Source organism: Hippopotamus amphibius, chromosome 6, assembly GCF_030028045.1.
Source record: "Hippopotamus amphibius kiboko isolate mHipAmp2 chromosome 6, mHipAmp2.hap2, whole genome shotgun sequence".
NCBI lineage: Eukaryota > Metazoa > Chordata > Mammalia > Artiodactyla > Hippopotamidae > Hippopotamus > Hippopotamus amphibius.
In genome coordinates this window covers 114,595,685-114,881,441 of record NC_080191.1, presented here as the reverse complement: position 1 = coordinate 114,881,441, position 285,757 = coordinate 114,595,685, and the positions used below count along the sequence as shown (strand labels likewise).

The window sequence follows — 285,757 nt, the reverse complement described above, 5'->3', positions numbered from 1 at the left end:
ACTTCTCTCATCCCCAGCACAAGGGAAGGAGAGGGTTCTGATGGGCGCTGAGCATCCACTGTTGGCCCTGCACTGAGCTGGGTGCGCTGTGTACATGACCCCTTATTGACTGCAGCACTGCTCTGTGAGGTCGGGATTACTATTTCCATTTTAGAGATGATCAAACGGAGGCTCAGAGGGGTTCCATTTCATCCCAGCCACGCAGCTAGGATGAGGCCCAGCCTGGATTTGCACGTGGATCTGTCAGCCTTCATGTCTGAGCCCTTCCCACAGAACTCAGGGTTAACCTTCACGCCCTCTGACATTCCCAAGCAAGGGACAGGTGATATTTGTGGTGTCTCTCTTCCAGCCTCCAGGCATCTGAGTATTGCAGAAGCCAGGGCTGTGACTCAGTGGTTTCCTGAGCTGCCCCTAAACTTCGGCTCACTCAGGCAGGCTTCTTACTCAGCCTCCAGGGGAGCCTTGGGCAGGGCAGTTCTCATGAGAGCTAAACTCTGGGGCTGGACTCTATCCCATTCTCAGTCTGCCCAGCAGGAACCAGCACTCTTGGTGGCCAGTCGCAGGGAGACAGACAGACTGACTGACATCCCTCCTCAAAGATGGTTCCCCTGTACAGCAGGTAACACGTTAAGGCCCACGTAGATGCTACAGTCGTTCCTTGTATCAAACCCTTCCTGGGTGCCAGTCGGGGGGCTCTTCATTAAATCCTTCACCTTAAATCTGAGTCAGTCAGAATTTCTGTCCTCATTTTAGGAAAAAGAGGCTCAGAGAGGTTGTTTTTTCAAGGTTGCCGTATCTTATTTGAAACCCAGCTGACCTAAAGTTCATGTTCATACCCCCACAGTTTCTCCCCCCACCCGCCCTCTCTCCCTTTCTCTGACCCTGTCAGGAGCTGCAGCCCCGGGACACACACGGTATCACTCAGGGTTGTTCCCTGGACGGTGGGCACTTTGGCCGGGTGCCAGGCCAAGGATTCTGTGTTTTATCTTGGGAATAAGGGCTAGTTAGCAGAACACTGATGCATGGTCCAGGAGAGGTGACCACAGAATTTAAGTCAGGTCACTGAGATGCTCTGTGGCTGGAGGGTCACCCTCCCAGCCCCACCTTCACATGTCAGGAGTTGGGCCGGGGGGTCTGCGTCCTGGCTGCATGTTAAAATCCCTTGACCTGAATCCCACCCCAGAGATTCTAGGGTGGTCTGGAGTGGGATGGAAATATTACTACTTTTAGAAATCTCCTCTGCCCCAGGTGATACCGATTTGTAGCCCCAGGTGAGGCTTGGATAGTACAAATTCCTGCTGTCTCTCGCCCTCTGGCTCAGGCTCACTGACACCACAGGAGGTTCTGAACTGGAATCCAGTGGCGGTGTGGGGCCTGAGCCATGGGGCCTCTGCTGAGCGGACTCCGGATGCCAACTCAGGCTGGCTGGGGCGTCTGTAGAGCCAGGCTCTTCACGCACTGGGCAGAGGCTGGACTTGTCCCAGGAAAGCGGTTCCCAGTCCCTGGCTAGCCTCTCCCTCAAGGACTGAGGAGTTTCGGTGCTTTGAACTTTTTTCACCGGAAGTCTGACGTTGCAGTCCTCTGGCCTTGGCTGAGGGCCATTCCCTTTTGCAGCCACAGAGCCAAGGGCCAAATGAGTAGGACCCTTCCCCGAAAGCTCCCAAGGCTAAAGGCATCACGAATTCTTTCTTCCTCTCTTCTTCCAGCTCTGCCCCTCACCCCACTGTGGCAAGCTTGCCTCCGCCGCTGACAGGGAGACACAGTGACACACCCTCACAGATGACAGACAGCTGAGTGGCCGTGACAGAGTGTGTGCAGGACACAATGGGGCGGGTGAGCACTGGCAGGGCCAGTGTAAGACAAGCCTGTGCACATGTGCCATTCTGATCAGACAGTTCTGTTTTTGGCCTGCCGTCCTCCGGTCTGACTTCAGGACTGCGTCCCACTCTGCCCTAGAGAACCCAGAGGCGGGTGGTCAGAGCTATAGTGAGAGTTCCCGTGGGGTTCTCGGTGCATCTAAGCAAGATGCATCGGGGTAGCTGGACTCAAGGGGCTCCGTCTTGAGGACCTGATGCTCCTCGAACTGCAGCCTCCCTGCCCATGCTGCCACCCTGGGGTGGGAGTGGGGGCACGCAGGGGTGTCATGGATGTAAGAGCCCCTCCAGGCAGAGCTCTGCCAACCTTCTCACTCCCAGCTCCTCATCTAGGGGGACTTCCTGTTTGGCGGCTCTTCCTCTCTGCAGGGGCACACTGGCCAGCTGCTTGCCAAAGGCCAGAGTTCCTGGAGGCCCTTTGTTTCTTCTCACCTGGCCTGATCTCCAACCATACTTTCCCAATAGGAGTTGAGTGCTTGGAGAAGGGTCTATGGCCCTGCTATCAAGAAAGTGTGTAAACCCTGAAACTGTGACAGGCAGCTTCCCACAAGCCAGGGAGCATTAGGGCCAGCCCTGAGGAGCCCTGAGTCCTGATGAGGGTCCCCCAGGCCTGAGCTCTGATGAGGGTCCCCCAGCCCTGAGCCCTGATGAGGGTCCCCCAGGCCTGAGCTCTGATGAGGGTCCCCCAGGCCTGAGCTCTGATGAGGGTCCCCCAGGCCTGAGTCCTGATGAGGGTCCCCCAGGCCTGAGCCCTGATGAGGGTCCCCCAGGCCCTGAGCTCTGATGAGGGTCCCCCAGGCCTGAGTCCTGATGAGGGTCCCCCAGCCCTGAGCTCTGATGAGGGTCCCCCAGCCCTGAGCTCTGATGAGGGTCCCCCAGCCCTGAGCCCTGATGAGGGTCCCCCAGGCCTGAGCTCTGATGAGGGTCCCCCAGCCCTGAGCCCTGATGAGGGTCCCCCAGCCCTGAGCCCTGATGAGGGTCCCCCAGGCCTGAGCTCTGATGAGGGTCCCCCAGGCCTGAGCTCTGATGAGGGTCCCCCAGGCTCTGAGCCCTGATGAGGGTCCCCCAGGCCTGAGCCCTGATGAGGGTCCCCCAGGCCTGAGCTCTGATGAGGGTCCCCCAGGCCTGAGCTCTGATGAGGGTCCCCCAGGCCTGAGCTCTGATGAGGGTCCCCCAGGCTCTGAGCCCTGATGAGGGTCCCCCAGGCCTGAGCCCTGATGAGGGTCCCCCAGGCCTGAGCTCTGATGAGGGTCCCCCAGGCCTGAGTCCTGATGAGGGTCCCCCAGGCCTGAGCTCTGATGAGGGTCCCCCAGGCCTGAGCTCTGATGAGGGTCCCCCAGGCTCTGAGCCCTGATGAGGGTCCCCCAGGCCTGAGCTCTGATGAGGGTCCCCCAGGCCTGAGTCCTGATGAGGGTCCCCCAGGCCTGAGCTCTGATGAGGGTCCCCCAGGCCTGAGCTCTGATGAGGGTCCCCCAGGCCTGAGCTCTGATGAGGGTCCCCCAGGCCTGAGTCCTGATGAGGGTCCCCCAGGCCTGAGCTCTGATGAGGGTCCCCCAGGCCTGAGCTCTGATGAGGGTCCCCCAGGCCTGAGTCCTGATGAGGGTCCCCCAGGCCTGAGCTCTGATGAGGGTCCCCCAGGCCTGAGCTCTGATGAGGGTCCCCCAGGCTCTGAGCCCTGATGAGGGTCCCCCAGGCCTGAGCTCTGATGAGGGTCCCCCAGGCTCTGAGCCCTGATGAGGGTCCCCCAGGCCTGAGCCCTGATGAGGGTCCCCCAGGCCTGAGCTCTGATGAGGGTCCCCCAGGCCCTGAGCTCTGATGAGGGTCCCCCAGGCCTGAGCTCTGATGAGGGTCCCCCAGGCCTGAGCTCTGATGAGGGTCCCCCAGGCCTGAGCTCTGATGAGGGTCCCCCAGGCCCTGAGCTCTGATGAGGGTCCCCCAGGCCCTGAGCTCTGATGAGGGTCCCCCAGGCCCTGAGCTCTGATGAGGGTCCCCCAGGCCCTGAGCTCTGATGAGGGTCCCCCAGGCCTGAGCTCTGATGAGGGTCCCCCAGGCCTGAGCTCTGATGAGGGTCCCCCAGGCCTGAGTCCTGATGAGGGTCCCCCAGGCCTGAGCTCTGATGAGGGTCCCCCAGGCCTGAGTCCTGATGAGGGTCCCCCAGGCCTGAGCTCTGATGAGGGTCCCCCAGGCCCTGAGCTCTGATGAGGGTCCCCCAGGCCCTGAGCTCTGATGAGGGTCCCCCAGGCCTGAGCTCTGATGAGGGTCCCCCAGGCTCTGAGCTCTGATGAGGGTCCCCCAGGCTCTGAGCTCTGATGAGGGTCCCCCAGCCCTGAGCTCTGATGAGGGTCCCCCAGGCCTGAGCTCTGATGAGGGTCCCCCAGCCCTGAGTCCTGATGAGGGTCCCCCAGCCCTGAGCTCTGATGAGGGTCCCCCAGGCCTGAGCTCTGATGAGGGTCCCCCAGCCCTGAGTCCTGATGAGGGTCCCCCAGCCCTGAGCTCTGATGAGGGTCCCCCAGGCCTGAGCTCTGATGAGGGTCCCCCAGCCCTGAGTCCTGATGAGGGTCCCCCAGCCCTGAGCTCTGATGAGGGTCCCCCAGCCCTGAGCTCTGATAGTGGTCCCTCAGGCACAAGCTCTGTGACATCTTCTAAACAGGGAGGCTTCTGCTGGAGGACTCTGTTTTCAGGCACTGAAGCACAGCCAGGCGCTCTCACAGCATCCATTTTCAGAATAATGAGTCAGTAACTGACTGCCTTCCTTCTGCCTTCTCATGAGCCCAGGTGCCCCCCACCCCCCACCCCCACCCGAATGAGTGCCTGCTGACCATCTGCTGATCATATCTGGACTCACCTTTTCGTTCTTTGAGCATTACAGACATGTTCTCTTGGGGTCCATTTAAGCCCATCCTTTTCCTTCTACCACATGCTGTCCTGTGCTGATCCTCTGCTCTGTCCCCTCCCATTCCATGTGCACCTCCTACTACCATGGGCAGCTGCCTGCAGAGGACTGGGATTCTCAGGGGATTCCAGCCTAGCCAGCTTCTCCAGGAGGCCAGCCCATCTCAGGAGCTGATGTGGGTTTGCTGCTGGGCCCAGGGAAGATACACCGGAGGCTGCCTTCCTGGGTAGAGGCGGTGAAGGAACACCTATCTGGAAAGCCAGAGGCAGAAAAGTGAGGATGGAGGGGAGGGACCAGAGGGAGGAGGGGGTCAAAGATCACGGCCCTTCCCTGTACTCCGGGAGGACTGGGGCGCCCTCCCTGTGGGCAGATTTATGGCAGGGCCAGGCATCTGTCCTGTCCCATACATGTCAAATATGGCAGCGGGCCCCGACACAGAAGCTGGGGCGAGATGGGCAAAGAGAGAGAAGAAGGAAGGATCAAACTGAGTGAACTGGACCCAGGAGGGCCCGATGGCAGGCTTACAGTGCAGAGTGGGGGCACCTAGTGGATTCAGGGATGGGTTGGGGGCTGGGCCAGAGGAAGCCGGGACAGCATCTTAGCAGGCATGCTCCCACTTACCCCCAGTCCAGTGGGTTCCGTTCTTTTCAAGTATATCGATCCCCTTTTGGTATCCAAAACTCTGATATCTTTCACATGATTGACAGTATTTTTACCTTCTCTTTATACTAATGATTTCTATAAAGTAAGTTAAAAGCAGACTGTCTACTTAGATATGGGCATGGGACAAAATATTCCTAAAGGCTCTTTAGGATGGAATGCCCACAATTTTTAGAAAATCAGCTTCATTTCAATAGATTAATTCCTTCTTCTCAGATTTAATGTACTGTTCTAATTCCATCAAATACATAACTTGTCTGTTTGGATTTTAGTTACGTTATTTAAGAATTCTAGGAATAGCACCATTTTGCTTAAAAATCCTTTTTTACTATGGAAATCTTCAATCACAGAAGTAAAGAAAATATGAAAACAAATCCCTATGTGCCCATGATCAGCTTTAATAATTAACATATGATGGATTTTGTTTCATCTCCAAGCCCCACTCCCACTCCTTCCCCTGCCTCTGGCCACTGGATTATTTTAAAGTAAATTCCAGACATATCATTTCATCTGTGCATATTTCAGTTTCTGAGAAGTAAGTACTCTTTCTTCAAAAACATAACCACATGCTATTGTGACACCAAAAAGTTAACAATTATTCCTTCATATCATCAAATATTCATCATGTTTAAATTCGTCGGTTGTCTCATTAATGGTTTTTTTTAAAAGATGGTTTGTTTAAATCAGGATTCAAACAAAGGTCACACATTGATTGCATTTAGTTGACATCTCTTAAGTCTGTAATATTTAGCAGTTCTGCCTCCCTCTTTTTCTTTTTTCCTGGTCATTTATTTATTGAAGAAACCAAGTCATCTGTACTATAGAGTTTCCCATATTCTGGACTTTATTGATTGCACCCTTTTGGTGTCATTCCCATGTTTCTCTGGTTCCCTCTCTTTCCTGTAAATGGTAGTTAAGTCTGAAGGTTTAATCAGATTCGTAGGCAATTTTCTATAAGAACATTTCATAGATTGTGTGATTTCGTTCTCATTTTTTTGCAGCAAAAGTCACACAAATGCCTGTTGTCTCTGTTTTTAAGAAAGAGTCATTGTAGAGTGATGCACTGCAGAGTTTTTAATCAGCATTCTAGCTAGTCATTGGGCTTGCCTGGCAGCTCAGTGGTTAAGAATCCACCTGCCAATGCAGGGGACATGGGTTCGAGCCCTGAGCCGGGAAGATCCCACATGCCATGGAGCAAACAAGCCTGTGCACCACAATTACTGAGCCTGTGCTCTAGAGCCCACAAGGCACAACTACTGAAGCCCGCGTTCCTAGAGCCCATGCTCCACAACAAGAGAAGCCACGCAATGAGGAACCCATGCATCACAATGAAGAGTAGCCCCTGCTCACTGCAACTAGAGAAAGCCCATGTGCAGCAACAAAGACCCAATGCAGCCAAAAATTTTAAAAATTAAAAAAAAAAAAAGAAAAATCTAAAAAAACAAAAAGGACAGTCATTAATGAACATTACCTAGATTCATTATTACATTAGGGTGTGCAAAATTATTACATTCAGATGATTTTGAAATTCTATCCACCCCTTTTGAATTTACTAGCTAAGATTCTTCTATAAAGAACTTTCCTACATCAACTATTTAGTTACCATGAGGGATAGTTTGTGCTGGAATTGCAATAAATGATCTCTTTTTACCAATTTTCAAAGTAATAAGCTGGTGTTCTTATAACTTCTAAAGGTGACCAGTGATTTGGATGAGTGTCTGCTGGGATCTTAGTTTACTAAGAGCCGCCAAGTTAGCTGCCACAGTCTCATGGATGTCAGCCAAAGACATGCAATTCCTGGGTCAGAAACAATGGACTTATGTCACAGCAAGCAACATGGGCTTCATGTAGGTGTCAGTCTCCTTGTCTCCCAGGTCCCATGGGGTGACACAGAGCAGCCCAGGTGGATGCCATACATGCAGCAGGGTTGTATCGCAATGAGAAACACTTAGCTTAGAGGATAAGGAGTCACCTTTGTCCTGGAGGGAGATATTGTCATCCCCCAACATTGTTCTCTGCTAACATAACCCTGATAAATGGTCTGGGCAAAGAGTGGCCAGGGCCTTGCATCCTTTGCCTACCCATAAAAGACATGCAAGGGTGCTCAGGGCACATGGCCTGAGTCAGTGTTTTTGTTTTTGTATTATTATGTATGGACTCAGTTATTTTAAGTATATTTGATACAAAATTTCGTCACAGTCATTTTTTTTTGATGCTCAAATTGTTTCATATTTAGCTGGCCAGTAAGACTTGACTCCTGTAATCTTCTGACATGACCTTAGTAGTCTTGGGTAGCATCCTTGCTTTCTAGTTTAACAAGGTATCATGGGCTCACCTTGTAAATTTCCTGCCTCAGCCTCTGGACATTTCTCCCAGAAGTCTTTTGTTGGGAGATGGTATTAGAGACCATAATCTGGGTGTTAGGAGTGCTCATTGTTACTGGATGAGTCATGAATTCTACGTCTTTTCAGTGGGCAGAGCTAGGAAATAGGTATTTATTTTCTAACATAAAAATAAATTATGAGTCAATATTAATATTTCAGATTAAACTTTAAGATTACAGAATTTGACTTTACATTTAAATTTTGTATTTGTATCTCCTTTCTCTTATGCTGAAAATTTTGATTCCTATTAACACTCACATAATTCTTTGTTTTATCCTAATATACAATAGTTTCAAAATAATATTATCACCACAGTATGACTACTGAACTAAGCAACTTAAGATTTCTTTGCAGTTTATTTATCATATGTCATATTTTTAATAATCAGCCAAATTACTGTATTTTAATATCACTTTAAATAATTCTCTGTATGGTTCAGCCACCAGCTTGACAGTCACTTAGTTTCATTTGATTTAATTTTCTTTAATTATTCTGTAAACATCTACATGATTCCAAAGTCAAAGCTGTAAAGTAAGGTAAATTCAGAGAAATTCAGCTTCCAGTTTCTTTCCCTAAATCCCCTTTACACTCCCTCTCCATGCAGGAAACCATTTTTACTTCCTCTTCAACTGTTGCTGCTTTTGTCTTGAAATTTAGGCAAATATGAATATGTATATACATGTATTTATCCAGTCCTTATATAAGATGTAGTATACTAGACACATGATTCTACACTTTACCTTTTTTCATAGAACGATACATGTCCTATAGATTATACCAAAAATGTATACAGAAATTCTCTTCATTCCTTTTCTTAGTTGCATGGAACTCCATTGTATTGACACACTGTGGTTTATTAAATCGGTAACTGATTGCTGGAAATGTGGATTTCCAGACTTTTGCTGTTATAAACAGTGATTCAGTCTTACAATAAGTCATTTTGTATTTTTTGCTAGTGTATCTTTGGGATGAATTCCTAGATGTAGGATTGCTGAGTAAAGGGTAAACACTCACGTAATTTTCTAGGTATTACCAAATTCCCCTCCTTAGAGTTTGTGCTATTTTGCATTCCCATCATTGCATGCATTTTAAAGAGTGATTGACAGTTTTTTTTTAATATTTACAATTATCAAGAATTATGTTTTTAGAGCAATGTAGAGTTGAGAGTTAAATTTTGAGAGTACAAAGTGTTTCAGAAATCTTTCAGCGTTTCCCCAGCAAAGTTTTATAAGACAAGTGGTGTAAGAACCTGTAGAACGATTGGTTTACATTCATGCTGTTCCCAGATGAAGGGTGAGGCTTTGACGCCTGGTAGACCTGTGTCCCCATTCCTGCCTCTCCATCTATTGTTGGGGTGACCTTGGGTGAGTCATTTAACCTCTCTGGGATTCCTGGGGAAAGCATTTGTGGAAAGTGTGAGATGAGATAATACATGAAAAGCCCTTGGGACGCAGGTGGACCAACATGTGGGAGAAATTATTAGGAGCTGACTTATTCTTGTCAGAACCACACTGTCCCTCCCTGTCCTCGTGGATCAGAGTGGAGAAAGCAGCTGTGATAGAACTGAGTGATAGGGGACTAGGTTGTGCAACTTGCCCTGGTTTGCCCTGGACTTTTCTGGTTTTTGCTCTGAAAGTCCCACTCCCTGGGAACCCCCTCAGTCCCACATAAACTGGGACAATTGGTCACCCTCTTGAGGAAGCAGGCCTGGGTTGAGGGCCCCAGGGACCCGTGCCAGAGGTTGAAGACAGGCAGAACAAAACAAGCTGCTCTCACAGAGGGGACCAGAAATGTTTTAAAGTTAAAACAGAGCGTTCATCTTGAATGGCTGATGCCAAGGGAAGTTCCTTTCTCTGAGTCTATGGCCAGGAATAGTTTTTCATAAGGCCTTTGGCTTTTTCGCTATCGACTGTAACTGAAAATCCCCTTGGCCGTGCCAGAATGATTGACATCTTATTGAAAACGATAGTGAGATGTATAGTTAGCCTATTAGCTATTCCAAAATACAGATTTTCATGGAATAAAAAGTAATCGCAAGAAACTATATTTAAGCATCCCTATTTATGGGAGGAAGTCATTGTTTAATACTGACCAAGTGAGTGAGAGCACTGGTGTCTGGCAGCCTCAGCTTCAGGACTCACGGCAGGGATTTTCAGGCCAGACGTGTATTGCTCAGCTCCAATTATTTCAATATTTTCATGAAAGAAAAATGTCCTTCCATAGACCACAGGGTGCCCCAAGATTGTCAAGAAGTAGGCCACTCAGCCAGAAAGTGTGAGAACTTGCTGGGATCCACCGGCCCACCTCTGACATTCTCGGGCGGCTGAGCCTCCTCAGGAGTATCGCCGGCGCTCAGCTCTCCAGCTCCTGCCAAGAAACAGGCTCAGGGTGTGGCACGCCAGCCACTCGGAGGTTTAGCCCCGATGGGTTTATAACATGAGTCATACAACTAAATCCCGTTCATTGCCTCTGAAATTGTAACTTCCTGTTCAGAATAGCTTAGCAGTTCTTCAAGACCCGATTCGTTTCTCTCACAGGGCGCTCTGTCGGTGGCAAATGCAAGCTGTCTCCTGTGGCTGGTTACTCAATGCCTTGCTTCCTTTGATCTGACCATTCACCACCATGCTCCCCTGTGGAATTTCAAGTGCATTGTGTTCCATCACTCCCGTGGGGGATGTTCGGCCAGTTGTGGTGGCCTGGCACCTTGCAGCACCCAGCGGAGCGGGTGAAGCTTCCCCACGGTGAGCAGCCCTGGTAGGGTGATCCCAGGCACGGGCAGGATGTCCTCTCCCGGCCCCAGGCCCTTCCCGTCATCACCCTGATGCAGCCGAGGGCGGCTATCAGATGGAGGACTGGCCAATGGGACGTCCTCTCCTGGGACCACGATTCACCAACGGAGCCATGTGAGGGTTGAGCAGACGTCCGGACCTGAGCTCACTCAGGCTGCCACGGCAGGAGTGGCTCGGATGCCTCCTGGCTCTCCAGGCGCCCTGCCTGAGGACTCCCACGTGCCCTCCAGTCTGGGCGCTCCGGGTTCCAGTAACCAGAGCCCGTGGTGTGCCTGGGGCTGCAGCCCTTGGCCGGCACCCAGTGGTGAGGAAGGCCTGTGGGCCACCATGCTTGGAGACTTGCTGGTGAAGCAGTCTGGCTCCTTGGAGCTTGGGAATTTTTTAAAATGTTAAAATGTTAGTTTCTTATTTTGATTGAGTACCACATAAAGCTGATACAAAATTCGAAACGTATAACAAAACACAGTAAAAACGAAACCTCTCTCCCACTCTGGTTCCCCACCGCCACCCCGTGCTGCCAGCACCTTTGTCTCCCCCAAGAGCTAACCCACACACCCATGATTACGGAGACGTTTAACATCACAGACGGAATCCACCTGCTCACACACTGTTCTGCACCCTGCTTTTTCCCACTAATGATGCCTTAGAGTCTCAACATTCCTGATGGGAGGAAGGAATTGGGTGCTTTTGTTGGAAGGAACAAGGGCCACTTGAAGGGATGTGTTTCAAGGTGGGAGTCTGGCCTCCAGGGGGCTGTAGGACGGGAGCTGAGTGCAGCCTGTGAGCTGCCTGGTGGATCTTCTGGAGCCGCTGCCTGTTTTCGGTTGGGAGAAATTGTTTTGGAGACTTCACAAGGGCCGCTGAGGAAGCTCTCATCCAAGTATGTCTTCTCCGTGTACGTGTGTGTGAAAGTGCCTTGCGTCTGTGCACGCAATGCTGGCTGCACACGTATTTCTGCCGCCCACTGCCTTGTGCGGGGTGTGATAGGGTGGGGAAAACTGGGCCTGGCTCATCTTTTAGCACTGAGCACAGGGCCTGACACACAGCAGGTGCTGGAGAAACATTTGATCATCTCTTCCTGCACCACCCAACCCCCCCACCCCCACCCCAGCAGGAATCCTACACTTTAGCCAATCTACAGGATTGTTTTCCAGCTTCTCGGTCCCTGGTCAGGAAACAATTTTGTTATTTCTTATTGTATTTTGCTTCTTCTACCTGGAATATCCTCCCAAGTTCATGATCGCCTGTGGAAGTTGAGAACGTGCTCTCTGGCCCTCCTCCTCTGGAATGATTTCCCTGGCCGGCCGGACCAGCCAAAGGCCACCGAAGGTACTCCTCTGTCTCACACAGAACTGCCCTGGACCCTAACACTTACACAGAGTAGCCCTCCCTGACCCTGTCCCCCTCCTAACACCGCACCAGCGATAGGATGTTATACCTGTGGATGGAACAGTTCTTCACCTGGGTCTGCGGGCTCCTGGGGGCACCTGGAGCCAGAGGGCTGACTGCCTGGGGCCTCATGCGTGGACCCATGGTCTCTTCTTGGGGAGCCACTGTCTCTGCGACTGGGAAACCTCAGCAGGTAACTTCTCTTTCTCACTATCTCCTGGGTAATCTTCTCTAAACTCCTGAGAAAGAGGGAGCTGGAGACAGACGAGGGCTTGGCCCACAAATGCCCCCCATGCAGGAGGGCTGAGCTTTCTCCTCCTGACCTGCATGGGTGCTGGCCCGTCTGCGGAGTGGCGGCTGCTGGCCCCGTCGGCTGTGGCCAGGAGGGGTGGAGGCATCACGGCTGCCTGGGGCTGCCCTCGGCACCCGCTCATGTAATCAGCACTTATCCAACAAGACTTATTCGAGCTCCTGCCAAGGGAGGCCGGGCAGTGGGAACAGAGCTGTGACTACTACCACATCCTGCCCCTGAGGAGCGGATGCTCTAAGGAGGGACACCAATGATGAACAAGTAAGTGATGAACAGGCAGCTGCGGTGTCGGCAATGCTGCGAAGCAAATAGTAGAGGAGACCAGGGTGCACGGTGGGGTGGGCACGGGCGGTTGTCCAGACGGTCAGGGGTGAAGGGGTACCTGAGCGGGGACTCCGAGGAAGCGAGCGAGGCTGTGTGGGAGCAGAGGGAATGGCTGGGCTGTGCGGGGGGCTGTCCAGGGAAGAACAAGGGCCCAGTGTGCTGAGCGAGGGGGCCAAGGTGCGTGTGCTGGGGGTGGGCTGGGGTGGGAGCAGATTGTACAGGCCCCGGAAAGGACTTTGGATTTGATTCCATGTGAGCTTGGGAGGGTTCCCGGGATTCTGGAACATTCTAAGAGTGACAACATCAGACTTACATTTTAAAGTGATCATTCTCCAGCTGGTAGATTGCAGAGGGGCGAAGGCACAAGCAGGGAGAGCAGGGAGGAGGCCATGGCCATGACCCAGGTAGGAGAAGGTGGTGCTTGGGTGGGGGCGGCTGCTGTGGAGGTGATGGGAGGTGGTCCAGTTCTGGACAGATGCTAGAGGAAGGGCCAGCAGGAGTTGTGGGAGGGAGAAGACACTGGTTTTTGCCTTGAGCCCCTGGAAGTTGGAGATGGGGAAGGCACTGAGTTGTCCAAGACAGACCCAGGATACCCCCAACCTTGCTGTCTGGCTCAGCAAAACAACCTTCTCCAGAACAGGCAGGCTTCAATTTCTTCTTAACACCCATACCTTGTGGTGGTTAGAGACAGAGGCTTGAGGAAGACAAAGCCTTGCTCCCCTTCAGGCCCACGGTGCAGGGCAGCTGCTCTGCAAGCCTCCCCATGTGTAGGGCGCCCGCGGGGCCACTGCTTTCACTCCAACAGCCTGACCAATCCTGGCCAATCTCTGCAGGAAAACCGTCTGTGGCAAGTAAACCCACTTGTCACATTTAGACCAAAGTTCTCAAATTGGATACTCAAAGACAGTTTAGTAAATAGTTTTGGTAAAATGATGACTTTTGTTGTAAACCAACATCCCGGCCTTGACTGCAAGACGTGAGGAATTCTGATCCCATCCCGCCATTGTTGTGGGAAAGGGCCATGCTGTGTCCCTTGAAACAATAGAGTCCGCGGAAATGTAAACAACGCCCTTTCCCCTTGGTGTCCTGGTGGGACACCCCCTCCCCTCCCCTCCCACAAGGTCTCTGCACGTTGAATAGCTGCTCCAAGGAGGCTCTTCCCTGAAGTCAGAGGTCAGGGCTGAGCCTGGAATTCCCCACCCTCCCAGGAGGACTCTGGCTTTCAGTGAGGAAGTGGGGGGCTTTGGGGGTCTCTGCACCTGTAAGTTTGGGGCCGGAAAGATCCTCAAGTGTCTGTGTCTCTGGAAACTTCTGCTTGAGGCTTTGTCCTGGTCACGCAGCAGTGCCTCCCAAGGGGCTGCCCCCCACATGGTGGGGGTGCTCCCTGCTCCTCCTTGACGAAGCTGCATCAGGGCGGGGCTGTGATGCGAGACAGGGACCCAGGAGTTGGGAGGCAAATAGGTGTCCTCCAGTGGCCAGTTCTGACCTGCAGGCTGCTGGGCTCTGCAGGAATAGAGATGGTGGTAGTGGCCAACGCTGATGCATGCCCGACCCTGTTCAAAGCACCTGGCCGGGATTATACCCCCTGATCCTCACAGCTGCCAAATGAGGTAGATGGTACTGTTGTGCCATCTCACCGTTGAGGAAATCTAAGCTTGGCAAGACCAGGCACTGTGCTTGGGGTCACACAGTCTGGGAGTGGTGGGGCCAGGGTGGGAGCCCTCGTGGCCCAACTGGAGCGCCTGCCTGGTGGTGGTGGGGGCCATGGTCAGGGCAGGGGGTCCAGCACACGGGGAGTGCGGCTTCAGCCACCCTGGCACCATAGCACAGGGCCCTGCAAACACTTGCAGGCCCGCTCTGGGGGTTCAAGGATGAAGAGGACAAAGTCCCTGACCGTGTGCTAAGCCCACCACCCTGACCACTGCCCTGACCCAGTCATGTTCCCTGTGTTCCCTGCACCGGCAAGAGTATAGAAGTGACTTCTGCTGGGATGCTAACAGTACTGGGCTGCGAACCTGCCTTTTGGGGCTTGGACTTACAAATCTCTTCCCTACGACGGAAGATCGTGACCCTCAGTGGGGTGAACCTTGAGTGCTCACAGAACCTGGTGCATTGCAGGCGCCTGGGGAGGCTCCAGTGAACAAAGAGCATGGCCCGTTGAGGGACGGGCTGCTGCAGCGTCAGTCCGGCAGCCCCAGCACCTGGTCAGCCAGGGGAGGCTCCCCACAGCACAGGTGGACTCTGTCGACGACTCCTGGGAACCCTGTCCTGTGCCCTGGGCAGGGCCGGCACTTCAGAAATGTCTCTTCGCTTTGGGGGCCATGGATGAACGTGCCTCTGAGCGGCAGGCCAACCACCCCCATCCCCCAGGGAGGCTCCTGGGGGAGTGTATGGGAAGCTGGGAGGAGCCTTCAAAGACGAAGGGGAAGACTGGGGGCTGCTCCGAGCCGTGTCCAGACAGACACTTCCGAACACGGGACTTGGGGAAGGGAGGTGAGCCTGTGATGTCCAGAGGCCCCTTTGAAGGAGCCAGTCCTTTGGGAATGGGGTTTAGGACGTCCTCAGTGGCGATGCAGGCAGCAGAGCCACGGGCAGCAGGGCAGCTCAGGGCAGGGGCTGCACGCACTGCCCAATCGGCCCTCCAGGCCCTCGAAGACCTTGGGATTAAGTTTCACTTTCATTCCATGGGTGTTCGGTGAGCATCCACTCGTGCCAGGCACAAAGCAGGACAAAACCCCTGCTCCCGTGGAAACCACACCCCCCCGGTGACATATAGCCCCCTTCCCTATGTGTCAGGAACCCCGGAGGGGGCTGTGTCTCCCCTGAGACCTAGAGGGTGGCCGAGTGGGACGGGATGGCGCTGGAGAGTCAGGCTGTCAGGAGCGCGATGAGCAGATACCAGCCCAGCTGGACACGGGCTTTCGTAGCTACAGATTTTTGTATTTAAGGAGTCTTACCTGGAACACCATGGAGACCGTGTTTTATTCAGTATAACTTTGTTTGGTGCCTTCCTATCTGCAGTGCTTGCTTATTAAGCCAATTGATCAGAGCAGTAGGGCCATTTTGATGAACACAGCCACCTGAAATCCAGGGCTGGAGCCCGTGCCCCCTGCACTGGCAGGCGGCTTCCTAACCACCGTGCCACCAGGGAAGCCCCACCTTCCCACATATCTGCGCTCTTCAGCCTCAGCACTCTGCACGTTATTAACTTCCCTGTGGTGCGGGTGCCCAGTGCACTGCAGGATGGGTACCAGCATCCCTAGTCTCCGCCCGCTAGATGTGGAAACCAAAAAGGTCTCCAGATATTGTCAGGTGTCCTTTGGGGAGGAAAATCGCCCCAGCTAAGAACCACTGCCATCTATTTCGATTGCGCAAGATCAAGAAATCCTGTTTCACACGGAGAAGTATTTGCAAATGTTGAAAGTGTTGTTGTTGCTGTTTTAAATCAGCTCTTTTGGCCCTCCTAAGACCACCTTTAATTAAGTAAAAGTTTTGTTCTGAGATCTGCACAAAAACCGCGTTAATGCAGCAGCCCAAGTTAACGCGCTGGTAGTTTTCAATGTACTAAAATTTGCATGTAACACATGTATGTGGGTGTGTTGTTTTCATTACAATTTTGAGGAATAGGAAAATCTTCATATTAAAAACATTGAGACCACATGTTGACGATCCCCTAAGCCTTTTGGAGGCAGGTTCAGAGATGCTGGTTTCACGCTGGGAAGCAGCCACAGAGAGAGGCCAGGATTTGATGATGGTGCAGGTCGGGCGGGAGGGCAGGCTCACCGGGGCCTGTCTGCTGCCCCGAGACCCCGAGGCTTCGTTAGACAAAGCCTGAGGGAGGCAGGGTGGGCTTGTGGAAGACGGAACCCAATCAGGAGAGGATCCAGAATGGAGGGAAGAAAAATAAGATGGATTCAGGGGGTGAGCAGAAGGAAAGAAAGGCCTCTCGCTCCATGCAGTTCTAAGAAAGAGCCCCCGGTTCTTGGTGACGCAGGGCCAGGAGGTTAAACACAGAATAATCATAATGAAAACAATCTGTTTGCACCATTTGATGCTTCCAGAAATTCCCGGGAGTGAGTCCAAGGTGGAGAATCCCAGCGGAAGTGCTGCTGGTTGGAAGTGAGAGGGGGCTGGTGGGAGGGAAGGACGGAGCAGAGCGTTTTTTCCCAAGTCCCAGGGGTCGGGGGCCCGGCCCCTCTGGGGATGATGGGGTGGGGGAGCAGAAACAACAGCTGTCTTTAATGTTCCGGAAAAAAATAGTCCTTCCCTGGAATCAATTTGTTCTCCCTCCTGCAAAATTGGGAGTCAATTTCAGGGCTCGCTCCTGGGAAATCTGCCTTGGATATGAGGGGACAGCGGACCACAGGCCAGAACTCGCCACACAACAAAATGCGGCAGAGCTGACCAGGGGCCTGACACCCACCCACCCACCCACCCACCGTGTCTTGGACTCCTGGGCAGTTCTGGGAGGCGGGGAGGGAGGGGGGCAGGCTGGCCCGGCAGACAGGGGGCCCCAGGCCTGGGCGCCCCGAGCACCTCCTCTCCCCGCCTCCAGCCACTGTGGGGAATTCCTTCATGGGATATGATTGGGCATTTTCAACGTGTCAGAGTTCTGCTCCAGCTCCTCATTTCACAGACGGGAATCTGAGGCTCTGTGTGTGACTTTTCCTAGGTCACCCACCCAGGCATCCTGACCACCAACAGGCTCACGGCTCTCCAAAACCACCATTTCTTTCTGGTGGGGGATGGTGACTTGTCCAGAGCCTCTCGCTTTATCATCCAATGTGCGTCTCCTGAGAAAGGGCGGGCGTGTGAGGGAGCGCGTGCAGGTGTGTGCCCAAGAGAGCGTGCCCCCTGGCACCACCAGGAGAGCCGATACACGTCTGCCATCTCTGTACGGGGGTGACTGCTCCCTGGAGGGACAGACCCTCTGTCAGGTGTTGGGGTGGGGTAAGGGCTAGGGAAGGTTGGGGCTGGGGCACGTGTGGTGAGTGTTGAGGGTCTGGCAGTCCCGCGTGGGACGGGGAAAGTCCTTGGAGGTCTTTGACTGAGTGGTGCTGGGTTGAGGTCAGGATGGTCAGAGAAGGCTTCCCAGGAAAGGAGGCCCATGAAGGATGCTCAGAATGTCAGCTGGTGAAGAAGGGCCTGGGAATAGACCCCCGAGAAAGAACAAGGGCTGGGAGGCTGGAGAACAAGAGGAGTGCTTGGCAAAGTTTAAGTAGTCCATTTTGACTGCGGGGCAGGGTTTATTTGGGGAATGAATAGCCGCCAGACACATATTGAGCACTGGCTGTATGCAGGTGCTGTGCTAGATGCCAGAGGCAAAGGTAGAGGAGACTTGAGAGTTTACCAAGAGTTTGCTGTGTTCATTTTCCCAACAGACATACAGAGGCCCTGCTCTGCGGCACACCCTGTAGGTTCTAAGGAGTAAAGGGTGGTCCACACCCGCAAGAACTCACTGACCATGGGGAAGGCTTCTGCGAGGCAGATAAAAAACAAGTGCAGAGGGCTGTGGGAGCTGCCCGGGGGGGCCTCTGCCTCTTTCTAAGTTCCCAGCCTAGTCCTAACTCCGGCACGCCTGCCTCCAGGGACCCTGACGCTGGAATCCTTGTGCATCCCCTGCCCTGGGGAGTCCCTGTGTGTGTGTCCCCCTCCCATCGAAGATTCTCAGAGGATTCCCTTAAGAAACACCAGCCCCAGTGCGAGCCCACGTCTTGGCCTGCCAGGGGAGTTCAGGGCTCAGTTCATTTGCAGAAAAGAATCCCAGGGCTCTGTATTTCACAATCAAGGAGGCTGAGCGTCTTTGGACCTTGCCTGACCCCTCATTCTGTGGGTCCCGCTATGCCTGCAGGCAGTAGAGAACCTCAGCTTGTCAGCTCCTCCCCCCACACGAAGTCTGTCCCTGCCTTACCTCCGTGTCCTCGCCTAGGGTGACCCGAGCCTGAGAAGAGCCTCACCTCGCACTTGGAAAGCACCATGCAGCTTCCTGCGACCTCAAACCCTTCCTTTGGCATTGGCAGGGCAGCTGTGGTTTCCGTGTCACCGATGAGGCCCCGGAGGCTTGAAGAGAGCGAGGGTGGGTTTGAGGTCCTCCACACTCCCAGGCCCTGCCTTGCAGCCTCCACCCCTTCCAGCCACTGGTGACTTCCCTCCAAGCACAGGCCACATGTGCTGTGTTCCTATGCAACCAGAGTGGTTTCCAAAACCAACTGTGAAGTTTCCTGAAAGGCTCTCCAGGGCCACCAGCTTAAAGGGCTCTGGCAGGGCCCTGCCCGGGAAGCACTGAGCCAGTACCGGCCGGTGGCGTGCTGTGCTGACCCTGGCCTCAGGGGCCTTCCTCTCCTCATTAGGGGAGGATGCTGGGGACGGTGAAGGATGCTCTGGGGAGCCAAGGCCCTTCTGGGAAGCATCCTAGGAGGAATATCCCTGCCCCGTGCTAGGCCTCACCCACCCTTGGCTTCAGTGGGGCTTTGGCGCCAGGAAGAATGGGCCTTAGCTCCTGGGCCTTGCAGGAGGCAGAGGTCAGCACATTCCAGGGCTTGGCCTTTCCGCCTCAGTCAGAAAATCCAGCAGATGGAAGGCCCAGGCCTCCTGGGCTGCATGGGGCCAGCAATGGACGGGCAGCCTCCTCTCTCTCTGTTGAGCAAAGCTCTTGGAGCTGCTTGGCCTCTGCTGAGCAGGAACTGACCTGGAATCCTCACTCCCCAAGGGTACTTCGAGGCCCCAGTCCCGCCGGCTCCCTGTGCCTGGGCCCCAGCCCTTGAGCTACCTGAGGGAAGGGTGTGTGTCTCTACTGGTGGACAAGGCACATCGCTTCTGGTCCTGCCTCCCATCTGAACATCCCCAGTCACCTTACCTGGTGTTCCCCCTCGAGGCACGCAGGCCTTCTCTGTCCCTTACAGCTCGGCCCCCTCCCTCCTCTGCCTGGGACAATCTCTCCTCCGTCTTCCCCTGGTGACTCCTGCCATCCTTCAGCCCCAGCCCTCCCCTCCCATCCCTGGGATGCCTTCGTGGACCCTGGGGTGGCTGGTCCCTCTGTCCCACGCCCTGACCTTTTCCTTCGGAGCACGCCTCACGGTCAAAGTTGGCCCATTGACCTCCCCTCTCCAGGTACAGTATGGCTAGGACAGTGCCTGCCTCTTTTTTTTTTTTTTTTTTTTAATTTTATTGAAGTATAGTTGATTTACAATGTTGCATTAATTTCTGCTGTACAACAAAGTGATTCAGTTACACACACACATACATACACACACACATATACACACATTCTTTTTCATATTCTTTTCCATTATAGTTTATCACAGGATATTGAATATAGTTCCTGGTGCTATACAGTAGGACCTTGTTGTTTTTTCATGCTATATGATAATAGTTTGCATCTCCTGATCCCAAACTCCCAATCCATCCCTCCCCCACCACCTCTCGCCCTTGGCAACCAGAAGTCTGTACTCTATGTCCATGAGTCTGTTTCTGTTTCGTAGGTAAGTTTGCTCGTGTCCTATTTTAGATTCCACACATAAGTGACATCGTATGGTGTTTGTTTTTCTCTGACCTCCTTCATTTAGTATGATCATCTCTAGGTCCATGATGTTGCAATTTAAATAGAGCCGTCAGGGAAGGCCCTGCGAGGGAAATGACATTTGAGCAAAGACTTGAAGGAAGATGGGGGGTGAGCCAGGCAGGTAACTGGCGTTGCAGACAATAGCAAGTGCAAAGGACCTGAGGCGGGCATGCACTTGGCACGAGTGAGGGACACCAGCAAGGCCACCGCGGATGAGCTGGAGTGAGCACAGGGCGCGGGAGTGGGAGACGCAGCCAGGCAGCTAAGGCAGGTCCCATGGGGTTGTGTGGGTCATAGTAAAGACTCTGACTCAGAGTATGGGGTGGGCAACCACTAGAGGGTTTTGCCAGGAGGAGTAACATTATCTGATCTGCATTCGGCACTGGCTTCTGTGTTGAGAATGAACTATGGAGAGACAAGTGTGGAAGTAGGGAGACCAGTTGCCTGTTGTAATAATCCAGGTGAGGAATGGTAGGTGTTTGGACTGGATTTGCTCTCTGAAAGGGACTGCTCCAATTAAAGGGGAAATGGGGGCTGTGAGGTCATCTCTCTGGTCACAAGTATGGCCGGTTGCCCCAGTGAGAGCACTTGGGTGGAGTAGGAGAAGGAGTCATTTATCTTAAATGGAGAGCTCTTTCTAGAAGAAGGGAACGTGGGAGGCAGATCACAGTGGCTGTCTACTTCAGCCACTGTTTACTCAAGACTGCTTAAAATTTTAGAAGCATTCTCCTGTCTTTGCCTGTGTGTTTGACTAGATCTAGGGAACAGCCGCTGCCTGTAACCCACAAGTGTATTCCACTATACCCATGCACTAGTCAGCGGAAAACAGAGCTAAGGCTTTTGTGAAGAACTGAACCATCAGTAGATTTCATCCCGACACAGTGTCTTTCAGAGTCCTTGTTCTCTTTCTTAGAGAAGTTTTCTCTGTTGAAATATAGCTTACTCAATTTCTTATTTACTGTCACAACAAAGGACTTAAATGGTTTCATATGCGTGTGCTTGCTTTCCTCAAAAACTACCTCTTTAGAATGCCATCCCAATTCTCTGAAAAGTGCCTGCCTCTTTTACAACGGGCCAGACACGGTGGGAGCTGCCCAACTGTGTTTATAGGATTAGTTGAGTGTTCTATGTTCTAGCAGGATTGGGGTTTCCAGAAGATACTGCCATGAGGCCCTGCACACACCTGGGGTGTGAGTAGTCATGCATGGCCCAGGGAAGGTCCTTTAGGGCAGGGCAGGGTCGGGGAGTGTGGGCTCACACTGAGAGGCCAGGATGGGTACCAAGGTGTGAGACTGGGCAGAGAGATCGGGACGGCTAGTCCAAGCGGTGACAAAATGCCTTGCAATAGGTTTGCAGAGAGAGGAGAGCCCTGGAGAAGGGGCAGTGGCCAGCTGGGGACAGCCAAGGGCAGACTTGCTCAAGCTTTCATGCCACCGGGGGTCACCAAGGTGGCAGTGGATTCGGAGGCAGAGGGTTCAGATCTGGTCCCATTTTCACTCTGGGGCCCCACTTTCCTCACCTGCAAAGGAGGGACCTCACTGATGGGACTATTGGGAGGTCAGCCTAGGTAATGTTCGCAAAGGGCAAATCAAATGTCATGTTGCTTTTTCCTTTTCTCCAGAAGCACAGCCCAGAGGTGAGGCCTACGGGAAGTGGTCGTCACTGTCTGGGTACTCGCCCTCCAGGAAAGGGTCATAGCTCCTGCCCCTGTGACTCATGCCCTGGGAAGAAATGAGTTCCTGCAAACATTGCAGAGGTGAGGAGTTTTTCCTTGCCCTCCCAGACCAGTCGTTTGACAAATGTGTGCCAAGTTCTTCCCAGAGACCAGGCCCCGTGCGGCACCGGGCAGATGGAATGACACTCTGCCGTCGGAGGGCCCCCTTTCCAGGGCTCAAGGAGGGCTGACCCCTGGCGGAGGGCAGACGTTCTAGAGGGCTGGCTCTGACCGACCGCTCAGTGGGAGAGGGGCCCGACTGTCAACTACACGCGCTCCTTGGAGCTCTGGAGGGTCCCTGGCTTCCAGTCCTTCTCTGCAGGTCCCTAGCCCAGGCTCTCTGGAACTCAGGGCTCCTGTGGCCGACCGGCCCTGATCCCTCCCCACACGGGGACGACTGGACAGCCTGTCTCGTGCCCAAAGCTGAGCTTGGGAAGCTCCCTCACCCTTCCCTCAAAGGACGGTGGCTCCAGCCTTCCAGTCCTCAGGCCACAATCCTGGTGGCCCCCTTGTCTTTCTCTAACAGGCCACACCCAGCCCGCCCACCAGCCTGTCAGCGCTCCCTTAATAGGTGCAAAAACTCATCCGTAGTGACGGAAAGCCGACCTGAGTTTGCCTGGCGTGTCGGTGAGGGAGACGGGACAAAGGGGCTGAGGAAGCTCCTGGAGGTGATGGGACTGCTAAGAATCTTGATTGTGGAGCTGGGCTGATGCAGGTGTATGTGTGTCAGAACTCATCCAACTGTGCACCTCATGTGGAGTTCAATGGATGCCACTTACACCTTAATAAAGCTGTTCGTTGTTCACTGAAATAACGAACAAGCAGATGTTTCCAGTGACCTCTGTGAGACCCTGGACACGTCCCTTCCCCTCTGCTAGCTTCAGCTACCCCACCTGTAAAGTGGAAGTCTCTAAGAGACCTTCCCGCTGGGCCTCCATGACCCCCCATCCTCACATCTCCTTAGAGGCAGTGCCTGTCTCAAGTGGAGGGCGTGAGGCTGTGTGGTCCAGGTTGATCCCAGCACTTTTCTGATCCCAGCTCAGCTCACCAGCTCTCCCTGCAGAAGTGGCTCAGACTAAGTAGTTGGCTGGGGAGAGGTGGATGCCAGGAAACAGGGCCAAGTCATGTAGGAAAATAAGGAAGTGAGTAACTCCGTGACTCCACAACTGCCTGGGCTCCTCTCAGGCCCAGAAAACCTCCGGAAAGCTGGAGAGAAGCACAGAGATTTTTGTCAACACCTACATTAGACAGATGGGGAAACTGAGGCCAAGAGAGACAAGGTCTCTCAAGTACGCTGAGCTGGAACCTGGCAGAGTTGATGCAGAAATGCAGGTTGCTGTTAACTAGACTTACTAACTTACTGTGGTGACCATTTGCAACATATACAAACATTATGTTGTACGCCTGAAACTAATGTAATGTTATACGTCAATTACATCTCAATTAAAATAACAAAAAAAATGCAGGTTGCTAGACTCCTAATCCATTGTTCATACACAGCCCCCTCCCCTGAGGGTCAGAAGATGTAAAGCTCATTCCTGGGTCCCTGGGCTGGTTCCCCCATGACCGTGGGCTCTGCCTTTGGGGCCTCACACAGGGCTGCATCCATCGTGAACTCCGTGTCCCCCAACGCACTTCCATTCTGGAGGGTTCCCATCTGGGGCGGGGGACAAGGGCTCAGAGCCCTGATCTGAGGCAGGCTTAGGGCCCTGCAGTTAGACGGGCCTGGACAGAACCGGCTGGGACTGAGCATCTGTTACCTGCTAAGCGCCCCACATCACCCGTCCATGGGTGATTCTCCAGCTGGCCTGTGAGGCTGGCATCGGTAACCCCATTTTACCCTTTTTCTAAGGGAGAAAACTGATATTCTGAGTGTTGAAGCAGCTTTCCCTGGCCTCAGAGCTGCTCACTGGGGACACCAGGACTGGGAAGCAGTCAGCTGCATTCCATAGACGTCCCAAAAAGAAGGCGGAGGAGGAGGAGACCGGGAGAGGCAGAAACAGCAGCAACAGCAGTAGAATCTGGCACTTTCAGCATCAGGACCACCGTGTCCAAGCCACCGTCTGGATGATCTCAGAAGCCTCTTCACGGGTGTCTCTGCTTCCTTGCTGTTCCCTCGACGTCTGTTCTCAACCCAGCAGCGGGGATCCCACTAGAATGTGGTCAGACCGCACGCCACCGCTCGCCTCTGCGCTGAGCCCTGCAGAGGTCCCACTTACCAAAGTCAAGCCCAGGTCCCGGCAGCAGCTGTGAGCCAGACCCAGCCGGCCCTGTTCTGCTCCGATGTCCCCGCCCCACACTCGTCCCCGCCCACCTGGACACAGGGCCGCCTGGCTGTCCCTACAACACATCAGGCAACCTCCTGGCCTGAGACCTTCTTTTCCAGGCATCCTCACGGTCTAAGTTCTCTCCCTCAAGGCTGTGCTCCAGGACACCTTCCCCGACACACCCCGGTCAATACTGCAGCCCGGCCTTCCCCAGCCCAGCGTTCCTGATCACCCCCACTCTGCTGCATTCTTCCTCCCTTGGCACTAACCACTTTCTAACGTATACCACAATTTACTTATTTATTATGTTTATTTCTGTCTCCCTCTGGGAGACTCTCACTCCGTGAGGCCAGCCGTCAGTGTCTCCTTTGTCAACGGATGAACCCCAAGCAGCTAGAACAGCACCTTGGACGGTGCCTGGCGTAGGGCAGGCCCCTAATGAATGCTTGCTGAGAAGCTGAATTTGCTGGAGGTCACGACCCTGGAAAGACGTGGGCTTATGACTTGCTCTGATCTGGGTTCAGCGCCCCTCCTCCGGCAGTGACTAGCTGCTCAGTTTCACCTCCTTACGCCTCCATTTTCTCATCTATGAAATGTGATTTATTTTTTGACGTAACGCACGTGAGGGGCCTCACAGTGCCGAGGAGTTGAGGGGCCCTGTCTCAGCCCAGAACGTTCACTTCCTGGCGGGGGTCTCAGGGCCACGACTTTACCTCTCGGAACCTCTGTTTTCTCACCTGTGAGATGAGACGGGGATGCCTCCTCTGCTGCCTCCAGGGGGGTTAGCGAGATTGAAGGAGAAAGCGCGTGTGAAATTCCTTGCGGGCAACGTGGGATTGCCCTTCCGGGTGGGTGCCCAGCTGCCATCGGGGTAAGAAGCGTGCTGCTTCAGCAGGGGTCCTGTGCTGGGTTGTGTCCTCCCACATTCACGTGTTGAAGCCCTGTCCACGGAATGTGACCACACATGGAGGTAAGGTCTGTAAAGAGGTATTTAAATTAAAGAGAGGTTCTCAGGGTTGTTCTCGTCCTATATGGCTGGTGCCTTATAAGAGGAGGAATTTTGGATGTGGACACACACGGAGGGAAGACAACGTGACGACGCAGGGAGAAGACGGCCGTCTACAAGTCAAGGAGGGAGGCCTTAGAGGGAACAACACGGCCGACACCTTGAGCTTGGATTTCCGGCCTCCAGAACTGTGAGACAACAAGATTCTCGTGTGCAAGCCCCCAAGCCTGTGGGACTGCGGCGCTCTAGTTACAGCAGCCCCAGGAAACTGAGAGAGCGGGTCTGGATGAGATTCACAGACTGTTAGGAAGCCCAGGAGCTGAGGGCTCACCTCCTCTCCTGCTCAGAACCCCCTCTCCAAACACACACACTGACCCCAAACATCAGTCCCCCAAAGCACTGCATTCACCTGGGTCCTGGAGTTCTCCAGTTGGGTCTCTCAATGAAATACCTGGTAATTCAGTGGGAGTCCAGTTGGCACCATGGGGCCACCTCTGGGCAAAGACCCTCAGGAACACACGCTGTTGAGGTTCCACGAGGAGGGGATGTCTAGGAGGGTCCTGGTCACATTGCCTGAGATGGGAAGTGCAGCCTCCACTCACCTTTTCTCCAAGGAGGGAAGGAGTCTACTCTCTCTGGAAAGGGCTGGCACACACCCAGGGCCCCGTGCCCACCCTCCTTGTCCCTGACGTGCTCCGAGGCCCTGTGTGGGGCGCTGGGCTGTCAGGGTTGGGAGATCTGCTCTGCTCGCGAGGAGGGATCGCCTCTGGGCAGTGGCGGCTCGGACCCCTCCCGTGAGAGCACGGGGCTTTCTGGGGGGCTGCCCGAGGATGGGCCTCATTCCTCTCAGGGGTCACTTCCGCTGGGGGGGGCATCTCCAGCCCCTCCTCTCCTGCACCAGCTTTGTTTGGTCATGATGTGTGGTGGGTCCACTTGCCTCCCCCAGAACCCCAGAACCACTGCCCCCTGCGCCCCTTTCAGGTCACACACACATTTAAAGTGCTTCTGTCGACAATGCAGGCTAAAGATCAGGGGACTGAGACCCACATATCAACACTCTGTACTTGGACCCTCTTGGAAGAGTTTCCAAGTCAGGGGCTGGGGTAGAAGTCCTGTGAAACCGTGGTAGAATGTCTCTTGTTTCTTCTGCAGAGTAAGGGGGAGAAACCAAGGTTTTTCTTGGCCAAACAAGGCCACCCATGCACACCCTTTTACAAAACTGGAGCGTAACCACGAGCATTGGTCTATTGTGGTGTAACTGTCACACTGCAGCACGTAGTCTGAGGCCATCTCCTTATTTGACCAGCTGCTGACCTAGGAAAACAGGAGCCCGGACGCCAGGCCAGCGTTCCCCCGGCCGCCCACACCCCTGCGCTCGGGCCATGGGGAGACAGGTCTGCACTCCAGCCCCACGGCCTTGACCCCAGCTGCCGCCGGGGCTGATGGGGACTCTGAAGTTCAGCCCCACCTTGGTCTGCACAGGGCAGAGCCCCCAAGGAGCGGGGTGTCCTATAAAAGCCTTGCCTCTGAGGTAGCTGCTGGCACGGGGGGTTTCAGATCCACAGGGAATTCTGTTTGATGTTGGACGGAGTCCAGAATTCAGACTGTAGCTTTGGGTGTGAATTGAGTCTGTCCCACTCAGTTGTTCTCAGTGATGGGTTTAGGACTTTTGCTCCTTCCCTCAAGCTTCTCCATAAATACACGTGTTTTCTAACTGAAGCTGGACCACACGCTGACATCGAGGTCTGTGGCCTTGACTCTATTTGTGCAAAGGATCAAATCGAAATGGGTTTTTCCTGACAGTTCCAAGGGTGGATTAGCAGTCTGTGCCTGTGAGTATTACGAGGCTGAGTGACCCCAGACCCCACCTCTGTCCTCTGTCAGCGGGGGAGGCTCCTGGGAAGGCTGATGACTGAGGAGCTGGCTGGGGGCCCCACACGTCTAGGCGTCCCTAGAGGCCCCTCTGTGTGGGTGGCCCTCTGCGGACTGGGCTGGAAGGTCCCAGGGAAGGAAGTCGCCTCTCCCCGGGGGCCCCGCCTGCATTTGCAGCTGATACCAAGACGCCTGAGCTCGTCAAACCCACTGCCAGGGAATTTCCTCCTCGTGTTGCCTCCATGTTAACGTGAAGGCAAATGACCCATCAGGAATGTTTAAAAAGATGTTTAGGGAGTTTCCTGGTTATCACCACACATTAGCTTTCCATACCTCCCACTTTGGCTGCCTGATGCCATTGGAATGCAGAAGGATGCCCAGGAATCGTAAAATCCTGACTAACTTTTGTAGGTATTCAATTATGCTTACTAGATGAATCTTACAAAGTTAGGAAAACATGACATATATTCAGGAAAGATTCCCAATAACAGTATTTGAAACCACACCAGACAATCTGTGGTTGGTGGAGCGCCTGCCCCTTCCCCAAGGGCTCTGAGAGTGACCGGCTATCCTGACCACAGCTGAGCACCCGCCCCAAGGCAGCTGCTCGCTGTGGGAGAGGACGGAGCCAGAGCGTGGGTCCAGGCTGGCCACTGCTTTGCTGGCTTTGCTTTCAGAGTGGTTCTGCACTGGCTGCAGTTCAACTAGTGCTGAGGGTCCCCTCTCAGGGAGGTTTTTTTTTGTTTTTTGTTTTCATGCTCTTTATTGGAGTATAGTCGCTTTACACTGTTGTGCCAGTTTCTGCTGTACACCAAAGTGAATCAGCTGTATTTATACACATATCCCGATATCCCCTCCCTCCCACGACTCCTTCCCACATTCCCTAATCCAGCCCTCTAAGTCATCACCCTTCATCAAGTCTCAGGGAATTTTAAATCAGGACATGCAGAGTGAGAAGCAGAGAGACAGCCAGACAGACACGCAGAGGTGTGGGGAAGTCATCTTGAGAGAAAGGCAGAGCCACCGGGGTGAGAGCCACAGACGCTAGCTTCCGGGAGCGGCAGGATGAGGGGTCCTCCTGGGCACAGGGATGGGCCCCTGGCAGCGTGGGCTTGCATCCCAGCCCTGCATTTGCTAGCTGTAGGACCGCAGGCAAGTCACAAACCTCACCGTCGTCTTCAAATGGCCAGTGATGGGACCTATTGCATAAGGCTGCTGCGAGCATCATGGGATCGCGCACGCTGCCCATCTGACGCCGTGCCTGGGACCCAGGCGGGGTAGACGCTCGACAAACGCTCGCTGTTCTTAGTGTTAAACCCAGACCCAAGTCCTGACTTCGGGACACTACCGAGGTCCTGCCCGTGTATCTCTGTCTGTCCTTCCTTTCTTCCTTTCCAAAAAATAGCCATCACTCCAACCCACTTGAGTGTCTGCATTTCTGGCAGCTTGGAAGGGTCTCTCCAACACGGAAATAGAAAGAACTGTATCAATTCGCCCAGGAGTCCAGGTGGCCAGGACGCCAGGTCCTCCTGCGCTCCTTGTTAAATGTGTGGGAAAAGCAGCGGGTAGGTGGTGGCTTGGCCTTTGAAGGGCTGGGTCTCAAGTGCCCTTTGGGTCAGAGCAAACAGCACGAAATGCAGTTATGGGGCCCTGCCCAGTTGGTCGAGCTCAGGAAGGAGGTGGAGACCATTCCAAGACGGCAGCGGAGGGAGGGAGCTGGTGTCCCTGCCCCATCCAGCAGAGGAATGGCAGCCCCAGGGGCTCGATGGCCATCAGCAGAGAGGCCGTGCACCTCTGTGTGTGTGTGAACTGGGTGTGCGCACACCGAAGAAGGGTGGATATGCAAGAGTGCAGAGTGTCCCACGTCTGTGCACGTGAGTGCTCGTGCCAGGGTGGGTGTGTGAGGGCGGAGCTGGGGAGGGCTCTGCGCAGGCTTGTGTCTGGGGAGAGCTGCAGCGGTACCTGAGGATGAGTCCCGGGCACAGGTGTGAGTGTGGCCCGACGTGCAGATGGCCGTGCGTGCCCAAGCATGTGTGCGATTCTGTGTGTGGCTGGCGTGTGGGGAGGTGACCCCTTGTCTTCAGCAGCTCAGCTGGCCCCAGCACAGGGTGGGGTGGGGCAGCCAGCTGGTCACCTGGCTGACAGGGCTGTGATGACAGCCTCTACGGGGCCTGCTGTGTCCCAGGAACCAGAGCCATTCTGGAACTGCTGATGGGAGACAGGAATGAGGAAGTCCCAAAGGTTTCTCTGGGTGTTCATTTCAAGGGACAGAAAGTGACCTTTGCCCGTGCCACTCGGGCTGCTACTGCTTTGCCCTCCCCCCAGGGAGGGGAGAGGTCGGTTTCACTTTTCTTCCTGTTGTTTTCACTTTCAGCCTCCCTTGATGAAACACCGAGAGAGGTGGGGCAGCTGTGGTGATGGGTGCCCGGCTCTGGTGCCGAGGCGGGCCATCCTGCGTGGAGGCCGTGCGCGCAGCAGCCGCCGGCCCGATGCGAGCAGCTGTGGCTTCCCAGAGCACACGGAACGGGCCTCCTCGTGCTGCTGAGAGCACAGCTCCCGAGAGGAGGCGTGGTTTGCTCAAAGTACCACAGAGCCAGTGCCCGAGCTGGGACCAAGACCCAGCTGTCAGGCCTGGCGTTGGTGGGACACACCCGGCCGAGGGGCCAATAGCAGGTAACAGCAGGAGTGACACCCCCACCTCGTGTCTAAACCAGACGCCTCTGCCCAGCCAGGCCACGCGTGGTCTCCCTCTGTGGCCACTTCGTTATGCACCTCGCCATCCCCTCCTGCCCGGTCAGGTGCCAGGCAGGGCCAGATCACTCCTGCTCAGACCACACTTAGCCGAGAAGCCCTGGGGTCCCCCCGAGACTTCTCCCAGGGTGATAAACCTGGGCTTCTCAGCTCCAGTCTGCAACCCTTCAGACAGGTCCCCCCCCCACTCCCCAGGGGTCCCTTCTCTGCGGCAGGCCATGAGCACACCTGGATGTCCCTTTGGGTTGCCAGCCCTCAAATCCCCACGCCCGCTCCCACTCGGGCTATGCCTGACTCGCCCTTGCCCACTGGCCTCCCAGGGCCCGGGGCTCTGGTGGCCAGTTGTCTGGGCTCTGCATTCTCCAGAGGGCCCCCAGCAATGACCACCCCCCCCCCACACACACACACGCACACGCAGCCCCCAGGCGGCAGCGTGCTCCCACAGATACGGTGCCTCCTTAGGGAACACTACCTCCCCCAAAGCACTGCTTGCCTGCAGGCCGGCTGCCGCTCTCCTGGCCCCTGTGAACTGGTCCAGGTCTGCCCCATACTTGCTCTCCTGAATCCCTCTCCCATTGCCTCCGGGTCTCCGTCTGTGCTGTGAGTCTGTTGACAAGCTGTGCCCTGGTGGACCCTCGACATTTCTCAGGCTGCAGTAGGTAAGTTCTGCATGTCGAGTAAAATAATGATAGTCTTTTCCCAATTCATAAAGAAAGTTCATAGAGAGAACTCTCGTTTAGATTTTTTTTCCCATTCAAATTTTTGACATCTGTGACCTCAAAAAAAGAAACAATATCAAGTTTGATATAAAGCCTCTAGATTCAGTCTGTCACCCACAATCTTCAGATCAAATTTGGCTACGGTTTATTTTTACCCCACTGACCTGTGCCTGAGATGAAATGCTAGCACAAGGACCCTCACTTGTGGAATGGATTCAATGGCTCCCTTCTCTAGGAGGTCACTCAAGAGTGACTTTGCTATCACCTGACCAAGGGGCACCCCAGACCTGACTGTCCCCCCAAATTCATATGTTGAAACCTAACCCCCAAGGTGATGGTGTTTGGAGGTGGGGGCTTTAGGAGGCAATGAGGTCACGAGGGTGGCACCCTCAAGAATGGGGTTAGTGCCCTTATAAAAAGGACCCTAGAGAGCTCCCTTGCCCCTTCCACCTGTGAGGACACAGCAAGAAGACACTATCCATGAGCCAGGAATCTGCTGATGCCTTAATCTTGCACTTTCAGACTCCAGAAGCATGAGAAGAAAATTTCTGTTGCTTATAAGCCACCCAGGCTGTGGTGCTTTGCTCCAGCAGCCCGAACACATTTTTAGAAAGGAAGAAGGCAGCGTGACAAGAGCCTTCAGCTCAACATCGCACTCAGGCACGAAAGACACTGTGAGCATCTCCATGACTGATTCCCATATGAGCTCAGAGCTGGACATTATCCAAGTTAATGATACCACTGTGCGCATATATAAGTTAAACAGTAAATAAGGTTTCCCTATTCTTCATCTTCAATAATACGTCTTCTTAATAATACTTGTGGACTGGACATATGCCAATGGAATCAACATTTATAGAAAAATATCCAAGATTTGAAAACTTAGATTAATCTTATTCATTTTTCCTGTAAAGTATCACACTTTACGCTAATGTGTTTACTCATATGCTTGTGAAATGCTTTGGGATGATTGCTCTAAAAGACGACGTCTGCAACACTCTCCGCCCTGCATCCCTGCACAGGGTTCTGGGGAGGTGCCCGTGCCCCAGTCAGCCCTGGGAGGGGTTAAGGACTGGGTTCCTGTCCACTCCCCACCTTCAAGGGGGCGGCAGCCACGCTTCCTTCGACATCAGTCTGGGCTGACATCACTGGCAGGTTGACTCCTATTTTTTCTCGTCGTGGTTTCCCTGAAGATGCCAGGTCATGAACTGCATCGGATGTTGACAGAAGAAGTGGGAGAGAGAGGAGCTGCATTGCCTTTTATTTGTGGAGGCAAAGGGCCAAGATGGGAGGGTGGCAGACCCCGGCCTCGGCTGACTGATGATTGGACTTCCTGATGGTTCTGCCCCAGGGGCTCTGTTCCAACAAGTTGCTTAGGCATCTGAGCCCAGAGAGGGAAACCTGGTGCTCTGATTTTGGGCCACATGGCCCAGCTGGGCAGCACTGCCCAACCCCATCCCGCATGAGCCCTGCCTGCCTGGCCCGCCTCACGGGGGAATAGGTATCTGCCGGAGCACCACAGGGGAACCTTCTGAGGCTGGGGGCCTGGGGCAACACGGCCCCAAGAAAGGAGCACTTTTGGTGGGGGGGTACTTGACATGAGTTTAGCTACACAAACTTTAGCATTTTTGCAAACAGTTATGAATTTTTTCTAATTCATTCAAAACTAGAAAAATGTGACACCAAACTCACCAATAACCATTTATGATACCATGACATGCTGTAGAGAGATTTCTTTAACCTCTACCACATGGTCACACTGCATGGGCGTTTTGATGACGATGGCTTTGTCTACGCAGTGAGACTGTGACTTCCCTAAAGGGGAGGCTCTGCCTGCATTTATGAGGTTCTGGCATCAAGAGCCTAGTCCACAAGGGGAGCCAGGCATGAAAAGAAGCAGGGCTGGGTGTGATCTTCCCAACTCTTGGCTCCAAAAAGCAAATTTAGTTAATAAGTTGGCGACCACATCAATTCTTTAAAAACATCTTTCATCTGCCTCTTATTGACCCCTGGCTTACCTCCCTGACCCTTCTTTGTTCTTTACTTCTCTTTTGAGGCCCCAGATCTCCTGAGGTCTGGGAACGAGGGGCATCATGTCACAAGGAATCTGCTAGGGGAGGGATGCCTGCACAGTCACCAGGGGACACCTGGCCTTGCAGATTCCTGGAGCTTTAGATCTCCAGAGAAGGGAAGGCAGCCCTTGCATCCCACTGAGGGGGAGCTGTCAGAAGGTGGCCAGTGGCTCCCTCTGGGGTGGGGCCCGTGGGAGGAGGGCTGGGTTGGCTGAGTGCACAGGGAGCCCGTGGCCAGGGATTTTCACATGTGCGTTAGTTACACATGACCGCTCCATGTTCCCTGGCAGGATGAAAGAGGATTTGTTTTATGCCTCATCTGAGAACTTTCAAAAGGGAAGGACGAAAAGAAACAGGAAAAACTCAGTTTAGATGAGAGTAGCCAGGATCACGTCTCATCCCTTGGAATGGACAGATTATCCTGGAGTGAACACATTCATTCACTCAACAAATATTTACTGAGCATCTTTTGAGTGCCAGGCAAGGATTCAGGCTCTTCCCTATGGGCTGTATTAAAGTGTGGCTGTTTTGAATGACTGAGTCAGATCTGGGTCGCTGTAAGGAAGTGAGTCCCAGGTTATTACAGTGTTTACCAAAGAAAGCATCACTCTTAGGCTTCATGCAAAGAAACTCAACCCCTGCCTCAGCATCTTCAGGCATTCATGAGCACAAGCATGCCAGCCCTCCTTCCTGTGCAGATATGATCAGCCCACGCCGGCTGTGGGAAACAGGGCAGACCCTTGGCAGGGGCTCAAGGGGAAGGCTGCTTATTTAGCCCCTCGGGTAGATGGAGGGCAGAGAGGAAGGAGCCAGGCGGCTCTGAGGCTCAGCCCCTGGGGAGCGACACTGACCTCAGCGTTGGAGCTGTCCTTGTGCCCCTGCAGCAGAAATATGTTCACTCTGTTTCCTCTTCAGGGGGGTATCTGCCCTGCACGGAGGGTTCTTCTGACTCTCAGCCCAGAAGTGGGTGCTGGGGAGGGAGCTCAGGGGCCTTAGAGGAAACTGAGTAATAATTCTGAATGCAAGGATTAGATAACTTTTTTTAGGTCTTTGCAGTTGCATAGCTTTGTGTGCTTTCAAAACACAAAGAATGAGGCACAGAGAAAATGCGTCGGTAAGTAAGGAAGGTCTGGGTCTAACCCGGGGGCAAGCAGAGAACCCTCTGATGGCCATCACTGCCCCTAACCTCCCCCTGTGGCACCATTAATGACCATTAATATCTATTTTATCCTCTCTGGCCACAGCAACAATGACCAAGTTGGAAAATGAGCCAAGAGAAGAGTCAGCCCAAGCCAATGTCAAGGGCCTCACTGTTGTGAGCCAAGCTCAAGTGGAGCCAGAACCTTCCCCCAGTTTGGGTGGCAAGGCCCCACTTTGGGATGAGCCTGCTATATTCACTGAGGGGCCCAGGACAAGGCACTTTCCTCTAAAGTGGTGGCTTTCAAAGTGTGGTCTGTGGACCACAGCAGCAGCACCCAGGAGCTTGTAAGAAATGCAAATTCTTGGCCTTTCCCAGACCCACTACATCAGACGCTCCCATGGGTGTTTGAGGGCTATGTACCATTAGGGTGCTGGGAGAGAGCCTGAGGAGCCATGGAGGCGGGGCTGGGGAAGCAGGAGGGGGCGTGTGCAGACTAAGCTGGGAGAAGGCTTCTGTGAGCACGTGTTCAAGGCTGTGGAGAGCCCGCCAGGAGCAGAACCCAGGTGTCCAGGGAATACATTAACATGGTCCCTTGTGATCCTGTCAAGATGTGATGGTGAAATCCCCAGGCCAGTTTGCAGAGGATTGAGCCACGAATGGTAAGCGAGAAAAACAGAGACAATCTCAGGAAGCTTGACCAGAAAAGAGGGCAAAAAAACAGGACAGTGGCAAGTGGAAGCCAAGGGGCGGGTGGTTCCTCTGTTATTAGTGTGGGGAAACATGGAGACGTGAGCAAATTTGCTGAAGGAAGAGGTTCAGAACAGAGAGAGAGTTGATGCTGCAGGTGGGAGGGAGGAAATTTGAAGGAGAAAATTACTGCCAGAGAAAGCAGAAGGGGATGGACCAGGGCACAGCCTGAGGGTTGATCACTCTCGGTCAAGAAGAGGGACAGCCCTTGAAGGGAATTCTCTGGGTTCTAGGCTGGAAGGAAGTGGACATAGGTGGGGACAGATAAATGGGAGAACTGAAGGTGTTAAAGCGCCGTGTGACTCTTGACTCTGTGCAGGGCAAGGTCGGCTGCAGAGCTATGTTCCAGAGTAGAATGTGGGTGTCCTGGGGGTGGAGCAGCTCCCAGTGGAGCAAGGCATCTGGGGGGAGGTGCAGGTGACCCATGCACTGGGGGCTAAAGGTCTCTGAAGTGGAGGAGGTCAAGGACTTAGGGTTTGGGGTGGGGTGGGGGTCAGCTCATGTGGATATCCATGCTTCCCAGGTGACAGTGATGTGGAGGCTGAGAGGAAAAGTTCTGAGTCAGTATCATGGCCTTGAAGAATGAGGAAAGGGGCCTGGCAAAGGATGGGAGACAGAAATGAGGAAGGGGCTAAGGGGGCCTGGGCTGGATGTCTGAGCCTTGCAAGAGGCAGGGCTCAAGGAGCAGAGGCTTGGAAATGGCCTCAGGGATGCAGGAGCCAGCCCCACAGCCACCGCCTGGGCCTGGGTGTTGGAGAATGAGCAGCTTTGCTCACACAGGCACAGGTGGTGGGCCCGGAGGGCAGCCAGTTCTGCAAGATGCAGGTGGAGGGAGCAGAGGCACAGAGGCTGAGGAGGTGGGGGTGGGGACCACAGACCCAGGGTTCAAGGTGGGCTGGGCTGGGCCGGAAGGGGCAGGACAGTGGAAGCAGTTGGGTCTGGGATGAAGCATGGAGGGGTCTGTGGTGGAGGAGGCATCTGGCTCCAGGGACCTTGAGTTTGGGGCCACGTCCTGGCCACGGTAGGGTCCTAACTGCTGGACTGGGTGGGCACAAGCTGAACCACAGGGTCCCAGGGGCTGGCAGGGCCAGCTGATGCTTTGCAGGCTCTGAGCCTGAGGGAGGAGACAGGGACGAGGGCCCTGGAGCCCCATTCCCTGAAACCACATCCCCGTCAGGCCACGGTTGGTGATGTTCTCGTGTTGCCTTCGATGCCCTCTTCTCTCACTCTACCTGGATAAAGCCCATCCCAGTGCAGCTCCCACCTCTACTACAAGACTTTCCTGATCATCCTGATGTATAGTTTGACACATATAGACATATAAACAAGATTATATGCCAATCAAAGATTTATCACTTATGTTTTATAGGGATGTCACTGTATCAGTATATCATGTATGTTATAAACGCCTAAAAATAGAACTGAAAAATTATTAGAAAGAAAACATAGAAGATGTGGTGTATTCTGACTGCTGCTCAAAGGATAATCCTTAACCTCCTCCAGGGTGCACACGATCCCCTTTGGGACGGCTGGGCTGCATTATGAGCTGCTGGGGTGTGCTGTTGTCTCAGATTTCCTCTGTGTCTCCTTTGTGAATAAGAATTGTGTCATGGGCATAGTGGGTACTCAGTAAATATTTGTGAAAGGGACAAATAAACAAGTGACCCAGGAAGGTTTTAGAATAGAGGCCACGTCACAGCACGACAGGTGGTGTGGACTTTGGAATCAGACAAGTTGCAGTTCAAGTTCCAGCTCTGCCCCTCACCAGCCCTGGAACTGAGGGCAAATTCTTAGGCTCTGCACTGTTGGTGGGAATGTAAATTAATACAGCCACTATGGAAAACAGTTTGGAGGTTCCTTAAAAAACTAAAAATAGAACTACCCTGTGACCCAGCAATCCCACTACTAGGCATATACCCTGAGAAAACCATAATCCAAAAAGATACATGTACCACAATGTTCATTGCAGCACTATTTACAATAACCAGGACATGGAAGCAACCTAAATGTCCATCAACAGATGAATGAATAAAGAAGATGTGGCACATATATACAATGGAATGTTACTCAGCCATAAAAAGGGATGAAATTGAGCTATTCGTAGTGAGGTGGACGGACCTAGAGTCTGTCATACATAGTGAAGTAAGCCAGAAAAAAGAAAAACGAATACCATATGCTAACACATATTTACAGAATTTAGAAAAATGGTACTGATGAACCTAGTGGCAGGGTAGGAATAGAGATGCAGATGTAGAGAATGGACTTGAGGACACTGGGGGGAGGGAAAGCTGGGATGCAGTGAGAGAGTAGCATTGACATATACACACTACCAAATGTGAAACAGATAGCTAGTAGGAAGCTACTACCGAGCACAGGAGACCAGCTTGATGCTTTGTGAAGAATGAAAGGGGTGGGATAGGGAGATTGGGAGGGAGCCTCAAGAGGGAGGGGATATGGGGATGTATGTATACATGTGGCTCTTTCACTTTGTTGTACAGCAGAAACCGACACAATACTGTAAAGCAATTGTACTCCACTAAAGATTAAAAAAAAAATTCTTAGGCTCCCTGAACCTTGGTTTTCTCCCCAGTGAAAGGGGCACAACGCTCGGGGCTCCCCGCAGGCTGCTGTGGGCTGGAGTGCACCAGGCAGGGTGCCCCCACCCAGCAGCGGTGTGACGTGAGCCCCCCAAGTAGCCGAGCTCTCACAGGAGGGAACAGGATGCATGTGAATTTCGGCCAAGGTCAGTGACTGGAACTTGAGCGCCAGGGGAGAGTGGCAAGGCTGGACCAAGAGGAGCTTCCCCCACGCCCTTCCAGACAAGGGATCGGTTTTCTTTTGATTCTGAAAATGGTACTTACGGAAAACTGCTATGTGACCAAGTAATTCCTTCTTCCTTTCGTTTTTTAGAAAGTTTATATTTGCTTCATTATAAAGTAAATTTATCATAGAAATGAGAAAGATGTAGGGAAAAAAAGATTAAAAAAACACATTTCCACACGGAAAGATCATCTTTATTAATATTTTGCTGTATTTTCTTTTAGTCTTAAAAAAATTCTATGCCCCAGCTTTTTGAAAAACATAACTGCAAGTATCGTGCATGTCTGTAATCTATAAATTTGTCCTCTTTTTTGACATCATGATACAGTGTTTTCCTCATTGTAACAGATTCTTCGTGAGCTTGACTTTTAGTGACCACGTACACCCATGGAGCTGTTTCTCCACACATTTCTGGAGCCTCTGCAGCTTGGCCATCTCCCCAGGTGCTGGGCAGTCTGGCCTCCGCCCTTGTGTTTTCAGTCTCCAGGGCCCGACTCCAGCATGGCATTAGGGCTCCTTAGCACGTGAGACCCAGCAGAAGGACCAGGTCTGTGTTCAGAAGACCTGAGTGCCAGGCCACACTCACCTCTCACCTTCATTCCTCTTCTTTGAAAGAAAGGTGGTAACAACCACACCTGCCTCGCAAGGCAGCTTTGGGGCTAAGGGAGGTCCTGGCTCTGAGGCTGCCCTGTGAATTGCCCGGTGTTGTCCAAACCTTGGTTTATTGGATTCATCAGCTCTCTCTACATGCCAGCAACAGGAAATCCAGCTCAATGCAACTTCTTAAATTGGCTCACAGAATTGCAAAGTCCAGATGCTGAGCGAGACCCAGAGCCTGAAGGACATAGTCACAGGCCTTGGTGACCTCTGTTCCACATTCCTGCTCCTTCAATGGTCACATCCTGGGACAGATTCTCCCAGAATGCACCCCCCCCCCCCCCAGGGAGGCACCCCCACTGCTGGCAGCCCCAGGAGAGAGCTCGCTGTCCTGACTGCTCCAGCAGAGGGCCAGGCCCCATGCCGTCTGTCCCAGTGGGGTCCACCCACCTAACCTCATAACCTGGAGCAGGGTACCCCAAAGGACAATCAGGTGCTTTCACCAGAAGTGGGACAGACTTGGGGAGGGGACAGCAGGAGATGCTCACGTCTCTGGCCATCACTCCTACCACTGTGGCCAGAGGGAAGTTCTCAGAGCAGGCGTCCCCACCGCACCTCAGTGAGAGGCATCTGTGGGCTCCCTGGCCTCGGGTTCGAATCCTCCCTGGTCACTCTCTTCTGCCTCCTCCCAGGCTGGCTGCACACGGAAGCAGTCAACATTCTCTTCCCGAATTCCCAGCAATGGGGCCACACCCCCAGGTGCTCTCTCCTGGTGACCCATGAACAGGGAGGAGGCCTGACTTCCAGTGACCTCATCAGGTGACTCAGCACACAGGGCACATGGCCAGGGTGTGTGAGGGACCCCAGCCCAGGTGAAGGGCCCCACAGAGCTATAGAGGCCTTCAAGTTTACCACTGAGCATGCAGAGCTGAGGCTTCCTGGAGGAGCAGGGGCAGGCAGAGGACAGAGCAGCAAAAGGGTAACTGCCACAGGAAGCACGGGTACCGTCAGGTCAGGTCCAGGAGCTGGGAAGGCCAGGCTCTGTCCAGTAGGGAAGTGAGGCCTGTGTGATAAGCGCGGCCCCACCAGCTGCCCCCGCCCTAGTGACGGGGGGGCGGGCGCTGCTGACAGCTGGGCTCCTGTTCTGTCTCCCAGGTGGCATCCTGCTATCTGCACGCATGTTTGTACTTGGTGCCTGCCCCGACGGCTCACAATCCACCTGATATGGGGTCAGTCCAAACAGCGCCGGAGGGCGTGTGCGCAGCCAGGCAGGGCTCACTCCCTCTCCTCGAGGGAGACAGAAGCAGGCCTCAGAACACCCTTGGGCGATTTGGAGGGTGGGAGGGAAGGAGACAGGGATCCGGAGGCCTTTCTGGTAAGGAGGCCACAGACCCGGACAAACACAGGAGGAGGAGATGTAGGTCAAGAAGCAAGACTGACGGCAGAGCGGGTTCCTTCCAGGAGACACGTGGGCCAGCCCTTGACACAGAGCCCGACAGACAGGGAGCAGGGCAGGATCCAGGGGCCCCGGGGCATGGCGTCCAGGCCGCGTGGGAACTTGAGGAAATGGAAAAGGTGCTCAGTGTGCCCCCTCGTTGGGGCTTCAGTAGGCTGACACTGCTGTGAGAGGTGTGAAGGTTTGAGGAGAGGGCAGGGTGAGGAAGGGAGGGGCACCTCTGAGCAAGAAACACCTCTGTGTGTGTGTGTGTGTTTCTGTGTGTGTGTGTGTGTTTCTGTGTGTGTGTGTGTGTCTGTGTGTGTGTGGGGGGGGGCTGTGTGTGTGTGTGTGGCTGTGTGTGTGTGTGTCTGTGTGTGGGGGGGCTGTGTGTGTCTGTGTGTGGCTGTGTGTGTATCTGTGTGTGTGTGTGGCTGTGTGTGTGTGTGTCTGTTTGTGGCTGTGTGTGTATCTGTGTGTGTCTGTGTGTGTGTGTGGCTGTGTGTGTGTGTGTCTGTTTGTGGCTGTGTGTGTGTGGGGGGGCTCTGTGTGTGTGTGTGTGTGTGTGTGTGTGTCTGTGTGTGTGGCTGTGTGTGTGTGTGTCTGTGTGTGTGTGTGTGTGTGGCTGTGCTGCAGCCCAGGCCTTGGGCTTCCGGGCGAGGGGGTGGAATTGCAGGGCTGGGACTGGGACATCCAGCCTCTCCTGGTGCACACAGAGGGGACACCTCGGGGAGGAGAGGGGGCCTGGGGGGAGGCCGAATCCTGCCGTTCCCCTCCTGGACCCCCAGCTTCATCCCCAACATTAGGGGAGGATGGGGCTTTGGTTAAGGTTCCTTAGGGACAGGCAGGCTTGGGCCCCTCATGCCTTCAGCCACGTGGCCTGGGGTGACAGGTGACAGCCCCACCCCCCCAGACTCAGCTGCCACAGAGGGGGCTGGGTTAAGTGTCTCCCGGGCTCCACTGAGCAGAAGCCTCTGGGGAGACGTTTCTGGAGAAAGGAGGCCTCCTGCGGTGAAAAGCGGGGAACAGCCAGGGAGGGGTCAGGGCCAGGGAGGGAGCACTGCGGGTCAGGAGAAAACCACAGCGGTAACGCTGTGACCAGTGTCGCGCGCTTGTGAGTCCGGGTCTCTCCTCCCGCAGATCTGAGCGGCAAGGGCTGCACAGAGAGGTCGAGCGACTTGCCTTAGGTGACACAGCCAGTAAGCTGACAGAGCAGGGAGAGAACGAGAGGTCCCTCTTTGGACCGTGAAGCCCAATGCCTTGGCTGTACAGGTGAGGAAGCGGCTCTCTCCGGGAAGGTGCCCACACAAGGCCTCTGACCTACACAGTTCCTTCTCCAGAACTGGGTGTGGGAGACAGTGTTGGATCAAGGCATCCGCACCGCCTGGCACCTGTGGATTGGCCCTGAGTTGGTCTCTGAGTTCCAGGGCTTTGTCTGGGCTGTTGGAGACAGGAAAGGCCCCAGGAGGTTCCCAGGGCCTGGGTGGACCTCACAGCAGCAAGTCAGGCTGTTTCCCCTGGGGTGCCAGCCTTCGTCTACAGGGGGCAGGGGGCTGTCACTGGTGAGGAGATGAGATCTAACTGGTAGAAATGCAGCAGGAGAAATGATTTTGAATATTACAGAGAAAAATATCTAGAGGTATGCAAATTACACTGCTGGCCAAGAGCTTTTTGCAAAAAGTTGTCCATCAAGTCCCTGTGTGTAAAAGGCAAAAGTTAGAGACACCCCCAACATTCAACAGCAGTGGAGGGCTTCAGTAACTCCTGGTTGCCCACGCAGCCATTCAAAGATATGTGACAAGCCCTTCTCAACATGGAAGAATGCTTAGTGTAAAAAATAGTAGCCAGATACTATCCTGTGATTTTTCTAAGTGAAAACATGCTTATTGGAAAGAAACAGGAAAAACAGAAAACTCAATAAAGTTTTAACAGTGATGCGGAATGATGGGTGGAGTAGAGTTCAAACACAGTTACATTATTTTTGAGACACTATAATATAAAGATTATCAAACAGTCCGAAAACAAGCGTCATGGCAAAGAAACAAAGCGTTGGTTTTCTGGCTACTTGGTAACATCCAAGCGACAGGATCCAGAGGCCCCGGGCCCTCACATGGCCAAAGATTCCATAGGTGCTCACTGACCGTGCATGGCATGACCCCAGCAGGATCAGGTCAAGGTGAAGTCCGAGCCAGGCAGGGAGGCTGGCTGGTGATCACACAGGAGGACGGGCTGTGATAACAGTGCTTTGGGACAACCTGAAGCCGGGTAGATGGAGTGCAGAGGATGGGGCCCGGCTGGGACTGCTCACTCGCAGGGAAGGGGGCAGGGCAGACCTGTTGGGGTCTCTCTTTTTCCTGCCCCTTCTGTGCCTCCTGCCAAAGCAGTGAGTGACCTGCACTAGGTGAGGCCCAGAGCTGGAACAGGACACCAGGCCTTAAGAAGCCCTTCCTGGAAGAAAGCTGACATCCCATCTGTGCGCCCCACCCTGAATGAACACTGGTGTATCCCAGGTAACGTGCGAAGCAGCTGGGGTCCCAGGCCCCTCTGTCTCTTCCCTGCATTTTCTCACGGGGAGGGGGGAGCAAGGTCAGCCCCAGGTGGGGCCCAGTGGCCAAGAGACTGGTGTACAGCAGGTGCTGCAGGAAGGAAGGTGCCTGGAGAGGAATGGAGGGCTCTCACAGCTGGATCTAGAAGGGTCCCCAGACTGTGCTCAGACCCCCACTGAGGGAGAGCACTCACACTGGGTGTTCTGCTGGAAGCAGAGGTTTTGAGGGGGCAGGGATGGGCAAGCCCCAAGGTGGGCTTCAGAGCCCCGAAGGGCCATTCGGTGGGGGGCTGTACTTGGCCTGCCTGCATACTGCGAGCGGGAGCCCCCAGGAGCTGCGACGCTGCACGGAGAGGCCAGAGGTTGAATCCCGGCTCTGCTACCTACTAGCTGTGTGGCCTTAAGCAAGTTATTTTAAACCTCTCTGTGCCTCAGTTTCTACAAATATAAAATGGCATGAATAAAAGTAACCCCTCTTATTGGGTTGTTTTGAGGATTAAGTGAATCACGTTGTGCCAGTGCCAGGCAAGGACTGTCAACACTGTGTGTTTGCTCAATAAAAACATAAACTAGGGGCCAGGGCGGCTCACAGGGGATCAGGCTGCCCCACCAGTGACACTGACAAAGCGGTAGAGCACTTGGCTGCAGAGGTGCCCTCCACCTGGTGGGGGGTGGTCATTGGCACACAAGGAGCTATGTGGGCAGAGTTAATCCAAGATCGCAGTTGAGTCCAAATTGTCAACTGACCTCCATCAGCCGCTGCAGGAGTGGTGGGTGTGGCCCGGGGACTGATAAACACTGATAAAGGGGCCCCTGGCCAGCCTCCAATGACAGCAAGGCTGACGAGGGAGGCCTCCAGGGGGCAGAAGGGAGGGGCCTGGAATGCGGGCAGCAGGGGGTTGACAGAGACAGTGAGGGCTTGGAGGCCTCAGGAGCAATGAGGCCTTTCCTGGTCACTGCGTCTTTTTGGAATTCATTTCAGCTCAATTCCATTTAATAAACATTTTAAAGCCACAGGACGTGCTTGGCCAAATGGGGGACACAGAGAGAATGAACACAGAAACTTTGTGCCAAGGCACTCACAGCTGACTTGGAGGAAGAGACCACCATGAATCCCACCAACCACTGGGCACGGGAAGCTCCGGCACCAGCACCAGGAACTCTTGGCACTGCCACACACACTTATAACAGCCCTGGGATGGGCACAGAGGAGCTGAGAGGTTACACAGGCCAATGAAGGTAACACAGCTTGTGAAGGGTAGTGGCGTCTATGTCTGACTCTGGGGTCTGTGCCCTCAGCAACACACATATTGTCTCCATTGTGACCAGTGATAATAAAGGCAAGAACACAAGGTATGTGTTAGGGAAGAGCCCTAAGTCTCAGTTTATTCGTCTGTGAAATGGGCATAATGACCTCTCGTTTCCTGAGTGACAGGGGATGATGTATGGGACAGGTTCTGCTGTTGTTATGGGGGCCCAGAACAGGTAGTAACAGGAGCTGCCTTTGAAGGTAGAAACCAAGCACTACAAGGCAGGTAGCACGGGCAGGGGGAATGGCATGAGCAAAAGCCTGGAAGAGGGAAATGCAACTGCTCCAGTTTCAGGCAGAGAGGAAGCGGGAGGTTTCAGGGCTGAGATGAGAAGCTGCTCAGCTCCTTTATCTTTCTCCTTCCCTCTGCACCCCCGGGGCAACTTCTGCTGGCGTCTGTTTGCACTTTCTCCCTTCCAGCTCCTGCTCGGCCCACATAGTCCGGCCTCTGCTCATATTACCCACTGGAAACACTCCTGCCAAGATCCTTGGTGCCAGTCTATTGCTGGCCCGGCGGCAATCCTTGGGACTTATCTTCTCTCCTCGGTGTCCTAGGCATGCTCCTGACCTCCTCCTCGAAACACCGCCCCAGGGCTCTATCGACGTGGACAAGTGCTCTCAGATTTACTTCCCTCCACGCTGGACTCTTCCCCTCTGTCTCCTTTGCTGGCTCCACCCCCTGTGCCACCTGGATGTTGCTGTGGCTGGTCCTGGGCCTACTTCTCCAACACATTCTTACAGGGAGAGTCATCCATTCTCAAGGCTTACCCACTGTCTCCATGCGGATGTCCACGCCCTGAACTCTAGCCTAGCTTCTGCCCTGAGAATGGACCTCTGTACCAGTCTGCCTGCTGGACATCTTGCCTGCATGTGCGCCAGGCAGTTTGAACTCAACATGAACCTAGGGGGACGCACCGCGTTCCCCCAGTTGCTGCTGCTCCTTCTGGGTCCCCTCTGCCAGCAGTTGGCATCACTGGTGCAGGTTGCCCAAGTCAGACCCTGGTAGTCATCCCCAACATCTCCTGCCCTGACACCTGCGTGCCACCTCCTTCCAACATCCCTTGTGCCTTTCTCTCCTCCCCAGAACCATCCCCACTGCTGCAGAGCTCCTGGGATGCCTTCCAGACTGCCCCCACTGAACTCCCACCCAACTGGCAGAGAGACCCATGTAAAATGCAAACCAGCCCATGTCACCCCCTGTTCAGAAGCCTTTAAAGGCCCTCCATTATGTTGGGGATAAGACCTACACTTCACTGGATGCCACTCAGTGTTCCAACCTCTTCATTGCACTCCTTCCCACTGTCCTCAGGTCTCATGCTCCAGCCAGACTGAAATCATGCAGCAGAGTTACCTTCCTTCACCCTAATCCTCCCAATTCTTATAGTCCCTAGGGCTCAGCTTGAAAGTCACCTCCTCCAGGAAGCCTTCCTGTTGCTCTAGGATGAGTTAGGACCCCTCTTCTGCGTTCCCAAAGCAGATGTGCACAAACAGCTCTTTTCCAACATCACACTGATGCTTTCTCCCCTTGCTCCCCACCCTGAGATCATAGAGTCTTTGAAGTCAGGAACTGTCCTTGTGCTTTGCTTTTCTAGTGCTGAGAAGTATTTGCTGAAATCAAAAGATCTGGGAAGAGTCTTAGAAATAGAGCCTGGGGGTGTTCTTTTAGGGACATGGGTTACTGTATGTGTGGACACTGAAAGGAAGCAGCCAGAGTATTAACTATAATTCTTAGCCTCCTTCTAATGAGTGACCATGTGACCCAGTTTGGGCCAACAAGACTTAAGGAGAAGCAGCTGAGTGTGCACAGGAGAGATCTGCTTCCCTGATGTGATCCCAGCCCCTTCCTGTTTTCTGTCTTCCACTTCCTCCCTGGAATTAGGAGAGGAGGCTGGCGGTGGAGCAGCCATCTTGTGACGATGAGCCACCCACAAGGACGAGAGTCACACACTAAGGAATCTTGAAAGGACCTAGGTCATGACCATTGGACTACCTATTAGCGGCTTCTTATTATGAAAGGTAAATAAAGCTCATTGAAGCCCTGACTTCAGCTGGGTCTCCATTACATTTAGCTGAACTCCCCCTAAAAAAGGCAGATGATGGCAGATAACCATCTGTGGGCATTTCTGAATAGACCTTTCCTTTAAAGATGATGCTAGTCTTGACAGTGGGGAGAGGCAAGATTAATGGAGCAGGACAAGGTGAGGCTTGGAGAGGCTGACCCTGCCTGGGATTCTTTCAGAGGACCACAGCAAGGTCTCACCCAAGGTTTGAGGAAGAGGCTGCAGTCATGGCAGCCCTGATGTGACCTTGGCCTGAACTCTCTCTGGCCACTGCTTGGTTTCACTTGTGAAATGAGGCTGCTAGAACAGATAACTTTTCAAAGGGCATCCTGCTTCAAGTCTGGGCTTTAGAGTCAGGAAAGCCAGGTTCAGGTTTCAGCTTCATCGCTTACTAGGTGTACGACTTCCAGTTACTCTTTTTGGTTGACCTCATCATCACCTGCAAAATCCAGGTTGTGACAGTGCCAACAACTGTTGGGCTAATGCTGGGGTTCTGTGGCATCACACCTGGGGGTGCCATCAGAATGCCTGGCTCTATCTACCATGGCTGCTACAGCCCAGTGCCCAGCATACATGGAGTGCTCTGTGGGGAAGGCCGTCCTTGTGTTGCAATTTCTCTAAGATGCCTTATTGGTGGCCAGAGTTTCACGCCTGCTCTGGGTCTGGGGCTGCTGCAGGGCTCTGGAGAGCCTCTCCGGATGACCCTCAATCTGTGGGTGAGTGAAGTGGCCCAAGGCCACCCACCATCCAATGGCTTTTCCTCCAGGACTGCATGCTGTTGTGTCCAGGGTCTGTGCGCCACAGGTAGAAAGGATAAGCCCCTGAACATCCCACAGCCCAAAAAGGCAGCAGGCTTCGGATAGAAATAAGAAACCTACATGGTCCATCTGTTCTGTGGCCCCTTAGCCGAATCTTCCTGTGAATTGAGGGGCATCTTTTCCTGGGAATAGCTGAGAGAGAGGATGTGGGGGTGGGGGCTTGAAGAGGCTGGTTCTGCAGAGAACTACAGGAATTAGGGAGCTGGAAAAATACCTCCAGAACTGGATTTCTTCTGCTTTGGGCAGAACCTGCTTATCCTTCCCTTTAAAGTCTCACCTTTCTCTTTTCTGCACTATGGATCCTGGTGGGAAAAGTCCTGGGGAAAAAATTGTCTGTTCTATTCCAGCCCTGAAAAGGAGATCAGCGGGGTGCATCCCACGTGTCCACGGCCGCCACCCCCACCCCCGTTCCCCACCCACCACCCTCCCAGGCCAGACCCAGCCACTCCAGGCCAGACCCAGCCACGCTGACACTCGACAGCACCTCCAGTTTACCTTGGCTCGGGTCCAGCCCGGGGCGGCCCCCACCTCTCCACCTTTGTTACCCGGCCCCTCTCCAGCGCAAAGAGCAGTTTAAATATAAATCAGCCCTCGACACAAACAGAGCCTCGGCGAGTCTCAGAGCCATCCCCGGAACCGAGAGCCCAGGTTTTCGGCGAGTGCAAACAAGCAGAGACCGGCTCCGTAAATCTCCCCGAGCACGTGGGGAGGGGCGCGGAGGCTCCCCCTCGCTTCACAAACGTCGCCTCCTCTCCAACACCCCTGGCTCCCGTTGCACACACCGCCCCCCCCACCCCCAGCGCCCCTCGCTCCCCCTCCAGTCTCCTCCTGCCCCCGTAGCCCTGCCGATCCCTCCCCCGGTCCCCTCGAGTCTGCGGGCCCGCGGCACCCCCAGGCCGCCGCGCCAGAGCCCCGGGCGCCCCCACGCTCTGCAGCCTCGCGGCCCCTCCCGCAGGCCTCCCCGTCCCGGGCCCGCCACCTCCCGCCCCCACGCTCCGGCGGGCGGGGTCTTCTCCCGGGGCGGTGCAGCCTCGCAGGTCCCAGCGGGGCTGCGGGCGCCGAGGCAACCCCGGCCGGAACGAGGTCGCGCGCGGCGGGCCTCCGCGTCACACCTGTCTGAGGGGGCGGCGGCGGGGCGGGAGCTCGCCGCACTTGGACACCGGAGGGAAAGAGGGAGGAGGGAGCGCGCGTTTCATCATCGGCGGCGGCGGCGGCGGCCACTTATAAAACTTCTGGGCGCGCACCCTCGCGCCCAGTCTCCTCCGGCCGCGCTGCGTGCCTGCTCCGGCCACCGACGCCGCGCCCGCCGCCCGCCGCCCGCCGCAGCCCAGGCGCCCCGGCCCCGCTCGCCCGGCCTCCCGCCCCGAGCCCCGCGCTGCCGCCACCATGGGGAGCCTGCCCGAGCCCGGCACGCGCCAGGGCGACGGCGCCCCTGCGGGCCGGGCCGGCCGCTGTCCCCGCTCTGTCTTCAGCAACATTAAGGTGAGCGGAGAACCGGGGCCCGCCGCAGGCGCCCGCGAGGCGCTGGGGGCGCGGGCCCCCTCCCCCGGCGTCCGTCCGTCCGTCGGCGCCGCGCTCCCCGCGGGCCCCTCGCCGCGGGCGAGGGGGCGCCAGGCCAGGAAAGCGCGTGCTGGGCGTGTGTGCATGTGTGTGCATGTGCGTGCGTGCGTGTGTGTGTATGTATGTGTGCGCGCGCTCACACGCCCTCGTTAGGGTAGGAAACGGGGCGGTGAAAGTACCTGCCTTATTGAGCCAACTCTATTCAGAGAGCCCTGGCACTAGCCGAGGGAATTGCCCAGTTCTTTGAAAAAGAGCATCTGGCGGGGAGGGGAGGGGCGGTGCCTTTTGGGGCTCCTGTGGGCAGTTACTTCGTTATGGGAGTGGGCTTGGAGGTGCCCGGGTCTGGCGCCTTGTAGGGGACAGGCTGAGGTCCCTCTGAAATGAAGATCAGCGCCCGTCTCACCCTGGGTGGGTGGCAGAAGGGCTGTTCTCCACTAAGCTTTCGTCCTCCCCAAGGGGGTAGCGCATGGGCTCTGCTACCTGAACGGGCTGCTGCCTGCAATGTTGAGAATTCCCCCGAGGCTGACAACCAACTCTGCAGCTCTTGGACCAGCTTTCCTGGCCCCAGGAAAGCAGCGGCTTTCAGAGTCTATTCAGTAAAGTCTAGGCAGGTGCCTGGCAAGTTATGGGGAGTGGGTGAAGAAAAGATGGGTGTTGGCAGTTGTGTGGTGAGGACTGCTGTCCTCCCCAGGGGGTCAGGAATGCTTTTCACCCCCTCACAGGTCCAAGAGGACTGGGATGGTTGAATCCACATTCAGACTTTTTAGCCTCTTCTGTCAGGGCAGAAGCAACTGAGGGACGCACCTCCTTAGTGAGGATGTGGGAGGTGGCAAAGCACAGGGCTTCTTGGTGGGGACTGTGGTGCAGAAAGGTTGTTGCCAGCAATCACACGATCAGATGGGGCTAGGTGAAGCCTCCAGCTGTGCAATTAAGGGGAACCTAGAACACACAAAAGGAGGATGCGGGTCTATGTGTGTCCGACAGAAAGGGATCTGGAGGTCATAATGGAGCCCATCTATGTACTTACTCATATCATTAGCAGTAGAGCTGGGCTCCTCACTCCTGATTCTACTCTTTCCCCACACCATACTAAATAAAGGCTGAATTGATTCCATGGTTGTATATAAATAAGACATAGAAATTTTGAGATAGTTTAAAATAATCCTCAGATCGCCTCACCTTTGGCCAGGCTGGGATGAGAACACTGTGTGTGGCTTTGATTCCATCATTTAAAAGAGTTTAGAGAAGTTTCAGCAGAGAATTGTGGAAAATCTGGTGTTTATAAACTAGGAATTGGGAGGAAAGGGCAGGGGCAATGGTTGGGTGGTCTGAAAAGAGAGAGGCCCTGGAGAGAGCCAGGGTGGGGGCAACTCCCTCTGTTTTCACCACTCTTAGGATTAGGAGCAGGAGGGACAGCTGACAGCGAGAGTAAGCCCAGAGGAGACTGATCTGTTTAGACCTGCTCTGAGTCCCTCACATGAATGCATTTATGGCAGCAATTTCTTTGAAGATCTATAAAAATAAGATAATTTATCACATGCTGATGGTTTAGCCAGACGTGCCTGAGGCCTGAGCCCAGGCCAATTGGCTTCCTGAAGTCTCATACCAGTTAAGAGTTTTTCTGAACTTTAAAAACCAGATTCTTTTCATTGTTGCCTTCGTTGATCTAAGACCAGAGTTAGGAGCAACTTCTACTTAGCTTCACGTCTCAGCCTGAAACCAGGCTGGAGACTGGCTATCTTAAGGCAAATCTGGGGGCTGGAATTCCATTCCTTAAATTCCCTGAAGCCTTTTCTTCCAGGGGGCAGAGCTGGCTTCTGGGGGCTTTACTATTTCATGAGAGATTTCCTCCCCCCAGTGAAACATTTGGTGGTGCCCTGCACCCTCCTGGGGGGGGGGGTATAGACTGCACATGTCGTGACATGTGTGACAAGGGAGGAACATGGGACACCCAACCTGAGGACCCATCATTTTTCTAGGTTCCTCGTTGTTGGGACAGGCTAACCAAGAGGCTTTATGACATTCCTGCAAAACCCCACGTGCCATATGGTTTAGGGAAAGAGGAGGAAGCCAGGGGACTCAGGTCCAAGCCCCTTGCCATCCCCTTACTAACTAGGTGACACAGGGAAGCATCCCTGAGCCTCAGAGTCCTTATGTGAAAAGAAAAGCAGAACAGAAAACTGAGAGACATGAGTAATTCCCTTCTCCCGGGGGCGGGGCGGAGAAGGCCTTCACGAGGATTGTGTGGAATAAGGCATAGGAAATGGTTCCATAAACCATGCTGGGCTTTCTGGGATTGGCATCATTGTGAGGTTATTTCTCGCCCCAACAAACAAGACTGCAAATTCAAACGTCATTTAGGATCTGTTATTCCACCAGTTACATCTCATTCCAGGAGACACAATTAATAGTTAAGAAAAACTACAGTTATTAATAAGATCCTAAAATAGCAGCAGTAGCTCGCAGCAACAGATCTGTCTGAATTTACTGGGAATGATGGAAATATTTTACCCGTGTGCGATCCTCATTACGGCTCTGTCAACTGAATGCTGTTACTGTCCCCATGAATGATGAGAACAAGGCTTAGTGAGGCTAGTCCCTTGGGCTTGGCCAGAGAGGGTGGAGTGTAGAGGAACCAGGGATGTGAGCCTCCGGAGTCAGAGCCCCTAACCCCTGTGCACCCGGCCCTCCCTATCGCATGGTACTGGTCAGCTCTGTGTTAGCACGTGGAGATACCGCAGATGTTCTTGTTCCAAGTGGTCAGGGCTTTCTCCAGGCCCTGGTGACACACACATCCCAGCCGTGAGCATGGCTGCAGCACAGAGGCGGCCAAGCACTAACAGGCTGAGACCCTGTCATTCCTCCTGATGTCATCTCAAGAGCCTGGTGACTCTCAGGCTCCGGGTGAGTTTTGGGTACTTCCTTCTGCAGGAGTCAATACAATCGTATTTACTCTAGAGACAGTCTCGATGACCTCTGGCTTACAGCATTCTTAAGAACTAGAGGACCTGCTCACCACTCACGGTCAGAGGGAGCAGTTCGGCATCCCGAACTCCAAAGCTCTAAATTAAAAACAGGTTCGTTCAACAATTATGGGGCAGGGGTCGGGGAGGTAGCGGGGAGCCTTTGTGGCTCACTTATCCTGGCAGCCTCAAAGAGATCTGTTTCTCCTTAAAATGAAACTTTGGGGGCCAAACTGAGGTTATCTTAGACAAGGAGTGGTCGATTGGTAGCTGCTGCCCAAAGTTTGGGAACTTACCCCCCCCCCCCAAGGCCCCAGTGTAGTGAAATAATGGCTATCCAGTCAGTGGGGGTGGAAGGCTGGGGAAGAAGAGTGGGAAGAAAGGGATAGATGAATCTCACAGCTTGGCCTGAGCGGCTCTGGTGACCTGTGACCTGGGAGGGAGGCCTCCAGATGAGGGAGAGGTGCTTTGTCCTGGCCTGTGTCCATACTGTCCTGGGGCCTCTGCACCCCAATCATGGGGCAGCAGCTTGGGCTTAACTTTTCAATTTCCGGAGGAAAGTGCTATATCCCAGCAACCTGCAATCCGTGCTTGGGGAGACACTCTGAAGAGAAGCCTCTGGGCCAAAGAATCCCTTCGTCAGCCTGGTGAATTAAGACACGCTCATTCCTCCCCAGACTGTTTCTCGGACCTTGGGGATAGCATTTATTGTGATCTCCGGGATGTCTGTGCCCTGAGAGGCCTACCTTGCCCTGCTTCTGTGTGTGTTGGGGAGGGGGCAGGTTTGGGAGGTGGGGAGGGAGAACTATGGGAACGGGTGAGGTGGGGGTGGAAGATCACTCAGACCCTTTCCTCCTGTGACTGTGCTCAAAGCTCTTCTTAGCTTCGTTTTGTCACCTGGTGATGAATTGGTGCCCTGCACTGCCACAGAACAAGTAGAAGAGGGATTTATTTTGAAATAATTATAGATTCACAAGAAAAATAGTGCTGAGAGGTCCTATGTTTACCCCGTTCCTCCCAAGGTTTTCGTCTTATATAACTACAGTGGAATACCAAAAGCAGGAAATTGGCATCGCAGTGATGTGTGAGTACATGTGCTCTTGTGTACAGATTCAGGGAACCACCACCCCACTGCTTCAAGGCAGAACTATCCCATTGCCTCAGAGGTCTCCTTCCAGCTACTATCCCTAATATGTTCTCTAGTGCTGTAATTTCATCATTTTGAGAACATTGTATACGTGGAGTCATGTGCAGTGTGTGTGACCTTTCGAGATTGGCTTTTTTCATTCAGCGTAAATGCCCTTGAGATGAACCCACGCTGTTTCATGTATCAATAGTTTGTTCTTTTTTTTTTTTTGCTGAGTACGGTTTCTTGACATGGACGTACCGTGATTTGTCCAGCCTATTGAGGGACTTTTGGGGCTATTACTAATAAAGCTGCTATGAACAGTCATGTATAGGTTTTTGTGTGGACATAAATTCTCATTTCTCTGGGGTAAATGCCCAGGAGTGCATTTGCTGGGTCATATGGTAGTTACATGTTGATTTTTTAAAGAAACTGCCAAACTATTTTCCAGAGTGGACACAACGTTTTACATTTGCACCAGCAAGGTATGAGAAATTCAGTTTCTCTACATCCTGGCCAGCATTTGATGTTTGTTACTACGTTTTATTTTTAGCTATTATTTTTTTTTTAAGAATTCCTCCCCTACAGGGAGGCACTGCCCTGGTTAAAATAAACAAGAAGACCCCATTTTTATACAACAATAGAATGTCAACACTGGCAGGAACCTCCTCCAGATGAAGAAATGGGCCCAGAGAGGGGAGGTGACCTACGCAAGATCTCAGGGAACTGGCAGTAGAGTGTTTTAGCTATTCGCGCTGGTGTGCAGTGAGATCTCATGCATTTCCCTAACGGCTCGTGATGTTGAACATCTTTTCATGTGCTCATTTGCCATGTGTATATATACCCTTCACTGAAATATCTGTTCATATGTTTTGTCCATTTTCTAACTGGATTTTTATACTGTTGTTTTGAAAGTTCTTTGTATATGTGAGATACAAATCCTTTGTTGGGCATGTGATTTGCAAATATTTTATCCCAGTCTGTAGCTTATCTTTTCATCTTCTTAACAGAATCTTTGACAGAGAAAAAGGTTTTGATTCTCATAGAGTCCAATTTATCAATGTTTAATTTTCCGGATCCTGCTGTTAGTGTCATGTCTAAAAACTCTTCACCAATCCTAACTCCTGAAGGAGAAATCCTGTGTTTTCTTCTGAAAGTTTTATAGCTTTACTTTTAAATCTGTGATCCATTTCGAGTTAATTTTTGTATAGGTGCAAGGTTTAGGTCAAGGTTCATTGCTTTGCCTGTGATTATACAATTGTTCCTGCGCCATTTGTTGACAAGACTGTCCTTTCTCTATTGAATTGCCTTTGCGTCTTTGTCAAAGATCAGTTGGCCATATGTGTGTGGGTCCATTCTGGATTTTTTATCTTGCTTCATTGATGTATGTGTATATCGCTCTGCCAATACCACAGTGTCTTGATGACTGTGGCTAAACAGCAAGTCTTGATATCAGGTAAAACTTGATTTTCATTCTGCAATGGTATGGTTACCAAATCTTATAACCCATTCAGTTTACCTTCTACTTTGCCTTTTAGGTAGATTTAAGGGAAGATTTTTTTTTTTTTAATTTGGTTGCGCCAGGTCTTAGTTGTGTCATGCGGGGTCCTTAGTTGTGGCTTACCAGCTCCTTAGTTGTGGCATGCAAACTCTTAGTTGTGGCACGCATGTGGACTCTAGTTCCCTGACCAGGGATCAAACCCCGGCCCCCTGCATTGGGAGTGTGGAGTCTTAACCACTGCGCCACAAGGGAAGTCCCTAAGGACAGATTTAAAGCTTGCTTTTAGTAGCTGGATGGGATCATATGTATTTACGTGGTCCAGCTTTTCTTCTGGCCTTAGCTGAATGGTTATCTTTTCCCTTGAATTTGATTTTTCAATCTATGTTCCTAAGCTTTTTCTATTAGTAATAACAGCCCTGCAAGGGAGGTATCAGCGTCTCCATTTCATACTTGAAATCGAGGCGTGCCCAAGACCACATATCCAGTCAATGGCAAAGCCGGCATTCCCACCGGGGTCATCAGACTGCCAGCACCCTTCTTCCCACGGCCACAGCATGCCTCTCAGTTCTGGATTCTCTCATCTGTGAACCTTGGGGCCTGAGCTCAGTGATCTCTGAGGTCCTTTCAGGTTCTCAGATTCCCATCTCATGCTATTAAGTTGCCGATTGAGATGAGACCAGGAGCAGGGCCAGCTGGGTCTGAGCTCTGGCAGGAGACCTGCTCTGAAACCTGGCAGAAGAAGAGGGTGCGGGCTGACCGGGTTGTCTGCGATCAATCCATGCTGTCTCGGTTTAGAGGACCTTGATTCCCTGGGATGGGTTAAATTCGATAGGGGTGAGGGATGAAACCAAGGCCAGGAGTCTCAGACTACACTGTGGGCTGGATGGATGGGATGATGCTGTCCAGTGAGCAGCCCTCTCCCAGAGCCGTCTTCCCAGCCTCGTCGCCTTGTTGGGTGGAGATGCTGTGGAGGCTGTGGCTTGGGGAGAGGGCACCAGCTGGGGCAGTAACCCCAGGACTTGTGACCTGTGGGACACTCAGGCTGGTCAGCATTGGCACTGACCCCCACAGGGTGGCCCCCTGCCTCTAGAAATGTGGGCAAACCAACCCTTTCTTTAACATGTGGTGTACACCCAAGTTCTGTTTGAACCTGAGAGTCCTGATGACAAGTTTTATTTTGTTTACCCAAACATCAGCCATACCTCTGTAAGTTCTGAAGGGTGCGCCATCCAACGACCTTGGGAGATGCTGACCTAGAGCACAGGAAGCCTCTGTTAAAATGCCGATGGCACCAGGGAGGGTGCAGTAAGCTAGTGGTTGCCAATCTGCCCACCAAGATGCCCTGAATTCTAGAAGGGAGTGACTGGGTCTCCACACTAGAGTAGGACAAGGGGATGAAGGGAGGTGTCTGGAGATGTGGTTTAACTAGCCGTGAATATTACCTTTCTGTGGTGTTTTACATTTCATCCTAGAATCAAGTGAATTTTATTTTTTCTCCACAATTTATCTGTGTGCTTCCAAATAATATGTTGTATTTTCCCCCAAATCTTTTTTTTAAATGAGAACATTGTGATTGATTGATTGGTTGATTGATTATTTTTATTTTTTATTTTTTAATTTTTGGCTGCTTTGGGTCTTCGCTGCTGCGTGTGGGCTTTCTCTAGTTGTGGAGAGCAGGGGCTACTCTTGGTTGTGGTGTGCAGCCTTCTCAATGTGGTGGCTTCTTTTGTTACACAGCATGGGCTCTAGGAGTGCAGGCTTCAGTAGTTGCAGCACACAGGCTCAGTAGTTGTGGCTTGCAGGCTGTAGAGTGCAGTAGTTGTGGCGCACGGGCTTAGTTGCTCCGTGGCATGTGGGATCTTCCGAGACCAGGGCTAGCACCTGTGTCCCCTGCACTGGTAGGCAGAGTCTTAACCACTGCACCGTCAGAAAAGTCCCAATTTCCCCCCAAGTCTTGTAGTAACACTGATGCTCCAGAAAGCGATGCCATCTCTAACTCACGCCTCCCAGATGTGACCCCAGGTGGAGTTTGAGAAACAACATAGCAGGCCTCAAGTCAGAACTAGTTTTTCCAGGTAATTCACCCAGCCAGTTTGTTGGGCGTAGAGGGGACCTAGGTGGGAGAGGTGTGGGGTGTGGAAGGCAGATAGTGTCCAGGCTGCACCTGTGCGACACCCCAGGATAGGAGCTGGCTAGAGAACACGGTGAGGCCCCTGTGGGCCTAGGGAAAGGGGACATTGCTGGAAGTGGGGGGGGGTGGGTGGAGTAGCAGGCTGCCAGAGCCACACTTGTCCCGCCCAACTGGCTGCCAGAGAGATTGCAGGACAGAATTAGGCTGACCACCTTCTCAGTCTGTTTTACAGGTCCTTCCTGCCTATGCACCAGGCCCTTATGAAATTGTCCTGCTTTGCCTTTGATTCACAGTGCATTTGAGGGGAGCGGCGCGGAGCTGAGTGTGGGTGCAGGGGCCTCGCTTGCAAGCCTTTCCTGGGTGTCTCCCTTGGGAGGCTCTTCCCCAGGCCTCACCGTTTGCACCTGGCTCCCTAGAGGCCCCCCGTTTCCAAGAAACAATGGCCTGTTGTGCCCTCTTCTCAGTGTGACCCACTGCCTCAATTTGCCCAGGACCGAGGGGCTTCCGGGAATATAGGATTCAGTTTTAAAACTGAAAGCGTTCTGGGCAGATTGGGATAAGTTGGTCACCCCACTGCCTCACTCGCTGTGACATTTTACAAGAAGGGACTTCAACCCATTGACTGTGGGGAGGGGGAGGCACCCGTGGAGGGTTAGGGGTGGTGCCCAGAAATAGAAATAAGCCTTAAGGCAGGAAGGAACTGGAGGCTTCCCAGGGGAAGTCGAGCAGCAGGGCCCACTTCTCCCTTGCGTTTGTATGTGGAAGTCCTCCCACCTGGCCCTGCCTCCATTACCTGTAAGGATTTGTGCAGCATTTTTAACGTCTCATTGTATAGAATCCATACAAGTAATTATGAAACTAAGCTATAGAAACATGGTGCCCCTCGCTTATAGAATTACTGAATTTCAGAATTGATAGTGACGAGAACATGCGTGTGCTCAAAGAGCCAGGAATCCTCATGGCCATGTCCTCGCCTCTGCTTGCATAGGCCCAGTGATGGGGACCTCACCACATCACAGGGCAGGCCCAGCACCTGTAGCACCACAGGCTTTTGGCAGGTCTCTCCTATGTTGAGCCGAGTCTGCCCCGCCCTTCCTTGTGTATCGCCCACAGCAAAGCTAGCAGAGCCCCCTCTTCCTGGTCACTCTCCTCACTGTTTCCGGTAGAAAGCCGTCTCCCCTCTCCCTCAAGTCCCTCTAACTGGGTTGAAGCAGAAAGCCACGTGGCCTGGGCTACCCTCCTCTAAAAGCTGGGTCAGCCTCTGACGGTGGGCGTTGCTAAGGAGCACGTGTGGACCCCGACGCTTGTTGTCCCAGATCACAAACGTTCCTCGCTGGTTCTGGGCAGCACTCACGAGGGGGCCTCAGGCTTCGTGGAGGATGGCGGGCCCGGGGTTTCCTGGAACCAGCAGAGACCCTCCCATGATGGGACCCCCGCCCCAGCAGGCCCTGCCAGGTTGTTATGCCCTCAGGAGATCAAGGCCTGCGCCACTCTTCCTTCTCTCCCCCATCTTCCTCTCCTCACCCCAGCTCTCGCTACTCCCTGACTTGAGAGCTTTTACGGAGAGTCCAGGAAGAGCCCTGGGCAGGTCATTGGGTCCACCCTCCAGCTGAGTGACATCTCTCTGGAGCAAGCAGACAAGGGGCGCCCTGGGACCACAGTCTCTGACTTTATCACCGGGGGCCTGACAGAGACCCTTACGGAGGGCATGCGGGAGGGCAGGCGGCCTAATGCCAGTGGGAATATTCTTGTGGATCTCCACCTGCACCCCAGGCTGCACTCCTATGCCACCCGCCCAGACCGGCGGAGCCAAAGTAGTGTAGCACCGGCCTTGTCTCGCGGGCCATCGCCAGCCCTGGAACTTGTCACTGACTCGGAAAGTGAGCCTCAGGGCCTTGTGGCTGCCACTTCATGTTTAAACTACCCTTGTTGTCAGGAGGCTGCCCTCCTGGGCTCCCTGCTGCTCCAGCCTCCGCCCTCTGTATCCCAGGAAAGCACGGGCCCTCGGAGCCAGCGTGTACATTGAATACCTAAACGTGTGCAGTGAACAAGGAGTGGGGACGGGCGTTAGTCGAACCCATTTGGGTTTACCTTAAAGTCACAAATATTTAAAATTCCCACCCTCAGCACCAACGCATTTTTAGCAGCAATTATGATTTTCTGAGCTATCACCACAAAGACGGATACATTTTATCAGGACACATCTGTGTGATAAAACATGTGGGCACATGTGGGTATTTAGCTGTGAATGCAAATGCATGGGGGGGCACCCACAGGTGCCAAGTTTAGTGAAATAGCAAGGTCAGGTCCTTTCGGAAACGCTACCAGAAACGTGCACGAGGCGCGCGTTGTCCACGTGGTGCAGCGGAGGAAAGTGGCAGGCAGCTCGTGGTGACTGCCTCATCACACAGTGACAGGGCTGCGATTCGGGGACTCTGTCTTAAGACCCTGTCCTCTGTGGCTGCTGCCCGTGTCCCGCCACAGACTCCAACCAGCCAGGCCGGGGTCCTGCCGCTTTCGTCCCCGTAACCGGCTGACAGACACAGCAGGCTGCTTACTTATATTTATTGTTTTATTTTCCAGAGCCAGGTTGGACAGTGGTGGCCCCGAAAGCCCTTGTTCCTCAGTTTTCCTCTCTCGCTGAACATTCACTCACCCCCAGCCCACAAGATTGAGACCAGGGACCCGGCGTGGGGTGGGGGTGGCAAGCACTTGGCTCAGAATCCCTTCCCGAGCCAATACATGGAAACCCAGGCTGCTGAACACCGTGTCCTCCCGTAACTCATCTGTTCAGAAACGTACAATTAGGAAGTGACCTGTTTATCTCGCAGCTGGTGAGGCAATAAATAAATCATGGGACATCTCTCTATGAAATGTTTGCAGGACATGTTCTAAAGTTTTATTGGGAACAGTTCCAACTTGGGGGAAGGGCTCATCCTACAATGTGAAGTCGAGGCAGCAAGATGGAGAACTGTATGAAGAAATGATCCAGAGCTTTAAAAGTCACGAGACGTGAAGAGGGTATGCCCAAACAGAGATGCTCTGAGTGGGCAGCCTGTATATGGCTTTGTTTTTCTTCTTTGTGACGTTCTGTGTTTTCCATATTTCTACAATAAACATGTCCCGATTTATAATTAGAAAAAACTACCAGTTAAAAGCCCTGAAGTCTGTGGTGACCCCCGACACCCACCTTTGCCTAGCACAGCGAGATATGTCTTTGTGGTCCATGGAATGAGACATAAGGTGGGAGGAGGCTGGTCTCCAGGTCCCTGAGGACGGACCAAGGATGCAGCCAGGAGGGCACCCAGGGGATGGGGTTGTCTGCAAGGACCATTCCTGTGCCCATCACTGTCCCCGCTGCATTTTTACATCACTTATTTTGAGTCTTATGGCTCCTCAGTGATGGAGGTGAAGTCAGATAACAATACTTTAACTCTTAAAGAGAGGCAGGGACTTCCCTGGTGGCACAGGGGTTAAGAATCCACCTGCCAACGCAGGAGACGTGGGTTGGATCACTGGTCCTAGAAGATCCCACATGCCGCAGAGCAACTAAGCCTGGGCACTCCAACTACTGAGCCTGTGCTCTAGAGCCCATGAGCCACTGCTGCTGAGCCCGTGTGCTGCAACTACTGAAGCCCTCGCACCTAGAGCCTGTGTTCCGCAACAAGAGAAGCCACTGCAATGAGAAGCCCACACACCTCAACAAAGAGTAGCCCCCACTCTACTAGAGAAACTAGTAGAAACGCAACTAGAGAAAGCCCGTATGCACAACGAAGACCCAATGCAGCCAATAAATAAATAAATAAATTTATTTTTAAAAAAAAAGGAGAGAGAGAGGCAAAACTATGGAGCATTTTCTTTTCTGGGAAGATTGAGAAGTGTTTCTGTCTGGGAAGGCCTCTCTGCTCTTCGGATGCCCACTCCCAAGGGTTGGCTCAGAGCTTGGGAATCCAGCCCTAAGGGTTGGCCACACATCTTAGGGAAGTGAGTGTACCTGATCTGCTCCGTGCCATGTAGGAAGAGTGGGCCTGAGGCGAAGGCGGTGAGGACAGAGGCTGGGACAGGATCTGCTAAGGGCTGCCTAGGGTTTGATCCTGAGCCTGGAGTTTTACACTTGGGAGGATGTGGCGACATCCCTGGGTGGGCTTCCATGCGGTCATTTTGGTGAGCCTTGAGTCATTTGGTGACCCACTGTTTGCAAGCAGGACTCTGCTAATGCTGTAAACAGCAGGGGTTTCAGAACTCCCAGGCCAGAAATGGTGTCAGGACGGCTGCCTGAGATGCATTTATTCATTCACTTATTCAATCCATACACAATGAATTGATCACGTACCATCAACCACTGGAGGTACAATAATGGACAAAACAGTGTGGGCCATGCCCTCACGAGAGACGTAAACAAGGGGAAGATGCACAAATAGATACGAGGTTATAAGATGGGTCAAATGAGAGAGGAAGGAACTGGGTTTTGTGAGGGAGGAGGAGGTAGAAACAGAACTGGATTCTGCTTGATGCATCTGGGACCACGGACTCTGAACTCTAACATGCCACCTTCATGCTTCTGCCATTTAACTTCTGCATGGGGATCGCAACCGTGTGTCAGACAAGGTCCCTGTCTTCCAAAGGCTCTGGTTATTTGGGATAAGATGGGTCATAAAGAACTCTAGTGAACTGTGGTTTTCATCAATATGACAGGTTTATATAACACGGGACCCTCTTACTACAAATACCTCGAGTTGCTGCATAAAATAGAGCACCATCAAATATTTGAATACAGAGCTGAACCTGCAAGAAAGAAAGTGAAATCTTCAGGGGCGGGAAACGATGAATGAGCTGGACACCGAAACAATGACTGTACCAGCAGGGGTTGAGGGGAGACCGTGTGTAAAGAAACCCTCAAGAAACACCTGATGCAGATTGGGTATTAGTAACCACGCAGGCACCAGAGGTGACATGGGGGGCTGGCACACAGAGTCACACATGAAACTGGGTCGCTTGGTGAGAAAGGAGCCAGGAAAACTCTACCCACCACCCTGTTAGAGGTAAGAGGCATATCTCTATAGGTAATCTATAATGTTGCTGTCTTCTGTTGTAAACCTCTGTCCTCTTCATGGCCGAGTCATGGTCAACAAACAGCTTACCTGCTGCCCTTCATTTACTTCCAACCTGAAAAAATCCTGGGGCAGGACTCTCATTGGTTCAGCTGGATCACGTGCCCTGAGGCAAGGTGGGGTCTCTGGGGGCTTCTTGTAGTTGAATAGGTACCCTTTTCTAAAACAAGAGGGAGTGCTGTTCTCAGGAGGGAGACTGAGCAGACAAGACCGTTGAGACTTCCTGTGGAGAGGAGGAGAACAGACCCCAGGAGCCATCAGAAAGGTGGTGGCGGGGGAGGGCGGGCAGTGGTCCTGCTGAGGGAAAAGAAACCTGAGTGAGGCTCTGAAATGGGGGAAGACGGGGAGGGTCGGTAAGAACCAGGGTTTGTATCATCGTACTATTTCTGCTGTAATGAATCACCATAAGCCCGGTGGCTTAAAACAACATGGGTTTACTCTCTTGAGTTCTGAAAGACAGAAGACCTAAAATCAGGATGTTGGTAAGGCTGTGCTCCTGGAGGCTTTAGTGAAGGATCTGTTTCTTTGCCTTTCCTAGCTTCTCAAGGCCACCGACATTCCTTGGCTTTTGGCCACTTCCCACATCCTCAAAGTCAGAAGTTCAGCATCTTGAAATCTCCTTCTCATCTTTTATTCTGGCTCTGACCCTCCTGTCTCCCTCTTATAAGGAGCCTAGTGATTGCATTGGACCCATTCAGAGACTCCAGGATAATCTCCCTCTGCTAAGACTCTTAACTCAATCATATCTGCCAAGTCCCTTTCGCCATGTAAGGTAACATATTCACAGGTTCTAGTATCAGTACACAGTCATTGGGGAGGCCATTATTTTGTCTACTACAGGGTTTAATCAAGCCAGAGTCAACAGAAGATACAAACACCCACGTGTATGTATATGTCTATGCATTAAGAGATTTATTTCAAGGAATTGGCTTATACAATTGTGAGGGATGAATAAGCAAATCCAAAATTCACGGGGCAGGCAGGCAGGAAAGGATGATCACAGGCATTGGGCCAAAGCTCCTATTCAGGGGAATCAATCTCTCTCTCTCTCTCTCTCCCCTGCTTTTAAGGCCTTCTGATTAATTAAATCAGGCCCACCCAGATTACAGATTATCTAAGATAACCTTCCTTAAAATTATATATTTTAATTACAGCTGCAAACTTCCTTCACAGCCAACACCTAGATTAGTATTTGATTGAATAACTGGGGACTACAGCATAGCCAAATTGACACATCAGAAGCATTGTCCCAGGGTCAAAGGGCAGTGACATTCAGGACAAGTACGGGACAGAATGTGGCTTCAGGAAGGAGAGGTGAGGAGCCCTGGGCAATAGGCCTGCAAAAGGAAGGGGGAAGGGGCAGAGGGGCTTTCTTCCTGATGGGAGGAAGGTGTGCTTAGGGGTGAGCTTCCACAAGGAGACCTGCATTGGGGCATTCCATCCTCTCCTTCCCACAGTTTGAAAATCCCGTGATCAGGCTGTGTTTCCCTCCGCTACACAGAGCAGATGCCCAGCGTATCAGCAGCGTCTCGATGACCCTTCCTACGCTGCCCATCAGTATTTGTTCTGTGACCTGCCACTGAGGTCACAGCCTCCTGGGCTGTAGACGTGAATCGGCCGTGGTGTTGGAAAGGTGGGTGAGCTCACGTCCACTGCTCCCAGGACTGCAGCTGGTAGGCGCCGCGTATTTGCTTAACTAATCTTTCCCCGTCTGAAGATGCTTATTGATGATTTCATTCAGGAGTCTTGAAACCTGCCAGGAAAGAGTCCAGCCAAACAGACCAGGTGTGGATGATGAAATCACATTCCCTTGCACTTGCCGTGGAGAGCTCCAGGCAAGGCAGCGGGGATGTGCAAAAGAGTTGGGAGGCGGATGGAAGTACACAGTCAGAGCTAGTTGTGGGGCTCTCCTAGCCTCACTGTGCAAGCAGACCCCGTACCGAGATGGGCAGATGGCCAAGGGGAGGGCAGAGACATCGAGGGCCTGTCTCAGTTTTACCTTGATTCCTTTGAAATGGGTTTACACAGAGGTTGGGTCTTGTTTCCAGGAAAGAGGTGCCCAGAAGGAAGGATTTGGGTTGGAGTTCAGGGGGACCTACTTGAGTCTGAGGCGGGGGTTCCCGAAATGTGGTCCCCATACCAGCAGCATGGCATCACATGGGAGCTGGTTAGAAATGTGAATTCTTATGCCCTATCCCAGATCTACTGAATCCAAAACTGGAGGTGGGGCACCCTGCTTTAACAAACCCTCTGGACAACTCTGATGCACCCTGAAGGCTGAGAATCTCTGCTGTAAGGCAACGCGCATATCAGAGCACTGATTCACAAGCAGAGGTCACTGAGATGGCTGTGATATTCTTGTCCCCAAGGTATTTGTTAAAGTGATTGATGGGAAGTAATCATATTATTCTGAAATGGTTCCCAGGCAACATGAGTCTCTCATGTGGAGAGGAATTGATGGGAGGAACTTTGGGGAGCATTCCAGACCAGCCAGTAAAGGCCTCCCACAGCTCCCTGGGGAGAAAGGAAGGGAGGTGGGTGGGGCAGAGCCTTCTTGACCTTGAGGAGCACGGTGGCCACACGTTGGAATTCAGAGAAACTCCAGGGAGCTTGGGGCACATAGGCATGTTGTGCTAGGCTGAGTTCCATTTCAGTCTCTTTTTTCCCCACAGGTAGTTTGGAAATGGCAAATATTCTCAGAAGCCCAGGTCAGGGGCGTTCTAACTAATGATATTCAGAGCTTAAAGCTCGCTGTAGGTAAACAGGGAATTTGAGGAATTGGCACGCTTTCCGCCTGCTCCCACTCCTGCTCTCATTTCCTGTGTTTAGACTGGCCATTTCATGGCACAGAGAAGACCTTGACACCCTGAATGGCCCCTCCCGGCAACAGCGGAGATCCCACTGCCCTGGTCACTCCCTGGGGCCCTGGGCGGCAGGGGTGGGAGGGAGCGACGGAGGGTGTGGGTACCAGGAAAGGATGTTTAGCTGCTTTCACCTAAACGTGGCTTTCTGATGGGAAAGAGGCTAGCCTGCCTCGCCTGGCCCCTGCCTTGACCTTTCCTGTAACAGTTTCCTTTCCTCTCTCAAGCCAAACCTGGGACCTGAGGAAACTTCTCCAAGAAAGGCTTTGGGCATTTTCTGCGGTGCTGACTGAAACACTCTCCTGTCATCCGAAGGCTGGATCCCACCCAGTTTCTTCTGCCTTTCCCTCTTCTGGTCCCACAACTGTGTTTTGCTCTTCCCCGCTCCTTGCTGATCGGAGGACTAGAGGGGGGAGGAAGGCAGGCAGGGTGGAGGGCAAGGGGAACACCTTGGGAGGCACACAGGAAAGTCCAAGAGGTAAGGCCCCCGAAGGAGCAGCCCTCAGCCCAGAAAAATCCAGAAATAAGTTGAAGTGATGTAGAGAGTAGAGCTGGAATGGAGGCTCATTGGGGCAAAGATGTCCCAGGGCACTGTGCTGGCTGGGGTGACCACAGAAGACCAAGTAGATGCCCTGACCACCTGCATCCTGATGCAGCCTTCAGTGACAAAGCTGCCCATCCCTGGAGAAGGGGACCAGACGGGCAGACTTCTGCCCACTAAAGACTAGACAAAAGACTGGACTTGGACCAAATCGTTTATGTGGTTAGAAATCAAATAGCCTCTGTCAGGCGCCAGACCCTTTATCTTTCAAGTCAGAATTCACATGTCCCAAGGAGGCTTATCAAAGTCCCCTTTGTCCTCCTGATTCTTCTGCAAATTTAGCAAGTGAAGGTCTGTTAGGAGATATCCCTGGGGCTCCGTTGCAGGCAAACCATCCGTCTTATAGATGGCTACTTGCCCCTGTGTGAAGTCTAACAAGGCATGAGGCTCTGGCCTCTGGGAGAGGAGCAGAAGATAACAGAGGTAATAGGACAGGACATCTTCCCAAGGCTTCGGCCTTCTCAAAGAGTGCCAACATAAAGCCCTAGGGGGATTCATTTCAAGAATGAATGAATAGTAGCTACTGGATCACCATTTTAATGTAGCAATTAGTTCTTGGATTCTGTACAGTCCAGAGGGGATCTTCTCCTTTCTTCTTGGGTGTGGGGTTAAACAGCTGTCAGAAGCAAGGGTATCTTTCCCTAGAGGCACCTGCCAGCTAGCCTGACACCAGGGGTGGCTCCCTCGGTGTCCACTTGGGTCTTCCCCCCGGCCCCACAGCCCACCTCTGCCTCCCACCAGTCACCCTGCTCCCCGTTGTCTTTTGAGCTCCTTGCTTCCCTTTCCTTGGTCTTCAGATGCTCACTCACCATCCCCCACTTTTCCTTAGTCATCAGGTCATGACCTTCTCCCCGCTGACATCCTCTGTCCACTGCCACCCCCTGACTAGAGGCTTCTTCGACCTTGTCCCAAGGTCTTTCATTGGCCTCCCTGCCTCTACTTTGTTACCGATTAACCTTTCTAAAAATGTTTGGCATGCATTATCCCTGCTCAGAAGTCATCGGTGATAGTCAGAGAGAGAAAATGCTGTGACTCCTCTCAGGCACCAATCGTTACTTGACTTGGTTTTCTCCTCTCACTTAGCCAGAACTTTCTCAGACGAACCAGATCATTTCCTGACCCCTCATCACACTTGTGTTTTTCCACTCCCCATCTTGCCTCCGGGACCTAAGATGGCCCCTTTTTCCCTCTCCACTTTCTGACGTTCTCCTCGTCCTCAAAGACCTAGGTCCGACCTCACTTTCTCCAGGGACCCCTCCCTCACCCTCGTGTATTCCGGGCACCCCGGCACCATTGCTTATTTTGCTCCTCTGGCATCTGCCACATCGCCTTGAAAGTAGTTGCTACTGTTGTGTGCACGTACCTGATGTTATTGCAAGTCGCGCCCTGCTTGGTCTCCCCTGGAATATGCTTGGTCCATAATGATAGTCAATAAATATTTGCTTATCACATTCCTTCAAATGTTCCTTCTGGGCAAAAACAGCAATAATGTACCCCCACCACACCCCCCCCCCAATAAGATCTGTCCAAGCCAAGGGAACTATAAACTGTGACTGCACATTTGCCAGAGGGAGGCCCCATTTCAGTCTTCATAGGGAGACGTAGCCTCCAGAGAAGGATAAGTCTTGACTTGTGTGTGTTTTGAAGTAAATGAGGGTCTCTGGGAGCACATCTCAGAATCACTGCTTTGGAATCACGAGTGTGATGGCATCAGAGAGAGGGGTCCACGAGTTCCTGTAGGGGCATGTGTCAGCAGGGGGTAGCCTAAGTAAGTGACCAGGCAGGCTTCCTGGGGAAGTGATGTTCACACGGGGCTTGACAGGGGAGTCAGGCCAGCAAGGAGGCAAGGGAGAATGTTCCAGGCATGGGACATCACGCACAAGGAGTCGTAACCTGGATGAAGAGGGCCGTGTTCAAGGAGTAGACAAATTCAGGGTGACGGGGCTGTGGCTGAGCCAGCCGTGCAAGGGGAGGAGGCCTCTTCAGGCCTGAGTGCTGCAGGCTCAGGTTTAGAGCAAGTCAGGAAAAGCCAGTCCATCTGGAGTTCTGTCTCTCACAAGGTCTAGAAAAACTGGTGGGTAGACGTTAGAGAATATGGAGAAATGCCTGCAGACGGACGCTGCCACTTGTGAGAATTTGCCATCAGCCGAGAAGGCAGGGCACCTACAGGACAGCTTCGAAAGGAAGGAGGGGAAGCAGTTTCAGCTTGTGTAGAGAACGAAGACCCCTTCATTCCATGCGGACTCCCTGTAACTAGTTGGCTCCCACAGAGGAAAGGTCTGTGCATTTGGGGAAAATTTTCAGGGGACATGAGCGGTCAGGCCCCTCCAGGTGTGGACAGGAGGTAGAAGAGTCTGGGGGTGAGAAGGGGGCCCCCAGGGCAGAGGGCTGGGACCCAGAGGCAATAAATCACAGGTGGGAGGGGCTGAGGCAGGAAATGGGTCACCAGCGCAGGAGGCCTCGGCCATCCCGGTGTCTGTCCACAGAGGACACTGATGAGTAATAGAGGAATTCAGAAAATAGCTGCGTGAATTTGGAGGGACTTGAACAATTGAAAAATAAAGCAACCTGCGTCTTCAGTCACCTGGAGAGCAGGTGAGCACAGACTCTCCCTGGAGCTGCAGGAGGAAGTGTGGTGGGCCCAGGAGAGGTGAACCAGGTTTCTAGTAGGGTCATCTGGGGACATCTGGGCCAGAGGAACAGGATTCTGTCACTGAACTAAGGGAAGAGGACCAACGGTGTGCTTCTGGTTATTGCCAGAGATCCTCGGCTTGTGGCCACATCACTCCATTCTCTGCCTCCTGTGTCTCTGTATCCAAATTTGCTCTTCTTTTAAGGACACCCATCATTGGATTAAGGCGCACCTTAAGCCAGTATGACCTCACCGTACCTTGATTATATCTGCAAAGACCCTATTTCCAAAAAACATCGCATTCACAGGTACCAGGGGTTAGGCCTTTGACATATCTTTCTGGAGGATGCAATTCAGCTTGCAATACCAGCAAAGAGGCCAGGGGTGGTACAGGTGATAGAAAATGCCCTTAGCAGAGGCAGGGGGAGTAGGGTGGAGAGAGAGGTGAGATCAGTCGTGAGCATCATAACAAGGATGCTGGTGGACCACCTTGGGGGGGGGGGGGAGGGCCTTGTGGGAAGTGCATGCAGCCCCATAGGGCGTGATGGTGACAGACGTTCCAGCTTCCCTGCCAGAGTCATCTGTAGGTGGTGTAGTTCTTTGGGTCAATATCCTTGGTATTTTGACTCACCGATCAGTGGGGAAGCGAGACCAGCAGGTTCCACGCCCCTCCAGGGATCTCCAAGAGCACGGGTGGTGGGATCTGGATTTGCGCTTAGCACTTAGGGAGGACACGTCATCCTCTTGAGGCATCTGATGGGACAGAGAGGTTTGAATGTCGAACAAAGCCTTTTCCTCCAGCCACCCTTCCACCTGCCGCCAGAAAAGCAGAGGCGGGGCATGCCGAAGTGTGGCGATTATCCTGTGCAGCGACGATCTGCTCTGAACATCTTACCCTGGCTGCCAGGGACCTCTCCCCTTGGGATGGCGTTTTCAGGGAGCTGCCATTGCTTTTGGTGGGGTCTTGGAAGGAAGCAGGCACCTGTGAGAACAGCCGTGGTTGTGAACATTGGGACTCCCAGCGGGCAGGGGAGTGCCAGGGTGATCAGGATGGGTTGTGAGGATGCTTCTTTGCAGGAGAAGCCTGTCACAGTGGAGCCCCCACATCTGTGAGGGTGCGTGGTGGGGGTGGTGACAGGGCACGCCTGCCTGCTGCATCCCTGCAGCTCCGGAAGGCCACAGCCTCAGGAGGCGCTCTGACATCAGAGCGGCCAGCGAGGGGGGCCCGCGTGACGCGGAGCAGACTCAGCATCGCAGCGTCCCTGCACGCCTGTGCCTTGGCCTCTTGGTGGGCGGCGGGCCCGCCCTCATCTCAGGCGTCTGCTGTCTTTGACTCTATTACGGTTTCTCGAAGCCTGGTTCCCAGACCTCCACGGTGGCTCTGATGGGGCTGGGCATGCTGTCGTTCATCAGGAACTCGGCAGCCCGTGGGGGGGGTGGGCACAGGCTGCGGGGCGGGGCTGCCCTGAGCGAGGGCTCCTCTCTTGTCCCATCGGGGTGCCCACTGTTCTAGACGGAACCTCAGACTCCTCGCTGGGTAGCCTTGGGGGACACACCCCCTCCTCACTGCTCAGTGTGTCTCCAGTCTCTTTTCTGCTAAAAAACCTGGCAGGGCCAAGAGGTGAACATGAGTCCAGGGTTTCATTTCTCTAAACGGAGATGTTTGGGAGCTCTGATGTGCAGCTGGCCCTACCTATCACCCTGATGACAGTGAAAGAATTTACGAGGGTTTGCTAAGTAATTGATTTATCTCCTTGGGAGATAAATGGGCACAATAAAAGGGAAAAAACAAGCAACCTATTTTTTCAAGGAATTCACAATCCACTTTGATAATTTTACATCCACTTACTTATGGCTTAGAGGTGCCTGTGTAACTGGTGGTGTCATTCCCTGAAATTCATTCCTTCCTGTTGATTTGTTCATCAGCAGATACTTGCCGAGTAGATCGCCTCTTCCTCGTAAAGTAGCGGCCATGCTTCCGGTGTCATTTCCCTCCTCCGCCCCGCTGGCTGGCGACAGCTCTGTGCTGGGTGCCAGGATTGCCGCAGGGCGCCAGACACGCAAGGTGGTTGTAATTGCAGTCTGGGCTCAAGGCCACGAAGGAACAGTGGGAAATGTGTCACAGGAGGGACGTTCTTTGCCATCATAGAGATAGGTGAGCGGAAGCTAAGCAAGGGAGGGGTGGGAATGAAGGGCTCCCCCCTCCGACCGCAAGCCGGTAGACAATGCCACCACCCCCAAAGGCTCTGAGGCAACACATCATCTCACATGGGCCATGTGTTTTCCACCCAGCTGCACATGTCAACCGCCTGTTACCCCAGACCGAATGTCGGTAGCTTAATACCCAAGGAGAGGCCATGGTGGTGGATGGGAGCTGGAACAGGGAGAGCCCTGCAGGCTCTGCTTGATTTTGATCTGAGCTGGTGGGAATCCATTGGAGGGTTTTTTCACAGGTCATGACAGGCTCTGATCTCCATCTTCAGAAGATCACGCTGACACACTATATGACTGTATTTCTGTAAAGTACAAAACTGGCAAACTAACCTGTGCTGCTAGAGGCCAGGAGAGTCGCTACCCTAGAGAGGAGGGGGTGACCGAGAGGGCACTCGAGGGCGTCTGGGAAGCCGGAAATGTTCTGTTTCTCAATCTGGGTTCTAGTCCCTCACGTGTCCTTGACGTGTGATGTTTTATCAAGCTGTGCCCTTATGACTTGTGCCTTTTTTTGGTGAATGTTATACTCAAAGTTTTAAAATATCACTCTGGCTGCTGGTTAAAGAATAGATTGGAAGGAGGAGTGGGCTTGGGGAAAGGGTAGGAACTTGTGGTAGTGGCCAGGTGGGTTCTGACGGTGTCTAGATGGGAGGCAGCAGTGGAGGTGGAGACGCGGTGTGGGTTCAAGCCTTGGTTTGGGGGTTGAAGCACCAGGGCGAGAACTGGCATCCAGAGGAGGCGGTGAAGGGTAAGGATAGTCGTTTGGAGTGTGAATTTCCGATACTGATCGTTGGGAGTAAAGTTGAATGGCATGGGAAGCAGGGGCTTGAGGAGGGAGGTCTGCAGCCTAGCGATGGACTGGAGGCTCCAGCACACAGCCGAGGATGACCTCTGGGATGGACGAGTAGGACGCCCAGGGTGAGCGTGTGCAGAGACACGGGCAAGGGGGCTGAGGACGGAACCTCGGGTGGGGTGGCAGGAAAGAGCTCCTGCAAGAATTTCTAAGGAGGAACACTTAGAGAGGCTGCAAGACCTCGGGGGTGGCAATGACATCACAGATGGTGAAGGGACACAGGCATGTCAGGTGCTGCAGGACTTGAGTAAAGCTGTCATTGCAGAGCCCACTGGATTTGGCAGTTAGGTAACTGGCTATCTTGGTGGAAACAATTTCAATGATGCCTTCTTTGCCCAAACGCTCATGCAATTGGGCTGCTGGATGGAGCAGAATGAGGGTGCGACTTGGCATCAGTCAGCTGCTACCACTTACTAACTGTGCAATGTGAGAATTTTGTAAGCTTCCCTGAACCTCAGTTTCCTCTTCCATAAACCAGCGGAATCATGTTTGCCTCTCAGGGTGGTAAGAGGATTCACTTTATGCAGCAGGTATTTATTGAACATTTATTATGTGCCAGATAGCCCGATGCAGAAGATACAGCGTGACCAACAAACTGGAAGATGGCAATTAATTATTAAACAAACAAGATGAGAAAAATAGCCCGTCAGTGCTTCCCAGTGGCCATGAGCCGGCCTTCTTGGGCCGCGGGGTCCCTCCTTCCTGGCCGGCTTCCCAGGGAGCAGTTGCCGGGGTCCTGGGCTCTTCTGATACCACATCCCCACACTCCACTTTCTCTCTCTCTGAAAAACTAACCTCCCCTTCCTTGAGGGCAGGAAGGGAAGGGCTTAACCTACACACCCTTCAGGAAGGTGAGGGAAAATATTAACATCCCATCTTGTGCACAAAGAATAAGAAGAATATGAAATAGGTGAAGTTTCTATATTCACACAGTTTGAATGTTCTTTTCCTTCCATAAATAGATTCAAAGCAGTTTCCCTAATGGTGCCTTTATTTCACCTAACAAATTTCTCATGTGCCAACTTCCAAAAAAGACAAAAGGCACTTGTTTTTCATCAAGGAAAGCTTCTCTGACTTTAAAAAAAAAAAAAAGGTGACTTTTGAAATTTCTGAAGAAGAATTTGAACACATATTTACATAAATGTCAATACTGATTTTGTTTCAAAGTTTTTATTTTTCTGGGAAACTTTGAGCATCAGGCTTCTAGCTAATCTGATGAATTCATCCAGTCTCAGGGGCTCATGTTTCATCTCTTCCAGAATTTTTTTTTAAATCTGTGATTTCTAAAGCCCAAACCACATGTCCTGGCCACCTCAGGCAGTCTCTCACCTTTGCTCTTTCAACTTACCCACAAATGCCACCAGGTTGATCCAGCCATCTGCCTTCCTCATTCCTTGGGCTGAGCTTTGGACAGGGTCAAAAACAAAGCAAAACAACAACAGCCAAAAGCGTTTGAGGATTACTGGTCTTAGGAGCTAGGAAGCATGTCTGCCTCCCTTTTCCGTGGCCCTGTCCCTTCCAGCAAGCCTGCTGCCATGGAAATCCACATGTTTCTTTACATGTAGTGCTCATCTTTATACTTCCAAGGGCCCTCAGGACTCGGTCTTGTCAGAGGCCTTTCCTAGCTCACAATAACAACAAAAACTACAGAATTATGTGGATTGGGACTTCCAGTGTCCAGTTCAATTTTCTCTTACCCAGAGGCCATCAGATGAGATTTTTTTTCTAGGCTGAGTGGACTAAACTAAAAAAGAGCTGAAAGATCCCGGTCTAACCCAATTCCTTGGTGACCTGGCTCCGAGATGTACCTGGCCAGCCCCGCCCCGCCCTCCAGGAGTGTGAACAGTGGGAGAGGCTGCTTCAGTGCCGTGGTCCTCTGGGCCTGTGGTGGTTTCTGGTGGGCTCCTGGCCTCCACTGAGGCTCCAGTCCTCCCTGGAGCAGCTCCCGCAGACCTCAGAGATGGCCTTTCTCCGTCGTATTAGGAGAAACTGCTGGACAGGAAGGCCACTGTGTGGACAGTGGAGGCTGGCAGGGGGGCACTGGAAAGAACAGTTGCACTGGGCAGAGGCACCATCAGGGGCCCAGCTCAGCCGGCCTCCCTGCCCAGGCAGGATCCCACCCCAGCTCTCTAGCCTGGCCACTGCCGTCTTAGGGAGCAAGGAAGCTGTAAGGAAAACCTGTGTTTTTTTTAGATCGTTCTGATTTTTATACTTCCAAAGGCCCCCAGGACTGTGTCTTAGCAAAGCATTTTTCTAGTTCATAATAATATGGATGATACTAAAGATACCTTTTTTCCTGCTGCTGTGGCTACCACCAACTTTGACCCTAGGCGGGCTATTTTGAATCTCTGAACTTTATCTTGTTCAGGCATTCTTCCTGCATAGGAACAGACTTGATTTCCTGAATCACTTCTTAAAAGAGACGTTCCCCTTTGGGGCCACCGGGCCATGGTTCAGATCCAAAGTCACACCCTGCTGAAGGTACAGGAGGGGTAAGCAGGCTGACTGGCTGAAGGAGGCCTTCATTCCAGGACATATCTTTGCTTTGCTTCCTTCTTCTTTTGGCAGGACAGGGGTAAGGATCCCTTCTCCCCTCCAGCTCTGAGGGGCCTCAGAGGAGCCAACCCACAGACCCTCCTCCCTTTTCAGATGCTGCCTCTCTGAGGTCATTGGGAAACAGCCAGGAGTCACCCTTTCTGAGTTTCCTTCGCTGTCTCCACTGCATTAGGGCCTCTTGAGCCCTGAGCCTTACCTCCCAGGTCTTACCCTTGGTGAACTTTCAGCCAAGACTGAGAATGGGCTATGAGAATAGAGACACTAAAAAAAATAGAAATATTTAAGTGGAGATGGGGAGACATCCCAAGCCAGCACCATTCTCCAGCCATGTGCCTTCTGTTGGAGACACACCAACCACTTTAGAACATTCTAGTCAAATAATGAGGTGTCTGGATGCATGCACTAGTGTCCTGGGGGGTGAGGGAGGGGAGTTGTGGAGGAGGGCCTGGGTATACTTTTTGGTTTGACTACTTAGTCCACTGACATGTACACACTCTTTTTTCCCGTTGAAAAAGTGGGGACAGAATTATTACTTTTTTTGCTAGCCTTCGCATCAGGAGGTAGATTGGGTTCATAGTTCAAAATGGCAGACTGAGCACATGTTTGTTTTCCCTCATCTCCGACACCCTCATTAGGACGAGAGCAATGAATTCAAACATGGTGAAAACCAATAACAGGAAGAAGAAAGGGAGACGGATTTGAGTAGATGAAGCGGTCCAATAATTTCAGCAAGATGGAAGGCAGTGGGGAAGTGTCGATGGATGAAGCAGAGGGCAGGACGGCGTGGGTGGGGCTGACAGTGGGGGAGCCCGTGGACCTGGGACTTGGCACAGCCCTGGACAGCAGCAGACTCAGAGCTGGCAGGGGTGGCAAAAGGCAGAGATGACACATGGAGCTGAACCCGAGGGGTTAATACGGAGCAGCCCCCCCCCGGGAAAGCACAAGCAGCCTTCTCTCCAGGAACCTAGGGACTGTCAGCTGGTGCGGGTGTGTGCCTGGGGGGAAGCCCTGCTCCTGGCTCCTAGCTTGTTTGCCACAAAGTGAAGCCATCCAGTAAGGATACAACTGATAAAACTATTAAAAGTTGGGAGGAATAGGGAGGGGGTGGGACCTGAATAAGTGAGCCAAATCCTCTCCTATCGGGGCACACAGTCAAAAGTGATAAATCGAGAAATTGCAGAACAAGAACATTATTTTGAGATGCGTGGATGTAATCAACAGAAACTCTAAAAACAGAGGTGATTGTCCCTGGACTGCAGTACTGGTGGTGGGCTCCAGCTGAGAGCAGGGCTGGCCTTTTCATTCTAAGCCCTTCCATATTACTTAATTTTTTAAAACATGCGCGTGTGATACAATGATTCAAAATAAAAGAAAAAAAATGAAAAAGTGAAAATAAATGTAAGTGGGTTTATGATTAAGTAGGAGGGATTCCAGCTGACCGTGCAAAGGAGCTTCTGAAAGCCAGCGTGGCTCAAACCCAGCTGGGTTATCACCTTGGCTGGGCCTCTGTGGTGCTGTCCGAGAGACATGTGAGCCTCCGGCTGTCCCTGCCTCCCGGCCGCAGTCCGCTCCAGCCCAGAGAGGAGGAACCTCATGGACTCTGGGGCCAAATTTTGACACGCAGAAGTTGGAGGAGCAGAAGCACCTGGGAGTCTCCTTTCTCACTCAGAAGGCCCTCTGCGCTCCTCTGAGCTCTCCCTACACTGCTGCTGAGCTCTCCCTACACTGCTGGGCAGGGTGAGATTAAGGTTTCCCTGAGCTCTTCTTTTCTCTTTCTTCTCTCTCTCCCTCCCTCCTTTTCCTTCCTTCCCTCCTTCCTTCCGAAGAATAGTTGATTTAGACTGCTGACATCTGCCAAATTGGAGCATTGTTCCAAACTGGGAGGTCACAGCCTGTGTTCTAGTCCAGCCCCATCTCCTGCTCCTGAATGGCTTTCTTCCCACTCCTGGGCTCCCTAAGTGTGTTAAACTATCACAGACATCACATCCTCGTGGACATAAGACATCAGCTGAATTTCCTAGAGTTTTGCCTTCATCAGTATGCGTGTGGACAAAATCAGAGTTGGTTGACAGCAGAGTCAGTGGTTAAACAGGCAATAACCCTGTGGGGACCACATTTCAGAACTTCTCCCAGTGTCCCTGTAACTCTGATTAGCTGCCTTAGATCATAGTTCTAATGTTTAGTTTGGAAAAGAGGGTCATGAACACGTAGAGCAGAGGAAACCACGGCTAGGCTGGACTCTGACCCTTTCTCATTCAGCCTGAGCTGTGAGGCTTTCACTCCTTGTCGGAATGATTTACCCTTATTGTTGCTTATTTACTTACTTACTTACATTCTTGCTTAGAGCGCTGAAGCTTGGCTGGGGCCTGGGGCCCCACTCTGAAACTTCACTGGCATCTCAGCATCTTTTCAGCCTTTCTTAGCTCTTTGGCAAAGGTGGTAAAAAGAGAGCTCTTTGTTAAAGAAAGATCTTCATGACCACTCCAATCTCCTTGCTTCCTTCCTCTTCGAACTTCCTCTTCATGTTTGTTAAGATTGGAAAAAGAATAGAGCTGTGAACATGAACAGTTAGAAGTTTTAGAGCTTCCCGCCCACCACACCCTGTAAGAATGTTGTTCCCCCCACATTAACATTCCCTTCAGGCTTTCTTCTACGAGATGTGCCTAAAGACGTGTACAGTTTTAACACACACACACACACACACACATGCGCGAACGCACACAAGAAAACCTAGATGTTTGCATTAGCACACACACACTTAGATATTTACATGGGTTTTGATGATTTCAGAGTGAACCCTTTCAATAAACAGATTTATTCCAATCACATTGCCTGTGCTTATAGTATTTTCTTAAAACTGTTTGTGGAATTCCCTTCAAAGCCTCAGCACATTATTTTGAATACCTTCCTGGTTGCAGATCTTTTTAAAATCAGATTTTTCTTAAATCAACTTTATTAAGGAATGGTTTACATATAACAAAGTGCACATATTTTAAATGACTGATGTTTTGACAAATGCATACACCTGTGTAAATACCACCACAATCAAAATATAAAATATTTTTACCACTCCAGAAAGTCTCTTCATACATAAATGCAAATCTTTAACTTTTTAATTTGAGTTTAGAAGTATCCAAAAATGATTTTGAGCTGAGCCCAGTAAGTAAGTGAGGCAGCTAAACTGACAAATGTTTTTTTTTAACTTGGGCCATATTTCTATCACTTGGCCTCAATAATCTTTTTTTTCCTTCAGATCTTTATTGGAGTGTAATTGCTTTACACTGCTGTGCCCGTTTCTGCTGTACAACAAAGTGAATCAGCTGTATTTATACATATATCTCCCTCTTGAGCCTGCCTGCCACCCTCCCTATCCCACCCCTCTAGATCATCACAAAACACCCAGCTGATCTCCCTGTGCTCTGCAGCAGCTTCCCACTAGCCTCATGTTTTACGTTTGGTCGTGTATATATGTCAATGCTACTCTCTTACTTCGTCCCAGCCTCCCCTTCCCCACCTGTGTCCTCAAGTCCGTCCTCTACATCTGTGTCTTCATTCTTGCCCTGCCACTAGGTTCGTCAGTACTGTTTTTTTCTTTCGGTTCCATATATATCTGTTAGCATTCGGTAACAAATGATGTGTGTGCCTTGTAAACTTCATGGCTTGTAGACTAATTAAAAGCAATACTGAAGGGGGAATTTATAATGATTGAGGACAGATCATTGGAACAAATCTGTGGCTTCCTAAGTGGCTACTTTGATGTATATTCTGGAAGAGGGTTCATCAGTTGGACTATTTGAAGACATATTCATTCACTTGACAATGAATGAGCCCCAATTAAGGACCAGGCATCGTTCCAGACAACGGAGATGTGGTATCTTAAAAAGCACACGTCATCTTTCCTCTGTGAAGTCTGCATTCTGGTAGGGGTAGATGTCCATAAGTGAGAAGTCAAATGCATGATGTAATTTTAAGAAGCAATAATTGCTATGAAAAAGGAAAAAAGTAGAGTGAGGAGATAGAAATGCTGGCATGCTATTTTTAAAAAGATAATACAGCCCAGGTAATACATCTTTGTTTTCTTTTCCTTTTGTGAAGAAATCTCAAGACCCAGATTCTACCATAAGCTACTTTTAAAAGGTACATGGAATCTTTCCCCAAGCTACAATCTGCAGCATGTAGAATCTGTTTTATATACATACAGGGGGTTACATGGCTAAAGAAGCTATGAAGAAAGTTGGGTAAAACAAAGCTAAGCTGGTCTTTACTGAAGGTTTTCTTAGAGCCTTTAATATGCTAATGTGAATTGTAAATATTCACAAGGGAGGATTATAGCATGCAGGTTTTCCAGACTTTTTTCTCCTGGGAATCCTTTGAACTTGGAGTCATCTGAAACAAGTGGTGGATCTTCCTAACATATTGTGGGAAATTCTGTCCTAGAGGTTTCATGCCACAGGAGACGTGAAAGCAGCGGAGACCTTCAATTATTTGGGCAAGAGGAGGGAGTGGAGGAAGCCTGGACTTATTAAATATCCCTCCAGAATGTGGGCACTCACTGTGGGCCAGGCAGGGCACCAGGCCTTGAAACACAGACTCTCTCCTGCAAGCCTCACAAGGCAGCAGGAACAGGTATTATCACAGCTCCCGTTTACTAGTGCGGAAACTGCTGTCAGAGGGTCAAATATGTAGCCGAAGGTCATGCCCTTCTTTACAGTCAGGATGTGAACTTTGTCTTGTTTGACTCCCAAACCCAAACTCTCAAGTCCCAGAACACTACACTGTGTCAATGGTGGTGGAGGGTGAGCGAACCTTTCCTTCTCCCACCCATCCATCTGCTTGTGCTCATAAGCCCCATGTTCTCGCGAGGGATGGATTTCTATCTGTCCTGCACCGTGTCGAGTGTTTGCTGCTGCGTGTCATGCTGACCGTGGAGTGGGTACTTGGTAAGTGTGAGCAGCCTGGGTCCTGCCCACATAAGCTCAGTAGGTGGGACCAGATGGCTGTGACCCTGAGCGGCTCAGGCCAGAAAGTTCTGCTGGAACCATCCATCCACTTCTTTCTCTTTACCTGGCATCTTCTGCCCAACTTCCCCCCACCCCTGCAGCCACAGATCTCACTCCCCTTCATCTGCTGAATCCACTGGAACCTGGGGGCTCAGATACACGCCAGCACTTCTGCCGGGGCACGCATCAGGCACCCCGACCTGACAGGACTGTAGTGGCCGAAAGCTGGTGGTGCGGTTGGCTCTTTGGGGGGTGTGGGATGAGGAGGGTGCCCTCTGGCTCTAGGTGCAGCCTTCCACCTCATGTCTGAAGGGATTTTTATATTTACTGGAAAAAGCAAAGGCATATCTTTCAGGAAAAGATCTGAGACAGGTTTTTCCCCAACTATACTCACCTTCCTCCCAGGAGACTACTGGGGAACTCAGGAGAGATTAGTCACTCCTGTTAATTCATTACTGACTTGGTTGGAGAGAGACTGGCCTTTCCTGAGCTTTATGCTCAGAAACTCGGGTGTTCCAGACATGAACTTGCTGTCCGCCCCCTCCATCTCCACTCCTCCTCCTGGGCCCCTGTCTCGCACATGGCCTTGCCCCCTTCCTGGCCCTCAGGCTGGAAACGCTGCCCCTCTTCTCCCCCCCGGGGTCAGTGACAGCCTTGTCAATTCAACCTCTGCAGGAGCGTCTGAGCAGCCCCTCCCCACCTCCCCGCTGCCCTGGGCTTCGGTCCAGCCTTCACCGGGTCCCCCCACCCAGGCTCTTATGACAGCCCTTATCCTCTGCTGGATGTCGCCCTGAGTGCCAGGCATGTGCCAAGCCATCAAGATGCCTCTGCGCAGAAGTCAGCATCAGGTGCCTGGATTTTCAAAAGCTCCCTTGAACTAGACATACCTGAGCCCCATGCTGGACAAAGCGGGGCCACTGAAGGGTTATCCAGGCAAAGACGGGCAAGATGATTTTGTTCAGACTGTGAGCACAGATCAGATAAGGAGCATGCTGTGGGGTAGTGTGACCTTGATGAAGTTTGAAGGACAGTGTGTTCTAGCTTTAGTACTACATAACAAAGCAGTCTTAAATTTAGTGCTTAAAACAATGGCAACGTTTAGTTGCCTCACGGATCTTCCATCTATGGAAGGCTTGGTGGGGACAGCTCACTTTTGCTCCGCTTGGCATCGAAGGCTGGAATCTTCTGAAGGCTCTCTCAGTAACATGTCTGGCCACTGATGCTGGCAGCAAGCTGAAACTTTAACTGGAGTTGTCGGCTGGAACACCACCATGTGGACCCCCTGTGAGCAGGGAAGACAGGGCTTCTTCATAGAGTGATGTCTGGGGTCTAAGGCTCCCAAGAGAGAAGGAGCTGGGGGATTCACAAGCAACTTTCAGGACTTGGCCCCAGAGGTCACAGGGCCTCACTTCTGCTTCCTTCTCTTTTTAGAAGCAAATAGCTAAGATTGGCCCATATTGAAAGGGAGGGAACACAGATCCCACTTTTGATGAACGCATGTCGTCACATTGTAAGAGGTGCATGTAGGACGGGAGATAGTGGTGTAGCCATCTTTGTAAAACATGGTGTGCGGCAGCAGGGTATGGAGCCAAAGAGGCAGGCAGGGTCTAGGACCTGTAGCATCTTGGATGCCACGCTAGGGGCATTGGTTTTTATCCTGTAGGAAGTGGGGAGCCAGGGAGAGGTGTTAATTTGAGCGTAACCTGCTCACACGGGTGTTTGATAAACTCTGGAGTGGTGGGATGGAAGGTTTGCGGGGCAGACAGGAGATCTGTGAGAGGCTGTTGAAGGAATCTGGGGGCGAGGGGTGAGGGCCTGAGACAAGGCACAATCTGGAGGTGAAGGGCCGGCCAGATGCAAGAGGTGCCAAGAGGAAATCACAGGGCTTAGCAGGGGCGCCAAATGCAATCTGGGGTGAGGAACAAGCATCCAGGAGGGTTCCCGGTTTCTGGCTCAGGGAAATGAGTGAAGCTGAGGGGGAGTGAAGGAAGAGCTGGAGAGAGCTGGGGGGAGGACATCGAGCCCTATTTGGGAAGCAGTTCGTCGGAGGGGTCAGCGGATGTCCATGTGGACACACCCAGCACACCGCGGGATGGACTTGAGTGGGAAAGCTCGGGGGGAAGTTCTGGAGGAGGGCCTGAGATGTGGGCACCACAGATGGGGCTTGCGATGACTGTGTGCAGACAGGGTGCCAGGTCCAGAGAAGGGGACTAGACAGAGTTTGGGGGGGCGTTAGCCTTTAGGGGATGGTCAGCAGAAGAGGATGTGGAGAGATGCCCAAGGCCAAATTGCCTTTGCCCTGCCTCTCTCCCTCTCTGGACTTCTGTTTCCCTGTGCATAAGAGAGTCTAGATCATTTTCCAAAGTACCTTTATAGCAAAATATTAAGAATTCCTGTATATGAAATGAAGCAGAGCAGAGCCTCCCTAGGGAGACAGGGGTGGAGGGCTGCCCCTGACTGCAGGTGGACAGGCTTCCTTCTGCCACCAATGAGGAGCGAGGAGGCGCCGTGCGCTTGGGGGGTGGGGGGAGCGTGGCAGTTTGGACAGGTGTCTGGTTTCGTGGCACGATGACCTCCTTGGATTTGTATGCACGGGCAGGCAGCTAGGGCTGCACCCTGGTCTCCCAAAGGCTCTGCCTTGGCTGGTAGGAGAGGGGATGTCAGCTCTGATCCCACAACCTGGATCGGGGCCCCTGCAGAGGGGCTGGCTTGGCTTTACAAAGAAACCGAAATGAAGGTGGAGCCCCAGTTGGTCTCCTGAGATGCCAGCCCTTCAATGAAGGGAAGGGTTTTGGCAGATTACAAAACATAATGGCACCTCACCCTTCCCTGGAGGACAAGTGCAGCCTCCAGAGGGGCACTTCCAGGGGGCGCAGGATGTGGGGCTCTGGCTCTGAGCTCTGAGCCTGCTCTTGCCCAGCAGCCGAGAACCCAGGAGAGCTCGGCCTGCAGCCGCCTCCAGGTGCCACACCCCCTCTCCACCCTCCCCATCAACCACGGAAAGCACATGTACTTGGCATATTTACTCTTACCTATAGGACAAGGCATGTGGGGCAGGGTGGGATGCCTTCCCCAGGCCCTTATCATCCGCCCAGGGGAGGAGCCCGCACAATCGCAAACGCCCCGTATAAGAGGTGTTCACAAGCTTGGCTCGTGTTTTCGTTCAAACAGGCTGGTGTGACAGCCCATCCTGGAGCCTGGCTGGGGTATGAGAGGTGGGCCTGGGAGGGCGGGTGCTGGTGGGGGGAGGGAATGGAGGGCAGGTCAAGAGGACCGGAGCAGTGTGACGCCCGGCCTGTCTGTGCTCCTGGGAGTGACGTGAGCGGGCTGGAGGGTGGCCCTCGGCCCTTACAGGACACGAGAGGGAGGGCAGAGATGTCAGAGAACAACTCCAGGAGCTGAATGCCCTTGGCCATGGCTGATGACTCAGGCCTTACCCTCAGGGATGCTTTTCCAACCCGTTGGTTTTCCTGCCATTGATGATAACCTAACAAGAATGGCAGGAATGAGGGGAATGGCTCACATGTGCTGACTAAAGCTGTGGGTGAAAGTGGTCCGAGGATGATGACATTTCACCCTCGGACCACCTGATGGAGGAAGCATTCCCAACTAATGGGGGAGGAAATGGGCCAGGCTGCTGGGCCTCTGTGCCCCAGAATGGACAGCCAAGGTGGGCGGCCGGGGCTCGCTGTCAGGAGGCCTCACCACCCAGGTCTCCTCCCCAGGTGTTCGTGCTGTGTCATGGCCTCCTGCAGCTCTGCCAGCTCCTGTACAGCGCCTACTTCAAGAGCAGCCTCACCACCATCGAGAAGCGCTTTGGCCTCTCCAGTTCTTCCTCAGGTCTCATTTCCAGCTTGAATGAGGTAAGCAGGGTGTTCTGCTCCATCAGACCCCACTTGTGCACCATCCTGACCACGGGATCCGGGAGGGGCTCTGGAGGAGCAGAAGAATGGCGTGGGGGGTGAGGGGATGGCCCCAGGGGGAATGGAGACAGGCAGGTACATTTCCCGAGGCTGCCCTGCGCCGGCACTGAGCTGAGAGCCTCTGGAGGCACCTGCCCTCCGCACCATGGCCCTGGGAGCAGGTACTCTGCTCCTCCCCCCGACAGATGAGGCCACCGGGACTCAGGAAGGGCAGCAGCTTGGGTGTGTGCACACAAGAGTGGGTGTGTGCACACAGGAGCAGGTGTGCAAGGCTGCTGCCTCCAAACTCTGTGCCTCGAATTGAGTTCTGCGACCACCCATGAGTTTAGTGGCCCCCGCCCATCCCCCAGTCCAGGCGGAGATGAGCCCCAGTCATACAGGTAGGGAAGCAGCCCCAGGCAGGCAGCTCCTGTCTTAGGAGGGCAGCAGGAGCCAGGGCTGCTCCACGGCCCTGACCCCCAGGCCAGGTCAGAGGCCTGTGGCTTCCCAGCAACGTGGCATTTACACTGTCCCTCGTGATGGCACAGCAAAGCTAGAGGAAGATAGGGAGGGCGGAGAGGTCGGGGGAGACGTCAGAGGGCAGGGTAGCTAGGAGTCACTGGAAGCCAGGGAGAAAGGGGCAGGGAAGGCAGCAGGCCCCTGCATCGTGGCTGCAGCATTGGTGGCTCCAGGTGGGGAGATGGGCCCTGGCCTGGCTCCTGTCTTTTCTTTCCACGAGGCCCACTGTTCTGGGATGGAGGCTGTGGCCTCCCCGTCCCGGGAGCCCAGATGCAATTAGATCTTCCCTTGACTTAGTGAAATTCGGGCCGACCACTGATGCAGTAGAGACCGGGGCTCCCCCAGGCAGCTTCTGAGATGGGCTGAAAAGAAGGTGGGAAGTGTTCCAACCCCCTCCCACCCCAAACCACCACCTTCCAGTCTTCCATCCCCCAACTTGCTCCCCGCTGGAAACGCCCCTTTACGTGTCCCTCCTGCGCCCTCCACAGCCCACACGGCAGTGCCCTCAGGCGCCCCCCCGCCACGCCTGTGCCAGATCCCTGGGCAGTCCTCGGAGGAGGACTCTCACAGTCACGTCTTCTGCACAGGAAGCCTGCAGCAGAAAGACTGCCCCATCCTGGTGGCCGCACACGTGTGTAGTGTGGCCAGGATGGGAGCCCAGGTCCGTCTGACAGTGGCCACGCGCTCCCCGCGCAGACTATTCCTCCACCCTGTGACGTGCACCTACTTGCACCCGTGCAGCCCTGAGGCCCATCAGTCATGCCTGCTGGCCTCATGGGCCTCAGAGCCCCTCCTCTGAACTCCCAGGCCCACGTGGATGCCTTCCCGGCTTTCTTGATGTGTGTCTGTGTCCGTGTGCTTTAATGTGTGTGCATGTGTGTGTGTGCACGCACACGTATGTCTCTGTCTACCTGATTGTGCATCTGTGTCTTGAGCTTCCAGGTGATCCCCAGTGATGGGGGTCTGCCCCTCCACATAGGCTGTGCTTTCCTACAGGACAGGGACCCGGCACCCGTCACACAGAATGCATGCACCCTGCTACGTGTTGGCCTGTGACTTTGGTAATACTTCTGGCACATGTTGCCTTCATTCATGAAGGACACAGGGAAAACACATCTCTGACATTTGTCTCACCGCAGTCCCAGCCGGTGACCCTGGCAGACATCACTCATCAACTGCCGTCTACTTTTCTGCTGAGTCCAGACTCTGAATCCTGCTCCACACAGTGTTCTAGGCACCTCCACTAATCGATATCAGAGCTGGCATGTAGGCTAATCCTCTCTGCCACCACAGCTCGGATGATAGCTGAATCTATGATCTTCGATGGTTAAATTTTCTTTCGTATTTTTCCCATGCTTGGAACAGACATGAGCCCAGGAACAATTGGATTTTTCAAGGGGCACGGAGTAGCTCGCTGGGGCACGTGGCAGAGTCTGCGACAGGAGGCTGATTAGGCAAATAAGGGGCAAAATGTTTCCCCAGGTTGTAGTTCATTAAAAAAGGAAAGTAATTCACCCATTAAATTTTCTCTTTCCTAAACTTAGATGAGCTTTTCAACCATCAGGTTTTAGAACATGCCTATGGGCATGATTTGAGGCAGATATCATAAGAAAGTTAATTCCTTAGGGCTTCCCTGGTGGCGCAGTGGTTGGGAATCCACTTGCTAATGTAAGGGACACGGGTCCGGGAGAATCCCACATGCTGCGGAGCAACTAAGCCCGTGCGCCACAACTACTGAGCCTGCACGTCACAACTATTGAGCCCACGTGCCACAACAATTGAAGCCCGTGCACCTAGAGCCTGTGCTCTGCAACAAGAGAAGCCACTGCAATGAGAAGCCCGCGCAACGCAACGAAGCGTAGCCCCCACCCTCCGCAACTAGAGAGAGCCTGCATGCAACAACAAAGACCCAACACAGCCAATAAAAAGAAATAAATTAAAAAAAAAAAAGAAAAGAAAGTTAATTTCTTGAACCTAACAATCTTGTATGTGTGCTTGGTGGGAAAACGTATGTGTGTCTGTGTGTGTATCTTTTTCCTCTGTGTGTCTCAGTATTTGTGTGTGTCTGTGTGTGTGACTGTGTGTGTTTCTGTGATCTGAGACTGTGTGTATCTGTGTATCTATCTGTGTGTCTTTGCGTATCTGTGTGCGTCTGTGTGTGTATCTGTGCATGTGTGTGTCTGTGTATCTGTGTGTGTTGAGGAGGAGTGGATGGGTGAGTGTGTGGAGAAACACAGGAACTCAGCCAGAGGGCTTTCTACAGTCCCGTTGATTCTGACCGAAGCATTTAGAAACAGACTAAGAAAGTAGGGAGGACAACGTGCAGCCAAATCCAAGGGGGGCTTCATGGTAAAGCTCGAGGCTCCCCGCTTTGGGGTGGGCAGTAAGGGACTGGCCTGCTTCGTGAGCAGAGCCAGGGCCAGATGCACAGTCCCGTGAAGATGAACCCTCTGGAAGAGGCGCCCGGGAGATACTTGAGGTGGGGGACAGTGCATCCCGAAGTCAGACGGCTGGGCGGCTGCCACTGCCAGGCCTGAGTGGTTGGGAGAGAAGAGGACCCCAGTGAGGCTGCAAAAGAAGGCAAGGCAGGATTGAAGACCCCACAGACCGCAAGGCGGCTGCCTCTCAGAAGCCTGACGGATGTGAGAAAAGACCCAGGCCTGGTGGAGGGGAAGGTGAGCCCATTTGCACGCCTGGAGTCTGCAGCCAGCTTCCAGGGGGCGGGAGCCTTCACGCTGCACCCCGTCTCGGAGTCTGTGGGGCCCCATGGGTGAGGAGATGGGGAGACCAGGGCTGGGTGTAGCAGGCCAGTGGCAGGAGGAGGGCTTGGCTGGCAGGGAAGATGTTGTGCGCCCGGCCTGGTTAAGCAGTGTCTTCCCTGGCCCACCAGCCTCTGTCAGGGCTGGGAGGACGTGGTCAGCCACTCTCAATGCCCCCCTCATTTTGCCCTGGCCCCTTTGGTTTGAGCCATTGATGGGCAGGATGTGTTACAAATGGGCTATGTAATAATCTTCAGATGCTCTACGAGGAAATTGAGAGCTCTTTTAGGGGCCATTTCTGGGCCGAGGGGCTGAGGGCTGGGCTGCAGAGGCCCTGCTCTCCTTAGCTAGGACAGCTTCTTCTTTTTTATTAAATACTGGGAAAATAATTTTTTTCAAAGGAAAGCTACAGCTGATGGAAAGTTTGGGAACCAAGGTCTTAAACCAGCATCAGCCATAGCAGCTATAAAGGCCCAGCTTCCCTCCAAGAAGGCAGTCCAAGCCCCCAGGGAGGCACAGCAAGGGCCGTTCCAGGTGGGCAGGGTGGGGGACCCCCCAGTCCTTCCTCCCTGAGTCCCCCTTCGGGGCCCTACCCAGTCCATCTCCCAAATCTTTTCAAGTCAGCCTTACCTAGCTTAGCTGATATGGTCTGACATTTACAATCATTTCATGCAAAATGGTAAGGAAACAAGAAGGGAATAAAATCTAAGAAGCAGGAGAATAAAGCTTTTTTCCAGGTGCTGGTTTCAGAACATCCTAGAACCACATCTGCCCAGGAGCTGGAGCAACTTCCCCATCAGACTAGACTGCCTCCTCACCCACCTTTGTATTCTCTTTCCCTGTGTGTCATAACCCATTTGGGCTTTGTTACCCTTGGCCACACAGGAGGGGTCTACTGGGCAACCATGTCCTCTTCTTGAAAAAGCCCACCATTTACTCTTTCATTCATTCATTCAACAAATATTTCATGAGCACCAACTGTGTGTCAGACAGCATCCTAGGTGCTGGGGAGACAGGAATGAACAGATAAAAATCTCTGCTCATATATCATTCTAATGATAAGTATGACATTTGTTTATGGAAAAAAATAAAACTCAGCGGATCAGATTAAATGCTATGAAGAAAAATTAAGTCGTGGAGGGGCGTGGTGGTTATATTTTAAATAACTCTTTATTCTGTAAATTATATTTAAGTTATAAATATATTTACCATCTCGTGGCAGGGTCGGGGAGGAGAAGCTGGGATGTGGTGAGAGACTAGCATTGACGTATACACACTACCAAGTGTGAAATAGATGGCTAGTGGGAAGCTGCTACAGAGCACAGGGAGATCATCCTGATGTTTTGTGAAGATCTAAAGAGGTGGGATAGGGAGGGTGGGAGGGAGCCTCAAGAGGGAGGAGATAGAGGGATATATGTATACATATAGCTGATTCACTTTGTTGTACAGCAAAAACTAACACAATACTGTAAAGCGATTATACTCCAATGAAGATAAAGTAAATAAATTTTAATTTATTATAATTTGTTATTGTTAATTATTACACATATAAGTTATATTTAAATAACTCATTTTTAATTAAGATATCATTGACATTTAACATTAAATTAGTTGTACAGGTATACAACATAATGGTTCAAGATATGTATATATTGCAAAGCGATCACCACAATGTCTAGTTAACAACTAGTACCTTGCATAATTCAGGTTTCTTTCTTCTGATGAGAACTTTCAAGATCTACTCTCTTAGCAACTTTCAAATGTACAATACAGTGTTATTAACTATCATTGCCATGCTGTACATTAATATCCCCAGGACCTGTGTATTTTATAACTGGAAGTTTGTACTTTTGACCCCCTTCACCCATTTAACCCACCCGACCCCGCTTCTTTCTCAGGGAAGGCCTTAATGAGAAGGTTCAACCTGAGCAGAGATCTAAAGTAGGCCCGTTGAGAAGGGAGCCCGCAGACATGTAAGACGAAGGAGCAGCCAGTGCAAAGGCCCTGTGCTGTGTTCAAAGAGCAGCTGGAGGCAGAGTGGCTAGAGTGGAGGGAGGGAGAAGGGGACAGGTAGGAGGGCAGATCAAAGCGGTGATGGGGACTGGGGGCACACTCCCCAGGTCTCCGGAGGCTCTGGGACAGACTGTTTTTGTTACTATATCGGATCTGAGCAGAGGGAACACGGTCTGACATTTCAACAGGACCACTCTGGCTGCTGGGAGGAGAATACACTGCACTAAGGGGAGAGTGGCGGTGGGTAGAAGGCTACTGCAAGAGCTCAGACAGGGTGTGATGGTGGCTGAGACCAGGTGGTAGTGATGGAGGCGGTGAGACGTGGTTGGCTTCTGAGGAGCCACTGAAGGACCGGCCAGTGGGATTTGCGGATGGTTGGGTGTGGCTGTGAAAGGGCATCAAGGATGATGCTTAGACATTTTGCTCAAGCCACTCATAGGATGAGGTGCTACTTACTGAGATGGGAGGACTGGGGAGGGGACACCAGGTTTTGGGTGGAAGATGAGGAATGAGCTCTGGGGTGTGCTGGGCCTGTGGGAATTAGAGGCGCATACAGAACAAGGAAAGCCACGGGACTGGCTGAGCTCCCCAAGACGAGAGCAGAGGTATGGGGACTGAGCTCTGAGAGTTGAGAGATCAGGGAGGTGAAGAGGAAACAGCCAGGGAGACCGAGGAGGAGCAGCCGGGGGCGGCAAACCGTGAGACGGTGGTGTCATGGAAACTTTGTGAAAGGAGAGTTTCAGGAAGAGAGAAATGGTCAGTTGAATCGAATGGCGCTGAGAGATCAAGTGAGAAGAGAACTGAGAATTGGCCGGTGGACTTGGCCATGAAGAGGTCATTGACAACCTTGGCAAGAGCCATGTACCAAGACTCTGGTCCCTCTTTCCTGAGACAGGGACACCTGCTTTAACAGGCAGAAAGAGACTGTGGTGTGGACAGGGCAGGGGCTGTGAGTGCTGACATCCAGGGCTCCTCTGGTTCAGGTGAACTTACCTTCTGGGGCAGAGGACCATCTCTTTGGATGGAGTCCAGGTCAGAAGATCTGCCAGCACCCCTTTCACCATTTGAAACCCTGCTGCCCACGCTGGGGCCTTCAGTTCCCCTCTTTGGCTCTGGGTGGGGCTCAGAGAGCGCGTTTTCCAGGGAGCGCCAGGAACATGAGTTGCTGGTGTTTGCAGCTGGGAAGGGACTCAGGGCGCTTTAGTCCTTGTCCACCATTCACAGAGGTGGAAGCCAAACCAGGGAGGGCCAGGGCCGATTAGGAGCAGAGCTGCTGGGGCAGAAACCCACTTCTCCAAGAGGCAGTAGACCACTGTAGTTAAGACTGGGCACTTTGAACTCAGGCAGTCCTTGTTGAGCCACCTCCTGACCGCCTGCACGTGGCAAGTTACTGAATATTCCGAGCTCCAATTGGGTCATCTGCAGAATGAGACTTGTTGCATGATGAAACGAGATAGTGAATGTTGCTTGGTGGTTATTCTGACTGTGAAGTCGGAGTCCTTAGGGAGTCTAGTTAGGGAACATGTACTGTTCCTAGGTGCCAGCCAGAATAGGAGGCTTTCTTGAATTTGGCCCCGAAAGGTTTGGCCCTAAGATGGTTGAGCTTCCCATGGTCTCTAGATACTTCCTTTGGTCTGGTCTAGAAGGCTGAGGCTGGGAAGGATTTCTGACAACAGGAGACAGCTGAAACTGCATGCTTGGGCCCCTGTGAGGTTCTCCGGGCAAAGCTGGCACCACAGCTCTGCTTGGGCCCTTGGGGGACACCAGGCCGCTTCTTGCCTCTCTGCTATGACAGTCAGGTCCACTCTGTGGATGGGTGAGGACACAGCCCCCAGTCTCACGTAAGCTCCTCTGCTCTCTCCTCAGATCAGCAATGCCATCCTCATCATCTTTGTCAGCTACTTTGGCAGCCGGGTGCACCGTCCACGGCTGATTGGCATTGGGGGTCTCCTCCTGGCTTTGGGTGCCTTCGTCCTCACCCTGCCACACTTCCTCTCAGAGCCTTACCAATACACCATGACCAGCGTGGGTAAGTGGCCTCCCAATCCTGCTTCAAGGGGATGAGGGTACATCATTCTGACTTTCAGATATGCTCTGGGGAGAAAAGCCAAGGAAACTTTCTGGTGGGAGAGGACAGCATAGCCCAGAGTGGTAGCCATTGCCCCAGAAGCACCCCTACTCTCACCCGTTGTGAGATACCCACTCTATCCTCCTGTGCTCTTGGTGCACATTTAAGAACTCTTTGCTTAATCCCAAGTCAGGAAAATTTTCTCCTATGTTGTTTTCTAAGTTTCATAGTTTTACATTTACATTTTGAGTTCGTTTTTTGTAAGGTTCCTTTTCTTCTTTTTGCATATGGATATTAAATTGTTTTAGCATCATTTGTCAAAAAGATTTTCTTTTCTCCATTAAATATCTTTTGCACCATTATCAATTGGCCGTATTTGTATGGGTCTATTTCTAGACTCTGTCTTCTGTTCCATTAGTCTGTGTATCTATTCCTTTGTCACTGCCACATTGTCTTGATTACTGCAGCTTTAAAGTCTTACAATTGGGTAGTATGATTCCTCCAACCCTATTCTTCTTTTTCAAAATTGTTTTATCTATTCTTATTCATTTGTCATTCCATGTAAAGTTTGTAATCAGCCTGTCTATATGTTAAAAAATCCTGGAATTTTGATTAGACTTGCATGAAATTCATAGGTCAATTTGGGGATAATTGACATTAAGGTGAGTCTGCCAATCCATGAACACAGTATGCCTCACCATTACCCTTACATTTTAACGTTGAACCTTGATTTAACAAACTCTACAGCTGATGAGTATCTCTATTCTCCAACAGAATGAAATAAGGATGCTGGGATGTTCGGATGCCTGCCATCCTCTCCCATCTTCCATGTTACTGTGGACTAGTATTTCAGCTCTGCCTGTCTCTGCCCTCCTCCCAGGAATCATTATTACTATAGTCGTTATTTATAAATCATTCAGCACTTATCTATATTTACCCACAAGTTTACTGGTTTCTTTGCTCACCGTTGCTTCTTGCATTTCACCCACCCTTGTTGATTTAACTTCCTTTTTCCTGAAGTACATCCTTTAGCATTATTTTCAAATAGTTTTTCAAATCTGTCTGCCCTATTTTCATGGCTTCTTGGTATTTCCTTATGATTTCTATGTTCATTGTAGTTTCTTCAATTCTTTTAAATGTATTATTTATAGTCCTTTTGGGATTGTTTCACTAGCGCAAATTTTGAGGATGCTAATCCTCCCACATTCTGTCTCTGCTTGCTCTTGTTCATGGTGGAGTGTTTCCTTCATGTTCTGTAATGTCTGACAGTGGGATCACTGATAGGGGGATTTCTTTTTCCCCTGTGGAAATTTTGTGTGATTGGGCAGGAAACTGCCCCGAGAGTGGCTTTGCATTTGCATTTACTTGGCACCCTGGGAACATCACTGCTTTGGAGCTAATTTTACGAGAATATGTTGGCTTGGGATAGATTTGCACTTGTTTTAAGGAATGTGGTATGTGTCGGAGAAGCAAGTGAGAGGCCCAGTCCCTTAATACTCATCCTTGGTCCATTGTATTGGAGTTAAAGATGCCTGAGGATAGACAGGCCACCCAGGGGTGCGCTGAGGGGGTAACTGATTCCTGTTTGCTTAAATACCAGGCTTATGTATATGTGCAGATTGGGTCCAAGAGATGAATCACTTAGAATGCCAGAAGGGAATCCTTTACAGGTTGTGAGAGCTACAGTGGGGGGAGGTAGGTAGCTGGAATGGAAAGAGAATGGAGCAGGAATAGCAACGTCTAATGATGAAATGTTTGTTGGGTTCTGGCCGTGGGAATCTTTTCCCCACCTCCATGGTAATCACCAGTGAACTAATCATTTCTCATAAATTCACTGTGGCCTTGGATCTATTTAAGCCTGAGTCTTGCTTCAAGTAGGCCCAGGAGGAAGACAGATCCAAGCCTAGGGGTCTAAGTTCTTTGCCCCCCCTTGGCCTAGACAAGGGGTTGAGGCCAGCTCTGGAGGAGAGTCAGGGGTTGCCGGCCACCCTCAGAAAGCCAGGTGCCAAGCCTGCTCCAGACGCGTGGTCCCTGCCCTGCCCCATCAGCATGAAGACTGGGCTGATGAAATCAGCAAGGGAGCCTGAGGCGCTGGGGCCAGGCTGAGGGGTGGGCATCCTGCCAGGCGCCACACACCATGGCCTGGTTAGCCTGGGGGCTGCCTCCCCTGGCCTGGGCTGCATACCAAGGGCATTTGCTTCGCACAGAGCAGCCACCACAGAGGGTGGTTGGAGACAGGCGGGCTTCTGAAAGCAATCACTCTGCTCCTTGTTAGGGATGGTCAGGCGGCTTGGGTCCTTTCCATCACCCTCCTCCCTGCTCCAAGGCAAACACTCTGCCTCGATGCTCTTAGCCCTGTGTAAATTCTATTTGCAACGATAGGACACAGTCTTCTTCACGCTGACTGGAATCAGAGCAGCAGCTGGAGGTGCTCAGGGCTGGGATACCTCAGGGCATCTTCTTGGTGCCAGGGGGTTGGGATAAGGAGGACTTTGGCCCAGGAGCCACATCCGTGGGATCTAGCTGGAGCTGTGGGTGCCAGTGCAGCGGGGGCAGGTGCTATGCTAATATGTGCAAACAGAAATATTCATAAAGTCTCACTTCATGGGAAAAGTTTGAAACGCGACTCTTACTTCAAACGTATTCCCATGGGAACTTCAGTTTTAAATTATGCAATTTAAAATCATGCATATCATAAATTATGCAATTTAAATTATGCAATAAAAAATCCTCAGGCACACATCTTTCATTAAATGTGCCACCCTGAATGGTGTCATGAATCTGGACAGTCCTGGGTCTGAAGCTGGGCTCTGAGACCCTCTAATGGCATGGCTTTGGGCCACTTCCTCTGCAGCTGTCTCAGTTCCTACCTGTGTGAAATGGACCCTCCCTTGCAGGGCTGCAAGGGCTGAATGATGTGTGCTCTGAATTTAGCCAAATGGCTGGCACGTGCAGTAACCATTAAGCAGTGGCTTTTATAACCAGCAGTGGTGGGGACAATTACATGTATTATGCTGGGTAAACTAGGGTCCCAAATGAGGAAGCACCTACTTCCTCTGGAGAGTCTGACAGCTCACGGTCAATGGGCTGGGCGTTCTGCAGGCATCTGAAGACAGCTTCTCCCTGGTCCTCACTGTATAGCCGTCCTCTGCTCCAGCGGGAGCAGGGTTCCTCCTTTGGCATAGTCCTTGCTTCACCTTCACGTGTGAGGCCATAGGATATCTCTTGGTTGAAGCTGAGGCTGCTGTTCTGCTCTATTCCCAGACACTTAAGTTGGAGCCACCTGGTACGATGGGTAGAGAGAGCGTAGACATTCAAATCCCAGCTCAGCCATTTACGTGCTGAGTCTCCTTAGGCAAGCTGCTATTCATCTTTTTGAACCTCAGTTTCTTTATCTGTAAAATGGGAACAATAATACCTCCACTTTCAGCGTGTTCTGAGGGCAACATTAAAACTAAATAGTGTAGGTAAGGTGCTTGGCCCATGTTAGCTGTCGAGCACATTTCTCTTTGCCCTCCCTTGATGTGGTATTTGAAATCTCTAACTCACCAGCAATGACCCCCAGACCTATCATCATGTGTTGACTGCTGAAGTCTTTCCCCTTGGAGCAAAGCTGCTCCAGAAATGAACGTGAGAAATGAAAAGTAACTATGTGTTTTAGGGGAAACAATTAAAGAGGAGCTGAACGTTGTGGGAATCACAGAGACCTTTAACAACTAATTGCTCATTTAAAAAAGGCCATGCAGACATTTATGAATGTTTAGATTTTCTAAATGTCAGTGGGGTCCGGAAATATGCCTGGCGCCTTCAGAGAAAAGACTAGCCACCAAGCCAAAGCCTCTAAGACCATTTCTGGAAGGCTCAGAGAGGTTTGGATAGATGGGAAACAGGCCAACACGAATCCAGTTCTCCTGGGAGACAAGAGAAGGGTCTTCGGAAACCAGTGTCTGGTCGGAGTAGGTGTAACCTGCGAGAGGACCTGAGCCAAGGGCAGAGGGAAGCGGGCCCCACACAGACAATGGATGCGCACGGGAGGGGGCTTCCTGTGGGAGGCGCAGGGCGGGGGGAGGCTGTTGTATTTTTGGAGCAGCGGAGAAAAGAAAGAGAAGAGTCGCTTTCCAGTCCTCTACTCCTGAGGTCTGCAGCCCCTCAGGCGCGCTCGCGCGTTCATCAGCCGTGTCCCCGGGGCAGGAGGGTGGTGGGCGGGCCTGGAGACGGGAGCCTCGGGCTCCTGCGTGACTGCGCGCCTTCCTCAGTGGAGGACGCGCAGGCCCGGGGCGGAGCCCACCGCACGGAACCCTGGGGCCACGCGCGGTCCTTCCACTGGGGGGGCCGCGCAGGAGGGACACGCGGGGGGACCGGGGTGTGTTTGTGGGGGAAGGGTGAGTGTATGTGTGAGGGAGGCGTTTCTCTGTGAGGACGCTGAGGGCCGTGGAGGTGGGGGGTGCCTGAGGGAGGACGTGTGTGGGGGTGTGAGGTGGGGGGGTGTGGGGGTGTGGAGAGCGTGGGGGGGTGTGGAGGTGGGGGCAGGGGTGCACGTGGGGGGCAGCACAGCCGGGGTGGGGGTGTGAGGTGGGGGGGTGTGGGAGGTGTGGAGAGCATGGGGGGGGTGTGGAGGTGGGGGCAGGGGTGGACGTGGGGGGCAGCACAGCCGGGGTGGGGGTGGGGGTGTGAGGTGGGGGGTGTGGGAGGTGTGGAGAGCGTGGGGGGTGTGGAGGTGGGGGCAGGGGTGGACGTGGGGGGCAGCACAGCCGGGGTGGGGGTGTGAGGTGGGGGGGTGTGGGAGGTGTGGAGAGCATGGGGGGGGTGTGGAGGTGGGGGCAGGGGTGGACGTGGGGGGCAGCACAGCCGGGGTGGGGGTGGGGGGTGTGAGGTGGGGGGGTGTGGGAGGTGTGGAGAGCGTGGGGGGTGTGGAGGTGGGGGCAGGGGTGGACGTGGGGGGCAGCACAGCCGGGGTGGGGGTGGGGGTGTGAGGTGGGGGGTGTGGGAGGTGTGGAGAGCGTGGGGGGGTGTGGAGGTGGGGGCAGGGGTGCACGTGGGGGGCAGCACAGCCGGGGTGGGGGTGTGAGGTGGGGGGGTGTGGGAGGTGTGGAGAGCATGGGGGGGGTGTGGAGGTGGGGGCAGGGGTGGACGTGGGGGGCAGCACAGCCGGGGTGGGGGTGTGAGGTGGGGGGTGTGGGAGGTGTGGAGAGCGTGGGCGGGTGTGGAGGTGGGGGCAGGGGTGGACGTGGGGGGCAGCACAGCCGGGGTGGGGGTGTGAGGTGGGGGGTGTGAGGTGGGGGGGTGTGGGGGTGTGGAGAGCGTGGGGGGGTGTGGAGGTGGGGGCAGGGGTGGACGTGGGGGGCAGCATGGTGGGGGTGGGGGTGGGGGGTGTGAGGTGGGGGGGTGTGGGGAGGGCTGGGGGAGTATGTGTGTGTTGGGGGAGGTGAGTGGGATGGGAGTTGCACAGCCTGGCCAGTTGGATCTATTTCACCTGAAAAGGAAGAGCAGACAACCATGGGGGAGGGGGCGAGGTCACGAAACACATGGGTGTTGTTAAGTCAACTGAGAGGAAAATAGCCCCACGCAAATGAGCACAGCTAAGCTAATGAGACTTGATGTGGAACACATTTTCAGGGCGCCGCATAGGGAAGAGGAGAAACGCGTGTGGAGAAATGACGGAAGACACCAGGCTGCTGGGTTGTGTGTCACGGGAAGGCCGGGGAAGGAGCTGGGGCCGTGGAGAACCGGCACCTCCGAGGCACGGCCCCGCAGCGGAGCCGAGACTGTTTGCCTCTGTCCGGCTCTCTTAACGTCTGCTTTGTGGGAGAGTCACAACCCCCGCCTTGGCTGGGCTGGAAACAGGATCCCTCGTCCTCCTGGGTCTCCGACGGAGACCTGAGCGTGACCCCCACCTCCCTTGGAGGCTTGTTCCTTACTTGCCTTGCTCAGGAGCGAGGCTGTGGGGTGCAGGCCTGCTCTGGGTCTGGTGTGGAGGGGAGGGACGCCTAGGAGCCAGGCTGCATCCTGCGTCCTGCTTCCCGTGGGGAGAGTGGCGTCCCAGGGACCTCTGGCGGACTGTGTGTCTTGGGCCCACCCAACGCTGGGGACAGGGTCTCCTGGGGAGAATCGGCACCCAGGGTGCAAAAGGAAGGCTGGTTCCCATTCCAGTGGCTGTGGTTGCCCCAGGAAGACTGCTAGAGAGTGGGGGATGGCCCCACAGAAGCAGGGTGCCAGCCCCTGTCCCGTGGGACACTGTGGTTTGAAGAAACCACGGATGCCTCCTGACAGAGGCCTTGGACCCACAAGCACCCCCAGAGGACACAGGGAGGAGCGTCTGCTCTTCTTGCCACACTCGAGGCAGCTGTGCCCAGACACCTCCTGTGGCCCAAAGGCTTGACCAGGGAACCAGCAGGCGCACTCAGGCAGCCAGCTACCCGCCAGGAGGCAGGAAACCAGCAGGAGCAGTTTCTCTCAGGAACAAAAGGACTTCTGAGGATGCAGAGCTTGGACTGGCCACTGTCAGGGGGTGTGAGCCTCAGAGATCTAAAGGGAGGAACAGCAAAGAGGAGTCAGGTCTTTGGAGGCGGGGAGGTCACGGAAGTGGGGCCCCACGGTGGGTGTTGTGCCCGTGTGGAAGGGGCCGGGGAACTGGCTGGCTCTCTTTCTGCCCCGTGAGGATGCAGCAGGACGTCAGCAGTCTGGCTCTCACCGGGACCCCACCACGCTGGCACCCCGATTTTGGACTTTCTGCCTCCAGGAAGAATTCTTAGCTGTGAGAAATACGTCTGTTGTGTGCATTGCCGCCCAGGCGCTGATTCTTTGGGACCGCAGCCCCTACTGACTCCATGAGATCCAGTCCCTTTGGTTGGAGCCCCTCCTTATAGCCTTGGGTTTAATTTTGCATTTTCAGCCTCTGGACTGTCTGTCTAGCCACTGGCCCCAGCTTCGTGCCATTTATGTCATTCACACATCTGTCGGCTGTTCCCCGCTGTCCCCAGGTCCGGGACAGCGATGCTGTGTGGCGTACAGCGAGGGCCACCACCTTCCAGGTCACACGGGCCCGTCGGCACCTGCCCTGGGCACACGTGGAGTAGTCCTCCCCAGAGGGCTCAGCCACGTGTCTGTATCTGGCCTGGATATCTGTCAGGATATCATGACAGGCTTTGTCAAAAGGCTTCCTCCAGTCAAGTAACACCACGTTATGGCTTCCTGCCGGTCTGGGAGACCCATTAACAAAGGAAATGAGGTTGGTTTGGCGTGACCGGCTCTCGATGAACTCATGTTGGTTTGGCGAATCCCTTTTTTTTCTCCCTTCAAATGGCTCCTCTTCGGCCTGTTAATAAATCTGCGAACAATAAGTTCTGCTTCACTCCCAGTTGGGGGTGCAGATTAGGCACCCATTCTCTTTGAATCTAAAATGAAATGGCTCCGAGCCACCATCCTGTTCCCTCAGGTGTGTCTTCCTTCCCTCCTATCCACTAAAACAGTTTTGATGGTGAGCTGAGCCGGGCGATGCCTCTTTCCTCGGCCTGGTGGAGGTTCCCCGGGGGCAGGTGCGTGTGCAGGGGTGGGGGTGGGGCAGGGCCAGGGCAGGCCCCTTGCCAGCAGTGCCGTACCCAGCCTGTCACACTGCGCACGGTGCACCTGTCCTCTCACATCCAGCTCACTGGTCACATGGCCTCCCCCATACCAGCAGGCATTTCCCCCCGCCCCTCTACTGCCAGGGTGGCTGTGTGGGAAGGGGCATCCAGCCTCCATCTCAGGGTTGGAAACTCAGTCTTGAGAGCAGAGCAGAGGAACCCTCTTCTGCTCACCTAAGCTCACTCTTTCCCTGCACGGATGTGAATCCTTGCCAGCAGCCCAGGTGCCCTCGACTGCTTTATGTATCCGTCCCATTGCTAGTGACCAGCGCTGATCTTCCTTGTCTCTAGTTTCTGGACCGGTCTCCAAGTTCTTAAAAACCTGGGCAATGATGCCTGTCTCCAGGGTTCTGCCGTCTCCCTCATCCATTTAAATTTCTCAAAGTTTCTGGCCTGTTTGAGTGAAAACTGATCTTATTGTGTGATCACTGTATCCCAGGTTATGATGTTTTTATTAGTTTTCACGTGAATAGGAACATTACAAGGTAGGTATTATCATCTATGTCTGTTTTGGAGATGACGAGACTAAGGTGCTGAGAGTTCCCTGGCCCGTGAGCCGCAGAACCAAGATTTGAACCTGGTCTGTCTGACTTCAAAATATGAATTCCTTGCCCTGCTCCACCATGTGACACAGGCCGTCAACCCTCGGCTCTGTTGGTTTCTGCTGGTGCAGAAGATTATGTTCTCCTGGTTTCCCAAAGTGAATGTCAAAATGCACATACCCATAGAAATCATAGAAATCATTTCCTAAGTGGAGGCTCAGTCTGGTTGCAAGAGAACACGTTATCACGGGGGCGTGATGCACTGACAAGGCTTTGTGAACGCCACTGGGGACCCAGTCACTTCTGATATGCAAACAAGTCACTTTACAAATGACTTTGAGATCTCAATCATGAGTGCCTTCGGAACAGCCTGTTCCAGGCCTGCCGGTGGGCGTTGCCAGAGTTTCGGGAAGAACAGTTGAGTAGCCGAGTTTAGGAGGATGAGGAAATACGTCCTTCAGAGTGGAACATTCTGAATGAGGTTCCAGGAGTTTGCTGATAGCCAGAGGCTTGGCACCTTGGCCACGCTTCCAGAAAATTCTCTGGAAGCACCACTGCCTTTCCCTGTTGTTCTCCTACGGTTGCTTGAGCGTTGGGTGTTGCTCCTCACCCGCTCCTCATTTGGAGGTGCCCCCTTCTGAGTGGGGAGGTAACAGATGGCTCTCAAGGTGCCGCCCCCCTGCTTCCTGGCAGAATTCTCTTTCCTCTACCAGAACGACGAGAAGGACATGTCAAAGGAAAGCCCACTTGCCATAGCCTTCCTATGTTGCTCGACCCTTCTAGGGTCCTCTCTTGGCCCCAGTGCCGGATCTTTGTACAGAGACCTCTTATTAGACCCTTGACAGCCCACTGGCCTCAGCCTGGCCACACCTGGAATGTGTGTCTTTGAACAATGGAGAGGCTAGACCTTCGTCTGCCCAGATCCGCCTGTCTCCATGGGTCCCATTCCAGGGAGGTAGCCCTTCCTGCCACCGCGTCCCCACTTTCCAAACCCACGGAGGGTTTCAGAAATTAGAGCTGAAATTCTGTGTATGTAAATTGCGGGATGAGTCAGAGGGTTGACTGGTGTGCAGCTGGGCTGGTGCGGGGGCAGCTGGAGGAGGGGAGAGGTCCCGGCCTGTTTCTAGTTAGCATCTCACAACCCTGTGAAAACTGGCACGGCTAGACCTCTGGTGTCTTGTGGGAAGAAGAATGCGCTCTGATAAACTTGAGCCTTCCAGAAGTGGGCCTCAGGGAAGATGAGAAACAGACTGACAGCCAGCTGACGAACACGCCCCCTCCCTCCCTTTCCCAGGCACCTCAGGGCGGAAGCTGGAGGAGGCAGGCATTTCTCTGACTGTATCACAGGATCTGATGGTGGGCAGGTGGGAGGTGGAGGGCAGTGAGTGTCTGTAAGTCAAAGGAGAAGACTGGGTGGGGAGCTTTTGCTGGAACACCTGAGAAACAGGGAGAGGTTGCTCTTTCTTCTTCACGTAGGCCGAGCTCTTCTTCTCCAGGGAGGAGAGGGGTGGGGTGGGCTGCAGAAAGCTGAGCCCCCCGGTTCTGCCAACAGGTCGTGACACAAGATCTTTTCAGTATCACTGTCTTCTTTTTAAGAGAAGAGCCTCACTTGCTAAATTCTAGAAGACTCTGTCCTCACCACAGTGAGCTGGCCAGAGCCATCACTGTAGGAAGGCCCAGGCATGAGTTCCTGGAAAGCTCATACCCTGTCTCTGACACAGACAACTTCTCCGCAAAAAGCCAGGGAGCGGTGAGCCCTACCCACCACCGCACCCTGCCTCCAGGACCGACAGCCAGCTGCTGCTTCCCAAGCGAAGGAGCTGCTCTTTCCCTTCCTCCGGTGTCAGAGCCTGGTCCAGGGGGCATTTGGCCCCATTTAGGGCTCGCATAAGGAAAACAGAGTTTGTTGGGAGGTTTTGAATCAATTTGGAATGTAGCCAAAGAGGAGCTTGGTAGACTTGGCTTCAATTGGGGCCAATTGGTGATTTTTTTAAATACACATTTTTCATAAAGGCAGTTTCTGACATGTAATCTGACATTCTAAAAGTTAATGATAACGGTTAAAAGATCCCCAGAGAATTCTGCCTCCTGGACACTTCCTTAGGTGAAATTTCATGAGGATTTTTGTGGCGTTGGTGCACTGTGCAATGTGTCATGTGAAGACTTAATGAGCCAGTCAACATGTTTACGACCTTTGATGAAATTAAAAGGCGCACACAAAAATAATTTTGCCAGCAACAATGTTCTAATAAATGTGACATTAATGAAATAAGAATCGGCAAAATCAAGAACTAGAACTCTTAAAAGAAACACTTAATCTCTGGCCCTTTGTTTCCCAGCCTCCTGCTGCCCTGCAACCAGCCTGGCCTTGTGTGTCTGACACACACTCGCTGTGGGCCGAGCATCCCTGTGCTCACAGCCATGGAGCGGACCAGCCCTCCCTGCCTGCCTGCCGCTCGTGCAACACGCAGCCTTGCCTATTCTACCCCCAAAGTAGCTCTTGGCTACACACAGGCCTTGAAACTGGTGGCGATCCCTCAGCGTGCGAGTGGTACTGCCCCCCTCACCCTCCAGGTGCTCCTTAGGATGTAATCCAGGCCCCTTCACGGGACACATCCTCCCTCTAGGAGCGGCTGGCCTCGCCCTGGCTGTGTTTGCAAACCGACCCCACTGAACCTCTCAGCTCTCCCCTCCTCACCACTGCTTTTCTGTCACCTCCTGTTGACTCTGCTCAGCTCAGAGGCCACCTTCTCAGGGAATCCTTCCCAAACCCTCTCCCCAAAACACTGGGTTAGGTGCTTCCCCCACGTGGTAGGGGAGGAGGTGGTACGCTGTCGTCTCCCAACTCAGTGGATACCAGGCTGTATTTTTTTATTGTGGTAACATATACATAACATAAAAATTGCCATTTTAACGTGTCCAATTCAGGGAATTAAGTACTTTCACACTGTTGTACAACCATTATCACCATCCATCTCCAGAACTTTTTCATCTTTCCCAACGGAAACTGTACACTTTAAACACTAACTCCCTCTTCCTCCTCCCCCCCAGCCCCTGCCTGGCAACCACCATTCTGCTTTCTGTTTCTATGAACTTGTCTATTCTAGGTTCCTCGTATAAATGGGACCATGCAATGTTCGTACTTGTGTGTCAGGCTTATTTCAGTTAGCATAATATCTTCAAGGTTCATTCATTTTGTATGTAGCACGTGTCAGAATTCCATTGTATGTGTATATCACATTCGGTTTATCCATTCATCCATTGACGGACATTTGGGTTGTTTCCACCTTTTGGCTTTTGTGAATAATTCTGCTGTGGACACTGGGGTACAAATATCTGTTCAAGTCTCGGCTTTGAATTCTTTTGGGTAAATACCCAGAAGTATAAATGCTGGATAACATGGTACTTCTATTTTTAATTCTTTGAAGAACTTCCATGCTGTTTTCCATAGTGGCTGTACCATTTTACATTCTTACCAGCAATGCACAAGGGTTCTAATTTCTCCACATCTTACCCAATGCTTGTTTTCTGTTTTTTGAAGGGTGGGAAGTGACATCTCACTGTGGTTTTGATTTGACCGATGTTTTGGCGATGTTGCGGTTGCTTCTTTGATAATGTGTGCACCACAGCAGACAGAAGGCTTTGGAAGGGCAGCACCTGTGCCTGCTTCAGTCACCCCAGCAGAGTGCCTGCCCTCAGTCGCTATTGGCCAAGTAACTGAAGAACCGAGAGTGAATGCAATGTGGTCCAGGTGTCTTTTCAGGTCTCAGCATCCCAGCTTTCCCCTGTGAGGCAGGCGTCGTCCACTGCAGCTGATGGGCCTGGGTGTGGTCCTTCAGTGGCTGCACTGGGAGCAGGGGCCAGTTCTTTGCATCTCTTTCCCAGTGTGGTCATTTGCCTCCGGGTGATCTCTACACCATCCTTGCACATAAAGGAGACCTGGCCCTGTCACCCCGTATAGCTGACAAAACATATGACAGGGAGCTGCTGTCACACCTAGACAGAGACAGGCAGCTCAGCCAAGCACATTTGCCAGTGACAGCAGCCCCTGGTTTTAGGGAACTCCAAGCATTGCTCTTTTCCTTGTACAAAATCTACTTGAAATTTGACTCTTCCGAAAAGAAATGCCCATTTGAGAACTTGGCAGAAGCTTTCTTATTTACGAGCCCTTCAGATGTGCGTCAGCTCAAAGTTGGCAGAAGGAGGTGAGCAGGGTGTGTGTGCTGACTGTTTGAGTGAACGCAAGGCTACACCTGGCCAGTTGGCAACGCAGGTTGGAGGGTGGCCCAGGCCAGGCAGCCTACTCTGTCCTCCTCATTCCTGAACCTGCCCATATGGTCTTGAGAAGGGCAGTGGGGTCTTTTTCTGAAGACTAGCACAGCCCACAGTGTGCACACGCTCCTCTGCCTGGGTGTCCCGTGTGGCTGCCACACCGAGGGCTCAAAGTGAGCTGTGAGCCTGACGCTCCACCCCCCAACCCTCTGGCAACCGTCCACCCTCCGTGTGGTCCCTTCCACAGAATCCTCTGAGGTCTTTCAAAGTCAAGGTCACTGATGTGGGGAGTCACAGATTCAGGACTAGAACCCAGACCCCAGGCTCCCAGTCCAGCCGCTCCAACATCTGTGGGCCTTGCCTGTCTGCGGCCCCCTGGGCCTCCCCCTGGAGACGAGCGTGAGTTGCCTGCACCACACCTCTGGTTCTGAGTGTTGCACACGTGGTGGTGTTGGCGGGAGAGTTCCTGAGTGCGGCGAGGGGTGTTCCTCCTCCTCAGCAGGAACATTTCACAGTTTTGTGCTTTGATAAAGTGACCATCCTGAGCACCAGGCCCCTGCAGCATCACTGAGCCCCACCACACTTCCTACAAGGGGGCAGGCACAGCCGTCAGCCACGCTGACGGTCCAGCAGGTCCCACTCTTCATGCCTGCTCCCCTTTCTGGAACCATAGCCTTCTAGCCCTTTAATGACCCACAGAGACTCTCCATATCCAGCCACCTTATGGTCTCTGCCTAAAGGGAAACTGAGGCTCAGAGAGGTTCAGAAACTTGCTCAAGATCACACAGCTACCTAGGGCTAAAACCAGTTTTTCTTTCTTTAAAAAAAAAATGCCATTATTTAGATGTGATTGACATGTAAAAAGCTGTACATATTAATATATAAAACTTAATGTTTGTGAAATTGAGACATTTGTAGAGACATGGATAGACCTAGAGACTGTCACACAGAGTGAGGTGAGTCAGAAAGAGAAAAATAAATATCGTATATTAACACATATATGCGGAATATATAAAAATGGTACAAATCAACCAGTTTGCAAGGCAGAAATAGAGACACAGATGTAGAGAACAAACATATGGACACCAAGTGGGGAAAGTGGGGGGTTGGGGGAGAATGAATTGGGAGATTGGGATTGCCATATATATATTACTAATGAGAAAAAAGATATCAAATTGTACACTTTAAATATATGCAGTTTATTGTAAAAAAAATATATATATAAAAAAAACAAATAGAAAAAAACGAGTTGGAGGATGAGTATATACCCATGAAACCGTCATGGTCAAGGCCACGGACATATCTATCACGTCCCAAAGTTTCCTTCTGCCCCTTTATTATTATTAGTGTGTGTGTGTGTGTGTGTTAAGAACACTTAAGATCTACCCTGTTAGTCAATTCTGAGTATAGAGTGCAGTATTGTTATCTATAGGCGTTATGCTATCTAGTAGATCTCCAGAACTTATCTGACAGGACTGAAACTTCATACCCTTCACCATCACCTCTCCATTCCCCTCCCCCATTCTTCTCTCTGCTTCTATGTGTTTGACTATTTTAGATTCCACATACAAGTGAGATCATACAGCATTTGTCTTACTGTGTTTGGCTTATGTCCCCAGAACCAATTTCTCGACTCTTCATACGATGTGTTTGTTTCGTCCCTTTGTCTCTTGGATTTCAGCAAAACTCCCAGCAGCCAGCCCCTTTCCAGGATACCTCTACCTGGGAGGAAGTTCCCAGCCACCTGCAGAGGTCAGAGGGCTCATGCATTTGAATGTAACCAGGGATGAGTAGGGGAATCTCCCTGGCCTGGCTCCTCCACAAAACATGTGTTGTGTCTTTTCAAAGCTGCCATTTCAGACTTGATTTCATTAAGGACTTTGAGTCAGGAGCACATGGATTCAAATACCAGCTGTGCCCCAAAGCAGCCACTTAGGTGGGCCAGTAACCTCTGTGAGCAGAACACAATGTACGTCACAGCCTTGGCAGTGTCTGCCTGTGTAGGAAATGGAAGCTTAAAATGCTGGCGCTGGAACCTGGGTCTCTACGATAGAGCATGTAAGTCAGAGCAAGGCCCAAAGCCCACCAGGGAGAGGCATTGGGGAAGATGGGTGGGCAGAGAAACGTGGGCCTAGGGCAATGGCTGTGGAACAAAGGAATAAGAAGTGGGAGAGACATTGTTAAGTTTTGGCTATATATATTTTTTATGAAACAGTGTTTTTAATTTAAAAACTTTTGCTGTTGCTTTATTTCAAAAGTATCATGTGTTCATTATAGAAAAATTAGAAAGTGCGCTTAGGCAACCACACACACACACAAAGATCACCACAATCCCATCACTCCAAGAGAGCCATGGTCTTCCAGAGTTTTTCTCTGTGTATTCAGTTAGGCCACAGAAGCTTTATAAATTAGGGATCATATTCTTCTCCAAACTACTAGTTAGTTTTTGAATCTAGAAGATGTTACAGCTGTCTTTCCATGTCAACAAGGTTACATCCTCACTTGAATGCTAAGAGGCTGCCTCCTGTTTACCCATGTGGTTAGACCAGTCTCTACCCAAACCCTGCACTGAAAGGTGGGAAGATGGGTGTGGGTTGGGAGGAGGAAGGTGCAGAGGGGCACTAACCAAAGTCTGGGGCTGGCCACTGGCCTGGGTGCACACAGCTTCCCTGCACACAGCTGTGTCAGGTCTGAATGACCTTGACCAGACAGGCATCTTGGTCCTCTTTACTTTTCCAGGGACAGGCCTCCCTGGCCCCCACCTAGGCCAGCAGTTTTCAAACGTGTCCTACACGAACACTAGTATGGAGGATAGGGGATGGTAGGGCCAGGCTGGACAAGCACGTGTGTCTGGGGGAGAGGAGGGGACGATGAGGAGGGCAGACTCCCTCCCCAGCCCTACTGTCTGGAGCAGCCCTGAGCTCAGCAGCACTTGGCAGAGTCCAGTGTGATGGACATCTTATCCATGGCCCTCATTTTTCCTCTCTGTGAGGCCCGCCCAGCTCAGAGTTCTGCCACTCTGGGAGGACCACAAATGAGAGTGACACTGAACCCCACGGAGCGGGATCAGTGATGTCAGTGGTTCCCATTGGCCTCTACAAAGCCAGAAAAGAAGGCATCTCATGGAAAGGAACCCTCAGGAGCCCTCAGGGCCTTGGAGAGCTGACAGTGCTCATTGTTGCGTGTGGGCCAAATTGGAAAGAGAGGTGTAGGAGCTGCAGTCCAGCCTGGCCAGGTCCCCAAAGCCACAGGCACCGGCGCCTACAGGCCACACTGGGTCCTCTGGGGCCCTCACAGAAGGTGCAGCCTGGCTCCTTTGGGTGCAGCCTCACCCCCCCCACCCCACCCCACCCCCATCTGTAACAGGAGGGTTTGAACCAGCGTGTCTCAAGGTCCCTTCAGCTTCCCAGGTTCTTGATCCTTGGGAGCTGGCAGGTTGGGCAAGTACATTCAACGCCTTTGGCGGCAGGGCTCTCTAACGTGACCCAGTGCCAGGCTCGTCCAGGAATGAGGGTTCTGGGAGCCGTGACCCTAGGGAGCATTCCGGGCCAGGGGGGACACTGTCTTCCGTGGCACAGAATGACCTCTGTCCTGCTGAAGAGAACCACGCCTTGGGGGCCCTGGCCTGAGGCTGCGCACAGGGGCGCGGAAGGCCGACAAGCCTGGGCGTTGATCTTGGCCCCCCCTTTCCCAGCTGGCAGGCTTGCCTCCAGGGAGGAAGCTACTGATCTCTCCACGTCCAGCCCCCCGCCTGTACCCAGAGAGGAGAAGGAATGGATCCCCGGGAGGGGAGGATGTCTCTCCCGCCCGACAGGGGCTGCGCCCGCTGAGAGCAGGGATCTCACCCTCTCCCCACCTCTCACCTTTTTTCTAGAGCCGCTCCCAGAAGCCCTGGGAGAGAGGCCGGGTCTGGAGGCCAGCTGCTGCGGCCAGGACACTGGCGTGGGGGTGACCGGCACGCACTGTCTCATTGCAGGGAACGGCAGCCACCTCCAGACCGAGCTCTGTCAGAAACACGGGCAGGGCCTGCGCCCCAGCAAGTGCCACAGCAGCCCCCAGGACGCCCGCAAGGAGACCAGCAGCATGTGGGGTCTGATGGTGGTGGCCCAGCTGCTGGCGGGCATCGGCACGGTGCCCATCCAGCCGTTCGGGATCTCCTACGTGGACGACTTCTCGGAGCCCAACAACTCGCCCCTGTACATCTGTGAGTCGGCCTTGAAGGCCGCAGGGCGGGGGTGGGTGGGGACGTGCAGAGGTCTGGGGATCTGACACCCCTGGTCTGAGTGCCCGCGCTGGGGCCCACCCGCTGTGTGACCCTGGGCGCACAGCTGAGCCCAGGCCCTGCTCCTCACCAGCAGCACGGGGCCCACCGTCTCTGTGCACTGGGGGCGTGGGAGTACCTGAGGTGATCTACATGACCCCTCCGTCACGGGCAGGGAACAGGGCAGCTTCTCCACCAGGGCTGTCTCCTGCTGCTCTCCAGTCCGGGCACAGGCCAGGCTCACATATCTCCTGAGCCATCCACTTAGGACAAGTCGGCCTCGAAGAAGCACACGGAAAGCAGGTAGCAGATGACCAAGTCCTTCCCTTAGAACAGGCCACCCTGAGCCTCCGCAGGGCCCATGGCCGAGACCACGTCCACAGGCGCTGTGGCCCACAAGCTCCCCCGGGGCTGCCACATCATGCCTGCAAGCAGCTTTGCCCACCAGCAGCGGGGCCGACATTTGTAAATGCCAAGGCGTCTGCTTCTCTCCTGGCAAGCGGCTCTCTCTGGCATTTGGCTAGAAGAGAAACAGCTTTGGTTCTGCATATCTCAGCATCTTGAGTGGCTCCGGCCTTGTCTGTGGGAAATGCCACAGGTGTGGACTTGTCAGGGCCAGGGGACAGATGGGGTGCCGTCTCAGGAAAGAGCCCGGGGCTGCCACCCGCTTAATCCCCCTCAGCCTCCTTTCCCCTCTCCCCTTTCCAGCCATCTTATTTGCCATCGCTGTATTTGGACCGGCTTTTGGGTACCTGCTGGGCTCGGTCATGCTGCAGATCTTTGTGGACTACGGCAGGGTGGATACAGGTGAGTATGTGCCAGGACCACAACCCCCAGCCAATCAGGGCAGAGGATGAAGCTTGGACTTTAGTTGCTCAAGATCCCCTCACCACCCACTCCCTCCCTCCCAACTGCAGTCGTCAGCCTCAGACAAGCCAGGAGCAGAGAGTGTGTGCTGGGGGTGGGGGGGGGGGGGGAGGTGGGTGAGGTGGGCGGTGGGTGCACTGCTGAAGAAAACACACTTTCTGCAGCAGGAAACCTTGAGACCTAGGGCAGGGCCTCCGGTATTGCCACCACAGCTGCCTGTCTTGGTGGTGATATTAAAAATAGCTCTATGATTCTTTGATTTGAAGATGGTTTTGACTGTTTAAAAAATACTGATAAAAGCTTTCTTGGGGAAAAGAAGAAACACTACATAAAACACACACATGGATTATGACTCCCATCCAGAAGGGTGTAACATCGTGTTTAACCAAGTGGGCACAGGTAGTAGAGAACCTGTGTCTAATCCTGGTTCCACCTCTACTAGCCGAGTGATCTTGGGCAAGTATCTTCATCTTTCTGCTCCTCAGCTTCCTCATCTGTAAAAAGGGGCTAAGGATGGTGAAATAGAGATGTTGCAATGTTTAGAACATGCCTGATGTATATTGTCAGCCACCTGTACTTCAAATGAAAGGGCAAAACGACGGGAACTGTCTGCTGAAGGTCAAACCATCTTTGCCCTTCGCTGGCACTTCCTGAGTTGGGTCCTGGCTCTTCATTGCCCAAAGAGACTAGCAACTGAGCTCCCAGTCCACCAGGGACAGTTCCTAGGACAGTGCTGGGCTGAGGGCTCTTCTGCTACCTTCTCCCTGCTTCCATGCCCATGTCATTTGTTTACAAAGAGAAACACAATGGCAGACCCTTAGACGTGGATAGGAGACTGCAAGGGAGAAAGCATGTCCTTCTGAGGCCCAGTAGCATGCTCTGTTGGTGGTTGTTTTTTGTTTGTTCGTTTTGTTTTCTTTTTTTTTTTTTTTAAGCTCGTAAAGATTATGAGGCCTCCTTTCTTAGGGATCAATAAAATTCAATGGCAGTAGCATTCAGTGATTAAGAGTGCAGGTTTGGAAACCACAAATACATGGGTTTGAAATTGACCAATGAAATGGCACTTGCAGACCAAGGTTAACCTCACTGATCCTCGCAGTGGCCTCTGTTCTCTGGGAAGACCAGAATGGCCTGGAGAGAGAATGTTGTGTTGACCAAAATGCTAGCTCACAGCTTACCTCTTCTCCATCATGGGAAGAAAGGTCCCCCGATCAGTAAGGTGAGATCATGCGTTCATTCAACAAACACTTATGTCCTTTGTTTTCTCTTCAGCTACAGTTAACTTGAGCCCCAGAGACCCCCGATGGATAGGAGCCTGGTGGCTGGGCCTGCTCATTTCCTCAGCCTGCCTGGTTGTCACCTCTTTCCCCTTTTTTTTCTTTCCTCGAGCAATGCCCAGAGGAATGGAGGTAAGCTTCTGAGAACCCACAATTCTACCTATTATAAGAGTTTAATAAAGGGAGGTAGGGGTAGCAAGTAAACAGAGCTGAGAGGTTGCAGCAAGTTAAGTAAATTCTGGGTGAAATCTAAACAAGTTTCATGATGCAGGACTTCTCAGCGGCTTTGAGAGGTGAGAGTGCTTGTAAATCTCCAAAAGATGGTATCTCATCAGTGTTCCCTTACCATGTTAGCATCTCAGGGATTCAGAGGGCTCCAAGAAATGTAGTTTGGGGAAACACTGAGTTCATCTAAAGTGGGATAAAGAATTAAGAGCCAGTAAAAGCTGAATATACAACCTGGAGCAGTTGACTTTTGCATGTAATAGGACCAGTCGTGTCTAACCCTAAAGGACTGAGTAAGAAGGGGATTCCTAGTGCTGAAAAGTGTGAGGGTGGGCTGTGAATGGAACATACTTTGAGCAGACTCATCTGCCCTGCATCTCCCAGTCATACCTGTTGGCGAGAAAAATCAAGGAAAGACGAGAATGGAAAACAGCAGGGAGAAGTCTGGGTATGGGCCTTGACATTAGGCTGAAGGGTCTAAAACTTGTTCTGATCCCATGAAGTTCTGAGTGACAGGTTTCCGCTGGGTCGAGGTCGAGGCTGGGGAGTTGGGAAGGAATGAAGGCTGGAGATCGGATGAGGCCAGCGTAGAGAAGGGGGTTGTAGCTGAGGGCCAGGGCCATGGCTGCTGGACAGCTGAGGCAAGGGCAGGGGTAGATGTCCTCGGAGGAAGTGCCGAGAGGGACTCCGCAGTGAGCTGAGAGGGGCTAAAGTTTGTGCCAAGGTTCAGAGCCGGAGGCAGAGCTGGCCGTCGGCAGTGTGGTGTGTGAGGTCTAGGCCCAGCCGGGAGAGGGGCGAGGGTAGAGGCGCCGCGGCTTGTCTCTTGTCTCGGGGAGGAATTTCAAAGGTTGGTAGCACAGTGGGGGTGGGGGGGGGGGTGAGGCACACCTGAGTCTGAGCCCAGCTCTGCCACTTGCTGAGGGCTCCTGGCCAGTTTCCTTGCTCCTAAGTTTCCTCCACTTTAAAATACTGGAAATAGAGCAGTTACCTTGGGAGGAGGTTGTGAGGAATGGGACGCTGTGTGCAGAGCCCTGAGCACGGTGCCCACCGTGGAGAAAGCGCTAAACGAATGGGAGCTCCTAGGCCTGGTGATGAGTCCTCTGGGGGATCCTAACGGTGTCAGAGCTCAGGGGCCTTGCGTTCATGTGGTGGTGCAGAGCTGGGGGCCTTCAGGCTGCAACAGACAAGTTTGGAAGCAGAAGGCAAGCTCACTGAGGAGGTTTGCACAGAAAGTGTAGGCTAAGAGCCAGGTCAGAGCCTTGAACAGGACCCATCTTCGGGCCCAGAAGAAAGAAGGGACTCCGTAGAGGAGATTGAAAGAGACAGTTGGAAACAGAGGTCATCCTAGACCAGAGTGTCCCAGAAACCTTCAGCCCCTGGAATCTGAGGACAGGGAAGAAGTGTAGCCATGGCAGACAGACAAGGGGTGAGATCCCCTCAGATGCCTCTTGGCATCAGCCAACAGTTAGATATGAAATAACATGCCCAGATACGAAATAATATCTTGGGAGGCCCTGACGTGGATGCGTCGTGGTCAGCGGCCAAAGCACCGGGCTCACTGACACGCAGGCGCTAATAGCTCTGGACGCCCTCCCACACACACCCGGGGTGGCTGACCACGGCCCAACCCTGAGCCACTAAGCCTAGAAGGATCGAGGGCCCCGGGAAGATGGCTGCAGGGAACCTGGCCATTAATACTCACCCACTTTGCTGCCTTCAGAGGACTCCTGCCATAGCGGACGAGGCAAGGAAGGTGGAAGAGGCCAAGTCAAGAGGCTCCCTGGTGGATTTCATTAAACGTAACTGAGTGGCCCAGCGGCTCTGGGTGGGCCGGCTTGGGGTGGGGGCGGTCCGGGGCAGCCCAGCCCGTGTGGTATTGGGTGTGGTGAGAGGCCGCTGGAGCAGGTGGTCTGCAACTGGCCCGCCCTCACGAGGGGTTCTGCCAGGGGCCCTGGTGACTGCTGCTTTGCAGAGAGCAGGAGACCCAAATTCAGGCAGAGGCAGCCCCACCCCCACGGTCTGGCCCACGTCCTCCTCTCGCCTCCCTCCACACGGACGTGGCCGTCATGTGTGATTACCCTCCGCCTGATTTCTTCCAGGCCTGCCCTCATTGTATTCAGCCCCTGGGCATGTTGAGTGGCGTCTGAGTGGCCGTGTGCCCCTGACTGGCCACTGAACAGCTCGGGGCCTGGATTCTGCCCTGAGGAAGCAAGAGGAGCTGTCTGGTGGGAAGGAAGGGCAGCGGCCAGTGGCGCAGACCTTGTGACCACTGCCCGGAGGCCCGGCCTTGACGGCAGTCTGTTGGCAGGCTTCCCCCGCATCTTCCTGAGGCTCCTGATAAACCCGCTCTTCATGCTGGTGGTCCTGGCCCAGTGCACCTTCTCCTCCGTCATTGCCGGCCTCTCCACCTTCCTCAACAAGTTCCTGGAGAAGCAGTATGGCGCCTCCGCAGCCTATGCCAACTTCCTCATCGGTGAGTCCCCAGGGCACTGCAGCGGCTGGGCCTTCCTGCCGCCCATCCAGGGCCGGGCGCCGCCAGACCCGGCACAGGCAGGGGCCAGAGGAGTCTTGCCCGACAGAAAGAATTTTAAGAACATTTTTCCTGGTTGGCAATCTAGAATGTTCTTGGCAGAATTCTTAGGCCCCTATCATTCCGGGCAGGAGTGGGCGGAGGCTGGGGGATGCCTTCCTCCCCGTCAAGCCTGATCGCCTCCCGAAGGCCCTGACAGCACCAGGCGCCACAGAGGAAAGAGAGAGGATTGAACTGGGGGCTGGGCAAGATGCCTCTGGGTTTTTTCCTTCCTTGCCAAGGACTTGAAGACATTCACCTGGGTAAGGAGCATGGGGCCCAGTGATTCTCAACCCCGCTGCACTTTAGGCTCCCCTGGAGAGCTTTAAGAAATACAGATGCCCAGGCCCACCCTCAGTCAATGAAAGCAGAACCTCTGGGTGGTGCCCAGTGTCCAGCATTGGTGTTTTTTGCAGCTGAGGTTGAGAAGCATTGATGTGGTCCCACCAAGCACCCAAGGGAATTATGGGGCCCAACTCACAGGTGAGCTTAACCACGTGGATGTGGCAGGGTGGTGAGGGCATGACCCCTGACCTTCCGTGTGGCTCTTGGCTGAAACTTCACCCCCCTTGCCTTTGGCCTCTGACTAGTACATCAGGCAGGGGGCACCACCAGTGCCTTGCTAACCTCGGGTGGTCCCAGTGCAATGAGGGGCCAGGTAATGCAAGGTGCTTAGTAAGTGCACCTTCAACCCACGTGCCTCTGGCTACAAAGGCCCCACTTCTTTCTTTATTCTTTGCACGGGCAGGACAATCCACCATGGCAAGATACCTGCAATAAATGCTCAATTAATGCCGTCTATTACTATTGCACTTAAACATATCGAATGTCCCTTCAGGAAGCCATGCCACCTTCTCTGTGGTCCAGCTTGGTGTGTAGCCCACGCACACCCTGAAGCCTGTGCACCCACACCATCTTCTCTCTGTCTGTAGGTGCGGTGAACCTCCCCGCTGCTGCCTTGGGGATGCTGTTTGGAGGAATCCTCATGAAGCGTTTTGTTTTCTCTCTGCAAACCATTCCCCGCGTGGCCGCCACCATCATCACCATCTCCATGGTCCTCTGTGCTCCTCTCTTCTTCATGGGCTGCTCTACCCCGGCCGTGGCGGAGGTCTACCCCCCCAGGTAATGGGAAAGAGGAGGGGGCCAGAGCCTGGAGGTGGCTGCCACACGTCTTCCTTTCTGCTTCTTCAACTGTCCTCCCTCCTTTTCCCTTGTTAATCTAATCTCTTATGTCGCAACTGAGAAAATCAGATCTTGAATAGTGTGCTCAATTATGAGAAGTCAGAAGGTCCTAGTGCGCCACCAGCAATCAGCGTTAGGGTTCTGTTTGTTAAGAAGCGCCAAAAGCTAATTAGTTTTGTTTCAGGATGAATCTGTAGTGCTGTGAGCCTCAGGAACCAGGAAATAGCTATGTTGAGCATCTACTCTGCACTGGCTAAAATTACAGAGTCTTATTGAGCTGCTGAAGAAAGATGAGAGATGGAGATTTGAAAAGATCTGGAAAAGAATAATGAAAGTGATGGCAGACTTGAAAAATTAGGGCAGGTGAGGAAGAGGGCAGGTAAAGTATACCTGTCAGTTTGCATAAAGCAACATGGTTTTAAGTTCTAAGTCTGGCTTCATGTTCAGGAAGGGCTTTGAGGCCCTTGAGGGGTGTGCCAAGCAGGGAGCACTTACTTTTTTCCTGGGAGCCACCTTTCAATACCTCTTCTTTTACATTGTGCCCAGTGAGGCTGCAATGCTTGGAGATGCCATACTTTGCAGCCTTGGTGTTTTCTCTGTCCTTCCCTTTGAAAGAACCTCTCCTGTCTCCGGTGGGTATGAGGGGAGGGTCACTGAGGACGGAACCACTTGGTCTGTAATGGTCTTCTGGCTGTGGATTGAGAGAGGCTGAGGAGGCTTTCACTGGAAGTTTAGCACAGGGCTTTGTCATCAGACCGGGTCCTAGTTCCGGCACTGCTCTTTGCTAGTTGGGGAAAGTTACTTAACTTATCTAATCTTCAGGTTTCTCATCCACAAAAGGAGCATCATTAATTGCAGACTTGCTCTGATGACAGTGCATGAAAAGCCCTCAGGCACAGTGCCTGGAGCGAGAGATGCCCGTTATCATTAAATAGCAGTAGTATAATTATTTTAGCAAAGCTCTGAACTGTGGTTTATCAGCCCTGATCCCAGCCCTCCCCAAAGATCTCGAATATCAGATATGGAGGACAGCGAGACTGGTGAGATCAGCCAGCAAAATCCCTTGGTTTGAAGCTCAGGGGGGTGGAGTGACCTGGGTGATGTCTACACAGACCCAGAGACAGGAGCTATCTAGAGCCTGGATTGCCTCGAGGGGCCTCAGCCCGAGCCCAGATGAAAGAGAAGGGGAGGGAAATATTGCCTGTGACTTTCCCAAAGCACCTGCCATCTCTCTCATCAGTACCCTGACCGGTTGGTTGTCTCCACCCCTTCTGCATTGGGGGCTTTGCCCACCAAGCATTTCTAATGACTAGTAGGTTTCGGCTCCTACTGGCAGAAGAAGCAGAGGTGCCAGGAGCACCGGCCACGTTCACCGTTGGCTCCAATAGACATAATTCAGATCCCTGCATGGCCCTGGCCCAAGATAAACAGAGACGCACAGGCACAGCAGCCAGGCGGGGAGCTCACCCTGAGCTGGAGCGCAGAGGTTTTCCTTTGGTCTTGCTTTGTTTGATTCCCGTTTCCTGTTTTGCTGGCAGCACATCCAGTTCTATACATCCACAGCCTCCAGCCTGCCGCAAGCACTGCTCGTGCCCAGACTCCGTCTTCCACCCGGTCTGTGGAGACGACGGCGTGGAGTACCTGTCCCCTTGCCATGCCGGCTGCAGTGAAATCAATGTCAGCTCTATAGCCTCCAAGCAACCGGTGAGGGCCGGGGAGCGGGGTGGGGGGTGGGGGATGGGGGGGGTGGGTCTCTGCCACGTGTGTGCCCCCCGCAGCCTGCTCCTCCACGTGGGGTGGGCAGGGCTCCACCTCACTCATTCCCAGCATCCTGGCCCCTGGGCCACACCCACCCTCTCCCACCTCCCCTTCCCTAAGGTCATGGGCAGATGCCTACAGCCTAAAGTCCATTAAAGATTGACCGATATCCAAGAAATTCACATTCCTGAGGCCTAACACTGCTGAGCAGAAGCAAGCCAAAGCACTCCTTCCGCTGAGGCCTGCCAGTCTCACCCTGACAGATCCTTAACGGGCGTGTCTGCATCCCGGCCGTGTGGCAAAGACACATGGACCGGCCCAGATAAATCAAGCTCAGAGGGCCTCTGTAATGTGGACCTGGAAGGTTAGAGCCAGAAGCGGTGATGGAGGGCATTTGGTTCAGTCCTTCTCGACACTCTCAGCTATGGCCACACAACTGGCTTGAAGTCTGCAGCTATTTAGGGGCAGACCTGCGACTAGAACCCAGCAGGCTGCCTAGCCTGGGGCACGTCTGTGCGAGGCCAGATATCTCCCGGCCACAGCCTCCCACTCAGGCAGCCCACACTCATCACGCTCACCTGGCAAGGTCCTGGCTGGCCTTCAGAGCACTACGGCTCCCAGCCTTCCAGGATCACACAGCAGCAAACCAACTCCAGTCAATTTTGCGGTTGTTCAACAAATACTTAGAGAACACCAGACATAGCCACGGATGCTGAGGATTCAGCAGGGAGCCCATCAGCCCAGGTCCCTGCCCTCCTGAGTCTGTATTCTACCAAATAAATGCACAAGGGAGTTTTAGAAAGTAACCCATGCCACGAAGAGACTTAATGGGACAGAGAATGCCTGGGGGCCTCCCTGAGGAGGTGACATGAGAACTGGACCACCAGAAGAAGAAAACGCTATGAAGACCTGGGAGTGAAGCAGATGCAAGTGCAAGGCCCCAGGGCGTGAATAAGCTGGTACAGGAGGAAAGAGAGGAGGCCAGGGCTGGAGTGAGGAGGTGCAGAGGGAGGGGCCGTGTCACACCGGCCTCGTCAGGGAGCAGGCAGGGGTCAGGTTAGGATTTGAATGTTCTTTTTCCTAAGAGCACTGGGATGTCTATGCAGTTCCCCTGAGGATGCCCTAAGGAGAGGTTGCAGCTTATTCCTTTAAACCCGTGTGGAGGGCACGGGCAAGGCTAGCCCACATTTACCATCGTTCCCTAAGAGGACAGGGCAAGGCTCCTCCCACAGCCACCTCTGCGGGCCCAGGAGCGTGGTTCTCAGGCAGCGGGAGGACAAAGAACTTGGACAAGATGCTCTCTCAGCTGCCTTCTAATCGGAGGAGTCTGTGGTGGCTTCTGTGGTTTTCTTATCTTTATTTGCTTACCTCTGACTCATCTACTTCCAGAAATAATCTTGACAAGTTTCCAATAACAGCACAAGCACACCAAGACCCAACTCCATCAGCATAATAGCAAGAAAAAATAGCAAATTATAAGGAAAAATATCTATGTTAAAAAAAAATCCAGACTGAGGGAGGTAACAGCAACATTATATATAACTTAATTATGAGCTTCCTAGCACCCAAAGTAAAGAGTGTATGTAGTTCCAGTGCCTGGTAGAAGGAAACATACCAGCTCATTAGTTCCAATGTTGGCCCTATAGCTGCTTTCACTTAGAGCAATTGGACCATAGGCTTGTCCATCAGACAATGTGAGAGAAAAGGTAAAGGCCACCTGACACAGGCAGTGGCCACCAAGGAGACTTGTACAACAGTGCTGAGCTGTGTAGATTCACAGACTTGAGACAGAGACCTTTACAGACAGGAGGAATTCCTCTCAAGCAGAAAGTTCAGTAGATTCCACTGTGCTCCCACTGCCATCTCCTGCTATTTTTATCTTCCTTTAGCATCCCTGCAATAAACACACAAGCAGCAAAAACAACAACCCACAAAACCACTGTTGCTGGGCACAGGGTGGCCTGGTCCCAAGGAGGGCCTTCCCAGCCCCCGGTCCCCATTGTGTGGGCCATGCCTGGCAGTGGAATCCTGCACATCTGCACGCGGGTGTGACTGCGGGAAGACCCCAGCCCACGCTGGACGACTGGTTTTGGTGAAGATGGGTTCTGTGGCCCAAACAGTGGTCAGAGGTGGGATCCTTGGGGCACCTGAAACCCCCAGCTGGTCTCCTCTCCAGCCTCCACATCCAGCGTCACAGCTCCCCAGGGAGGGCAGAGGAGCAAGAGCTGGAGCAAGTGTTTAAAGTGTGCGGAGCCGAAATAATAACAGCAGGTTTCCCCTATTCCTCTACCTCTCCTTCCAAGACCTACTTGAACTGCAGCTGCGTGAAAGGTGGATCTGCTTCGGCAAAGACGGGCCCGTGCCCCATCCCCTGCGCCCACTTCCTGCTCCCGACCACCTTCCTCATCTCCTTCGTGGCGCTCATCGCCTGCACCTCCCACAACCCCCTCTACATGATGGTCCTGCGGTGAGTGCGCCTCTCCTTCCCCACGCTTCCCTCGCTTCGCGCCCAGCTGCCCCCTTCTCAGCTCTCCTGCCTTTTCTGGCCCTCAGAGTCCTTGGACATGAACATGCAATGTTGCTGGGGTGATACAGGGAGATGATGCTGGTGCACCAGTGCCGGGGCTGCCCATGCAGAGTCCTTCGCTGCAGCCTCACTCCGTGTCTCACGGGGTCCCCGTGCCTCCATCCTGCACGAGGAGGGCAGAGCCTGACGGCTGAGTCACGTGGCCAAGCCAGGCTGCCTGACTCCACGCTGACTCCATGCCTGTAGATTCACTTATCTTTAAGTCCTAAAAGAACTGAGGAGGGAGGAGAAATCAGTTGGTTGCATAAAATTGGGGAAGGAAAATGAGGAAAGTTCCAGAGACAGAATGAGGGCTATGGAAAGGATGAAAATGAGAAAAGCCCAGCATGCTAGGAGCCAGGTCAGAAGGGGGGGGGCCGGCCAGGCAGGAAGGGAGGGCAGAGATGTCCCATTACAATTGGTACTGAGGTGCCCCTGATGTGTTGATGGGGAATGACCCTCCCTTCACCCCTCCCTCTGCGAAGGAGAATATAAGATTTCAACCACTTTGGCATAACTTACCCTCTGCCTGCCTCCCTCCATCTGGGAAGCAGAGAGAGAAAAACATAGGATTTGGAAGCCCGGGGCCAGGGTCAAAGGCCCAGCTCTGCCATATACTGGCTGAACGTCCTTGGATGTTGCCAACCTCAGCAAGTCTCAATTTCCTCAAGTATGAAAGGGGGCTAATGATACTGCCCTCGAAGTATTGGTGTCAGGGATATATGGTACATTGCTTTGTAAATACAAGGTGCTCTGCATATTGGTTAATTATCACTATTAGCCAAATTTATTATTATTATTATTATTAATTATTATCAGCTAGATAGATGTCAATGACCTAGTTTCTCCAGGAGACTAGGGGATGAGAAAGGGTCTGGGATTTTACCCTGTTTATAAATTACCTTGCAAACTACCAAACTCTTGTTTTTGTTACTGTTTCAAAAGGATGCTGGCAGAAGCCAGGAGATTCTTGGGTCAAAGGCAAAGGATGTTGTTGCTCACAGGGCAGCAAACAGTGAGAACCTCATGTTGCAACATTTATCCATGCCCCTCCAAGTCCTCCTGGGTGATGTGGAGGGGCTGGGGTGTATGTTTCACCTGCAGTGGGTGTAGGTTACAGCTGAGGAACACTGAGCTTAGAAGAGCCACTGCTCATATAGACCAAGCCTGCTGCTGGTCTAGAAGATTTTACCTCATGCCTCAAGGTTGCTTGCTGCAGCCACAACCCTGGGAAATGGCCTAGGAAGCGAGCAGTCAGGACCTTACATTCTTAGCATACTCCACGAGAGCGTGCATGGATGCTCAGAGCATGTTGCCCCTTGCAACCCCAGCGTCACCCTCTCCTCCACCGCTCCCCACCCGTGCATTCCAAGTACCCGTGCTTTCATCCAAGGCCCCCGAGTGGGGCTCCATTCTTGCACCCCAGGTCAGGTGGACCATGGTGGACTCCGTAATCCTGAGAAAGGTGTGTGGGAAGGCATCTCTGTTAGATCACCTCTCAGCGGACTGTTAAACCCCAGGGATGGGGCAGTAGAGGAGGGAAAGCACCATTTCAACCACAGGGTGGTCTTTTCTAGAAGATCTCTCCCTTCCAAGTCTGGTCAGGGCCTGGAGTGAAATTGAAGAAGAGGCCCCAGTATCCCAAAATGATTTTAAGATAAATCCCACTGGGAAAGATGAAAGAATGGATGCTGTGTAGTGTGGCGAAGGTAAGGCTTAAAGATGTTGTTTTAGGTGGCCCAAAGCTTATTTACAAATCAGTCATGGCCCCCAACCAGGAAATATATGGAAATGTAGGCTGGGAGTGAAGGTTTGCCAAAAATGTATCAAGAGAGAGAGGTCAGAGAGCCAGTGTTAATTCGGGGCTGAAGGGGCAGAGATCACAAGGGACTCAAAATCTCTTTCAGAAGCCAAAGTGGGGTTCCCCGAGTCCCATTTAGTTGAGATACAGGGGAGTCCACCCAGGAATAAGGACTGAGAGACGGAAGCATCTGTTATGGACTGGACCATTGAAGGGATCTATGGGCAATAAAGGGAGTGTCCAGTAGATTGAGATTTGCGGCACTTCCCATCGGGATCCCAGTGGGTGCCACTCCCCTGCTACACCCCAGTGGGTGTCCTGAGAGGCTGAAAGAAGGTCCCTTTCCCGTTTGCTAGCAGAGCTGTGGAAGTAGAATAAAACGTGTGCAGAGATCTGGGGATGACTCCTGAGTTCCCTTCCTTGCTGGCCCCTCAGCCCCGAATGTTTTCCCCGACTAGCTCCCTCTCAGGAGTGCGTGTGCTCAGAGCACAGGGAAGCCTGGTGCCCCAGCTGGCCCACCCCTGGCTCCCCACCTCATGGATGGAGATATCCTCCCTCTCTGCTCCAGGCCCAGCCGGGATGGCAGGGCCTGGCCATACGTCCTCCAGACAGCTTCCCTCCTCCCTCTCTGAACCTCCATCCTCAGCCAATCACTTTTCTCCTCTTGAGGGAAGAAGGGAGGGGGCAGGCCTGGCTGCGTAATTTGCAGGACCCACTGCAAAATGGAAATGCAAGGCTCCTGGTTCCAAAATTATGAAGAATTTCAAGCCAGCTACAGCAGAGCACGAAAGCAAGCACGGGCCCTTTCTGAGTTCACATGCCCAAGAAGCCGGCCCAAAGCAGAGGATCCTTTTAGTCGCGCACAGGAGCCGACAGCCCAGGAGCCCTAATATTACACTTTGCATCAAGGGTGTCTTCTGTTGCTGTAAGTACCGCAGGAGCTGTTCAGACCTGCTGCCAGAAACACAGCCTTCAGTGCCCTCTCCGCTCCCAGACGCTCTGCACTCTGCCTCTTGAAGGCGGCTCCGGGCAGCCCTGAAGATCGCAGAGACCAGCGCCTCTCAAACCTGAGTGTGCACGGAATCTCCTGGAGGGCTCCTTACAACACAGATCACTGGGCCCCGCCCCTAGAGTGCTGATGCCTTTTCTGAGGCGAGGCCTGAGAATCTGCATGTCTAATGAGTTCCCAGGGGATGGTGAGCTGCTGGTTCCGCGATGGTGCTTTGAGACCCACAGACAGGAACAACAGGAGCAGGGAGCACAGGGCCCAGGTGGGCCCAGTCAGGCCACACCGGGACAGGTCCTGCCGCCCCCTGAGGCTGGCTGCCCTGACGGAGGGAAGGCACGGAGTCCTCCCGCTCCTGACTTCCTGTTTGCCTTTTCAGTGTGGTGAACCAGGAGGAAAAGTCATTTGCCATCGGAGTACAGTTCTTGCTGATGCGTCTGCTGGGTAAGTGTCAGAGACGCCCCATTCCTGGTAGCCCCAGATAAAGGGGAATCAGAGGGCTGTGGGGCGCAGGACGGGGATGGGGAAGGCCCATCTCATCCCTGTCGTAAAGAGAAGCTGTACATAATCAACACAAGGGCAAATGCCAAATCCCATATGGGTGGTTTCCCCGTTGCTTGAAGTTAGGAAAGATTCCATCGACTCTTTGACATTAATTCCAAAGGAAATTATATCAGAAAAAGGAAAAGTGGACACAGCTGAGAATGCCTAATAGAACATTGAATGCAGGTATTTTTTCATCTCTCTCCAAGAATTCGCTGTAGGAACAAAACCTCGCATTGCTGTCCCAGCCAGAACAGCAGCAGAGCCCAGCCCTGGCTTCCTTTCCATTTTACAAAATCCACTCCTCCTACCTCTATTCAGCAAAGTGGGGCCCTCTGCCGGCAGACCCTGCCTACTCTCAAGCCGCCCAGAGCCCAGGAGGCAGGGAGCTGTGCGCAGCGATCAGGACTGGCTACCGGAGGACGAGCTGCCTGCAGGCATCAGGGAACACCCAGCTCGCCCAGGGCGTGAGGGCACTGCAGGTCCTTCCCCAGACTGCTCACGCTGGACTGTCCCTTCTGGACATGTCCAGCCACTAGATAAACACAGGGCACTAATACGGAGACCCTTGCAGTGACAGGTACATGAAGTCAAGGGGCCGATTCCAAATGAGGACGGATTGATGAAGGGCCCAGGGGCACGCACTGCAGCGGGGAATATGGTGACTGCAGTGGAAGGACTTCAGTTGTGATCAAAGTGCACTTTTTGACCTTAAACGCTGAAATCCCTGCAGAGCCCACAGTGCGTTATCATCCGGGAGTCTGATCTGCCCTGCATTCCTCAGTGGCTTCCTCGATCACCCCAGGGTGTGTGGGCGATGTCTCTCCTGGGCCTGCTGAGCAGGAGGCCCTCTCCGACCAAAGCTGGGTGAGGTGTGGGATGATGAGGAGGGATCCAGCTGTTTCAGTGGGATTTCTTGGTCTCTGGCCACTTGCTCCTCTCGCCCCAGAAGCCACCCTTCAGACCCTGCTCCTCTGGCCTATGTTATAAGCACAGAGGACACAGGGCCCCAGGATCTACCCTGTCCTGGTGGCAGAGGCATGGTCATTACCACGGTGCCTTTCCGTTTATAACTCGTTCTGAAACCTCCACTGGGAAGGAAACCTTACATTCCACCCAGCCCAACAGCAGCCAAGGTGGGCTCTGGAGCGCCCTGCCCTGCTTCTTCCAGCCACCGTGAAAACAGCCCCTCTCCCCAGGCTCAAAGCTGCTGCCTTTGTTTCTTCATCTGAGCTCAGATAACTCAATGTGGGACCACAGGTACAAAACCCAGGCTGGAGGAATCCAGTCATCCCCTGAGAAGGCAATTTCACCGTGGGTAGAAAAAAGGCCTTGGCAAGTTTCAAATTACCCAGTGGGACTTGGTTGAAAATTTTTCTGGACTTTATTTCTATTCAGGGAACATCATTCAGGAAGGTCAGTCCTTGTGGCCAGTTTCCATCCCCTGCTCACTTGGAGATTTGGGAGCGAGCAGGTCTTGAAGGGTCCCACTTCTGGGCAGAGCCACAAACAGAAGATTACTTTTTCTTTTCCTCCAGAAGCAGCACCTCACAGGGCCCTAAACAGAGTCGGGGAGGCTGTTCTGAGTGGTTCTGAGAATGGGGTGGCCTGGCCCAAGTGTGGATCTGGCCAAGCCCCTCCCCAGTCCAGTGACTGCCTAGAACTGTAGCTAAGGATGTGGGGCTCGTCTGAATATTCGGCAGCCATAGGGCATGGCCCCCGCTGGACCAGTTCTCACCACTCAGCTGCGGGAAAGTTCAGGGGGCCTGGGGCAAAGGGCCTAAGCAGTCAGGGTGTTGGAGGCCTGCTGGGGGTGTTGTCTAAGCCCAGCAGGGCAGCTTGGTGTCATGGAAGAACGTGGGATTTGAACCTCTGAAAACTAGAGTTCAGAGTCCAGCCCTGACCCCAGTTGCCTATGCAAAGGTGAGCCAGCCAAGCCCACCTTCCTCCCCATTAAAAGGAAGAGCCACCTCCGTCCAGACTCTGTGAGGGCCCGAGGAGTCGGTGTCCTCAATAGCCTCCTGCCACCCAGTGGAGCCCTGCAATCCCAAGTGTGGGAACTATGGTATCCATCTGAGCTGGCAGGGTGACCTCTGTGACTCACTCTGCCCTGGAAGGATGGCTTAAGTCCCTTTTCTCTTCTAAGCCTCTAGCGAAAGAGTAAGTCAGCTTTCACGGAAAGCTATTCTGCTTTCACGGAAAGCTATTCTGCTTTCCAAAGTCACTGTGGTTCCCAGGGTGAGGCAGAGCCCTTCTCATGCCTGGGAGCCGTGCAGGGGTGCTGGGGGGCTCGCTCCCCACCCTGCCGGGCGCCTCTGCCGGCAGCTCCACGTGACCTGAGCTTTCTGAACTCTCTTCCCGCCGATGCCAGCCTGGCTGCCGTCCCCAGCCCTCTATGGCCTCACCATCGACTACTCCTGCATCCGGTGGGGCGCGCAGTGCTCAGGGAGGCGAGGGGCCTGCGCCTACTACGACAACGATGCTCTCCGAGACAGGTGAGGACCCGCACGACGTGCCAGGCCCCAGGCCCACGCACAGGGCAGTCATCTGCTCCGGTGGCAATTGTGCGGCTCGCAGGGCTCCGAGGGAGAGGGCAGGAGGGGAGCGGCTATGGGCAGAGAGCAGGGGTCACCGGTGACCTGCATTTCAGGGCTCACAGAGAGCCATCCAGGTAACAAGACCCGAGGGCTGCTCCGACTCAGCCCCCCATCTGCAGTCCCCACTGGCCCTCGGGAGGGACAGCAGCAGAAAGAGGTCTGTCAACGAGAGAGGCTGTGGCTGTGGAACGAGGATGCCAGGCCAGCCTCCCGCTGCCGAGAAAGAGGTGGCCCATCAAGGCTCCCGGCCAAGGCCAAGGGCGGGCGAGTCCGAGCCCAGCTGCAGTGCCACTGAGTTCTGTACCCTTTCCAGCTACCCCACCTGCTGCCTCATCACACAGACAGAAACATCCGGGAGAGTGGGCTTGAGGGGGCTGGACGGGGGCTGGAGACGGTGTGGGAGTGGCATAGAGGCCAGGAGAGGGGCGGGCCGAGAGGGCAGCGAGAAGGTGCCCCCTCCTGGCTGCAGGCACAGAGGACCGTCCAAGCAGCTGGCGCTGCGGTGTTTCTCTGGCCTTCTGGGGGGTGCCAGGGCAGGGATGAGGAGCCCTGGACCTGGAGTCCCACGTCTACTCCCCGCCTACTCCCTGGGAGGCTTGTAGTCTCGTGGATAAAAGGAATGAGGAAAGGGGCCCCCACCCGGGTGACACTTGCCTGAGTGGTGACAGCACCTTGCCCGGGCCGCCGGCCACAGAGCCTCCGCACCCCTCATGCCTCCCGTCTCCCGGCGCACAGGTACCTGGGCCTGCAGGTGGGCTACAAGGCTCTGGGCGCCGTGCTGCTCACCTTCATCAGCTGGCGGGTGAAGAAGAACAAGGAGTACAACGTGCAGGAGAAGGCCGCCGGCCTCATCTGACCCGCGGCTCGGCGGCCACGCGGCTCCGGAGCGCAGACCCTGCCCCCGCACCTGCCCATGTTTACTAATGTTAACACAGCACCTCCTTTTGTTTCTTAAATAAGAAAGAAAACCCATCACCATTTGCCTTCCCTGTCCCCTCCTGCCAGAGCCCCCCGGAGTCCCGTGGGGCCACCGTGCCCGTGGGCCAGGTGGGCAGAGAGCTGGAGGGCTGGGTCTTCCCTGGCCCCTCAGGAGGGGCCCCCACAGGCCCAGGCTCATCCTGTGCGATAGGGATGCTTCCTTGAGGCAGCCCTTGCCCCCCGCCAGCCCTGCGGTGAGTGGTTTCCTAGGTAGGGAGACCCCTGGGTATCTGCCCAGAGGAAGAAGGGAGAGGGCTGGGTTATTACGTGCCAGAACCAAGCTAGGGGAGTGGGAGGCTGGCTGCAGCCCCCTTGGTGTCTTGGTTCAGCAGCAGCACAGAACCCAGAAGGGGCCAGCTCCCTTCCCCTGATCCTTGCTTCCTGCCCTGAGGGGTCACTTTGGAAGCTGCCACGTTGGGAAGTACAGCCAGCTGCTGCCCTCTCGGCGACCCACGCTCAGGCCCCAGAGCTGGGACGGACACCCCGAGCCATCCAGACGCTGTTCACGTTAACTCTAGGCCCTTCCCTACGTGGGTCTGCGAATGTTTATCTGTGTCTTTCCGGGGGTACATCTCGAACTAAGAAAGCCACACTGTGGTGAAGGCCGGCCAGCTTGGATGGCCATGAAGCCCAGTCCCCACCCCACAGTGTGAGGATAGGACTCCACATCTCAGGGTGATGGGAAGAGCCACCCCCAGGCCTCCTCAGACGCAGGTGAGGTGGCTTCACACAGGCTTCCCCGTCTGGACGTCAGCCTGTGTGTCACGGAGTAAAGAGAGGCTCTCGGGGATGTCAGCAAAACAGGTGACGAAGCCCAGGGAATGTCAAAAGCCACCAAGCTGCATGGCCACCTGTGGCCCACAAAGCAGAGGCCCGAGAGGTTGACTTTCCTGGTCTTGAGCGAGCCCATCAACATCTTCTCAGCCTCTTCTCACTGCCTCCAGAGAGGTGGGTGCCTTCCCCGGGCTTGGGCTGAGAGGTGCTGCGGCTGGGGGTGCAGGTTCAGAGTCAGAAGGCAACAAAAGAGGCCTTTCATCCGCAAGTATTTTATTTATTGGAGACTGACTTTGTGCAAGGCAGCGCTGGGGCATGGTTCTCCCCGGAGCTTCCCCGCCCTCCGTCTACACTAATGCCTCCTCCCAGAGTGGGCTCGCTGGGCAGGGCCAGGGACGCACAGCAAGAACCTGGAGATTGTCGATAAGACCTTGACCTTCCATGCCCCACGGGACTGAGCCACTCCTGGCCTTCACCAGACGGGGAGCTGACTAGCCGCGTCGTCTGGAGCAGCTGGCCATTGGTGATGCAGATCTCTTGCATCTCTTGCATGCAGACCCCTTGAGTGCCACTGCTCTTGGAAGACCCTTCCAGAAGCCACCTCCAGAAAGGCCTCATGTGGTGGAATGTCAATGGCCACACGGCTATGGGACCGAGGTCTTTGTGAAAGCCACTATCACAGCCTGATTCCAAAGCCACCAGCTCTGTCTCCACAGATCTCACTCAGGAAGGGAGGCTCCGTGCAACCTCAGGGGCGAGTTTCAGCCTTTAAATGATCCTGCTTGGAAAATGATTCCCTGCAACTAACCCTGGTCCTTCTCGCTGCAATGTAACCTAATTCTGAAGGCATTACCTTCAGCTGAGCTCGTGAACAATGAATGCCAACCTTCAGATTCTGGAAGATGGTTGCCCTCCCAAGCCGTTATTCTATTATGATATTGCTATTAATATATTATAGTTTTGCTATTGATGTAGCTTGGTCGTGAATTTGTACTGTCGTGTATATTTGCTAGAGAGCAGACAGAACATGTACTTCCTGGCCAGAGGAGTTGCCCCTGCCCCAACCTCTGGGGGCCCAAGGCCTTGGATGGGAGGTAATGCTACTGTCACCCCATCATCCTGATACAGAGCAGTAGCAGGTGCCTCTTGTCCCTTCGGTGAAGCTCTGCAGGTGACTGTCAAGAGCCCACAGTGCTGGGCTCTCAGGAGCCCTGATCCCTGCCCTTGAGTTTACATGCAGAAGTGGGGTTGGACACGGACAGCTAAGTCCATGATACAAAAGGGAACTGATATCATAATCCTCACCGATCACTTGGTGACAGCCAGTACGACTGCCCCACAGCAAATGTGCCAGTGGGGACTATAGTGGTGTCACCTTCATTTCCCATCTGGTGCAAAGCTTAACAAGCTTCCTTGAGTGTTGGACTCTCATAGAGGGTGTTGTTAAAATGCAGAGTCCCAACCCTCTCCACCCAGGCCCAGAGGCTATTCATATGGGGCTAAGGGGGGCCCAGGAGTGGCATTTTTAACTGGCCCCTCGTGTGAGGCTGATGTGGGTGGTCGTCAGACCCTGTGGGGTGGGTCGTCAGGGCCTCAGGGATGCCCACTGATGCTTAGACCACTGCGAAACTGGTCGTAGGCCTAAGGTCAGCTCAAATGTGAGTGGAGGAGGACAAGGTGAATCCGATTTCCTGGGTGGCTCCAATCAGGGGCTCGTGGACATGGAAGACAATGCAAGAGCCCATTTATGTGAGGTTCTACCAGTCCTGAGAGTGGAATTCTCCCTCTCTAAGCTTGAGAGTGCAAAATGTGTCACAGTCATTTCTTCATATTGGTTGTATCTGACTTCAGGCCCTCATGCTGCTGACTGGCTGGAAATTCAACATCGACCAGCCTTGGGTTTGGCTCTCACAGTCGCCCACATGTCCTTGGGTCCTGCCACTGCGGGTCTTTGGTCCCTCCCAAGTCTGAGGCCCCCTAGAAGCCCTGCTTCTCCCCTGAGCCTGGAAACTCTGCAGAGGCCAGATTCCAAGACTAGGGTCCTGTGCACCCCCAAAGATGCTCCCCCCACAAGACGTCCAGTCCTAGGAAGCCCACCTCTCTGTTCCACTCCCTCTCCCAGCCCCTCAGGGGCTGAGCAAAAAAGCCAGGAAAGGAAAGGTGTGTAGGAACATTTTTAGCCCATCCTTCCTTGCGCCTTCTTGGCACAGGAGAGGGAAAATGCAGTGAGAACTAAATACCATATCTCCATAAATTATCCTTTGGCCCAAAGCCCTTTGGGGTGATCCTCATCATAGCCCCTGCTGAAAGCCAGATTGGTCTTAAGGCTCCATCTGAAGACGAGGAATCTGAAATCAAGGAAGTAACCATACAGGCAACTTTATGAAACACTAACTGGCCGGACCTGGACTCAGACCAGGCTCTCCAGCCCTCTCTGCTCCAGCTCCCCTACAGAGTCAGTGTGTTCCCACGGAAGTTCACCGGCCCACGGGCCAGAAGTAGGGGAATCTACCTAGGGCCAAGTAAGGGGGGTAACGGAGGTGAAGAGAACCAGGTAATGTTGCACTTCCCCACTTTCTATTCAAGGAACGAGAACATTCCAACAGTTCATTAAGCAGGGCCGCGTCAGCCCTACAGCACCAGGAGTTAAAGGAGAGTCAGAGAAGAGGGACATAGAGCAAAAGGCTTTCAAGAGAAAAGGCCTTGAGAGAGCTGCACACAGACAGACCTTCAAGGAGACACCCCCACCTGGTGACGGGTTAGCCGAGTCTTGCTTAGGAAACAAAGCCACACTGTGATTTTCTCCAACTGCTTTCAAAGATGGAGAGAAACAGTTATTCTGGGGGCTAAATCCAGTCAGTATCAAATTGATATTAAAATATTATATTACAGATTCCCTGAGAGATGGACGAGGGGTGTGTGTGTGTGTGTGTGTGTGTGTGTGTGTGTGTGTGTGTGTGTGACAGAGAAAGAGAGAGAGAAAATAAAACAAAAACAAAAACCCTGTGAATCCAAGAGAGAAATACTCTCTTTTACAACCACAAGAACTAAACACCTGGGAGAAATGGCCATCTCCTGCCAACAGTACAGAATTTATTATAACCTTTCATCAGAGATTAAATATGTAAACAGGTTGCGGGCAAGCCCTTGGCAAATTATAAGCGAGAGAAAGTTTTTCTCCCAAGACACACCCTGTCCGCTCATCCACTCTCTGCCCCCCACCACCCCTGGAGTGTTGTCGCCACGTCACACAGGGGTCACGGCAGCTCGCTGAAGTCCCTGCCCTCCTAGGCACCTGCTACAGCTTGATGACAATAACAGTAACTACAGTGTGCACAGATCTTGACAGCTCACAAAGCCATCCATTCGTTTAACAAACTCCTTTAACTGGAAACTCAGTCAGGAGTTGGCTGTGCTGGGTAACGAACCTCACCAATCTGTCATGTGGCACAACAGGAGCGCACATGTTGCTCACCTAAAGTCCACTGTGGGTCTGAGTGACTCCAAACGGTGGCTCAGTACCTCCATTTCACAACACACTGCCACGATGGCTGAAGCAGAGCCAGGAAGTCCTCGAAGGTCTTGCACTGGTAATAAACGTTTTGTCCCAGAAGTAACATGCTTCACCTCTGCTCCCAGACCCTTGGCCAGAACTAGTAGCTATCCCTGCCTAACTGCCACAGGGATGGGGAAAGATAATCCTCCTGTGAGCTCAGAAGAGACAGAATGGAGATATGCACAAGTGCTAGGCTCCTCCACTGCTGGGGCAAACCTGGATGGTCACAGGTGCTCACTGGGACACTTAAGTTTGTCAGGCGTTGGGAAAGGGGGTACAGCCAGGAGAAGTTCTCCAAAGGAGGCAGCATCAATACTGGGTCCCCAAAGGTGAGGAGATGATTTCCAGGCAAGGCTGAGCCAGCACGCAGTTTGCAGAGGAACAGGGATGTGGGCCGGAAGGTTGGCTCAGAGGAAGCAGATGGAGTAGTGGCAGAGGGAGATGCGGGGCTGGGGAAGGGTTCTCCTGAGATGGAAGAGACTTGCCAGGGCAAAGGGCCAAAGGATCAAGGATGCTGAAGAGCCAAAGAGAAGAGCCCTGAGGAGGAAGAGGGGGTGAGCAGATCCTCAGTGGAGGAATCTCACCCAGAGCTTCCACCAGCCCTGAAAGGCCAGTACAACTAGTCTTATCATACAAACGGAGGAAACGAGGCCCGACCCTGTTGTCATTTGTAACTTCATTTATTCACTTAGCACCTGATGTAGATGAGGACAAAAGATGACACACATATGACCCCTAACCTCCAAGGTCATAATTAGGAGCAAGAATTAGGTACAAGTGCTAAGAGCTCTTTCAGCTGAGAAATCAGAAAAGGGGCTTGATCTAGTCTGTCCTGCAAGGATGGCCTTGCAGGACGGACTAGATTTCAAGACTCCCAAGGTGCAGGAGAAGACATTCCAGGCAGAGACCAAGAAGCAGGAAAACCTGTGGGAGTTCTGGGAACTCGCTGGACACAGGGTGCATGAAGGAGAGCAGGGGTCATCTCTGGAGAGGCAGTTGGGCCGGGCTTAGCAGTTCCTGGAGTGTTTTGAGGGCGGCCATGAGTGGTGGGACCCCCTGGTCCTGGCTCCTAGGTTAGCGCCCAGGCCCACCTCTTTCCACACAGGCCTGGGAGGAGGGCCTCAGAGCCCCAGCCAACCCATTCCAGGAAGGTCCTCCTAGCTCAGGTCCCCTCCTGGACTCTGTCTATGCTGTCAAGGGGCTCCTGAATGGGCCCTGCCATCCCTCTGGGAGTGGCCCTCTCAGACCCTTAGCTCACAGCAGCCAACCCAGCACGCTCCCAGGGAGCCCCTGCCTCTCGTGGTTGGAGGAATCACCCATATGCAGCCTCCCTCTTGGCCAGAGCTCCAAGGCTGCGCCAGCCCAGGGTGGGGTGGAAGCTGCTCTATCCCCTCTCTTTCCCTCCCACCTCCTCTCTCTTCCCACCTGAGCCCTGGAACCCCAGACTTGGAGCTGAGAGTCAGAAAGGCTGAGTCTCAGGGCAGAACAGGGCAGCTAATTTAAAGGAGAATCCATGCAGGCCCCCAGTGTGTTGCTACCCCCTTCTCCTTGCTGTGTGTTCCATCAGTGTGCAATGGGACAGGCCTCCCCTTCTACAGACATCCATAAACGTGACCTCACAAATCCCAGGTGGGACCCAACATCTGTTTAAACCTTGTCCCTCCTTACACCTCGCTACCACCAGCTCACAGAAGAGGAAGCAGCCGGTCCAGATGAGGCAGAAGCTCTGGCTAGGGTCCCCACTGTGAAAGACCCAGGTAGGTTAAACACTGTTCTGGTCTGGCTCCTCGACCCTAGCCCCCTCTTCATTCACACCGAGATTCCAGAAGGGCTCCTGCAGCCCAGCGTTTCACTAGCTCAGGTGTATTGAGTGCCCAGACACTGTCCCAGGAGCTTCACACACGTGTGCACCTTTAATCGTCACCACAGCCCAGGGAGATGCAGTTCCTCCCAGAGGAACCTGAAGCACAGGGGACTGTGGTCTGGGCCCCTTTTCTCTCGTTTCCACGGCCGGCGGCGCGGGGCCGGCCCTGGGGTCTGCAGAGCCAGGCCTGGCTGCAAGTGGGCACCAGGGGGCGCCGCCCGCCGCGCCGGGCCCCGCGGTGAGATGCCGGTCACCACGCCCCGCGCGCTCGAGGGACGCGGGGGAGACCGGCTCCGCGTCCCCACTGCGCGCGCGTCCGGGAGTGCCTCGCCACCCGGCCCCGCGCGCCTCCCGAAGCCCGGCATCCCCGTCCCGGCGCCCTGGGGCCCGCTGGGCTTCTCTCGCTCATCCCACTCCCGTATGCATGCCCCGAGCATCGTCACCCCGGGACCGCCCGGGGTCTGAGCCCACCGGCGCCTCCTGCCCCCCACCCCCCCCGGCGTGTCCTTGAGAAGATTTCCCTCCCCCGCCGCCCGATCAGGCACCATTTAGCCTATTTGTATTTTCAGTACGAAAGTGTAATAAACACATTCAAGAACGAGGGAGGTAGAGAAAAGGGTGCCAGGAAGCACCGAGAGGGCACACGGGCCCACATAGCTTCCCCCACACTCTCCGACGTGTCGTGGGCAGGGCCATCACCCCAGCCCGCCTTGTGGGGTCACAGCCTCCCCGCAGCGCCACCGCCTGGGAACCATCGTTCTGTGTCTGCAGGGCGCTCAGGTATCCTCCCATCCCTCCTTTCTCTGGTTCCTGGAGCATCTCTTGGGGTCTGGCCCTGAGACAGAAGCAGGCATCACAGAGAAACCTATGTCGGGATCCAGGCCCTGTCCATCTCGGGGAATGTCCCATTACCCATCCTGTCGCAGACTCGAGCATCAGACAAGTGCTGGGCACCAGGCTTGTGGCGGTGAACAAGACAAATAGAACCCGTTCCCCGGTGGAATTTACCATTTGGGAAGGAAGACAGACATAACCAAGAAGGCACACAAATTGTGTGGTTGAGATTGGCTAATAATTCCAGTTGCTATAGTGCCATGGAGGTGAAATGCAGACAGATAGACACCTGCATCAGAATGCAGGGGGGGAGGGGTATTTGAGGCACCACAAAGGTGATAGAGGCCAGTTCCCAAGTGGATTAGGGGTCAGGAGTAGGGGAGGTGAACTCCAGCCGAACCTTGAAGGATGGGGCAAGTCTGTGGAGCAGGGGCCTTAGAATGAAGGTGTTGGGGGTGGAGACTCACAGGTGAGAAGCTTGAGGTATGTTTGCCTGGAGGGCGATGGGGAGGAACCGCAGTTACAAGTTGCTGGAAGCGGGGTTTTAAGAGGCAAGATGCAACCAGATTTCTGAGTTTAAAAGGCCACAGGGGCTGCACTGTACTTGGGAAAGGGAGCCTCGCTGGCAAAGGCAGGTTCTTAGGAAGGAATCTTCCTGTCTTTGTGGCTGCTGGAGACGCTGGCGCTGGAGACGATCAGAGCTGAGATGCTCCAGCAGGTCCAGAGCCGAGGGCAGGACCAGTGAGCAGCAGGGGCCCCCCAGGCGCCCACAGCCTCCCGGGGGCCAGGCTGAGCTGCCCAGAGTTCTGGGATTAGCCTGAGACCTGCGGGAGTGGGGCCCTGCACCACAATGTGCCTTGTTAAAAAGTGGATGTCGGGGACTGGCTGTCTCTGGGCCCAACACATGGGGTCTAATAGGCCCACTTGACATTTATGTTTTTAAATTAGCTGCGAACATTGAGAGAGTTTGAATCTTGGGGTTTTTTTCTTGGAAAAATCCTGGGCTAGCACTCAAGTCCTACAACAAGGGACTGGAGCTAAGTAGAGACCACCCTTTCAGGTGGTCCCTGTAGTCTTAGGGTTGCTGAGGTCCCCACATCGCATGCTTAGCCCCTATGGGTATTTAAATTTTCACACATGCCTACACCCTTAACCGGTCAAGCTAAGCCATCAGAAATCCAGGTGACTGTTGGAGAAGGCCAGTCCAGAAGCGAAGGGCTGTGTTTGGGAAATCACCTCCAGGTAGGTGACTGCCTGCTAGAAGCTGTGAGGGACAGCAGTGAGCACAGGTGGCTGGTTTGGGCCTGCTGGAGAATGAAGTTCACACAGAACTCCCATCTTTCTCCCCAGACCTCCTTTCACTGACTTTTCCATCTCACTTAACAGCACTCCAGCCTTCTAGGGGTTGGGCCAAAAACTTGGAGACAATAGAAAATAAGCTTCTTTTAAAAAATCAACTTTATTGACATATAATTTGCATATGACAGAAAGCACTAATTTTAAGCCTACTAACTGTTCAGTGAGTTTTGAATCCAGATATAGAATGTTTCCATGACCTCCAGAAAATTTTTTGATACCCCTTTGCAGTCAAAACTACCCTTACCTCCCTTCCCCATCCTCCTGCCTCATACATACCGCCACTGATACGCTCTATTTCTACAGATACATTTACTTGTCCTAGAATTTCATATAATTGGGATCACACAATACATAGTCTTCTGTGTCCGGCTTATTTTGCTTAGCATAATATTTCCGAGACTCACTCATGTGATTGTGGATATGTAATAGTTCATTCTTTTTTTTTATTGCTGGTTAGTATTCCATTGGATGAGGATACCATCATTTACCCAATTCACCTGGTCATTTAGGTTGTTTACAATTTATTTTCTACTATAATTAAAACTGCTATGAACATTTGTACACACATCTTTCTATGGATCTATGTTTTCATTTCTCTCAGGGAAAAATCTAGGAGTAAAAACTGCTAGATCAAAGGGTATGTGTATGTGTAACTTCAGGAGAAACTGCCTGTTTCCAAAGGTGAGATGGAAGTGGAAGACCCCCGGTAATGATCTCTTACGTAGAGTACAAGTAGCACTAACCATAAAAAAGATTGATAAATTGAACTACATGAAAATTAAATACTTTTTTCATCAAAAACACCACTAAAAGAGTGAAACAGCAAGCCACAGAGAAGAAAAAGATTTCCAACCTATATAATAAATGAAACACTTGTATCCAGAATCTGTACATAAAATTCCTATACATGTAAACAAGAAAAAGATACACCAAACAGAGAACTGGGCAAAGTACTTGTATATGTACTTCCCGAAAGAGGATATCCAATTGCTGACAAATATATTAAAAAGTACTTAATAGTATTAGTCATTCATGGGAATTCACGGGTTAAGAATCTGCCTGCCAATGCAGGGGACACGGGTTTGAGCCCTGGTCTGGGAAGATCCCACATGCCACAGAGCAACTAAATCCATGCACCACAACTACTGAGCCCGCATGCTGCAATTACTGAAGGCTGAGCACCTAGAGCCAGTGCACCTCAACGAGAAGCCCGTGCACTACAACGAAGAGTAGCCCCCAGTCACCTCAACTAGAGAAAGCCTAGTTGAGTGCAGTGCAGCCAAAATATATATGAATCATTAATCATTCAGGAAATAAAAATTAAAACTACAGCATGATTCTACTACATCTCCACCAGAATGGCCACAGTTAAAAGGACTGATAATACTGAGTGTTGGCAAGAACAGGAACTCTCATCTGTTGCTGGTGGGGGTATAAATTGTTGTGATCATTTTGAAAGCATTTTGGCATTTTCTACTAGAGCTGAACACATGCATATCATCTGACCCAGAAATCCCACTACTAGGCATATTCCCACAGAAATACACTGCCTGTGTGCAAGAGACACGGGCAAGATGTTTCATAACATCGTCATTCATAATAGCCCCACCTGGAAACCACACCTTACACATACACAAGCACATACATATGTAAAACATACAGCAATGAATATAGGAACCACAGCATCATGGATGAATCTTACAAACATTTCGTTGAGTGAAAAACTGAAACACAAAAGAATTCATGCCCAGGGCTTCCAGAACCGCTCAACTGAAACTGCCTGTTGTAAATCAGGAAAGTGGCTACATTTGGGAAGAAAGGAAGGCTTAGTAACTGGGAAGGGTGTGAGGATGACTACTGTGATTGTAGCAATGTTCTACTTCTTGGAACTGTTTTATTTTGTTTTGTTTTTTTTTTTGGCACACGGGCTTAGTTGCTCCCCGGCATGTGGGATCTTCCTGGAGCTGGGATTGAACCCGTGACCTCTGCATTGGCAGGCGGATTCTTAACCACTGCGCCACCTAGGAAGCCCGCAATGTTCTACTTCTTGAACGCCTGGTGGGTACATTGCTTTATGATAATTCATTGAGCTACAGTTATGCTTTATGTGCTTCTGTGTGTCAAGTTCACAGTATAAAGTGTCAAAATGGCATGCATGCATCTCTGTTGGGCACCACTCTAACTACACCATTGCCCCAGGGATGAAACACAGAATCTTCCTTAAAGTAAAACTCACAGCTAAGATTTGATTTTCCAAAGGTTTATTTAATTAGGGGTTTTGAGTAAATTTTAGATTAAATCAACACTCATGATTTTATTATCCAGTAACGTTACTATCTTTTTATTTTATTTTTATAAGAACTTTTATTGAGATACAGTTAACATACAATAAACTGCATTTATTTAGAGTGTACAGTTTGGTATCCCAATCTCCCAGTTCATTCCCCCCCAACCCTCCCCGCTTTCCCCACTTGGCGTCCGTGTGTTTGTTCTCTACATGTTACTATCCTTTTAAATAAATGGTCTTTGTATGGAAGTGCCTCAGATGGAAAGCATTTCCAATTGTAAAAGTTTCACGAAGTTACCTATATATTTATGATTTTTTAAAAAATGAGGGCCAGTATTCTCATATTACAAGGCACCACCTGCCTTGCAACTTATCTAGACAGAGATTCTTTTTAACTTAATAAAATAAAGACGTGACCTTTTTATTCCCCACTTCCTCAGTCTGCACTGTCTGATAGGGGAGAAAACAAATTATGTGAGAAAAAGTGAGACTGTTGGCTTTAACATTCAGCATAAATTATAATAAATTTTAATTTTTATTGTTCAAAATTCATCTGGAAATTAAAATGTTCTAATTAATAGATCTTTACCCCCAAATATCTGCATATATTTGTTCTCTCTTGTCAGAGCACAACATTTACTTGTGAAATGGGAGCTTAATTGTTAATTCATAGTTTAATTTTTACCCACAAGCTACCTATTTCAAGAACAAAGTTTTTGTTTCTTTATAAAGTTCAGTCCTCTATCCATGAATTTTCTTCACTTGTTTAATATGCACACATTTTAGAATCTAAAAATCACACTCTTGGGACTTCTCTGGTGGTGCAGTGGTTAAGAATCTGCCTGCCAATGCAGGGGACACAGGTTTGATCCCTGGTCCGGGAAGATCCCACATGCCGCAGAGCAACTAAGCCCGTGCACCACAACTACTGAGCCTGCGCTCTAGACCTTACGAGCCACAACAAAGAGTAGCCCCAGCTCACTACAACTAGAGAAAGCCCATGCACAGCAAGAAAAACGCAATGCTGCCAAAAAATAAATAAAAATAAATACAAAAATAAAAAATCAAAATCACACTCTTTCACTGGCTTTGTATGAGAATGCAAAGACAAAGCCACTTCAGGCTGCAGGGACATGTGGAGGGGGACAGAGCAAAATGTTCATGGCAATGAGTCAGGAATCTACAAATCACTGTACTGTCTATCTGAATGACCTGAATCTTATTCCACAGCTTTGGATGGATAACCTCATAGGACCATGATTCTTATGTGTTGATGGAGATTGCGTGGAGACACATCCTCCCCTCTCCTCCCACTTCACTGCCCTGGGGCATTCATGGGACACGTCATTCACACTTAATAAAGGAACAGAGCTATAATCATGGTGCAGCCGGAGAGCCCCAGGAGACCCGCACGGTGCTGCCAGGGCTTCATCAAGTTTGGGGATTTCTTAGGGTGCAAAGCAGAGGGCGCGTATCCAGAGAGGGGATACACATCCTGACACAGACACAGCAAGCATCCCTTCTTATTTCTGGCTCACAAACTGTGGGCCCCATTGTTTTGATGTGAATGACACTGCCCCAGAACACGCCAGGGCCTTTAGGGAAAGGAAAGAGACACGTGGTCAGAACTCACTCCTGTGGAGACGAGCCCTAGCGCGGCCATTTCTGGATCAATACGTCCCTTTCTGCCTTCCTGTCCTTACCCGGGGTCCCAAAGAGCAAACACGCAGACCACCAGTGTGGGCATCTTCTCTGACTGAGGCTTCATCCTCTCCCTGCAGACAGGCCTCAGGAATAGAGGCCGTTGGGCACCTGGAGAGCGCTGAGGAGAGCCCAGTCTCCGCCTTGGTCTGGGGCAGAGACGGAAACCTCCCAGGTCCAGGTTTCGCAAGTCAGATCAGAGTAAATTCACACATTCACGGCTTTCAGATGGAAACCTTAATTTATACAGTGTGAAAAGAGGGAAACTTTGCGGTTTCTAAGTCTTACTTGTGGTAGCCTAAATGGTGGCCCCAAACATACATCCTCGCCCTGATCCCCGAAGCCTGTGAAGGTTACTTTATATGACAAAGACTTTGCAGCTGTACTTAAGGATCTTAACATGGGGAGATCAGCCTGGATTACTTGGGCGGACCCTAATACAATCACAAGTGTCCTTCTAAGACAGAGGAAGAGGAAGATTACACACCAAAGAGGAGCAGGCAATGGACCACGGAGGCAGAGACTGCGCTGCAGAGGCCACAGGACAATGGATGCTCCAGCCAGCAGCTGCTGGAAGAGGCCAGGAACAGACTCTCCCCTACAGCCTCCAGAGGGAGCGCCACCCTACCAAAGTCTTCACTGCAGTCCAGTGATCCTAGCAGCTCTGGCCTCTAGACTTGTCAGAATAAATTTCTCTTATTCTCTGTTGGTTAGAACAAATTCTGACCGAATTTGTGGTCACCTGTTACAGCAGCCAAAAGAAGGTAGTACACCACGCCTCAGGTAGAACCCTAAACTCTTTAAAGAAAACTTGACAGTTTCTTAAATATTGGTTTTCAACCCAATTGGCCGGCAGGCAAGCGGGCATTTCCTTTTCATATACGACTTCGTGGTTATAAAGCATAATCAGCCCCCTCTTCGCCTTGAGCTGGCAGGCGGTTGGCTGTGCACCCAGCCTCCCACCAGATGACGCCACATGCTGGGGAGCCAGGCGTCCTCTCCCCACTCCCCACGACGCCACGATTGTCATAAAAGAGACTCTATGTTTTATTTAAACGTGAATATGCATACATTTTTTAGAAAAGAAATCTCAAGCATTAAATTTCTTTTTCTCCAGAGACTCTGCTTAGTTTATATACTCTCAGATTAATTATATGAGGGGTCAGAGGCAACACAGTCCAGGATTACTTTTCAAGGGTTGTGAGAAAATTCATTTTCCTACCACAAATACAGTTTCAGTAATTTTTTGTAACAAGTATCTGAATAACAACACTTTTCTCTAGGAAGAGTACAAAATAAAGCAAGCATAGCAGTTTCTATGTCCCGAGATTAAGGGTTACATTCCAAAGAGCATTAACAGTAAGTCTAGAGTTAGAAGGTGACAGAGTATTCCTACAGATAAACTACTTAAGGTAATGATGAAATGATTTGAATAAACAGAGAATTGATTTTTTAAAAATTGTCTCTTTTACATGAAGGAAAACCAGTATGAGTTTTGTAGAAAGAATGCATATTTATTATAAATTATTCAAGCACTGCGTAGAGGTTAAAAAAAATTCAAATGCCACTGCTCATAAATAATTAGTATTTACATTAGGAGAGTATCATTCAAGACATCATTTCATGTATTTGTTCCAGAAAGGCTAAATAGATATACTGAAATATTTTATTGCTTCTCGACCTCTTGGCTAATATCAAGTGTATATTGAAATATTTTGATAAATATGTGATTTTTATATGTTATTTGTAATGTCATTGTATTTCAATTCATTTGTAGTTAAAACTTGAAAAAGAAATTGAAAGGAACATGAAAGAATGATAAAATTTCAAATAAATGTTTATTCACTACAAGAGAGTTTTGTTAAAAAAAAAAAAGACCCTTCTATAATTACAGAAAGAGAGTTTGAAGGGAAAAATCACATTGAGATGAGGGTAGTCATTTTTACATTCCATATTTCAATGTAGGCATCATTATTGGACTCCCTGATATGAAAGATGAGGACATCAGATCCAGAGTATGTCTTCCCCTCCCCCACATGGTCACATATTGTGAAATTAATATGTTTACATAAATAGTATTTATATTTTAGTTTGTAAAATGTTTGTATTACCATTATTTCATAGTTAAATGTTTCTGAATCTTAACACAGCTTCTCCGCTCCTGAAATCTTCATTTTGATTTACAGACATTTAACTTCAAATAAGACCTTAACCCCTCTCTCATATTTATTTTTTGAATGTTTGTATTCTCAGAAGTATTTATTTTCAACCATACTTCCCCTTAAATTTTTCACTTGTGACTTTTTTTTTCTTGAATATTTAAAATTTTCCCAAGGTTTATAGAAATTAAAGGATTTTATCCAATGTCACACAGCTAGGATGCAAAGTCAAGATGCAAACACAGGCCTAATTTCACAGCTCACCCTTTTGTTATCCATCCATTATCCACTACCCTCATCCACTTACACACTCACTCATTATCCACCATTCCCACCTGTGTAGCTCTGTCTCTATCCATCTGTTACCCTCATCCATCCATCAAGCATCCACCTACGTACTTCTTCATCACTCCATTCACACACGATGCAAATTTACATGCATATATACGTAGCCATTTACCCATCCCCCTGTTTTATGTCAGTCCACCCACCATCCTTCCATTCATCTATCTATCCATTTATATACATTCATTTACTCCAACATCCACCCATGTACACAGATTCACACATAATTACATCCACTCTTCCAGACACTCATCTATTCATCTATTCACCCACAAAGCCACTCATTCAAAAATTAGTCCATTCCATCTCCCATGGATCCTTTTATCCTTTCTATTAATTCATCTCTTCATCCAACCAGCTTTTCAATTTATCCAACCACTGATAACTCTGAAATCCAGACCTTCCACAGAATAAGGAGAGGTATGCTTCTAAGGTTCTCTTGTGATCTCATTCCATTTCCCATCATCAGGAGAAGACCAGAGCATTCCATGAGAGCAATAAGGAGGTCTGTGAGCTCACACTCTAATGGTCTCTCAGCCATATGAAAATTCTTACAACAGACTGTGGATCTTATGGCTTTAAGCATCGAGCCCTCTGTTAGCAATCTCCCCAATAACTGAAACGTCTAACCTTCTGACAGTAAGCAATCCCCTCTTTATCGAAGGGTCATCAGCAAAGATTACATCCACAGACCACGAGGCAGAAAGTTTGCCCGTATTTGGACTGCTTTAGACCTTCTCCGTCACTGGCCTGATATTTTTGTCGCAGGCAAACCTTCCATACATGCACCCACTGATTAGCTCTGGCCATCCAGCCAGCACTGAATGTGACTTGCCAATTCACACGTAGTTTAACATCTAATCCCCACGCCATGTAGGTAAAACAGCCGGGAAGCCCCACTTCAATGGGACCTCAGTAAGAACTTGATGGGAGAGAAGCTTAGATGAGTGATTCATAGCTGGAATGACTGGATAAAGGCGATGTATGAAAAACACACGTTACAGCAAATCAAGAGGAAATAGCATAGAAATAAAAACAAATTTTAAATACTCTCCTGCAGAGTACTTTGCAAAGTAGAGATAAGGAAACTCTAATCAAACCTAAAGTTGAAAAAGAATAGGAGAAAGAGGAAGAAGGAGGGAAAAGAAGAGAACATTAATTATGATGATAGGAATTCAAGGAGGAGAAGGAGAGGCACAAGACCGTGAACTAGCCTTGTCTTCTGGTTGCCTCCAAAAAAAACCGATGATAGAGAAATTACAGAAGTGAGATGGAGAAACTAATATAAGCATTGTGACTAACTCCTGGAAAACTAAGTTGGGGTGACTAATGTGAAAGGTTAGTAGCAGTCTGAAGAGGGGGTGGCAGGTACAGAGGTGGGAAGAAAGGGTGGTGGAGAGATGTTAAGTTCTGTTCATCCATCTCTCCCATATTTCCCAGAAGATGGCTGGGGCCTCTGTCACTGGAGGAAAGGAATCAGCTGCAACAGCCTGGCTGCTCAGAAGTGCCAGGGTCGTGTCAGAGCCATGCCGATGTGGGATTCTGATGAAAACAGATGCAGGCTGCCCAGATGCCCAGGCATCTACGCTTCCACCCCAGTCTCCTCTAGACCCTCATGGATGACAGATGATGGTTTCAAGGACAGTAGATGATCCCACTCATGAGATCATTCTAAAGACTTTGTCCTCTGTCAGTGCTGTTTTTACAGAGAATCTAGGAGTCCCTGATTAGAAAGAATCTCTCTGTGAAACAAAAGCAAGAAGGAGGTTGAGTAGCAATTCTGGAGTACCCGGGACTCTCCATCCTAGGGTCATCCCCACTCTACACTTCATACTCAGCAGGAGTGACAATAAAAGACCTTCATCGTACCCCTCACTCATTATCTGACTGACAGCTGATAACCGCAAGGGACACGTGAGCTCACAAGTCAAAACCAGGAAAGACCTGAGGGTTAAACCACTATAAAAGATATACAACAAACTGGACACAACACATACAGATCAACTGTGTAAAATAAGCATAAGAAATGTAACAAACACATTCAAAGGTATAAGGGAGAATATCTGTAAAAGGAAGAAGGAACAAGAAGCAATTAAAAGAAAAAACCACGTGCCTCTTCTGATAGAAGATTAGGTGATTCGTTCGGGACGCTAAGAAAAACTAGGTACAGTTTTTAAAAATATACTTGAAGATATTGGAGAGAGAACAAAGTAGCAAAGATGTAGTGGGCCTAGATTTTGGAGAAAGTGGGAATCCAGGAAGGTGTGCCCCACATTTGGAGTCCTTCTGGCCTGGGAGCATTCACTAATTCTGTCAAGTCAGCCAAGAGTCTGGGCAGTGCTCCAGTCAGGCTCAAAGGAATGGGCTAGAGAGCTGGAGTCTAGGACTCACTAAAGAAGAGAGCCACACGTTGGGAGAAGAGCCTAAAGAAGGCAGCTTGGTCATTGGTTTGGACTGCAAAGAGACTTGCTCTCACAGAGACTTCAGCGCAGCTCCAAAGCATCTCAGTCTCTGAAACTGGATTAAGGGAATACCATTTGCTAGGATTCCCTAGTGCCTGGCATAAACAAAGGCAAATCCTCCTTAGAGAAAGATAACACCTTCCTAGGCATCAAGGAAAAGCAAATTAAAGCTACTGTGAGAAATCACTACCCATTCACCAGAATATCTAAAATTAAAAGACTGACAATATTAAGTGTAAGCAAGGACATGAAACACTGGAACTCTCATATATCACTGCTGCGTGGTACAACTACTTTGGAAAGCTGGAAACATCTACTAAATCTAAAAATAGACATACTCTGTGATTTAGCAATTCCACACTTAGGTATATGCCCAGAAGAAATATATGTGTATATGTAGCACATATAGTCATCAACAAATATATCTAAGAATTTTCATAACAGCAATATTTGTAATAACCAAACACTGGAAACAACTGAAATGTCCCTCTACAACAGGTGGTTAAATAAACTGATATATTCACACCCTGGAACACCACACAAACTCGAAAATGAACCAACTACTACTACATGCAACACCATGGGTGACTCTCACAAACACATTATTTAATGAAAGAAGCCAGAGATGCAAGAGTACATATTATCAGGGACAGTGGATGGTCCAGAGGGTGAGACTATGTGCTCCCAAAGCAGGGGGCCCTGGTTCGATCCCGCATGCTGCAACTAAGAAGTCCGCATGCTGCAATGAAGATCCCACGTGCCACAACTAAGATCCAGTCCAGCCAAAATAAATAAATAATAAATAAAAATAAATAAATAAATATTAGAAAAGAGTACATATTGTTTGACTCCACTTATGCAAAGTTTAAATGTGGGCAAAACAGTCTTTGCTGAAATATCTGAATAGTTCCTTCCTTTGTGGGAACACAGTAATGTCAGGGAGGGGGCACGATGGAGACTTCTGAGATGCTGGCAATATTTCTTTTCTTTCTTTTTTTAAATGATGTATAGTTAATTTACAATGTTGTGTTAGTTTGATGTGTACAGCAAAGTGGTTCAGTTATACCTACCTATATAAAATAGTCCTTTTCTTGATCTGAGTGGTGGTTACATAGATATGTTCACTCTGCAAAAATTCATTAAGCAGAACACTTGTTGATTTGTTGACTTTTATGTATGCATGATATTTCAATTAAAATTTACTTTAAAATATGTAGGTAGAAAGGTGGAGTAAACATACATTTCTCTATTCCTTCTGCTAAATACAATTGAATACTCTAGATATTATGTACAAAACAAACGTAAGAAAATTCTGAAAAGTGGAGAGAAGAAGGCAGACCAGCTTTCGACCTTGGGAGCTGAGGGATGACATGGTGATGAGTTCCCTTCATTTTCCTTTTCCCTCATGTATCCTGGACTTGGAGCTGAAGGAGCCGGTGACTCGGAAACGCCAGTGAACACAGACAAAGGTAAAGCCCCAACCAAACCTTGCTCAGTCTAGTCAGTGGAGCAGGAAAGGGGCAGCCTAGTGAGACAGAAAACTTTCAGTAAAACACTGCAGGAAAAAACTGTGAGGTCCCCCCACTGCCACCTACCTACCCCAGCAAAGTCCAAGTGGTGAGTAGAGACTTCTACCACCGCTAAGCTAGATTGAGGTGCCCCCTTCCTTCAGCTGGGGTGGGGGCATCAGAGAAGGCCAGGATGGGAGCTGGATCTGTTGCCCCCACTGGGCAGTAGCTGGGGGAGGAGGTGGGCCGTACTTCCCACCTGCGGTGTCGGCGAACACCATGTGGGGAGTCTGGATGTTCACCCCCTCCCCAACAGTAACAAGGCCCAACTGATCTTTGACAAAGGGGCAAAAATAATTCAATAGAGGAGGAGCAATGGTGCTGAGGCAGCTGGGCATTCAGGGACAACCCCCGCCCCCCGCCAAATAAACCTCCAACCTAAGTCTCATAGCTCATACAAATTAAACTCACACTGAATCATGAACTGAAATGTAAGACATAAACCTATTTTTAAACTTTAGGAAAAAACACAGAAAATCTTTGGGACTTAAGGCTTAGTGAAGGCTTCTTAGTCACGACAGCAAAAGCACAATTCTTAAAAGAAAATACCAACAAGGTGGGCTTCATCAAAATTGAAAACTTTTACTCTGCAAAAAACCCTGTTAAGAGGATGAAAAGACAAGCTGCAGACTGGGAGAAAATATTTGCAGACCACATATCTGACAGAGGATTCATATCTAGAATATGTAGAGAACTCTCAAAATGCAACAGTAAAATAAAATCCAATTAAAAATGAACAAAAGACATAAACAAATATTTTAGAGGATATACAGAGAGCAGATAAGCACATGAAAAGATGTTCAACATTATTAGCCGTTAGGGAAAAGCAGATTAAAACCACAGTGAGATATCTCTACACACCTCACAGAATGGCTTAAAAAATAAACAGTGACAAAACCAAATGCTGGTGAATTTGTGGAGAGACCGGATCCCTCCTTCAATGCTGGTAGGAATGTAAAGTGGTACCAACTGGAAAACAGATCAGCGGTTCCTTTAAAAAAACAAAACAAAAGCAAAAAACTAAGCATGCAGCTACCACATGACCCAGCAACTGCACTTCTTGTTATTTATCCCAGAGAAAGAAAAACTTAGGTTCACACAAAAACCTGTACATGAAAAAAGAAAACAAAACAAAAACAAAAATACAAAAAAACCCCAAAACAAAACAAAACCAAACCAAAAAAAACAAGAAACCTGTACATGAATGTTCATAGCAGCTCTATTTATAATGGCCCCAAACTGGACATAACCCAGATGTCCTTCCACGGGTGAATAGGTAGTAATCGCTACTATGGAATACAGTCCGCAGTAAAAGGGAGCCAACTACTGATACACACAACCTGGGTGAATTTCGACAGAATTATGCTAAGTGAAAAAACACCAAGCCCAGGGTTACATACTGTATAATTTCATCTATATAACATTCTTAAAATGACAAAATTATTTTTTAAGCTCTTTATTGGAATATAATTGCTTTACACTCTCGTACCAGTTTTTGATGTACACCAAAGGCAATCAGCTGTATTTATACACATATCCCCATATTCCCTTCCTCTTGCAACTCCCCCCGACCCTCTCCATCCCAGCCCTCCAAGGCATCACCCATCATCAGGTTGATCTCCCTTTGTTGTACAGCAACTTCCCACTAGCTATCTATCTTACAGTTGGTAGTGTATATATGTCTATGCTACTCTCTCACTTCGTCCCAGCTTCCCCTTCGCCCCCCGCCCCCCCAACCTCGTGTCCTCCAGTCCATTCTCTGCATCTGCATCCTTATTCTTGTTAAAATGACAAAATTATTGAGACAAAGAACAGCTTAGTGCTTCCCGGAGATTAGGAAAGGGGTGGGACAGGACCTCATGAGGGACCCCCGTGGGGATGGAAACATTCTGCACCTTGATTGTACCAGTGCTGATATCTTGGTTGTGATATGGTCCTCTAGTTTTGCAAGATGTTACCACTGAGGGAATCTGGATAAATGATGCACAGGATCTGTCTTATTTCTTACAACTGCTTGTGAAACTATGATGATCTCAAAATAAAAAGTTTAATTAAAAGCGCTAATAATATGTATAACTGAATCACTTTGCTATACACCTGAACACTGTACATCAACTATACTTCAAAAATTTTTAAAGTTTTTTAAAAGTGCATATAATAGCAAAGAGCTAAGAATAGTCAAGACTTTTTTGAAGAAAATGAAAAATAGAAGTGAAGGCATAGAGCTATATGAGCTGAGGGCTATTGCTGGAAAACAGTTTGGCATAGCCTTAAACACATGCTTAATTCTATACCTCTGTTTATCTACTCAATACACAGACTGGAAAAGCTTCTCACAGGTCTATCAGGAAGCACATAAAGAATGTTCACAACAGCATTATTTGCAGTAGCAGAAGGAAAACTAGGTGCATTTTCCAGTGTTTATTTCCTGGTTCTACTAATGTACTATGGCTATGTAAGATGTTATCATTGTGAATCGAAAAGTATTTCACATTTTTAAACTGGACACATTTTACTGGAAATGATTTTTAAATTGGAGCATACGATGGAATACAAAATCTCAGTGAAAATGAAAGGACTGCTGTTAGAGGTACCAACAGATGAATCTTAAGAACATGATGTAAGAAAAATGCAAGCCATAGGAGAAAACACGTCATTTGATACCTTAAAGCTCAAAAGATGCAGACAGAAGAAACTATTGTTGAACGACACATCCAAATGTGATAAAACTCAAAGAAAAGCCAACCGGGGTTCTGGATTTCCGTGTTGGGGAGGGAGAAAGGGATTGGGGTGCAGTGGAGGGAAACAAGAGAGGCCTCGAAATATTGTGATGTTTGCTCCAGCTGGGTGGAGGCTAAATGAGCATTCCTAACAACAAGTTTTCTTTACAACTTAACATACATATCATCAGCCTCAACGGGAAGCTTTATGTAATTTCCAAAAGTGGAACACAAGGATGCCATGTGGAAGAAACTTGTTCCAGTGGGATTGCCACACTGAGTGTCACAGTGGCCACATTTCACCTTTGGTTGTTGTTGTTTTTTGCCACCTAGAGGAAGCCTGTCTGCTTTAGGCCAGGTTAAGGACAAGACCCCAAATAAGGAGAGATGAGCAATGACAAAAGGTGGGGAAGGAGAGAGACGTGGAGCCGACTCCAATCCCATAGCACGATGACCACATTGTGTGAGCAATGCCACTGTCTCCTCCCGTTACCTGAGCCAGCTCACGTCGCTGTGTCTAAAGTAGCTGCAGTGGGGGTTTTGTCATTTGAACTGGAAGAATCCAGAGTCCCACAAGGCACCCTGGCCCACAGTCAGGCTGCTGGGGCTGGTAGGCACGTAAGCTGACTCCGGCTCAGAGGAGGCTCAGAGGTGCCCAGAGGGGCCGTGTCCCACCCCTCCTCCCCTACTGCCACACGGCCTCATTATGGACCAGATGGTCAGGGAAGGTACAGGACTTGCCCAGGCTTACCTAAAAGACGGCACTTTTTCTGTCCCACTTCGTCTTGACACAGACGATTTCCTCAGGACGTGGTGAGAGGGTGTGGGAAGACAGCACCAGATGTTAGGAAAAGGTGTGGGTGGGAGGAAGGGTGCCTGGTTGGGGGCCTCCCCTGCCCCTCCTACGGGGGGACCACTCATACAGGCAGGAAGGGCTGCGGCTTGGAAGGCTTGCCTCCTTCTAGAGCTTCCTTCCGTCCCATGCTGGAGGCAGTCTCCTGAGAGAGCAAAACCCCAGAGCTCTCCCACCAGTGGGGTGGGAGTTTGGAAGGGGACCCTGAGGCTCATGCCAGGCACCATAGGGGAAATATCTCAAGGTGATGCCCTACAGGCTATGGGGCTCCACACCAAAGGCCATTCTGAGGAGTGGAACGGTTGTCATTTTTTTTCCCAGTGAGAAAAAGATGGATTTTTTTATTTTTTTAATTTATTTTTATTTAAAATTTTTTTATTGAATGGAAGAGTCTTTAAATTCTATAGTGCTTTACGATTTTCAAACGTTTCACACAGATGATTTCATACAATCCCATAATAACCCTTTTTTTCTCCTACCCTTTTAGTGCCCCTTCCCCTTCCCGCTCCCCACTGGTAACCACAGTTTGTTTTTAGATCTGTGAGTCCGCCTCTTTTTAGTTTTATTCATTCGTTTGTTATATTTTTTAGATTCCACATATAAGTAATATCATACAGTATTTATCTTTCTCTGTCTGACATATTTCTCTTAGCGTAATGCCAAGTTCATCTATGTTGCTGCAAATGGCAAAATTTCATTCCTTTTTATGGCTGAGTAGTATTCCAGTGTGTGTGTGTGTGTGTGTGTGTGTGTGTGTGTGTGTGTATACATATATGCAATATATATATCACATCTTCTTTATCTGTTGATGGACACTTAGGTTGCTTCCATATCTTGGCAATTGTAAATAATGTTGCTATGAACATTGGGGTGCATGTATCATTTCAAATTTGTTTTTCTTTTCTCTCTTCCTTCTTTTCTTTTTCTTTCCTTCTTTCTTTCTTTTCCTTTCCTTCCTTCTTTCTTTCCCTTTCTTTCTTCCTTTCTTTCTTTCTTTCTTTCTTTCTTTCTTTCTTTCTTTCTTTCTTTCTTTCTTCTCTTTCTCTCTTTCTCTCTTTCTTTCTTTTTTTCTTTCTTTCTTTCTTACATATATACCCAGGAATGGAATTTCTGGGTCATATAGCAGTTTTTAGTTTTTTGAGGAACCTCCATACTGTTTTCCACAGTGGTTGCACCACTTTACATTCCCACCAACAGTGTACAGTCCACATCCTTGTCAATATTTGTTATCCGTGGTCTTTTTGATGATAGCCATTCTGACAGGTGTGGAGTAATATCTCATCATTGTTTTGATTTGCATTTTCCTGATGATTAGTAATCATGAGCCTGTTGGCCATCAGCATTTCCTCTTTGGAAAAATGTCTATTTAGTTCTTCTACCCATTTTTTAATCAGGTTGTTTTGTTTTGTTTTGTTTTTTGATGTTGAGTTGTATGAACTGTTTTAATATGTTGAATATTAACCCCTTATTGGTCACATCATTTGCAAACATTTTCTCCCATTCAATAGGTTATCCTTTTATTTTGTCAATGGTTTCCTTTGCTGTGCAAAAGCTTTTAAGTTTAACTGGGTCCCATTTGTTTATGTTTGCTTTTGTTTCATTTGCTTTAGGAGATGGATCCAAAAAAACATTTCTGCAATTTACATCAGAGTGTTCGGCCTATGTTTCCCTCTAAGAGTCTTATAGTACCTGGTCTTACATTTAGGTCTTTAATCCATTTTGAGTCTATTTTTGTATATGGTGTTAGAGAATGTTCTAACTTCATTCTTACACATGGCTGCTCAGTATTCCCAGTGCCACTTATTGAAGATAACAAGACAACAATGTCCACTTTCACCACTTTTATTCAGCATAGTTTCGGAAGTCCTAGGCACAGCAATTGAAGAAGAAAAAGAAATAAAAGGAATCCAAACTGGAAAGAAAGAAATAAAACTGTCACTGTTTGCAAACAACATGATATCATTCATAGAAAATCTTAAAAATGCCACCAGAAAACTACTAGAGCTCATCAATGAATTCGGTAAAGTTGCAAGATACAAAATTAAAATACAGAAATCTGTTGCATTTTTGTACACTAACCATGAACTATCAGAAAGAGAAATTAAGGAAACAATCCCATTTACCATCACACTGAAAAGAATAAAATACCTACGAATAAACCTACCTAAAAAGGTTAAAGACCAGAACTGAAAAAACTGTAAGACATTGATTAAAGAAATTGAAGATGAAAAACAGATGGAAAGACATACCATGTTCTTGGATTAGAAGAATTAATGTTGTTAAAATGACCACACTATTCAAGACAATCTACAGATTCAATGCAATCCTTACCAAAATACCAATGGCATTTTTCACAGAATCATAACAAATAATTTCAAAATTTGTATGGAAATGCATAAGACCCCGAATAGCCAAAATAATCTTAAGAAAGAAGAACAGAGCTGGAGGAATCATGCTCCCTGACTATATTACAAAGCTATAGAAATCAAAAGAGTATGGCACTGCACAAAGTCAGACACACAGATCAATGGAACAGAATGTAGAACCCAGAAATAAACTCACACACTTACGGTCAATTAATCTATGACAAAGGAGGCAAACATATACAATAGAGAAAAAACAATCTCTTCAATAAGTGGAGCAGTTGTTCTTATTTGGGTTGTAGACATTCATTCAAACATTCAACAACTATTTCCTAAGCTCTGAGCTAGGTCCTTGGGATTCAGTAGTGGAGACTCAACTGCTGACTTCATGGAACTCACTCTCTGGTTTTTGATAAGCAATGAGAGAAAGACTCTAGGTAAACAAACCAGGGAGCCAGACAGGGAGACATTCCAAGCAAGCCATGTACGTCAAAAAGAGGGCAAAAATGTCCCCTGGAAAGCTCTGGAGATGAAGGTTGCTTCTCACTTTTCTCTCTGTATGAAATATATACACACACACAACTTGTTCCAAAACATATGGGTTATAATCCCAAATAAACGTTCATTGAACAGCCCTAAAAGAACAGACCACGTGGTGGCAGGACAGTAGAAGCAGCTTTGTAAAACCTCAATTAGCCAGAATGCTGGGACCGGGTTGGGAATGCTTCTAATGCCTGGTATCTGCTCCTTGCTCTCACCCACTCACAACTTATTCTGTGTGCCTTAACGGGTCAGATGAATACAGAGGCAAATGGGAGGTCTCTCTCCTGTCCTCCAGGAACTCATTGTCCAGATACACCTAATCAGCCAGGGCAAGGAGTGGCGCTGTCAGCCCAGTGGCCCCAAGGTCCAGGGATCCAGGGCACCGACCTGGAGATGGAGGTGCTGACAGTCAGGGCCTCATTGCTCTTTCTCTCCCATGGCGAGCAGGTTTAGGATAAAATGATCCGTAGGAGCGGTGGGTTTGAGGTAGACGCGCCTTTTACTGGTGTCTCCTCTCTCCCTGGGCACATCTGCGGGGACACCTATGACCCCATAGAGGCGCCTAAGAGGAGGCATATGGGTCCTGAGAGGGGAGGGAGGGCCAGGGACAGGAGAGCCTGTGAACACAAAGTCCACCACACCCTGGCTCAACCCCCCCCCCACCCACGCCTTTCTTTTCCACCCTCTCGGATGGCTGGGCTGAGTGTGCATCGGTGTTGCAGGAGGTGGAGGAAGGGACTAGCATCTAGGTTTAAAGATCAGAAACAAATGTCCCTTGACAATTTCACCTCATTTTCTGTATTCAAAGGAGGGGTAGAGTGGGGAAGACAGACCTAGAGGGGTCATGAGATAGGGCCCGATTCGGGGACCTTTCGGAGGCACGGCGAGGCGGTTCTCTCCCGCCCGGGTGCGGGCTCCCGGTGGGTGGACTGACGCCCCCCGGCCCCGCAGCGCGGCGGGCCCCGCATGACATCAGAGGCTGGGGAGCGCGCAGAGCGCAGGCGCGGGCGGAGAAGAGAGGCGGGAGGGGGGCCGGCTGGTGCGGCTCGGGAGAGCGCTCCTCCGCCCCGCGCGCCGTCCCTGCGCCCCGCTCCGCCCGCGCCTCGCTGTCCGCGCCGCGCCCCGGGCGTCCAGAGCGCGCCCCTCGCACCGCATCAAGCGCCGCCCGCGGCAGCCCAGCGCCAGCCTTCCTCCTCCTCTTTCTCCTCCTCCTCCGCCGCCGCCGCCGGACACGCAGCCGCAGGCCGGGGCCGGGACGCAGCTGGGGAGTCAGGGACGCGCGCAGCCAGCCCTTCCCCCTCCGGCTCCCGCACCGCCGGCCGCCTCCCCTCGCCCTCCTCCTCTCCCCTCCCTGCTCCTTCGCTTCTCCTCCTCCTCCTCCTCTCCCAGCCCCGGCTGCCAGCACCATGTCCGCAGGGGGAGATTTTGGGAACCCACTGAGAAAATTCAAGTTGGTGTTCCTGGGGGAGCAGAGCGGTAAGTACCCCGCTTATTCTCTCGGCTTGGCGTCGAGCCGACCCCCGCCGCCAAATCATCCACCCCCCCTGGGACCCCGGCCCCGGCTCGAAAAGGCCCCTCGATGCCTGGGTAGAGGGGAGGTTTGGGGATGGGAAGGTCGGGGCCGGCTCGGGCGGGGCTGGGCAGGGGAGGGGCCAAGGGTAAGGGCCGGGAAGGCGCGGGGGCCAGAGGTGGGGGTGAGGCTGGGATCTGGGGCGGGGGCTCGGGGTGCAGGTGCAGGTGCGGCGCGGCGGGGAGGCCGGAGGGCGGCGGCTGGCTCGGCGGCGCCGGCCGCGGCGTGAAGGCTCCGGGCTCGCTGGCTGGCTCGCACTGCGGCACCGGCTGCGGGCGACCGCGCGGGTGGCGGGGCGCCGGAGAGGGTCGCGGGGAGGACGGGCGTCCCTCTTTGGAGAATGAGACGCGACTGGCCGCTCCCCACCCCGCGGCACCGGAGGGGTTCCCTGGGGCCCCTGCCCGGAACCGTAATTAGGGGCACGTCCAGACCCTGGGGCAGACGGCGTGGGGGGAAGGCCGACACCTGTCTCCTCTGAAAAGAGCTGGTGCAGGTCGTGGGGGAACAGGGCGCCTACCTGCCCTGGCTTACTTCCGACTGGGCACAGAAGGTTCTAGACCCACTGCCCTTCACCGGTGTGTATTAACCCCTTAGGAGCTCAGGGGTCTGGGCGGTGACAGCAAGGGTTTCCCAATGCGAGGCACATTTGGGGGATGGTACAGGGGCGCCTCGCACCAAGAGCCGTGAAGCCCGGCGCTGGGCAGAGAAAGGACCAGGCGACACGCCCTGCCTGGCTTCCCAGCACCCCTCCCGAGAGCTTGGCGGCGGATTCTTCCCACCCCCACCTCCCAGCACACCGCCCTTCTTGGGGGAGGGGAGGTCACTGTGGCAGCGGGCCAGGGGCCGGGAGAGGGGGAGACAGCTTCCGTGCTACCCAGCAGCCTCCCCGGGGAAAGCATCTCTGAAACCCAGGTTAGTCCCGAGGTGGGAAGACCGGATTGAAGAGCATGGACCCCCTGACACTTGTAGGAAGGAGTGGTTCTCAGAGCATCCCTCCAGAGGCCTCTCCCCTGGTGCTGCAGGGAGACAAGCTGGGCCCTGACCAGCTCTGCTCTGGAAGAAAGCCGTCTCTGGGGGCAAGACCACCAGCGCTAGCTCTACAGACCAGTTCAGTTCACCTCGTTTGGTGCCTGTCTGTACAAGGAGCCAAGACACACACACCCGTGGGCCCTGGGAACAGTGCTACTGTGATGTGTGTATGTATGGGTTGTGGAGGTCACATGGCAGCCTCCTGCCTGCTGCTGCTTATTACCTGGGAGGGAGGGATGGTTCAGAGAAGGGTATCAGAAGGTGGTCAAGCTCTGACACGGGTTTTGGGGCCAGGCTGGGAATTTTAGAACAAGGTCAACTCAGCCAGCCAGCCCTTTGTCCTGGACTCTGAGTTTCTGATCTTAGTAGATTCCAGTTTCACAGCAGTAACTTTTCCTTGTGCCTAAAGGGATTTGAGGGGGCGGGGGTCTTCATATCCCAGTGCTAGTCTCATGGGGCCTGGAGACCTGGGAGTTGAATTCTTAGCTGTGTTCCCTTGAGCAGATTTCAAAGCCTCCCTGAGCCTTAGAGTTTCTTTCTCTGTAAGATGGTTGCCTGAGGGCCATTCTCTTACCCCTTCATGTTTCCTCAGTGTCTGTCAAAGGGCCTGGACCCTGGGAGGTTCTCAGAAAACACATGTTTATTCCAAGTCTGAACGTGCTTCAGTAAAGGACCAGGGGTTGGATGCGGAGAGTGTCTCTGGTGTGTTTGAACGAAAACTCTAGACTCCCTCAGAATCTCTGATGGGCTGAGGCCCCTTCTGAGCCCTGCAAACCCCTTTTGCACCTGAAATCAAAGAAATGAGAGCTGAAGGCCTCAGAGAGCGAGCCCCCACCTCAGAGAGTGAGCGCGTTAATATTTGAAGTTCAAGCCCCAGGGATGGGGTGTGGACCCAGAATCCTATTGTGAGTTGGTAACACTTCTGGGCCTGGAACCCACGTCTCCTGTTCCCAGTCACTAACATGCCATCGGGAAATAAGGTGACCTTGAATTGAGGAAGCCAAGAATTGGGGAGCTTTCCTGATAGAGGGTGAGGGTTACCATGTTCTGGCCAGCTTTGTGGCTGGACTGGGTGACCCGGTGGGGGTGTCAGGCTAGTTGGTTGGGAGCATGGTTTCTGGGAGCTTTGAACATGGTCATTAGGGAAAAAGGCACCGCCATCAGTCAGATTGGCTATTAGCCACTCTGGGTTGGGAGCCCTAGGGCCCTGAAAAGCTTCCTCCCACTTTGTTGTGCCATTAGTGTGTTGTTTACCTTCAATTTTACAGAGCTTTTGGGGTCCCTGAGTTAGGCAGAGGACATGTGCATCCGTGAGCCTGGTGGGATGGGGGAATTACCACCGCAGCCATGGCTTTCATCTTGCCTGCTTGCACTTTTACATGTGTTGGTCCTTTGTGCCTGCAGCCTCTTACAGTCTGTGTGGTGGAGGGAGCCGCTGAAGTCTGGCCATCACCCCCACCATGGCTCTCCCTCCCTGGAGGACCTGGGAGGGACCTTGGAGATCCCTCCTCTTCTGTACACGGGGAACTTGGGTCTGCTGTGCACAACAGAGCCTTCTAGAACAGCATGGGCTGGTCTATATAAGCTGAGTCCCCTGGAAAGGGGCTAGGGGGAGGGACTGGAGGGCTGCAGCCTTCTCTTGTTTCCTGTGCCTGGCATAGTGGTGGCATCTCTCTAGGCCACTGGGCAAGGACAGCTGGATCTCAGAGAGGAGTGCCCATCCTGGAGCCCAGTGACAAGGAGGGTGCCCTGGACCAGATAATCGCAGGGGCATTGGACCTTCAGAGATACCGGGGACCTGGTTTGGGTGGGAAGCCTTGAGGAGCCACTCTGGAGAGAATGTTTCTAGCCCATGAGAGAGCGCCCCCTCTTGGCAGCAGAATCATTGCCTTGCCCTGGACCTGGACCACAGGCTGGCCAGTGTCAGCCTGGCAGGGGGAGGGATTGTGGAGAGGGTGCTGCAGACCCAGGATAAGGGTTTCCTTGTAGTGGGAGGGCTGTGCAATCCTTCTGGGGCTCAGATGGCTCTCTGGGCCTGCTGGCCTTGCCCTTGTGCTGACGGCGGTGGTGGGGGAAATAGGGGGTGATGCACACCAGTGCTGACTTGGGCACTTGATGGCATCCAGAAAAGGCAGGCATGAGCAGATGTCTGAGGAAGGAGCTCGACCTGGGGGACACAGCCCTCCTCCCGAGTTCTGGTGGCGTTTTGTGGGGCTCTGGCTTCACACAGGGCTTTTCTGAGTGTGTGTGGTGGGGAGGAGGAAGTGGGCTGTGTCTGCTGCGTTCTGGCCTCTGCTCACCTCCCTCCCCTGCGACCCCTCGACACAGAGCAGGAAGATTGATGGACACAAGTTCAGTCTGCTTCCCCAGGCTGAGGCCAGCAGGCCAGCTTCTCCCTCCGACCAGCCACCTCCCTGTCCTCCCCTGGCAGTTGTGCTGCTGGAGGTGCCATCCACGCCGAGCACAATTGTGAGTGGCATCCCTGGACTTGTGCCGCACAGTGACCCTGCACGCAGCTTTGGTCGTTTAGTCATTTGTTCAGCCATCCATCTCTCCCTCCCCCATCCGCCTCTCTCCCTTCCTCCTCCTAGCATCCATTTATTCATTCAATCAGATCTTTGAGTGTATCCCTGCCTCACGGAACTTACAGTCCACTGGGGAGCACAGACATCTGCGGATATAATTACAGTAAAGGCCTGTGAGAGCTGTGAAGAGGGAACAGCTGCTGTAGAGGCACATAGCAGGGTGTCCTACCCACCTTTGGGGGCAGGTGTCAGAGGTGCCTTCTAAAGGCTTCAGAGGAGGAGATGCTTCTATAGGCAGCACACTGGTACTGCTTCTTTGGGCTGAGCGCAGGGAGTAGGTCTTACAAGGGGCCAACCCTCTCCAGGGAGCTTTGTCCGTTCTACTCCCCATTTTGTAGAAGAAACGTGTGGGGTGGGAAGCAGGAAGATGAGGGTGACCTGCAGGTGTCTGACTTGATACTGCTGAGAAGGAAGGGGCTGTCCCTCCACTTTCATCCCAGTGCTTACTGCAGGGAGGGCTCACCCTCCCCGCCCTTGGCCGGTCCCAGCCCGACCCCTGCCTTCCCACCACCCACACTGCCACAGCCACACAGGGAGCCCACCGCTGGCCTGGTGGTTGTGCCTGAAGCCCATCCCAGAAGTTTGCTCCTCCCAGACCTGCTGGGCACTCACCATGGCGGAGCTTTGTTTTTTCCTGAACATTTTTAAAAACAATCACATGCTGCCCCAGCACCTCTGTTGTCTTGGTTATTCAGGATTTTAAAATGTTTATTAACATTTTTTAGGTGCAAAAACCCTAACTGAATTTTAAGCCCCGTAAGGGCAAATTTCAGCACCTTAAGGTGACTAGATCTTAGTCATCTTTCCTCCCTTTCCGCCTGCAGGAAGTTTGTACTCATTAAATATCTCATTTGAAAATGATGAGAGATCTTTGCTGTGTGGGATTTGCTGATGGCCCATCAGTAGATTGAAAGTGAAGGGAGCCAAGGCAGCTTTGAAATAGGATTCTTGATCCTGACACCTGCCGCTTTCTCAAGCCAGAGGATTTTTATCCATGCAATACTTGAGTCTTTCATAGAGGATTGGCTCATTTAGCCTTGGTCGTGCCCAACTCACCATTCATCTCATGGAACCTGAATTTCTCAGGGCACCCGCCGTCCCCACCACCATCTCTGAAGAACTATGACAAAGCAGCAAGGCTGCCAGAGGTGGGGCGGAAGGGACACATCCAGACCCGGCAGAGCTCACTTTGAGATCTGGAGTGAATCACCAAGCAGCTCTGTGCCTCAGCTTCTTGGTCCTGCTTTCTGTCTTCCCAATTTTTCTCCCTGCCTCAGTGGCTGGAATGAGAGAGGGAACCTTGGATGTTGGGTGCAGACCCAGAACCTTTGCTTTATTTGTTTAAAGAGCTGGATGTGAAGTCAGACAGACAGACACCAAGACGAGAATTAGCCTGTACTTGGTATAAAAGAAAAGTGGCACCGTCAGTGCTGATGATAGGTGCTCGAGAACTAGCCAGATGAGAAACAAGAAACTGTGAGAACACGTTCTGGCGGTGCAGATGTAGCAGTGATTACCATCGTTTGCATGGTCTGAGTATCGTTTTCGTTTGCAGCCTCCAAATTACAATGAATACCATTAAAATATAAAAAAAAAACCTCATTGTCCTTTTGTTACTTATTAAATCCCTAAAATCAGCCCATGAATATTTATCCTTGTAGGTGTTGCCTTGACATCGCAAGCTCGCCCAGGGCAGGCCTGGGGGTGGTCCCATCTGTGTCCCATCAGGCTACAGAGTGTCCCTGTCCTCCCCACCGTGTCGTCCACTGTTGGGGAATGAAGGAGCCACTGAATATGCACGGCTTTCTGGTCTCAGTGTAGATAATTTCGAGAAACTGATGGACAGACGCGTTGGGGAAGGTGAGGAAAGGTTAGGTAGAACAGCAAAATTCATAAATATCAGGCGTGGACTGCTGTCCTGGGCATTTCCTCAACCATCTGTCTGTCTGTCTGTCTGTCATCCTTTTCCATTTCTCACCCCAGAGAAGATGGGGGAGGTTGCCAGGGAGAAGTACCTGACACACCCTGAGATGGACAGCTTTTGTTAGAGCCCAAAAGACAGGCTGCCGGGAAATGGGGCTGCAGGCAGGGCTGGGCACTTGACCGCTGAGGGGACGGCGGTGATGAGGAAGGCGGTCTCCGCTTCCTGGAACAGGGCAGGAGAGGAGGAAGATTCCTAACGTTTGAGGACTCCTAAGAGAGCTTCTTTACTGAACTTGAAATTTCCAGTTCCCTTTAGTATTTTGGTAACTTTAGCCCTGAACTAAGTGGGATCTTTTTTAAAGAAGTAAATTTTCACTGCTGTGAATACAGTATCTTTTTAGTAAAAATAATTTATTTTTAGTAGAAAAGCATATTTATCCTGGTGTCTTGGTAACAAGGCTGGTGGGAGCCTGAGTGACTCAACCACGTGTCCTAGGCCAGGTACCACCTATTCCCGGGGGGCGGGGGGTGGGGGTGGGGTGGGGTGAGATACCCAAGGGACAGACCAGAGTTCAGGAGAAAGCAAATAATACCTCTCATCTGAGGGCAGAATGAAACCTTTAAAGTAAAAGTTACCTCTATAAAAATGCATGAAAAGAGTGGCAGCCTGGAGCCCCAGCAGGTGCTGGGGGCGGTGAACAGGCTTCATCTGGGTTCGTTCTGTGCTGGAGACCACAGCTTTGTTCCAGGGCCTGGGCAGTCAGGGGAGGGGCTTGTTGCTTTGGTGGGGTTTCCCTAGAGAAAGGGGTTTCCAGTACTGGGGTAAGTGGCTCAACCAGTTCCCTCTGTGGCTGGAGATGAGGTGAGGGCATGTCACAGAGGCTGGCTTGGCCAGGAGCTGGGACTTTATCCCGAGGGCAGTGGGGACCTGGCGGAGGATCCTCAGCTGGGGAGTGGCCTGGTCACATCGCCGCTGGGGACGGATCTGTCATCCTAGGAGCCTGGAGAGGAGGGTGGGTGGGGAAGGGTCCAGACCCAGCCAGCCCTTCCTGACAAAGAGGAGCCGCCCCTCCTGGGTTCCTGTGTCCTCCCCCGGCTAACCCAGGTGGCACTTGGGAAAACCCACTGAGCCGAGGCTCCACACAGGTGTTGTGATCGTCCCAGCACCCCGTGATAGACGTGGGGTTCACCCTGTTTTGCAGGCCGGGAGGCAGAGGCTCAGAAAGAGCTGGTCACACCCAAGGGCTCGCTGCTCCTGTGTGGCAGGATTGGAATCCGAACCCAGGTCACCTTGAGAGACCATGAACTGTTGGGCTTCGTGCCTCAAAGGCAGGCCCAGGCCCGGGAGTGGGGAGGGGGGAGACAGGAACCCTGAGCCCATATGGACACAAGGTCTGCGGGCTGTGAATGCCTTCTAGGGAGTTACGCACCAGGTTCTTTGCTGATGAGCCAGCGGGCACAGCATGGGGGTGGGCAGGAGGGGGCCTTTGATTCCCCCAGGCTGGTGAGGGGCACTGGGGCCCTGAGCAGGGAGGAGGGCGGTGGGCTCTAGGAAGGAAGGAGGGTCTCCTCCTGGGAGGCTGATGGAGCTGGGATCTTCTCATACAAGGTGAGCTGCTTATCCGGGATGGTTTGAAGGGAGCTGACAGGGAGGGGGCAGCTAGAGTCCTCTAAGTCCTCCACTGCCGTGGGGGAAGGACGCGCCCCAGGTTCTAGCTGAGAACTAGTTACTCAGAAGGGAAGACCCAGTCACCCTGAGAAGCTGGTTCCTACCTGCTCTGGGGGGAGCCCTTCCTCTGGCCTCATCCTCCATCCAGGCCTGGAGATATCAGGGCCCTGGAGAGCCTGGCTCTTCCCGGGGTCTGCCAGCAGCTGGCTGTGTGGTTGGATTAGCCCCAGCCCATCTCTCGCTTTCTCGATATGTCCCTGGAGGCTGGTGGACTTGGTGATCACTTGGGCTGGTGGAGCTCTAACTGGTTCTGTAATTCAGCACCAGCTTAGACTATGATGCCAAGCCAATAACACTCCTAGCCTGGACACGGCGCGGGTTACAGGGGCTGCAAGGATGAAGGCATGGGATCAGGGCCTCTGCCCGCTGTTTCCTCTGGAACTGCCCTGGGGTCCAGTGCAGGGTCCTCTCCAGCCTGCCACCTCTTCTCTTGGCCAGCATTCCGGGCCTACCCACCTGGACCCAGCCCTCCCTGCTGTGCCGTCAGGGTGCCCTGGTTCATCCCTTCTGATGATGTGTTTGGCTCAGGTTGCCAGGCAACAGGGATGGAGCTGTTTTGCCCTTCCTGCTGGCAGGCATTTATTCCATACAGAGGACGCGTGATGAGGGCAGCAGAATGGGTGACAGCTCCCAGGCACTCCTACTCCAGGGCACTTCCTTCTGTAGCCAGGTGGGTGGGTGGTAAGCAAGGAGGGCTGGGGAAGGGCCGGAGCCAAGAGGGGTGATGCACTGTCCCCGGCAGACCAGGCAGGCTCCTCCTCCACCCCGTCACCAACACTGTCCTCTTGAGCCCTGGGCTTCCACCCCAGCCCAGCCCTCTCTGTCTGGGTGTTGGGATGTAACAGGACCCCCTGTGCTCATTTCCCTCCTCGAGACAGTAGGGTCTTCATGACCTTGTTGGATTTTCATGATGTGTCGAGTACATCAGCACGTGGCACATGCTAAATGCTCCAGTGAGGGGTGATTTTGTTAACGAAAGAGTGATGGTGATCCCACCCCGCCGCCATAGATGTGTGAGGGGAGTAGAAGTAGGGGTGCAAGGTTTGGAGCATCACGGATGGACCGTTTTGTGTAGTGAGCTACAGGGCACATGTCCTTGTGATTGGACAGGTAGAGCTGTTTATCCATTTTACAGATAAGGAGGTAAGGCTCTGAGAAGCGAAGGTGTTTACACAGGGTGCGGGCCCCAGAAGCTGCTGCTGCTGAGCTGGGAAGGGCCCCCAGGTCTCTGACTCCCTGGCTGGTGTTTTCCCTGCTGCTTGGCCCGGCAAGGAGCAGGGCAGACTCACCCTGACTCACCCCATGGCCCCATAGCTGCTCACAGGTAGAGCACCTCAACTTCCCTGCTACTGTCCTTCCCTGAGGCCATGGCCCGGGGACTACATGATGGAGGTTCTGTGGTGTTGTGAGTGGGACAGTTATTGGCCCAAGGTAAGTGGGTCATAAGCCTCAACCAGTGTTGAGGTGAATATTAAGTACAAAAGCAAGGCTGTAGGTGTGGTCTGCTGGGGAATCAGGGAAGGCTTCCTGGAGGTGGTGCACAGTGAGCAGGAATTCACTGGCAAGCAAGGGGAGGCGTCGTGAGCAGAGGGCCTGGCTGTGCCAAGGCCAAGGGCCATGATGGGCGTGGGCCTTCCAGGGAATCGGGTGTGCCTCATGTGGCTGGGCTCTGGCGTGGTTGGGGGAGCATGGTGGGAGGAGTTGTGCCTGGGGAAGCAGGGTCAGGCCACACGCAGGAGTCTGGGTCTTCCCTGCAGGCAGCTGGGACCCACTGGGGGACTTCAACCAAGGAGGGACATGCGTATGGGTTAGAAGATGAGGATATGGCCCGTTCTCCTGGCAGACGGGAGAACCAGGCCGGCTGGGAAGATTCAGAGGTTGGGGTTTAGAGGAGGGCTTGGGACAGGTGTCAGCTTGAGCTTCTTTCCAGCCCTGAAGTTCAGCTCCACACGGGATGTATACTTTCTTGGTTCTTTCTCTGTCAAGCGAGGACTCAGAAACAGTGAAGGGTTGTACAGGAGGGACTTTCGTCCTTCTCTGCAAGACCGCACTGTCCCCAGATGTACCCAAACTGGCTGCCTTAAGCTCCTCTGTCCTTCCTGCCTCCACAATGTCCTGGGTGCTCCTGGACTGCTGGCAGCCCTTCCAGACTCTTCCTCTCTGCCAGCTGCTCAGGGCAGGAGGTACCACCTGGTGAGAAGTTGGCGGGTGGGTGTGTGAGCTCCCTGCCATCTTGTGCAGCCTCCTCTCACTGCCGCCCTCGCTGGGCTTCTCTTCCAGCAGACACCCGACTCCCTTCCTTTCCGTTCTTCCATGGATTCCCGCGCTCTTCTCTGCCAGCTTCCAGCTCCCCAGCAAGTTCAGGGGTCCCTGAGCACGTGAGGGGCGACTGTGTGGGGAAGGGCCTCCCTCCGCACCTTGGAAACAGAAACCCAGTCTTAAGCTGGCTGTGCAAAAAGCAAAGGGTGGGAGCCAGGGAGCTGGCGTGCAGGCAGGGGGCTGCCATCCTGAGCCCAGCCCCCGCCCACAGGCCCACTCACGGTCGGATGGTCTGTTCTCGAGGCCTGAAATGCCACCCTCCAAAGCCCTGGTAACCTCTGCTCCCGGCCCCTCCTGTCTTCTGTCCATAGAGGTTACTGAGCCCCACCAGGGTATTCCCTTGCCTGTGTAGCGGGTGGGGGGAGAATATCCTAATTGTGTGTCATCAGTGATCACAGCACATTTCAGGGGCCCCTGTGGGCAGGGTCACGTTCACTGTCCATGATGTCAGAGTGGGTAAGGAGACCTACGCCCTCAGTTGGTGCTCAGCTGAGGTGTCACCCCTGCCCAGAGCTTCTGGCCCAGAGAACACGGCCCGGAAGCTGGCCGCAAGCAGCTCAGCCCAGCTTCGACCTGTTTGAAACCCCACTGGGTAACCCCATTGCCCCCACCCCTGGGGCAGAAGCAGGACCAAGAGATGCATCCCAGGTTCGGGACTGCAGAGCTGCGCGTGTGACCTCCACGCAGGGGACAGGTCCCTCTGGGGGCGGCGTGCAGGTTCCAAGTGAGGAAGAGAGAGTGTTCTGTTCTGAGGCTGTTGACCAGCAGGGAGTAAACATCGCACAGACTGAAGAGAATAAAGTGAAGTATTCAGAACACATATTTCTTGTGTATTTCCCCATCCAGTGAAGGGAGAGCGGGTGGGGAGGAGAACGGGGACGTTGGGAGGTGTAGGGAAGAGAGGGCCACGGAGCCACGGAGGGGAGGCCAGCCCCACCAGACGCAGACACCAGCACACCGCCGTCCCAGGCCTACTGGCCGCCACAAGCTGCGACCTTGGGAAGGCCCGGGTGGTGCAGGGCTCTAGGCGGTGGTGCTGTCCACCGTGGGGTCCTGAGAGGTACTGATTCCTGTTGGGGCACAGGAGTGATGGGACTAATTTTGTATTCGTGTGGGGGGTGAAGTGAGGGGTGGGGGCTGCTGCTGTGAGGGGCCGATGACCCCCCCGCCAGGCAGAGCAGGAGTGGGGAGAAGGGCTCTCGCTTTGTCCCGAGGGGTGAGGGAGGGCGTTCTTCAGCTCCACAGCCCCAGTGCTGGGTCACCAGGCTTCCACGAGCAGGCTGAGCCTTGTCTCTCCCTCCCGAGGCTGGTTGGCTCTGCCCCACTGGGACCCTGCAGTTCCCAGGCTGGGCTGCTGCAAGTAGGGTCAAGCCTTGGGGCCAGGAGATGGTTTGATTCTGCTCTTCTCTGTGTAGAGAGCACCTCTGAGAAGGGTTTTTATTTATTTATTTTTTTAGGGGAAAAAAAAGCTACTCCCAGATTAGCCATTTATTTTAGGGATATTAACAGATCCTACTTGTAGCACCAGGATCCGGAAATTCTCCCTTGATTCTAATTCATCACTCCCCCACATTCCGCCAAAGCACTGCAGGCTGCTGCCCACGTCAGCATGTGAAACGCAGGCCTGAAAAGGTGCCTTGCTAGCCCACCCACCCAGGTTCTCTCCCACCTGCATCAGAAGAGGGCAGAACCCCAGATACTGGGCCAGAGGCGTTCAGCGCTTCCCCTTTCTCCATCATGCAGCAAAAAGGTCATCTAAGCCAGAGTTCTGGTCTGGACAGCAGTGCCCACGCATCTGTCCGCCTCAGCTCGGGGGAGGGCTGGAAGTGCTTTGGGAAATGCACGGTGAGGTAGTCCCAGCCCCTGCCCACCACAGCCTCCGTGCAGGGCAGCTGGGGGCTTCAGTCCTGAGCAGAGAGACCTGTGAGGTTCTGTTGCAGGTGACCAGCCGCTAACCCCACCACAGGAGAGGAGACGGAGGCTGAGGGAAGAGTAGAGGTGGCATCTTCTAGGAATGTGAGATGATTTGGCATAAACAACTTAGGTGACCCTGAATGAGTCACCCTTTGCCTAGTCCCCTCCCCTTGAACGCAGCTGGAACCTGACATTGTTTCTAGCCAATATAGTGTGGCAAAGATGAAGGGCTGTCACTCCCATGATTGTTTCTCTGAAAGACTCCTCTGCTGGCCTTGAAGGAGTGAGCTGCCATGTGGTGAGAGGGCAGGGAGGGGTCATGTGGTGAAGAATTGTGGGTGGCCTCTAGGGGAAAAGCAGCCAGTAGCCTCCAAGAAAAGGGAGACTCAGTCCTGCAGCCACAAGGAACTGAATTCTGTCAACCACCACACACAGGAGCTTCAAAGAAGATCTCGAGCTCCAGAAAGAAACATAGCCTAGCCAATACCATGATTGTAGTCTTGTGAGACTGCAATCAGAGGACCCAGGAAAGCCGTGCCAACTCCTGCCCCAGCGGACTGTGACATAATAAATGTATGTTGTCTTGACCCACTAACTTTGTGGTATTTGTTACACAGCAACAGACAACTAATACAGGTGGGGTGAAGACTTTTCCAGGGAGGACACACCTTAGAGATGCCCTCCTTTTGCAGGCAAGGAATTGAAGCTTCCATAAGGGGCTGTGACCTGCTCCTGGTTAAGCAGCTCTCTGGGGCCACCCGAAGCAGGCATGAGGGAGGCCCTGGGAGCTGGGTCCCAGCTCTTGCTCTGCTACTGCTTTCCCTTTGTGCACCCTTGAGCAAACCCTCCTGCTTCCTGGGCCTCCAATTTTTTCTCTGTTATGTGAAGGGCTGGATCTAACAATCTCTACATGCCTTCTTGCCATGACTTGGTATTCTGAGGCCATCTGATCTGTGATCCTTCTAGAAGCCAGGCTTCATTCAGGGCCTTAGGGAGGTTTAACTTCTGCTGCTCCTTCATGTTGTGTGTTTCCACTGGGTTTTCAGGAGGCAGGATCTTCCTGTCCTGGGTACACTTCGGTAAGCCTGATGGGTCCAAGCAAACCTCTGAAGTGGAGCTCTTGGCTGTGCACCAGGAGAGTTACCATCTGGCTGTGACTCTGGTGCCTTGTGATCCTGGGCAAGTGGCCCCTCTTCTCTGACCTTACATCTCCTCAGCTTAGTGAGAGGCTTGGACAAAATTAGTTCCAGAGTCCTCAATGGTTCACACCCTCTGTGGTGCTGCTCTGGAGAGGGCTCCTTAAGGACCTGGAGCTTGTGGGATGGGACAGGTGAGCCTGGCTACATCTTCTTGTTCTGGTACCCAGGCATCCAAGTCCAGGCGCAGACCTGGATATCTACCCAGTTCCTTGTTCCCCATGCCTCACCCTCCTGCCACCCCAGTGCCTGGCCAGCAGTCATCTCTGGTCCACAAGTGCTGGAGACAAAGAATCCTCCTTGCCTGCTGGGTGGTCCTGTGCTCACTCTCAGGCCCAGGGGCCCAGAGATCTAGAGTGCATCTTCCACCCCAGAAACAATGGTCCTCATATCTAAACTTCATGTGGAAGGCCATCCCTAACCCCCAGGTGAATCCTGAGGAGGTGCCCTTGAGCCCATCCTGAGGGCAGGAGGGGTCTTCTTTCTATTGACTGAATGAGGAGGTCTCCACATCCACTGTCCCCTCACCAGCTGGCTCTGGATGTGCAGGGGCTGGGATTGTGCCCATTTCGTCTTTGGGAAAGCAGCGAGGTGTGCAGAGTGGGCAGGTTATGGGAGGGTGTGCAAGGACAGGAAGGGACGCTGGGCCCACACAAGAGCCGGGAGCAGCTTTCTGTGCTCGAGCAGGCCTTGGAGTAGCACCCCTGGTCAGCCCGCCCATGCTTCCTCTGAAGGATGCCCTGCCTCCAGCAGCCTGTGACCTTGAGGCCACCTGCCACCTGCCTGGGCAAGCTTGGTCTCATGGCCAGGCCATAGCTGGGCCCCTTTGGATGGGGGCTGTGGGTCCATCATCACAAGGCCCCTCTGACTGGACCTCAGCTGATAATCTGGGAAACACAAGCCGTGGCTCTCAGCGCCCTGTCTGCACATTGTCACTGCCCCACTGTCCTCTCGCTGTGAATGAGACTTTTAACAGCAATGCAACCAGCAATTTGCCTTAGGAAAAAAAAGTATAAATGTGAGCATGTACGTATATTACTTTGCTAACCTCCATGCCATGGATGGGCCAAGAGTTCCTCTCAGTTAAATAAACTAGTAAATTGCATTAACACCAGCTTGTCAAAAGATCAGCTGGTGGTGGGAATTTAGCCTGTGCTTCTTCCTTCTCTCAGACTTACATATCCTCACTGTGGATGAATTCTTCACAGCACCTGTGCAGCTGCTCCGACATGTGACGTGATTGGCCAGCGTAGGGTCTGACCAGTGTTGGGCTGAGCCTCAAGCCGAGTGGGATGGAGTGCATCCTGCCCACCCAGGTCTGGCTGTCCTGGGGAGCCAGGCCAGAGTGTGTACACTGTGGGAGGGAGCTTCTGTTCTAGCCGGGGAGGGGGAAGTGGCTAGCACTCAAAGCTAGCAGGTGCTGGTGCTGATGTTGGGCCCTGGAGGGGAGAGCCAGCACCTCTTTGAAGCTGAGAAGAGTGTTCAAGATGACTCTGAAGCAGAGAGGGTCCAGTCCGTGGCTGCGCTGGCCATGGTTGGGAGGAACTCTGCAGCCCACACGGGCTGTGTGCTCAGTCTCAGGTGATTCTCAGGAAATCCTGACAACGTCATCCTTGATGAGGTTCTCAGTTTCACAACTGAGACACCAGGGGAACTAGAGAGTTCCCCCACATACCAGGGCTCAGAGCTTGTGGTGCCTGCTGGGTTGAGTGTGTGTGCGTGTATGCATGTGTGTGTGTGTGCACGTGTGCGTGTGTGTCTGTGTGTGCGCGTGTATGCGTGTGTGTGCATCTGTGTCTGTGTGCGTGTGCATGCATGTGTGCGCGCGTATGTGTGTGTGCACGTGTATGCATGTGTTTGTGTGTGCATGTCTGCATGTGTGTGTGCACATGCGCATGTGTGCATGTGTGTGTGAGCGTGTGTCTGTGTGCATGTGTGTATGCATGTGTGTGTCTCTGTGTGTGCATGTGTGTGTGCATGTATGCCTGTGTGTGTGTATGCATGGGTGTGTGCGTGTGTGCATGTGTGTGTGTGTGTTTGCATGCATCTCAGTGAGCGTGCACACATGGTGATTTTGCCTGGGTTCTGCCTACTGAGCTGGCCTGTCGAGGCTTGCTCCACCTCCTGGCCTGTGGTTAGAAGGGCTCACAGCAGTTCCCCAGTGCCCAGATAGGTCCCTGTTCTCTGTGAAGGCTGTCGATGCCAAGTACAGGTATATTCTAGTTCCTTAGGAAAATTTCATGTCGGCTAGAATGTTTAATCAGAACAATCCACTTCCTAAAGGTGTGCAGAATCTGAGAGACGTGGATATAACACACATGTATGTGTGTGCATAATTTTTAAAATCATCCTATTTCTTTTTTCCTTTAACTTTTTATTTTGACCTAATTTTAGGCTTATAGAAACTTGTAAGAATAGTATGATGACTTCCCACATGCCTTCCACCCAGGATGTTGACATTTTACTGCTCTTGTGGGATTCATAGCACTTCTGTGAGGTAGGCACTTTTGCCTCCATTGTACAAATGAGGATGCTGAGCCTCAGGGAGGATAGTAACTAACCTAAGATCACACAGCAAATAAGTGGCAGAGCCAGAATTAAAATCCAGGTCTGCCAGTGTGTGTACTGACTGTGTGTGATGTAAGCGTGAGTGTGTAGGTGTCTTGCTCCTTCTGCCCAAAGAACTTCCTTTCTTGTGTTGTAGGTTTTCTAGCAAGAAATTGTCATGGCATCTGACTTCTTTATTTCAACTCCATTTTTGAAAGATTTTGCTAGATATAGAATTCTGTGTTAATATTTTTCTTTTATTACTTCAGAGATGTCACTTCATTTTCTTCTGGTTTGCATGGTTTCTGACAAGGTAACAAAGATTTTTCTTCTATGTCTTCTTAGGTCTGTGAGCCAATATATTTTTGTTACTTTTGTTTAAACAGTCAGTTATCTTTTAAAGAGATTTCAATGATAGAAAAGAAATGGTACATATTTACCCATGTAGTGACCATTCCCTGTGTTCACCATTCCTTTATGTGGATCCACATTTCCATCTGGTGTCCTTTCACTTTTTCCTGGAGGACTACCTGTAAGGGTCTGCTGGTGATGAACTCTGTTAGTTTTTGAATAGTTGAAAAAGTTTTTATTTCATCTTTGTTTTTGAAAGACCTTGAATAGTATATATTTGAAAGTTATAGAATTCTAGGTTGGTAAGTTTTTCTTTCAGTACTGTACAGACATTGCTCCATTGTCTTCTTGCTTGTATTGTTTCTGAGAAGAAGATGCTGTCTTCTTTATCTTTGTTTCTCTGTATATAATGTGTCATTTTCCTCTGGCTACTTTTATGATTTTTCTCTTTCCCACTGATCTGGTGCAGTTTGATTATGATGTGTCATTGTGTGGTTTCTTTTATGTTTCCTTTGCTTGGGGTTTGTTGAACTTTGGGGATCTGTAGGTTTATGTTTTCTCTCAAACTTGTGATATTTCAATAAAACTTTCTTCAAATCCTTTGAGGGCACCAATTACACGTATGTTAGTCTACTTGATGTCATCCCACAGCCCACTAATGTTCCAACAATTTATTTCTATTCTTTTTACTTTGTGTTTTATTTTAGATATTTCTGTGTCTTGAAGTTTATTGATCTCTTCTTATGCAGTTAATTTTGGATTAATCTGTTGGTAATCCCATCTAGTGTATTTCACATCTTCCACATTGTAGTTTTTGCCTCTAAAAGGATGATTTGTGTCTTTTTAAATATCTTCCACATCTCTGTTTAACTTTTTGAACATATGAAATGCAGTCATACTAATTGTTTTTTAATATCTTTGTTTGCTAATTCTAACATTTATGTCAGTTTCGACTGTTTTTCTCATTAAGGATCTATTTTATTGCTTCTTTTCATGCCTGGTAATTTTTTATTGGATGCTAGACGTTGTGGATTTTGTCATGTTGTGTATTGGATGGTTTTTGTCTGCCTATAAATATTTGTAGGATTTGATAGCTGAGACTGGAGTGGTGCTTAGTCTGGGGCTAATTATTTCCCACTATTGAAGCACAGCCCTTCAAGGTTCTCTCCCCAGAGTCCCACGAATGAGGAAGCTTTTCACTCTGGCTGGTAGGAACAGGCACTGTCCCAAGCCTATGTAGATGCCAGGCACTGTTTCCTTTTTAATCCATTTGGGTGGTTCTTTCCTTGAACATTTTCTTCACACACCTTTGCTGATCAGTCCTCAGCTGAGGACTTAAGGGAGCCACTTTGAGATCTCTGGGGTTCTCTCTGTCCCTGTGCTCCTCCTTCCTCTCTTGTGAACTTCAGCTGCCTTGCTTTCTCTGGACTCTCAGCTCTATCTTCCCACTCCCTGTGCTATGTCCTGAAATTTTCTCAAAGCAGTTTTGGGGCAGTTGGGGGTCTCACCTCATTTGCTTCATGTCTCTGAGGGTTTACTATCCTTCGTTGCCTGATGTACTGTCTTGAAAGTCATTATTTCATATATTTTGTCTTTTTGGTTATTTCCAGTGAGAAGATAAATCTGATCTCTGTTATGCCATGTTGACCAGAAGCTAACATCTTGGGTCTTTGGTTTTTCATTCAATCATTTATTTGTAGGGGACACTGGTCTGGGCTCAGGAGTGAGAACATCGGTTTGGTTTGGGCAGGAGTTTTGTCTGGTCTGCTTAGCATCCTTGATTTTTATCTGTGATATTCATATAATTAATTATATAAACATGTAAATCTGCTGCATGATCTCTGCACTCCAGACTCTTTGCAAGAACTTTCTGCTATCCAGCTCTTATTAAAATCTCATTTTTAACAACTAGTTTGGTTTTATTTAATGAATGCTGTGACTCATATGGTTGGTCATGTTAGCTTTTTTTTTTTTTTTTTGCTTTGACTGCCAGGGAGCTCAGGAAGTTTCTTAGTCTGGCTTTAATGATGGGGCAATATATTTTAAAATATATGTCTGTGAACAACCTTTTTGTTCCAGCCTTCTCTTTTTAGCTTGTTTATCCTTTGCCTTATATCCCTCTCAAAGTTCTTAGCTGCAAATAAGAGAAATCTACTCTCACTCTTCAGCTGATTCAGGCAGACAGTCAATGTATCAGAGCAATGGCTGGGAAGCTCAGAGTCTCTGGGAAGGTCAGAGAACCAGGCTTGGAGCAGCAGCCTGAGTCATACAAGGACTGGTCCAGGGGGAGTCACAGTCCCTGTGCTGGATACTGGTGAAGGCTGATGTTGAAACCCACATCACGGCTGCCCCTGCATGCAGAATCCAGGGACATCCCACACCTCACGAGATTCATGTCATTCATTTCTGGTGAGTCTCATGTGAGCATCTGATGGGAGATGTCTAGGTTGGATGCCTACAACAGACTTGCAAGAGAGACCCTTGCGTTGGGGAAGATGGCTTAGACCTCCTCAGCACGGTAGGAGCATTCAAAGGAATTGGGCAGCTATTCACTATTGTTATTGATGGGTAGCTACTATATTCCTGATATTATTTTAAAGTTATTTCTTCAAAAATCACCAGTGGGGCTTCCTAGGTGGCGCAGTGGTTGAGAATCTGCCTGCCAACGGGTTTGATCCCTGCTCCAGGAAGATCCCACATGCCATGGAGCAACTAAGCCCGTGTGCCACAACTATTGAGCCTGTGGTTTAGAGCCTGTGAGCTACAACTATTGAGCCCATGTGCTGCAACTACTGAAGCCCACACGCCTAGAGCCCGTGCTCCACAGCGAGAGAAGCCACGGCAATGAGGAGCCTGCGCTCAGCAACGAAGAGTAGCCCCCACTCACTGCAACTAAAAAGAAAGCCCGTGCACAGCAAACAAGACCCAACACAGCCAATGAAATTAATTAATTAATTAATTAATATAAAAAATTAAATTATACAAAAATCACCAGTGATCCTTTTGTGAGGGGGGAGGGGGGAGAAAGGAGAGGGTTAACCCAGGCTCTCAGATGAGTGTGAGCACTCCTGTGCACAGCAGTCAGGCCAGCGCATAGCCTGGCCTCCCCGCCTGTCTGCCCTCCCACCAGAGCAGACAGCAGAGCACAGCCCCTTCTTGGCTCAGGGCTCCAGGCCAGTGAGGGTAGGATTGGGGATGGGATGAAATGTTTGAAGGTTAGCAAGGTTCAAGGGTTAGAGGAACTCCGCCCACAGCCAGAAATGAGCCCCTCCCTTGGTCCTGTGATCCAGCTGCATTTCAGGCTTGGTAAGCATTGTCACTCTCCTCAAAGTGGAAGCTGCCCTTAAAGACCATCTAGCCTGACCTCATTGGAATAAAGACCTCTTAGCTCAGTGAGTGGCAGAGCTGAGATATGTGTCGGTGGGGGGAGAGAGTGGATGATACCCCACAGCCCCTGACCCAGGGCAGGCTTTCCTGGCATCACTGGGCTCAGACAGAGCAGATGGGGACAGGTGGAGGACTGTGGGGAATTGAGAGCGTCAGGGATGGGTCAGGCTCCCAACTGGAGCAGGAGAAAGGGCCAGGGCCAGACCAGCCCCCACCCCTGTCCTGCAACTCCTCCTTCTGCTCCTTCTCCCCTCCTCCCTTCCCTGCTCTGTCTTCCCTGGGTCCCCCAGTGAGGCCCAGGTGACTGAGCATCCTCCGGCAGAGGGAATTAACACACTTAATTAAAGTGTCCAATGAAGAGCTTTGCATATTTCTTAATTACCGTCGGCGTCTTTGGGGGGATGGTCTGAGATGGGATTTTCACGTTTCCTCACTTAGCCTGTGGTGAGCCAGCCGCCCCTCAGGGCTCAGGTCGGCCCTGGCAGAGGCCCTGTTCCGCAGCAGCTTTTCTGAGCGCAAGGTGGCAGGGTGGGGTGTGCAGCAGGAGCCGGGCCCCCAGCCCCCCGTGCTGCTCTGCTTTGCAGGAGGGCAGGGCTGGGGTTTCTGGTTTGTGAAAACAGAACAAAAGGAAACAAGGATCAGACAGAGGAAGCCGGTGTCTCTAGCTGTTCGTCTTGTTAGCACAGGGCCCGGGGGCCGCGCACCCCATGGTCAGGCCAGTCACGGGGGTGCATGATGAATGGCGGAGCCCTCTCCCTCGGCCCCTGCAGAGGAGGGACACCGGCCTCCTTCCCAGCAGCAGGACAAGGACTGGGCCCCTCGGTGGGCAGGTGCTTCCCAGCACTCCCCCGCATCTCCCATCTGTGTCCTGGAAACTGAGCTGATGGGCGATCTGAGCCAGCTGGGCCCATCCTGGGACGTGGTTACTGGCCTGAGCCTTGGGGAAAGCAGATTTGCCTTTTCAGCTCCGAGGGCCATCTTGTGACAGCTGTGGGCATTTTCTGACCTGGGCTGGCTGATGGGGGCTGTGGGCCAAGGACGCAGAGACCCTTTTCCTGGCATGGGGACTGCTTTCCTAAAAACACAGGCTTCTAAGAGGTGGGGAGCCCACCCCAGAAGTGTGGAGCTGGCAGTGAGCTCCACTACATCTTTCCTGCCTCCCACTTTGGGCCCAACTCTGTGACCCTGAGGAGGCCGCCCCCGTGCTGGTGTGGGCGGTAAACATAAGCACGTGGCTGAGAACAGATTGTGGGGCAAGGTTCGGGCGTGGCTCAGTGAGGGGGAGACCCTGTGGGTGGGGCACACGCTGCCAGCTCTTGGCAGAACCTCCAGCAAGTCCCCAGCTAATTTCTGCTGCTCTGCCTCACATTCTTCCCCGTTTCTGGCCTTCACAGCAACCTCTCCACCTCCACCCTCATCCGCTGTGGAGATGACGGGGCGGAGAGGGGTCCTTCGTGGAGGGAGACGGTGTCAGAGTGGGAGCCTGGGGGCTCACAGGCCACTCAGCTGTCAGCCTGTGGCCTGGGCACCAGCCATGCCCAGGACTTTCATGGACACTGACCCCAAAGCCCTGGGAGTCTTTGGCTTCACGTGGCAGCCGTGGTGAGATGTGTAAGGGACAGCTGTATGCAGAGGACACCTCAGCCTCACATCACCAGCCCTGTGTGGTCCCTCCCCGGGAATGTCGTTCCCTGATACCTCATCTCCACCCATCAAGACCCACACCCAGATGCCACCTCCTGCAGGAGGCTTCTGTGATTCCCCAGCAGAGTAGCCTTGCCTTTTCGTTGGCCTCTCAGTATGCCTCGCGCCTTAGGTGTCTGCTCCTGAACCTGGCTCCGCCACTGGGTGCGGGCTGCCGCAGGGCGGAGGAGTGTCTGCTTCTCGCTGTGAATTCTGTGCCCAGCCTGGGCCCCCCAGTGGGTGTTTGTTGAGTGAGTAGATATGCCTCACAGCCTCTGCAGCTACCTAGAAGCCACCTGAATGTACAAAAATCTATTTACCTGGGACCTGCCACTGAGATGGAGACTGGGGTCCACGGGAGGCTGGTGGAGTGAGTGGTCCTCATGGATGAGATCCAGGTGGGTGCTGCTGCCCGGGTAGAACTTCCAGGGTGCATGGAGCCAAGCTCATCGGGACAGCCCACGGGTTTGCAAGGCCTGTGGGTCCGCAGCTTACACGTGGGTAAGAAAAGGACTGTTCCGTGGTGATGTCAACAACGGAAAATACGCTTAGATCTTCAGCTCATGAGGTTGAATGATTATTATTAATCATTATATAATTTTTTTTTTTCTGAGTGTAGTGCTGGTATTTGTGCTTTGGTGTGACAATTTTAAAGAAAGTTTTTGTGGGTGACCTGAAGCCAGGGTGATGACTTGGCGTTTGCTCCTTGTCCAGTTTGCTTGGGCTCGAGGAATGGCTCTGTCATGTGCTGGTCATGAAGCCAGGTGGCAGAGAGGTATCCTGGGCTGCCTTCTGAGTCTGACCTGTCACTAGGTCCCGTCACCCTCCTCTGCTCTCCACTTCTTCCCAGCCCCACTGCCTCTGCTTTAACCAAGGTCTGCCCTCCCTGGCTGGACTCTGGCCCCCAGGCTGGCCCCTGTAGGCCCTTCTCCCCCTTAGAAGTACATGTTTTCTTCCTCAAGCACAGATCTGTTGCTCTGATTACCTGATGCTCTGTAAGAAACCACCCCAAACTCAGCAGCTCAAGGCCATGAGAATATTTACTTTGCTCAGGAATCTATAGTCTGGGCAGGCCCTAGCAGGGAAAGGGTGTCTCTGTTCCACTTTGGTGGCTCCAAGGCTGGGGCTCAAGCCATCTGAAGGCTCGCCTGCCCACGCGTCTGTTGGATGCTGGCTGGGGGCCTCCGTTTCTCGCCGCCTGGGTGTCTCCGTGTGGTCCTCCCACGTGTAGGCTGCCGTGGGCTTCCTCAGAGCATCGCGGCTGGGTTGAAGGGCTCGCCTCCAGAGCGTGAGGGAGCTGGAGCACCCCAGACAGAAGCAGTGCTGCCTTGTCTAACCGCACCTGCAGAGTCACACACAGTGCCATTTCTGCCACAGTCACAGGCCCGCAGACTTACCTCTGGATAAAGTGTCAGTGGTGCGTTGTAGGAAGAGCACATGGGATGGGGTATATTTTGTGAGTCATGGTGGACGTTATGAACTGCCACACCTTTCCCACCACCTCTCTGCTTAAGACCTTTCTGAAGCTCCTGCCACCCCTGGGAGAGAATCATGTTCCTCGATGTGGCCGCGTGGGCTGGCCATCGAGTCCCTGCCCCACCGGGCCTGCCTCTGTCTCTCCGTCCCTTCCCTTCCTCCACAGCTGGCCCCAGAGACGAATTTTGGTTTAAGTCAGCCCAGTGGCCGCATGGAGCTTCCCTGAACAGTGTTTGTTGTTTACCCCTCTCCTCACACACCTGGTCTGGCCCCTTTTTCCCTGAGACAAAGGTCAGATGTGGATGCAGAGGCCTCCACGTGTGTCCCTCATGGCTCCTGGCCAGGCCACTACCCCCTCCCCGCCCCCCCCATCCCCTGTAACCTAGCTCATTGCCTCATGTCTCTTTGCACAAGCTTTCTCTCCTCCTGCCTCTGTGCATCTGCTCACACCGTTCCCTGAAATACCTGTTCTCCTCCGACCCACCCACCCTGTTCCGCAGCTGCCCTGCCTCCTCCTTGCAGCCGCTCCTGACTGCCCAGCCCCCCGGGCCCCTTTCCGTCACGATCTCCTGCTTTGCTGCAGGTCCGACCTTTCATAAAGCAGTGCAACGTCGTGCACGAGGCCAGGCCTTTGGCGTCACATGTGGGTTTATGCGTGAGCTCCCCTGCTTCCCAGCCACACGACCTTGGGGAGGAGGATTGCCGCATTGGATCATGGTGAGGTTTAATGAGGAAACCTAAGAATTTCTCACCTGGCACTGAGTAGAATCCCAGTTAGAGTGAGCGTTTCCACGCCTTCTTTCTAGAGGCTCCGAGTAAGTGCTCAGGAATGAGTTTTCTCACCCTCATTTGGGTGAAAGAGGGAAAATGCATCTCCCTGCTTAATCATGCGGGACTAAACCACCAGAAGATGACAAGAATATTGCTGAGCCGTGAGCAGACAGAAAAAAGCTCAGTAATGATTTGCCTGCTTATTTTTAATAAAATCCTGCCGGTAGAGCTGAATCTTTGCCCTGGGAAAGAGCTCCGCATTGCTGCAGTGCTGCCCGGGAGCAGTTGTTAGAAGGGCAGTGGGGCAGGGTGACCTTGAGATCCGGGCTGTGTGGGGAGGACGGTCCTCCCACAAGCTGCAGGGGCCTCAGGAGGGTGGGGGGGCCTGTGGGGGGGGTGTCTCCCGCCCCTCCCCCCGCCCAGCCCCATCTGAGCTGCTTGAACGTGCTGCCCGTCTCGGGCCTCCCCTTGGCTGGCCCAGTGGTTCTGCCCAGTCAGGTAATGGCTCCCGCTGTCCCGCTGCTCTTTGCAGTGAGAACAAGGGTGGTCAGGTAGGTGGGCTGTGCAGGCTCCCCATACCCAGGTTCCAGCATCTTCCACCCAGGGCCGTTATTGAAGGTGCGGTGTGCGGTCAGGAAGTGGACGGGATGGCCCCTTTACCCAGCCAGCTGCTTTACGGGATGCCAGGGCAGCAGCAGGCAAGGGGCTCCTTTGTAAAGCCCTGCCTCAGGGCCCTCGGGACTAAGGTGGAGGTACGTTTCCTGGGGTTGGGGCCAGACAGTGCTGCCGGGGCTCTGCTCTGAGGGCGGTTGGGTCCCCTGCAGGCTGCTGAGCCCCGCCCTGGAGCCCTGGGGCCGCGGGTCAGGGTGGAGGCCTGGCTCACGTTGGGGCCGGGAGAGGACACACCAGCCGTGGTGCTGACGCACGCTTGCCTGCCGTGAAGGGTGCAGACCGAGGCCGGGGGAAGAGGAGCCGTTGGAGGCCTCTGAGCAGGGAGGCCAAGCTGACAAGTTCAGACAGGGTCTGAGCCGTGTTGTCCTGGCAGCCGTGGAGAGAGTATGGGTGGTCTCGGGGAAGCTCTGAGGCAGGGAGGAGGAGGGCTTCTGCTCTGAGAAGTGAGAAAAACCACCTAGAAGAATGGGAAGAAATCATTCCCTTTTGATAACACGGCTGGCATTCAGTCCAGGCTTCCGTTGGGGCGCTGGGCCCCAGGTGTCCTAACCCATCTCGTTTCTGACCTTCCAGGTTGGGTCAAGCACTGCCTGAGTAGGGGAGGCCCTGCCTCCAGCCTGTCCCAAGAAAAAGGTGCCTTGTCTTGGCAAGGCTGTTCCCAGAGCTCCGTGACACCTACAGTGGTGGCAGTAATGACATGGCAGAATCCTGAAACCCAGCGTGACACAAAGATGCTGAGAAGCGTCCGGGATGGGAGCTCCGTCCCTGGTCCGACTGCGTCATCCTGGCCCCGCTCAGCTCTGGCCCTGGGCAAGGAACTGTCAGCTCGTTTCCCCTTGTATAAAATGGGGGTGCGTGACTAATCAGGGTGGTCTTAAAGGTTTAGCACAGCGTTGCCACGAGTACAGAAGTCCTGCCAGTTTCAGGCAGGCAGGTGTCCCATCTCCTGTGTTTACTGCTGTTGTGTAAATCTGTGCCTGGCAAAGCCTTGGGGTATGCCAGACACACACTCTGTAAATACAGGGTTCAGGTGCCTATTATGGTGACTGAGAAAGCTCAGGAAATATTGGTGCTGGCCAGGACCCCACACCTAAAGGTTCCTCCTGCACAGTCCCAAGACACGACTTGTTTTTTGGCATTTTCTCCTGCCACCTGGTAACCACCCTGCAAGCCGCTGTGAAGCCATGGGCAGTGGCTGGTGCCTTGAGAAGGGGAACGTGGCAGAGAAGCCTTGCAGGGATTTCTAATCTCTCAGCTCCTCCATGAACCTCCTCTTCCTTTAGTGGCTTTTGGGGATTCCACGGTCTCTCCTCCCTGCCGACTCAGCTGCCCCAGGGAAGAGCCTGCTGGAGAGGAGGACTGTGTCCCTTTCCCCGAGGTATGAGGTGCTGTGTGTCACCACAGAGGGGAGCTACTAGTGGGCCCTGCAGTGCCTCTCTTCCCAAGGAGGAAGGAGCTTTCCATTGTCTCTTGGAAAAAGAGGATGCCGTGAGCTCCCTGATGGCATCCTTCTGGCTTGGGTTGCTCCACTTTTCACTCTTTGGTCCCCTAAGCCATTCCCAGCCAGGTCTTTCTGTAGCCTCATAGCCTCAGAGCCAATCCTCCCGGTATGGGAAGCCCCCACTTCTCACCTTCATGTGAATTTAAGCAGAGATTTAAACAATTGGAAAGCACTTTACAGATTTAATTTCTATCGGAAGCTAAACAGACAGTTTCCAGGTAAACTTATGAGAGATCCTGGGTGTGTTACTGCTCACCCCAGAGATGCTGAGAAGAGAAATGAGGCTATTCTGACCCCAGCGGCTGTACTGTAATTCAGTCCTGCGCTGCCCGCTCTGAGCTGGTGTCAGACTGCCCAGGTTTAAGGGCACAGTCCCCAGCTAGAGTGCCACCCACCTCAGACACCAGCTGTAAGTGGGGTCCGCGGGGACACTGGCACTTTTGACCAACTGGCTACAAATCTGGGGGTTCCCACAACCCTCCTCAGGTTGCATAATTCACCAGAACAACTCACAGAACTCAGGAAAGCACTCTGCTTTCAATTCATTTTTCTCTGAACGTTACAAATCAGGAACAGTCCGGGAAGTCCAGGAAGTCCAAGGGCGAGGTCTGGGAGGGCCTGGAACCAAGCCACGTACCTTTTCCCCATGGAAGACGGTTGCCCTTCCCTCACAATTGCTGGCTGTCAGGAGAGGGCTGCACTCGTCTGGTGCACTACTGAGGCTTCTGAACTGGAAAAGGACCTTTCCCAGAGGAGCCCCGTTGGGTTGCTCTGCTCTGTCCAGGCAGTGACCAGCCACCCTCCGGGCCCAGCCTGTGGACATCGGAGAATTGGGGAGAGGCAGAATGCAGAACTCTTGGGTGCTTGCTCTGTTGCTTTCCCTGTCAGAGTTATCCTTCTCCAGCAGCCCAGAGCAGAAGGAACTCTGAGCCAAGCTCAGCTGGTCCAGTCCCCCTCTGAGCCTCCCAGGGCCATGGCAGAGACTTGGTGGGACAATGTAGCACTCCATGCTGGGTCTGACCTAACAAATGTTCCTTATCGCCCTTCCTTCCCACCCAGATGCTCAGAAATGCTGCAATAGGCATTTCGGTCACTGCCAGGCCTCAGAGGACCTACACAGGGTTAGGTCAGAAGCCAAACCCTGCAGGTTGGGAAATTAGCAGCATTTCTGTCATTCCCAAGAGACTTCCTGATTCTCTTAGCCATACCAGTGGTTCTCTATTGGAGGTGTTACTGCCCCTTAGAGGGCATTTGTGAACGTGCAGAGGAGTCCAGGCCTGTCACAATGACTGGGGCATCCTGCTGGCACTTACCCAGCGAGATCCAGGGATGCTAAACATCCTGCGAGGAGCTGGACAGTCAGGCACACGTTATGAAGAATAGTCCTGCCCATGAGAGACACTGGGAAATGACCCATTTACTTCCCCTGCCCTCTGGTTCCTTGGAAAGCCTCCTTCCTCACCAGTCCCCAGGCTGAATGAATGGGAATTGAAAGAGCATGTCTCCATCCCAGCCTGGGACCAAGGGCAAGGCAGCCTGTTTCCAGGTGAGCATGGGCGCATGTGACAGGAGCATCTTGTAAGGCACACACTTGCTCTGATTCTTCATATATGGCTCTTGCATCAGTTGGGGTTTTATGGGTCAAGGAAGACCTGGATTTGGACGGTAAGAGTTCACAGGGCAGGGAGAGGCCTCCTCCTTGGTGCCTGGCAGGAACGCCCCTGCAGCCCACCCGGTATAGACTCGGCCGCCTCACCTCAGGGCCCCTCTCTGGGGCCCCCCCTCCCACTTCTGTTTCTGCACCTCACCTTTTCCTCTGGGTTTTTTCGTCTCATTATCTGTTTTTGTCACACGAAATGTGTTTAGAGGAGCCTAGCTCGGATCACAGCTGAACCCCTGTCTTCTTGTTGTTTTACAGTCGGGAAGACGTCTCTGATCACGCGGTTCATGTATGACAGCTTCGACAACACATACCAGGTGAGTTCCTGGGTCCCCGCCACTCAGCAAGCCCCACGGTGTTTGCGGCCTTGACAGCCACCTGGGCACCGTGCTAGACTCCCTCCCAGGCTTGCTGATGCTGGGACGAGAGTGGGGCGTTCCTGGGGCCCGGGGCATCCGTCTTGTCTTGGGGGAGGTTCCCATCTGCACACTGATCCCAGCCCAGTAAAGACCCTGGGCCCTTCGGAAGATCCAAACCTCGGTAAAGGAAACGTTTCCAGTAGAGAAAGGACACTTTTCAGTCTGTTTCTCTTGCCCCCCATGGCAGGTCTAAACCATTACGGTGTTTGGTGTCTTGGGGGTGGGGGGGATGGGTCATCATATGGAGAAGAATGGGCAAGATGCAAAATGAGGGACGTGAAGGACCAGTGGGAGAACTTGCTCCTCCAGCGTGGCTGTGTGCTGGACCTTCATGTGTGCGTACACACATACATACACACAGACACACACACACACACAGACACGCGTGTGCACACACACACACACACACACACACACGGTTGCTGGGGCACTTCCTTCTCTGGAGAGGCTGGTGTGATGCACCTGCACTGCTCTACATGGGCAGGAGGCTGGATGGAGTGACCTGTGTGCTCCTGGCTCTCAAGGGTGGTCTGGAGTCAACCGGAAGTGGCTCTGGGTGGCCTGAGGCTGAGCTCTTGAAGGTCAGTAGCATTTCACTTTCTTGGCACCGCTGATGTGCAGATGAAGTGAATGCCCCCTGCAACTAAAGCTGTTATCACAAGGCACCAAACTTAATCATTTCAACTATTTTTAAGAAAAAAAAATATTGTTTTCTTCCTTAAGACAGACACAAATAATAATGCATTTTTCTAAGCCAGTGGGTTCTGTGAAATAGTAGTCCCAAGGGATGTTAGTAGGTGTTATTTGAGGAAAAAAGGCAGGGAGAAAGGTTCAAGGCTTAGGGAACACTGGTGAACAAATGTAAATCGACTTTTCTACTGCAGGACTTCTCAGGCCCTTTACTGCATCAGCGTGTGGTTTTGATTTGCTGAAGGAGAGATGTAGTGTACAGGATCTCCCAGATGTATTTGGTCATGGAATCCTTTTGTCATCGAGTCCTCAAAGGATAAATATTTATAGAACACACCGGGGACTGCTGTGCTGAGGTCTCCCTGCTCTCCTGGACCTACAGAGCATGCAGAGCACATCTCACTGCAGATAACAGTTCTGTGTCTTCTCTTTGTCTGTCTCACTGTGGACCAGTCAGCATCTTTGTCTTATATACAAGCTGCTTTCTCTGCCTCCCTCAAAATCCCTACTTTTCTTCTGCTGTCATCTGAAATACCAGATTACTAGTGGACTTGGTAAGAATTGACTGAAGGGTAAGGAATGGGGCCCCGCGTGATATACACATCCTTGGACATCGGCTCTGGGACGAGTATCTCACTCAGCCACACTTTGTCTTGCCTGGTACAGGCCAGGCTCTGTATCATGGCGGGCTTGCCAGAGGCCTCTCCTCCCTGTAAAGGGAGTCCTGTTGCATCGCTTTGCATCTGAATCACAGCTCTAACTTCAGTTCTTAAGTCTGACTTGATATTCGCTTATTTGTGTATATGTGTACACATGTGTGTGTGTGTGTGTATGATCTCACAGATATTTGATTGATTGTTTGATTTTTTAAATATTAAGTTATTTGTAGTACTTCTTGTTGATATCCCATTGATAATAGTGATGCTCTTGACGGTTTGGTGTTCTTGGCATTGGTGGGCAGTAGAGGTGGCCTCAGGGCCTTTGCAGCGGTCTCACTGTGATGGATCAAAGCCTCAACTCGTCCCCATGTTGTCTGAGTCCCTCAGCATCTCAGCCCACCTCCATCTTCAGTGTCACCTCCCATGGCCCACCACTTGTCCCATATTCCGTGGTCCAGCAGCCTCCCCCACCCCCCACCCCGCTTGCTGCTCCCACTCAGGGACGCTGTCACGCCTCCATGCCTTGGCTCATGGTGTCACCTCTGCCGAAATGCCCTTCCCTATCCTCTTCTCTGATGTGAAAAATTCCTCTGACTTGTGGAGGCTCAGAGCACATGTCTGTCTGTGGTCAGGGCCCTCCCTGTGCTCCGTGCCCCTCCGCGGCTCCCTCTCCCCCAGCACACCATCCTCAGGACTCCTTTGGCCTCGCAGCTTTACAGGAACTCCTACTGCTCGGGCTGCTGGATGGGCTTTCGGCTTGGCTGAGGCCAGGACCCCTCGGATCCACCCCTACATTCGTGGGCCCAGCACAGAGCCTGCCCACAGCTGGTGTCAGGTGGCTGCGGGTACCACAGTGGCTTCAGGAGGCACTGTCTGCCTTGGTGTTCAGACCCCATCAGTCTGAGCGGCCACAGTGGCCCAGTGTTGATGTCCGATGTCGTGGCCAAAAGTGAAGAAAGCTCAAGGGCCCTCTGTACCGCAGCCTTTTCTGACTTTTTATTGACTTATTTATTTTTTGGCTACAGGTAGAATCTCTTTCCCAGTATCCTCTCTAATGGTGATTAGACAGGGCGGCTGGGGCTCCCTTTCTGTGCGTACACAGGCCCATTTTAATGAATTCTCTGGAGATGGAGGAGGGAAATGTTCCTTTTTCTTAGCATGGTGGCGGAGACGCTTGGGAAGCAGACCAGATCCCCGAGGGCCCTGGGGGATGTCCCAGTTGTTCCCCCCACACGGGGAGCACTCCCCAGCACTGCCCACAGATATCCTGTGTCTCCGCCAGTCCAGCCCCGCGTAGCCCCGCCTCCACCTCCCCCACCTGGATGAGCTGGGGGGCCCAGACAGTTCCCAGGGCAGACTCGCCGCTCCCTCCTTCCCATCTTCTCTGTGTGCCTCTGGCTCTGTCTCCCACCCCTTCCCCCTATTCACTTACTCTGACAACAGATGTTTGTCGAGTGCTTACTCTGTGTTTGGAGAGAAGTAGGAGAAAATGACCTGGCCACAGAATCTGGCCCTGCCCTGAGCTGGGGCACGGAGGGTAGCGGAAGTTCAACCTCAGGTGGCACTGAGTCCTCCCTCTGTCTGGGGATGAGCATGCCTGAGGCCCCGAAGGGCTGGCGTGAGGACCCAGGCATGCAGAGCAGGGTTCCCCTCCAGACGTCCCGGGGCTCCTGTCCGCCTGGCAGGCCCCGGGAGAGATGCTCCCTTGTTGGCCTGTGGCTTCGGGAGAGCAGGTCTCCTGCCGCCTGCTGCCTGGCACTTCCCCTGCACACACGTGTACCTCGTTCTCTCTTGATATGTGCATTCCCCAGCCTCTCACCACCCACCTGCCAGCCCATCTAAATCCACACCTAAAGTGCCCCCACATCGCCTTCGCTGGTGGGCCTGAAGTGGGGCACCGTGAGGACGAAGGATCTGGGGATGGGTCAAGCCAGAAGGTCTTCCTTGGATGGCCACCCTCACGCTCATGGACGCTGCTCTCTGGTCCCCTCCCCTGCCGGGCCCAGGGAACAGGAAAGGGATGGGGACTTGGGGATAGGATGCTGATGGTACTGAGTACCTTTCTGTCGGTGGGTCTCTGTAAGGAGGTGAATAACCCTGCACAGAGCCCACAGCCGCAAAGAGAGACCAGGAGATAGGGTTCCCTCTGATGGGTGGGGTGGTGCCAGGGGCTCCACCTTGAAGAGGAGGTGCAGCCAGTCAGACGAGAGCAGATGGGTCAGTGCACAGGGTCCAGGGGAGATGGCTTTTGTGGCCACAGCATGGGGCCCTTGGTCAGCAAGAGGCAGGAGATGCAGAGGAGCCAAATGGCATGCTGCAAGGGCACCAGCCAAGGCAGCAGGGCCCTTGGCACAGGGCACAGGGCACAGCACCCGTCCCATCTACCAGGGTGTGTGTGGACATCATTCTGTGCTGGGCACTGAGCTCTGAGGGCAAGGTCCTGTGGAGGCCAGGCTGCAGCTGTGCAAGGACAGATCCTGGGCGGTGGGCCTCACGTGGCTGCCCTCCAGGGAGCACGGGCTGCGGCTGGAGTCCTGACATGGGGCTCAGGCTCACATCGTAACCAACACGGCTGTCTTCGTCCAGGTACCTTCTTTCTCCTCCTCCCATCCTCCCATCCCGCATTAACGTGTGAAGTTTGTCAAGAGTGTTGTGGCCCCTTGGGGGCATGGAGCTTCAGACAAGGCAGGGGTCAGTGGCTGTTCTAGTGGGTGCAGAGGCTTCCTGGCGGAGAGGGAGGGAGCTGAGTGGGAAAGGAGAGGGAGGCTTTCATGCCGCTGCGTGGGAGGGAGGACTCGTATGCTGAAGGAGAAGCCTTTGTGGAAGCCCCTGGGTGCAGTGACCCAGTGCTGCGCACGTGTGGGGGCGGGGCAGGGGTGGGCTCTGCCTTTTGGAGCGGAGGGTTGTAGGATTTTACCCGGGCTGTGGAGGGGCTGCTGGCCGGGCTGCATTTTGACTTTCATGGGCCTTAGGCAGTTTTGCCTTCACAGGCACTTTGCTGCTTCCTTCGTTAAAAAACAAAATATATATACACAAATATATATAATATATAAAAATTACATTTTATAACTGTATTGTTACAAAGATGAAGATAATCCAGGCTGGATTCATTGTTATATAACATTATTATTATACTCATTTTTTTCTTTTGATTTTAAAAGAAATTAAAATTTAAACAGTTAAAAAAACAATTTTCCGGGGCCCCTGAGAGTGCTGTGGGTGCCAGGCTCTGCGCCGGCTGTCCCAGCTGTTAAGCGGGCCCAGGTGATGAGGCTGCAGAGGCCCTAGAAGCTCAGGGGGTTCGGGCTTATGGGGCAGGGAATGGAGAGCCACTGGGGGTTCCTACAGTGGGCGCTGATGGGATCAAAAACCCCAGAGTTTGCAGGAGACAGGTCTGGGGGCCCGGGCGGGGGCAGGGATGGCAGGCAGGGCCTGCAGACTTGGATGCAGCTCCGTGAGTAGGAGGGCAGGGCTGCGTGGGACGTGAGTGAGGGGCCTGGGCCAAGCCTGGGCCTGGACACACAGGATAGTGGGAGGGGTGCGTGGACTGAATAGGCCTGTGGGGTGCAGAAGAGGAGAGGCGTGGACCCTGTGTTTCTATCCAGACCCCTCAGCAGAATATCCGTGCCATCAACACAAAGGAAAATGAAAAGTCGAGTGGGAAGTAATGGTGGAACAGCCAAGGGAAGATGTTTGAAAATGGCTGTTATGTGGGTGGGCCCAGGAGAGGCTAGCAGGACCCGATTCCTGAAGCCCCAGAGCTTGTGAGTTTTCTGGGTCAGATTGTAGAGAGCAGGTGGAGGGCCAGGAGGAGGGGCCTTTCTCCATAGAATCCAAGATGCCATGCAGCCCCCGGGGGTGTTCAGGTACGCACCCAGCACCTGGGGAGACAGGGGCAGGATCTTCCACCCTTGCCGAGGTGGTCAGAATGGGGTCACACACGGAGGAGAAAGAGTCAGCATGCCCTCTTACATCAGCTCTTATTCCTCCTCCAAAACAATGCTGCATGCAGAGGCCTGGGTTCAAATCCCGGCTCTGTCACTTAGCTCAGAGATTCTGGGCCAGCATCCCAATTTCTTGGTATTGCTTTTTTTAACCTGGAAATGGTTTGGATGGCATTTAACCCTTACATCACCTAGACCAGTGGCCTCAAACTGTAGCAGTAGGGATGTGGTTAATTTGTAGTTAAACCATAGCTCGTGGAGGTCTTAAAGCCTAGATGATGGAAAATTCTAGGCCAGAAACACCGTTGATACAAGTGTTCATCACCATATTCTACAGAGAACGGAACAAAACAACTCTGCACAGACTCAGTTGATGATGATGAGGTCAACAATAACTTGCTAACAGAGTGTTTTTGCGGAAAATTGGGGGCCTCCCCACCATGCCCGCGTGTGCACGTGTGCAGAGCTCTGGCGCTCTGCCAGGTGCTGCCAGGGCCCCAGGCTGCTGGCAGAACGCTGGACTCCATCTTTGGTTAACTCTAGCAACGTGGTGATTTTATCATACTGGTGCAAGAGAATTCCACCTTTCACAAACATTAGATTCTGTGGTCAAAATGTGATGCCCCTGAAGGCCAGACCGCTTGGCAAGATGACCTTGCCCTCAGACACCCACTGGGGCACCACCAGTCACCCAGGTGCTCCTTTTGGATGTTTACCCGGGACTTGGTCTGCGGGGAGACTTGCTCTAACATCTTTTTTTTCCCCCCTCTCCTCTTCCCTGCACTTTTGTCAAGCATGTGCAAATTAGGTATGCAGTCAGCCTCTTAAGCTGACTAACCTGGCTTAAACAAGGAAGGGTTTGGTTTTTCAGGTGCAAGAAGTCTCGGTGGGACTTGAGGTGGCCCAGCTGTGCGGTGATGCCACCAGGCAGGTCCAGGCCCCTGCTGTCATTCTCTTCTGCCTTCTTGTTCTGTGGGTTCTTATCTTCATGCAGCCTGGTATTCAAGGCAGAAAAAGATAGCAAGAGCTTCCCTAGAATCCCTTCCCCCTCCAGCAGGCCTCTAGAGAGGCTGGGAAAGCAGACTTGCGCTTTTACAGTTTCCAGGCCAGCAAGGGAGTAGAGTAGGATGTTGCCAGTTGGTGCTGGGGGAGTCCAATAGCACCTGCTAGTGTTCATAAGTGAAATGGCCCTATCACGCAGCCCTGACCCTGGCTTTAGTAATCCTTCCTGATTCACGTCATAGGTGACTTGTAGATAGCTCTTAGATGCCCTCGAACATCTACCCCCCAGAACATCTTTCTGCCTAAGAGCTGAGGAGAGGGCTTGTGCATTGCATCCACTTACGAGCCTGTGGGAGACCTCTCAGGGAGCTTCAGGCCACACATCCCTGGGCATCCACGTGGCTTTTGGAAGGACTGACTAATTTTGATGACATTTCACCCCTTATTTAAAGTTGGAAGGTGCGTATTGTTTGGTTGATGTTTCAGAGCACGGTCAGGAAATAAAAGAACAATCAATGAATGTCTGTATTGGGTGGTGACTAGCATAAGCCACTCCCCACGGGCAGGAAAGTGGCCACAGGGACTGTGTAGACTTTGAAGCTGAGGCGTCTGGAAAAATCCAGGTACCTGAGCTGTGGCCTCCCAGCCAGCTGCCCCTCCCCCGCAGCGCTTGGTTGAGCTGCTGGCAAGACCAGACCCTGCCCAGCATGTTTTCCAGAGGCTGCTGTCTCCTTCCCCCACAGCACCCACTTGCTGGTCTGAATCCCTGAGTTTCGCCAGCTTCATTTGCATGCTCATTTGCATGCTCATTTGCATGACTTTACCCTGATACTCTCATCTGATGGTCGGCGGTGCAGAGCACAAACAGCGGCTTCATTGTCACGGGCTTGTGATGCCCAGCTGCTTTCTGCCACTTGCGGATGCTTCCCCAGCCACCCGCCAAGGCCTGGCCAACGCTAAAAGAAGACACACATACATTCCTCTTCATGACTTCTCTGCCTGAGAAGAGAATCTTGAGTCAATTTATGCAAATTACCATGCAGATTTCCCCAGCAGACTTTATTACTGTGTCTTGTCAGAACGTGGATGCAAAATTACATTTCATAATAAATGCACGTAGCAAAAAACGATTTCAACAAGTGCCTCAGGAAGCATCTCTTTCCTCGGGCATATGCTGGGCCAATGGGGGCTTTTGTGCAGAGGGAAGCGTGTGATGTGCCGTCATTCTGCCCTGTGTGTCTGAGCCCCTGTTAACACTGGTTAACACCACCTGCAGAAGAAGATAAGTGTGGTCGCAGCTATGAAATCTGTCCTTGTTAGGGTTCCTCCTGTTTTGTATGAAACGAAGTGCGTGCCATTTTTCATAAGCAGTAAAGTTGGCAAGTACAGCAGTATTGAAGGGTTAAATAAGCATTGCCAAGTTTGGGGTGATCTAACCACAGCAGCTTGCAGTCCAGCCTCCTGGGAGGGGCATCGAGCAGTACAGGAGGCTCAACCAGCACAGCCGAGGAGGGTAGGGGTCATGGACTGACGGGAGAGTCTCAGAGTCAAGCCTGCTGCTCCTGTTGTCTTGGTATCCTCTTTACACCCTTGTGGAATAGTTTTTAGCAAGAATGATGTACTACACACCTCATAAGAGGAAATGGAATACAGAGAATGAATGCTGTGGCCAAGGCTCCGTGGTTTCTTTGGAACCCATCTTTTTGAGGGCCAGCCTTTCCTGAAGCTCTGGGAGCACTCATTTATCGAGATGTGAATAGGGATTATAAGCACAGTGGTTCCCAGGACCAAGTTTCTACAGCTTCTTTTGGAAATTCCTTGGTCACTTGGTCAGTCCTCATTTTGTTTGCACAGAATACCTTCACGCAGTCCAACTCACTTGATCCAAGAGTCCTTGAAGGAAGCTATGATTATCCCCATTTTAGTTTAGTTTAGTTTAGTTTTCATCCCCATTTTAGAGGTAAGAAGCTGAGGGCCAGAGAGGCTGTCATTTTTCCAGGATACTCCCAACAGTGCTCTTCCAAGCGCATTATACAGCATTCAGAACCTGCCAAGGCACTGGCAGAAGTCCCTGAAAACAGACCAGGGCCCTCTGGGCGCATGACCCCCATGCAGGTCCATTTGGACAGGGCACTCTGCTAGCTGCATGCCAGATCCCCTAGGGCTGGCCATGCTCTGCCCTAGGAGGCATTGACAGGGGGCCTAGGTCTGCTGGCAGAAATCTGTCCCCCTCCCGTGTGGAGGCTCCTGGTCACCTCAGCCTCTCAGCCTCTTGGCATCACCAGGGCTACGTGCATACATCGATCTGGGCTTTACTTTCAAAGCAGAAATGACTCCCCCCCACCACACCCTCATACCCACACAAGCATCTTACACCCATTGCTTTCCACATGCAGATACACAGTTGCACGCACACCTGTGTATCTCCACTCCTCACGTGTCTACTCACATGCACTCGTACGCACATTCCCATCAGTACACTCACACGTTGTGTGACCTGTGCTGACCTTTGAGAGGGAATGGCAGTTGTGGCAGGTAACAGGAAGTCAGCCAGATTTCTTGGGCCTTTCTTAGGAGGGTGTGGCTTACCTGGGTAGCTAGCTGTTCTTTTTGTCTGGTGTCCCTATATGATCCTTTTGGATAATCTCTGCTGCTCTGTTTTCAAGTTCACTGACTGTTTCATCTGTCATTTGCTGTCTGCTGTTAAGCACTTAAAAATTTCAGATATCGTATTTTTAGCTCTAAATTTGTGTTTGCTTCTTTATAGTTTCTCTTCCTCCGCTGAGATTTTAAAAATCTGTCTTCGTTGTGAGCGTATTTTTCTTTACGTGTTTGAGGATAATTATATAGGCTGTCTGAAAAGGCTTCCTGCTTTCAACATCTGGGTCACCCTCAGGCTTGGTCTCCATTTATTCTTTTTTTTCTTAAATATGACCTTTACTTCATATGTATAGTAATTTTGAGTTATATGCTATACATTGTGATTAAGACTGTGGATTCTGCCTGTTCCTATGGAACAGTGTTTGTTGAACCCGAAGTGTCAATTCCCTTCTCCATGGTGGGCAGCAACTTAAAGTTCTGTTCAGCTTTGTTTGTTTGTTTGTCTGTTTGGTTTTCAGCCTTAGGCTGCTTGTGGTCTCTTTGGGCCATAGATTTGGGCAGCATGCAGAATTTGGGGTATCCTGTCTGTAGCTTTCTCATCTCTAGGATTTTCCACATTTTATGGCTGCTGGGATAGTTTTGTAATCTGCCCTTTCATTTTTAACCAGTAATACTATGGGTTTCTTGCCAAGTTTTAGCCACCCACCCCGCCCCTCCCCCCGCCCCAGCTCCAGCCAGGGCTGCCTTTAGGTGAATAAAGAGTCATAAAAACAGGAGCCTCATCCAGGGCCATTCTCTTAAGTGTTGACTCCCCTCTAGATTCTGCCTGCTTTTGTCATTTTCCAGTGCCTTCAGATAGTTGTTTTTTACATTTTGGGCAGAATTTATAATTGTAATCTGTAAGAGAGTTGGTATGATAGGAGTTCTGCCATTACCAAAATCAGAACACCCCCCATTCCCTCCATCTGGGACTTACTCCTCCCCATGCCTCCCATCCTCCACTATTTCCCCATCTTCACCTGCTGGAAAGTTAGTATTCACTCAAGGACTGGCAGAGTTGCCCTGCCTTTCCTCAAGAAATTGATCAGAAGCGAGGTCCCCCTCCTCTTAGAGCCCTCTGGCTGCAGTAGTCCTTCCCATCTGTCAGGGACCATAGTTCTGTGTGCTAATCTTAGCTCCTCCACAAGTTTGGAAGTTCAAGGCTAAATCCTGAACTCTGAATAGGTATTAACCATGTGGAAGAGCATTCCAGGGGAGGCAACAGCTCCTTATAGGCAGGAACCAGGGCTTATTTTGGTCTGCGCCTAACACATAGTAAGCACTCAAGAGTGAATAAGTGAATGAGTACTACATACTTACACCATATGCCAGAAAGGAGCTGCCCAGGGAAGACTGTGATCACCTTCTCCCCGCAGATCTGGCCGGTCTGGAGCGATGGACTCCAGCTGGCGGTAGTGTAGGGCCAACTGTTTGTGCCTTGTGTCTGAAAAATAAATGATGCCAAGGAGCTAGAAAGTTTCTGGTAACCAAGGCCATCTTAAAAGTTCTTGTTTCTGTTCTTCCCTTAGAGAGCTGACTTGGTTGTTGTTAAAAAGTAAATGAACTTCCTCTGAAGTGGACTCTGTCGAGTTATGATGGTTAGTGACCACAGATTCTGATAAGAGGGAGCCAGACAGGGTGTGACCCCAGACACACACGCTCAGGTGACAGCTTCAGGGCAATGACGGCTTCAGAAATGAAGGCACTTCAGGAAGCAGAGGGAGTACAGCTCAAGAGTCAGGAGCAGGGGCTTTGCAGTCAGGCAGACCTGGGCTTGGATCCTGCCTCTGCCACCCTCATCTGTATGACCTCAGTTCTGAGTGAGAAACTTGGTTTCTTCACCTGTGATTAGCCTCTTCTGCAGGCATGGGCATCTCCCTGTCTCACCTGGGGCAGGGAATCTGCCCCTCCTCCTGGAGACCAAAGCCTCCTCACACCAATTATAGCAGGAGCTCAGGTCTGCGCAGTTGCTTGCAAACTTTACTGCACAGATGAGTTATCTGAGGGCTTGTCTGGAATGCTGAATCCCAGACTGACACCCTAGAAATTGTGATTCTGTCTGTCTGGGCTGGGCTCAGCAATCTGCATATTTAAAAAGCTTCTGATATGATTCTGAAGCAAGTGGTCCATGCACTACCTGTTGAGGATTACCAAATCACTGGCCAGTGGGAAAGGCTGACCAGTATGAGCTCTTTCCAGTTAGTAGAGAAACTGTTAAATGAGGGGCCCTGAGGCTAACCTGAGGGCTCAGAAAATGACTTGCAGAGGAGCTGAATCTTGATCTCTGAATAGGTTTTAACCACATGGAAGAGCATTAAAAAAGGCAGGGAACAGCATTAGAAAAGGCACAGAAACACAAAGTGACTTGTGTATGTAGAGTCCTGACCACAGTATTCTTACTAAAGTATAAAGTGCAAGCTGGGCAAGGAGGTGGGTGGGGGGGGGGGAGTGAGGTCAAAAGAGGTGAGGGGCAGGCCCTTTGCAGGCCAAGCTGAAGTATTTGGACTGTTTCCTCGGGGTGTTAGGGAGTCATATGGTCAGATTTATGTTTTAGAAAGATAACACTGTTGCTATATGAAATATTAATTATCCAGGAGAGAACCTGAGGGCAGAGACACCAGTCAGGAAGCTGTTGAGGCTATTCACGTGAAAGAGGTTGGAGGACTGAACTGGGGCAGTGCTGGTGGAGATGGACAGGTGAATAGTACAACATCAGCTCAGTGATTCCTCTGCTGTGAGGGAGTGCACAAGAGAGCAAGGGAAGAGGAGGAACTCAGGAGGGCTTCTGGAGGTGCCACTCGTCGAGATGGGGAACGTAGAAGAAGTAAGCCTGGAGGGGGACGATGGGCTCCAGGTGGGACGCATATGTCTAGTGAGAGGTCTAGAGGACATGTGGATGGACCTGGCCAGTAAGCAGTCGGATACCTGGATCTGGGGCTCAAGACAGAGGTGGGGCCTGGGATGCAGGTTGGGAAGCTAGCAGCACATCCTTTTTGAAGCTGTGATAGTAAATGAAGTCCCCTGACACGAAACAGCAGGGAACGCCAATATTTTAGGGACAGAGAAAGGAAGAGGATCCTGTAAGAGGCCAATGAGGAGCAGCAGTTAGAGAAGCAGGGAGTGGAGAGCTAGAAACAAGTCATGTCATGAAAGCAAAGGAAGGAAGAGTGTCAAGGAAGAGGATTAGTCCCCAGGGTCAAGTACATCTAGTAGAGTCCGCCCTAGAGAGTGTCCTTACAATTTGGAGATGAATGGCCATGGTGACCACAGCCAGAGCAGCCTCAGTGGGCAGAGGGGCAGGAGCCAGACCACCTTCACTGAGCAGTGGGTGGAAGGAGAGGAAGTGGTTTGGGGCCCTTTTCCAGGAAGCACATACCAAGGGAATGGAGGTCAGAGACTGGCACAGAGCTGGAGAGCCACTTAGTAACAGGGAAGGGTTTTACTAAAGGATGCAAGAATTTTAAGAATGTTTCTTGGATGAAGAGAAAGAAGGAGCAGAGAATGAGGGGTTGAAGATAGAAAAGATCCTTGAGGCTGAGAGGCTCAGAGCCAGGAGAACTTCAAGGAGAGGCTTGCTTTGACAGAAGGAGCAAATGCTCAGAGCCTGGAAGGATGGGGATACAGCTGGGCACACGTAGATAACTTTGCAAATATCTTTGTATCCTGGCTCTGTCATTTCCAGCTGTTGACACTGGGCAAGTAATTTAACATCTCTTATACAGCTGACCCTTGAATGACGTGGGTTTGAGCTGGGCTGGTCCACTTATATGCAGTTGTTTTCAGTAGTAAATACTATAGTACTACACCATCTGCAGTTGGTTGAAAAGAGGAACAGAGGATCGACTGTACACGGATTTTGCACTGTGTGGAGGGTCGGTGGCTCTAACCCCCATGTTGTTCAGGGATCACCTTTACTCAGTTTTCTTAGCAGAAATGTACAAATACTAAAGAGCGTAACTGATGGCACAGGTTATCAGGATTAAGTTAATTAACGCATATAAAGCACTTGGCACAATGCCTGGCGCACGATAAGCGCTCGGATGTTTAGTCATTGTTTCTGTGGTTCTCACTGTTATATTAGAGGGTAAAAGCAAGGAATTGAAGTGGTTCGTACTTAATGTTGTAAAGTAAGATTTGAGGCCACCTTCTGAGAGTGAGTCTCACTGAGGATGAAGCAGAGGCAAAACAGAGAGGAGGATATTATCAATTACTGCTGATATGGATGGAAACCGGAGGTGGTCAAGGACAGGTCACGTGTTTTTATATTTACCTACAGACTTACCATTTTTGGTGCTCCTGTATTCCTTCTTTAAAGATCCAAACTTCCATCTGTAAAATTTCCCTTCAGGCTAAAGCATTTCTTGTAATGAGGGCTCAATGGTGACAAATTATCACAGCTCTCCCTTATCTGAAAGTGTTTTTGTTTTGCCTTCACTGTTGAAGGAAATTTTCACTGGCTTTAGAATTCTGGGCTGACATGATGGGGACGGTGGTGCTTGTCTCGTTTAGAATTTTAAAGATGTTGCTCCATTGTCTTCTGTCCTCAGTTGTTTCTGAAAGGAAATCAACCATTACTCCTGTCATTGTCTCCCTGTATGTATCTTGTCTTTCTGTTTCCTAGCTGCTGTTAAGTTTTTCTCTTTGACTTTAGTTTTCAGCAATTTGCCTATGACTTGCGTGGGTGTGATTTTCTTTGTATCTGGTTTTAGGTTCACTGAGCTTCTTGAAGTTGTGGGTTGATGTTTCTAATCAAATTGAGAAAATACCTGACCATTAGTTTTTTGTTTGTTTGTTTGTTTGTTTTTACTCTTTCTGAAACCCCCACTACATGTATATCAGGTCTTTCTATTGCCCTAGAAGTTCTTGAAGTTCTGTTGATTTTTATTTCTATCTTTTTAAAATCTGTGCTTTGGTTTGAACAATTTCTTTTGGCCTGTCTTCAAGTTTACTGCCCTTTCCTTTGAAGGGTCCTAGCTGCTGTTATTCAAATCCAAGACGTTTTTATTTCAGGTATTTTGTTTCTTTGTGTTAAGATTTCTGGGTTTTGTTTTAGTCTCCATACATCGCTTGAAATTCATTCATAATATTCCTCTTTTTCCTTTATATTTTTAACACAGTTATAATTATTTTAAAGTCCTTGTCTGCTAATCCAACATTTGGGTCATCTGGGTATCTGTTTCTGTTGAGGTTTTTTTCCCTTAATTATGGCTTAAATTTCCTGCCTCTCCATGTCCAATTCTTTTTTATTGTGTAGTGGACACTGAATAATAAGTTTTAGAGATTCTTGGCTGTTACCGTCATTTGAAGAATGTTGAGTTTTATTTCAATAGGGAATTAAATTATAGACAATCTTTTTTTTCCCCCCAAAGGGTTTACTTATCATGTTTCAAGTTTATTAAGTTAGGTCTCTTTTGATTTTTCCATTAGTCCTCTGATGTAAACCTTAGTCCTGAGATGATGTCCTTTCTCCCAAAGGTGGCACCTCTGGGGTTCTGATGAAAAGCCTGAGGTGTTTACCAAGTCATTCTAACTTGCTGGGACTAGGAAGCTATCTCAGGGGAAAAACTGGTTAAGCATAGCATCTTACTTCATTTTCTTCCCTTCCTTTGGAGATCATAACCCCTCCATCTTCTGCCTGCTTTTGGGTCACTTTTTAGTGATTGCAAATTGTTGTTTCTTGTATTTGTGCAAAGCTTATAATAGTTATCTGTGGGCGGGTTAGTTCGATACAAGCTGCGTAGCCATTATTGGAAGTGAAACTTAGGGAGGTGTTTTTGAGCGGAGCTAATGGCTCCGCCACATCTGAGGGCAATGCCTGTGCTTTGGCACCAGCCTGTGTGTCCATGGGAAGGTCTGCAGTGGCTCAGCAGCCTGGCTGGGCAGGAAGTGTGACCAGAACAGGTCTGAGCGAGTGGGCAGTTAAGGAACCAGGTGTTTCTCTGATGTAGAAGAAGCATGAAAGTGGGAGTAAATGTGGGAGAGTGCTGGAGAGATAGGAAGTTGGTCCTTTCAGCCTTACTCTCATCATTACCACTGGCTTGCTTTTGTGAGGGGTAATAAAGGTAAAGTATGTGAGTGCTCTCAGTAGATGGTGTTTATGATTATGGAGGCCGCTGGTTGAGCTTTACCAGGGCTTGATCCACATGGCACAATCCTTGTCATGTCCTCTGGTGACTTCTCTGTCCTCCCTGGAAGCACCTATGAGGCAAAATGGGGTTGTCATTGTTACATTACCATCAGACACATCACCGTCACCATCCATGCTGCCTGCCCTTGAGGGGAATGTTTCTCCGTGGTTCTTTGCTCTTAGGGAGGATAGAGTTAGACTGTATTTTAAAAAACCCCACAAATAACAGTCACTTAAGCGAAATAGAAGTGCAGTTGTCTGTCACACAGCAATCTGAGTGTAAGAATCTCAGGCTGCTGAGGGGCTCTACAGGGCAGGAACTCAGGCTTCCTCTGTCTTGTTCATCCATCAGCACTACTGGATGGGCCAGTATGACATTATCACCTGCCTTTATTGTAAGCAGTGGGAAAGGGAGAGGGGCAGCTATGGGTACATCCCCCATACCCATGAAGGACCCATCGCAGAAGATGTACATGTCACCTTCACATCCCACTGACCAGAACTTAGCCACCCAGCTACAAAGGGAGCTGGGAAATACAGTCTTTACTTGCGGCATCCATGAGTTCCTCTGTATATTTGGAGTCCTAACACTGTAGAAGAGGAGACTCTATGTTGGGGGACAACCAGCAGTCCCTGTCACCAATCCTGAGCTCATACACCTGGTTTTTAGCTCAAGGGTGACCTTAGAGAAGGAGCTTGGCAGTCCCTGGGAAGCCCACTGAGCACTGGAGTTGAGAGATGTCCACCTGCTCTGTACATTTCTCCTTGTGGGTATCAGAAGACAAGGATAGTCACTCCTCTAACATATACCAATAAATGGATGTAGCATGACTGTCAAGGAGCAAGGCTCAGTCCACAAGCGACTCTTCAATTCCAGAATTATTCCCCAGTGGCTACACCATGCAGGAAAGGTGTGCAAAGCTGGGGTTGAAAGAACCCAAGTGATGCCAAGATTTCACGCTGATTCTCCCAGCCCTGCCTCTGATTGGCAAAGTCACACTAGGCGTGTGCTTGAACTTTCCTGGTCTCCAGAGGAGGGGATTGAGTTGTGTCTGTTTGTTTAGCATGCATGTTCTAGAATCGTATGATTCCTTGACACTCCCTATCTTTGCACTAAAGCAAGCTTCCAGGAGGACGCAGTCCCCGTGACTCCTTTGTGGAGTGGGTGTGGGTGGGAGTGTACGTACACCTGCTTGCAGTCAGCCGGGGGGCCTGCAGACATGGGTTTTTCTATTTCCCGGGCTTCCTTGGTTGTGGTTTTTGTAGTCAGAAGTCACCGCTCAATTTTCTACTCAATGAAGCTTGTTTTTTAACTTTATTTTTCTTTCCAAATGCTTTATTTCTGCTTCTAGAACTGTGTATGTTCATTGCAGAAAATAGAGAAAAGTATAATGAAAGAAGAAAAAAAAATCACCCACAGTGTCAGTACTCAGACACCGACACTGTTAAGGCCTTAGTGTAGTCTCTTCATGTCAATGTCTAAGAAAATATGAAAAATACTTGTATTTTTCTCTACTTCAGCTAATCAAGTTGGGATCACACTATCCATGCTGTTTTGTAGCCTGCTTTCTTTCACTTGATGACCATTTCCCAAAATCCTTAAGTATTTTTCAAGGACGTGATTTTTAATGGCTGCCAAGGTTTCTAATCATTTAAATGAACCACATTGTACGTACCCAGTGCCCTGACATTCAGGCTGTGTCAAAGTCTTCATTAGTATTAACTATGTAGCAGTGACTGTTTCACACTGACCGCCTCTTAGCTTCCATCACAAACACTGGGTGCAGGTTCACCCCAGAGAGGTTGGGTGGCCTGCCCCAAAGCCACACAGCAATTGAGTGGTGGGTCCCGGTCTTCTGGCCCAGCTGCCTCTCCTGGTAGGACAGAGGGGGCACAGGCATGATGTAGACAGTTGGCTTCCAGTGTGTTGGTTGGGTAGAAAAGAGCCAGTGGGTTTCTCAACGAGATGCTGCTGTGGGTGGCTGTGATGGCCCTGGGGAAGGCCAGCTCTCTGCCCCGACACCGTGGCACACTGCCCTGCTCCCACTCCACCTGCTGGGCAGTGGTGAACCCAAGCCAGGTGCTTCAGTTCCAGGGCTGAGGAGAGAGGCTTTGGGAGAGGAGGCTGGGAGGGAAGGAGGCAGGCAGGGCCAAGCAGGCTGGGGAGGGAGACCACCCAGCTCCTGCTCCTTCAGGCCCCCACCTGAGTGGGGCAGGAGACACATGTTCCCTGGGAAGCCTCCTCACCGGCTCTCTCATCTCCTTTCCAAAGCACTTTTTTCTTCCTCTCCAAAAAGTACCACTCTCTAAAAGGATCTCTCATCATCCTTATTTATCTCGACCTCACTTCCCTGGAGAGGGGCAAGAGGGTTCATCATTAAGTTGGGGGGTGGGGCAGCAGAGCAGAGCCCAGCTAAGGCTTGGCATGGGTGACCCCTTTTGCTGGCTCTGTCCCTGCCTGGGTGACTCAGCTTTTGCCCCTTTGCCTGAGACCTTTTGGGTTTGAGCATTCTGTGCTTTTCTCCCACAGGCAACCATTGGGATTGACTTCTTGTCAAAAACCATGTACTTGGAGGATCGTACGGTGAGTGCCTGACTTGAGACCTGGGAGGACGGGGGTGCTCCTTAGGATCTATCACCTGGGGCCCGTGCTGGGCACCATGGAGAGCCCATGTCTGCCCAGAGCTGGCAGTGCCAGCATCACGGAGCCAGGACCTCTCCCAGCCCCCACTCCCACTGTGAGGACCCCACTGCCCCCTGAGCCTCCTCCCTCCCTGTGACAGGTGCGACTGCAGCTCTGGGACACAGCCGGCCAGGAGAGGTTCCGCAGCCTGATCCCCAGCTACATCCGGGACTCTACAGTGGCTGTGGTGGTGTACGACATCACAAGTGAGTGTGGGGCCTGGGTGCCAGGTCGGGAGCCGCTCACAGGGGCTCCAGGGCCCAGGTGCGGCCTCAGCCAGGCTGCAGTCTGTGTGTGTGCTTGCGTGTGCTTGCGTGTGTGTGTGTGTGTGTGTGTGTGTGAAGATGGAAGAAGACGCTGGCCCCCGGGCCAACCTTGACCTGGCAGCCCTGGTGTTGTCAGCAGCATCCCAGTTCCTTACAGGGCTCCCTGGGAGGGGAGGCCCAGTGGGTCCAGGAGGGCCATGCGTGGGCTGCGCGTCTCACACACTGTGGCTCTTCTGGCCAAATGAGCTGTTCTCGAGAGCAATGCACAGCCCTGAGGGAGGCTTCTGGGGCTGGGGTGAGGGGGTAGGGCGGGGGCAGAGCCCCGCTGCCCAGGCAGGCGTCAGGGCACACAGCTGGCAAGCCCTTGAGCTGCAGTCGTGCGTGTGGAGGGAGGATGCCCCAGCCTGCTGCCTCCGGCTCTGCCCGGCCCTCTCTCCACCCCTCTCCCTGACCGCAGGCTCCCTGCACACCTGGGAGCAGGTGGGAGTCGGGCCCGGAGGAGGCCTGGGCTCCTGCAGCCTGACACTGAGCAGAAGGGAGAGGAGGCTGCGGGAAGCCCTGGTGCCCAGGACGCGGAGCCTCCCCTCCCGTTGGGCCTGCGGGCTACTGAGTGGTGGGCATTGCTCTGTGACTGCTCTCCTGCGAGGCCTGTCACGGCTTCTTACCGAGGAGGGGGCTGCTGTGAAACGCCTGGCCTCTCCTGCCTTTTGTCTGCTCCTGGGGCCGCCTTCCCCCTCCCTATACTTGCAGGGCCTGAGGGTGCTCCTCAGGAGCTCCTCTGAGCTCCCGTCGGTGGGAGGCCCCTCTGCGGGGCCCTCCTGCCCTCGGAGCTGCTGTGGTTCCCACCCGCCTCCACGCACACCCTGTCACCCTGTTTCCAAGCTCAGCCAAGCCCACTGCACCCATTTCTCACGCTGCTCTGAGCCTCCAAAGTCAGGTCGGACTCTCAGGCGGGTCCTAAAACCACTAGTAGGAAATCACGACCAGGTGGCCTCCCGGACACCGTGACTTCTCTCCCCAGAGGGTGGCTTAGCACGTAAGGGGCCTTCAGAAACCCCAGGCACAGCGCCACAAACACGCGTGCGCGTCCTCGGGAAGGGCCAGGCCCGCTGGACGGTGCTCCCACCCCGCCCAGGTGTCTGAGGGCGCGCGCTCCCCTCCCTCCTGCTCCTGGTCTCACTCCCTTCCCACCCTTCCCCTCTCCCCCGAGGCTGCCTCTCACGCCCCAGGTTTATCCCCGCTTTCCACCTCTAGATCTCAACTCCTTCCAGCAGACCTCTAAGTGGATCGATGACGTCAGGACAGAGCGGGGCAGTGACGTCATCATCATGCTGGTGGGCAACAAGACGGACCTGGCCGACAAGAGGTAGGGCGGGGGGCTGCACGCGGGGCCCGCCGCGCCTCTGCGGCTCCGCCTGGACGGGAGTCCTGGGATGTGTGGGTGGTGAGCACCCTGACCTGTCGCCCCGCCTCTGGGAAGGTCCCCGCCTGGGGCACGGGAGGCTTTGAAAGCACCTGGTAGACGCCTGCCCACAGGTGTGTCGTGTCCGAAGCCCCACCTTGCAGGCTGCAGGGGCAGGGCAGGCCTCCGTGCAGGCCTGCGTGGAGCCCTGTGCACCCGGCCAGCCCAGCAGTGCGTGGCCTGGGCCCGGCCTCAGGGCAGCCACAGACACCGCAGCCCTTGGGCTCCCACCGGCCCCGCCCCTGTGAAATGCCTGTGCTGTTGCGGCTGTGGGTGCGAAGGGCCTGGTCCATCACTGTGTCTGGGTGTGACGCTGGCCCTGAAGAGGCTGCTTCACGCGGCCCTCCAGGCACAGGGCTGACCTCGGCGCCCTTCCCTGCAGTGACTGGTCCACCATCTCGTGGGTCAGACAAGGCACAGAGTCATGGACTGAGGGCTTCCTGAAATGTACTCTGTTTAGGGAATCATCTGAATTAGAGGCTGCTTTATTTGAATCCTGTCCTTAAAGTGAAGAAAACAGAGCTCAAAGCCCAGCTGCTTTGCAGTAGGTGACCTTGGAGCCATTACTTTTATTATTTATTTATTTATTTTTAAATTCAACAGGATTGTTTTTATTTGTTTTTATTTATTTTTATTTTTAATTTTTTCTTTTTTCTTTAAGAACTTTTATTGAGATACAGTTGACATACAATAAACTGCATATATTTAAAGTGCACAATTTGATATTTTTTTTCTTATTAGTAATATATATGGCAATCCCAATCTCCTAATTCATCCCACCCCAAACCCCCTGCTTTCCCCACTTGGTGTTCATATATTTGTTCTCTACATCTGTATCTCTATTTCTGCCTTGCAAACCGGTTGATTTGTACCATTTTTCTATATTCTGCGTATATGTGTTAATATACAATATTTATTTTTCTCTTTCTGACTCACTTCACTCTGTATGGCAGTCTCTAGGTCCATCCATGTCTCTACAAATGTCCCAATTTTGTTCCTTTTTATGGCTGAGTAATATTCCATTGTATATATGTACCACATCTTCTTTATCCATTCATCTGTTGATGGACATTTAGGTTGCTTCCATGTCCTGGCTATTGTAAATAGTGCTGCAGTGAACATTGGAGTGCATGTGTCTTTTTGAATTAAGGTTTTCTCTGGATATATGCCCAGGAGTGGAATTGCTGGGTCATATGGTAACTCTATTTTTAGGTTTTCAAGGAACCTCCATATTGTTCTCCGTAGTGACTGTATCAATTTACATTCCCACCAACAGTGCAAGAGCATAACCTTTTCTCCACACCCTCTCCAGCATTTACTGTGTAGATTTTCTGATGATGCCCATTCTAACCAGTGTGAAGTGATACCTCATTGTCGTTTTGATTTGCATTTCTCTAATAATTAGTGATGTTGAGCAGCTTTTCATGTGCCTCTTAGCCATCTGTATGTCTTCTTTGGAGGAATGCCTATTTAGATCTTCTGCCCATTTTTGGATTGGGTTGTTTATTTTTTTGTTATTGAGCTGGATGAACTGTTTATATATTTTGGAGATTAATCTTTTGTCTGTTGATTCGTTTGCAAATATGTTCTCCCATTCTGAGGGTTGTCTTTTCATCTTGCTTATAGTTTCCTTTGCTGTGCAGAAGCTTTGAAGTTTCATTAGGTCCCACTTATTTATTTTTGTTTTTATTTCCATTACTCTGGGGGTGGATCAAAAAAGATCTTGCTGTGATTTATGTCGAAGAATATTCTTCCTATGTTTTCCTCTAGGAGTTTTATAGTGTCTGGCCTTACAATTAGGTCTTTAATCCATTTTGAGTTTATTTTTGTGCATGGTGTTAGGGAGTGTTCTAATTTCATTCTTTTACATGTTGCTGTCCAGTTTTCCCAGCACCACTTATTGAAGAGGCTGTCTTTTCTCTTTTGTATATCCTTGCCTCCTTTGTCATAGATTAGTTGACTGTAGTTTATCTCTGGGCTTTCTGTCCTGTTCCATTGATCTATATTTCTGTTTTTGTGCCAGTGTCACATTGTCTTCATTACTGTAGCTTTGTACTATAGTCTGAAGTCAGGGAGTCTGATTCCTCCAGCTCAACTTTTTCCCCTCAAGAATGCTCTGGCTATTTGGGGTCTTTTGTGCCTCCATACAAATTTTAGGACTTTTTTTTTCTAGTTCTGTAAAAAATGCCATTAGTAATTTGGTAGGGATTGCATTGGATCTGTAGATTGCTTTGGGTAGTGTAGTCATTTTCACAATGTTGATTCTTCCAATCCAAGAACATGGTATATCTCTCCATCTATTTGTGTCATCTTTGACTTCTTTCATTAGTGTGTTATAGTTTTCTGAGTACATGTCTTTTACCTCCTTAGTTAGGTTTATTCCTAAGTATTTTATTCTTTTTGTTGCAATGGTGAATGGGATTGTTTCCTTAATTTCTCTTTCTGATCTTGCATTGTTAGTGTATAGGAATACAAGCGATTTCTGTGTGTTAATTTTGTATCCTGCAACTCTACCAAATTCATTGATTAGCTCACGTAGTTTTCTGGTGGCATCTCTAGGATTTTCTATGTATAGTATCATGTCATCTGCAAACAGTGACAGTTTTACTTCTTTTTCCAATTTGGATTCCTTTTATTTCTTTTTCTTCTCTGATTGCTGTGGCAAGGACTTCCAAAACTATGTTGAATAGTAGTGGCTAGAGTGGACATCCTTGTCTTGTTCCTGATCTTAGAGGGAATGCTTGCAGTTTTTCCCCATTGACAATGAGGTTTGCTGTGGGTTTATCATATATGGCCTTTATTATGTTGAGGTAGGTTCCCTCTGTGCCCACCTTCTGGAGAGTTTTTATCGTAAATGGGTAGAGTTTTTATCATTTATGATAAAAAACTTTTTCTGTGTCTATTGAGATGGTCATGTGGTTTTTATCCATTTTGTTAATATGGTGTATCACATTGATTGATTTGTGTATATTGAAGAATCCTTGCATTCTAAGGATAAACCCCACTTGATCATGGTGTATGATCCTTTTAATGTGTTGTTGGATTCTGTTTGCTAGTATTTTGTTGAGGATTTTTGCATCTAAATTCATCAGGGATATTGATCTGTAATTTTCTTTTGTTGTAGTATCTTTGTCTGGTTTTAGTATCAGGGTGATGATGGCCTCATAGAATGAGTTTGGGAGTGTTCCTTCTTCTGAAATTTTTTGGAAGAGTTTGAGAAGGATGACTGTTAGCTCTTCTCTAAATGTTCAGTAAAATTCACCTGTGACTCCATCTGGTCCTGGACTTTTGTTTGTTGGGAGATTTTTAATCACAGTTTCAATTTCAATACCTGTGATTGGTCTGTTCATATTTTCTATTTCTTCCTGATTCAGTTTTGGAAGGTTATACCTTTCTAAGAATCTGTCCATTTCATCCAGGTTGTCCATTTTATTGGCATAGAGTTGCTTGTAGTAGTCTCCTATGGTGCTTTTTATTTCTGTGGTGTCCGTTGTAACTTCTCCTGTTTCATTTCTAATTTTATTGATTTGAGCCCTCTCCCTCTTTTACTTGATGAGTCTTGCTAAAGGTTTATCAATTTTGTTTATCTTCTCAAAGAACCAGCTTTTAGTTTTATTGATTTTTGCTATTGTTTTCTTTGTTTCTATTTCATTTATTTCTGCTCTCATCTTTATGATTTCTCTCCTAATACTAACTTTGGCTTTTGTTTGCTCTTCTTTCTCTAGTTTCTTTAGGTGTAAGGTTAGATTGTTTATTTGTGATTTTTCCTGTTTCTTGAAGCAGGATTGTATTACTATAAACTTCCCTCTTAGAACTGCTTTTGCTGCATCCCATAGGTTTTGGATCATTGTGTTTTCATTGTCATTTGTCTCTAGGTGTTTTTTGATATCCTCTTTGATTTCTTCAGTGATCTCTTGGTTATTTAGTAGTGTATTGTTTAGCCTCCATGTGTTTGTGTTTTTTACACTTTTTTTCCTGTAATTGATTTCTAATCTCATAGCATTGTGGTTAGAAAAGATGCTTGATACGATTTCAATTTTCTTAAATTTACCAAGGCTTGATTTGTGACCCAAAATGTGATCTATCCTGGAGAATGTTCCATGTGCACTTGAGAAGAAAGTGTTATCTGCTGTTTTCCTAATGTCCTATAGATATCTATTAAATCCAGCTGGCTTATTGTGTCGTTTAAAGCTTGTGTTTCCTTATTAATTTTCTGTGTGAATGATCTGTCCATTGGTGTCAGTGGGGTGTTAAAGTCCCCCACTATGATTGTGTTACTGTCAATTTCCTCTTTTATAGTTGTTAGCATTTGCCTTATGTATTGAGGTGCTCCTGTATTGGGTGCATATATATTTATAATTATTATCTCCTCTTCTTGGATTGATCCCTTGATCATTATGTAGTGTCCTTGCTTGTCTCTTGCAGTGTCTTTTATTTTAAAGTCTTTTTCATCTGATATGAGTATCACTACTCCAGCTTTCTTTTGATTTCCATTTGCATGGAGTATCTTTTTCCATCCCTGGAGCCATTACTTTTAACCTCAGTGTTCTCATTTGGAAAATGGGGCTGATGGTACCACCCAGAGAGGTGGTCTGTGACTGGCAGCGCTTTGCGAATGTTAGCTCTGGCTGTGGTGACACTGGGAAAGTCAGGTAAGGGACAGCAGGGCCTGCTCCCGACCTGGACAGAGCTGCCGAGGAGTAGCGAGGGACTGGTGTCCTGCTGTACCCTGTGCCCCCTGTGCCCTGAGGGAGCCCTGGTGGGCAGCCATGGCCTCAGGGCTGACTGAGGGACCCTCATCACCTGAGGCTGCTTCCTCCACCCAGGGGCTACTTCTCTACTGAACTGGCCCCCCCTTGTCTCCCTTCCAGGCAGATAACCATCGAGGAGGGGGAGCAGCGCGCCAAAGAACTGAGCGTCATGTTCATCGAGACCAGCGCCAAGACCGGCTACAACGTGAAGCAGGTGGGGCACGCTGCCTTGGCCAAGGGGCTAGTGACTGGGTGGGGCAGCTATCCGGCACGGCCATCACCCCCTAATGGGGAGCGGGTGGCCTCCAGAGCTCTACCACGTGCCCTCAGGGTGTCGGGGGCTGTGGGATCAGCCCCGCATGGCTGCCAGCCCTGCCGCCCCCACGCTGCTGTGGGTGTCCAGCCGCCAACTTCCAGGCAGCTGAGAGAAGCAGCGTTTCCCTACCTCTTACCTCACTCGGGATGGACGTGCAGAGGGTCAGTCCGATGAGCATTTTGGGGTGCCTGCCTTGTGCTTGGCAAGTGCTCGGGGCTGTGGCAGGCCCGGCAGGCTTGTAGAAAAGAGCCCACCCTCGGTGCAGTTGGAGCTCGCAGGAGGTAGGGGCGCCTGGGGAGGCAGAATCATCAGAGGAGCCGTAGAGGGGGTGGGGTTGGGGCTGAGCCTGGGAGCAGGGGGCTTCTCCTGGGTCCACAGACCCCCAAGGAGTTCAGGGATGGAGTTCAGCAGGTCAGTGGACTTGGGTGGGAAACAGCTATACCTGTCTCTGCACTAACCTCTGACAGGTGTCTAGCATTTCCTGCAGCCACGAGCGTAGGCAACACGGCTGGCTCCGTGTGACAGCAGCACCTGTGCCTTTATCACAGCAGAGGTCACAGCCGCCTTCTCACGGTGTCTCGGGTCTCTTGGACTTCCCGCACCGCAGTATCTCAGGGGCTGTCAGACCCCCGCTGGCTCCTGCTCTTTAGCATGTTCCTGAGGAAGCACAGGTGCTGCTAGTCCCCAGGCTGTATCTTTAAAGATTTTAGAAGTTTGTTTCAATACTAAATGGTTTCCTTTACATAAACCTTACATGTAATTCATTTCACACACTTAAAAAGAGCCCATAGGCTTCACCCGCCTGCTGAAGGCGTCTTTGGATCACAGAAGGTGAGGAAGCCCTGTCTGCAAGAAAAAGAGGACTCAGAGAGGTGACGAGGGGCAGGGGCGGCCCGGGCCAGGGGACCGGCATGGGCACAGGTGCTGCTGGAGGGGCGCCGAGGCCTGGCCGGGGGTCGCTTCTGCCCTGCCACCGCCAGCCGTGTCTGGGGGCACTGGACAGGCGGCCGCTGCAGCAGCTGGCCACGCGCAGTGAGGGTTTACCCTGCCTGGGCAGTGCTGTGCCACTGGGAGGAGGCAGGGGAGCGGGAAGGGACGGAACAGGAGGCGCCGAGTGCCCAGGACTCAGTGCCCCGCCCCAGCTGGAAGGTCCTCAGCATGGCTCTGTTCACTCCCACCCCCTTCCCAGCCTCCTTCGGAGTAAGGCCAGGGTGGCCGTGGTGTCAGCTGGAGGAGGAAGCTACCTGTCTCTCGAGGCCCGCAGGAGACATTGGGCTGCTGCTATGCTCAGCGCTGATGGAAAGGCCTGGGGGACGGGGAAGCAGAGGGCACCAGTGCAGAGGGCAGGTAGCCTCTGGCCCAGTGGTCAGAGAGCCTCTGGTGCCCCCTTTCCAAAATGCTCTGGAAGCCAGGCGATGGTCTGAGCAGGAATTGTATATGGTCAGTTCTAACCCTGTGTGGTTCAGAGGCGTCTCCACACAACGCAGGCTCCTGGACTCTGAATGTGAGCATATCCGCTCTCAGAGGCCCCCATGTGACCCCCAGAGCTTCCGTCTAACTGGCAGCTTGGCCACCGGCAGAGGCTGTGACCGTTTTGACAGCCAGATGGGCAGAGCGGGGCTGCCTGGGGCAAGGCCACGAAGGAAGGCTGAGCCCTCTGCCCGCTCTCCCACGTCTGCCGGCCGCGCTCAGAGGCCCCTCTGCCGCCCGCCCACAGGGTCCCATACCGTGCCGAGCCCCCCAGCATCTTCCCCACTCGGGCCCTCACTGCCTTTGGTCCTGTCACCCAGCCTGGGTGCTCCCATGTGGCTGGGCTCTGGGGTAAGACCATGGATAAGACTCACCCTGTGTTCAGGGAGCTCAGGCAGCGGAGAAGGTTTCGGCCCAGCGCTCACCTAGTTCCTGTAGTTGCTGTTTGTAGAGAGATGGGAGAGCATTCAGAATCTTCTGGTGCCTTGTATTTCTGCCTTGTACCTGCTGTCACCCCCTCGGTTCCGTGTCTGCCAGCATCCCACCTGGCACCCTGCGCACCCCTGCTGCAGTGCACACGTGCACACGCGGACACACATGCACACACCACACAGTTCTCCCTGTACACACATATAGACTTACACGCACAGAAACCATGCATGGGCACATATACACACCACACACACTCATCCCCCCATACGCACAGATGCACGCACACACAGATGCCACCCAGCCACACGCACACCACGCATACTCCCCGACACACGGCATACACATCACACCCACCCACACCCAAGCAAACCCACAGTATGACACTCACACGCCCATGTCCTTATTCCCTCCGAAAAGTGTCTCTCCGCTGTGACCGTGTGGCCCCGACGGCCAGCACCCAGCTGCCTCGATGCCCGTGGACTCGCAGGCCTCCCTGAGGAGAGGGTCACTGTCTCCAGGGCAGGTCCTAAGTCCCTTCCCTGCACCTGGGCCCCACGTGGGCAGTGGGACGGAAGCTTGTCTCCCGGGGCCTAGATCCTTTTCTGCACTGGGGTAGGTCCCTTGCCATCCCCATGACCTGCCCTCAGCCCCGCGTGGCCCTGTGCCCAGCCTCCCTGGGTGAGAGGCCTGCCGGGGCCGATGCCGTGAGGGGTGCTGGGGGCGAGGGAGGGAGAAGTTAGGAGCAGCCCCTGCTGTCCAGAGTGCAGTCAGTGGGACAGAAGAATAGAGCCCGAGGTCAGGGTGCGAAGAGGCAGAGGGCGGAGACCCCGGGAGCAGGAGGGGACGGACGGGGCCTCACGCTGCATCTCCCCCCATCCCCAGCTCTTCCGACGTGTGGCCTCGGCTCTGCCTGGAATGGAGAATGTCCAGGAGAAAAGCAAAGAAGGCAGTATCCTTTTCCTTTGACACGTGAGTGAAAGCTGTGCTGCAGAAGCCCTTTATTCATTGGCTTATCCACGTGGTGTGTTAGAACAGTGCTCAGACCCTCGCCTGGCGGAGAGCTGTGCTGTGGGGCCTCCTCTGTACAGGGATGAGGCTGAGCTCCAAGGCCTTTAAGACCCCGTCCAGCTCAGACCACCTAAGCTTCCACCGCTGTGCGGGGATGCCAGCGGGGTGTGTGTGGAGGGACAGTGTGGGGCAGGGAGTGAGAAATAGTAGCTGCCCTTCTTTCCAGTGAACACAGATTTGTGTTTCATGGAGACAAGTGGAATCTCCACTTCCGTGCCCTTAGACATGACCTCAGCGTGGTCCAACCTGCTCTACACGAGACGACTGCCCCACCCAGCCCTGCGCCGCCCAGGGCCCCCCCACGGCTCTGGGGTCTGCGCGCCCCTCACACAGACCGCCCCAGGCCTCAGGCCACACCCAGAAGCTGGAACTGAGGCTCAGAGAGGCGGTCTGATTTGCCCTGGGGGACGGAAGGCAGCTGTCGATTTTCTGTTTACTAGTTTATTTATCCTCTGTCACGTTATAAAAAATGTGTTTTATGTATATATATACTGCATACTCACAAAACAAGATAAAAATGTACCGAAGAACACTGAGGTTTAGGGAAAATAAGGGAACATTGTGGACAAAGTCATACTCAAAACGTGCCGTGGCCAGGTAGCCAAAAAGCAGTAAGGAGGGAACGTGGTCAGTGGTCTCTAGGGGAAGCATGGCTTTTTCTAGGGCTTAACTTCTGAAGAACCTCTCCCATCCTCCTTACAACAGGGGCCACAGACCTCCCTAGGACACCGGCAACGGGTCCCATCGCAGGGCTGCTTCCACCCCCACCCCCTCGCAGCCCCATCCCAGCCCCACAGGAAGGGCGACTCTGTGCAGGGCTGTGCCCAGGCCTGGCCGGACTGGGATTTCGGCCTGGTGAGGGCAGAGGGAGCAGCCTGGCTGTGCCCTTTGCACCCGCTCCTCTGGCGGTTCCAGTCCGTGCACCTGCTGCTCGCCGTCCCCAGGGCGCCCATGGAAGGGGCCGGAGCAGGGGCAGTGCTGACACCCTCCCCCAGGGATGTGGGGTCTCACAGCAGCCGCTTCAGGGTCTAAGTGATCTGTTCTGACGGAAGCTTGAGGGGGTCGAGGTTGCTGTGCCCACCTGGGCAAGGCCCATGTAGCCCTGTAATTTGCGAGGTGGGCTCTGTCAACGTAAAAAAAAATGCACAACGTGAGAGTTGCGAGTTAAGTTTTATTGGGGGCAAAATGAGGACGGCAGCCTGGGAGACCGCATCCCAGATAGCTCTGAGAAACTGTTCCAAAGAGGCAGGGAAAGCTCAGTATATATGTAGTTTGGTGAAAGGGAAAAACATGCAATCAAGCACATATTGTTTACAAATGACTGCTAGTCACAAGGAGCGGTCGTCACCATGAAGGGTTTTAGTGTTTTTCTAGATATGAGGAGATATAAGAATTGGGCCCATAACGTTGGCTCCTGAAAATATCTGACGACCTAAAGACCTGTTCTGCCAGTTTTTCCCAGAGCACAGAGAGCCTCCTGTCAGCCCTCCACCCTGAACACCTTTCAGGGGGACGTTGGCAGTCAGCAGCTGCAGCAGCACGTGATTTAATCTTTGTAGAGGTAGCTGGCAAATGCCAATGGCGAATGCCAATTGTAGCGGACAGGTCCATGCCTGGCCAGCAGGCTCTCCACATCCTGTGCACTTTGGGGCCGGCAGGTAACAAGGCCGAGGCTGAGTCTGGTCACCGGGAAGGCTTCTAAGAAAGAGTCTGTCTGGCCTGCGTTTAGATGATGGTCCCACAGCCCAGGACGAGCTTTTGCTTCTGGTAGATACAGGTGAGGGCGTGTGGGAGGGACAGGAAGAGGAGGAAGGATGGGAGCTGGTGACCTGCATCCTTCTGACCCAGGCCAAGCAAAGAGCAAGTTCCTGGGTGTTTGCAGAGACACAGAGGGGCTGCGCAGGGCAACTGAGGGGGCACCGGGGCGGGAACGGGGGCGGGAGCCTATGAGAGCGTCCTCTTCCTTAGCCCCTCCCCCTGCAGTGATCGACATCAAGCTGGACAAACCCCAGGAGCCCCCAGCCAGCGAGGGCGGCTGCTCCTGCTAATGCAGCCTGACCGCCGGCTTCCTCTGACATTACTCGCTTGTTGTGTTGCTTCCTATTGGTTAGCTTCCTAAGGGGGGGGTGGGAGATGAGCTTATCCAGATGGGAGGATTTTTCTTTTCTCTCTGTCTCTAGGAGTCGGGTGGGGTGGGGTGGGAGGGAGGCTGGGCATCAGGGATCACGTCACTCTTTAACAGCTGTTACTCAAACAACTATTTTTTGGTTTGGTTGTAATATATTGTACTTTATTAAGATTGCCAAAAACTGTTGAAATTTAAAAAAAATTTAAATCATGTGTATACAACTTTTTGCCAGATAAAAATGTAGTCATTTTTATTTGAAAGATGTGCTTTTTTTGTTTTTGTATATTTGTAAACTTACAGAGACCCTTTTCCACACACCTCCTCCTTCCTGTCCTCTTTGAACGGTTCACCACCTCTGCCCTCCTCCCACCCCCAGACCAATACATTTAAACAATTAACTGGGCAATTTAATCAGGCTCCAACCCCCGGGCTGTCTGGCCCACACCAACCAGGCTCCACCAAAACAGGCCCTACCTGGTTAAATCAAACACTGATGGAACGAAACAGCCTCTGAAGAGGCAGCTGTGACTCTGTCCTTCTTCCATGGCCAGAGGGGAACATCAGTCATGGCCCCGAACTGAAATTAAGGCCTCGTGAACTGCAGGGAGCCCAGCCGCAGGCCCACTGGAATTACGTCTGCCTCTTTCCCCTCCCTGAAAAGCCTTGAGAGGGCACTTGCCACAGGCAGCCTTCTGTTCTCTGTGGTCCACCTAGTGATTGGCAGAGCGAGAGGTCTTGGGAAGGAAGGAAGGACGGGGTGCTGTTGGCAACTGTGCACTGGTTTACAGACTAGGGGCATCACGTGTAGTTTTGAAAATGTTTTAAACAGCCTGCCGGGCGATCAGCACACACGTCTGAGTTGAAGGTAAGGAAAAGGCAAAAGGAATCTCCGTGTGTGCCCCCTGAAGCCCTCCTCTTTGGATGCCAGGAAAGCTGGAGCCTGTATCACACAGCATTGGCCCGTCTGTGACTGGGGAAGGGAGGGTCTGCAGAACTGCCACCTGGAAGATGCCTGTTCGCCGATCCTTGGTTGCTAATATTGTCGTGTGCTGTTGTGGAAAAGCTGACTTCTTGGCGTGTTTCTGCCACCCTGGCATAGTGCAGTTGAAATCTGTATGCACAGACCTTTGCAGATATTGTAGCAGCACTCTGGTTGCCTGAGGGTAGGGCTGAGGTGGAGTCCCCAGAAGGCTTCCCCAGAGAGAGCCGTCCTCGCCATTTTTGACTCATTTCTGAGAAGGACTTAGTCCTGAGGACCTCCCTGTAAAATCTCTGAAGAGAACTCTTTCGCTAAGCGATGTAGCCTGCTTGGCCAACGTTCCAAGTAGACCCAGACTCACCAAGCCTGAGCCGGCATAAAGCCAGGCAGTGGGCAGCCACTCTGGCCAAAATCGGTAAGCCCTGCCCTCCAGGCCAGCGTTGCCTCTTCCTCCAGGCCGCTGTTGGGCTTGTCATAGATGAGCTAAATGACCATCTGGGGTGTGGTAGGGGGTAAATTCCTCCGTAAAGCAGGGCTGCAACAAGTTATTGCGATGAATGGGGAACTTCTCAGAAACGAATCCAAAATGGCAGTCCGTAGGTGCAGCGGGACCTGGCAGGACTCACTGATAATTTGTCCAGTGGGCCCGTCACACGCTCAGCTAAGGAGCCTGCGTGTCAGAGCTGATCTGTAGAGAGGAGTTTATTTTCAGGTGAAGAAAAGAGGAAGTAGGGTTGCCACTGAGCTCCTCTTCCAGAAGGCAAAGACCAATGTACGAACGTAATTCCAGTGTCACATGTTGAGTTTTTATATGTGTACATAATTATATAGAGAGATAGACTTGTGTATACACCTTCAATACACACGTTCTCACAGAGATACACGTGCTCAATGTATATTCTTGTTTTTCCTGCTCTCAAGTTGGAACTTGCATTGTGATAACAGTTTTGGAAATCCAAAAGTACTGCAACGTGTTGAAGTAAGAACTACTTAATATTGTCCAAAAACTTGTGATTGTCTTGCCATCAATAAAATAATGCATAGATGTGTTAACTACAGGCAAAAATAGCCCCCGGGAACATGTGCACCGTTTCTCTCTGTACTTATATGCACAGGTGTGCGTGCCCACGTGGGCCAGTACCGCCCCCCCCCCCCCCCATGGCACGTCCCCAAGTGGTGCTTGTTGGAAGAGTGTTTACTTACCTCGTGAGAACTCATAGGAGTCCAGGTGACAGCACCCGGCCCGGCTGGCAGTGAGGGCTGTTGCTTGTGGCCCCTGGGGCAGCCCCATTTGCAGGGATCTCCTTGGGTCTCAGTGAATGAATGGGTGGTGGATTTTTATTTTCTTGGTACTAAAGAGTACTTTTTCTTAAAACATTCTTGTAAAAAAGGGTAGAAACTCAGTCCCCTTCTCATGTGTACACATATCTAAGGCACCCCTTTTTTTCCCACCACAGCCTAGAAGAATAGTAAGAGATGCAGTAGACACCATGTGGCTTGATGTGGCCTAGGTGAGCCCTCCTTTCCCAGCAACGACACAACATCCTCTTTCCTGAGCCCAGGCCCTCCCAGCCCCGTGGGCTTCTGCAGCTGAGAGCGCTTGCCTCCCCTCATCCTCCCATCTTGGTGCCACACCGTTCCATGGGCAGCCCTTCCTCGGGCCTCATCTCCACTCCTCACTCCTGGGCCTGTCAGGACAGCCAGACCTCCAGCACAGAAGGGCGTTGGCCCCTTGGCTCCCATCTGAGGCAGGTGCCATCACTGTCCTCTTGCTTGTAGGTAGGATCTTGTCTCAGAGTTAAGGTTCAACAATGAAATGACCAGGTTCCCCTGAAGAAAATGGCGTGGAATCCCTCGGCATCTCCCGTGAGAGTATCCCATCGTTGCTGAATCCAGGTGGGCTGGCACGAGGCAAAGGGGAGGAACCTTTTTGGGAAACGATCTCAGTTTAGCCAGTGGTTTAGTCTCTCTCCCTGCAGAGCAGCCCTGACCGGGCAGTAGAGCAGGATCATCTTCCGGAGCCCTCTTTTTTACTGTGAGGAATCTCAAAAAAAAGCTGTCAGTGAAGCTCCTGCTTTGTGGGCCTCTGAAAAACTGCGCACACGGTGGGAGAGGCAGGAAGCGTAATTATGAATGCACGCACGTGCCAGAGTGAACGTGTGGCGCCAGCATCTCGCGTGCTAGAACTGCAGCTGTGTGGTCCAAGGCTCGCTAGCATGCCGACTCGATCAGAGGCCTCCCTGCCATCACTGTCACCACTCTCTTCCTATCAGCATCCTCCATCGGTCTGGAGTGTCCCAGGTCCGAGGAGCAATGGCCAGATCAGTTCAAGTGTCTCAGGCAACAGAAACGAGGGTTGATAAGGCGGTAGCTGAGGTGCAGACACATCTTGAGGGCAATGTCTCTGTCGTCCTGGGGGCCGGCCAGTGCTGGGAGCCCCCTGCCCTCAAGTACCAGGTGTGACAATAATGGCACCGCTGGCTTCGGTGTCCCGCAGGCAGAGCAGCCTCCTTCGTTCACGTGACGGAAGGCGGTGAGGATGTCAGGATGTGAGAAAGGGAGCTGAGGGCTGTGACGTGTGTCTGAGCCACACGGGGCAGCTGAGCTGAAGGGTCTGTGCATCAGCCAGTGGGCACTCGTTTCCTAACTACCTCTCCCCCAAGAATGCGAGGCATTGTGCCCTGGCCACAGCAGAGTGAGGCGGAGGGCCCATAACCCTGTCTGTGCCAAGGCAGAGAAACAAGACCAAGAAGGGCGACTTGCTTACGACCACCCAGTAAGCTGGAAGCTTACTGGGAACCAAGGTGTTTCCACTCTTCATCCATTGCCGACCTGTGTGTAGCAAATGCGACTGTGACCGGCACACAGGGCTGCTGGGCACGCGTGCTCCTCAACCATCTCTATGCTGGTTCGGACGTAAGAGTCTGTCCAGCGTAGCTGAGTGAGGCAGGAAAGAACCCACGTACATTTCAGGCTTCTCCATTGCAAAGAAGGGCCAGTCCCCAAGTCCACTCTGATTGTCAGACCAGGGCACCCTTTGGATTTTTTTGTTTGAAATGAACTATTTCAGTGTTCCAAAACCTTGAGCTCTCAATGTGTAACCTCCCTGGACGTCACATCCCCCGTCTCCCTGTGTGGCTGACACTCTGGGCAGGGCGTGGTTTATCCTTGCTGTGAGGTTCGGACGCTTCCTTCCAGTGCGAAGCCTCCATACGTTGACAGCCAGCCTGTATCACGTGGTGTGTGTCACCTTCCCCCTCACCGGTCCCCATAAAAGTGATTGGGCCTGAGGAGCAGAGGGTGGCATTTCCATCTCTCACTGGCTCAGCAGGTTTAAATGGCCACATTGACTTTACATAAAACTGTGTAAAATGTGGAAGGCTCAGCATGTTGATCAAACAATAAAGTGTCCTAATTCTGAACACAAAGCCTCTCGTCTGATGTTTCTAAGTGGTGAGTCATATATGGGGGTGGGGGGAGTGTGGTGTGAAAAAACGGATTTCTTCAAGTGCATGCTCTACAAAGACCCTCCTCTCATGTCTGGATGGTAGTGTGTTCACTGTCCAAAGTCCTTTGCTTCTCCCTCCTGCTCACCTGGGCTTTCCACCAACTCAGAAGGGGAAGAGGCAGGACACACTAATAAGACTAAATCCACACTCACTTCCAGAATCTCCATTCTGCCCGGAGGTTGATGGAAAGGGGAACTCCAGGTGGAACTGAGAGTCAGGGCTGTGTGACACCTCCTGTCACCCCTGCTCTCCACTCACCGTGGCTGAGGGTTAGGAAGGGTGGATGCAGGGGCTGGATCTCTCTTTCTGCCGGTGATTTCTGGAAAACATTTAAAGGCAAGAATCCAAGGTGAACCGTAATCCCCTTTCAGATGACACTAAGCTGCCTCGTACCCCCTCCAGCGTCACTCCACACCAATCAGAGAACATCCCGGAGATGGCCCTTCAGGTCTCACTCACCTCCAGACTAGTGGCTTTCTCTATCATCATAGCTGTGTTCTGCTGTCCAGTGACCAAGGGTTCAGAAAGGACCTTCAACAATCCTACGCTAACCCCCAATTTTTTAAAATTATTTATTTGGCTGGGCCAGGTCTCAGCTGCAGCATGTGGGATCGTCATTGCGGCATATAGGATTTAGTTCCCTGACCAGGTATCGAACCCAGGCCCCTGCATTGGGAGCGCGGAATCTTAATCACTGGACCACCAGGGAAGTCCTCAAATTTTTTTAAAAGCATATTTCAGTTGAAACAAAAATATCTTAAGTCAAAAATAAATTGGGTCATCTAGAAAAAAAAATCTTAAGTCAAAAGAACATCAAGTGGGGACTCCCCTGGTGGTCCAGTGGCTGAGACACCATGCTCCCAATGCAGGGGGCCCGGGTTCGATCCCTGGTCAGGGAACTGGACCCTACATGCTGCAACTGGGAGTTTACGTGCTGCAACTGGGTATCCTGCATGCCACAATTAAAAGATCCCACATGCCACAACTAAGACCCAGCACGGCCAAATAAATAAATATTAAAAAAAAAAAAAAGTAAAACCTATAAAAAAAAAAAAAAAACACCAAATGCCTCACACATGACTGGACCGCAAAGCGGATGCTGGGATCCCAGGAGGCTCTGAGATCACGTTGGGGCCGCCTGGGTGGCACAGCCGCACAAGAAAGGGTGAAGGTGAGGGCAGCACTGAGGTAGTAGACCTCGGGGCCCGCGCAGGGCAGGGGGTCCATGCAGCCAAGATGGAGCCCGTGCTAATGAGGGGAAAACGGGGGGCTACACTGAAAGGCACATTTCTTCACCTCAGAATGCGACCATATGCCCATAAAAACAGGAATCATGCCGTACTTAGCACTCCCAGAGCCGGGCAGGGTGCTTGGCGTTTTCCAAATGAATGAGCACCATACACAGCTCCTGTGAGTAGTCAACAGTTTAGGGCTTCGCAGCTGAAGAAGGAAGTGGGACTGCTTTCCTGTGCAAAAGTCAGGTGAGGTAACCACCTTCCTTTAAGTAGGCGAAGGGCTGAAACAGGAGAGGTAGTAAGCATCTCAACCGCTGCTGAGACGCCTTTAGGTCAGAACAGGTGTAACCAACTGAAGCTTTGATGATTACATTCTAAATCCAAACCTTTAAAAAAAGAAGCATAACACTCTGGCTGAAATGATCTCAAACCAACAGAACACAGCCGAGTGCCTCACACACAGCAGGACCACCGGACTCCCAGGGGCACTGAGACGGAGGGCGTGAGGAAACGTAAGGGACAGACCCCAGGGACCCCGCCAGCAACAGCGGCTGTTGTTGATGAGGAACTAAGAGCCCAGCAAACCGTCAGGCATCTGGCAGGGGAGGGGCTACCAAGGCCCCGAAACGCTTGGAAAGTGTTGAAAGAGCTGGAACAAACAGGCGGCCTCGGTCTGCAGGGGTGCTGTGTACGCAGCGGAGACTCCGTTCCGGAAGTGGCGGCATTTACCAGGGTACTGAGTGCCCAGGGCTTATTCGTCGCGGCTGCCTCCACAGTGGCACCGCACCAGGGCCTGCACCGCCCCACTCGCAGGGCACAGGGTCATTCACATCGGGTGGCAGCTGCCCTGGAAGCAGGTCTCAGTGCCCCGCCATGAGGGGCTCAGACACTGCCATGTTCCCAAGGAGGTGTTTCAAGCCACAACTGTCTCACCTGTAACATACAGTCATGCCTAGTCTGCTGGTTCCCGTGACCTGACATCCCTCTTTCCACTCTGGCCTTGTCTCCCATCCCATGAAGAAATGGGCCTATGTTGGCTGAATGGCTTCAGGGCCACAAGATAATTTGACCTCCCATCAGAAACCCTTCCAAGTTCCCAAGGACTAGTCACCACGACCGCATTCTGGCCCAGACCCACAAGATGACTGCGGCACAGGCTTAGGAAGCAGGATGAGGGTGCCCGGCAGGGGCTGTGTAACCTGCCTGCCCGCTTCACCCTGTGAGTAGAATGAAACAGGGCTTGTGGCCCAAAGAACTTAAAAACAAAACACACTAAAGGCACACATGATACTCCAGGAGGCCAGATCACCTGTGAGGGTGCTCCCAGGACCCCCAGGTGCTTGGCAGAGGTCATGTCAAGTGTGCAGATTCCTGAGACCACAACAGATCTACTGCTGGATTGAATGTTCAGATGCAGTGTCCCCAGGTGAGCTGTTTAACAAGCATCAGTTAATTCTGATGCACGCTAACATCTGAGAATCACTGTTTGAGATGTAACTTTCCTTTTGCAAAAGACCATCTTTAGGTCTTGAATAAAATTCAACCTTGCTCCCCTTCTTCAGTCATTTGTTTTGTGTACTGCTTCATCCGATAAAGTAAAACACTTTATTACCAGAAAAAAAACAAAAAAGCTGAGAGAACACACATGCCTCTTAACGGTAGCATCAAGCCATCGATGTTTATTCAGGTGAGCACTACCTATGATTATGTGCACATGCCACATTCATCACATTCCTTCTGGGTTTCTGGTTCATTGTTCTTACCTATTTCCTTAAATTACTACTTGGCTAATAAGGAAAGGGCAAGAAAGTCCAAAAGACAGTAAGAACATGAGCAGCGGTGAGGCTACCCAATAAGAACCCTTCCAGGGTCGGACTCTACCGTCTTCTCACGTCAGCTTGGGTTTATTTCATACTCCAGCAGCAACGTGTGTGATGCATGGGGTGGGGGTGGGGGAGGAGGTGCCCTGGGGTCCCCTCACTCAGGGCCAGAGTGACACACAGGAAGGGGAGACAGCAGGCAGAGGCCTGGGCTGTAGTGCATGTACGTGGGGGCCACACTCACTGGGACACCACCGGCTCCGTGCTTTTCTCCTTTGCCTCTCCCCATCCCTCAAGGCCAGGTTAGGCACCCCACCACACGCTCCCGGGATGCCCTGCACCTTCTCCTGTTACGGTCCTTCCCGCGCTGTTCTGGGATGTGTGTCTCACTTATCCACAGCCACCCTTGTCTCCTTTCAGACTTTAGTTGGCTTGTCCCTGAGCGTGTGAAGTAGGCATTGAAGAGTTTGTTCCTATGTACACTGCAATCATTAGGCCCTGGAAACTTGGAGTTAGGCCTGAATCCTAACATGTGCTCCATTTGTACCTACTCTTACACTCTATTTAAATGCTTAGAGCTAGACAGGTTGTTTTATTTACCAAGAAACGTACTAATCATTTATAAAAGCCATTAAAAAAGCCATATATTTAAGAAAACAGCAAAGAACACCACTTTGAAAATGCGTTTTAAAAACAAAACACCAAACAAAAAACAACAAACCCACCAGTGAATATGCACTTTAAAAATCTACAGAGAACTTTTTTCATCTTCTATTTGTTCCACAGCAGTCAAGCTGAGAGTACAAAATAGGAGCTCATCAAACAGCATGTGAAGACGGCCCAGGAGCACTCATGCATCCAGAAACACAGATCAGCTTCTACATCCTCATATACTCCCCAGTTAAGGGAAACCACTAAGAATGTACATTTCTAGTGTGCATTTTAGTGGCATCTGGGGATTTATCACTTACAGTTCTATCATCTGGGAAGACTCCAAGGGTCACAACATGTTTTTGAAACCTACGTGCTATGAGGCTGGAGTGTGGACAAGTCACTGAGCTGATGAAGAACAGACCACTGTTACCACAGCCTTGCTGTTTTCAACCTGCCTTCACATGTCGGGAGACCATATTGTACTTGTACCTACAAATCTGAAAATTCACAGAGGACTAGATGATGTACTGCCCATGAACCTCAAGGGAAACTGGAAATCACCCAGTTCCAGACACAGACAGGTATATTTCCAGGAAAAAGGGACCAAAGCACAGAAGCAGAGGACAAGAAAACATTTTGGATGATATCTTATTCTCATGATAATATCCTCTATGTGAGGTCCGCTTGTTAGACCTTAACCTTACATCAAGAATATGCTAAACGGACCTTGCATACACTTTACAAAGGGAAGACGAATCAGATAGAAGTGACTGGCTTGAAAGCAATCAGGGAGAACTGAACTTAAAAAAAAATTCCACACTGGTTTCATCAATAATTTGTTTCCAGAACAAGCAAAAGTTCCTAACTATATCTGTGCCCCTTCTTCATCAATTTCAGACTACCACATCCTTTTCCACAACTGTCAGTCACATACACACAGTCATGTCTTGTATTTGGATCCAGCCCTCAGGCGATTCTGGCCAGCCACTTCTCCAGGTCCCGGATGTCAGCAGAGCCAGCATCCGCTCTTCCCCCCTTGGCACTGCACTCCAGGAATTCCAATTTGAGGGGCAACTGTGAGAATTCAAATTCTTTGCCTTTCTTTCCCAGCTGAGCAGGGGCAGTGCTGGAACTGTCCAGGGTGCTGGGGGCAGCAGAACGGGTGACTCGTAAAGTATTGCTGTCAGACAAAAGGAAAATGAGTCAGGAAGCAAAAAGAACTTAATTTGTACATAACAATTAAAGGCCTTTAGGAAGTCTTATTAATTTCTAAATATTTCAGCATTCATCTAAATACTTAATTATAAAACTGTCAATTATGCTATTAGGATGGTGGAAAAATCCTTTGCATTTATAGGTCATTCTCTTGGACAGACAGGATAGGGGTCCAACTTAACATGGCCAGATGACAGGTCAGTAATGAACCAAGGTCACATCAACCTTCTTTCAGCTCAGCGCCCCCTTCTACTAGGATTTCCTGCATGATGCCATCTTAAAGATATATTTTTGAGTCACCTGCTATAAGTCTTATAAAAGAAACCTTAAGTTTCTGAAAGTGAAGTGTAGGTAGATAGGATATTTATATTTATCTTGAGTCTATTTGGATACAGAGCTTAGAAATCCACAAACTGCAGATTCTCATATCCAGTCTGGGCCCAATTACTATTCTCTACTCTCTTTAACCACTAACACTTTCCCAATTCAAGTCACTTAACTGCCACCTGCTGGCCCCGATAGACAGTGCATGAGCAAGCCTCATTTGTCTACGTCTCTCCCCCTTTCTGCTGTCCAGAAGCAGACGAATACATGCTGATAATCTGCTTTCTTACAAAATAAAGCATTTCTTGGTGCTGCAGGATTTCATGAAAACTAGTGAAGAAGCCACAGAAAAAACCAAATACCTTGTTTAGAAAGACACACATACAAGGCAAAAGTATTTTTAAAACAAATAATTAGCACTTCCCTGGTGGCACAGTGGTTAAGAATCTGCCTGCCAAGGCAGGGGACATGGGTTCGAACCATGGCCCGGGAAGATCCCACATGCCACGGAGCAACTAAGCCCGTGCACTACAACTACTGAGCCTGAGCTCTAGAGCCCATGAGCCACAACTATTGAGCCCACATGCCACAACTACTGAAGCCCATGTGCCTAGAGCCTGTGCTCCGCAACAAGAGAAGCCACTGTAATGAGAAGCCCACGCACCACAACGAAGAGTAGCCCCCGCCCACTACAGCCAGAGAAAGCCCACAGCAACGAACACCCAACACAGCTACTTACTTACTTAATTAACTAAAAAAATAAAATAATTAATACAGGGAAAGGCATTTGGGGAGGAGCCCATAGAGCCTTCTAAGCAAGGTGGTGGGTCCATAGGTATTCACCTTACTATTCTTTAAACTCAATATACGTGCCACATATACTCTTTTACATATAAGATATTTTACAACTAAATAAAAAATTCAAAAGGAAAAACAGCCAAACATTATATTCAGCTCTCTTGCCATAACGCCATGTAAATATAGTAAATCTTGTGATTTAGAAGACTATGAAAGGCTGATAAGGCCTCATTCTCACAAATGGGGTTAAACTAAATTTAGACTCCTAATTTAACTGATATTAACCTTTATAACTTTTTAACATTTTATTTCACTGCCTTATAATACAGCATTTCTTTCTGTATTGTTTTTCTATGGCTCTTTAGAATGAAAAGCAAATGGACTAAGGAAAATGTGTTTTAAACACAGGAAAACTCGGGCTATGCTGTTAAAAAAAATGGATACACAAATAATATTATGATTGCTTTTTTTCCAAAGATAATTCTCAACAATTGCAACAGAAATTTTAGAAAAACAAATTATCTAATTCCAATTTTTTTAAGCTTAATGACAAGCAACATGCACCCTCAAAAGAGTGAATATCAAGAGTAGGAGAAGAGATGATGAACACGCAATTTCAGAAGGGACAGAAACCATCAAGAGTGACACCGGCAAGATGGCAGAATGGGAGTTTTCAGCACCAGTCCTCTCACAGAAACATCAATTTGAATAACCATCCACACAGAATCATGAGAGCTAAGGAATCCAGGTCAGAGAGTACAGCACCTGGGTATAACACAGAAATAAGAAAAGATGCACTGAAGAGGGTAGAAAGGACAGTTTCACTTTAGCATGTTACTGCTCGTGCAAGCCTGCACAGTGCAGCATGGAGAGATATGATTGACATGGGGGAAGGAAAGTGAAATGAGCACCCACTGTGTCACAGAACCCAGCATCAGGCCAGCCCCAGCAGACACAGGCACCTGGCCAGCCATGACAGATTCAGTTTCCAGGCCAGCTTCCACAGACCCAGACAGTAGGCCCACCCACCCACAAACCCAGGAGCAAGGCCAACCTGCCCAAGGACTCCAGCTGCAAGCCCACCCAGAATCTCTGGCTGGACTGACTAGAGAAGTACTTTCTCTGACAAAGTTAGTTTATAAAGACTAGAAGGAGTGATTACTTTCTCAAATGTGTATAGACACCGAAGTAAGGACACAAGTAGATCTATAAACTGCCTGGCAAAGAATTCAAAATAATTATTTGAAAGTCCTGTAAGCTACAAAAGAACATAGACAACTCAACAAAATGAAGGAAAGAATAAATGAACAAAATCAGAAAGTCAACAAAGATACAGAAACCATAAAAAACAAAAATTCTGGAGCTAGAGAACATAGTGACTGGATGTGAAAACTTCAACAGCAGAATCAATCAAGCAGAACAAAGAATCAGAGAGCTTGAACAAAGGTAATTTAAAATTACTCTGTGAGAAAAACAAAAAGAAAAAAGGAAAAAAGTGAAGAAAGTCTAATGGGACAGTATAAAAGGAGCCAATATATGCATCATAGAAGTCTCAGAAAGAGATAATGACAAAGAATCAGAAAGCTTATCTAAAAAAATAATGATAGAAAACCCCCAAATCTGAGGAGGGAAATGAGCATCCAGATGCACTAAGCCCCCAGAACCCCAAATGGGTTAAACATAAAGAGAACTTTAATGAGACATTATAATCAAAGAGACAAAATCAAAGAGAGAGAGAAGGTTGAAAGCATTAAGAGAAAAGCCAACTGTCACAAACAAGGGAAAAATCCATAAGACTAAAAGTGGATCTCATAGCAGAAACCTTGCAGGCCAGTGGAGAATGGGATAATATATTCAAAATGCAGAAAGAAAAAAACCAGCCATCCAAGGATATTATACCCAGCAAAGCTGTTCTTCAGAGATGAAGGACAGATAAAAGCATTCCCAGACACTCAAAAGCTGCAGGAGTTCATCACCACTAGTCCTGCCTTATAAGAAATGCTAAAGGGAGTTCTTCAAGGTGAAGTAAAACTAATCAAGAATATGAAAACATATGAAAGTATAAAACTCACCACACAGTAAGAATAGACTAAAATTCAGAATACTCTAGTATTGTAATGGTGATACATAAGTAATTTAACTCTAGCATAAAAGCTAAAGACAAAAGTATTAAAAATAACTATGACTAAAATAATTTATTAATGGATATACAATATAAAAAGATGTAAATTGTGACATCAGTAACATAAAATGTGGGGGAAGAGGTTAATGTACAGAATTTTTTGTATACAAAGTTATCAACTTAAAATAGACTGTCAGTATTCTAAGATGTTTTATATAAGCTCATTATAATCACAAAAAAACACCTACAATGGACATACAAGATAAGGAGAAAAAAATCAAAGCATAACAATACAAAAGAAATCATCAAATTACAAAGGAAGAGAGGAAGAGACAAAGGAACAATGAAACAGTCAGAAAACAATCAACAAAACAGAGTAAGTTCTTACCTATCAATAGTTACTTCAAATGTAAATGGTTTAAATTTTCCAATCAAAACACAGAGTGAATGAATGGATAAAAAAACAAGATCAAACTATATGCTATCTCTGAGAGATGCACTCTTGATTTAAGGTTCAAAGTAAAGGGACAGAAATTATATTCTATACAAACGACAAAAGAGAACAGGGCTGAATATATATATATCAACGAAACTAAGTCAAAAACTGTCACAAGAGACAGAGAAGGTTATTATATAATAATAATCATTATTATTCATCAAGAGGATAGAATAATTGTGTATATACACACACATATATATGTACCTAACATCAGAGAACCTAAACATATAAATCAAATATTAACAGAACTAAAGAGACAAGTAAACAGCAATACAATTATAGAAGGGACTTCAATACTTTCAACAATGGATATATCATCCAGACAGAAAATCAATAAGTAGACAGCATATCTGAACAATACTACAGACCAAATATACTTAAAAGACATGTACAGAACATTCCTTCCAACAACTGCAGAATACATTATTTTAAAGTATACATGGAACATTCTGTAGGATAGCGCATATATTAGGCCACCAAACAAGTGTTCAGAAATTTAGCAGGATTGAAATTGTATCAAGTATCTTTTCTGATCACAATGGTATGAAACTAGAAATCAACAACTGAAGGAAAAGCCAAAAATTCACAAATATGTATATTATACAACATGCTCCTGAACAACTAGTAGCTCAAAAAAGAATCAAAAGGCAGATTAAAAAAAACCTTGACACAAACAAAAATGGAAACCCAACATATAAGAAGACACAGGATACAGCAAAGGCAGTTCTAAGAGGGAACTTTATAGTAATAAACATCTACACTAAGGAAAAAGATCTCAGGTAAACAACTTAACTTGACATCTTAAGGAACTAGAAAAAGAACAAGCTAAGCCCAAAATTACAGAAGGAAAGAAAACATAAACGTCAGAGCAGAAATAAATGAAACAGACTAGAAAAACAGAAAATATCAATGAAACTTGATAGTTCGTTTTCTGGAAGATAAAGTTGACAAAACTTTAGCTAGAATAATAAAGAAAAAGAATACTAAAATAAAATCAGAAATGAAACATTATAACTGATACCATAGAAATATAAAGGATCATAAACAACTATTATGAACAAATTGAATAACGAAGAAATGGGTAAATTCCTAGAAATACACAACATACCAAGATTAAATCATGAATAAACAGGAAATCTGAAGAGACAGAGTAAGAAGATTGAATCAGCAATCAAAAACCTCCCAACAAAGAAAAGCCCAGGACCACAAGGCTTCACTGTTGAATTCTACCAAACATTTAAAGAAAAATTAATACCAATTCTTCTCAAACTCTTCCTAACAATTAAAGAGGTATTAACACTTCTAAACTCATTTTACAAGAACAGCTTTATCCTGATATCAAAGCCAGACAAGGACATTAACTACAAGTAATGAAAATTACGGGTGAATATCCCTAATGAATACAGACGCAAAAATCCTCAGCAAAATACTAGCAAACCAAATTCAACAGTATTAAAAGGATCGTATACCATGATCAAGAGGGATTTGTCCAAGATGCAAAGATGGTTCAATATTTGCAAATAAATAAAAGGGATACATAACATTAACAGCATGAAGGATAAAAATCTTATGATCATCTCAACAGATGCAGAAAAAGCATATGACAAAATTCAACATCCTTTCATGATGAAAACTCAACAAGACAGTTATAGAAGGTAGGTACCTCAAAATAACAAGTGCCATATATGACAAGTCCACAGATAACATCATACTCAATGCTGAAAAGCTATAAGCTTTTCCTCTAAGATCAAGAACAAGCTAAGGATGCCTACTTTTGCCACTTCTTTTCAACATAGTACTGGAAGTCCTAGACAATTAGGCAAAAGAGAAATAAAAGGCATCAAAATCAGAAAGGAAGAAGTAAAATTATCTCTGATTTCAGATGACTTGATGTTAAATGCAGAAAACCCTAAAGACTCCACCAAAAAACAGAACTAATAAACAAACTCAGTAAAACTGCAGGATATCAAATCAAAATACAAAAACCAGTTCTGTTTCTATGTACTACTAATGAACTATCAGAAAAAGAAATTAAGACAACAATTCCATTTATAATAGCATCAAAAACAATAAAATACTTAGGCATAGTTTTCACAGAAAAAGAAACAATGCTAGAATTCATATGGAACCACGAAAGAACTATAATGCTCAAAGTAATCTCGAGTAAAGCAATAAATCTGGAGGCATCACACTTTCAGATTTCAAATTATACTGCAAACCTATAGTAATCAAAACAATATGGTACTATAAAAAGACATATAGAGCAATGGAAAAGAACAGAGCCCAGGACAAACCCACATCTATACAGTCAACTAATCTTCAATAAGGTGACAAGAGTATACAATGGTAAAAGGATAGTCTCTTCAATAAATGGTGCTGGGAAAACTGGATATCCACATGCAAAAGAATGAAACTGGATCCTTATGTTATACCATACACAAAATCAGCTCAAAATGGATTACAGACTTAAATATAAGACATGATACCATAAAAATTCAAGAAGAAAACGCTCACTGACGTTGGTGTTGTGGCAATTAGTTTTAAGATATGAGACCAAAAGCAGACAACAAAAGCAAACATAAACAACTGTGATTACATCAAACTGAAAAGCTTCTGCACAGCAAAGGAAACAATCAACAAAATGGAAAAACAACCTATGGAAGGGGGGAAAATATTTGTAAACCATATATCTGATAAGGGTTAATATCCAAAATATATAAGGAACTCCTACAACCCAGTAACAAAAAACCCAAATAATCCAATTTAAATAATGGGCTAAGGACCTGAACATACAGGACATACAAAAGGTCAACAAGCACATGAAAAGATGCTAAACATCACTAATCATCAGGGAAATGTAAATCAAAACCACAGTGAGATATCACTTCATACCTGACAGTATTACTAACATCAGAAAAACAAAACAGGGCTTCCTAGGAGACGCAGTGGTTGAGAATCTGCCTGCCAATACAGGGGACACTGGTTCAATCCCTGCTCCAGGAAGATCCCACATGCTGCAGAGCAACTAAGCCCATGAACCACAACTACTGAGCCTGAGCTTTAGAGCTTGTGAGGCACAACTACTGAGCTCATGTGCTGCAACTACTGAAGCCCACGCACCTAGAGCCCATGCTCCACAACAAGAGAAGCTACGGCAATGAGGAGCCCGTGCACCACAACAAAGAGTAGCCCCTGCTCACCGCAACTAAAAAGAAAGCCTGCACAAAGCAAAAAAGACACAACACAGCCAATAAAATAAATAAATAAATAAATTTATTAAAAAAAAACAGATAAATGTTGGCAAAGATACGGAGAACAGGGAACCCTGGTTCATTGTTACATAATCTGGTGGGTATGTAAATTGGTACAGCTATTACAGAAAATAACACCGAGATTCCTCAAAAAAATTACAAACAGAACTACTACCATATGATCCAGCAATTCCACTTCTGGGTATTTATCCAAAGGAATTGAAATCAGGATCTCGGAGAGGTACATGCAGTCCCATGTTCACTGCAGCATTATTAACAACAGCCAATATATGGAAGCAATCTAAATGTGCATCAAAGGATGAACAGGTAAAGAAAATGTGGAAATATACAATGGAATATTATTTAGCCCTGCAAAAGAAATCCCTGCCATTTGTGACAACATGGATGGGCCTAGAGGACATTATGCTAAGTGAAATAACATAAACAAGACACAGTAAGACAAATACCATATGATTACACTTATATGTGCAATCTAAAACAGTCAAACACATAGAACAAAGAGAGAATGGTGGTCACCAAGGTGGGGGAGGGGGAAATGGGGAGATGATGGTCAAAGGGCATAAAGCTTCAGTTATGCAAGTAAGGTTAAGTGCTAGAGATCTACTATACAGCACAGTATTCACTGTATCCTTAAAATTTGCTAATAGGGTAGATCTTATGTTAAGTGTTCTCATGAAATATATATACACACAAATAATAAAGTGGGTAGGTGTAGAGAACCACAGAGGACACAGAGGACAATGACTTGGAGTAACAATCCTGAGAGCACATGACCGGCTACATGGCTGCAGACAGTTCTGAAAGCAGAAATAGTCTCAAGGAAAACCATTGAGATAAAGTAGTCATATAGCCCATGGCTCCAGGCTCCAGCTCCGAGTTAAAGATAAACTATCTCCCCTAACAGTCATAAAAAACAAGGTGTTCCGCCTTTTTCCTTTTTCTCTAATTGAAGCATATACCTCGTGATGTCCATTATCGTGATTTATAATCTAGAATGCTAGAATGCTTTTTCTCAGTAAATACGCTATGGGAATCAGAGCTCGGAACTCTTGACTGGCTTGGTCTTGAGTCTCCTGATCCCATGCTTTCCTATACTCTTGTGTGAATTTTCTTAATTCTGCCATGCCACTCACATTCAGGTTTGTTCGTGTGGATGAGATCTCCACAGGTAGGAAGAAATTCGGGGAAGTAATGCATATTTTTATGGCCTTGATGGTGCTGATGGTTTCAGAGGTGTATGCTTATCCCCAAATTGAGCTGTATATGTTAAATATGCACACCTTTTTACATATCAATTATACCTCAATAAAGGGGTTAAAATTTTCTTTTGATAGTCAATTTGAAGGCATGATGTCTTTGATAAATCTGACTGAATGGCTAACTTTTCTTCTACTATATATTTAAAAGTTTAAAGCATATGGAATTGAATATATTTCTCAATTAAAAAAAACAAAGAAACCACAGAAAACAAACCAGAGCTGGTAAAATTTTTCTGTAAAGAGCCATAAATTAAATTATTTTGGGTTTGTGGGTGATATTTAGTCTCTGCCACATATTTTTCTACTTTTCTTCTTTTCTTACCTGTCCTATAAAAATGTAAAACCACTCTTTGCTTGCAGACCCTCAGCAGGAGTTTGTCAGCCCCTGAAGCAAACCATATTCTACTAGACTCTAAGTTCCTCGGTACAGGAACTACATCACACTTCTTCCTAGAGCCGCATCCTAGTGCAGGGTCTTGGCATATATTAGACAAATTATAGGTGCTTGTTAAATGTGCAAAGGAGAACGTACATGGTAATGGGAAAAAACATACTAAAAGTTGAATTTATACAATTTTTCCTTATCAGATTCTTTTATTAAAAATATCCCCACACAACAGCAATAAGAAAATATAACTTGCTCTATTATAATATTGATGGTATCTCCTATGTAAGCAACCTGTTAGTTAGCTCTTACAAATCAGCAGAACACAGAGAAATGCTAGATTCCTTACAATTCAAAAGCTTATAGCACAATTCACAAATTTTTAAACACTAAAATCAAGCTAAATGAGACTGCCACAAAGCTTGAAAAGAAAAAACACGCTACAAAATAGTACCATAGATTTTTATATTCTTCTGAAGTGTTCCTTTCTTATTCTGTCAGTAAAAATTTCCATGGCTTTCAAATTTAGTTTTTAAAATCTTTCATATCTACTATAAACTAGATATAGAAACAGTGGGAAAACAAATTGAGCTTACAGTCTCAATAAACCTGAGATTTTCTTTCCATGAAAATTTTAAATATCTATAAACATCCCATTAATACTTTTTGTAATTCCATTAATTCTGTTGTCAGTTATTTAACAAGGATATTTCACACTAATCTTCAGGCTAAATTGTGATAATTATACAAAACTGAAGACATTAAGCAATGTATACATATTTCCTAAGTGTTAAGAGACACAATTAACCAATAGGACTTATTCTTACTTACATTTCTTTTTCAAGCTGCTGCTGAATTAACTTTGCTGATTTTGCCATTGTAATGTCTGTAAAGAAATAAAGATGTTGTTTAAAGCAGATAGGGTCTTTTCCCAAGACTTCTTGCACATATGGAAAATTCCTACTTAATCCAGTAAGTTTCTGCGCCCCACTATTTTTAAAATATTTTTATTTTATATTGGATTATAGTTGATTTACAATGTTGTGTTAGTTTCAGGTGTACAGCAATGTGATTCAGTTACACGTATACATGTATCTATTCTTTTTCAAATTCTTTCCCCATTTAGGTTATTACAGAATATTGAGCAGAGTCCCCTGTGCTGTACAGTAGGTCCTTGTTGGTTATCTATTTTAAATATAGTAGTGAGTATATGTCAATCCCAGACTCCCAAACTATCCCGCCCCCACCCCATCATTTTTTAAAAAAGCCTTTTATCACTAGTAGTTTCATTATAAAAGTAAGCTTTATATTTGCACAAGTATTTATATTACAGTAATGCTTATAAATATATTAAGCTGGTGACGCTAAAACTGAGTAGCTCTTTCACAAAAATTTTCCATATCTTACAGACCCTTTCAATCAACACATGTATTGTATACATGTCAGCCAATGTAACAAGAAGAAAAGCTACCAGCTATGTGATTTTAACAAGAGCCTTCACTCCAACAGAAATACCCTACCTGCCATATAAAACTAAACTAAGAGCATTTCCAGCTGATACTATGATGGTATGTTATGGCATCAAATGCACTTTGGTGATAAAAAAGCACTGGTTTGGCACGAGCAGAAGCCAAATAAATATTACTTCCCCTCCTTATACTAAATAGAAGAAATAAAGAGGTCAGGTAATGACCCCAAGACTGGTTCCTGATTAGTCATCGTTAGGGTTATTACTAGCTCACCTTTGAGAAATGCACTGGGCTCTTCATAGACTGAGAATATTAGGTCTGAAAGCGGCCTAAATATCAACTAGCCTATCTTATTTTTATTTTGTTAGAAAAGAGGAGAGATTATTTTATTATTGAGGTAACACTGGTTTATAACATTATACGCTTCATGTGTACAACGTTATGATTCAATTTCTGTATACACTACACTGTGCTTACTACCAAAAGTTTAGTTTCCATCCATCACCATATAGTAGTGGGTGCACATATCTTTTCGAGTTAGTGTTTTCATTATCTTTGGATAAATACCCAGAAGTGGAATAGCTGGATCCCATGGTAGTTTTATTCTTACTTTTTCTGAGGAATATTCATACTGTTTTCCACAGTGGCTGCACCAATTTACATTCCCATCAACAGTGCACAGGGTTCCCTTTTCTCCACATCCTCACCAGCACCTGCTATTTCTTCTCTTTTTGACAACTGTCACTCTGATGGGTCTGAGGGAACGTCTAACTGTGGTTCTGATTTGCATTTCCCTAATAATTAATGATGTTCATTTTCACTAGTGATGAACATCTTCATATGTGTCTGCTGACCATCTGTGTATCTTTTTTGGAAAAACATCTATTCAGATTATCTGCCCATTTTTAAATCAGGTTGTTTGGTTTTTGTTGTTGTTGACTTTAAATATTTTGATATTAACCCCTTATTAGATACTATGATTTAACAATATCTTCTTCCAGTCAGTAGCCTGTCTATTCATTTTGTTGATGGTTTCCTTTACTATGCAGAGCTTTTTAGTTTGATATAGTACCACCTGCTTATTTTTGTTTCTGTTTGCCTTGACTGAGGAGACAGATCCAAAAACATATTGGTAAATCCAATGTCAAAGTCCAAGCTCCCTCTTTTCTTCTGGGAGTTTTATGGTTTCAGGTCTTCTGTTCAAGTCTTTAATCCATTTTGAGTTAACTTTTGTACATGGTATAAGAAAATGGTTTAGTTTCATTCTTTTGCATATGGCTGTACAGTTTTCCCCACACTATTTACTGAAGAGACTGTCCTTTCTCCATTGTATGTTCTTTGCTCCTTTGTTGTAAATTAATTGTCTACTTGTGTGTGGGTTTATTTGTGGACTCTCAATTCTATTCCATTGACCTGTATGTCTGTTTTTCTGTCATACTGTTCTGATTACTATACCATGCTGTTTTGATTACTATAGCTTTGTAGTACAATTTGAAATCAGGGCATGTGATACCTTCGCTTTGTTCTTTTTTCTCAGAATTGCTTTGGCTATTCATAGTCTTTTATGATTTCACACAAATGTAAGGAATTTTTGTTCTATTTCTGCGAAAAATGTCATTAGGATTTTGACAGGGATTGTTTCAGTGAATCTGTAGACTGCTTTATATAAAATGGACATTTTAACAATGTTACCTCTTACAGTCCATGAACATGAAATAGCTTGCCATTTCTTTGTGTCTTCCATTTCTTTCAATGATGTTTTATAGTTTTTAATGTATTGCAGGATCTTAATTCCGTCACCAGGGATTGAACCTGTGCCCTCAGCAGTGCAAGCGTGGAGTCCTAACCACTGAACCACCAGGGAATTCTCATCCTTGGTTAAATTTATTCCTGGGTATTTTATTCTTTTTGCTGAAATTTTAAATGATTGTTTCCTTAATTCCTCTTTCTGCTGGCTTGTTGTTGGTATACAGAAACACAACAGATTTTTATATATTAATTTTGCACCCTGCAACTTTACTGTATTCATTATTTCTAACATGTGGGCAAGTCAAAAATCATCTGCACTCTGGTTATATTAAAACTTCTATAAATTCTACAGCCAAAGTGCTGATACTTTTTGACTCATCCTCATAGGTCTTTGATGCAATCTTTACATATGTTAAATGAGACTGGAAAGAGTGGGCTCCTTGTCTTGTTCCTGATCTTAGAGGGGTAGCTTTCACTTTTTTCACAGTTGAATATGATGTCAGCTATAGGTTTAACATGCACAGCCTTTATTATGTTAAGGTACATTCTTTCTATACCCATTTTATTGAGAGTCTTTATAAGTGGATGCTGAATTTTGTCAAATGCTTTTTCTGCATTTATTGAGATGATCATGGCTTTTACAATGTTGTATCATGTTGACTGATTTGCAGGTGCTGAATCATCCTTGCAACCATGAAATAAATCCCACTTGATCATAGTATATGATCCTTTTAACGCATTGTTCCATTTGGTTTGCTAATATTTTGTTGAGAATTTATGCATCTATGTTTACCAGAGATATTGGTCTGTAATTTTCTTTTTTTGTGTTATCCTTGTCTGGCTTTGATATCAAGGTAATGTTGAACTCATAAAATGAGTTAGGAAGCATTCCCTCCTCTTCAACTTTTTGAAAGAGTTTAAGAATAGATATTAAATCTTCTTTGAATGTTTCATAGAATTTACCAGTGAAACTGTCTAGTCCTGGACTTTTGATTTTTTTGGAAGGTTTTGATAACCGTTTTAATCTCCTTACTAGTGACCAGTCTATTCAGATTTTCTATATCTTCAAGATTCAGTCTTGGAAGGTTGTTTGTTAAGAATGTATTCATTTCTTCTAGACCGTCCAATCTGTTGGTGTAGAGCTATTCACAGTATTCTCTTATAACCCTTTGTATTTCTGTGGGATCTGTTGTTATTTCTCCTCTTTCATTTCTGATTTTACTTATCTGAGACTTCTCTCTTTTTGTTTCTTAGTGAGTCCAGCTAAAGGTTTGTCAGTTTTATCTTTTCAAACAATCAGCTCTTAGTTTCACTGATCTTTTCTACTATCTTTTTAATTTTTATTTCTGTGGGCTATTAGTATTTCCTTCCTTCTACTGACTTTGGACTTAGTTTGTTCTTTTCCTAATTCCTTTAGGTGTAAAGACTGAGGTTTTCCTTGTTTCTTGAGGTAGGCAAGTATTGCTATAAACTTGTACTGCTTTTGATGCAACCCATTGATTTTGGTATGCCATATTTTCATTCATCTTCAGGTATTTTTATTTCCTCCTTTGATTTCCTGACATGACAGTTGCTCAGTAGCATGTTGTTAGTCTCCACATATTTGTAATTTTTTTCAGCTTTCTTCTTGTAGTTGATCTCTAGTTTCATATCTTTGTGGTTGGAAAAGATGCTTGATACAATTTCAGTCTTAAATTTATTGAAACTTGTTTTGTGTCCCAGCATATGGCCTATCCTTGAGAATGCTCCACGTGCACTTGAGAAGAATGTGCATTCTGCTGCTTTGGGATGGAATGTTATCTATCTATCAATCTATCTATCTATCTATACACATATATTCTATCTGGTGTAATGTTTCATTTAAGGCCAATGGTTCCTTGTTAACTTTCTGTCTAGATGATCAATTCATTGACATAAGTGGGATGTTAAAGTCCCCTACTATTATTGCTGCCAATGTCTTCATTTAGGTCTGTTAATAATTCCTTTGGTTTTAGTGCTCCTGTGTTAGATGCTTATATATTAATAAATGTTATCTAATTCATTCATTTATTTATTTATTGGCTGCACTGGGTCTTCATTGCTGCACGTGGGCCTTCTCTAGTTGTGGTGAGTGGGGGCTACTCTTTGTTGCGGTGCATGAGCTTCTCACTGCAGTGGCTTCCCTTGTGAAGCACTGACTCCAAGCGCATGCTAGGCTTCAGTAGTTGTGGCACGTGGGCTGAACAGTTGCACCTCGCAGGCTCTAGAGCACAGGCTCAGTAGTTGTGGCGCATGGGCTTAGTTGTTCCATGGCATGTGGGATCTTCCCAGCCCAGGGATCGCACCCATGTCCTCTGCATTGGCAGGTGGATTCTTAACCACTGTGCCATCAGGGAAGTCCTAAATGTTACATCTTCTTGATGGACTGTCCCCTTTATCATTATATAAGTCCATCTTGTTCTCTTGCTTGGCGTGAAGTCTATTTAATCTGATCTGAGATGGCTACACCTGCTTTCTTTTGGCTGCCATTTGCTTGGAGTATCATTTTCCATCCCTTCACTTTGAGCCTATATTTGCCTTTAGAGCTAAGATGGGTCACTGGGAGGCAGGACACAGCTGAGTCTTGTTTTTTAATACATCCAGCCACTCTGTGTCTTTTGATTGGTGAATTCAATCCACTTATATTTAGGGTGATTACAGATAAATGAGGCCTTAATACTTCCATTTTATCTTTTGTTTTCCAGTTGCTCTATATCTCTACTGTTTCTGTCTGAAATCTTAGCTGGTGGTTTACTATCATGTTTCTCTTAGTTTCCTCCTTTTTCATGTTTCATGTCTCTGCTCTAGACTTATATTTTGTGGTTACCATCAGGTTTATACAAAACATCTTGTAGATAAAACAGTCCTATTTCTGCTGATAGCACCTTACTTCATTTGCCATTATGTGGGTTCTGTTCTTTTCCCCTTCCCCTTTTACATTTTTGTCATCTCAAATTATCCTTTTTGATATTATGAGTTCATTACCAAATTGCAGTAGCTACAGTTATTTTTACTGCTTTTTCCCTTTTAACCTTTATGCTATAACTGTTTAACAACCTATTCTGATGTAAAGTTGCAATTTTCTGAGTCTATCTATTTATTACCTTACTCAAAGTTTTGTGTACTTTTGCCTCTTCATTTCAGGTAGAAGAGCTCCTTCCAACATTTCTTGTAAGCCAGGTCTAGTGGTAATGAACTCCCTCAGCTTTTGTCTGGGAAAGCCTTTATTTCTCCTTTGTATCTGAAGGATAGCTTCGCTGGAAGGATTCTTGGCAGTTTTTATCTTTTAATATTTTGAGTAGGTCATTCCATCCTCTCTTGACCTATTATAGAGTTTCTGCTAAGAAATTTGCTGATAGCCTAACAGGGGTTCCTTTGTAGGCTACTGTCTTTTTTCCCCTGGATGCCTTTAAAATTCTTTACCATTGAATTTTGACAACTTTAATATAATGTGTCCTGGAGAAGGTCTTTTTGGCATTGAGATAATTAAGTGTTCTCTTAGCTTTACAGACTTGTATATCCGGTTCCTTCCCCAGGTTTATGAAATTCTCAGCTATTGTTTCTTTAAATAAATTCTATGCTCCCTTTTCCCTCTCTTCTTCCTCTGGGATGACCATTATCTTATGAAGGATAATGAAGTCAGATAGTTCTCATAAAATTTTATTTTTAAAAAAATCTTAGTTCTCTCTACTTCTACTTGAATCATTTCTACATCTCTATCTTCGAGCTCACTAATTCTCTCTTCCACATGGTCTGCTCTATTTTCAGTGCTTTCTAATGCATTCTTCATCTCATTTATTGACATCTTCAGCTCCAGAACTTCTGTTTGGTTCCTTTTTAGACTTTTAATATCTTTGATAAAGTATTTCTTCTGTTCACTAATTTTATTCCTGAGCTCATTGAATTGCCTTCCTGAGTTTTCTTGTAGCTTGCTGAGTTTCTTTATAACTGCTATTTTGAATTCTCTGTCAGACTGCAATCTTCCATGACTTATGTTTGGCTTCTGAAAAATTATCATTTTCTTTTTGTGACACCACGTACTGTGGTTTTACATGGTACTTGACAAGTTGTTCCTCTGCCAAGGGCATCTGAAGTAGCATATGCCTTTCTTATGTAGGCAAAGCTTTTATTTTCTTTGATTCTCACAATTCAACAAGCTGGAAATTAGAGGCCTTTGTTTTGTTTTCCTTGCTACAGCACAAGTTTTTGGCTTTTCTTACCTGAGCTGCCTCTGGCTATATTTAAGAATTGGCACTTTCCACCCTCTACTACTTCTGCCAGATGTGTCACTGGTACCCTCATTGTAACTGCTTGTGCTCCAAGGTGGCCTATGGCCTCTGCTGCTGCGGGAGTGGGGAAGGTGAAGGAGGCTGAGTCACGGGCACCTTCACCACATCTGGGGTTGTCGAGTTTATGTGCACCACTGCTGTGAGCCAGGGGACTAGGGTCACAGGCTCCACCGCCACTGCTGCTGGGTTCCCTGTGGCCAAAGGAGCCACTGCAGCGAAAAGGCTGGAGTCATGTGTACTGTCTTCCCTGTTGCAACAGGGTTCTCTGGGGCTTCAGGCTCAGCCACTGTGACCAGGGGCCAATATTGCAGGCACTTCCTTCACTGTTACTGAGTTCTACCTCCTCTATGTATTCCAGTCCACCCACCTTCAGAAGTAGACTTTTGGATCTCTCCAGTGTCCTAGCGTGTTAAGCAGAGAAACCTTTGTTGAGTTATGGATGTTTTACTAGTTGTAGAATGAAGGGGAGAGACAAAGAGGACGTCTCACACCTCACGATGCTGACATCACTTCTAATCTGATTTTAAAGTTAATAAAACTGAAGCCTAGTTTTATTGGCTGAGACTAAAAAGTTTTTCATTTTTACGAGGTTAAAGAAAACCACTTCTGCAAACTTTCCTTGATGAAATGGCAAAGTTGTTTAAAAGGAGAGACTTCATCCTGTCCTTCCTGAACTGTGTATCTGATATGACGTACTGTCAATCTGATAAACTTAACTTGGTAAATTAAAGTGATTTATGATTAAAAAAACACTGTATCAAAGAATAAACGATAATAATCACTCCTTTGTCGCTCCTTAGAACAGGCTGGTAAGAGACTGATGAAAATGCCAGAGTATAAATAAATTTTAAGATTTAAAATCCTTAATTTATAGTTCATTAGCGATTATCTCTCATCCTCAATAATAACAACTGTAGATAACTGTATTAATTCTTAGCAGAAATACCAGAAAAATCTCAACTATTATTGCCAGAAAACATGATAGTACCTTGCTTATTGCAAGCAATTAAGAATGATGGTGTATTCTTCAGACCAACACTGTCAAGGAGGACTTGATACAGAAACTCTGCCACATCTTTCACCTCTCGCTGGAAGGCTGCACTATCCACAACAAACACGATAGCCCTATAGGGGAAAAAAAAAACTGGCATGTGAACATGCAATAGTGTAGCACTATAGTGAAAAACAACATCCTTAATTTTGTCCAATTCAATCCTAATGAATAACACAAAACAAACTCACATACAGGTGTGTGCACAACTAAGAAAAAGAGAGGACACAAATTACAAATATCAGAAATGAAAGGGGATATCACTACAGATTCATGGACGTTAAAAGGATAATCAAGGGATACTATAAATAACTCTATACCCCCAAATTTGATAACCTAGGTAAAATGGTCCAATTCCTTGAAAGACGCAATCTGCCAAGACTCACATGAGAAATGGACAATCTGAATAGTCCCATATCTATTAAAGAAATTGAATCAACAATTAAAAACCTTCCAAAACAGAAAGCACCAGGCACAAGTGGGATCACTGGTGAATTCTATCAAACATTTAAGGACATATATACATGTTATATGTCAAATATATTCAATTTTAAAAATTTTAAGGGAAAGAGTATACAAATTCTCTACAATATCTTTCAAAAATAGAAACAAAGGAAATATTTCCTTACTCATTCTGAGGCCTGCATTACTTTAAAACACAAACCAAGACATTACAAGAAAACTACAGACAAATATCTCTCATGAACATAGATGTAAAAATTCTCAAGAAAATACTGGCAAATTGAATCCAACAATGTATAAAAAGAATTATACATCATGATTGGTTCCGGACCCAATTCCAACATGGGGGATAGGGGTTCCCCCCAGCACCAAGCAATGCTCCTGACACCAGCAGGGTGCCCTAAAATTCAACTCAATTCTGACACTATCCACTTTGAGATAGCATCAGATTCCACAGGTTAAGAGTTCAGTCCAAGACTGCCCTCCATTTCAGATGTCAAGTATGAGCCCAGATTGCTTGCTACCTGTCCTTCTGATGGACAGGCTATAGACTGGAAGGTCTCACAGCTCCCTCCTTCAGTTGGACTCATTTGGTAGAGGGGACCTCTGACACCAGTCAAAAGTCCAGTTGTTACCTATACTTCTGACCGACTGGCTATAAATCAGAGGTTCCCATGACTTACCCTTCTTGGATTCAATTAATTTGTGAGAACAGTTCACAGAACTCATGAAATTCATTTACTCACTAAATTATCAGTTTATTGCAAAAGATATTAAAGGATATGAATCAACAGCCAGATGAAGAGATACATATGGCAAGGTCCTGAACAAAGGAGCTTCTGTCCCCGTGGAGTCTGGGCACTGCAGGGTGGCATTCTGGTTCCCCAACCTGGAAGCCCTATGAATCTCATCCTTTTTGGGTATTATGGAGACATGATCATATAGGTGTGACGATTGAACAAATGACCACTGGAGATTGATTCAACCTCCAGCCTCTCTCCTCTCCCCTCCCTGGGTGGAAATGAAAAGGTCTAACTCTCTAACCACATGGCTGGTTCTCCTGCCACCCAGCTCCCATCCTTAGGTACTTTCCAAAACTCACCTCAATAACATAACAAAAGACACCTTTATCACTCTCATCACTTAGGAAATTCCACGGGTTTTATAAGCTCTGTGCCAGAAATATAATTCCAAATATATATCTCTCATTATAAATCACAATATCACAACAACCAAGTGGTATGCAAGGCTGGTTCAACATTCGAAAATCAATTAACATAATCATTTCATTGACGTATAAACTAAAAAAGAAAAATCACATGATCATATCAATTGATTCAAAAAAGCATTTGACAAAATCTAACAACCATTCATAATAAAAACTCCTAGTAAACGAAGACTAGAGGGGAACTTCCTTAACTTGATAAAAGAGTATCTACAAAAATCACATAGCTAACATCATACTTAATGGTGAAAAAAATCAAAGATTTCCTGCTAAGACCAGGAACACAGCAAAAATCACTGCTTTTGCAACATCATACTGTAATTTCAAACTAATGCATTAGGACAAGAAAAGGAAGTAAAAGATATATAGATTAGGAAGGAACAAAAATGTCTGTTTGCACATGAAATGACTGTCTATGTAGAAGATCTGAAAAAAAATCAACCAAAAAGCTCAGAAACTAATAATTGATTATAGCAGAGTTGCAGGATACAGGTTGATACAGAAGCTTACCCAAGTATCAGGGATGAACAAATGGAATCTGATATTAAAAACACAATACCATTTACATTAGCATCCCACAATATGAAACTTAGGTACAAATACATACGAAATCTATATGAGGAAAACTATGAAACTCTGATCAACATAGTCGAAGTAGAACTAGAAAAATGGAGAGATATTCCATGTTCATGGATAGGAAGACTAAATAGTGTCAAGATGTCAGTTCTCCCCAACTTGATTTATAGATTCAGTGCAATTCCAATCAAAATCTCAGTAACTTATTTGTGGATACTGACAAACTGATTCTAAAGTTTATACAGAGAGGCAAAAGACCCAGAACAGTCAACACAATACTGAAGAACAAAGTTGAAGAACTGACATTACCAACTTACTATGAAACTACAGTAACAAAGACAGCATGGTATTGGTGAGAGAATAGATCAACAGAACAGAGTCCAGAAAGAGACCTTCATATATACAGTCATGTGATCTTTGAGGAGCAGAGACAATAAATGGAGCAAAGACAGTCTTTTCAACAAATAGTGCTGGAACAGCTAGATATCCACATGCAAAAAAATGAATCTAGATACGGAACTTACACCTTTCACAAAAATTAACTTAAAATGGATCACATACCTAAACGTAAATCAAAACTACAAAACTCCTAGGAGACAACACTGGAGAAAAATCTAGATGATCCTGGGTTTGACAATGACTTTTTAGATACAACACAATCCATGAAGAGAATCTATGGTAAACTGGACTTCATTAAAGATAAGAATTTCTGCTCTACAAAAGTCAACATCAAGAAAATGAGAAAACAAGCCACAGACTGGGAGAAAACATCTGCAAAAGATATATCTGTTAAGGACTGTTATCCAAAATATAAAAGAACTCTTGAAACTCAACAGTAAGAAAAGAAACAACCTAATTAAGAAATGGGCTGACGATCTTTACAGACACCACACCAAACAAGATTTAAATAGCTTATAAACAGCAAATAAGTATACGAAAAGATGCTCCACATCATATACCATCAGGGAAATGCAAATTAAAACAACAATTAGACAGCATTATATACCCATTAGAGTGGCCAAAATCCAGAACACTGACAACACTAAATGCTGGTCAGGATGCAGAGCAAGTGGAACCCTCACTCATCACTGGTGGGAACGCAAAATGGTGCAGCCACTTTGGAAGACAGTTCGGCAATCTCTCACAAAACTAAACGTACCCTTACTATATGATTCTGCTATTGTGCTCCTTGATATTTACCCCAAAACTTATGTTCACACAAAAACCAGCTTTATTCAGAACTGCCAAAATTTGGAAGCAACCGAGATTTCCTTCAATAGGTGAGTGGACAAACTGTGGTATATGTAGACAATGGCATATTATTCAGCACTACAAAGAAATAAGCTATCAAACAATGAAAAGACACAGAAGAAATTGGAATGCATATTACTAAGTGAAAGAAGCCAACATGAAAAGGCTACATACTGTATGTTTCCCACTATATGAAATTCTGAAAAAGGCAAAACTACAGAGACAGTAAAAAGATGAGTGGTTGTCAGGACTTAGGGGAGAGAAGGATGACCTGGCAGAGCACAAAGGATTTTTAAGGCAGTGAAACTACTCTCTATGATACTATTTATACCTATCATTGTACATTTTTTCAAGTTCCTAGGAGCTACAACACCAAGAATAAATCCTAATGTAAAATACAGATTGAGTGATTATGATGTGTCAATTGAGGTACATCAATTATAACAAATGAACCACAGGGGTAAAGGATGCTGATAATAGGGGAGGTTAGGCATGTGTCGGGGTGGGGTTACATGGGAAATCTCTGTACCTTCTGCTCAGTTTTGCTGTGAACTAAAAATTCTCTAAAAATAAAGTTTTTTTTTTAAATCAAATAATAGCCTCAACTGTGACAGACTGCTCATCACCACCACCTTGTGGGCAAGGAAGCAACAACAAAATACAAAACAAGATAACTTCAAAAATAAGGAAAACAACAAATACCTCATTCCATCAAACCAGATTCCATCAATTAAAACACATTATATCAGGTTCAACTAAGAAAGAAAATACTGCAAATTAAACTATGACACCATCAACTATAAATGGTATTCCAATGTCACAGACATTAAAATGTGTCTTAAAAATAAATGAAATGTGGTATTTTGATTTTCCTCGAGTTCCTATCAGTGTTAGAGACTCAACAAGAATAAAGCACCTTAAACTGAAGCACAAGAAATTTAGGAAATAAGAGTCAGTAATACGAGGGTGAGTCAAAAATGATCCACACTCTGGCTGTAGAATTCATAGAAGTCTTAATATAACCTGAGTGTGGATCATTTTTGACTCACCCTCGTACTAGGACAATACTAAAAGAAATATGAAAATATTCTTCTGTGCTTTTCAGATGTCAATTTTAGATAATTTATGGATAGAAATACATAATGTTGGATTTTAATATCTTCTCAGATGCCACCTACCTTTAAAATTCTTTTTTTCAGATTTTAATAGTTCTACACATTATTAAACTTGTCCTCAGAGTAAATGAAAAATTTACTGACATGATAATAACAGTAAACACTTTCTGAACACTCTGAGAAATATTTTCAAACATTATCTCATATAATCCAAGTGAAGGTGGGCTTGCAACTCAGAAATGCTGACCCCAGGGTTTATGCTCTTTCCACTCCAGGATACCAGGCTGCCTCCAGAATACCACAAGAGCAAACAACACAGTTGGCCTTGATATACAGATTTCAGGGAAGCCCATCCCACTTCCTACTTACCTGGCTGAAGCTTTAAACCGCTCTAAGAACTGAAGTCTCAAGCTCTCATGACCAGGGAGGTCAATCAAGGTCAGGTTAGTGCCCTAAGGATGGCAACAATAATGTTTCAGTCCTGATTCACATTCACAACAGAAATCTTTCATATCAGATCTCAGGTATCAGAATGGTACCCAATTAATTAATGAATCAAAAAAATGTCACTAACTGATTAATGAATCAAACAAATGTTCACAGAGCATCCTCTATTTATAAATCATGAAAGGCTCTGGAGATGTGAGTGGGCAAAAACATGGTCCCTGCCCTAATAGGGCTTATAATATAATCAGAAAGTTCAACACAGTGTAAAATTACATATATATGTAAAATCACAACTTTGACCAATGTTCTGAGGGTATGTGAGAAACCTAACCCTGTATGGGGAAGTCAGGAAAGTCCATCTGAGGCTGGGGAAATGTACCAGTATGAATAAAAGCAAAAACATGAAAAATAGTAATAAACATTCACAAACTAAATATTGTAAGATAAGAACCTATACTTTCTCATATAGCATGTTACCACTACAGAGATCCCAACCTTTATAAAAACAAAACATTCTTTTATATTTCTACTGCAATCTAATTTTAAAATATATGTCCACTAGACACACCATTTATTTGTTCTAACTCTCTCAATATTTTGTGTCAATTCTTGATCCATGTGACAATCACTGAACAGGGTGGGGTTATGCCCCTACTGAGCAGACTGATTAAGTGCCCACTTACATGCTATTCATTCCGGGCCTTCATTCTTGAGCTCAGGTTCAATGCAGATGTGGCTATGCTCAATGCTAAGACTCTTGGGTATAGCCCTGGAACATGTATCAGACCCATGGATCATTTCTCAGAGGTTCTACCTTCTCCACAGCCAGCCTCAACCACTACTCAGCAAGAGGGAGTCAGCAGTACAGCACAGACCTCACATAATTACAGCGGGATACACTGTGACTCATCACTTAGTCTGTGTAAACTTTTATAGGCAATATACAAAGTAATTAGCCTTTTTTTCTTTCTTAATCCTGGTAAGAGTCTAGGGACCTAAGGTTGGGACCCACTATCACATTTCATAATCACCACATCAACTACTATAAACAATCCATGAGATACATTACTAACTCAGCCATAAAAAAGAACAAAATAATGCCATTTGCAGCAATATGGATGGAACTAGAGACTGTCATACTGAGTGAAGTAAGTCAGACACAGAAAGACAAAGATTATATGATACTGCTTACATGTGGAATCTAAAAAAAAAGTACATCACAAATAGTAGAATTACAAAACAGAAGTAGAATCATGGATGTAGAAAAACTTATGGTTACCAGGGGATAATGGGGAGAGGGATAAATTGGGAGACTGGGACTGACATATACACACTACTATATATAAATAGATAACTAATAAGAACCTGCTATATAGCACAGGTTCTATTAGTTAGCACAGCTAACTCAATACTCCGTAATGGCCTATATGGAAAAAGAATTTAAAAAAAAAAAAGTGGATATATGTACATGTACAACTGATTCACTTTGCTGTACACCTGAAACTAACACATTGTAAATCAACTATACTGCAATAAAAAAAACTTTTTTAAATCCCCCAACATTAGAGATTAGGGAAATTATAGGTAGCAATTAACAAAAATATTAATTAAGAACTCTCAGTGTGTGACTTCCCTAGCGTCACAGTAGTTGAGAATCCACCTGCCAATGCAGGGGACATGGATTCGATCCCTGGTCCTGGAAGATCTCACATGCCGCAGAACAACTAAGCCTGTGCACCACAACTACTGAGCATGCGTGCTGCAACTACTGAATCCTATGTGCCTAGAGCCTGTGCTCTGCAACAAGGGAAGCCAGCGCACGCCAATAAGAGTAGCCCCTGCTCACCACAACTAGAGAAAGCCCGCGCATAGCAATGAAGACCCAACACAGCCAAAATAAATACATAAATAAAATAAATTAAAAGAAAAAAAAAAGGATTCTCAGTTGGTAACAGAAAACATTTTTATTGTATAATAATAAATATAGTCAAAAAAGCTGTCAGAAAATAGCCAAATGCAATGTGTATGTTAATGTCAAGCTCGCATCAACAGTAATTTCATTTATATCTATGTAACTGAGAATCAAACAATTCTGACTATTTAAAAAAATAATATAAAAAAGTATGGATTCCAAAAGGTTAAAAAAAAAGATACATTACTAGATACATTCCTATTTTGAGAGACTAGATCTAAAATATAAACGGGGTGGGAAAAGAAGTAAAATAGAAGGAAGGTTTTATATATTCAACAGAAATTTGCAAGTCTCATATGCAATGCTAAGTTTGCTGATAGGCATATTAAAAAAGCAAAAAGAAATAGGTAAAATTTTAATAATGTATATTACATAATCCAACATATCTAAATTGTCTTTTTAACATATAATAAAGAAATCAAGAAACTGATATTTTACATTCTTTTTTTCACCTCAAGTCTTCAAGATCTGGTGTATATTTTAAACATACAGCAGCCTTCAATTTGGACTACTCCCATTTCCGGTGCTCAACAGTCACACAGGCCAGTGGCTACTCTGTTGGAAAGTATAGGTCTAAGGCATACCCTGGAATATCCCACTGAAAATATCTAGTACAAGTGCTCCAAGAACTAAAGATCTCCCAAATCAGAAATTTCAAAATCTGAAACCTTGGCAGTTTAAAAAGGTCTGAGTCAGAAACAGTGCCATTATTAAAAAAAGAAAAAATATCTCTAAGACATTTAAAAGGATATCTCTTTATCTTTGCTTACAATGTGTAATACTGGAGGTACCAGAAAAGGGAGGGAGGGAGGGAGGGAGGGTGGAGGGGGACCCAAGGAAAAGAGGAAAAGGTCTCTAGAATCACCATTCTAATTCATCCATCTATACATCTAACGCCTCCAACCAGCCACCCACCTATCTTCCTTCCACTCACTCACTAAACACTTACTAAGCACTACAATTGGTTTGGCGGTCACTATCTACATTCTGGAGCCATAGAGGTACCTGAAAAGCCCTTCTCGTGATTCCTCATTGGTATTTTTAAAATATACTCATGCAACATTGTAAAAGCAAGATTGTAACAACAAAAAAATCATGTCTGCTAATAGGCTCTTATTAAACAAAAACTCAACATTAGCTGACAGGAGTAAAAGCTTTCTGATTAGATTGTCTTCACTTTCAACTGTGATCATGTATTACTTTTCCATGTGTACCTGTAAGATTTTTCTGTCATGTCTCAAAAATAAAGGCTTTAAGAAAGCAAAAAAAATTGTACAGTACAGCCACATAATGGAATACTATGTGGCTCATAAATCAACCAGGTAGTACTATGTATGCAAATGAGAAAGAAAAAAATGACAACAAACCCAAGCTGTATCAGTTATATTGTTAATTTAAAAAAAAGGGGGGGGGGGACAGAGTATTAAAAAAGAAAAAAGTAAATATATACAGATATGTTTGTATAGCATAGACCATCTGGAAGACTATACAGGAAAATGGTAAGTTATTACTTCCAAGGAGAAGACTTGTAAAGAGGGATAGGAAAGGCAAAATAAGTTTTCACCAAATATCCTTTTTAACCTTCTGAATTTTTGCCCCATATACACGTACTAAAGAAAATGGCTTAATGCTCACTCTTAAGAACTCATGGTAAAGTTGAAAAGAAGACAGAAACACAAGCTAATAAAATGTGATGTAACATCAGTGTGCATAAGGTACAACAAAGCAGGGGAGGGCATGATTAAGTTCACTGCTTGGATGGTCGAGAAAAGAATTTGTCACATGCACAATATTTATCCATTAAAATATGCTATGAACAGTACCTATGCCCTCAGACTAATTTATCCCAGAAATGTCTCTTCCTGACACACCAAAGTAAAGTAAAGCTGTCAGACTCCCCACATTTTAGGAACCTCTTACCCTGCTATTGTTGACTCTGTACACAGCAGAGCTGTCAGTGATGGAAGTCTGAGTGTCTCTGTAAAGGCCTGTTAACAACTGTAAAACAAAACAAAACAAAACACAGTATGGGGGAGATCAGAGCACACATAAATAGCAAACCTAAAGAAAGTAACTTTAACTCTCCTAGGTATATGGTCAAACAAACGAATGTTGCTTACAATAGCTGAAAAGGACCATATTGATTGTTTTTTCCCTTTTGCTTGTAGAAAAATCGAATTAACTGCAAACTTCATTTTCCTCTCCGCAATGAGAAGAGAGGGAAAACTATTATTTTTAAACCATTATTTTCAAATAATAGTTTCAAATGGTTAGTGGCCAAATTTACAGCCCTTCCATCAGCATTTGCAACCATCAAAGATAACTAGAGATTACATTTCTTTAGTGGAAGGGAAATAATTGATACTCTCAAAAAAGAAGCGTAATGAGGAGAAAACCTCTGCTACTCTCTGCAGCAAAAACCAAATATTTAAAAATACTACACAGATTAAAAATAAATATTAGTGAAAAGAAGCCTAAGTAGCCAATATGTAGAAGAATCACCCCTTTAAAAAGTTTCTTTGACAAATTCTCAGAAGAATTATACACTGTATACAGATTATCATCCTCTATCTCTTCAGCTGTTCTGGCATCCTTAGCCATGGCATGAAAGTAGTGAGTATATAAAACCCTTACATGGGATAAGGGCTAAATCTCAGTACGTGGCAAGTGCAAGAGAATAAATGTGGTCAAGAAATTCCAGTTTAAGAGTTTTTCAAGAGTCTTTTCATCTGCCCAAGTGAGTCAAGAGTTAACTCCCCAATCTGTCAGCAACAGCTTCTTTTCCAAAGTAAATCTCACAGGAATAATGGGATGCCCTAAAATTTCCTATCAGGTTTAAGAGAGGTATAAATCAAAGCATTTACTCTGACAAAAAGCAATGTTTTCCCAGAGTCACAAAGGCCAACAAGAAGAACAGCTCTTTGACTGCTCCTTCTGCTCCGGATGAACTTCCAGAACACTGTGGAAGAGAAAAACAACCAAAATTATGCCTTGATTATCAACAATATGCATGTATGGCTGGGCTGGGGGAAATTAAGAAGTCTACCACAGAACACTTCATTCATCTGGAACTTACTTTCCTTGTTATTGCCACCATCATAATCGTTGTTGTTGGGAACTCCGCTGAGTGCCAGCCACTATCAACTGTCAACTTTTCTGCATCTGCACCCCCTACCCCATTGCACAGTGTACTCCTCAAGTACAATCTTGCTTTATTAACTTTGTATCCCCAGCGCCCAACTCACAAACACAGGATGCTCGAACTTGGAGCCAAGACCACTTGAATCTTGGTAGCCAAAGCAAATGGAAGGGGGAGACCCGCGCGTGCAGGCAGAGCTGGGGTCGTAACCCGTGCCCAAGGACCAGGAAGTCACTCCGGGGGTCACGGGGAATCCCCTTGAACTCTGCGCTGCTCCTGCTGCTGCAGGCAGGAGGGCAGGGTGGTATATGGGGTGAGTCTCCCTCTCTAGACACCCCCCAGGTGCCATCTCCGCCCCGCGTCCGCGGTCTGCACAAACCCAGTCCAAGCTCTGATGCCCGCCCGCCCTGCACCCGCCATATGCACCGGCCGCCTCTTTACCCAGCGTCAGCAGCACCGCGAGGAGAGCCACCACGACTGAGAGCAGCGTCGGGTCCCTCTGCTGCAGCTCCTGTCGCAAGGAGTCCAGGTATGGCTGGAAGGCGCCCCGGACACCGCCGCCATTCCCCACCCGCCGGGAGTCTGCGGAAGCCATGGCTGAGATCGTGCTATCCGGCACAGCAAAGCAACGTGGCCCTGCGCTGTGCGCAGGCGTGCGAAGCGGAGCATCACGGGAGCGGTAGTTCCTAAGTTGTATTTCCTCCTTCGGAGGCCGGGATCCCGAGGAACCTGATGGGAGTTGTAGTTCTCTTGGACACTGTGCTCCCACCGAAAGACTAAGCAGCCAGCCACAGGTGAATGACACGCTCATCCTTTAAGATGTGAGTCAAATGTCGCCGCTCTCTTCATGGTGGTTGACAAAATGATGGAGGAATAAAATGAACGGCTCAAGAAATCTCCCCTGAGAATTTCCAGTCGCCCCCTTCGTAAGGCGAGGTGAGTCTTGTGAGGAACTCAAGCATTATACAGACCTTTGATGTGGCACAAGGTGTGATGGAAGGTGTAAGGTGCGGTATGGGAATGCAGAAAGGGGCGCCTAGTCCACGTGGGTTCAGAGAAAAGCTCCTGGAGGAAAATGACAGGAACTGAGCCGTGAAGGATGAGTTTGCCTCTGCAGGCGTAACAGGAGAAAGGGTGATCTGTGCAGAAGAAACTGCAATTCAGTGTTCCTACACTGTAAATCTAGGGCTGCAACTGAGACACCTACGTTAAGGGAAGCAGTCGGGAAAATCAATGGGAGGGGCAGGGGCTGTTGAAAACTGTCACTCTTGCCCTAAGAGGGCAGCCACCATTCTGCCAGGCAGGTATGTGGAACCAAGGTGTCCCGTTCTTCACTTTTTCAAGAGAAGCCAGAAAGAAAGGTTTTAAAGGGAACTTTTCCACTTTTCAAATTTTAGCAAGTAATGAAAACGTGTAGCCCAGATAAAACACCTCATCAGGTCGGAAGTGGCCGGCCTAGGGGCTGCCAGTTTGCAGTCTTTGTCATTAAGCAGGTGTCATTTCAGCAGAAATAGCAGGAGATGAAGCAGGAAATGTTGGCAAAAAGCAGACGTGAAGGGACTGTGTGCTATGCTGAGGAACCTAGACTTTATCTAGAATGCAATGAGGAGTTTCAGTTGGGAGTGAAATAGACAACTGGCAGGTCAGCAGCGAACTGTGGTTTGAGAGACAAAAGACTGGAGGCAGGGAAACCAGCTGGGGACTGTTGCAGTGTTTTGGCAATGATGCACAGGGTCTGAACCAGGGATGAGTGGAAACTGTAGAAAGGAGGGCACAGGTATGAGAGATAGTTAGAAGGAAAATATATAGGATTTGGTGATTGATTGGATACGTTGAGTTAAGGAGGAGGAGAGCTATCAAGACTGTTTCTGAAGCACTCAGTGTGCATTGCTGGGGAGATCAAAGTGCTTAACGTGAATGAGAGAACTCAGTTGAAGGGTGTTTGGGGCCGGTGACATAACCGGGGTGAAAATTGCCTCTTTTGTGTATATGCAGTTTCTGGTGCCTCTGGGAAGTCTAAAATCTTATGTTAAGCAGGTGATACAGTAAACAAATGTGAAGTATCTGCAATAGGTGCTGGATTTTCATTTGGGAGGCATATGTACACGAGCGGCCATTAAATTGTACAGAGCATGAGTGAGGAGGAGAGGGAACCGCACAAAGAAGGCTGAGAAGGGACAGTCAGCGACACAGGAGTGAAACATGTCCTGGAGGTAGTCAGCAGCATCTCTGTGACAGGTAATGAGGGCCTAAATGAACAGTGAGCTCAGGGAGAGCAGCGCGGGGGAGGGGAGAGGAGGTAATGAGGATAATTGCTCACATTAATGAGTGCTTGCTAGAGCCAGGCATTGTTCTAAATACTTTAAATTTATTAACTTGTTTAATCCTCACGATGAGCCATTTTCCCAGTTTTACAGAGGGCGAACTGAGGCAGGGGTTGAGTAACTTACCCACTGATCCCAGGCAGCTGGGATCCTTTGTGCTTGACTATATACTCTAACACAGGAAAATTCATTTTCCAGGCATTTCATTGCTAAAGGTAGGCAATAGGGACTCCAGATTAAGGGAGTATGTATTAGGATGGGCGGTTAAAGTAAGTAAACCAACTACTATATTTTAGATTAGCTTTAAGAATTAAAACTATCAGAACCGATGGTAATCTTACCACAGTCCATTTTTTTCTTTCTCATGGTCCTGATCCCTCCTCTGTATCCACCACCCAACACACACAAACACACACACACACACACACACACACACACCACACACACGCAGAGTTCCTTTATAACAACTTCTGTTAGGGACTGAAAATGCAGGGAAGGAGGAAGGGCCGGACATGGAGAACACCTACCAGAACTGTCCTCACTGTGTAAGGATTTTTAGTCAGAGCCATGTGAGTTAAACAAGTGCCATGTCGGCAGTGAAATTTGGGAATGAGGAAGCAAGGCTTTGATAAGATACTGTCATGCTGTTTCTTCAATTTGTTTCCTGGGGATTATGAAGGCAGAAGAAATGTGCACACCTTCCACACTCGCGTTAGAAGGTGGTGCTGCCATTCTCAGCAGGAGAGAATGGCTTCGGAGGCTTCCTGTCCTCTCACATCTCCACCTCTGGGACTCCACAGGCTCCCGGGAGCTCTGTGGGGATGGATGCAGAGGAAGGACGTGCAGACACTGACTGCTGCTGGCTGAAAGTGCTCTGCTCCCTGATTCTAACAGCAGATGGAGAGTTACAGCAAAACCAACATAGACCATTTTTCCTTCTCTTCCGTTAATTAAAATGTCTGATTCACTGGGTACATTTTTCTCTCTCCTGTTCCCAGCAGCTCCAAATCACGATGGAACTTATCTCAGGCTCAAGGACACCAATCATGTGATTCCTATACTCTGGCTTATCTCTTTTAACTCTGTTGCTTTGAAAAAATGGAGGATTTTTTTAAAAAGAATTAAAATGAGATATTTATTATAGTAAAAACTCAGCATCATAATGAAATAATGAAAGATCAAAGAAGAAAAACACAAATCACCTTAGTTTTTATACCGATAGTATCTGGTGAACATGATTTCAGACAGTTCTCTGTACAGAGAAGGCAGTCTAGGGGGAGGAATAAATAAAAATAAACAGAAATTATTTTCAGAGACTATAATATGGATTGTTGTGTTCACAGTCCCTAGGATAGTGCCTGGATCATGGTAGGTACTCAGTACATTGTTGATAAAATTAGATTTGTTGATTCATTGCAGTAAGACAGACCACACGCCAGAGGAACCGTGGGGCATCTCACCAAACAAAGGAGAAGAAAGAATTATAGGATTTGGGGCAAGGGTGGAGTTTAGGTGCATATTACATAAGGCAGAGTGTTGCTAAGCTCAAAGCAAAGTAGGGCTGTGTGCAAAAAAGGGGAACATCATGTCTGGACTGCAAAGTGAACCCAGGGTCTGTTTCCTAGGATACCAGAAAGTTGAGAGATGTGGACTATTGGGTTCAGAAGCCCCCCAGCCTGCGGTTCTTCCCCAGAGTTTAAATCGAGGAGTTAGGAAACAAAGGGGCAAACTGGAGAGTTGTTTAGAAGGCAAAATCAACAGAACTTGCTGACTTTGGCTGTGGAATGAGGGAAAATAGTGGATTGAAATTTGGCTCCTCAGTTTATGACTCCTGTGAGTGGGTAGCAGACCATGTCTTTAACCAGTAAGAAATGTTTGGAAACAATAGTTGGATTAGGGAAGCAGGAGAGGGAAGGGGTAAGATTTTTTTTATTTGTTGGGCTTCTGATTGCTGTGAGAACTCTACAGGATAGATGCACAGGCAGGAGGAGGTGTGAGTGTAGGATGCTGGAGGCAGGGGTCAGAACTATAGATGTAGATGCTCAGGAGTCATTCTCATTGCTTAGGGAGGTCCTGAAAAGTGGGAAGAACACTAGATCAAGAGAAGAACCCCAGGAAGATTACCCTACATTTCAGAACTGGTAGGATGAGCCCACATAAGACCACAAGAGGACAGAGAGGCAGGAACCAAAGCGGAGAGCTGCTGTGTCAGAGAAGCTGGGGGAGGGGTCCAAGGAACAGTGAGTGGTCAGCCATATCAAGTTAGTAAACAGACTCAAGGGTGAAAGAACCAATTGGTTTTCACAGCTGGCAGGTGGGTGGTGACCTTGACCTGAATAGCTGCAGGGATGTGAATGGAGCAGAGGACTGATTTTTCTGTGTTCAGCCATTAATAACAAGTGAGGTGTGGAAAGAATGAGGCTCCACCTTTCAGGAGCTCCACTAAGAATGGGAGGAGACAGGGCAGTGACTGCCGTGGGAGTTGGGGTCAAGGGATGATTTTTAGTAAGAAGAGGTTCCAGTGATTCACTTTTCCAAGCAGTAAGACTCAGGACTTCAAGTATACCTGATGACATTTATTAAAAATATTTTAAATATGTAAATCGCCTATATTCTTTTTCTGTACTGCCTTGAGCACACCATCTCAGTACTTACTCTGCATCCTCCTTCCTGCCCCTTCCCCAGCAGCACACACAGACACACTTGCGCGTGCACACACACAGCCTTATACACTTGATTCTATTATAATGACCACGCAGACCCCTTTTAGAGAAAATTCCTACTTGGAGGTGTGGCAGTGGGAAAGAGCAAATGAATTTTGAGCTCTGAAGGAAGGGCTTGTTGCACGTGTATTTAGTCTTTCCAAACATTTAGGGAAAAAATGAAGTTTTTAAAAGATAAAACCAATAGTAACTTTTATTTTTATTTTGTTCTGCAGAGGTGCCACCACCAAACTGTGAAGGCAACCAAACCACTCAGACCAGCGAAACCAGGCAAAGCATCTGGGTCCAGTGAGCTCCCATCTCCATCACGTGGTGGCCCCACTGTTGGATTTTAAGTTCTGTGGAAAGTGCAGGCTTCCAGGAGGTCTGTGGGGGCAAAGCAGAGGGGTAGGACAGTTAAAATCTCCCTATATTTATTTTCGGTTAAGTGAATCAACATTTAAGACTGATACAAAAGTGCCCCAGACTCGTCGCCCTGCTAACACAACACCCATAATGCAGCCCGTGGATCAAGGAGTCATTCTGACTCTCAAGTCTTATTAAAGAAATACACTTCATAAGGCTGTAGCTGCCATAGATAGTGATTCCTCTGATGGCTCTGGGCAAAGTCAACTGAAAACCTCGTGGAAAGGGTGCCGTTACGAACATTTGTGATTCATGGAGAAAGGTCAAAATATTAACGTGAACAGGAGTTTGAAAGAAGTTGATTCCAACCCTCATAGGTTGGAGAGATTCAAGACTTCAGTGGAGGAAGTAATTGCAGACTTGGCGGAAATAGCAAGAGAACTAGAATTAGAGGTGACGCCTGAAAATGTGACTGAATTGATGCAATCTTATAACAGAACTTTAACGAATGACGAATTGCTCCTTATGGATGAATAAAGAAGGTGGTTTCTTGGGATGAAATCTACTCCTGTTGAAGATGCTGTGCAGATTGTTAAAATGGCAACAAGGGATTTAGAATATTATATAAACTTAGTTGATAAAGTAGCAGCAGGGCTTGAGAGGACTGAACTCCAATTTTGAAAGAAGTTCTATTTTGGGTAAACTGCTATCAAGCAGCATTGCTTGCTACAGAGAAATCGTTCAAGAAAGAAGAGCCAATTAAGCAAACTTAATGGTTGTCTTATTCTTAAGAAATTGCCACAGTCACCCCAACCTTCAGCAACCACCACCCTGATCAGTCAGCAGCCATCACCACCGAGGCAGGACCCTCCATCAGCAAAGAGATTGTGACTCGCTGAAGGCTCCAATGATGGTTAGCGTTTTTTAGCAATAAAGTATTTTTTAATTAAGGTATGTACATTGTTAGACATTTTTCAGACATAGTGCTATCGCACACTTTGCAGTGTAGTATAAATGTAACTTTTATATACACTGTGAAACCAAAACCTTCATAGGACTTGCTTTATTGCAATATTCCTTTATTGCAACATTCTGAAACTGAAACTGCAATATCTCCAAGCTATGCCTGTGGTGTGTATGGCAACTTTAGAGTAACTGGAACTTATCATTGTTCAAGCTCTCAGGAGCAGCGCCATGTAAAAGAACTCTGCGATGCTGGAAATATTCTCGTTGCTTAGCTATGTGGAGACACATGTATCTGTTGAGCGCTTGAATCATGGCTGGTGTGACTGAGGAACTAAATTTAAAATTTTGTTTGATACTAATATAAATGTAAATTCCCACATGTAGCTAGAGGTTTGAACCATTTTGAACAAGGCAGCGCTGTATAAAAAGGTGTTTAGAGCAGAGCAGTGGGCATGGGCACATAACTCTCTTCCTTTTCTTCTTAATAGCATGGACTTTTGCATGTCCCGGGAGTCAGTATCTCAGTGCCTTCAGCCCGTGTCCCCTTACCCTCTGCCCATACAAGTAGCCTTTCATTCATGCTTGGATTGCATTGTTCCCTCATCATTTCATCTTGTCTGTTGGTCATCTCCTGGGGACTACAGCCTGCTCCTCATTTTGTAACCAGCACCCAGAAGCCCGCGCATGTTCACTTTGCAGGTTCCATGTCCTGTTCCTCTTACCACTTGAGCCTGAGCATCGTCCCACGTTAGCCACAGCCTCAACATAATTCGCTCCTAAGTAGGCACGATACGTTGTTCCGTTCCCAAGCGGAGCCAAACATTTCGTGTCATCCCTGAACAGAAGGTCCTTGGTTTTAGAGCTGAACAAACAAAAACTGCTCGGGCAGTTACTGCCATCTTTTCCAAATTGATCCTGTGAAATGGACAGAAAGTGCATGAGGACCTGTGGCAAAGAGCTGCTGGGAATACACGGATTGGATGGAGGAGACTGGAAGCTGGGAACTAGCCCTGCGAAGAAAGGGAAGCTGCAGGGGATGCCTCGGGATCTTTCCACATCCACCACCTGGCATTCACACAGTTATGGACCCCAAGTCTGTGCTTGCATGAGATCCCAAAGTCCTCTCTAGGGTCCATCCTGGTCCCATCTCCCTGGGGAAGTCCCTCCCTCCCACTGCTGACTTCTCTGATCTCTGTTCCCCACTTCATTGGCCATGGTCTTGGAGGTGGCTTCCAGGAAATGAGAGGGCAGAAACATGTCCCTTTTAAGTATTATCGTCAAAGAAGATATTAAATATGAGCCACCCAATGAGGGGTGGTACAGGTAGTTCACATTTGACTGCATCTTTGATCCTGTCTTGATAAGAGGCTCGACTCTTCCAGGCCTTCTAAGATTATAAATGAAATAATGATTACAGAAAGTTTAGCATTCCATCTAGCACTTAGGAAATGTTCATTAAATGCTAATTATTAGTATCATTTACCTTCAGAGGACTCACAAAGGTGTGCTATCTTAATTTTTAAAAGAAGAAAACTAATGGTGGATCAACAGACAGGAAGCTGTCCCTGAGGGGAGGGTGGTGGTGGTGTTTGTGGGTGGAGGGGTCTTTAGGATTAAAATACTCAGGAGGCCCTTCTCCCCATAAGGCCAGCCCTGGATTGGTTGTTTTCCCCAAAGGACAAGTTCCCTGAGGGTAGGGTTTCCAGGTTCTTCTGCCTGTTGGATGATTCTCAGTCTGCCTAAGCAAGAGAAGTACTGAATACATTTCATGACTTGTATCTAGAAAGGCTGGGAAACAGGATCAGTCACCTTCATTTTAAAAAAGGCAGAAGTGGGGAAGATGAGGGTACCACAGAGCAAGGTCAGGATTGAGCTGGAAGGCAGATGCTTGGACCCTGGGACACGTGCATCAGATGGGGTCTGATCTCCAGTGAGCAGAATATATAAGCAGAGCCAGGCCTGGGAGATTCAGTTCCATAATCCATCCCTCCCAGTTCTAACTTTCAGAAAAAGAATGCTGGAGTGTAGGCTAGTACTCAGCTGGGAAATCCCCAAATAATCCACACTCCCCCAAGAAGAAAGGGTTGGAGGCCCTGGCTGGTCCATACCTGCTGTTTGTCTAATATGCTGCGAACACACGCTGCCTTATCTTCCCGTGTGACCACAGCATGATTCGGGCCTGAGGCCAGGTTGCAGTTCAGAGCATCGTCTACAGACTTCCTGGTTCCATCAGTGCACAGCAGCTCATAATCAACCTTCTTCAGGTTTTTTGCCCACTCTTCAGTGTTACTTCCTGGGTATGGAAAAGGTGGGTCAGCCACAGCTTTGATCAAGGCACCCTCACTGGGGAGATGGGACCAACCCACTGGCGTGTGGAGGGCCTGGACCCAGTGGCCAGCAGGCGTTACAGTGACGTGGAGAGGAAGAGAGTTACCAGGAATTCCCTGGGACCATTCCTTTCAATCTGCCCACCCAGCCAGGGGAGAGTGAACCACATTCTGTGGACGACATTCAAAAAAATCTTCAGGGCTTCCTAGGTGGCTCAGTGGTTAAGAATCTGCCTGCCAATGCAGGGGACGCAGGTTCGATCCCTGACCCAGGAAGATATCACAGGCTGTGGAGCAGCTAAGCCTGTGCGCCACAACTACTGAGCCTGCGCTCTAGAGCCCATGAGCCACAACTATTGAGCCTGTGTGCTACAACTACTGAAGCTTGTGCGCCTAGAGCCCATGTTCTGCAACAAGAGAAGCCACCACAATGAAAAACCCACACACCACAATGAAGGGTAGCCCCTGCTCAATGCAACTAAAGAAAGCCCGTGTGCAGCAACGAAGACTCAATGCAGCCAATCAATCAATCAATTAATTAATTTTTTTAAAATCTTCATTTCTACTAAATTCCAAAGCATTTGGACCTCTTGCTCCAGTGTAGAAGGAATGTGACCCTCTAAGCAGGTTTGTGCTGTACCGTCTGGCACTAGCAAGCAAAAGAACTTTCCCCAGAGGCCCTTTTGGAAGGTGGCCCAGTGTTTGAAATCTGGCTCACTCTTACAAGTTCTACGGAAAGCACGCATGCCTCTGTGCATACAGCCCCTTGCTTCATCTTTTCTGTATTCGCTCTGAAAAAAAGAACATCTCACCCATTCTCAGGGTTTAAGCTTCTTCCTCCTGAGGCAATTCTCAAATAGGTTTTCCTGGTTTTTGCTTCTCTGCCAAAATACAGGATTGCAGTCTTCTTCTTAATTTAATTTTCCTCTAATTTTTCTCACTTAATTGAACAACTAATATATGAATTCAGTATTTTAAGAGTTTAAATTTATATATAAAGTAAAAATACCCCTTTTCCTACACTCTCCACATGTACACTTTTGGTTTTAATAGAAAACTCCAAATTGCCTGCCTCTCTTCCCACAAGTACCTGAGTATACGAGGGTGAGTCAAAAATTATCCGCACTCTGCACGTTAACTCTGAAAGGCTAGCTGGAGAAGGCAAGGTTTCAGATATGTCCTGTAACGTGTATAGGCTTGAGAGGAGGAGAAAGGAAGCTTCTATGTGGGCGGATGGAGGGCTCTATCAAGACTCAAGGACAGATATGTGCCTGGTGTGGAGGAGAACAGCCCCACTGGAACAGAGTCTAGGGCAGTCAGGCTAAACATGCCCAGGTCCTCAAGGCCCTGAGTGTGGGATGGAGTGTGACACTTAGGTAGGAAGAAAAGTGGTCTGTGAGAATTTATGAATGGAAATCAGTGTTAATGTATGAGCCTGAAACAGCGCAATTAGGAAAAATGAAATGGGAGGTGATTTGGTCTGGGTTAGGAGCAGTGGGCATCTAGAAGGGCATGATAAAAAATTTTCTTTCCAGTACAAACAATGCTTGTTTACTGCAGCTCATTCTTAAAATACAACATAGTTTAAGGAAGAAGACTTTGAAACCCAGTAGAATCCCACAGCATTCACTTTCAACATTGGTACATTTCTTCTAGTCTTTTTTCTAGACTCATATAATGTCCAGACACATATCTACAGAATTAGACCATACAGTCTACCTGCCTTTGTATCCTGATTCTTCCATATCATAACATACCACAGAATTGAATGAAGAAATACATATTTTGAAGAAACAAAAAAAAACATACTGACTGAGAGGTTAATCTAGACTTGACTGGCAGGGCATGTAATGAACTCCTCCGTAGGGACAGAGGCTGTGTGAAGGGGACTGGGTTTTGAGACAGGTGTGAGGAAGTTGGATTTATACAGGTTGAGGTTACAGTGTCAGTGTACTTTGTACGTAAAGATGACCACAGGGCAAATAGAGATCCTGGGATGTTATTTAGATGGGAGGTGGGCCTCCTCTATAAAATTGCCCTCAGAAGGTAAGGCTTTTGGAGCCTTTGCAAAGAGAGTTGAGGCCCCATATATATACAATGGAATATTACTCAGCTATAAAAAGGAATGAGATGGAGCTATATGTACTGAGGTGGATAGACCTAGAGTCTGTCATACAGAATGAAGTAAGTCAGAAAGAGAAAGACAAATATTGTATGCTAACTCATATATACAGAATCTAAAAATAGTACTGATGAACTCAGTGACAAGACAAGAACAAGGACACAGATGCAGAGAATGGACTGGAGAACTCGAGGTTTGGGGGGCGGGGGGTGAAGGGGAAGCTGAGAGGAAGCGAGAGAGTAGCACAGACATATATATAGTACCAACTGTTAAATAGATAGCCAGTGGGAAGTTGCTGTATAACAAAGGGAGTTCAACTCAAGGATGGATGATGCCTTAGAGGACTGGGACGGGGAAGATGGGCAGGAGTCGAGGCAGGAAGGGAATACGGGGATATGTGTATAAATACAGATGATTGAACTTGGTGTACCTCAAAAAATAATAATAAATAAATTTTAAAAATTAAAAAAAAAATTAAAAAAAAAAAAAAAAGAGAGAGTTGAGGCCTAGAAAGGGGAGCCCTACTCAGAAGGGTACAAAGAGAAATCAAGGGATGACAAAGAACCAGCCTAGGGTAACACTCAGGTAGCAGGAAAAAGGACAGCCCTTAAAGGAAAAAACAAAAGTAACAGGGGGGAAGAAAGAAAAATTAGCCAAACCAATATTCCTGCAAGTAAGTACTTAGCAACGTCTGTGTGCCACATAAGTGTGGTTGGTGTTGGGACGTAAGAAGAGGAAAAAAGAGCTCTCTGTGGCCATAGTTTATTACAGAATGTGACGAATTCAATAACGAGAGCAATATGGACAGAGGATTCTGTTGTGGGATGGAGGTGTGCCATTGGGGAAGGCTTCTTAGAGGAGATGGTCCTGCACCAGTTCACGCTAAAGGAGTTGTTGGAAAAATTGGAGGTTGGGTAAAGGGACATGAGGGAGGGAGGGAAGTGATAACTGCCTGGACTTAGGGGATAACATAAGCAGTTGGTGATAGAGAGTGGGCAAGTGGAATGCTCATTCTTACCGACATTTTTAAAATTTTGTCTTGTTTATTCATGTCATGGCCATCTAATATTCACCCACTAGTTTTATTACCCATTGATGATCCTTGCTTGAATCCATTATTCCTGTATTGGTTGCCAGATGATAGTTTGTTAACTTCGTAATGATTTCTGCATCTGTAATTAGCATTCTAAAATAAGGAAGATGTTTCCCTCATACTCCTTTGTTTAATCAGGATGGATTGATGTGTTCTTATTTTATTCAATGGGTTATTATCTCTTACTACTATTATAATTTCTTTTAATGCTCAAAATGTCCCAGATTTGGCCAGTGGAGGGCATTCACAATGGCTCCTGTGTGTTTTGACACTTCCCGTCTCTCTGAGCTCTTCAGCATGACGTTACAAGCTCACCTTATACTTTTCCTGCCCCAGTCCCAGAATCAGCTATTTTTCCAAGGGGCCTTGGTTCCTTCTATTGGAGAATGGTTCTAGAAGCCAAGGTCTTGGTGCTCATTCCTACAAGGGTGCCACTCTCTGTATGTTTTCCCCAGTGGACCTATAATATATTTAAATATGTAGTGGACCTAGAAATATGAGAAATAAAGGACCTTTTGGGGATAATTCACAAAATTTGAATAGGGACTGTGGACGTGATGAGTATTAAATCCACGTTAGTATAAATTTCCTGATCTTGCTCATGTAAGTATGTGAAAGTCCTTGTTCTTAGGAAATGTGCACTGATGTATTTAGGGGAAGGGAGGCACAGTGCCTGCACCTGTGGAAAGGCTGCTGGGAGAGAATTCAGGGCCACTGGGAAGCCATGGTCCTTACCATTCTGCCTACCCAAGTGAACACTTCTCTCCTCACTGGGCAAACAGGTTGAGAACCAGAGCTCTGGACCCTGACAGAGTCCATAACACTTCCACAAAGACATCTTGAACAGAAGTGAACCAGTGACCCTGATTTATGGGGACTAAGGGTTGTGCACATACCATCAGTGTTCTCTTTGACAGTCTGGTCCTTCACAAAGGCCACATCTCCCTTCTCAACCAGACACCTGCAGAGTCCCAGAAAGGGAGAGAGAAGAAAAGAGATGAGAGACACATCTGTCATTCAGAAAGTCCACCTTATAGATCCAGGGCTGGCCATCTGTTATCAGCCATTGTGACTCCCATTGGATCACTAACCTAGTATCACTAACCTTACACATTACTAATGTTAGTAATAAAAAGAAAATAAGACCTCTGTTATGCTTTGTGGTTATACAATTTCACTTCTACACACTAAATTCTAAATTCTGGCACATTTTCTCAACAGAGCTACATCCTTTTCCTAGCTTCAACACAAATATTAGAGGGGCATTTTTCTAGCAAGGTGATTCCTTATTCATAGTCTACTTGTAAAATTGGAAATTTGTGGACTGTGAATTGTGCTTACTCTAACTCACAACATGGTTCTAACTGGAAGACTGGGATAATCTTTGTTTTGCCTTCCCTCGTGAGAATTTTAGTTACAATACCACCATCGTCATGAAGCTGATGGATTCATGAACCACTAAGTAACACAGGCCTAAGTCAGACAGGAGAGTTAAAAACATAAGGTCGTAAAGTGTACAGGTGTCTCTTTAAAAATGATAAAGACTCCATGAGATAGAAATGTAACCAAAGATGTAGAAATCATGTACTTTACCTTTGTACTGATATATTTCCATAGTTGTAGGTTCCCCCAGAGGTGAATGGAAGAGCATGAGCCAGACGCTTGACTCCTGTGTTTATTTAATTATGGTACAGTTTCCTCACCTGGCCCTAGTGACATTAGGTGCCAGATAATTCTTTGTTGTAGGGTGCTGTCCTATGTGTGTAGGATGTTTAGCAGCCTCTCCCAATTAGATGCCAGCACCCCCAACTCCACTGATAATCAAAAACATCTTCAGACACTGCCAAATGTCCCTTGAGGAGCAAATCACCCCCTGTTGAGAACTTCTGACCTGCACCATACTGCCAGTCTTTGCTGTCTATGACAGCCAGGTCTGGAGACCATATCCTGGAGGGACCTGGATGCCTCTTCACACAGGTTTCTATATATGTTTGTAAATGTGACACCGAACATGCAGGACTAATGGGCTAGGAATGTAAGAATCTCACCTGAGTTTCTGAAAAGGAATCTTGTCAAGGCTGGGATTATTATTATTTTTGTATGAGGATTATAAGACTTACCTGAAAGCCCCTGCGTAGCCATAGTATCTCTCATTGTTGTTGGGAAGACACTCCCTTCCAGGAAACTTTTCTGAGCCGATGCACAGAGCACAGAGGTTGGAATTTACCTGAGACCCAGGGGCACAGCTTTCACTGAAAAATTTATCTGTGCAGAAGGACAAGAGAAAGTCAACTCTTCTTGAGTCACTATGAGTGGCCTTTATCTGAAACATCACAGGTGTGTATGGCCCAGGATCGGTAGAACATACTTGCTATGTGACCTGCCATCAATTTGGGATCTGCCAGGCTGTAGGCTTTGAAAGGAAACTTAACTGAGGCTGGGAATGGTGAGTGACCAGTACAATTCAGGTGGAGGGGATTCCATCAGCATCCCAATGGTGTCATCATTCACCAAAAGAGAGATGAGATGGAAATGATATGAAAGTTGACTAAAAGGAGGTAAAATTGAAGGTCTCACTCTCTGAGTTGTGCCACTTGTTTTCAGGTGTTTCTTTTCTCTGGTATTTATTAGAAGAGCAAGCTCAAGAATGTGCTGGGGAATTTCACTCACAGTTCAGCTGCTCTCGCATGGCTGTATAACTGCCAGGAGGCTCAGGAGAGCAGAGGTGTTGCCCTTGCTGGTGGGCAACAGAACTCCTGAATGTCACCCCAGCCAGGCTTTGCTTCCTGTCAAACCGGTGTCACAGAACATGTCAGTGCAGAAATGTGATTGCCATCTCCAAATCCGCACCGCCCCTTTAGAGGCCTCTCCTTTTAAAGTAGCTACACATATTTGGAGGTGGCAGGGAGGAAGTACTCAGGAAGTTAAAGAAAATAAGAACCATGAGAAAACATGTCCATGGTGAACTTACAAATTTGAGGAGGCAGAACTAAGCTCATACCTGAAGATATTCAGAGGACACAGAGAATAAACTGATTTCCACCTTCGAAGGGGCCTAGGAGCTGAGCAGTCATTTGGTGAGACTGCCAAGATCTTAAAGAGACCCAAGGATCCCTCCTACCACGTTGCCTAGAAAGTCCCAGGGCTTGTAGCTGTCCACCCAATGGCCATTTCCCCTTGCTTCTTCATAATAAAGATCAAGTTGTTTTTTTCTTTTAATTTTTTCTCCATTAATTTTTTATTGAGATATAATTGGCATATAACATTATATTAATTTCAGGTGTATATGACATGGTTCGCTATTGTGACTATATTGTGAAATAACCACCACAATAGGTCTAATTAACATCCATCACCATACAGGGTTAAAATTTTTTTTTCTTTTGGCTAGGACTTCCAAACTGTGTTGGATAAAGGTGGTGATACTAGGCATCCTTGTCTTGTTCCTGATCTTAGAGCAAATGCTTTCAGCTTTTCACTGTTGAGTGTGGGTTTGTCATATATGGCCTTTTTGTGTTGAAGTATGTTCCCTCTATGCCCACTTTCTGGAGAGTTTTTATTATAAATGGATGATGAATTTTATCAAAAGCTTTTTCTGCATCTATCGAGATGATCATATGATTTTTATTTTTCAATTTGTTAATGTGGTGTATCACATTAAAATTTTTTTCTTGTGATGGGAATTTTTTAAGAGCTGCTCTCTTAGCAACTTTGATATATGCAATACGGCGTTAACTATACTCACCATGGTGTACATAACATCCGCATGACCAATTTGCCCATTCCCAACCCCTGCCTCTGGCAACCACTAATCTGCTTACTGTGTCTGTGAGCTTGGGTTGTTTTGTTTTATTTTTGTTTAGATTCCACATGTAAATGAGAGCATATGGTATTTGTCTTTCTCTGCCTGACTTATTTCACTTATTTCACATTGTGCCCTCGGGATCCATCCATGTTGTTGCAAGTGGCAAGATTTCTTCTTTTTAATGACTGATAGATATTCTATTGTGTATATATAAACCACAATTTCTTTATCCATTCATTCATGATGGACACTTCACTTCTTTCTGTATCATGACCATTGTAAATAATACTGCAGTGAACATGTGGGTGCATATCTTTTCGAGTTAGTATTTTTGTTTGCTTCCAGTAAATACCCAGAAGTGAAATTGTTGGACCATATGGTAGTTCTATTTTTAATTTTTTTTAACAAAAATCTAGTTTTATTTGGGGTAGAAATGTGCCCAAATAAAAGATGGCATTTTTAAGCCTCTTTGACAGCTAAATGTGACTATGTGCCCAAGTTCAGGGCAATGAGAAGTTAGCTGAAGTAATTGGGGTAGAGTTCCTGAATGGCTCCTTTAACAAGGTGGTGCATACATCAAGGGCCCTTACTCCTTGTTCCTTGAGGTTGCCTGGATCACGGATCTAATGGCAACCATGGGTGACCTTGAAGATGGAGGCCCCGTGCTGAGAATGATGGAGCAGTAAGAGAGAGGAGCCTGGGCTTCTAATGACAGTACCAGCCATGGACTGTTGTCTCTGGTCTTTTTCATGAGAGAGAGAAGTAAACACATATTCACTTAAGCCATTGTGTGCAACTGAAAAGTACCATTCTGATCCACCTCCCAGCCCCACCATTTCTTTTAGATATTTCCTTGAACTTCACTAAACCAAACTGTATTACCATAGAACTAGGGCCATGGCATCTTATACCATACCACACTCTTCCCAGTATACCTCTTTCCACCTGGCCCTGACAACAGTGCCCTCCCAGAGCTCACTCACCAAATTGACAGCTCTTAGTCTTGTCGTAGAGCAGACCCATGGGGATGTTCCAGCCAGCAGTTCTGTCTACTGCGGTGTGGCAGGACTTCCTGCCTTTTAGATTGTTCCAGTTGAGATCAGCACCTGATGATTTCTTAACCACAGCCACAGCAAGGTATCCTACAAGAAAAACACCCCAAAAGGGAGTATTAACACCTCTGGGCCCTCCAAAGTGTCTGTCTACAATCAAAGCCTGCCATCTCCCTATGGAGTAAAATTATCCCAAGTCATTCCTTTTCTTTTTGCAAGGGTCTTCCCAATAACTGACTGAGGGGAGCTACAAGTCATTCCAGGAGGTGGAGATTAATATGAACTTTAAAAACAGGATAGTAAGAATACGTAATCATCAGAGCAATGGCTGGTGTGTAACCCTTCCCCAAATGCATGGAGCTACTGACATAAACCAGCAACTCACCCTCCACTGTGGAATAGCAGAGGAATGGATACTGACGGGTACGTTAGGAAAGAGTGGTAAATGAGCAGTAAAGCACAGGGATATTCTGGCCAGATATTTTGCGGTAAGAAGAATACAGGTTTACACCAAAATAAATAAGCAAAGTGGAAACTCAAAATCAAGTTAGCTGCCATCATTAGCAGCAAATACATGCTGCTCTTTAAAACTGGAACTAGAAAGAATATCAACTCATGATTTCAGTTTTCCAGTGTAATTAATTCAGGAAATTGTTTCCAACAGAAAAGATGCAAAACTTATTGTTCATGGAGTAAGAAGGGTTATATTTTCGGCAAATAGCTTGGTTCCGAGTATGATGGGGGGAGGCTGGGAACTGAGGCTCGGGTAACTGAGAAAAGTGATGAGGACAGACTTGCACACTAATGGCTGGAAATGACCTGCAGGACTTGAGCGCGGGCCCCAGAGCCCGCTTTGATAAGATTTCCTGTCTTGGTCCTGCCACATCGTCCCAGATCCATCACCAGCCAGAGCCCTGGGTGAGAGCCAGGTTGGCCTGGGTTCTGGGGCCTAGCCCTGGCTGGGAGGCTGGGCACTTTCATGCCCCTAGACATCTGCCTGTGTGAGCCTCTCCCCTCAGCCCTGCGAGGCGCCTATCAGCAAGGCTCCTGGGCTGGTGCTAACTCTCATCTAAAACTTTGCAGGCCTCGTGCAATAGAGGCAGTCAGGAGTGGGGAGGGGGGCCTGTATTTGCTTGCCTAATGTGGGAGTCCAAGCCACTTGTAACCTCTCTGAGCTGCTGGCCCTCTTATGCATCCTTAGAGGACAAAGAGACATACCTTATCGGATTATATGGGCAGTCCCGTGTGCAAGTCATGGCAAGTGTAGAGGAGTAATCATCATGGCCAATGACTCTCCTTCCATGATTCTTTTGCATTCTGAAAACGGGTCTCTTATCTACTTTGGATTTCAATTTAAGCTTATCTTACCCTTTCCCAAAAGCAATGGGAATTTATCTTAAACTCATGAGGTTACCAATCTCAACTCACCTTCCTCTGGTTTATTTTTACACAGTGTGCCCGTCGTTTCTGTAGGGCAGAAAACAAAGACGGCATTAAGCACTCATTTACAGATTGGAAATCATCTTTCCCATGTGCAGCTCAGAATTTAAAGAGCCAGGAAAACTCTGTACATATCACCAGTTTCCAAAAGGTTCAGGCTGTCTGGATTATGCAAGTTCACTTTAGCTCCCTGGCCCTTGGAATTTAGCCCCAAATTGTAAATTTCAAGTTTCCCACTCTATCTATCCTGTGGCCACAGTGGTCTCTGCCAATTGTACATGAATCTCTCCACCAGGGCAACAGGAGAAGTGTGAGCTTTGGAAGCAAGAAAATCTGCCAGGAATCCCAAATGAGAATCTAGCTGTCCTCTGCAGAGGATCACTTTTAGCTAGAACTTCCCAGTGCAAAGCCTCCAACTCCCTTGTGGAAGGTATGATAGAAGACCCCATCCTTCAAGATAACTGTTGGGACTAGAGATGAGGGAGCCCAGAGGCTAGGAAGTAGGAGGTGCTCCGTAAACAAGAGCTTTATGGCCTATATGGTATAAATCAGGCTGTGATTTTCCATTTCCTCTCTCCATGGCCCAGAGGAAATGAAACACTTAGAGTAGCAATTTCCACTTACTGTGGTTCTCTGCCAGGACAGGTACTAGACCACATTTGCCTGCTATGTAGATGTGGCCTGCATCCAAGCTCATGGCATCAGCTTCTCCTCTCTGCAAAGACACAGCACATCACAGCAGGCGAAAAGTGACCATCTCCTGTCCCACATGCCCTTCCAGCTGTTTCCTTGAAGCAGCCTTGCCAGCACAGGTCATGAAGGCCCCGGGAGACAGAAGGTGCTGGTACTGGACCCCCAAAGGATCAGTCAGGCACACCAAACATAGAAAATAAAATGTACTCCCATTTTCACCCAAACAATGATGAACTGATTGATGATCAACTCTGGGTGCTTTGTTTAGTTTCTTCAGGAGCAAAGACCCACATCCTCTGTTCCCCTGTCCTCTCATGGGACACACTATCCCAGAGATCCTCTCACAACACCTTTCTGATGCCATGAATTCTCATTTGCAAGATGAATGGAGTCAGGGACTCAGGGCTGTGCCTGTGGCATAGAGTGCCTCCTGATGGGGGCCCCAGCCCTGAATATTGGCCACATTGGCCGAGTGCTATTTCAGTGTGTGGTAAATACAAGATCTTTAATGAATGAGTCAGATAAACTCAAATGATCTGTTAGATCTAATGACCTAATAGAGCTAATAAGCCCCAAATTTCAGAGATGCTTAAATTCAACAAGACTGCCAAGTTTTCCTTCGGGTCTAGAAATATACTTTTGAAGAATATACCCTAAAGGAATAATCAGATATGTGGGAAACTACTTGGGCAAAATGTGTGAGTAAAAACACGCAAGTATGATTCATAATAGCACAAAGATAGGACCAAACTTAATGCTCAATAGCAAGGAAATGGTTCAACAAATTGCAGTACATCCACACTCTGGAATAGCTGTCAAATTAAAACATCGTGTTTTCATGGAGACAACGTAAATGTCCATCAACAGGTGAACGGTTAAAGAAGATGTGGTACATATACGCAAGGGAATACTATAAAAAAAAAAGAATGAAATAGTGAAGTGATGCCTGGAGATTATCATAGGCACTCACTTACTTCTGACTTAAGTAAGTCAAAGAGAAAGCAGATACTATATGACACCATTTATATGTGGAACCTAAAATATGACACAAATGAATTTATCTACAAAACAGAAAGAGACTCACAGACGTAGAGAACAGACTTGTGGTTGCCAAGGTGGGGGACGGGGGGGAGAATGGATTGGGAGTTTGGGATTAGCAGATGCAAACTATTATATATAGAATGGATAAATAACAAGGTCCTACTGTATAACACAGGGAACTAGATTCAACATCCCATAATAAACCATAATGGAAAAGAAAAAATTTAAATTTAAATTTGAAAACAGAAAAAGAAAAAAAAAAGTCCCCCATAAACTTGGTCCCCAGACTTAACCACTGTAAACAGAATAGTGTATCGTCTTTCAAAAATAAACTGAAATATATATTTTTTAAATTATGTTTTCAAAGGATGATTTGTGACAAGGGAAAAGCTCCCTAGATGACATTAGGTGAGAAAAGGGTGTTAAATTGTATGTATGATATGAGCACAGTTAACAGGATTTTCTCTGAGTTACAAGGTTACAATTAGTTTTTATGTATTTTCTTTATATCCTTCAGTTTTTCAACATTCTCTAAAAGCAAACATGGGATGCTCTTGTGATCAACAAAGCTGAACTTCCGCGTGCTCGCACAATAACACGACCCCATCACATTTGCCGTGGCACACCATGGGTCTCAGGCTCCCCCACACTGAGGTCCAGCCTCCCTAAGTAGACACGGCTCAGACTGCGCTCCACTGCGTGCTAACACCAGGAGGAAACAAGCCTTAAGCAGCCCTTCAGATCCACAAGCTCAAAGGTCCTGAGGCTCCCACAGTGCGGGCAAGATTCCTGGGAACTTGGCTCTTCACATCGTTCCTAGGAACACTCACTCAGCCTTGGGGACAGGCAGGCGGCAATGGCAGGGACGCTGCCCTACGGAGGCAGGAGTGACATACCGCGATCTTGGCAATGCAGTCTTCCGTGGTCTCTGCTGTTTCACAGTCTATTTTTCCATCACTATTTATACTCCACTCATCACACTTTTCCCTCTCCTGTTGGCCCACTGCACACCACTTAACCTTCTTGCATTCACCCGTTGGGGTGACTGGGCCTAGGACATAAGGAAGAGAAGCAGAGATGAGAAGAGGCCCAGATGTTGCCTGCTGGTTATGTTACTGTCTGCATGAAAACTCTGGGATTCTTCAGCATTTCAGATCCCATTCCAGGAATTAATCTCTTAGATATCAAAGGCAGTAACCATCTCTTGGTTGGCTTCTCATCATTTAGATTTAACTTAAAATTATTTCTTGTGAGAAGTCAACTCGACTCCCAACCCCAAGGCACTCTATCACTTCAGGCTGGAGTTTTTTCCCCCTCTTTGTTTAGAAATTGCACTTAACCGTCTGAGCTGATGTTATATATTTATTCATTGTTTACTGTCTGTTCCGTGCAGGAGAACATAAGCTTGGCCAGGCAAGGGCCATGCCTGTCTTGTTCCCCACGGCACCCTTAGTGCCTGGCTCATGGTCAGCACAATAAATGTCTGTTGAGTAAATGGACACTTACCCAACTTTCAGACCCAGCTCAACAGGCACTTCCTCAGGGAAGCCTTACCTCAATTCCGGGAATTGTCTTTCTTTGCTTTGCACTCTCGTAGAGCCGTGATATTTTGTTCTGGGTTTTTGTTTTTATTTTCCTTCTACTGAGGAAATCTCTCATTTTTAATTGATCATTCAATGGAGTGACTATTCCTTCAACATTTGTCTTCCCCACTGGTCTGAAAGTTCCATGACAGCAGAATCTAATATATCTTTGACTCACCATTGTATGCCCAGCATGTTGCATAGTTTATAGCTAGATGGTCAGTACATGTCTGTTGAATGAATGAATGTTCAGACACATCCTCAGTGACACAAGGAAATTCAGGAGCAGCATCGACCTGTCTAAAACGCCAGCTTCCCCATGGCACATGCTGACCATAGTGTTGGCTTCAGATGTGCACATTTGTAGCAATTTCATTCTATTCACCTTACTTTGTGCCAGGCTAATTCGCTTCACAAAGTGGGTAGGGTAGCCCTGGTTTATACACAGGAAACAGTGCTGGCATCTATACAAATCATTTGTTTTTTATTGGCTGTGTTGGGTGTTTGTTGCTGTGTGTGGGCTTTCTGTAGTTGCAGAGAGTGGGGGCTACTCTTCATTGTGGTGCATGGGCTTCTCACTGTGGTGGCTTCCCTTGTTGCGGAGCACGGGCGCTAGGCTCACGGGCTTCAGTAGTTGTGGCGCACAGGCTTAGTTGCTTCGAGGCATGTGGGATCTTCCCGGACCAGGGCTTGAACCTGTGTGCCCTGCATTGGCAGGCGGATTCTTAACCACTGAGCCACCAGGGAAGCCTCTATACAAATCACTTTAAGCGTGAATTTCCTTTAATGCCCTTTGGTGTTGTCCAGGCCCATCTCAGGATGACTAATGCCATTTAGCCTCCATCTAACACTGGGCTGCACAGGCCGTGCAGATAAAGGATTGTCGGGACAAGTGTTCAGTACCTGGAAAGACTCTATTGCTGGGCCCCACCCTCCCCAGGTTTCCAGGCTCCTAGAGCCACATGATCCTTCCCAAATACTTACGTGTCTTTTCTTCTCTTAGGTTCTGAAGAGCAGTGACATACTCATATCCCAGGTACAGCTGGGGGTCCAGCTTGGGGGGAATCTTTAAAAACCCCTTGGCAGAGTCCTTAAACAGCAGGTCCTTATCAGGAGCAGAGCTGAAGAGCTTGAAGTCTTCAGATGTGCCTATGCCAAAGTGTTCCTGTTTGGAGTAAAACACAGATTTGAATGGCTACAGCAACGAGGAATGCTGCAAAATAGGACCGAAGAAAATTTTAAAACTCAGGAAACTAAATTAAAACTGTGAAGATTTCAAGATGCCAGGAGAGACGGCAGTCGGACCTGCTCTCCCCGCACCCCCCACCCCCGCCAGCACCTTCTCCATTCACAGCCCCCTTGGGCTGCATAACAAACACCCAATGTCGCTGAACGTGTTTCTGTGCCTGTCTCCCTGGCTGGATGACAGCTCACGGAGCACAAGAAACGGATCTCCTTCAGAGGCTGACACTGTGTGGTTGCCTTGATGGACAGATGGACAGGTGGGAGGGCTGGATAAGAGAATGTTGGCTCAGTTCTGGCATTCTCCTGCTCTAGTGAAGGAAAGCTAGCTGTGTGTGCAGTCAGGCTGAGGGACCTTGGAAGAAAGATCATTTCTTTTCCATCAGGAGAGAAACGGATGTCCGGAATGTAAGAGTCTGGCAGATGATAATGCAGGACGAGGCTCTGTGCAGCTCCAAGAAGGCTTTGCTGGGTGCTTTCTTACAAGCGGATGGTGTGTGGCATGGTCCCCACTGTGTCCTGAATACAGAAGGACTTCTACAGTGGCAAGAAGGAAGTGAAGGAAAATGCCCCAAATGCAAGCAGGCACTGCTAAGCGGGAAAGAGGACAGGCGATTCGATACCTGGGCCTTGTTGAGAAGCTCCCAGATCAAGTGCTCCTTGCCGTCCACACTTCGGGCCACAACGGCATGGGAAGGGACCCGGGCCAGGTGGCAATTCTTGTATTCGTTCACAGGCCTCCGGCCGCCCTGGCAAAGCAGTTCATAGTCTTCCTGGTCCTTCTCAGGCAGGTTGTCTGCGGGAGGGAAGCCCACATGAGCCGATGGCAGGCAGAGCGTGGGCTGCGGTGTGCCCCCTCTTCTCCCTCGCTTCCCCACGGAATGATAAACTGTGTGAGCTGTGAAGCCTGGAGTGAACAGTGAGGGCCAGAAGGAAACTGACTTGCTTCAGAGCCCACAGCCAGTTACAGGTAAAGAAGCTTCCGATGCCCAGTGCAGGGGTGACTGCCTGCACCACAAAAGGTCTCATCTCAGCAGGCTGACTGCAGGCCAAGGTCGGCCAGATGTGCTCCCAACCCTTTGCTATTGCAACACTGACCAGGAGAAAGGGTCCCAGTGTCCAGGAGGTTGAATGATAGGATGAGGCCCAGGAGTCCAGGCGGGGGCCCCAAAGGCATACACCTTTGCACAGGTAAACACCCCAGCGGTGAGAAAGGAGGAACACACTATGCTCGCTCGTGTCGGACTACTGAGGATGAAAAAGGAGGCAGGAAGAAAAGGGAGGCCCTCTGCTTGAAGGGACCTGCAGTTTATTCTCCTATCACCTACCCAATACTGTTGAGTGCTTGACAAAGGCCACATCCCCAGCGCCATCCGTCAGACACCTGTGGGGAGGAGACACATTAGGAGGGCTCCTGCAGGGCTGGCCCTTCTCCTCAGGCTTGAGGGTCTGACCACAGTGTCCAGCCTTGGGGCAAGGGGAGGGCCTAGGGGAGGCCTCTGCGCAGAGCGGCAACTGAGGGAGTACCATGTGGCGCTGATATCCAGGGACTATGGAGATGGGGGCGGTGAGCGCACAGGAGCCGGAGGACCCTCACCATGAGCCCCAAAGCATCAAAAAGACATTGAAGATATTTCCGTGGGGAAAAGTGTTTTCAAACTTCTGGTGGAGGGTAAAGGCAGAGTGTCTCTTGAGGGAGGAAGGGTGCCCTTGGCTGGCTCTAAAACTTTAGGACGTAACCAAGGGAGAAGAGGGAGCAAGAACTCAGCCACATGAGCTGCCTGCACAGCGAGAGGGACAGGAGGCAGGACAGAGGCCAGCACGTTGAGCAGGTGACACTGCTCTAATGGAGAGCAGAGGGTCCGTCACTGAAGAACGTCCTGGACACTAGGGCCATGCCTGTCATTTCAGGCTCTGTCTAGTCCTGTGAGAGAACTGTGGGGAGACAGAAAGAGGAGATCCAGGAGAGGGACTTCCTTGTCAATGTCACACGAAGAGCGTATGCACTGGCCTGGTCTGGGGAGTCCCAGCTGTGTCCCTGAGTCCCTGTGAGGGGATTAGACCCCTGGAAGCCCCTTTGCAGACTGGGCTCTGCTGTGGGCCAGGGAAGACTCCCAACCTGAGGACATTGGACACTTAGGAGCCCGGGTGGAGCAGCAGCCGGTCGCACTTACTTCAAGGCCCCTGAGTACCCGAAGTACGGTTCGTGGGAGTTGCAGGCACACTTTTCCGTCCCTTTCCCCACACACAGTTGGCACAGTTTGGGGAAGGCCTTCTGATCCACACAGGGGACGCAGCTGCCCGAGAAGAAATCGGCCACTGCTGCTCAACACGGAGACACAGAAGCACAGGGCGTGAGCCAGCCTGGCCAGAGGCAATTACAGCTCCCAGCCTAGGCTCACGAGGGAACATAGGGAGACCCAAACAAAACCAGCACCCCCAGACCCAGTTCACCTTTATGAGTGTTCACTCTTCAAGATTAAGGGTTTCCAAAAAGGGATGAGTTTAACCCCTTCCCTCCCACCTCCCTCCCCAAGAACCAGGCTTGTGCCAGCCACCTTCCAAGACCAAGGTCACCATCAGCCCCCGTCCCTGCCTTGTCAGACTGCAACAGCTCAGAGAGAGGTCTCCTCTGGGATCCATGCCTGAGAGATGGAGGACCCGCCTGGAGAGGTGCGGGCCAAGTTCATAGCCAGCAGATGGCCACCAGGGAAAGCTCCAGCAGAAGAGCAAAAGCATCAGCCACAGACAGGGAAGCATCCCAGGGAAGTGGACAGTGGGGCCCAGCAACCTTGGGCCTGACTGAAGCCCTCTGTTCCCTTCCCCCCACTCCTCAGGACAGCCTTTGGTAGGGTGGCAGGAGCTCTGGAAAAAAAGGACTCGTGACAGCCCCTAACGGGTGCTGGCGCAGCAGACCTGCCAGTTTAAAGCTATTTAGTCTCCAACCTCCACTCCCAGAGTCATCACTTGTCATCACCTGATCGTATCTGAGTGATGCCGGTGTGGCCTGTGTGGGCATCTAAAGAGGAGATGCCTGCTGAGGGCACTCACCCTCCTGCCCGCTTACCTCTCGGAAGAGATTCCTTTGGATTAGGCAATTCCCAGTAAAGCTTGCCCATGGGGATGTTCCACCCAGCGGACCTGCCGTAGCCTGTGTGGCAAGACTTCTTGCCTTTGAGCTCGTTCAGCTTGAAGTTGGTGCCCTTCTTCACCACGGCCACAGCGTAATAGTTAGTTTGCGGTTCTGCAAAGGGACAGTGTGGCTGAAAGACTCTCAAACTGGGCCCCAGGGAAGCATCGCTTATCACTACTGGGCCCCTGAGTAGGCAAGGGGAACCCAGAGGTAACATTTATGTTGGGTTGGGTCCTAAAGAGGGAAGGATCAGAAAAACCTTCCTAGGCTTACAGAGGAAAGAAAGGACCACAGAGGAGACATTTGTAATAACCCTCCAGGCAAACCCAGGAGCAGGAAGGCCGTGTGCACATGTGGCCCAATGCTCTTGCCCTCCCCGACCTCGCAGGGAGTATCTGCTTACACCTATCAAGCCAACCCCCCCACCCCCACCCCCCGGAAACTGGAGCTTTGGCAGCAGAGACCACATTCCTGACTTTCTTTAAGTATTTTTGTCCCTCACACACGCCCAGGGACAATCAAGTTGCTCTCAGAAGAGATGCAAGGTTGTCAGGTCTCCAAATGCATGCTCCTGTGTGCTCTCTCCCCTGGGTGTGGCACCTGTAGTTCTTGGAGGACTCCTCTTTACAAATCTGAATCGGGTTCAGCTCCAATTGCACACAGCCTGCCCAGGAGGTCAGTGTCGTGAGCACCAGTCCTCAACCAGCCCAAAGCTCCCAGAGGCCTTGAGTTGTGGCTATGGGGGTCGATAGGGCCCTTCATTCCCCACTCACTCCCCAATGGGGAAAGCTCATCACTAGCTAGTCTCCATTACCTGCTTGAATGAGACAAGACTCAGCGTCTCTTAGGAGAGAACAAGGGCCACAAACTCCTTCCTGGGTCCCCAGGGAGAGCTTACCATCTTTTGAGCCATAGAACTCTGCCACTACAGGCTTCAGGTTGTAGGGTTTCAGGCTTGCCTCAAATACCAAACCAGCATCCAACGTCACAGCATCTGCTTCGCTATTCTGAAAGAGAACAGACCAGCGTCCGGTTGAAGCTCTTACTTCTGAGCAAGGCCCACCTATAGTTGGACATGTGGGGGTAACTGGCGATGCTCCTTGGATCTGGGGCCAGAGGAACCCTCAATTTGGTCAGACCTTGCACAACATCATGGGCTTCAGTTAACTTTACCTCCCTGGTAAGGAGATTTGGCCACCATATTCCTTAACTCTTGCACAGGGGAAGGAATGGATTATTTTTTCTGTTTTCCGTGGTGAGGAGTCCAGCTGCTGGCCCAGAAAACTATAGTGATTTTTCAAGACTGACCTAAATTACAGAGGCTTTACCAGCAGGCCTCTCAGGGGGAAAGCTGCCCCGTGCAATACCAGACTGGATGCACGGCCCTGCGTTACAGGTTCTGAGGGGGCTGCAGTCAAGGACTCAGGTCCCTCTGCCTGGTCATGCTGTTACACATATGTACATTTCAAGTTCAGGTCCTTTCATGTGGTGACCTCTTCATCTTGGACTGAGGTCTTCCTCAGATGCCTCTGTGGAGAACGCTTTATGGGAAAGGGGAGCCTTGAGGACATTCTTCTCCACTCTTATTCAGTACTCAGTACTTTTCCTTCCTGTCCTGGGTCCATTTAACTGCAGGAGTCTTTTGTTCAGGGACTGGTGCTTTCTCTGGCTTTAACTTCTTGCTTACACTCTGAAGGGAGTGTTACATGCTCAACTACTTCCATTAGGGCTGATTGTTCATTTAATCAACTAGTCAGACACCATTGTCCATCTCAGCTCCATTTTACACATTAAAAAATAAAGGCACAGCGAGGGGGGGGCATCAAGGAAGGGAGGGAATATGGGGATATGTGTATAAAAACAGTTGATTGAACCTGGTGTACCCCCCAAAAAAAAATAAAAAAAAAATAAAAAATAAATAAATAAATAAATAAAGACACAGAAAGTTTAAGTCACCTCCCCAGACCAACACAGCTAGTAAGTCATGGAGCTAGGATTTGAAGCGACACAATGTGGGTTTATTTCTTCCATAACAGTGTTACTTGCTGGGTCTTTTATTTTCATTTTTAGTTTTTGCTTCTACTAATTCTCATCTTTAAACCAACAGTTCACTTGAAATATTATAGATACCTTCCCCCTAGGTCTAGAATTTATTTTGTCTTGAAGTGAGAAGCACCGTCTTTTATATAGACCCATGTTATAGGTAAATAATAAGACAATGGTATTTCTAAATGAAATAAAATAATAATGTAAGGCAAACTATATATTTGTCTCACTGAAACTTTTCTTTCAATGGTTGGAATTGTTTTTGTTGTTTAATTGTAATAAAATAACAACATAAAATTTATCATTTAACCACTTTTAAGTGTACAATTCAGTGCCATTAAATACATTTGCATTGGGGAAGGACTCTTTTATTCCACAACTAGTCTCCATATATGAAACAATCTTTAGGGCTTTCTTAGTATCTCAAAAGATAGGCGAAACTTCCAGAGACTCTCCCCACCCACTCACACACCACAGAATAAAAATAAATAGGTAAACAAATAAGAGCTTTTCCTAGAGCAGTGAGGCTGGGGCTTTTTTGGCCCAGATACCAGGATCCTGGGCAGGAATCATTGGGGCCTCAGGGGTTCAGGAACCAAGGAGCCAAGGTTTAACTCATGGAGTCCACGAGAGCAACAGGGATTCTGATAAATAAATTGTTTAAATTACTTCCTGTGGGAGGAAAGGTGGAATAACGAGAAGACAATCCAAATGAATACACACATGTACAAACTCAATTTCTAAAAATCAGAAATCAGGGGGAAAACGGGACTAAGAACCCAATTTGTCAATAATAAAAATAATAATTTATTAATGGTCTAAACTGACCACATAAAATAAATGAGATTGTCAGATTGCATTAATAAACAAAATCCAGCAATATACAGTTTTCAAAAGACACGCCTGAAAGATAAGCACACAGAAAGTTGAATATAAAGGAATGGGAAGAGATATACAAGGATACTAACCAAAAGAAAGTTGATGTAGTATGTTAATATCAGAAAAATAGAGTTTAGTTAAAAAGCACTGCCAGAAATGGCGATTATTTCATAATGATAAAATATCAAATTCATCAAGAATGATGTGGATTCTTCTCTCACACACTGCTGATGAGAGTGGAAACTGGAACAACCACACTGGATTTGCTTAAAAACCAAATACATTTGGCATTGTCTTCAAATACTCACATATCTCAAGGCACAGAAAATCTGCTCCTAAATACATATTAAAGAGAAACTAGTAATACTTGTGTCCCAGGAGATTTGTATAAAAATATTCCTCAGACCCTGATTAGAATAACAAAAAGCTGGAAACAATCCAAATGCCTAATGACCAGAAAAGAAAACGTAAATTGTGGTGTACCAACACAATGGACTTTTGTAGAGCTCTGAAAATGAATGAACACTAGCTATGTTCAACAACGTGGGTGAAAACAGCATAATATTGAGAAGGGAAAAACAAGTATGAGAAGACAACACATAGCAATGGCATGTTTATTAAAATGCCATTAAAATATTTTAAGAAGCAAAATTATACAATCATCCCCTCATACTTATATACGTCTTGAGTCAAAGTAAAAGGCAAGAAAATTTTAGGATTCTGTTTGCCCTGGATGGGGAAACACACAGGTAGTTGAAAGTAGGGCCAGTGGGTTACACTACCCCAAGTGGTGGTGTTCCCATAGAATCCAATGCTGCCACACAGTAGCCCTAGAAGTAAGCTATTGGCAATGATAAAGTTTTGAGAACCTCTGGTGGGTTTGTTGGATAATATTATTTTATGTTATTAATATATTTAAAAACAAAGAGAAGTATGCATATACCAAAGCTGAAAGTATGTCATAAATCAAGAGTTATAATTAAGCCATGGTAGTAACTGAGGTTCAATAAACGCACATACACACACACATACACACATACACAACAGACCAGTTGTTTATACCAAATCACTGATTCCTTGAGTTCATCATGTTCCATTTGGTTGAGTCTACCTCTCCCACCTCATTCCTCCTTCCAGTCTCCTGTTTGCTCTGCTCCAGTCACCCTAGCTTCCCTACAGAAACTCAAAGAAGCCCAGCTCTCCCCTATCTCAGGCCTTTTGCACATGCTATGGGCTACTACCTGGCATATTCCACCCATAGCTTCTGGCAGGCTTACCCATGCCCATCCCTGCGCTCTCAGATTCACTGCTTCCTTTCCAGGAGATTGTCCCTGACACCAAGGCCAAAGCATGTTTCCTCTGAGAGTTCTGTGTCTTTCCCTCCGTTGTACATCACACAATTTGAAATTTCACGTCTACCTGTTTGTGTGTTTTTCTCTTTTCCTGATGAGACTATAAACTCCTCAAAAGTAAGGAGCATGTGTGTTTAAATTCACTACTGCAGCCCCATTGTCCAGCACAGGGTCTGACACATGTTCACAAGTGCAGGAGCAGTGTGGAAGGAGAGAAGAGTATTTTGGAAAACCTAGAAGTCAGAAGGATCAGCTGTCATCTGCGATCACGCCTATGTGTTCCTCTTCCCTGTGTGTATCATTCATCTGCTTCTTGTGATTCATCAAGAACCTCTAAAAGAGTGTTACATGGTCACTTTGATAGCACGCATTCTTGTTTTCTTCTCTGAGTTCAGAGAATTTAGTAGCTCAAAATAGTCCCCTTTCAGAGCATGTTGGATTTTACTTTGACTCATTAAAGATGACTGCCCTTATTTCCATTTCTAAAGTGATTTTACTAGCACTAGGGGCTGACTGCCCCGCACTTCAGCCTCCTACCTGTGAGTCCAGAATCATTCTGAAACGACAGGAGAAAGAACATAGAGATTTTCTTCTGCTCTCCTTTAGGCGGCAGCAACTTACCTCAATGGCCTTGATGCACTCGAGGTAGGAGGTTTTCCTCACACAGGAGACAAAAGGACCAGAAGTCTGAAGGACTTTATTGATATTGTCGCGGAAGCTGGCGCACTTATTAGCCTCATGACTTGAAATGACGCACCATCTCACAGTTTTCTCAGGGACAGCCAGACACAGCCCTAGGGGAGAGAGGCCAGAGGTCCCTGTGCCAGTGGAAGAGACAGCAACACCCTCTGGAGGGTCATGAAGGCTACTTCCCCTCCAGCCTGTCCACACGCGTTGCTGTCCAGGGACAGCAAGGGGCACAAGTTCCACTGCATTCTGAGTCTGGGCACGAGTTTCCCGCTGACCAGCCTGTGCTAGCCAGAGGGATGCCGGCTTGACCTTCAGCTCTTAATTGGAGACAACAAAGGGCTCCTCTGTGTTCTCTGAGACTCCTTCATTCACCTCATGACCCGTGGCCTGCCATGGAATACAAGCTTCAGGATACACAGGGGATTTTTAGCTACACCAAGGTGTTGGCTCAATGCTACAACTCTGGGAAGCCAGCAGGGTAGGAATTACATCATCTAGTAATTAGTATCTTTTAGAGGTGAGGGAACTGGGCTCAGAGAGTGATGCTTTACCCAAGGTTACCTAGCTTGCTAGTAGCTGAGACTGGCCTAGAAATCAAGTCTCCAGACTTTGGTCTCTGTCCCAGGGAACAAAAGAAGATAACATTCTGAGTTGTTTTCCATGTGCTTGGCCAGTACATAGGGGTAAATGATTGATGAGGCAATGAATTTGCCTATGATGCCTGTCTGTCATCCTCTGTTCCAGAGTAACTAGAAACTCGACACATTCAGTGTCGTTTCCAGTGACCCCTCCCTTAATTTCCATTAGGCTTTTTGGCTGCCACTAGGAGAAGCTGAAGCCAGCCATGTCTGTAACAGTTACTCCACGTGGTTGCAGATGTGCTGTCCCCATGATACGAGCATTTGGCACTGTCCCCAAAGCCCTCTGTCATCTCCGCTCTGTGGATCAACAGCACTGGGCTGACTCCAGGAAGCTCATGAATATCCACGATGCACAAAGCAGGAGAAGGGGAGGGAATGGGTCTCCAGGATAGACACAGAGGGGCCACGGGAAACTTACTCTCCCAGCCACCCTTTATCCCACCTCTGCCCATGGGATAGCAAAGCAGGCAACAAGGAGTCAGTGGCAGACCCTCCCCAAAACCATTCCTCCAGACCCCCCCCACCCCCCACACCACCCCTCTTGAGGTCCCAAAGGCAGGAATTTGTCCTTAGTCACGCATGTACCTTCCACAGCCCTGTGAGATTCTCTGAGGTTGGGAGGGGGGAAAGCAAAGGCAAGTCAGGTGAGTGGGCTCTTAAGGGTTAACTTTTTCAGGAGAGACAAGTAACTAAGCACAGGAGGCTCCAAAGGTATGATAAATGTACCACGAGTGGCCAGCAAAAGTTAGAGGACAAAGGGGGCCCAATGGTGACAGGCTCTGAAGCACAGATGTGTGCAGCAAAGTCCACTCCGCTGTGCTTGGATTCATGGCCCCATTTACTCTCACAGGACCTTCCCAGGCCAGGCTGTACTATCTTTCTCACTGCTGAGGACCCAAAAACTTTGGCTTCAAATCCCACGCTCCTATCCCTTCAATGGCCCTGCCTCATTAGTGGGACATGGCCAGCCCCAATGGCACCCATGGGACATCGGATTGTCGTGGAGGCAGGACCAGATCTGGGGAGGCCTTGAATGCCATCCTAAGCAGTTTGGACTTGATTAAGACCATAACAAAGGGTTTTGATAAATCGTGATGGAAGTGCTCTAATTTACGGAGTTCCGCTCCTACAAGGCTTTCTGGACAGGAGGAGGAAGCAAGGAGAGGGTGAAAAGGTGGCAGAAGCACAGACAGGACCAGAAGGCGCGGCAGGCCCAGAGCTGTCCCGCGGGGAGAAGCGAAGGAAAGGTCCGGGCTCCCAGCTCCTGCGCGGAGCCCAGGGATGGGGCGGCGGGCTCCGGAATGCAGCGGGCGCCCGGGCCGGCGACTCTGCGGGCCTTCCCAGCGGCCGCACTCACCCAGGACCGCGCAGGCTAGCAGAGGGCGGACGGCGAGCCTCATCCTCCCGGGTCTGCGACGCGGAGGGCCGAGCACAGACGGACCGACTTCTGCGCCGCTTTCCTGCGCCCCGCGCGCCTTTATCCCCTACGGGGCTGGCCAAGCACAGTCTTTGACCTCCTGTGTTTGCGCAGCCCGCTTTGCCCAATCGCTCCTCAGCCCTCCCCCTTCATTCCTCGCCCAGGCTGATCACCTCATTTTCTGATCTCTGGGACAGACCCCTGGATGGACTCCAACACGAAAGTGCTGATAGGAAGGGAATTAAAGAAAAATCAACCCGTTGTTCACACGCGCTTGCTCTGTGCCAGGAGCAGCGTTGCAGCGCAAAGGGGAGGGCGTGGGTGGCTCTGCTTCTGAATCCCGGGGTGCCAGAGCTGGTCCTGAATCAGCCTATGTGCTCATTCCACAGATGAAAGAAGGAAGGGAACTGCCGCAAACGCAGACTAGAACAGGAGAAAGGAGAATGATAGGCAGAGACCGTCCTGGGAGAGGGTGTGAGAGAAGAATAAAGCTGACCACAAGTCAAAGACAATAGGCTCAACCCCTTTCACTTGTCCTCATGTGTACCCAGAAATCCTGCTCCTTCTTGGGCCCTTAAAGGAGCTGTCCTTCCCCACGTGCCCTCCTGAGCACAGGATCCTGGACTGGTAACCTTCCGTCCCTTCATGAAGCCTGCTGGACACTTTGGCTAGGGACAGAGTCACAGGAGAGACAAAGTCTCTCCCATAAGAAGCTGCCCAGGAATGTGGTCAAGACTCTGTGACACTCAGGACAAATGACACATGAACACAAAGAAAGGGACCCAGGAGAGGATGAGCCCTGATGTCAATGCCCTGAGTCATCCCTGACTCCCTCCAGAAAAGTGGTCTCCAAACCATTTTGATTGTCCATCCTTACAAGGAAAAATAGTGAGGCTGTACATTATGAATATATGTACTTTTTAAACTAGTATTATGTCCATTTCAATCGTGAAAGGAATAGAAAATTTTTAAACAATGAGATAAAGATGAAACACTCATTTTTAAATGTGTATTTACTCTGCCTTATACCCAATGAAAAATATCTCAAGGCAACACATACATGTAGGAAAGGGGCACGATTCCTGATAGGAGATGTAAATCCATTTTCCAGAGAGTCATCAAGATAATTTTAGGGTTTTCTTAAGTTACTTATCCAACCCGACCAGATGATCATTGTTTTTGGTTTTATTTACACTAATTTACACCAGGCTTAGAAGATACATCAGTAGTGCCATTTTATTTTAGTTCACCTGTGTGTGTGGTATCGGAATCATCTTCTACTTCTAGCTTCTTTGCACTAGGAGTCTTTCTAAGGCACTTGTGCCTTTTGTGAGATCTGATGAGGTAAATCACATTACTTAATCTGTACACCCATTTTACTGGGTGTATGCAAACCACAAAATGTGGAACCACAGAAGCCAAAAGCAAAGGCTAGGTCAGGGAGTCACAACCTTCCAGCATCCCCTTCCCCACCCCACCCCTTGTGAGGCTTTCCCCATCTTCCCTCAGGAGACCTCAAAAGCCCTCCATGATGTGTGTCTGCCTGGCCTGCAGACCAGCTGGGAGGCAGTGCAAATCCTCATATGAAACGGGAGTGAGAGTTAACTTCTTTATCTTTTGCATGAGGGGTAAATATAACCAGAAGCTAGGATAGATTCTCCACACCCCAGTAGATTGTCTCATGTACACGGGGTTACACACACCCCACTGCAGAGAGCACTGCTTTAGCAGGGACTTTCTGTTTACAGCGAGGACAGAAGCCAAGCCGGGCCCTCCACATCCCTGCCTCACCATGAAGAAGAGTGGCAGCTGTTGCCCTCCTTCCGTCCCGCCCTTGTGGGCCCTCCTGCTTGAGCCATGGGAAACCCAGAATCTTGGCAGGAGACGTGTATTCCTGCTGCCCTCTGCAGCAGGCATTAGGGGTGGTCTGGCCTCATGGGGGCACCTCGAGGTACAGGGAGGAAGATGGAGGGGGAAAGCCAGGGGCAGGGCTGGCTGGGAGAGACTCCGTAGAGCAGGACACCCACACTCCTCTCATGCCTTCTACAGGTCCTGCAGTGAGCTTGCAGGGGCAGCCAGAAGCTGGAAGGAGAGTTGTGGAATGTTGAGCTAATCCATAAGCTCAGGGGAGCTTGGTGGAGCCCATGGGAGGCAGATGGGCCATGATCCTTTCCCCTGGGCCCCTTCCGCAATCACACACAGAAACTTTCCTGAGGCAGTTCCTCTGGGGACAGGCCCACAGCCTAGCCTGAGCCCCTCAGGGGGAGCACTCTGGCTAGGCTGAGCCCATGCGTTGCCTCAGTGGAGCCCTCTGAGTCCGAGCCCAAGACGTGCAGGGGAGGAAGTGCAGAGCCCATGGGATCTGAAGACGGGCCAGACGAGGCACGAAGACCAGGATCCCACGTCATCTACTTTCATGGGCCTTGGTTCTTGCTCAGGAGGACAGGATAGAGGCCTGTGTCTGTCTCTCCTAGGAGGCAGCGGTAAGGCTGGCTGTAGGTGCACATGTGTGTATGCCCTAGTTATGTGGCTGTGCCCACATCTGTAATGTGTATGGGATTGTGTGGAGGTGAGAGGTGAAGTGTCAGTGTTCTGTGTCCTTGGTGGCCCGTGACATTTGTCCCTGTGCTCTCCCTTATGGTGTTTAATTCTCTACTAGAAACACACTGGGGTCAGGAAACTCCTTGTTCCTCATTTACAGCTTAACAGTGGCAAACACTTGCTGAGAGATTCACTGGGCCTTCACCACAGCCCTCTGAGATCTGTGCATTAGAATCCCCATTTTACAGGTGAGATAGGACACTGAGGCCCTGAGGGGTTAATAACTTGTCCAAGGTCAGCTGTTGAGCCAGGTGCAAAATCAGGCTGTCTGGTTCCAGAGCGTGTGTACCCAGGGGCACTGCCTCTCCTACGAAACAGGGACACAAACAGCGGCCAAGAGTCTTGTCTGGGGTCACACTGAGAGACAGACCAGGGACCTCCAGCCCTGCCATTTCTCCACGGACGCACAGGCCCCATTTTCTGCTGCAGAGGGGCTTGTCTCTGGGAGAGGTCTGGCTGCCCCGACTGCAGCACCTCAGGCTTGCACTGGCTTATCACGCACAGATGGAAAGAGAGGATCATGTTTTCAGCTATTTCACATGCCAGTTACTGTTCTGGGTCAAGACCTTGTGATCTTGACTAACTGCCTAAGGAGATAAGATCAGCCCCCCATTTTTTAGATGTGAACATTGCAGTAAAATGACAGGTCCTCATTCACAGAGCTCTGGGACCTGAACTCAAATCTCCTAAGTCGCAGCCTTCTCTAGACCACAGCTGCTTCCTTGATATTGCTCTTTTTTTTTTAAATATTGATCTCTCCTTTTTTTTCTATATTGATCTTCTCTTTATTTGTCCAGAAGAGGAAGGGAGAAAGGGAGGGAGGAAGGGAAAAAAGGAGGGGAGAGAGAGACAGAGAGAAGAGAGCTTCCAGTTACAGATGAATCTAAGTCATAACCCGAATCTTCCACCATAAACTGAATAAAACTGTTCAGTTTCAACAGGATTGGCCCTCTTGTTGAAAGAGCTGAACTTGTGTGTACGTGCAGGGGAGTTGGGTAGCTGACCTGAAGGAAATGGCATGAAGGCATTGGTCCTCCGAACCAATATTTGTTTCTAAATGTTGCCTCATTTACAAAGAAACAGAGCAAACAAAGAGCCTCAGTCTACTTGAACCCCTCCCTCCTCCCCCTCCCCCTCACTGCTCTCTGCCCAACACCAAGGCTTCTCCTCTGAAAGACCTGCCTCTGGGTCATGGGGAAGGTGGAATCAGGCAGCCTGAGAACCGTGCTCCTTAACCTGCAGACCTGCCAGCTCAGGGATATGTGGCCTGCTAGTTGGTAACCAAGAGCAGAGTCTTTTTAGGAAAATGTCAGGTAATTTGAAATGGCATACACCACCACCTCTCTCTCTCTCTCAGTTCTGCCCCTCAGAAGTCCCTGAACAATGGATGATGTTTAGATTTCTATTCTTTCCCCAGGGGAGCCCATAAAAATATTCTTTTCATGGAGAATAGTCCAGGGCTTCACAGATGAATTCTACCAAACATTGAAGAAGAATTCTTCTTCTTACACACACTCTTCCAGGTAACAAAAAAAGAAGGAACACTTCTAGACTAAAATTTTTAGGCCAATAAGTACAGCAAAAACAAAAACCATCAGGGATATCATAAGAAAGATAAAAAAAAATTCTTTTTATGAAGCATAGATGCAAAAATTCTAAGCGAAACATTAACAAATTGAATTTGTCAACACCTAAAAGGGATCCTAAATCATTACAAGTTGAGTTTATTCCAGGAATGCAAGTTATCTTTCTAAAAAAATCAATCAGTGTAATTGATCACATTAACAGAATAAAGGAGAAAAATTATATGACCATCAGTGGGTAGAGGAATAGCATTTGGCAAAATACAACAACAATGACTCTTTTAAAAACGCTCTTAGCAAACTTTTTTTAGGAAATTTGCTTAATCTGATAAAGAGTACATGTGTGTGAAATATGCATAAAAGAAATATTTATGTAAATATATATAAGAAATTTATATATGAAATCATCATCTTCAGTGGTGAAATGGTAAACAAAAGCTATCCCTTTGAGATCAAGAAAAAGATCAGAAGGTCTACTATTATCATTTCTATTCAACACTTTTACTTGCAGTCCTACCTGCCAGTCTGCTCAAGTATGAAAAAGATATAATATGTTAAAGGATTGAAAAGAAAAACTAAAACTGTTATTTTCACAAATATAATTGAAAATGTATAAAATTTTAAAAAACTAGATTAAATATTAGAAAAATAAATGGGTTAGGCTGTGCTGCTGGATAAAAGATAAATATACAAAAATCAATTATATTTCTATATTCAAAATAAAAAAAAAAGAAAATGCTATTTAAAGTAGTATAATAATCACAATTGTCCAGGAATAAGTCTATCAAAAAAATGTCTAAAATTTTTACATACAAAACTATAAGATACTGATGAGAAAAATTAAAGAAACTCTAGGACTTCCTAGGTGGCGCAGTTGTTAAGAATCTGCCTGCCAATGCAGGAGACACAGGTTCGAGCTCTGCTTTGGGAAGATCCCCATGCCACAGAGCAACTAAGCCTGTGCACCACAACTATTGAGCCTGTGCTCTAGAGCCCATGAGCCACAACTATTGAGCCCATGTGCCACAACTATTGAAGCCCATATGCCTAGAGCCTGTGCTCTGCAACAAGAGAAACCACTACAATGAGGAGCCCACACACCACAATGAAGAGTAGCCCCCGCTTGCATCAACTAGAGAAAGCCCGTATGCAGCAATGAAGACCCAACGCAGCCAATAAATAAAATACATACATACATACATAAATTAATTTAAAAAAAAGAAACTCTAAGTTAATGAAGGGCTATACCCAGAGAATGGAGTGGTGACCCAATATTATAAAGATGCCAGTTCTTCTCAAATTATAATATATAGGTTCAGTGCACTCCCAATTTAACTCCCAATAAGTTTTTTATATTTTTTGGTAGGAAATGACAATATAATTCTAAAGTTTATAAGGAAATGCAGAAGACCTTAAATAGACGTTTGGTTGGTTGTAAAAGTTGTATAAGTTGTAGCATTCCAAGATTAGAGCAGAATGCATTTGATTTTTCTAAACTTTTCTGCCTAACTCTAATGACATCTGAACTATAATTATCATGTCTATCCAATTCAGGTGTTCATTATCAATAAAATTACCTAAGTGCTTTCTATGACTTGATACTCTACTAGTAGTACTAATGAAAATTATACACAGTCCACTACATAAGTATTTGTAGACATCCATCCATCACAGTTGGTATATAACTTAGTTCTTATATTTATTCCAATTTTTTCACATTAAGAAGCAAATTAAACTCTTCACTACCTATGGTTTAAGGTTTATTTCAGATTCCTCTCCTCCTCCTTCTTTTACATAGATATATGAAATTTTCAAATATACACAGAAATAGAGAAAATTACGTAATAAACTCCCATGCACACCTTACCCAACTTCAATAATTGTCAACATTCTGCCAATATTATTTAATCCACCCTCCCACTCCCCCCTTTTTTTTCTGGAATAACAGACATTGCATTATTTTACCCATAACAGTGTGCATCTCTAACAGCTAAGGAATTTTTAATATATAACCATATGCATTTATCCCACCTGTCAAAATGAACAATTATTCTATGTTATCATCTAATTCCCAGTTAATATACCAGTTTCCCTGGTTGTCAAAAAATGTTGTTACCTTGTTCAAATAGGACCTAAAATAAGATCCAGGAGTTGAACTGGTTATATATCTTAAATCTCTTCTACTCTTTTGTTTTACCTTTTATACTACTTACTTGTCGAAGAAACTGCATCACTTGTCCTCTGATATTTCCAACATTCTGGATTTGGCTGATGTGATTTAATGTGTTATTTTTGCATTTAACAGCATTTTAGATAAAGTCCCTCAATTTGGCTCTGTCTGAAATTGCTTCATGATTTGATTCAGGGTGTGCATTTTTTGTCAGCAACATCACAAAAGTGTTGCTGGGTTCTCAGAGTATTGCATTAGAAGGAACACAATAGTAATTTGTCCCACTATCACTTCTGTTAACTTTATTTGCTTGCTTAAGGTGGTGTCTAACAGGTTTCTACACTGTAAATTTTCCTTTGTAATTAATGAGTAGTTTGTGGGGAGATACTTTGAGACTACCTCATATTTTGGCCCTCATCAGACTTTCATCCTCCAGTTTTAGCATTCAGTGATGATTCTTGACTGAATCAATTATTGCTATATTGGTTGCCAAATAGTGATTTTCTGATTATATCATTCGTTGTACAGTTATCAATTGATATTCTAAAGTAAACAAGTCCTTCTCTTCCTCCATTTATTTATTTTTATCAGCATGGGCTTGGGAGTTTCTTTTATATTCAGTGAGTTATAATACATTACTATTATTCTTTTTTTCCCATTTTTTTATTGATAAAAAACATAACATGAAATTTATTTTTTTAACATGAAATTGATCATCTTAGCCATTTTAAAGTGTATGGTTCAGTGGTATTAAGTACATTCATATTTCTGTGCAAACTGTCACCACCATCCATCTCCAGAACTCTTTTCACCTTGCAAAACATTGTTAAATTTTCTAATTCATAATCACAGAATGTCGTTACATTTATTTATGTCTTCTTTAACTTCTTTTAGCAATGTTTTGTAGTTTTCATTGTACAAATCTTTTACCTCTTTGGTTAAGATAATTTCCAAGCATCTTTTTGAAGATATCATGAATGTAATTGTTTTCTTAAATTCTTTTGGGTTGTTCATCATTAATATATAGAAAAGCAACTGATTTTTGTGGTTTGATTTTGTATCTTGCTACTTTGCTGAATTTTTTAATTTTTTGGTGGAATCATTAGGATTTTCTGCATCCAGGATCAGATCTTCTGCCAACAGAGAGAATTTTACTCTCTCCTTTCCAGTTTGGATGCATTTATTTTTATTTCTTGCCTAATTTTTCTGATGGAACTTTCATTACTGTGTTGAACAAAAGTGGTACAAGTGAACATCCTTGCCTTGTTCCTGATCTTAGTGGAAAAGCTTTCAGTATTTCACCATTGGGTATGATTTATGCTGTGGGTTTTTCCATATATGACTTTTATTATGTTGATGTAGTGTCCTTCCATTCTTAGTTTGTTGAGTGATTTTTTTTTCAATGAAAGACTGTTAAATTTTGTCAAACACTTTTACTGCCTCAATTGAGATGGTCATATGGAGTTTTTCCTTCATTCTGTTAATATGATGTATTACATTGATTGATTTTCATATGTAGAACTATCTTTGCATCTCAGAAATAAATTTCACTTGGTCATGGTGTATAATCCTTTCAGTATGCTGCTGAGTTCTGTTTGCTAGTATTTTGTTGAGGATTGAAAATCAATCTTTATAGGGATATTTGTCTATAATTTTCTTTTCCTGATGTGATCTCGTGGCTTTAGTATCAGGATAATTCTGGCCTCAGAGAATGAGTTACGAAGTGTGCCTTCTTCTACTTTTTTTTTTTTTTTTTTTTTGAAAAGTTTAAGAAGAATTAGTTTTAGTTTTTTCAAGGTTTGGTAGAATTCAGCAGTGAAGTCTTCAGGTCCAGGGCTCTTTTTTTCCCCTGGGAGATTTTTGTTTACTGAGTGAATCTCCTTACTAGATAAAGGCCTATTCAGTTTTCTATTTCATTGTGATTTAGCCTTGATAGAATCTGCGTTTCAAGGAATTTGTCCATTTCATCTAGGTTATTCAATTTGTTGGTATACTATTGTTCATTCACTCTCTTACAATCCCTTTCATTTCTGTAGAATCAGTAGAAATGTCCTCACTTTCATTTCTTATTTTAGTAATTTGTGTTCTTTCTGTTTTTCTTAGTCAATCAAGCTAAAGGTTTGTCAATTTTGTTGACCTTTTTGAAGAACTAAATATTGAGTTCATTGATTTTTGTCTAGTTTTTCTATTCTATTATCTGATTGCATTTATCTTTAGTCTTCATTATTGCCTTCCTTTTGCTAGCTTTGAGTTTAGTTTGTTATTCTTTTTCTAGTTCCTTAAGTTGTAAGAGTAAGCTGTTGATCTGAGATCTTTCCTCTTTTTGAATGTAAGCGTTTGTAGCTATAAATTTCACCCTTAGCACTGCTTTTGCTGTGTCCCATAAGTTTTTGGTTGGTATGTTGTGTTTTCATTTTGATTCATCTCTAAGTATTTTCTAGTTTCACTTGTGATTTCTTCCTTGATCCATTGGTTGTTTAAGAGTGTCTTAACTTCCACAAATTTGTGGATTTTGCATTTTTCCTTTTATTGTTGGTTTTTAACTTCATTCTGTTGTGGTCATAGAAGATACTTTATATTATATCTATTTTTTAAAATCTATTGAGACTTACTGGGTGACCTAACATATGGTCTATCCTGGAAAATGTCCCATTTGCACTTGCAATGAATGTGTATTCTGTTGTTATTGGGTGGAGTGTTCTGTATATGTCTGTTTGATCTAGTCAGTTTAATGAGTTGTTGAAGTCCTCTATTTCCATGCTTATCTTCTATCTGGTTATTCTGTCCATTATTGAGATTGGGATATTCACATCTCCAACTACTATTTATTTCTCCCTTAAATTCTGACAATTTTTGCTTTATATTTATATTTGCTTGTATTTTGATGGTCTATTATTAGGTTTGTAAATGTTTGTGATTATTATGTCTTTTTTGCTGTATTGAAATCTTTACTAATATATAATGTCTTTCTTTGTCTAAGATTTTTTGATTTAGGGTTTATTTTTTCTGATATTATTATAAGCAATCCTGTTCTCTTTTGGTTACTATTTGGATGGAATATTTTCTTCCATAATTTCACATTCAATCTATTTGTGTCTTTGGATCAAAGCAAGTCTCTTGCAGACAATGTATTGTTAGATCATTTTTTTTTCCATCCTGCTAATTTCTGTCTTTTGACTGGAGAGCTTAACCCATTTACATTGAAAGTAATTACTGATAAGGAGGGACTTCTGTCATAGTACTATTTGTTTTCTGTATGCCATATAGCTTTTTTTTTGCTTGCTTGTTCCTCATTTCCAGTGTTACTATCTTCTTTTGTGTTTAGTTGATTTGGGGGGGGGGGTAGTGAAACATTTTGATTTCTTTCTCATTTCCATTTGTGTATATTCTATATCTATTTTCCTTGT

General features: G+C 49.3%; 4 protein-coding genes across 5 annotated transcripts; 2 read left to right on the top strand and 2 right to left on the bottom strand.

The window, feature by feature from the left end:
- The first annotated feature begins 47,374 nt into the window (after positions 1-47,374).
- On the top strand, positions 47,375-124,232 carry SLCO2A1 (solute carrier organic anion transporter family member 2A1). Its single transcript, XM_057740241.1, has 14 exons — positions 47,375-47,539; positions 80,889-81,026; positions 88,223-88,385; positions 104,837-105,064; positions 105,830-105,928; positions 107,261-107,397; positions 109,211-109,289; positions 109,799-109,963; positions 110,992-111,181; positions 112,780-112,945; positions 115,303-115,466; positions 118,752-118,816; positions 121,287-121,410; positions 122,248-124,232. The coding sequence occupies exons 1-14, from the start codon at positions 47,444-47,446 to the stop codon at positions 122,366-122,368; spliced, it is 1,935 nt and encodes a 644-aa protein (XP_057596224.1). The 5' UTR covers positions 47,375-47,443; the 3' UTR covers positions 122,369-124,232.
- A 24,735-nt stretch (positions 124,233-148,967) lies between these two features.
- On the top strand, positions 148,968-210,632 carry RAB6B (RAB6B, member RAS oncogene family). 2 transcript variants are annotated; one of them, XR_009054416.1, is made up of 8 exons: positions 148,968-149,354; positions 176,450-176,508; positions 194,203-194,256; positions 194,456-194,561; positions 195,876-195,987; positions 200,955-201,048; positions 201,933-202,022; positions 203,935-203,994. XR_009054416.1 is itself a non-coding variant. In XM_057740213.1 (8 exons), exons 1-8 carry the CDS (start codon positions 149,285-149,287, stop codon positions 206,166-206,168), a joined length of 627 nt encoding a protein of 208 aa, XP_057596196.1. In that variant the 5' UTR covers positions 148,968-149,284; the 3' UTR covers positions 206,169-210,632. The 2 variants fall into 2 exon arrangements, 1 of the variants encoding a protein (XP_057596196.1); XM_057740213.1 differs by lacking the exon at positions 201,933-202,022 and adding an exon at positions 206,104-210,632 and having other exon boundaries at positions 203,935-204,001.
- Positions 210,633-213,613: 2,981 nt separating this feature from the next.
- On the bottom strand, positions 213,614-243,726 carry SRPRB (SRP receptor subunit beta). The gene is made up of 7 exons (XM_057737920.1): positions 243,524-243,726; positions 242,808-242,902; positions 241,864-241,941; positions 237,894-237,976; positions 232,833-232,969; positions 225,151-225,205; positions 213,614-215,625 (listed from the first exon to the last, which is right to left on the bottom strand). The coding sequence occupies exons 1-7, from the start codon at positions 243,675-243,677 to the stop codon at positions 215,412-215,414; spliced, it is 816 nt and encodes a 271-aa protein (XP_057593903.1). The 5' UTR covers positions 243,678-243,726; the 3' UTR covers positions 213,614-215,411.
- A 4,273-nt stretch (positions 243,727-247,999) lies between these two features.
- On the bottom strand, positions 248,000-276,064 carry LOC130855064 (serotransferrin-like). The gene is made up of 17 exons (XM_057737919.1): positions 275,937-276,064; positions 273,870-274,042; positions 269,870-269,978; positions 268,906-269,082; positions 268,013-268,160; positions 267,167-267,222; positions 266,462-266,634; positions 265,581-265,761; positions 263,910-264,064; positions 261,904-261,994; positions 261,268-261,306; positions 259,771-259,929; positions 257,103-257,247; positions 255,879-255,943; positions 251,549-251,733; positions 250,163-250,355; positions 248,000-248,495 (listed from the first exon to the last, which is right to left on the bottom strand). The coding sequence occupies exons 1-17, from the start codon at positions 275,977-275,979 to the stop codon at positions 248,461-248,463; spliced, it is 2,127 nt and encodes a 708-aa protein (XP_057593902.1). The 5' UTR covers positions 275,980-276,064; the 3' UTR covers positions 248,000-248,460.
- Positions 276,065-285,757: the final 9,693 nt, after the last annotated feature.

Bases quoted from the DNA above. Each gene is read 5' to 3' on its own strand.
- SLCO2A1 (XM_057740241.1), top strand. From the start codon at position 47,444: ATGGGGAGCCTGCCCGAGCCCGGCACGCGCCAGGGCGACGGCGCCCCT. The intron at 88,386-104,836 runs GTAAGTGGCCTC...GTCTCATTGCAG, and splicing joins ATACACCATGACCAGCGTGG to GGAACGGCAGCCACCTCCAG. The intron at 109,964-110,991 runs GTGAGTCCCCAG...CTCTGTCTGTAG, and splicing joins CTATGCCAACTTCCTCATCG to GTGCGGTGAACCTCCCCGCT.
- RAB6B (XM_057740213.1), top strand. From the start codon at position 149,285: ATGTCCGCAGGGGGAGATTTTGGGAACCCACTGAGAAAATTCAAGTTG. The intron at 194,257-194,455 runs GTGAGTGCCTGA...TCCCTGTGACAG, and splicing joins TGTACTTGGAGGATCGTACG to GTGCGACTGCAGCTCTGGGA. The intron at 201,049-203,934 runs GTGGGGCACGCT...CCCCATCCCCAG, and splicing joins CCGGCTACAACGTGAAGCAG to CTCTTCCGACGTGTGGCCTC.
- SRPRB (XM_057737920.1), bottom strand. From the start codon at position 243,677: ATGGCTTCCGCAGACTCCCGGCGGGTGGGGAATGGCGGCGGTGTCCGG. The intron at 241,942-242,807 runs GTAAATGCTTTG...TTTGTTTTACAG, and splicing joins AAACATTGCTTTTTGTCAGA to TTGTTAACAGGCCTTTACAG. The intron at 237,977-241,863 runs GTAAGAGGTTCC...TGCCATCCTTAG, and splicing joins ACAGAGTCAACAATAGCAGG to GGCACTAACCTGACCTTGAT.
- LOC130855064 (XM_057737919.1), bottom strand. From the start codon at position 275,979: ATGAGGCTCGCCGTCCGCCCTCTGCTAGCCTGCGCGGTCCTGG. The intron at 268,161-268,905 runs GTAAGCGGGCAG...CGTGTTGAGCAG, and splicing joins AAAGGAATCTCTTCCGAGAG to CAGTGGCCGATTTCTTCTCG. The intron at 250,356-251,548 runs GTATGGACCAGC...TCCATTTCACAG, and splicing joins GCATATTAGACAAACAGCAG to GATCAATTTGGAAAAGATGG.